General features: G+C 37.2%; 2 protein-coding genes and 1 long non-coding RNA gene across 4 annotated transcripts; 2 read left to right on the forward strand and 1 right to left on the reverse strand.

Moving 5' to 3' along the window:
• Nucleotides 1-20672: 20672 nt before the first annotated feature.
• Nucleotides 20673-21180, reverse strand: LOC127527063 (uncharacterized). Its single transcript, XR_007934431.1, has 2 exons — nt 20943-21180; nt 20673-20766 (listed from the first exon to the last, which is right to left on the reverse strand). It is a non-coding gene; the product is annotated as an uncharacterized LOC127527063 (long non-coding RNA).
• Nucleotides 21181-28941: 7761 nt separating this feature from the next.
• On the forward strand, nt 28942-71803 carry adpgk2 (ADP-dependent glucokinase 2). The gene is made up of 6 exons (XM_028796935.2): nt 28942-29252; nt 33349-33508; nt 58443-58633; nt 61277-61373; nt 62729-62865; nt 69778-71803. Exons 1-6 carry the CDS (start codon nt 29063-29065, stop codon nt 70446-70448), a joined length of 1446 nt encoding a protein of 481 aa, XP_028652768.1. The 5' UTR covers nt 28942-29062; the 3' UTR covers nt 70449-71803.
• An 18642-nt stretch (nt 71804-90445) lies between these two features.
• LOC114648115 (kinesin-like protein KIF3C) lies at nt 90446-243200 on the forward strand. Of its 2 annotated transcripts, none has more exons than XR_007934424.1 (8): nt 90446-92302; nt 170080-170181; nt 182369-182491; nt 200604-200722; nt 206454-206569; nt 225384-225492; nt 237145-237323; nt 238938-243200. XR_007934424.1 is itself a non-coding variant. In XM_051924579.1 (8 exons), exons 1-8 carry the CDS (start codon nt 90893-90895, stop codon nt 239044-239046), a joined length of 2268 nt encoding a protein of 755 aa, XP_051780539.1. In that variant the 5' UTR covers nt 90446-90892; the 3' UTR covers nt 239047-243200. The 2 variants fall into 2 exon arrangements, 1 of the variants encoding a protein (XP_051780539.1); XM_051924579.1 differs by having other exon boundaries at nt 206454-206573; nt 225387-225492.
• The last annotated feature ends 593 nt before the right edge of the window (nt 243201-243793 follow it).

Consider the following 243793-nt stretch of genomic DNA (forward strand, 5'->3'; position numbering starts at 1 on the left):
TTTTTACCTTTCCTGTGAAAGTAATGGGACACACTTTGTCTTCTGGGAAATTTAAAATTTTATATGCAAATCCATTTGTGATTATCTACTATGTTATAAGGAATGGATTGGTAGGTAGGTATTGACTAAGTAATTGCTACACTGGTTGGCATAATTAAGAGGTTATGGTAATACCTTTTTTTTATGCCTTGTGTCCCTTTTTACACTGTAAGGCACCACAATTAGGTGCTTTTTGAGTCCTTGGGTAATGTTTCTTCGTTTAAAATTTCATGTTGTAGGCATACAGCAGCTTTGCCAGGCTTTCAATGACCTCTCCAACTTTCCTGCGCCGTAAAGAGCCACCTGCATCTATTTATTATAACCACTGGCCCAGATAACCAATATAATTTAAAGGTTACTTTTTTTTAATGAGAAAGGTGCTATGTATTATCAAATGTCTTTCATGGGTATTCTGTGTTCTCAACACTAAAATTTTCTATCAATCGAGGAGCTTTGGCTAATATTGTTCCCCAGGTCAAAGGGGGTTTGGGAATATGGTTTTTTTTTTTTTTTTTTTGATTTATGCATTTCAGCATTGAGCATCATTTTCTATAATTTTTTTTTTTTTTTTTAGCATGTGTGTCATTGCATAATCTTCATCTGAGTAGTACCACAAGGTTGGTACGTGATTGTTTTAAATGTAAATAATGCCATAATTACGAGAATGTAGGGAACATATATAAACTTTTTAATGTTAATACAAGTTTGGAGAGTTGGCAGTAGTTTTAGTATATTAAGTCAGTTTCAACCTTGATGATAAAGCATATTCTGAAACTGTTGAGCACAATATTTATATGTGCAAATTCTTTGTATATATGTTTTACGGAGAAGCACCGATTTGTTCAATGTTTTTTCTTTGTCTTTGTCCAATCATGGTTGTATATTATGCATTTTATGACTGTTATTGTATTTTACTGTTTGCTTCCCACCTTTTTACAACCAATGAAAAGGCCCTTTTAGATACAATGGTTTTGCATTCTGTTTGGTGCAGTGGTATAGGCAGTGTTACTTGCTCAAATTCCCCACATTGCCTAAAAACTAAATAGGCCAAGTTTTAAAGAAAAGAAAAAAAAAAAAAAGAAAGAAATGGTGCTGAAAATTAATGTGAATTGAAGTAACTTTTTGATGTTGACCTAAAATAAATGTTTATAGGATTTCAGAATTAACTTTCTGGGTGTCTCAGGCTTTAATCACTAAAATGATTTCTTCCAATGTTTCAGAGTGTTGTGTGCCTATGGGTTTTTAAATACTAGTGTAATAAAGAACTAGGTGACTAATGCATGTAAAGAATGGTGGTCATTCTAGTTTCTTGGGTAGTTGTAATGGCTACAAACAGTGATGGGCAAAATGACTTGGTTGACTGCCCTATTTACGCTGTATTTCCACTGAAAAATAGATATTTTGATAGAGCATGATCAGAAATGATGCTGTTTTTTTGGGGTTTTTTTGTTAGATATGTCATATCCTTTTCATACAGTTTAATGTGTATAGTGAAGTTTTAAAGATATGCAAGATTATTCTGTGGAACGCAATGTTTTCCACAGAGATTGATATTTTATAGTATATCTGCTCAGTAGACAGACATTGTATGAAGAATAAGTAGGGAATAGACCTATTTCAGATGTGTATTTTGAATTATCTCTACACTGCCTGAATGAATCACCTGTAAACTTGCCTTTTTCTCCATTAAGCTAGTACAGCCTGTATTTTTGTTATGGTGTCTTCACTACCACTATTGGCTTATATAAGTTGTGGTTTAATAATTATTGTCAAATCAGCATATTTATTTTGGAGTAGACATTTTATAGATTTATATTATGTGCTTTCCTGACCACAATTCATTTTCGGAAATTAATTTCTAATTTGATAACACCACTATTTTTAAATATAAAGCCTGTTTCTGAAGTATGGTTTTGTTCCGTCGTCCTTTTTTGCTTGTTAACAACCACTTCCAATAAGCTTGAAAGATTCATACAACACTCTTGAGACCTGCAGTGGTGTGTAGTTTCAAGTGAACATTGGGTTCAAAAGAAATTACTCTGTGCCAAATCCTAAGGAAATGCCATTTTGTATGAAAAAAGTATTTAACATATTAAGTGTTTCTTGGTAAATTTATTTCTTTTGCTGTTCCTGTTCATTGCTTATTAGAGCATTCAATTGATATGAGGGGGGGAAAAAAGCTCCACACAAGTTGCATTTAAAAAAAAAAAAAAAAAAAATTGTGAAAAGAAACATACTCGATGTCGGGTAGCTCAGTTCCTATGATTAAGGATTACAGCTGAAGTGTAAAACTTTATGCATTCATGATTAGTTAACAAATGAGCCATCCCAATCAGCTAGACTCCAGATTATGGCATACAAGTCAATAAAACATACATTGTATTGTTATTGTTGGTGCCCAACAATGTCTTCTGGGATTTGGTTAAACAAATTTGAGAGAGCACAAGATTGATCCAGACTGAAGTGGATGGTTGGGGGTGACGGAATAATTTTTTAGCAAGTCCGTTCTAATGTCAATATTGCTTTATATGCCTACGCAGAGTTCTCTTAACTGTGGCATCGTGCAAATTATGGTCTTTATGCTTCGTAAAATGTTTTAGGTTATAGTAAAGAAAGACGATGCAAAAGTGAGCAAGGAAGGGCCTTACTGATAGTTACTATGTTTCTGGTATTTTTATAAAAAAAAAAAAAAAAAGTATATATGGCTTCACCAATCTGAAAGCTTTATTAGGACCACAAGGCATCCTTTTACTTGTGTGTAAATCATGCTTCCCTGTCCTCCCATTTTATTAGAGAATACATGTTTGAATGGTGTTTCTGCTTTGTTGTGGTTTATATCTTGTCATTGTCAAGTGTCTTCTCCTTTTACAGTGAACATCTGTGATGTCTAAACTGTTAAGTAGACTTGTTAATACCATATATACACTTTGAAAAAACAAGTGGTTTTATAAATAGTAGTAGTTTATATTATGCAGTGTATTATGGTAATTTCCTTCTCAATTTAGCCTGGAAGCTCAGTGTTAGACAAGAAATGTGCAGATATGAGAACAGACATGCTAATGTGCTTGTGGCTTTTAGCAATATAATAGATCTGAATTAAAGGGGGCTGCAATGTGACAATGGTTAGCATTCTGCATCATGCATCTGAATTCAGGTCCTCTGGTCATACAGTATTTTCATACTCCCAATCACAGTCTAAGTGTCCGTGATTGTGGTTTGTATTTCTGAACTGCACTGAGTCGTCCCCAGTTGATGACCGACTTGTACATCAGTGCAATAGTGTATGTTTGGAACCTCCTTTATCTAATACAGTGCTTCCCCAAGTCTGTCCTCGGGACCCACTGTAGCTGCAGGTTTTTGTTACAACCAGCCTCTGTTTTTAATTGGATTGCTGGGCTAATTAAGTGAACTGTTATTTCCCAAGTTTTGTGTTTTGAGAACAATATAGAAATGAGAACTATGAGAACTAAGTCTGTTTTTTTTTTTGTTTTTTTTTTTATATATATAAGTACCAAGCAATGTTATGGGGATACATTTTTTTTTCCCTTTTAAGATCCTAAGATTTGCATTGGGTGTGAAGAGGCTGGACAGGATTAGAAATGAGTACATTAGAGGGTCAAGTTGGATGGTTGGGAGACAAAGTCAGAGAGGCAAGATTACGATGGTTTGGACATGTGCAGACGACAGATGCTGAGTGTATTGGGAAAAGGATGTTAAAGAGAGAGCTGCCAGGTAAGAGGAAGGCTTAAGAGGTTTATGGATGTGGGGTGAGAGGACATGCAGTTGGTGGGTGTAACAGAACAAGATGCTGAGGACAGAAAGATATGGAGAAAGATGATTCGCTGTGGCAACCCCTAACAGGAGCATCCGGAAGAACAGAATTTTCATCTTGATTTTCATTCTACTTTTCCAGGTGTTCTAATTGTTTAATCCTTTAGCGTCAGACCCACTAATTAGTAAATAAAGTAGTTGCAGTCTTTGATTATTCAGTGTTTGCCAGGGTGTCTGTTCTGCTTGTTTTTAATTGTCAGTAAGATGCAACAAAGGAGGAAAACTGCAGAGAAAGGGCAACATATAATGAAATTAAGAAAAGATTTAAGTATTTAAATCTATAGCAAAAGCAGAAATACTTCTAAATGTCTTAAAAATGTAAAAATCATGCTGCTGTGCTTTTCTGAATGTTGAATAAAAGAGGAAAAAAAAACCCAGCTAATTAAATCAGATGTGTTTATCGGGTATTGTCACGGATTATGAAGCTGGTTGAACAAAAACCTGCAGCCACAGTGGGTCTCCAGGACCATGTTTGGGAAACCCCAATCTAATGCATAGTCACTGGGTTATGGCAGGACACCATTCAATTTAATTGTGATAGTTATCTGTAATATAGTTTTTAAAAATTTGTAGTAATGTATTCTAGCATTACTTTTAAATAGGTTTAGTTACAAATCCTGCACTACACTCACTGATTAATTTGGTCACTCATACATTCACATTGCAGGTATGGTTTGTTCAATACTTGTAGCCTCTTCCTCAACATTTAGAAGACAGTGTAATGTAGTGGTTAAGGCTTTGCTCTTCAAACGCAGGGTTTGCTGGTTCCAATCCTGCTACTGACGATGCGTAAATTCTTTCATCTGCCTATGATCCAACTGGAAAAACAAAGGAAGCAACCAGTTGCATCTCAAATGTTACAAGTCATCTTGGATAAGTGTTTAGCCAAATACATACATTTACATGTGTAATGTCCTGTCAAAATAAACTTGGATGACTGGCAAGGACCTTCCCCAAAGTAGATGTTGTAAACTCCTAAGAGCCAACTGCAGCATGTCCCCTCATGTGTCTCCTTTGCTCTTTTTGTCATTGGTGGGACAGGTACTGTTGAATTCTTGAATACTTTTTCAAGATTGTAATTTCCAGGCTGCAAATCAGTTACCATGGCAACAAATGCATCCTGTCAAATTTTTTCTGCATATTTTTTCCTTCCTTCCTTGGTCTACTCGAAAGCATTTTAAGATTGCAGTGAGGTGTAGGACTAGCAATGTTATATGGGTTGGAGACAGTGGCACTGACCAAAAAACAGGAGACAGAGCTAGAGCTTGCAGAGTTAAAGATGCTAAGATTTGCATTGGGTGTGATGAGGATGGGCAGGATTAGAAATGAGTACATTAGAGGGTCAGCTCAAGTTGGATGGTTGGGAGACAGAGAGGCGAGATTGTGTTGGTTTAGACAGGTGCAGAGGAGAGATGCTAAGGGATAGAGCTACCAGGAAAGAGGAAGGCCTAAGCAAAGGTTTATGGATGGGGTGAGAGAGGACATGCAGGGGATGGGTGTAACAGAACAAGATGCAAAGGCCAGAAAGATATGGAAGAAGATGATCCACTGTAGCAACCCCTAACGAGAGCAGCTGAAAGAAGTGAGGTGTAGGACTAGGAGAACAGAACTCAAAAACCACCATAGTTCCACGTTTCCTTTTGCAACCATTTAGATATCCTTTAATGCCCCTGCAATGTGTTCATGTAAAGAATGTTGCATGCCTATGAAAATTTTCAAATGTATTTTCAATACCGAACTGGATATCAATGTTCTGGACTCGCTTATTTCCTTTTATTGTTGCACAGGTCTGGTGCCCATTTCAGATTATTTGTTCATAGTAACTCCTAACAGGGTCACTTTAAGGTTACTAGCAAGCCAAAGATGCACATTTCTGGAATGTGTGGGAACTGGGCAAAATTTTTCAAATGGAGGCGAGTGTGCGAATTGGAGTGGTGCAGTGATGCGAATAACTCTAGTTCTGGAACACTTATTCTTGTAGATATACTGCATAATTAAATCCACCATGGTATATTATATACCGTAGTCTTGGGGAGTATTCAGACCCCTTTACTTTCTGCACATGTTTTGTGTTACAGATTTCATTTTAAATGCATACATTTGTGTCATCTATCTCAGTAACCCATAATTAAAATGTGCAACCATTTTTTCAGAACGGTTTGCAAATTTATTAAAAATCAAAAACAAATCTTTCATTTATAAAGGTTTTCAGACCCATTGCAGTGGCCCTCCAAATTGTGGTCAGCTGCATCCTGTTTGCTTTAATTATCCTTGATGTGTTGTGAACAAGATTGGGAGTTAATTTATGGAAAACTGAATTGATAGGACAAACCGTAGTTTAGAAAAGCACACACCTATGTATAGAAGGTCACATAATTCACATTTCATGTCGGGAGAAAACCCAATCTACGTTATCCAAGGAGCTCACTGAAGACCTTCACAATCAAATTGTGTGAGGCATTAATCAGAACAAGGGTTTAAAACCACTTCTAAAGCATTAATTGTTCCCAGGAGCACAGTTGCTGCAATAATTTTTGAAACAGAAGAAGTTTGGAACCAGTTAGTCTCTAAGAAGTAACCGAATAAAAAGAGCCTTGGTCATGAAGGTGACCAAGAACCCAATGGTCACTCTTAACAGAGGTTCAGGAGTCTTATGCTGATATGGAAGAACAATTCGGAAGGACAACCTTCTCGGCATCCGTCAGGTGTTTTTGGTAGTGTGGGTAGACAGAAGCCACTGTTGAATAATAGGCATAACAGTTTGACAGAATCAGTGAGCATGAGGTAAACGATTGGTCTGGTGAGAAAAAAATGTTAACTCTTTTGGCAGAATTCTAAGCCCTACTTAGGCCTAGTGAAGCATGGTGGCAGCAGCATCATGCTGTGGGGGTGCTTCTAAGTGTCATGCTTGGACAGTTAGACTGGTCAGAATTGAGAGAAGGATGAATACAGCAACATACAGAGAGATCCCAGAAGAAAACCTACTCCAGAATGAATGCAATCTTAGACTGCTGTGATGGTTCACCTTTCATCTTAACAGTGGGACAAAGCATACAGCCGATACAATGCTGGAGTGGCTTGGGGACAGTTCTCTGACTAAGTCCAGACTTAAACCCCATCAGACATATGGAAAGACTTGGCAGCTTACAGACGCTTCCCAGCCAATCTAATGGAGCTTGAGAGGATCTGCCAGGAAGAATGGGATAAAATGTCCAAATCCAGGTACGCAAAGCTTGTAGTGCCTTACCCAAGAAGACTCAAAGCTGTAAATGATGCTAAAGGGGTGTCTACAAAGTCCTGCATTATGGGTCTGAATACTTTGAATGTTTAATTTTTTAATAATTTTACAAACCTTTCTGAAAACACATTTTCACCTTGTCATTGTCTATTGTTATTTAGTGTAGATTGATGGGCAAAAATGGAACATTTATCAATTTTACTATTAAATCTACAACATAATAAAGTGCAGATAAATGAACAGGTCTGAATATGTTATGACTCTAACTTATACATATATAGTATTCAGTATAGCTAAAGAAAAAAAAATCCTTATTGATATTATATTACATTTTAGTAAAATTACTTTTGCAGTCAAATTTAGTATGTACTTTTCCCATAAGAAATAGCTTATATCAAATGACTATCTGTGATATATAAAGGAGGTGATCTATATTTAGCATTTATAAAACTGCAACAGAATTCACAAAGTTTCAATTTGCAGTGTGTAGTGATTGAGCATAGTGTGCTTCAGGTTTCATTTCCATTTGGGTCACTCTTGATCATCAAATTAAACATTGGCTCATTTCTTTCAGACAATGTATTTAACATGGGATTCTGTACACAGTGGAAAATAATGTGGTCGGGTTAATTTTTGAATTGGCCTCACTACTGAACCACGTTTAGCAATATAATATACAGGTGCTGGTCATAAAATTAGAATATCATGACAAAGTTGATTTATTTCAGTACAGTAATTCCATTCAAAAAGTGAAACTTGTATATTAGATTCATTCATTACACACAGACTGATGTATTTCAAATGTTTGTTTCTTTTAATTTTGATGATTATAACTGACAACTAATGAAAGTCCCAAATTCAGTATCTCAGAAAATTAGAATGTTGTGAAAAGGTTCAATATTGAAGACACCTGGTGCCACACTCTAATCAGATAATTAACTCAAAACACCTGCAAAAGCCTTTAAATGGTCTCTCAGTCTAGTTCTGTAGGCTACACAATCATGGGGAAGACTGCTGACTTGACAGTTGTCCAAAAGACGACCATTGACACCTTGCACAAGGAGGACAAGACACAAAAGGTCATTGCTAAAGAGGCTGGCTGTTCACAGAGCTTTGTGTCCAAGCACATTAATAGAGAGGCGAAGGGAAGGACAAGATGTGGTAGAAAAAAGTGTACAAGCAATAGGGATAACCGCACCCTGGAGAGGATTGTGAAACAAAACCCATTCAAAAATGTGGGGGAGATTCACAAAGAGTGGACTGCAGCTGGAGTCAGTGCTTCAAGAACCACCACGCACAGACGTATGCAAGACATGGGTATCAGCTGTCGCATTCCTTGTGTCAAGCCACTCTTGAACAAGAGACAGCGTCTCACCTTTGGACTGCTGCTGAGTGGTCCAAAGTTATGTTCTCTGATGAAAGTAAATTGTGCATTTCCTTTGGAAATTAAGGTCCCAGTGTCTGGAAGAAGAGAGGAGAGGCACAGAATCCACTTTGCATGAGGTCCAGTGTAAAGTTTCCACAGTCAGTGATGGTTTGGGGTGCCATGTCATCTGCTGGTGTTGGTCCATTGTGTTTTCTGAGGTCCAAGGTCAACACAGCAGTCTACCAGGTAGTTTTAGAGCACTTCATGCTTCCTGCTGCTGACTAACTTTATGGAGATGCAGATTTCATTTTCCAACAGGACCTGGCACCTGCACACAGTGCCAAAGCTACCAGTACCTGGTTTAAAGACCATGGTATCCCTGTTCTTGATTGGCCAGCAAACTCGCCTGACCGTAACCCCATAGAAAATCTATGGGGTATTGTGAAGAGGAAGATACAATACGCCAGACCCAACAATGCAGAAGAGCTGAAGGCCACTATCAGAGCAACATGGGCTCTCATAACACCTGAGCAGTGCCACAGACTGATCGACTCCGTGCCACGCCGCATTGCTGCAGTAATCCAGGCCAAAGGAGCCCCAACTAAATATTGAGTGTTGTACATGCTCATACTTTTCATGTTCATACTTTTCAGTTGGCAAACATTTCTAAAAATCCTTTTTTTTGCATTGGTCTTAATTGATATTCTAATTTTCCAAGATGCTGAATTTGGGACTTTCATTAGTTGTCAGTTATAATCATCAACATTAAAAGAAATAAACATTTGAAATACATCAGTCTGTGTGTAATGAATGAATCTAATATACAAGTTTCACTTTTTGAATGGAATTACTCAAATAAATCAACTTTGTCATGATATTCTAATTTTATGACCAGCACCTGTATGTTGGGGAAAAATGGAAACTGCAACATCAGGAAAATTGGTATCTGTGGTCTATCAGATTTGCAATCTATTATACTTATAGGTACAGTTTAATTGGCAAAATATTTGTAAAGAATCCCTGGTCAAGTCATTTCAAAAAGTATATATTTTGTTCATATGAGAAAGAAATCATTGAAAGAATACTCCACTACAAAAGTTACATTTTTATATGCTATTTTACCCATGTGGTTTGTAGAGTTGGTTCAGAAAAATTTTTAATGCTTCTATGAAGAACAGAGATAACAAACATTCTGATGCCATGGAGATCTATGGGGACTAATGGTGGACCGCAGCAAAAAATATATAACTTCTATAATATATATAATAATATATTTAACAAGTATCCCATGCAACTCATGTTGTATAATTCATGCATCAAGTCATCTAGGTGTATGTTTATAATGGGTTAAGTAACATAAATATCATTTTGGGTGAAGTATTCCTTTCTCTAAATTTTAATCTTAGGTTATTGAACACTGTTTTGTACTGACAAGTCTTTCCCTTTTGTAGAGACAAATCCAAGATGGTAACTGCATGAGGCTGTGATATTTTCTTTCGTGTAAAGTCATTTGTACTTTGTTTGGTTTTTAATCTTGTACAACTGGCTTCACTGCTTCTGATTATATCACATTTAAGTTCACTCACACGAGCTAGGCAACTTGAATTGTGAAATATTAAGGTGTTTTCTCCAGGATCTCAGAACGAATTCCAGATTGCTGTAGTGCAACGTTGCAGAATTAAAAACAACACTCAGTACCCCAGAATGAAAAAGTGAAAACAGGATTTTAATGTTAGAAATCACTGTGTTGGGTCGTAACTGACACTCAGATGTAACCTAGAACCTCCAGTAGTTCATAACCGAGATGGACCAACCACAATTTCTGAGTGTTATTCGGAGGGAATTTTATTTAAATCTTCTTGGATACCTACATAACTTACAAACCAGTATCAATGTTGTGAGGTCATTGTTAAATACTTAAAAAACAATCCAATAAAGCCATATATGTCCAGAGTTCTGAGTCTTCACTCCAGAGCCACAGCAAGTGAACTGCTCTATCTATAAATGTTGCTGCATCCCCAGTACTGCTCATTCCAGCAACAAAAACTAGGCAACGTCTACACTGCAGCATTTACTCCGTCCTCATACTTGTTCATTCACGTAATGGTCACTCAGGCAGAGCCCCCGAAAACCCATGTGCAGATAGGAGAAACATCCAGAAGGATAACCATCACTGGTGCATTCCACCCTTTATGACAGAGTTACCAGACAGAAGCCTCTCCTCAGTAAAAGACACATGGAGGCCTGCTTGGAGCTTGCAAAAAGGCACCTAAACGACATTCAGTCTGTGAGAAACAAGATTCTTTGGACTGAAGAAACCAAGATTAGCATCATGACTGGAGGAAACCAAGCACCGTTAATCACCTGTGCAATACTATTCCAGTGCTGGAGCATAATGGTGGCAGCATCAGGCTATCTGGTTGTTTTTCAGCAGCAGGTTTTGGGAGGCTAGAGAGTGTAGAAGAAAAACTGAATGAAGCAAAGTACAGAGATAGCCTTAATGAAAACCTGCTCCAGAGTGCTCTGGGTGTCACACTGGGTCAAAAGTTCACCTTCCAACAGGACAGTGACCCCAAACACAAAGCAAAGCCAACATAAGAGTGGCTTAGGGACAACTCTGTGACTGTCATTGAGTGGCGCAGCCAGATTCTGGAATTAACCCCAATTGAACATCTCTGGCGAGACCTGAACATCGCTATCCACCAATGGTCTCCATTCAACCTGAAGAGGCTCGAGAGAAAGCAGAGAAGAATGGCAGAAAATTCCCAAAATCAAGTGTGAGATGTTTGTTGTGTCGTAACCAAGAAGACTCCAGGCTGTAAACGCTGCCAAAGGGGCTTCAACCAAATTCTAAGTAAAGGGCCTGAATACTTGTGTCAATGTGATATTCGAGTTTTTATCTATAATAAATTTGAAAAAGTTTTATTTATAAATAATTGTCATTCTGGGGTGCTGAGTGCTACTTGATGTGAGAAAAAAGTTAATATAAATGATTTTAGCAAAACACTGCAATGTAGCATAATGTGAAGAAATGGAAAGGTCTGAATACATTCTGAATCCACTGTAAATGATAACATCATCTCTATATGTATAAAATCTGTCGGTCTGCCTGTCTGTATGTCTGTCCGCTTTCATGAGAGAACTTCTTAACAGATTTAGATCTGTTTTTTTTTTCTATAATTTGCTTGAACATCCATCCATCCATTTTCCAACCCGCTGAATCCGAACACAGGGTCACGGGGGTCTGCTGGAGCCAATCCCAGCCAACACAGGGCACAAGGCAGGAACCAATCCCGGGCAGGGTGCCAACCCACTGCAGGATTTGCTTGAACATTCTGGTTGATTTTGCAACACATCGCTCTAAGTATCATAGTTCGGTTGTGGCACAATTTATTTGTGCAAATCCGAGAAAGCAGCTGCGGGCCGAGGGAGAGGGGGGTGGGCGGAGCCATTCTCCCTGATGCGCCAACCTTCGTTTGAGTCGGTCTACCTCTTGCCATGTGTTGGAGTGTACCTTGCCTCCACTTAGCTAGCCATACCTGTGTGTTCAGCAGACATTATCATCTAGAGATTGTTAAAGAGTAACATTTGACATTTTTGAGAGAGAGATCACAGCTGCGTGTGTTTAGAGGGTACCTGCTCATTGGCAGAGATATCACGGCCACATGCTCTTCATGCGGGGGGCTTCGCTCTCCCATCAGAGCTGAACATGATCAGATACAGTGGCAACGTTTGATGTTGGAGCATACCTACCTACCGCATGGCCAAAGATACCTTGCCAACTTTTTACATTTTTGGCAAAGAGATCACAGCTACATTCTCGCACCTGATAACAAAACCAAAAATATTGTATATCAAGAGGCCCTCTGATATGAAAGCTATCAATATAAATTCTTCTAAATACAAATTGTTACTTTTTTTTTCATTGATTTGTAAAGTTTGTCCTGTTTCACTACTACGTGGGCAAAGCTGGGAAGACAGCTAGTCTTGGATAAAAACAACAATCCTACATATGCTACTAATGCAAAAAATAAAAGACACAATGGCTAGAGTACTCTGTCGTTCTCTAAAAGGATAACGCAATCACTCTCTTGTCGTGTCGAAAATCCACAAAACTACCTAACTTCACTACTGAATCTGACTTGCATCATCCATTACTAGTGGAAATCATAAATGGCAATAAAAATAAAAAAAGTAAGAATCTGCTTTAAGAAAAAAATCCAAAACAGTGGGATAGGTAATCATTGTATCAAAAACAAAAATAATGTCAGCAGGATTCCTGGAGGAAGAACAGTCTCAGACTACTTCAAAAACCTTGGAATCATATTATACCAACTAGTCATTTAGCCCGTTACAATAACGGGCGCTAGAACAGTAGTGCATAAACATTAGTAGGAACAGTCTATATTAAATGGCAAGGGACTTTGACCTCATTCTTTTTGTTGGTCGTATTTTTCTTTCTTTCAGCCTTTCTTTTGTTGATGTTTACTTGCTGAGCTGACTCTGTTCTTCGTGGGCTGCCGCCGTGTATTGTGTGTCTTTAATTTTCTGTGACAGTAATACTGTCTTGTACGGCTCTATTCAATAAGGGCGCGCACAAAAAGGCGAGCTTCAAAAGGGTGACCTCAATTGAGCACGGCGAATAAAGGCGTTCGTAGATAGTTTAGTTCAAATGGCTCTGGAATATGTGAAGAGCAACAAAGGTGCAGATCTTTATTTACGCGCGCCTTTACTCGCTGCGCCCAATTGAGGTTCGCCTTTTTGTGCGCGCCCTTATCTTTTACGTCCGCTGGCTTGTACGTCCTGTGAAGGATTGTAGGCTTTTTACTCCGGCCCTCACCCCCAGGCCGCCAGGAGGAGCTCTCCCAGCAGCGTGGACGTGCCCCGAGTTCCAGCAGGGCCTCATGGACTATGTAGTTTTTATACACAGCCCTGCTGGATACCTTGGGGGCCACCGGGAGTCGCTGTAAGGGGGCTCGTGGACTCTTATGTGCCCTATAACCCGGGAGTACGTCACGGTCACGTGACAGGAAGGAACGACGTGCTCCCGGGGTGAAGAAAAGGACTGTTTACCCTGACCCGGAAGGGAAAAGGAACTGTGCACTGATTGGACAGAAACACTTCCGGGTCAGGGGATATAAAAGGACGATGGGAAATCCCAGACGTTGAGCTGAACTGGGAGGTAGGGTGGCGAAGTGTCTGGGCGAGGAGGAAAGAGTTTTGTAGTATTGGTGATTTATTGTATATGAATAGTGTGGAGTGGAGGGTGCTTTGTGCACGTTATAACAAAATAAATAGTTATTGTGCTTTTACAACGTGTCTGGAGTGGTACCTGAGGGTTCAAGAGGTGGACAAAGGCCACAACTGCGACAGTCCGTAATATACCTTTAATTTTCTCTGACGGTAATACACGCGTGCGCGTCGGTAATATGCCTTTAATCTCCTCTGACAGTAATACTGGCTTGTATGTGGCTGTAATATGCGTCACTGTATTGTGTACCTTTAATTTCCTCTCGCAGTAATACTGGTTTGTATTTCCGTAAAACGCCTCTAACTTTCGCTGACAGTAATATCGCACATCGCATCGTGCCCCGCGCATGCGCACTTCATCAGAAGACACCCACACATGGACACCTGGACGCACACAGGGATTTTATATATATATAGATAGTACAATCTAAAATGGAAATCCAGTCCCTGCACTCTTTCTGGCAGGTGAACCATCTAATATGGAAAAGATGTGAAATCAACCTGCCAGAAAAAATGTAAATCTTTGAAGCTTCAATAAGATCCATACTCCTTTACGAATTTTAAACATGGGTGATGCAAAAAGATTTCAGTTTCGCTAAGATGGTGGAGTTTAACAGTTGATGTCAGAATGTTATTCTCCAAGTTTGTTACTTTAACAGAGTGTTGAACTTCAAGATAGGACATTGCCTTGATGTAGCTCATTGAATCTGAGAAGTGATTAAACAGAGAAAGACGTGCTGGACAAGGGCATACCATACAGAAAGGCAACAATGAGTTCACAAAGTATGTAATGGTGGCAGATCCTAGTAAGTGGTGGAGGGGCAGATAGGGAGGACAAATAAAAACATGGACAGATGTGGCAGACAAAAATATTACACTCCACAATCTTTGGCCTCCATTGCTGACAAAGGGACTGACTATTACTCACTGGAAACTGTGAAACTGGCAGTGATGAGTGCTGGTTTAAGGAAGGAAGGAAGGAAGGAATGTGGTACCCCATTTTCCTAAATAGACCATGTCAAACAGATGGAATAGAACATCCAACAGTCATCACATTTTCATAAAAGTTAGATCATTTGCATGTTTGTTGCAGATGTTGCAGAGCAAACTGGACGATATACCTCAATGTTTGGGACAAGTAAGTAACTGAAGGGACAAAAAATTATAAGCCTCTGATTCTGTTGTCTCCTATAGTGTTGGCCACTGTTTCAGTTTGTAATTTGTTAGAATAAGCAGGGAGTGAATCTTGGAATGCCATAAAAGATGTAGTGATCTTACTGACCTTGTATTTAAAAGAGAGAAAGGTGAAACTCTGCGAATATATAGATGACCATTTAAACTAGTAGGTTAACTTTTTCCTTTCTGAGGTAAGGCAACATGATTTTTGATGTTATAGCAGGTGGACTATACACAGAAGGTCAAAAATAAAGCATTATGTCTTGAGATGAACTCAAGTTATTTTAATTTTTAAAAATATTAAAGATCTGAAATGCTTCTAAAGTATCTAGACAAAGCTGTGCTGTTGATGATCATATTTATGGTGGCTGCCACAGAATTCAAACAGAATATACCATAAAGAAGCAGGATCATGTGTTTAGTTCTGGCTACACTATACTCATTTGTTGCAGCTCAGGTTTCTTTGGTACGCCACTTTCTATGTATACAATAACCATAGGACTGACATTCTATCTTACCTACTCATTTTTCAAGTGGGCACAACAGAGAACTTTGTTCTGCTTCTGCCAGCTAATTCAGTCCAAAATATGGGTGTCAGTAGTCAAAGCTGGGCTAGCTTTTTGATTCAAGCATGTTTTCCTTTCTTGCAATTTCATTTGCAAATCCTAATGTAACAAATTTTAATTATCTGTATTCTTCATAAAGAGTGGGTAATGAAGCCCTGCTGCTTTATTCAATAAAATGCCAGCTAACAGCAACAGACTGTCTACAGGAGGTGCTACAGTGCCATATTCAAAGTGCAGCCTGTGCCTCTTTCAATGTCAGTGGTCTTTTATAATGGGTATGCCATTCATACCTCCCCACTTACTATGTTGTCTTTTTAATCAGCTAGTTTTCCTCATTTAAAATTAGGGATTAATGGACACCAGTGCTATTTCCTGCAGTATCAGAAAAAAGCTTGACATAAGTCATTAGCCATTTTGTAGGTGGGAGACTGACCATGGCATCATCCCATAACAAGAAATTTGGAATAAGAATTGATCTGGCAAAATACCTTTGGATTGAGATAAAAAAAAGTCAGAGATCACAACCGAGCCATCCATCATCCAACCCGCTATATCCTAACTACAGGGTCACGGGGGTCCACTGGAGCCAATCCCAGCCAACACAGGGCGCAAGGCAGGAAACAAACCCCCCCCCCCCCCCCCCCCCCGGGAAGGGCGCCAGCCCACCACAGCAACTGAGCCAACAACAGGGTAAAACTGTGTTGACTTCACAAAGTACCCTGTGATTAAATCCTGTGAAGTGGCAAAGATAACATTTGTAGTTCACTTTACAAATAATAAATCAACCTTTAATATAGCACCATTCATAGTAGATACCTTGTAATATGTTTTATGTGAACCTAAGTTTACAATTTGTGAATGTGTGTGGATGTCTAAAGTTTCTTTTATCATTGTTTCAGATCCGCTTTATGGTCCTCTTATCAGCTACAGTGGCTACAGCCAGAGCTCTGTAGTAAGATACACAAACAAGAGAGATTAGTCTGCTCTTCAGCTAAATCACTCTGGTGCACCATCAATCTTTTGTTTTTTTTGGTAGATGCCCCATCTAAACCCATGGATTAGGTGTTGTCATACACATAAAAGATTCCTCTTGGAGGATTTAAAGCAGAAGATTTAAAACTAATTGTGCTGTTCAGACTCAGTTTAATGCCTTTGTGGAATCTACTCCATCCACAGTCACATTTGTGGAAGGTATTTTTTAAAAGAAAAAAATATATGTTTAATGAAAGCAATGAGTTAGATTCCATAATAACTCATTTATATGATGCCACTGGAGTAGAGGTTCTACTTATTGAGCTGAGGAGAAACTGACAAAAGTGGTTTGGGTATACAGCATGTAAGGCAGAGGATGACTTGGTGAAGTGGTGCACCAAGATGGAGGTGGAGGAGATGAGGGTCAGAGTGAAACTGAAGATGTAGTTGGAGGTGGTGTTAGATGATATGAAAAAATAGACCACAGAGAGGGGAGGAAAACTATGCTGGCCCATCTGTCTAAATACATCAAAAACAGAAATAATGAATGCGTAAATACAGAAAATCATCATTGAACTAAATATGGTGATAATGATGGTGCCACTTTACATTGTCTACATTTTTTTATTCTGTAATCACATGTGATTGATTACCATATACAGTATGTAAACACTATAATTTGTATTCATTTACATGTTTACAGATATTCCTTCTGATCTTTATCTTGCCCATAAGGATATTCTTTTAATTTCATGAAAAAAAAACCACTTTTCTAAGAACCCATGAACCTAGCGTTTATCAATGTCAACTTATTGAACTTATTCAAAGTAAATTTATTTTATGTAAAAATTTAATAATTCTTTTATTTATCTATTTTCTGCACCTTACTATTTCAATACACAGCCTCAGGAATGTGACTATTCAAGTGTTTCACAGGAAACAATTGCAGCTGGCATCAGGGATATGACAACTTTGTCTTTTTCCTCCATACTCAAGAAGTTACTGACCAGACTCTGCCCACCTGCAATTTCTTTAGTTTGTTCACCAGAGGGAAGTAACTCTACTCCAGTCTGAATCAGTCACTGCTGGCATCAGCCTTGCAAACTTCAACAACTCTTCTACAATTTACAGAATTTTTTGTAACTGGGACCACCAACTCTTTTAAATTTGTAACTGGGACCACCAACTCTTTTAAATTTTCTTTTTTTTTTGTCTTTGTTTCCAAAAGTCATGAGCTAGTGCCTATACAGGCAGTGTAAAAACAAGCCACTGGCACATGCATACACACATACCCAATCATCCAAACCAGACTGCTTTCAAGTCACAGATTATATGAGCATGCAAAGTACAAGGAGAAACTCCACAATATGTGTATTCTTGACCACATCAGTGACTAGGTCAGCATTTTAATATGGCTTCCTGGAGCTGTAAGCAGCACTAACCCATCCTGCACTCTTTTTTTTTTGGAGCACCTGTTTATTTTAACAGAATTAGGCATTTTGCTCAAATTAATTGGCAGTGGCACCACTTAGGTCATGTCTGATTCTTAAATATTACTACAAAATCCCTGTTAAATCTCTGTAAAAAAAAGAGGCTATAGTATATACCAGTAAAATCGGGAACAAGGCAGGACCCAGTCCCAAAGAGAACAGCAGTTTATCATGGGACACACATACATGACCAAACACAAGTACATTTCCATACTAATTACATAAACATACTTTATATAGGATGGTAGAGGGAACCAAAGTAGACTAAAAAGCTAAAGAGTACTAACTGCTTAAGAAAAAGTCTTGATATAAAGTACAAAACAAATTAACTGAGTAAGTCATGACTAAACCATATTTAAAAATGTGGCCTGTTTTTGTAGATTAAAACATATTTGATTGTGACTGTTATTTGCCAAGTCAAGATTTCATTTTACTTTGTGAAAATGATGCTAGTTAATGATAGGATTTACTTTATCACACCAGACCAGTTTGGTATCAACCCTATTTTTCAATGTCGAAGGAGACCAAAGTACTTACAGAAAATCTAGGAGAAAAAAAGAAAAATCTACAAACCCTACACAGATTGTAATTTGACTGGGGCATGAAACTATACCACTTAACCTCTCAGGCAGTATAGCCACCAAGTTTCCTAGTGTAATAGTTTTTAAAGGCAATAAGAAATTGTTTTGGAAGTAGGGGAAATGTTATTTTATTGCTGAAGTGAGCAAAAGGGCTAAATTAACTCACAGTATGAGATAGTACATACAAATATATTTTGTAAAACCTAAGGTACCTCTATGTTTTTTTTTTGTTTAGCCTTAAGAACTGGAAAGACTGCTAGAAGTTTTAAAACGTATTGTTGTTTACCATTCATCGATACAGATTAATCTGTATAAGGACTTTGAACAATACTCTTTCTATGAAAATGTGCTATGTAAATAAATGTTGTTCTTGTATATATTACTTGCCATTTGATATGTATATTTCTAAAATGGTAAAGTGATATGAGTATGTCTGTTGTGAATGGTGTTACATAAATTGTGACCAGTCCATAATGTCTATCTGTACGACATTGTTTATTATGGTGCCGGAGAAAGCTGATGTGTTGTATGTTATTTAGACATTTAAGTAAGAATTTCTGTGTATGTGACAATACTATTACTACCACCATTACTACAACTACTACTAGAATTTAATTGAACTGTACAGAGGCTGTGAGGCCTTGGGCTTCAAAGCTCATGGATGCAACTTGTCACCACTGACGTCATGCCAAATCAAGTGGTTTTAGTGTCATACCATCCTTACACAGTATTGTAGCATACAATGGCACAAAATAATGTTTCCCAGGACCACAGTGCAACATATACATAAACACAGGACAAGTAAAGAACAATACTATACTATAAACAGATAAATAAATAATAGGTAAATGAATATCTAGTAATAAACTGAAATAGATAGTAGATAGTAATAAAAACAGAATAATAACAATTAATAATAAAAACAACATTAGTAACAAATTCACTGCATATAAATAAATTACTAGGAGCAGGTCTGATGGGGGTGGCATACACAGTTCAGAGTCCTGTAGAAAGTCACTTTTCCAGACTTTGTATATACAAGTATTGTAAAAAAAAAAAAAAACAAATGCAAGACTTTACTACTAACCAGTTCTTGTAAGGTGCCTTGGATAAGGGTTCAATATGAGGAACATTCTGCAAATTAACCCATAACCATGTATGCTTCTCAATTTCTCTTCAAGCTCATTTGTACAATGTACTAGAAAACCAGCTTTCTGATTAGAACTGTCTTTTTTATATGGAAAATGTTTGTCTGATTATTTCAAAACTGATCATTTAATTGAGTCTGATTGTATTCTTATTTGTCAGTTTTAATTATAAGCACTCTGAGCATGGAAAATGTGTTAAATAAATGTAAATGTACTATCAATTATGGAGAATCCACTGCATCCACTAAACAGTGCCATCTCCAGACAGAAGAGCAGCTTCAGCGACAGACTGCTGTCAATGTCCTGCTCCACTGACAGACTGAGGAGATCGTTCCTCCCCAGGGCCGGATTTTCCTATAGGCTAACTAGGCTTCAGCCTAGGGCCTCAAGATGAAGAGGGGCCTACATTCAAATTGTTAGCAAAATTTTATTATCTCTCATGTAATTTACAAACTTAAAAATGGAAGGTGAAAGGGCCTCATAAGTGGAATAGCCTAGGGCCTCTTTTCATATAAATCCGGCCCTGTTCCTCCCCCAAACTATGCGACTCTTCAATTCCACCCGGGGGGGGTAAACGTTAACATCATACAAAGTTATTGTCTGTTTTTACCTGTATTATTATCAATCTTTAATTTAATATTTTTTTTTTTTGTATCAGTAAAGTATGTGAATTTCCCCTTGGGATTAATAAAGTATCTATCTATCTATTGTTGTTGGGCTAAACCTTGCATTTAATTGTCTTCCTACATATTTGTAACTCAGGGCTATTAAATGCCTGTCTCTAACTGCTGTTTATCTGCAGCGTGCATTTTAAAGTGGACAACCAGCAAAGATTTTCTTCCCTGCATAAGATTCACTATACTATGGTGCTTTTTGACATATTCTCAGCCAAATATTTATATCACAGCAGACAAATAAGAGACATTAAAAAACTATTGTAAGAATTGTATAAATGACTGAATCCACATTTTGGATAAGGAAAAATGTTTCTGCCAAGCATCCTTTCTTTTACTAACCTTTCAAGGTATACTACTCTTCCTGCTGCTTGCACTTTCAAAAACAGCTGATGTGGCTGAGTCTTCAGAAAGTAGAGTAGGAGAAAATCTAAACTGTAAAGGGGGATGATACACATTAGAAAATAAGAACTATAATACAAATGATTAAACAAAAACCTCTTTTAAGGGATATTTGTAAGCTACATAACAAAAATGATGTAACGTATAAATGGCAGCTTGGAGGAAAAAATATGAAATACATGTTTTGTACACACACATAAGTAACCCACCTGTACAGTTTATCGCTTCTGTACTGTAGGAAGGAACTACAGTATATTTTCACACAGAACGTACACCAGCCTCAAACTCAAGAATTATAGGGCAGGTAAGTGTTGCAATGAAACATTGACAAGGAGACGTCCAAATGCGTTATTTCATATAATATTAACAGCGATAACACCAGTAGATACTAGAAGATGCGCTTCTCTCGTTTAAGACAACAGCCCTGCGGCCCAACATATTTTGTTCTATTCTGAAGAGTAGACGTTTCCAGGCGAGCCAATTAGCTAAGCGCAGGGGAGATGTACAACTGCGCAAGCGCTATAGCCGGGTCTCTACCAAGGACGTAAGTGGACAAACAAAACTGGCTTTTGAGAGCGCACTGTAGTTTCGGATTTGGACACCGATATGGCGGTTGCAGTTGAAAAGATTGGCAGCTGTGCGATTTACACACAGACAAGAGACAGAGAGAGCATGGCAAATAATTAAGATGAAAAGCGATTTAGAGTAGGTAGCATATGTCCTATGTAACTTTTGTTATTGTGGTGTCTTCCCGTGGTTGTATTTGCGGGGGGGGGGGGGGGGTTTGGGAGGGGGATGGGTTAGGTTGGGGTAATGCGTGGGGGAAAACAACGAGAATACGCCTATGCACCAACCTGCAATAGGCAGTATGCCGGACTAGTGTTTGCAAGGCCTGTCCTCATTAAGAACATACTACAAGACCACATACGAAAAGCAACACTGTTCATTATATTAATAAATTGGAGTGCCAGTACCATGTGACATTTGTGAGCACGACCATAACGAGGGTGAGAAGGAATGATCAGAAAATTGAATGGGGAACTCTTCTGGAAGTGAAACAAAAGAATTGTGCCACAGCTGTGTTGTATTTCACTCATTTCTTGATAATAAGGTATATATCATTAAAATATTCATATGACTTTTTACCCATAGGTAGTTAGCTAAAAGATATTTTATAATCCAAAGTCAGATGAAATGTAAGATAATTACAAATTTCATTTGTAATTTTTTAATCATATTTAATGATATTGTACTGTATGTATTTAACTGCAATTCATGACAGAGATTGCTTATATTTGTAAAACCATTGATCAATATACAGGGATGTTAAAGGAAAAATCATAAATTTGCAAGTTGATTGAATTAATACGGGAAATTCTGCCATCAGTTAAGGAAGATTTATAGTCCCTGGCACTGAAAAATAGAAGATTGAAAGTGATGCCTCTAGGTTTAGTTCTGGTTTGGAAATGGCTTGATAGTATCTGTTTCACTCATCAGATATGCCTTGTTACAACCTGTAAGATATCCAGAACACTAAAATAATGCTTTGTTCTGATACAGAACTAGCAGACACAACAAAACATTCACATTTGCTGATAGGGAAATATCAATGTCAGATCATTATTTTAGCTCTTCCAGTAGCCGCTTGCTGTACAAATCCTGATGGCTACAATACAATAACAGACACGTGTAATATTCTGTAATATTATTAATTAGAGGAAAATATCTTAAAGGCATGAAAATGTGAATTTAATGATGAGAAGCTCTTGCTGGAAAGTAATGTAGTACTTATTACACCTAAAAAAGCATATTTAAAAAAAGAAGTTAATTTAGACTTTCAAATATTACAATTGATATTAAAGTCCAAATGCAGATGGAGTGCATGTTGAGATGTCTTAAATAAATAAATGAAGGGAATGGTCAGTCTTGTGTCAGGAAAATAACGAGATCTTCAAGGACCCTTGTTTAAACAAATCATCAGTACTGTATATGCAGTGCCTAGAAAAAATAGTTCACATTTTATTGTTATACAACATCAAATAGTAGTAGATTTACTTTAGCTTTTTTGACACTGAGCAATAGAATAAGACCCTTTTGTAAAACCAGATCCCTGCAAATTTATCTAATATTAATTACAACTATTAAACAGTAAAAATTGACAGCCTATGTATTTTACACTTTTATAGAATCGCCAATGCACCTAGCCTGCATGTCTTTGGACTGTGGGAGGAAACCGGAGCACCCGGAGGAAACCCACACAGACACGGGGAGAACATGCAAACTCTACGCAGGGAGGACCTGGGAAGCGAACCCAGGTCTCCTTACTGCGAGGCAGCAGTACCACCACTTTTAATATGACACACCCAAATCACCACTGGTGTAGCCAAGTGGTTTTAGAAGTCAAATTGTGAAATGGAGGTTGCTTCTTGGTAATTAAGGGGTTTCAACTGATTGTAGTATAAATGCACCTTATCTGAAAGGTCCAACTTGTGGTCAGTATCTTGGCCTAAACTACACAATGAAGACAAAAACAACCCTCCAGGCCACTCCTTGTAAAGGCGATTGAAAGCAGAAGTCAGTGGATGGATACAAAAAATATCTGAGTCACTGAATATCCCTTGGAGTCTGGTTAAATCAAACATTAAGAAATGGAAAGAGTATGGCACAGCTTTAGATCTGCCTAGAGCAGGCTATCCACAAAAACAGTTATCATGCAAAAAGAAAACTAGTGAAGGAGATTGCCAAGAGACTTAAGATAACTCTGACGAAGTTACAAACAACAGTGGTTACGATTGGATAGACTGTGCATACAACAACTGTTGCCTGGGTGCTTCACCAGTAACGGCTTTATAGGAGAGGGGCAAAGAGAAGGACACTTTTAAAAAATGTGCTTGACATCTTGATTAAAGTTTGCCAGAAAGCATATGGCAGACTCTGAAGTTATCTGGAAGAAGGTTTTATGGTCTGATGAGATTTAGTCTGGCCATAATTCAAGCATTGCACATTGTTAAAAACACACTCTTCCCACCATGAAGCATGGTGGTGGCAGACTGGAATGACTTAAACCTAACAGTGTTAATGTCCAGGAATGGCTTAGTGAGAGTTCAGATCTCAATCCAACTGAGAACATATGACAGGACTTGAAAAGGGCTGTTCACTCCGGATTCCCAAAGCAAACTAACAGAGATAAACCAGTTTCACAAAGAAGAATGGGGAAAAAATGTCAGTGCCCAGATGTAGAAATCAGATAGAGAGACATGTCCCCACAAACTCAAAGCTGGAGTGGCTGGTAAAAGTGCACCTACTAAATACTGACTTGAAGGGGGAGAATACTAAAGCAGTTACTTTATGTTTTATATTTGTAATTAATTTAAACTACAGAGATCTGTTTTCACGTTAGCATTAACGAGTCATTTTCTGTAGATCAGTGTTAAAAAAGCTAAATTAAATCTGTTGTGATTCAGTTTTGTATAACAATATAATGTGACAACTCCAAGTGGGGTAAATATTTTTTACAGGCACTCAAGTAATGTACACTGGGATATAATAAGAGCACTTCATATGTTTACGACTTACAACAAAATGAGAGAAAAAAGTAGTAATAACAAAGTGGCAAAAAACATTGAAATAAGAAAAATGCAATCTTTGCTATAATCATCTCTAGATGGGATGTTCAGCTGTAACAGGGCATAGAGTGGTTATTCATAGAGAGTAATCTTACCTCACATGCACATCTTTGGAATGTAAGAAAAAAAAAACACAGTGATGATGCAAACTATTATAAGAGTTTAAATCTAGGTCCCAGAATTTGTAAGGCAACAGCACTAACAAATACCCCAGCATCTATCCATTTTCAAACCAGCTTATCCTAAGCATCTGGAACCAGGAGTAATCCCTGGACAGGATGCCAATCCATTGCAGAGAGAACACAAGTCACACAACAATATACACTAGTGAGAATTTAGCAATGCCAATTCACCCAACCTGTCTGTCTTTGGACTTTGAAATGAAATCAGAGCACCTGGAGGGAACCCACATAGACACATGGAAAATATACAAACTCAATGCAGGGACAACTTGGGACATTAAACCTGGCTTCCTTGCTGCAAGGCAGCAGCACTATCACTGTGCCATCCCAATTTTCACCATATCTTAAAAATGAATTCTGTAGTAGACAAGTTCACAAATGCACAGGCAGACAACAAGAAGGTTAATGAAATATGCAAGATACTTAAAGTAAATTTTGAAGAGGATTTAGATACAGAAAGAATTAAAAATACAAATGCTGGTGTAATCTGTCTGCACTAACCTCAGTATTAAGGGAATTAGAACAAACTCAAACATTGCAATTGCAAGGTTAGTTTTGAAGGTGAATGTGCAGTCCTGTCAAAAATTATGCAGTATGGAATATAACCAGTTGTATTCTTAAATTATTAAGTACACTTGTCTATGACATTGTAATGACTGTATGATAACATTTGATTGCTAAAAAATCAATGAAGTCACATTTTTCTTTTATACATTGCAGTTGTCCTAAATGATCCTGTAGGTTACTGCCCTGCTACTGACACTCTCCTGCTCTTTCTCTGTTACAGATGTGTTTTATTTGCAGTTCACGGCCTAAAGTTCTTTGGGCTTTTGGTACATGCATCCTGAAAAGTTTATCTCAGTTTTACAGTCTTGGGAAACAGATGGAACATATGTAAAACGATAAAAAGTCAAGAAAAATCATTTTATTTTCACATGAACAATTTCTTTGCAGCATATGAGGACTATCCAACAGCTAGACTCTGCTCACAAGGAAAAGTGAGCTCAAATGAGCAGTGAATATCAAAGTGCAACTGATGTAATGTTAAAAATATTTTCATTGAAAGCAGTTTTTGTTATATTTGGTCCTTTTACACTTTCATACCATATAAAGAAAGTATTTCAGGCCTTTATTTTCCTTGTATAACTTTTATTAGTTGTATTTTCTACAACTGCTCTCAGTTAAGGCAGACTTTACTGTTAAACTGGCATATTGAATAATGTTAAATAATACCTCCATTATTGCTCAAACGAGTATGCAGAACTCATATGATGGTATTGTTGTTAACTTGAAAATAATGCAAATTCCTTTATTTTTGTGTTGTGCATCTCATAGGAATCATCCTTTAATGATAATTAAGAACATTAGAGAAGTGTTACTTAGAATAGGCCATTCAGTCAATGTAGCTCATCAATCTTTTTTCAACTTATTTTTGTGAAATATCATCAACCCAAGATCTGCAGGTCCTTAAAGCTTTACTAACAAGTACACTACTTGTTAACTTGTCTCGTGAATTTTTGGTTCTGCATGGGAAGAAGCATTTACATAATATTCACACAAAACCAGCCACCCCATGTTCCCAGTTCCTGAAGAACTCGCTTTAAAGTAATAAATTGTGTCTACTGTGTTAATTGCTTTCATAAGTGTAAACATATCATAACATTTTCCAATAAGCTTAATCAGGGTTATGGATGAGTTGGAGCCTATACCGGCAAAGCAAGAAACAGAACTCAACAGGGCACCACTACATCACAATGACCTATTCATACACACTCTGAAAAGACCAATTTGGAATTCCCAATCTGTCTGCCTTGAATGTCTTCATGTACATGTACAACCTACACTTGGACCATGACTGTGTATAGGAGGTATGTCGATGAGGTGGCAGTGCTACCTGGGATGCCATACCTGTCTTCTGTCATGTAATCTCTTAATGTTTTCAGTTAAAATGAAAATGTTATATTTTTATATGATATCCTAGGGCTGCCAATAATTATGGCACATATATATATGAAAAAGATCTGTTTTATGATAAGACTTTTTGTATCAATTATTTTACTTCAATTAAAGGGTAGTTTATTGCTAATAATATTTTGAATGAAAGATCAAGAGGATAAACAAGTAAAAACATTTTTTCACAGCCCATTTGCTTTTATTTACCAACAGTGCCAATATTATTGGAGGACACTGTGCTAAGGAAGAAAGCAATCTTGTGAACAGGAAGAAGATGGGCTGAATGTAGGAATGTGTTTTAGAATCACTCCTGCTGAGGCCCCTAATAAAATGTAAAAGAAATAATGTGACTAGAGCAACTTGGAGGTTTGGACTGAAATGTGGGTACATAAAAGATGACATTTAGGGAAGACTTGGGCATGCCGATCATTGAGCTGTTAAGAAAAGTCCTGAAAAATGAATTTAAATAAAAATAAAAAGGCTTTAAGCACTAATCATTGGATAGTTTTTGAGGAGTAAAGAGAAAAGCATGCCATGTTACAAAGGAAAACCAGTGAGGTAGATTGAACCAGTCCAATTCAGATTCCAGGTTCACAGAAATTGAGAAGTTAATAAAGCTGATGACTGAGAAGAGGAAGCAGCATGTGTGTATATCAGTATCTAGTGTGTGGGTTTATCTGGGTAAAAGCTTACAGCATTGAGTAATAGTTTTTTTAGAGATAAACAGACACTTGCATTTGTAGTGCCTCATACTTTCATACACCTCTAACTTAATGGTAGTGTATCAGCAATCAGGCTGCAAGGGTTCAGGTATCCAATGCTGGAAAAATGTTTACAAACAGTAACAAATATACAGATTTCTTTCAGTGAGGGCATTCATCTGGTCTAAATGAACAAAGTGGCAGTTCTTCATGTAGCTTATAGTGCAAAACCTTACCCAGTCATACTGAGTTATTACAGACATTCTGGCACAAACACTGCTAGCTCATAACTGTAGATCTGGCATCTCTGGTTCAAATCTTGTGTCTAGATATTAATCATGTAGAACAGGGATACTCAAACTCCAGTTCCGAAGCTCTGTATTGGCTGCAGGTTTTTTTCTTAACAATATTTTTAATTATATCTCATATATTTACTACTAAAGTAATATGTTTAGACTTAGTTTTAGTTGTTTGTTATAATTCAGAACCCTAATTGCCGATTTTAGTTTTAAACTTCCACATTAGTGTTTTAATTGTTGCCTATTTTCTCAACTAGGCATCAGTTAACAATAAGGTGCAAATTACAAAGGAACCACCAGCTGTCCATCTAACGTGCTTTGATTTAAACCTGTGTACATACATCATGAAGTATCTGTGTTAATACAAAGTTATGAAATTAATGAGAGAGAAGGGAAGAACCAGGAGATACAAATCTGTTCCCGACCACAAAACATGGATAATGTTCTCGAAAAATTAAAACTCCAAAATGTGATGAAGATTTGCACTGGAAGAATGAAAATAATAATAAGCTATACAAATAAATACCAAATTTCATTATCTGGTAGGCCTGGCTCTTAATTATGAAAAAGTATGGAATGAAAACCTGCACCAACTGCTGACCTACATTACCAGAGTTGAATAACCCAATGTAGAATTTGCATGTTCTCCCAATGTGCAGAATTTGCATGTTTTCCCAATGTCCATATGGCTTATTCTCCCACAACTCCAAGGACACGCAGGTTTGGTTAACTAGCAATTCCAAAGTGATCCGTATGTAGTTGTGTGCATGGAAGGACTCTGTGGTGGACTAGTGCCTTTTCCAGAGGTTCTTTCTGCCTTGCACCGGGATAGGATCCAGCTCTCTATAAGCCATCAATTCTTCGAATAAATGGGATTGAGAATGGTATATCCATTAACAAATAAATTGAATTTGGCTTGGAAACTCAGGTAACAGAGTCTCATAACAGCTTGCTTGCGATTGTTAATAGAGAAAAATCAAGAAAACATCTGCTTGATTTTATATGAAAACATAAATTGTATAAACTTATTTTAACATATTCACGTGAAATGAATTAAACGAATTAAACACATCATTTTTCAACCCGATCACACATTCCCGTATTGGTTATTTTTTGTTACTGAAAATGTGATTTTGTTTGCAAGAGAGAATTATTGGGTTCATAAAGCAGCATTTATGTCTCCCGTTAGTATAGGGTGGGGGGGGGGGGGGGCTGATCATATTCTGGCTTAAAGGGGCAGCGTACAAAACTCAACAGTGGCAAAACCAACTCCGATTTAAAAAAAAAGTTTAGTCAGAAGCTTTTACAAGTAGCAGGATTTTCAAAAATAATCTGGTCATGAAACCATGAAGTTAGTAAGTGTGGTTGCCGCGTGGCACCGTGTGGATTGCCTTCTGCCTGAAGTCTCTCCTACTTCCGCTTTGCTGTCCGTGACCTGCCCAGCTCCCTGTACTTTTAAGGCTGTCGCGGGTTGCTATCCTCAAAGCAGGCAGGCAGCAGAAGCAGACGTGGTTGCTCGGTATATCTGCGCACAGCTTATTGTGATAAGTTTTAAGTTCCTGCTCGTAATGGCGCCTGCTCTGCTAGCGGTGAGATACGGCACGCTTGTCTCGCTGGCCGTGGTTTTGCTGGCTTTGTGGTATAGGTCGCCAGTCGAAGACGTACTGGACGAGCGGCTCCATAAAGTGCTAACGTCTCTATTGAGAGCCGAGGGTAAAGTGGGCATCGATAACTTTGACAAACCCCGGGTGGCCATAGGTAAGCATTCTGTACACATCGATTTTGTTTACTTAAACAGGCATTATTGCAAGAAGGAAAAAAACACCGCGGCGCTTTCTTTCTTTGCAAGACAGATAAGTTGGCGTTTTGTATGGTTATTTTTGCTTGGGTGCTTGCAGCTTTGTGCCTCTGAAAATGTTGTCTTCATCTTAATTTCATTTTAATGACAAAAAATAGACTTTGAACTCCTTTATCTTGCACAACCTCCTGCATGGTAAGCATCGCGCGCAGTGCTGTGAATCTGTTCGGTTCAACTCCACCTTTTCACATGTACCGGTATATTTTTTTTCGGTCATTATAATTCCTATTGCGGCTGAATCAGCAAAAAGCAAGGAGGCAGATTGGTTCGTTCGACCTGTTTGCTCAGTTTGGTTAATGAAAAGCAATGCGATCTATCTCCTGTAATTCGTGTTGTAGTCTGCAGTGTTAATCACTATTTACTGTCCTTTTTAGAACGTAAGGCATGTATTTTGATATTTCACAAAATAAAATAAATTGAGAGATTCTGCTTTTTTCAACACATTTCTGTGGAATACTTTTGATTAATGATAATGCTTTAAATATGGAATTCAAATGTACCTTCTTTGCCTGGGTGGTTTGCCTCCTACAGTCTAAATACATGCCAGGCTATGAATATAGCTGGCAAATATACATTCAGCCACTAGGCATGTATGCTATGAGACAGAGGTGATTCTAGGGACTCGGGGCCCCACCAGGCAATAAAAAAAAAACTTGATTTGGTACTCCAACTTAAAGTTCCCCAAGTCCAGACATAGTAAAATTCAGTAATACAAGTACAACATGTAAATTCATACGATCCAAGAGTGAGAATTATAATAAACAAAAATTCTTTAATTTTGTAAACCCCCTTGTAATGTGTTAATGCTATGGTGTCGTTTTTTTTTTTTTTTTGGGAAGGGGGTAGGGCATTAGGATTCTGCAGATATATCATTGCAATGAGTACCTATGTAAACGAACGCCCTCAGGGGCCCAGGCAATTGCCTGCCTTGCCTATCCTGTCCTGTCACTATACCTCTGCCTCTCGACAAACTAATTATGTCCTATCTGTGGTAGTTTTTTGTTCACTATTGCCTTATACAGTGTAGTGGATCCATAAAATAGGTTGTTATGTATGGATGGCTGTTGTTTAAAATATAATATAAATGATGTGATTGTTTACCATCTTGGCCTTGATCCTTCACACTGAGCTAAAATACTTTTGTTTCTCTGTTAAGGATGGATGATTACTTAAAATTTTAAAAAGGGGATTTCCTCTTTAATATATGGCCGGAAGTAAGCAAGTGCTGAACCTGGAAAACCCTGAGTACTGTTATGTTTTGGTTGGGGGGGGGGGGGGGGGGGCATTGGAGGGAGAGAGAAAAGCACAGTGAGAGAAGGGCCACACTGGCAATGGGTAGTGACATTTTGCCTAGGTTTGCTTAGTACTTACTGTTTTATTTTTGTGATCGGGGTTAAGTGCTCGAATACATTACGGAGTATAATGCATGGTTCAATAGATTGTAAATTAGAAACTCTGCCATAACAAATAAAAATCTATTCATACACTGTTGATCATGATGAGGCATTGAACTGGGAAAGTGCAAGTAAATTTATAGTAATGCATCATATTACACTTGATGAAAAGGCTCATCAGCTGCTCTACTTCATCGGACGTCTGGTGTACAGAGAAGTCCATCTTCCCTGGCTGTATTATATCCCAGTGTGGCACCTGCTTGGCTTAAGACTATAAAGCACTGCAGTGGGTGGTATGGTTTGCACAGAATATTACTGGTACTCGGCGGCCTTCTGTTCAAGACATCCTGTATACAACACTCGCTGTTTAAGAAAGGCAAACAGTATTATTAAGGAACAATTTATTTCTTGTATAGCCCAAAATCACACAAGGAATACCTCAATGGGCTTTATTAAAGACCTCTCCCATCCTGCACAGTTGCTTTTCTCACTTCTTCCTTCTGGCAAACAATAGATCCAGAGATAGTTTCTGTTAACAGGTTGGTCATAAGGTTGCTAAACACTCAATCATTTTTATTTTGGTGTGTATTTGTTTGTCTTTTGTTGGTACTGTAGGAATTAGGAATTTCATTGTACTATGTACACAGGACAATAAACTTGACTTGGCTTGAATATAGTAGGTTGCACAGTGAGACAGTAGTTGGCACTTCTCCTTTATAGTTCCAGAGTTCTGGGTTCAGATCACAGACTAGGCAGACAAATGGAATTTTGATATTTTCTTCAGGTGCTAACCATTACCTCTTTCATCACAAATATGGTAAGTTGGTTTGATTAGAAATTCAAAGTGATCCCCCTGGGTGTGTCCGTGACTGTACAATATAATGTGATGGCACTAAGTCCAGGGCTGATGCTGCAAGGATTGGTGGCATCCTGCTGTAGTTAGAAATTGGATAAACTGGTTCAGCTAAAAAGGGGCTAAATTAATATAGACTTGATACAGTATGTGATCAAAAGTTTTTTGAGCCTGACCAGTTATAAGAAAGATGAGTAAAACCAAACCAGTTTTATGTTTTGACATAATCTCTGTGAGCACTAATGTATTTGTTATGCTGGTCACAAAGCTTTTTTATAAGGCTTGAATGATTTTTTTTTTTTTTTTTATGCTTGTGCATCCACTGTATTTGATTTGATATTTTATCACAGGTGTAATGTGTCCCAAAGTAATCCTTTCTGTATAGGGCAATTAGTTTGAATCTCCAGGTTTGCAGGGGAGCCTTTGAAGTCTGTGTAATGCGAGAGGGGATAATGTTAAAGCAGAATGAGGGAGAGACCCCGGCTTTCCATTTAAACAGTTTAACCAATATAGACTATGCACTGAGCATCGTAAAAATTAATTGTGCACATGATCTTCATGGCAGTGGCTTAGAACTTAAATTTCTTTTGGCGCTTAGTGCACCTTAGTGATGTATTCAAGTCTTATCCACATATATGAAGTCCAGTCCAAATCTTTAACTGGAGATTCTTCTTGGATTTTTCAGTGCAATAATGCATTATTTCAGGATTTAACATTCTGTACAGCCAATGACATACACATTGCTCTTGTTTAATTGTTTATGAAGAATAGATTAAACTAACTCATTACAAATCTGCATAGCATCTACTGCCTCACACAATGTCACTCTTTAGTTTTCCATTATGAGTCACTTCATGGTGGCAACATTTGCTTTTATTGTTGACTTTTGACACCTGGACAGATTTTTTAGTCGTCTTTGAGAGATGCCACAATGGAACTTTTGTAGCCCCTATCTTCATCAGCATATGAAGTGGATTGGTCCTGGTAGATGTTCTAACTAGGAAAGAATGAATCTTCAAAGACAATATTGTTTTCTAGAGTTACAAACTCAATGATGACATGATTCTCGATTTTTTATTTATTTATTTTTTTAAAAGTTCTTTAGAAAAGCCAAGTAAATTTTTTTTGAGTGTTGCTGAGTTAAAACAATGAATGTAGAAATATAAAAGTAAAATCTTGCAGAATAAGGAGAAGTGTTTTGTTAAAAGCAGATTCTTATATTTGTTTTGAGATTTTGGTTGGAGCAGACTTACTGCCACAGGAAGCCTTTACAACAGAGCTTGAGAATGACGGAATCATAGCTGGCCCACTTTTCTGCAACAGTTCGTTAAACTGTTGAATCAGTATTTCTGTAGTCAAGGAGGCAATTGGTGCAGTCTGCATGTATTTTGTTCAAACTGTGATTCTTGTGTTTTTAGGATATTTCAAGTCAAGGGAAATTTGTCATGTGTACTCAGTACTGTTTCTTTTACTTGTGTGGCAAGTCGATCAAAAATCATCTTGACTAAATATGGTTAAAGCTGGTTTCGGTTCTGCAATTTTTCGGTCTTTAACTACACTAAAAATGTCTTAGAATTGTCTGTTTATTTTGGCAAACTTCTGGTGGGGACCTAAAATTTTAAAAATGAAGCCAAGCTTTTTATAGACTTATTTAAGGAATAAATACATTTGCGCCATTAGTTATTTTTTTTTGTTGATTTATATGTTCAAACGTTTTTGTTTATTAAGCAATTCTTATGTATATTGTAGGTTTTGGAGGTTGTGTGGACATTGTTGTTGATTCCATCAAGCTGTTGAACAAGTTAGGCATTAGGCCCAGTCTCAGTCCCATTCATCATGACTACATTCAGACTGAGGAGCAGCTGTCTCAAAGCTTTTCCTACTTTTTTCCACCTGGGGCAGCCTCAGAGTAAGTGACCTTGAACAATATTTAAAGTATGAAACCATATATATGTAAATATTTTGAATTGAACTGCTTAAGAGTTATTGACCATATTTGCTCATTGCCTTTTATGCCTTTTTTGACACTATCAAAACTTTTCACACTTAAACAAAAGAGGTTTTAAATACTTTAAAATGATTCTATATCTTTTTTCAAGGATTTCTTTTTAATGTTTTACATGCTTTGGTATGATTTCTTTGGAGAGAAATATTTTTTTGCATTGGTGTTTGTACTGGTCAGATGTGTGCATTCAGGAGCAATAAAGGGATGTAAAACTGGCTAGGTATGTTTGTGTCTGACAAATATATATGGTTGCTGTCCGGTCCACATTATGCACAAGCTCTAAATATGATGTGTATGATGCAGGATGCCTCACTTAAGTCTGAAGAATGGTAACAACCTAATTTTACTTGGGCTGAAACTGAATGCTTTTAATATGCCACACTATAGGTTCATTTAACCACTTCATGAGATGTTTTATTCTTTCTCTTTTTCTAATTTAATTTTTTTATTGTATATTTCTTTATCAAAATATCCTTGGTTGCAAAATGTTGATGTTTAAAGTATGTCAATTTTAAATATTGTGTGGTGCTATGTTAAGATATTTTACTATCTAAAGTATTTATTTCAGTTTAATAAACTGCATGCAAAAAGTACTAGGCAAATGGTATTTCCCAGGTTTTAGTTTTATTGTTGAACAAATAAAAGCTCTCATTCAATCCATAGATTTATTTTATATTAAACCTGAATGTTTAACAAGACAATTGTGAGCTTTTGTCTTTCACGGGGAAAATGGGGAACTATCATTATGCAAAATTAGGCAACTATTAGTATGCAAAATTATTAGGAAATTCAATTGCAAATTTTTTTCAATTTTTCCACATTTACTTGCTTATTTTCAAGTTTATCTGTGTTATAAAAAAAAAACCAAAATAATATGTAACAATTGGGGCGGCACGGTGGCGCACTGGGTAGCGCTGCTGCCTCGCAGTTGGGAGACCTGGGGACCCGGGTTCGCTTCCCAGGTCCTCCCTGCGTGGAGTTTGCATGTTCTCCCCGTGTCTGCGTGGGTTTCCTCCGGGTGCTCCGGTTTCCTCCCACAGTCCAAAGACATGCGGGTTAGGTGGACTGGCGATATTAAATTGGCCCTAGTGTGTGCTTGGTGTGTGGGTGTGTTTGTGTGTGTCCTGCGGTGGGTTGGCACCCTGCCTGGGATTGGTTCCTGCCTTGTGCCCTGTGTTGGCTGGGATTGGCTCCAGCAGACCCCCGTGACCCTGTGTTCGGATTCAGCAGGTTGGAAAATGGATGGATGGATGTAACAATTGAAAAATATTTTTGGTCATTCAAAAATATTCAACAACTGTCTTTTCAAAAACAAACATAAGCTTGCCATCCATATCTGAAACGGCACCTACAGCCTCCAAGTGTTGTTCAAAGAGGTCTGTTGTCCTCCCTCACTGTAAATCTTGCGTTTGAGGAGGGCCCACAAGTTCTTAATAGGATTTAAGTCGGGTGAGAAAGGGAGCCATGTCATTATTTGGTTTTCTTTTAGACACATATGCTGGCTAGTGGGGCACTTGGGTGCATGCGAGGGAGCATTGTCCTTCATAAAGATCATGGCCTTTTTGAATGCTGCTGATTTCTTCCTGTACCCCTGCTTGAAAAAAGTATCTTCCAGAAACTGACGATAGGTTTTTCTGTGGAACATATCTAATTTTCTATTGTGGAAATCTGAGGTTTTATAGTGTTTTTATGAGTTTTTGACAACTTTTTCATTTGTCACTATGTGTGCTAGACAAGAGTTCATTAGAACAATACGTATTATAATTTATAATAACTAACATAACTGTAAATATTGACTAAAATGTAGTTAAAAGTGTATATAAAATGATGAACATTTAAGCAATACAGTAAATCATTAAATATACGTACATTGTACACTACAGTAGGCAGAGTTTCGTGTTACATTACCCAGATGATTTCTTACAAGGCCCATTATTGGCTGAAAGAGGAGACTCGACCAATCAGAGCGGGATTTTCATTCTCTTGGGCTGTGATTGGCTGCTGCTAATGTGGTGTAATCTCGCAAGAACAGCAAGCGTGAATCCCCGACACATCTCGGTTCTCTGCATATCGCGTACCTTGCTTGTGGTCCAGATGTTGTGAGCAAAATTTTTGTGAACTTTTCGTTTTGTTTTAAGCGCTACGATGGCTCCCAAGCGTCCTTCTATATCGCGGATTTGGGTCTGGAAAGTAACTTCCGTGATAGGCGGGGGATCACCTGTATTCATAATTAATTATTGCATTATTAAAGTAAGGTTCTTGAAAAATGATAACCTCATAATTTTATTCTCACTTAAATATTTCAGATTTTAAAAAAATAAATTCCGTTCTGCACTAGTTTAAGGAAAGAATAGTCTTCATTTGTTTCACTAACAACATTTTGGTATTCCTTATCAGAAGAAATGATGTGGGTATTATTTGAAGACAGCAACATGTTCTAGAAGACTTTTTCCAGCAAAGGAATACAGGACATTTTAAAAGAATACTTCACCCAAAAATTATGTATTTTTATATGTTACTTACTTGCCCTTGGATTTTTTTCGTGATGGCTGATAAAAAATGTTTAATATTTTTTCTCTCTCTATTCTGCATGAAAACATGTATGATATAATAGAAGCCAAAAGTGACCAATGTAGTAGAATACAACCGCAAAAGATGTGAAAAAGAAGAAAAAAAAAATCCTGTGTCACATAATTAACATGTCAGTATCCAGCTCAATACATGTAAAATACATGCTTGTTTGCTAAAATATTGTTAAGTATATGCTTAATTAATTATATTGGGCAACTGTATAGACGCGTCTCACGTAAGCGTTAGACTGAAGGATTGCTCGGGCTGTGAAAGTCGCAACAGCGTTAATGCCAAGCATTGCTCTGGAAACAATATAGGTGTGCCTTGCATAAGCAGACATGTTTTCTCCTAGCCTCATAATGGTATCTTATAAGAAACCTTTTTTTTCAGCAGTCCTGGTGTGTTACGCTCTTTACAGTGATACAAGCAGTGAACACAAAGTGTCTCTGTTTTCAGGCAGTGAAATCGAAAGTGATTCTGATGAATCCGAAAGTGACACTCGTGTCAATCGTGCATGTGCAGTGTGCTGTTCAAAAGCTAACTGGTCTTGAAAGAAAATCCGCAAGGAATCACGGTACTGATGTGCCAACTGTGATGTTAGATTGTGTATTTCACCATGCTTCAAGTTATACTACACAAACGATGCATTTTCACAGTATATATGGTATTAGCATTATTTTTATTAATAATAGTAATTTATTACTCATTATTATTTGTATTATTATACCTTATACACTTCTGACTTTGTGCTTTTAGTGTTTTGCACATTTTATAATATAAAGATGAGATTAAATAAATGTAATTTGTACATGTTGTTGTTGGTGTTTTTTTTTTTTTTTTTTTTTTTTATTTCTCTCCAAGAAAACAAATGTAACGCTATGGAGGCTACACACCTACCACTCTTTCCTCATTTGTTGGTGAAGTGTTCTCTCTTCAGTTCAAAATTTAATTTAGAGCTGATTTCAAAATCCGCCTTCTAAAATACAAAGTTTTGGGATCCTTTCACTTAACAAGGAAAAAGGATAAATAAGGAGGTTGGACCTTTTTATTAAATAATAGACTATAATTAGAGTATTATTTCCTATTGCTATACTTCTGTCTTCATGTAATTTAGATAAACACTCATCTTGGCTATGCAAAGTTTTCTTAGTGTTGTGTTGTTTTGTTTTTTTTTTTTTTTGATCTTCAAGCAAAGCATATTATTTACAAGAGACACAGAGTCAAATATTACACAAAATGTTGGGGTTTTTATTTTACATTTCCCAAATTGCTAAGTACCTCCTTAACCTCCCAGCATTTACAGGGATTATCATCAGTCTCTTCACACAGAAAAACAGAGAAGCATAACAGTTTGGTGCAAAACTTTAATCGTATTCACTTTCAAGAATGTACAACAAATCAGACAACTAGAAACTGGGCAAATGCTTTTCCACCACTCTGTTTTGCACAGCACTTTGTGTTGTGTTTTGTTTTTTTTTTTGTTTTTTTCCCTGAAAATGATCTGTATTTTTTTTGAGATTCAGCTGTTTTGAAACACAGAGTGGGACTGTTTTCAAACTAATTGTCTGTGTTCCTGCCTGGGAACCTTCCTTTTTATTTTTTTTTTTGAGACGGTAATTTAAGCATTTAGGGCACTTGTCAGTGTCATGGGTATGCGGCAACCACACATCTTTATCCTGAAACATTTGCAATACAACATGATTTCTTAAGACACATATGTATTTACTTGTACACAATAAATTTTTGCCTGAGTGAGGCATAGTGGCCTCCTTTATGCCAGACCTTGGTGTACTTCTGGTGCTGCTAGAAAACACTTGCAGGTCAGGTAGAAACCTCCTTAAAACAAGGAATTCTCCTCCTTGCAGAGCCCTCATTTGGTACTACAACTCCCATGGAGCCCTGCGGTGTTGGATCGGTACTAAAATTTTGATGGAATGATACTGGAGCAAATAACAGATTAACTCCCCATGACCCTACCCCCAAATTGGTTGCACACCCACTAGCCTCCCCAGTGCATCATACAAATTTACTACAAGCTATCAGTGCCATTTGAATTCTCCAGTGCTTTGAAATTTCCTGCTCCTTGCAGAGTCTGCAGCATGGCATAGGGTAGGAGGTGGGGAATGGTGGTTTTCCCACTGTGGAGCCTAAAGCAGATCAAAGGGGAGGAGGTGGTGTACAAACTTGTCTCAAACTGAGGGCTATGTTCAAACTATTGCAATTTAATTAAAAAAACAATTTTTAAACAGAAATGATCTCTATCCATAATGTAGTTTTCACATTGCTTTCAAAAGGATCCCTGTCCATACCAATATGCCTGAAAACACATATGACATAGACCTTTGCCTACATTGGGCATAGACATGAAGGAACTGTGTAGTGGAAAATTCTGAGCCTTGTGAAAATCATATTCTCATGTGCTTTATGCTCTGTCAAACTCTCGATGCATGCAAGGACCCTGATAGCGAGTTTACTGCATGGAAAAAGGATTAAATTCTTTAAGGAGCTGGAGCGAAATGTCGCATTGATATGCTGATTACAATAGATAGTAACAGTCTTCAGAACTGGCGGCAGACTTCTTGTCATTAAATAAAATACAGCAAATGTTAAAACAATTTTTTTTTCTAAGTGTTTAGCTCTATGTTCATACATGACAGGATTGATATGCTCCAATTGTTGTGGACTGCTTATCTTATACCAAGCAACATTTGTAAAACTAGCTCAGTAGGGAAACGTGCATAAAGAAAGTAGTGCATGGATGAGTCTGTCTGTACCTTTTACTTTACTATATCTTTGGAGACGGGATTTATTGTAAAACTGTAAAAAAAAAAAAAACTTAATTTATTTTGCCTTTTGTGCATGTAAACAACCTTTAAACTTTACAAAATGCAATTTAGATACAAACAAGTAAGCAGTATGAAGCACCATGGAAAGCAACTCTTCTGTGCCCGCTATGTTAGAAAATAGTTTTTCTTCTTTGTCAATTCAGTGCCACAGTCTCTTCATTTCACAAGCACATTTGTCAGTACCTCCTCTCTATTCCTTTCTTATACACGTCTTTGCAGTTCGTCTTCTCAGAGTGACTTTTTAATTGTTTGTGAGATGGGAGTTGAGGAGAACTTACTATATTTTCCTGCCACAGAAACAATAGGTCTTTGTGATGCGTCAATGCCACTGTTTCACATATTTCTACAAATAAAAAATATGCCTGCTGCTATTTATCATATCATATCGTGTAGTGACTCCTGATTTAACAAACACAGCTCTAGTGCTGCGAAAGAGTGGGGAGAGGGTTAGCCCCCTCTAAGGAGTCTATAGCGCACAGGAGAGCCAAAGAATGAAGAACAGAGCAGAGTATTTCAAAACTTGTGTTTACTTCTGGAACCGAAATGCTGGTACAATACTGTTTATATATATATATATAAAAAAAAAAATTTCAGTACCAGGTATACAACACAACCCTAGTGTGCCCATGGGAGATTCAACAGACATATGTTGCCATGTATCGTTGTATCCCCCTGGAAAGAGATTCATTAGTGATTGCAGCCTTTACTAAACCTATATATATCTCTGTATTTTATATATATAATATATAAAAAATCCTGGGAGAGAGAGACTAGGGAGACGAGACATGATCTTCACGGAAGACACTTAAAAGACCCACGAGACGAAAGAGATTGGCCACAGAGTGTCTTGTGGTGATCTTAAACATGAGACTTTGTTCCAAGAGATTGACCCAGGACCGTCTCACAGGGACGTAGAACATGAGATTCTTGCAAGACATGCCCTACTTACAACCAATATCAAATAAGACCACAGGCAGCAACACACTCGGTTGTGTTTTGGCTTTGAGCACACACAGATCCAGGGCTCTCAGCACATATAAAGCGTATAAGGAAAATACGTTATAGATAAAACGTCGATGACTGAGCAAAGAAGAACAGCGTGGAGTAAAGAGACTCAAAAGCGTTGGAGATAAAAAAAAAAATGCAATAAAAGAGAATAATTGAGGTGCAAATTCAGAAAATAAGGAAAGTAATAATCAGCCCGGAACAAGTGGAATTGGGGGGGGGGGGGGAGAGACACCTCCAATCGGGCTCAGAATTAAAAGACAAAACATAAAAGACAAAGTAGATCTTCATAAAGACGTTCAAAAACATTGGCACTATGCACATGCAGAGCAGGTTAGAGATTAAGAAAGCAGTGGAATTCGAAAGGCTAAAAAAAAAAATGTTGGCACGATAAAAATGTAGAAAAAGTTAAAGAATATGAAAGCAGGAAAATTTATAAAGTATCAAAAAAAAAAAGAAAGTAAAGATCACAGGAGCACAAACAAATGGAAATTATTACTCAAAAAAGGAAAATAATCACCACGGACCAGGTGTCATTGGGGGGGGAAAAAAAGCAGGATAAAGCGAGGTCAGAAATAAGACAGAGTAGAAATCAAAGTAAAACGTCATAAAGAGGTTAAAAAACAAGGGGGCCAAACACATGCAGAACAGGTTATAGATAATGAAAATGGTAGAATTCAAAAACGTAGGCAATGCACATGCAGAGCAAGATACAGAATATGAAAGCAGAAAAAAACAAAAGTGTCAAAACAAAGAAAGTAAACATTGCATTAGCACAAAGAAAGAAAGAAATTATTACTCTGAGAAATAACGAAAAGGCGAATATATGGACATAGGTGATATGTCAGAAGTATGTAAATATTGTAAGGCTTTGAAGTTTAAGTCAGAGAATTTCAAAAACAGGGTTTACCTCGCATGCATTTATTGGTTACTTTGCAAAAAAAATTATTAACTGCTGATGATGTAGATCGTTTTGTCTGTGCTGAAATTCCAAACAGAGAAACTTATCCTGAATTATAGTACATAGTCATTAAACACATGTCTCACGGACTTCATTTAAAAGATTCGGCATGTTGGCACTATAAAGATTCCAAATATTGTTTTTAAAGAAGTTCTGAAATAAAAGTGAAACTAATGAAATAGCAACAATTTAAAAAAAAATTCTTAAGTGTGTATCCGGAAAACCAAACATGTGGGTTGGCGAGCGAAGCCCCCTAGTGTGTGTGTGTATGTACATGTACAAAGTATACAGAAAGTATAGTAATCATGAAAAAATTCAAGCTCAATATTTTGATGCATCTTGACATGATAGACCTCCCAGAGTCCAAAAATAGTGTTTTTTTTTTTTTGTTTTGTTTTTTTTTGGAATTGTGTGTGTGTCTGTGTGTGTAAACATGATAACTCAAAAATGATAGATGGATGAAATTCGGCATGTGGTTGTAACACCAGAGTTGTAGATATGTATTTAACTTCTGGACCAAATCCATCACCTGGAAGTGGTACTTTATCTGAACACATACTCGATTTTTTTTTTTTTTTTTTTTTTTTTATTTAGATAGATAGATACTTTATTAATCCTAAGGGGAAATTCACATACTCTAGCAGCAGCATACTGATAAAGAAAATATTAAATTAAAGAGTGATAACAATGCAGGTATACAGACAGACAATAACTTTGAATAATGTTAACGTTTACCCCCCCGGGTGAACTGAATTGAAGAGTCGCATAGTGTGGGAGAGGAACAATCTCCTCAGTCTGTCAGTGGAGCAGGAAAGTGACAGCAGTCTTTCGCTGAAGCTGCTCCTCTGTCTGGAGATGATACTGTTTAATGGATGCAGTGGATTCTCCATGATTGACAGGAGCCTGCTCAGCGCCCGTCGCTCTGCCACAGATGTCAAATTGTCCGGCTCCGTGCCTACAATAGAGCCCGCCTTCCTCACCAGTTTGTCCAGGCGTGAGACGTCCCTCTTCTTTATGCTGCCTCCCCAGCATACCACTGTGTAGAAGAGGGCGCTTGCCACAACCGTCTGATAGAACATCTGCAGCATCTTATTGCAGATGTTGAAGGACGCCAGCCTTCTAAGGAAGTATAGTCGGCTCTGTCCTTTCTTATACAGAGCATCAATATTGGCAGTCCAGTTCAATTTATCATCCAGCTGCACTCCCAGGTATTTATAGGTCTGCACCCTCTGCACACAGTCACCTCTGATAATCACAGGGTCCATGAGGTGCCTGAGCCTCCTAAAATCCACCACCAGCTCTTTGGTTTTGCTGGTGTTCAGCTGTAGGTGGTTTGAGTCGCACCATTTAACAAAGTCCTTGATTAGGTTCCTATTCTCCTCCTCCTGCCTAAGGAGAGCACCACCTATTAATATCTTGTATTTTGCATTACATCATATTGCAGAAATTAAGTCTGAGTAAACCTTTACTTTTTCTTGCAGATGCAATCAAATTTAGTATATTGTACAAGTGAGCTGACTGAGAAGAGTATGCATTTTTTTTTTTTTTCTCAAGCAGATTTAATACAATTAGTAAAGATTTTGGATCCTTGACAAAGAAACTGTATCTTTAGCCCAATGATACTTATTATATTCCTTGCCTTATAATTCTCTTATCTGTGATTGTTGCTGAAGCCAAAGGCTTGAAAGCACAAAAGGCATTGGCGATAGTGAACATCTCTTTCTGAATGTGCATTCTGATATAAAAGAGCCACAATTTATTGTGTTTACATGTAGAGAGGCTTCTGGGCTACAAATTTAGTCAAGTACAACAACAATAATCATCATGTTTTTCCATTTTATCTATCTACAAGGAAAAAACATAAATAAGACTAAATGAAAACAAAAGAAATGAGAAATAAAATACAAGGAACAAACCAGTGTCCTGTATAACAAGGAAATATTAAACAATGAAATAAGTATACCCAATAAGACAAAACATGTACAAGTGTAAATAGAAAATTAAATAAAATACTACAGAGGTGTAAAAATAGTTATGTATGTGGTAAAATGTAAGGTAAAACTATCATAAACTCAAACTTTATGAGCAATCTTGCCAAGGCGCATATATATAATATAAAATAATATAGGTAAAAACCTATAAGGAGAAAATTTAAAACCGTGTGGAGGGATTAAAGCACTGGTTTAGAAAAAACAAACTGACTTAGTATTGTGTCTTTTAGAATCTGATAATGAAGAAGCCACTGGTGAATAAGATACTCTGAGGATTTATAGAGTCTTATTAGTTACTAAATAGGACTTCCAATGTATTTAGGGAAGATCCCCCTCTTCAGAGCCAATGGTTAAAATAATATGGCCAGTCTGAATCGAGACATTTGGACCATGGAGAATGGACAAATATTAGTTTCAAGAATTACTATCCATGTTATCTGTCTAAAACAGATTGAAATCTAAATAATCAATGTAGATATCTGAGTTAACTTTTGCAGTACACCATCTATTACAGTGGGTTTTGTAAAACGTGTAGGAATAAAATGCAATGATTTTTGTCATTCCAACAGATGTGCTAATGTTTGTGATGTCCCAGCTTTTACAAATCCAATACCAAATGCCATTATAACAGAGATGTATCAACTAGAGTGATACCAAGGCACACATCCACTTTTATTAAGGTGGATGAATAAAGAATAATGACTAATGCACATTGTGCTAGAGCTGGCATGTCTGTATGTGTATACAGTGCATCTGGAAAGTATTCGCAGCGCATCACTTTTTCCACATTTTGTTATGTTACAGCCTTATTCCAAAATGGATTAAATTCATTTTTTTCCTCAGAATTCTACACACAACACCCCATAATGACAACGTGAAAAAAGTTTACTTGAGATTTTTGCAAATTTATTAAAAATAAAAAAGTTGAGAAAGCACATGTACATAAGTATTCACAGCCTTTGCCATGAAGCTCAAAATTGAGCTCAGGTGCATCCTGTTTCCCCTGATCATCCTTGAGATGTTTCTGCAGCTTAATTGGAGTCCACCTGTGGTAAATTCAGTTAATTGGACACGATTTGGAAAGGCACACACCTGTCTATATAAGGTCCCACAGTTGACAGTTCATGTCAGAGCACAAACCTGAGACAGGATTGTCTCAAGGAACAAATCTGGGGAAGGTTACAGAAAAATTTCTGCTCCTTTGAAGGTCCCAATGAGCACAGTGGCCTCCATCATCCGTAAGTGGAAGAAGTTCGAAACCACCAGGACTGTTCCTAGAACTGGCCGGCCATCTAAACTGAGTGATCGGGGGAGAAGGGCCTTAGTCAGGGAGGTGACCAAGAACCCGATGGTCACTCTGTCAGAGCTCCAGAGGTCCTCTGTGGAGATAGGAGAACCTTCCAGAAGGACAACCATCTGCAGCAATCCACCAATCAGGTCTGTATGGTAGAGTGGCCAGACGGAAGCCACTCCTTAGTAAAAGGCACATGGCAGCCCGCCTGGAGTTTGCCAAAAGGCACCTGAAGGACTCTCGGACCATGAGAAACAAAATTCTCTGGTCTGATGAGATTCACACTCTTTGGTGTGAATGCCAGACGTCATGTTTGGAGGAAACCAGGCACCGCTCATCACCAGGCCAATACCATCCCTACAGTGAAGCATGGTGGTGGCAGCATCATGCGGTGGGGATGTTTTTCAGCGGCAGGGACTGGGAAACTAGTCAGGATAAAGGGAAAGATGACTGCAACAATGTACAGAGACATCCTGGATGAAAACCTGCTCCAGAGCGCTCTTGACCTCAGACTGGGGCGACGGTTCACCTTTCAGCAGTACAATGACCCTAAGCACACAGCCAAGGTATCAAAGGAGTGGCTTCAGGACAACTCTGTGAATGTCCTTGAGTGGCCCAGCCAGAGCTCAGACTTGAATCCGATTGAACATCTCTGGAGAGATCTTAAAATGGCTGTGCACCGACGCTTCCCATCCAACCTGATGGAGCTTGAGAGGTGCTGCAAAGAGGAATGGGCGAAACTGGCCAAGGATAGGTGTGCCAAGCTTGTGGCATCATATTCAAAAAGACTTGAGGCTGTAATTGCTGCCAAAGGTGCATCGACAAAGTATTGAGCAAAGGCTGTGAATACTTGTGATTTCTCAGTTTTTTTTATTTTTAATAAATTTGCAAAAACCTCAAACTTTTTTCACATTGTCATTATGGAATGTTGTGTGTAGAATTCTGAGGAAAAAAATGAATTTAATCCATTTTGGAATAAGGCTGTAACATAATAAAATGTGGAAAAAGTGATGTGCTGTGAATACTTTCCGGATGCACTGTATATGTTGTGTGTGTGTGTGTGTTTATGTATTTTATATATAATAAAAAATGTTTATATTGGGCCTGAGAAAGTTAACATGTAAATTTTTGCGATTAATGTGTCCTAGAGAAAAGATGTGAAGGTAAAAATTCTGTGGTGTGTTGTGTGTGGGTGTTTTTATTTATTTATTTATTTATTTTTTATATTTTTTTCTTCTTCCCCCGTCCCATTTCATGTTTCCATAAGAAGACTGAAGCAATGTCATATCATATAAAGTAATCCCTCACCTATCGCGGGGGTTACGTTCCAGAGCCCCCCACGATAGGTGAAAATCCGCGAAGTAGCGACCTATATTTATTTTATTATTTACTAGCAAAATACCCGCGCTTCGCAGCGGAGAAGTAGTGTGTTAAAGAGGTTATGAAAAAAAAAAAAGGAAACATTTTAAAAATAACGTAACATGATTGTCAATGTAATTGTGTTGTCATTGTTATGAGTGTTGCTGTCTTTTTTATATATATAATATACACACACAGACACACATAAACATATATATACATATACATATACATATATATATACATATCTACATATACACATCCACATAAACATATATATACATATACAAATTTACATATCTACATATATATAGACATACATATATACATACATACATTCACATATATATATATATATATATATATATATATATATACACTGTATATAAACATATGTACTTATTGGCTCCTGTATTTAGGATATAGCAGGTTGGATAATGGACGGATGGACATCTGTATGCATAGCCGTATTTGCCCGTTTTCGTTTTTTTTTCTTTGTTCAGTAATATTTCAGTAAACCCGGAGCTTGTCAGTTCAAATCCTGGTACTGACACCACTGTGTGACCCTGAGGAAGTCACTTCACCTGCCTGTGCTGCAAAAAACAAAAGTAATGTAACAAATTGTACCTCAGATGTTGTAAGTTGGTGGAATAAAGGCATAAGTAAAATAGATAAATATGTATTATACACATAGGAACTATTCATTTATTTTCAGTTAAGTCATCTGCAGCAAACTTTTATAAATGAGGGTTTCTGATTTTTAGATAGTGCAAACTGTTTGTTCTTCATTGACGTTTTCTCTTGGACAGCTTTTTTCATTTCTTTGAAAATGAAAGCAGCAGCTGCCAAAATATGTAGCTTTCTTATTAATTTTTCAACATTGTGTAAAATAGATGTATAAGGTAACATAAAAGGTTTAAATACTGGTTATCCTTTTACACTAAAATATTACTAAAGAGATACAAAAAAAGTAAAATGGATATGTTCTTTTTCTTTAAGGAGATTAAATATTACTGAAGAAAGAAAAAAAAAATTAAACAGCCAAATGGGGCTATGCATACAAACTTAAAAGGTTTAAATAAAACAGAAATATATATTTTATTTTTACTTGCTTAAGTTGTGGAGGGTGTATCCTGTAGCAAAGCCCTAACTTTTTTCGTGAAAGCCCGTTTCAGTCAATAAGTCTTAAAAAAACGTGTAAAGATATTGACAATAAGCTAAGTCATCTGCAGCAAAGTTTTATAAATGAGGGTTTCTCCTTTTTAGATAGTGCAAACTGTTTCTTCTTCATTGACGTTTTGTCTTGGAGAGCTTTTTTCATTTCATTGAAAATGAAAGCAGCAGCTGCCAAAATATGTAGCTTTCTTATTAATTTTTCAACATTGTGTAAAATAAATGTATAAAGTAACATAAAAGGTTTAAATACTGGTTATCCTTTTACACTAAAATATTACTAAAGAGGTACAAAAAAAGTAAAATGGATATGTTCTTTTTCTTTAAGGAGATTAAATATTACTGAAGAAAGAAAAAAAAAATTAAACAGCCAAATGGGGCTATGCATACGAACTTAAAAGGTTTAAATAAAACAGAAATATATATTTTATTTTTACTTGCTTAACTTGTGGAGGGTGTATCCTGTAGCAAAGCCCTAACTTTTTTCGTGAAAGCCCGTTTCAGTAAATAAGTGTTAAAAACAGGTGTAAAGATATTGACAATAAGCTACGCAAACCCAGGAAGACATGGAATCGTTTAAATCAAGTATCATTACATCTTCCTTTCTTAAAGAGAAGTAAGGCAGTACTTATAAGCTTACATATTTATATATAGACATACATATATATATATACATATATATCTGAAGCCGTGCAAGCACACTCTTGAGAATGCAACGTATAGTTGTACAGAAGAAAAGCAATCTTGCTTCAAATGAATGGCAACCTTTTGTAGGTCTATGAACTTAATTTAAACTTTAGGTTTACACGGTGCTTTCTTTCCGAAGTACCTGCCCTCATGAATATGTCTGTATGTGTCAGTCGGTCAAATCCACGCGCTTCGCACCGGCGAAGTACCGCTTTTAAATTTTTATTAAGAAGAAAATAAAATGTTTTTAAATTGAGGGAAAATATACTAATAACAGTTTGTTAAGGATCTGTTTTTTTGTGAAGCTGCCTTTACTCGAGTGATCACTTCAACCTGACTTGGTGGCCAAGTATAAGCGTTACCTCGTAGGTAACCACCCATACAATCAGATTGTGAATCAGACTACGAATGCCGTGAATGTAATTACACACTCACTGCACTTGCTTACGGTAATCGAACCTCGGATGTCAGCGCTAGAGGGGCTTAGCAGTGGTGAAGTATTGCTTTTAAATTTTAATTAAGAACAAAAGAAAACCTCAGAGCTTCGATTCCCGAAAGGGAGTGAAGTGAGTGTCCGATTACCTACCAGGTAACGCTTATGGTTGGACAGCAAGTGACGTAACATCAGCCACGGTGCCTTCAGTTGTGAGAAGCAGATCATAGAATGATTGAAAATAGTTTTGCATTTACCTTTTTAGTAAAAGGCGAGCTTTTAAGCCTGAGAAATCACCCCGTAAATGCACACGTTTAATTGCACGTGTTAATATGTATGCTTACACAGTATTAAAAGACACTCAAAAATTAACGTCATTTACCATCAGCCACGGTGCCTTCAGTTGTGAGAAGCAGATCATAGAATGATTGAAAATAGTTTTGCATTTACCTTTTTAGTAAAAGGCGAGCCTTTAAGCCTGAGAAATCACCCCGTAAATGCACACGTTTAATTGCACGTGTTAATATGTATGCTTACACAGTATTAAAAGACAGTCAAAAATTAACGTCATTTACCTTCGTTCCCGCGTTTGACTCGTGCTGTAAATCTCTTCCTTGTTTTTAGTTCACGTGATTACGTAGGAGGCGTGATGACGCGATACGTGACTCCGCCTCCTCCATTAGAGTATATGGACAAAAAATATGTTCCAGTTATGACCATTACGCGTAGAATTTCGAAATGAAACCTGCCTAACTTTTGTAAGTAAGCTGTAAGGAATGAGCCTGCCAAATTTCAGCCTTCCACCTACACGGGAAGTTCGAGAATTAGTGATGAGTCAGTCAGTCAGTGAGTCAGTGAGGGCTTTGCCTTTTATTAATATGTATACACTCTTATAAACCTTTCTCACTCTCTTGTTAACCTTTCCCACACTCTTATAAACACTTCCTATGCTCTTAAACACTTTCTACATTCTTAAACACCGCAGACCAACACTGCACACTGCACGCAGCGATTAGACGTCAATGTGTCTGCACTCGCTTTGTGAAGAGGGGCAGCTGAACTCACGCTGAGCAGAAATGGACTTTGTGCTGCTTCTGCCAAAATGCCTGCTTGTCGCTCTACGCGTTCGGAAGGAGGAGGAGTGTGTGTGTGGTTTTGTGAGGGCTGAACGCACGTTCACTCAAACCCCCCTCCCCGGAGGCGCAGTCCTGTTGCTGATGGGTCTGGAACATAACTTCCGCGATAGGCGGGCAATCACTTGTATTTAAAAACCCGCGAAGTCGTGAATCCGCGAAAAGTGAACCGCGAAGTAGCGAGGGATTACTGTAAGTGCTATATAAGTTATCCTTGAGTGGCACTAAAACCAAAATAAGTTGCGAGTACCTTTGTATTTAACTCACCAGTAAGGTTGGGCGGTATCCAAATTTTGATACCGTCAAACCTCCTCCCTATTTTACCTCGGTATATGGTATTACCGTGAATAATAAAAAAAATGTGACGTAAGGCTCAGACAGCGTCACCAAACTGTTGGCTTGTGCCTAAACCGTTCAGAAACTGAATATCAAACACTAATACTGAAACAATAACAAAATAACATGCAGAACAATAGTAACAACTTTTATTAGCAACAAATAGCAGTTTATAAAAAAGTGCAAATACAACAGTCAAACAGAATTAAATTAACATAAACATCCAGAACAGTTTTCGCACAGAGACACGCACACAAATCAATTAAACTAAATCACACCACCTGAACAACTTTTAATAACAAAGAAGAGCAGCTTATAAAAAAGTGCAAATAGACCCACAACAGTCAACCAGAGTTGAATTAACATAAACATCATCCATATTATAAAAAGTATTGCAAAGCAATAGTCCTAAACAAAAACTTCTTTCCAGTCTTCTTTCCAATATTGTTTTTAACGTAAACCAAATAAAAATACCTGAATCAATTAAATAAATAAAAATAAACACAGTGCAAATAGGAACGAATGGCAAGTGGCATCAATCTAGTCAAGATTTTTCGCTAGAAAAACCAGCATGTTTACGTGTCTGATCGCTTGGGCCTGCTCGAGGATGCGCTCCACCATTGCCAGTTTGGAGCCCCAGCGAGTTGCACAGTCCTGCCGACGGATGGATGGATGAATTAATGAATGAATGATGAATAAACGATTAGATGAATGAATAGGCCTAAATAAACAAATGAATGAATAAATAGGCATAAATAAACAAATGAATGAATAAATAGGCCTAAATAAATGAATGAATGCATAAATAAATAAGTCCATTAATGTATATTATTCCATTTGGTCAAATTTTCATGCACATTTATTTTAGGCTAAATAAGTCCCTTATGCGCATCAAGCCTGCACTTATTTGATAAAAAATACAGGAAAAAAATTACAATTTAAAAAATGGTTTTCTATTTTAATATAGCCTACTTTTCAATATAATTTATTTATGTGATGCAAAGCATAATATAATATAATATAATATATGCCCCTTTTTTATATTTGAGCCCCTGCCCCTGAGGAACTCTCTGCACGTTTTATGCTTACCGTTCTGAGACTATGTTTTGGGAGTCCCAAGTCCACTTGCTTCTTGTGGAGTTCATGCTTACGTTGCCAGCTGTGTGAAAAGGCCCCGACAATATTACGGCATAGTCCGAGGGCGCGCTCGGTTTTTTGCCTCTGGTCATGCAATCCATTTGTGACAGCCAAGTTTAGATTGTCACCAAAGCAGTATAGCCACGGCCAGTGCAGGGACCTGATTGCGGCATGAATGTTGGCAGCGTTGTCAGTGGTTATGGCTGAAAGTTTTTTCTCGTCAAGTTGCCATTCCTGAAGTGCAGCAGCAAGATTGTCCGCTGTATGACTCTCAGGAAAATACGTGGTTTGGAGGCATTTGGATTCAAGTTTCCAGTCAGGTGTAATAGTATGGACAGTCAGAGACATATATGGTGTCATGTTAACTGATGACCACATGTCAGTTGTTAAGGAATAACTGTCTGCCGCTGACAGCAGCACTTGAACATTGTCTCTAACTTTACTATATAAATGTGGGATGGCTGTTTGTGAGAAATATTTCCGTCCAGGCAGCTCGTACTGGGCATCTAGGACCTTTACCATGTCCGTAAAGGACTTTTTTTCCACTGTGTGGAAAGAGACCATTTCGTTCGCTAAGTATTTTGTCACTGCATCAGTACAGGTTTTCCAACGGACACTGTCCCTTTTGTACTTTGCTTTCCCGAAGGCCCCCATTATCGTCGGCTACGTACTGGCGGTGGACCTAGATGTTGTTGGTCCTGCATCGGGAGGCGTTGAAACTGTTGCACTGAGTGAACTCGGGTCCATCCTCGCAGCAGTGAGTGAATGGTGGTTTCGTATATGCAACCTTAGGTTCGAGGTATTTCCATCTCTTGCGGTCACCTTTTTGTTGCACAATTTGCAAATTGCCTCGTCCGTATTTACCGCCTCTCCCTTCTCGTTTGGTCGAAACCCGAAATACTGCCAAACTGCAGAATTTGTGTTCTTTTTTGAGACCAGGTCACTTGGTGCGCGACTCGCCATCTTTCCCCACCTCTCTCTTTCTTCTCCACGCTGTCACGTGATGACAACCACGCATACGCATTTTTAGGCATTAAATAAATTATATTTAATATTTAATCCTTGTCTCCCATATAAGTGCATTGTTTTTATGACGGTATAACGGTATTGAAACTGATACCGTTGCTATTTTTAGATCCCGCAGGATACCATATTACTGTATTACCGCCCAAGCCTACTCACCAGTCCACCAGGTAATGCACAGTGCTGATAGCCATAATATAATGGCAAAATTCTACGAAATGGAAGTGTAATGATTGTGCCTACTTCTTTATGCAAAGAATGCAACATAACCATCCAGGTAATGCATGGTGTCAGTTTTTAAGAGAGACAGCAGTTATGGAGATCTTTTCTTTTTAGAATGCCAGAAGTAATGGCAGAGCAGTATTTTCCAACCTTTTTTCTGTGGTGGCACACTTTTTGCAACTCAAAAAATCCCAAGGCACACCATGATTCTACCAACCAAAAAAGCACTAAATTTCTTAGACAGGCTAAGCTGTATGAAAGGGTGAAATGGGGGTTGGCAAAAAAAAAAAAAAACGCTCAGAGATTGCTGTTTGACCTGTGAAAGTTGTTAGCAAACATGCACCTAGACAGATGGACCCCTCACACACTTCCTAGCTGCTAAAGTGCTCTAAGTGCCATGTCTGCAAAACGGCAATCACAGAGCTGTTTTTATGTGGGCTTCTCTAGGAAGGCTCGTCCTCCTCGACAGGTCTTGACCATCTGAGGACTGGTTCAAAAGGCCCTTGATGTCACTTGTAATCCATGGCTTGTTGTTAGCATAGCAGCATACTGTTCTTACAGGAACTACAATGTCAGAAGTTGATGTAGTCAGTAGTGCAGTCAACAACCTCCTCAATGTTCTCAGTATATAATCCCCGCAGGATACAGTTAGGTCCATAAATATTTGGACAGAGACAACTTTTTTTCTAATTTTGGTTCTGTAAATTACCACAATGAATTTTAAATGAAACAACTCAGATGCATTTGAAGTGCAGACTTTCAGCTTTAATTCAGTGGGGTGAACAAAATGATTGCATAAAAATGTGAGGCAACTAAAGCATTTTTTTAAACACAATCCCTTCATTTCATGGGCTCAAAAGTAATTGGACAATTGACTCCAAGGATATTTCATGGGCAGGTGTGGGCAAGTCCGTCGTTATGTCATTATCAATTAAGCAGATAAAAGGCCTGGAGTTGATTTGAGGTGTGGTGCTTACATGTGGAAGATTTTGCTTTGAACAGACAACATGTGGTCAAAGGAGCTCTCCATGCAGGTGAAAGAAGCCATCCTTAAACTGCGAAAACAGAAAAAACCCATCCGAGAAATTGCTACAATATTACGAGTGGCAAAATCTACAGTTTGGTACATCCTAAGAAAGAAAGCAAACACTGGTGAACTCAGCAATGCAAAAAGACCTGGACGTCTACAGAAGACAACAGTGGTGGATGATCGCAGAATCATTTTCATGGTGAAGAGAAACCCCTTCACAACAGCCAACCAAGTGACCAACACTCTCCAGGGGGTAGGCGTATCGATGTCCAAGTCTACCATAAAGAGAAGAAAGTAAATACAGAGGGTGCACTGCAAGAAGCAAGCTACTCATAAGCCACAAGAATAGAAAGGCTAGACTGGACTTTGCTAAAGAACATCTAAAAAAGCCAGCACAGTTCTGGAAAAACATTCTTTGGACAGATGAAACCAAGATCAACCTCTACCAGAGTGATGGCAAGAAAAAAGTATGGAGAAGGCGTGGAATAGCTCATTATCCAAAGCATACCACATCATCTGTAAAACATGGTGGAGGCAGTGTGATGGCTTGGGCGTGCATGGCTGCCAGTGGCACTGGGACACTAGTGTTTATTGATGATGTGACACAGGACAGAAGCAGCTGAATGAATTCTGAGGTGTTCGGAGACCTACTGTCTGCTCAAATCCAGCTAAATATAGTCAAATTGATTTGGCGGCGTTTCATGATACAGATGGACAATGACCCAAAACATACAGCCAAAGCAACCCAGGAGTTTATTAAAGCAAAGAAGTGGAAAATTCTTGAAAGGCCAAGTCAGTCACCTGATCTTAACCCAATTGAGCATGCATTTCACTTCAAACAGCAACTGAAAGCCGCTGTAGTCAAGGCCTGGCAGATCATTAAAAAGGAGGAAACCCAGCATCTGGTGATGTCCATGAGTTCAAGACTTCAGGCTGTCATTGCCAGCAAAGGGTTTTCATCCAAGTATTAGAAATGAACATTTTATTTCCAGTTATTTAATTTGTCCAATTACTTTTGAGCCCCTGAAATGAAGGGATTGTGTTAAAAAAATGCTTTAGTTGCCTCACATTTTTTATCCAATCGCTTTGTTCACCCCACTGAATTAAATCTGAAAGTCTGCACTTCAACTGTATCTGAGTTGTTTCATTTAAAATTCATTGTGGTAATTTACAGAACCAAAATTAGAAAAAAAGTTGTCTCTGTCCAAATATTTATGGACCTAACTGTATGCCAGTCCGTAGTTCCAAAGCAGTCTCTCTGAGCCTGCTCTGCCTCAGGGGACCACTTCCTGAATGAGCGTGTGGTTGTAGGTAGCTTCCTCACTCTTGGTTTGTAGTGAGGCTTAAGCAGAACCAGGTTATGATCTGCTTTCCCAAGCGCAGGCAGCGGGGTGGCGCTGTATGTGTCTTTAACGTTTGCATACAGTAGGTCAATATAGAGTATAATTATCAAGTAATTGAAAGAATTTTAACACCATTTTTCCAATTAAATCAGTCTTTAGCAGTGCATTCAAAGTCGACAGTTATTTCGATTGTTTTTGTACTTTGACACGTTTGTGTCTCATATACTGTGGCAATTTGAGAATTAATACATTGGCCTCACTTTCTTATTGCCTTCTTTTCAACTTGCCTTTTAGGAAGGCATTCAAATTCAGGTTGTACTTGCACAAGTAATATTTTGTTAAAAGATCAGGTTTAAGATCATTGTTTAAGTTTAAACTATGCCATTAATATTTTTGTAATTCTTTTGTGTTGATTCTACATTCATTTTGTGATTTGTTGCCTAGCATGTGGAAGTCTGTGCAACCCTGCAAGGATTTGCCTCTCTAGACCATCAATGACCCATTGCCAAACTAGTCATGGTGGATGATTTTGCAGGCTGCATAACATTCACCATGGCGTCTAAGAATCATGCTGTCATCTGTGAATAGAGAATGTTGCACCAATGGTGTAGCTGCCAACTGCGGTATTCTCTGGCGAATGTCAATCAACCAGCGCGGTGATGGGTTGTGATGGCAAGTCCCAATAGAGGATGTTGGGTCTTCATGCCACCCTCATAGAGTCTGTTTCTGACAGTTTGGTCTGAAACATGCACAACAGTGGCCAGTTGCTGGTCATTTTGTAGGTCTCTGGCAGTGCTCCTGCTGATCCTCCTCACACAAAGGAGCAGATACCAGTCCTGTTGCAGGGTTGATGCACTACTATGGCCCTGTCCAGCTCACCTTGTGTAAAACAGCCCGTCTCCTTGTATCGCCTCCATGCTCTTGAAACTGTGCAGGAGGACAGCAAACTTTCATGTAACTGTGCATATGGATGTGCCATTCTGGAGGAGCTGGACTATGTGTGCAACCTGAATCGGTTGCAGGTACCACCTCATGCTACCAGTGGTAACAAGGACACTAGCAAAACACAAAACTAGAGAAGAATCGGTCAGGAAGGGATAAGGAGAGAACAATTGTCAGTGCCCAGTGCCTACCACCTGCAAAACCATTCCCTTTTTGGGGGTTGTCTTTCTGTTGCCTATCCAGTGCACCTGTTGATCCTTTCATTTGTACCAAAACAGGTGAAGGTGATTCACAATCACTTACACATCTTAACTGGGCAGATTGATATTCCTTAATTTTTAAGTGTAAAAAAAAAAAAAAAAAAAAATTTTTTTTTTTGCTCTGTGTGTGTGTGTTGTGGCTCCAGCTCCTCAAACACCCAACACAGAAACACATCAGGCATAACACAGGCTTTTTATTGTTTCGTGAGAAACTCTTCCTTAAGTGATTCCCACAATTCAGCCACAGTTACTAGCACAATAAACACACATGAGGCTCAAATCTGTTTCTGTCTCTCTCTGTCTCCAGTAAGCTTCATCCTTCTTCCAGACACTGACTTCTGGAGCAGTGGCAGCTGGCTGTTTTTATGTAATACCCAGGAATACTTCTGTTGTTTTGTAGGATTGATCCAGAAGCACTTCTGGGTAAGGTGGGAGCCTGATGAATTGGGGCTTTGCTGTCCCTGGCAGCACTCCCGGAACCCACCAGGGCTTAGCCACCACACTCCACAGACCTCATGTATAACACTGTGAGTAGAATTCAAATCTAAAGCATGGTGTACAGACAAAACTGGAAATGTGCGTATGCACAAAAAAGTCCAGATGCATAAAACTGTGCGTATGCCAAGTTCCACGCTCTTCCCCTTTATAAATTCCAATGAACATGAAATTTAACACAAGTGCCTATGGCCCCACCCACCCCCTGAATTTCACATATTTGAATATGGAAATCAGTATAAATAGCCCTCTTCCGTTCCGTGTTAAAAGACAATGGCAAAAACGCATGGAAAAAGAAGAATTTCAGCGAATGCAAAGTGGTAACAAGGAAAAACATACTATTTGTTGGTTTAAGTAATGGTATAAGCAACAAAAGGAAAGTGCTGGAGTAATACGGTGTGGCGGAGATGCTCAAAAGTTCAAGTTCAGAAAGTCGCACAGTGCCCGAAATAAAAAGAAGTGGTTAGATATCAAAGTTGACATGAAAAGGCAAATTGTAGCCCATTGTTTTGTTTTGTTCGGTTTCAGACAAAATTACAAAAGCGGACCTTCGTGCCGAGGATGCAAATCCACGCAGTGATAGTGCTGCTGTGCCCAGCACATCATAGGGCACTGGCTGTACACACACCTCTGCCCTGGAAACTATTGGGCGACCATGAGTCTGCATACTGAAGGATGCTGTTCTGGAGTCAAAAATTGCAGTAGTGGATGCTGTAAGAGATGTGGCCAATGAACTAAGGAATATAAGGGCTGTACTGTGTGATATTGACCACAAATTAAATGAACTGGTTAAAAAAATAAATGCTGCATCTGATTAACTGTTTTTACATTCTGCTAATTACATTCAAAATAAATGGTAACGCGGTCTGATTTGGCTGATCATTTGGTGTACCATTATATTGTTAAAAAATTGATTACAATCAAGTGCCTTAAATTTGTAAATGATATGCAATTCAATTCCGTGTATTTGATAAGGCCCGCGTATTGAAAAAAGAAGGGAAACGATACAAACCGCAGCAATGCTTTGATGCTGGGTGACTTTTTAATTTGCAAAACCGAGCAGAAAAGTGCCTACACATGGTGTGAGGCTGCTGTGAAAATGTGTGTGGTTTATGCCAAATTTAGTTTTTAAACATCTTGAAGTGAGAGTGGAAATGGGTGTACAGAACATTTTTGTGCATATGCACAGTTTATATGTAAGGCCCCAAGTCCCTGTGGGAATCTGGGGTACCATAACATCCCTGAAGGGCTGCCATCTAGTGATCCAGGAGAGATAGTGCCCTGACCATGCTTTCTCCTCGATCCTTCCATCACAAAGGTTTCCCAGCCATGTGTGTTTATAAATAAATAAATTACTGTGTGTGTGTGTATATATGTATATAATATATAAATTGACAACTGCAACTTCAAACTTCAGTGCATCTATAATCTAATAAAAGTAAGATTGCATTCTGGTGCTTGTTTGTATAAATAGAAAATAAAAGGCAAGGTAAAATCTAACTAGTGATATGGATGAACATATCTGACAGTAATCATAATCAAAGTGATGCTAGTTGCTTACCTCTGCAGAAAAGAGTGTCTTAAGTATCAAAAGTGACAAGATCACATCATAAAAGACAAAGTGCAATAAAAAAAATACTGTATGTGAACCAAATTGTCAAATTCACAAATGAAAAAGTGATGAGTACCGTAATAAGTTACCACTTACTATAGATGAGAAACTCTTCCAAATTAAGGACCAAAAATTGTGAAAAAGCAGAAGAGCAAGGGGATCCCAGTTTGGGCTATTTTTAAAAAACGGGACAATTCATTTAACTTGTTGAGGCAGGAGCAGTTGCATATGTGCAATTTGTAAATCCAAAATGCTTCATGACAGAGTAGTGAATAATTCAGACTGTCTTCTCTTGGACATGGAAGGAGTATTTTCAAAACCATGTACTTGAAATCAGGTAGCATGTCTTTATCAGTAAAATGTCTAGAGACCAAATATTTTGGATCTTGGAATGTGTATTAATATAGTTTCATATTTTGAAATACATAGATAAAGTTTGGGCATCTTCTTTCCAACATAAAAGAGCAAGAGCACAAATGTAAGTACATGACACCCCATGCATTATAACTGGATCTGTGCCATAAGGTAAAATTTAAGGGTTGGCAGCACTGTTGCCTTTAAATACAAAGCTGCAGCCACAAAAGTGTCCAGTTTTATATACAAAAATGGGTACGTTTTGGGATATATCACAAAGTGATTTGACCGGTATTAAACACCAAATAAAAAAAATTGCAGTTGAAAATAAAATAGGTTGCTGGCAGACTACTTTAGTGTTACTGTCTGGCTAATATCTAGGGATCAGATGGAAACAGAAAATAAATTGTTAAAAATCTATATGAAGTTTTATTGTTTTAGAAACTCTGGTAACAATAGAGCTAAAAAAGCAAGGATGGAAATATGTCAAACATTCGTTTAGCCAAAAGAAAATGCTGTTTCTCAATGCAGTGTGGTTACTATCTTTAACACAGGAAAACAGTCTTGTTTGTTATCCAAGATAAATTTTACTCTGCCTCTAATGTATTTAATTTTTTTTTATCATCATTTCTAGGAGGTATGTTGCCAACAACACATTATTTAATAAGCTTGTGGATGCCTCAAAAACACTACCTGGAAATCGATGGGCTCTAGGGGGAAATGCTGCCGTCATGGCCAAACGTCTTGCATTTGAAGGCTGTGACGTCCTTTTAGGAGGTCGGTTTAGTCAACAAATTACGGACATACTATCTGAACATGTATTGGGTTGGTATTTTTTTTTTTCTTTTTCTAAAATCCAAGTATTCTGGGTAAATGTACTTTTATCATTAATATTGTCCCCATTTTTCTACCATATGAGTTTTGTTTACATATGTACTGTATATGCATATGTTTTGCTAAATGTCTTTTTTTTTTTTTCTTCTTCTTCTTTTTGGAACATTTTTATTCATATTATGAGATTCTAGGTGATGAGATTTTGTTTGTAGTAGGATTTTTAAAATCTAGAGTTTAGCTATGTATCAGTAAATGTTACTTTCTCACATCTCTTGCACCCTTTTGGGATTGCATTTTCATTTTACGATTTTCATTTTAATTTTTGCAGAAAATACCTGCCAAAAATCCATATGCCAAGTTATTCAATTGTATGCGCACAATGTGTTAAACACATTTATTTTTTTTTCTGAGACATTAATTTTCCAGATATATTTAACAGAGTATTGCACAAAAAGGAAATTTAATTCAGACAGGATTTAGCTTTTGAACTGAACCAATCCAAGAAGGGGAGGGACAGATCTTCAGTTCAAAAACTCAGTTTTAAAAATGACTGCATCTGTTTTTGTTTTGGAAATTAAATCTTGTTTTTACTTTTGCTACTGCACCAACATTTTAATCCAGTTCTTGGTTCACAGCCATTGCTGTAGAGTCTGTACACAAAACCTTTGACTCCGACTCCATAATTTATGTCACCTTCGACTCTTCTGTTTGTAATTTATGCCAATATACAGTACCAATCAAAAGTTTGGGGTCACCTAGAAATTTTCATGTTTTTGATGGAAATTGATTCCTTTTTTACCAAGACAACATTAAATTGATTTAAAATTATGGCCAAGGCATTATTAGTGGGTATTAATGGCTATTACTGTTTAAATGTGTTATTCACATGTAACTGCAAATCCCTATTTTCAGAAGCAAATTCTTCAGTGTCCTAATGGTAAACTCCATTAGCTTATCCTTAATTAGTCATGTTTACATGCTAATTGGTTATTGGAGAAACATTTCTAAATGCATTAGCATCACTGAAACCTATTATTTCGTTCATTTGTGTTGCAGGGTACTGCCATTCTTACAGTTCAGTTCTGGGTTCATAATTGACCCAAATGAAATAGCTTCCTCAAACAAGTTGGTCTGTTTTTGCAGAGTGAAGGTTATTCCATGCGGCATATTGCCAAGAAACTGAAGATTTCATAAAAAGGTGTCTATTACTGTCCTGAGAGAAGAGGAGTGAACTGGATCTAACCAGGGTCGAAAAAGGAGAAGGCTGAGATTGATATTCTTATCCCTTTATGCAGCTGTCCGAGTGTGTAGTCTCAGAAACAAACACCTTACAGGTCCTCGGTTGTCTTATTCACTTAATACACAGCAAATGCCAGTGTCATCTGCAACACCAAAAAGATGACTCTGGGACAGTTTAAAACATTAAGTAACATTAAACAAAAGACAAAACTGACAAAATTTAAAGAGGTTATTTTTTTATCAAAGGCTAGAAGAAAACCGTTTTATTTTTAGTATTTAATATATAGTGTGTTAAATTCCAATTTCACATTTAACAATTTACATTTTTTCTGATTTGGGCACTAGTAACCCAGTAGTTACTTCTGACTCCATAGCCCTATTCACTGCAAAGGCATTTTTTGGTTTTAGACATGTATCACTGGGGTCGTGTGACTTACTCATGTTTTAGGACACAACAAAGGAGGAAGCTGAAAGTATAATTTTCTGTCTATTTTGGATTTAATTTGCTATAATTTTGTTCAAGATTTAGTCTGTTGTTTAAATGTTCCTCCAAGCAGTATCTCATGTTCGTAACTAATACAATACTTTTAACAGACTTTAGAGCAGGATAATGCATTGGTGTATTAGCATATTCTCTGATTCAAATATGTGATGAAATGGAAAACATATAGTGTATGAAAAACATAGTTTGGTTCAGTGTTTGCCAAAGTATTATTTTTTTTCACAAAATTAATCTTGAATCCCTTTTTCCCCCCAACATGCATTGCATTCAAAAGGAAAAGCCAACAGAGCAAAACAGAAAAAACAACAATTTTACAAGCAATTTTAAATAAGCTGAAAGCTGAATATATGCAAAAAAGATCATCCAAGAATTACTGTGTTAAATGTTTTGTTGTATTGCATCTTTTATTAATGGCCTCTGTTGTGGTTCAGTAGTGAAATTGTGACTAGGCAATTTAGAAAGGATATGAAAAGTTTATTAAGGGTTTTATTAATTTAATGTTATCATGCTGGTTTCCATGCCAGGAGATTTCACTGCTGCTTAAATTCCTTGTTCTCTGTGGTCCACTGTCTAGTTATCAATAACCAAGATGTGTTTTTCATGAATTTTTTTTTTCTCTCCAACTGCAGTCATGTCCTACATTCTTTTTTGTATGTAGCAGAATACAGACTCTGGTGTGTATTGTGAGTGCCTGTGAACTACATTCCATTAATCATGAATTTACAGTATGGGACTAAATGTGCAAATTAGAATTCGATTACAAACTATTTCATTTGTTAATACCATTATTGAGTCAACTGAATTCTATTAACATTTATAAATATAAAATTTATAAAATAATTTTAGTACAATACATTTTAAAATTACGTAATGATTGGGCCCTTCTTTTGCAGTGGCTGGCAAACCAGTGGATGATCCTGATATTCATTTAATAATGGAGTATCCTACTGGTGCTCAGTGGGGAGAATATATCTCACGAAGAGCAAACAGGTTTGCTATTTTAATTTTAAGCAAGGGAAAAGTGAAATTTCCTAATGTTTGTTTTTTTAAATTTCAGGTTGTGTTCACTTGTTCCTACAATATTCATTGTGTGGTTAAAAGGAAGTTGTGCCATGTGTTGTCTGTTTGACAAACTTTCCCCAACCCCCCAACACAATGCCGTACTTTGCAAGACAATTGATCTGTAGCTACAATGCGCAGAACTTTCACATGTTGGTATTGTAAGATCATAGCTAATCTGCTTTGGGCATCCATGACGTCATGACTGATTTAATACTCTGGCCTTCCAGCAAGCATGTGTGTTTTTTTAAATAAAAACCACTTGAAATAATTTCATTTGAGGGGTACGTTAGCTGACGATGATAATATTGCGAGTAGTGCCACTGGATATACAACACTGATCCTTATGCATTGGCAGCACAGCATGGCTAATTTACAGAAATTATTAGCCATGTACCACAGGTACAATCCAAAACAAGCCTTAAAGTAGCCCTCCCAGAGAAAGAAAACAATGTGACCCTGTGAAATAATTAATGGAACATTTATTATTTAGTTTTCTCCAGGATCTACAACTATACAGACCATATGAACTGTCAACCAAATGCAAATGACTGTTTTCATGATGCCTTTTACGTAACTTTGGTGTAACTTTGAACATAGGCATGACAATGTGAATTACTGATGATAAACCTTTCATTGACTATTACAGGGCAACATATAGTAAATTTTAATTTCTTCCACACCCAGACTCCCTGTGCTTCTGAATATATTAAAGTGAGACTAGCAGTGACATTATACAGTATGTTCCAGCCTCTGTCAACCCCTGGAGAAACACAGCTGCAACTAACATAGCAAGATTAATGATTTTGCACAACACGTTTGACCAGTCATGAGTGATTTTCATCTAAGTTTTTTTTTTTTTTTTTTTTTTTGCACAAAATTACTCTTATCACAAATGAAGGAGGTTGGGGGACGGATGACAAATAGCAGAAAGTAAGCTCTTGACAAATTAGGACATGTTTCAAAATCAAGAAGTACTCACTTTTGCATAACAATTACTGGAGTATTAAGATGCTGATTGAAGAGACTTAAAATATTGTATTTGGTCTCCTTCAAGTTAGGTGTGATATTGCTTTAAGCTTTGACCAGAATATAAAACAAAATATTGAGCATATGTTGAAATATCACCATTATTATTGCTCATGCAGCTCTTTTTACTTTCATTGTTGTTTTTATTTGGTATGCTTGATACATTTTTTGACTCCGGGTGGGGCACCAATCAAACACAGGACACATCCAAATTAAATATTTGCCTTTTCAAGTATTTCTTATTGTTCATTTTACAGGTATATTGTTCACAGTGATAAACACAACCCTTTACTAGATTCCATGGAGGACTTTGAGAGTCAGCTTCAGGATTTCAAACCAGATCTGTTAGTTGTTGGTGGTCTCCAAATGATGGATAACTTCCCATTTCAAGAAGGTGGGTAAATGGCTAGCATCACATGATACCAATGCTTAACATAAGACTACAAGCCTTGGAAATTGCAAATCAAAATAATTTTGAAGTAGGTTTAAATAAAGTACCAAGTAACTGTGTATTATGCATTGTTATACATTTACAATATATTTACTATGCCAGTTAACTGATTACTGTTTTTAAGCTTATTAAATACAAAAAAGTAAACCTTCATACATTTTTGTTTAGACTGATTTAATAATCCAAGCAAAAAGTTTGTTGAATTGGTATTTAAAGACCTAATTCAGCTTCAATTTATCCTTTAAATGTAAGCAACGTAGCATTTGAATAAACCAGTTCAAAGACTGAATGTAACATCTTCTGAAAATACAATGACGAACCACAGAATACATACTGTATTGTTATAAAATGGTTCATTTTGCTGAGAGGGAAGCTTGTATAATCTGACTTTTTTTGGTACAGTGTCATGATAGGAATATTTTTAGAAATAAAGTAATGCCTTATGTGGCATATTTTGAGTGTGTTCTAAAATTGGTTATCTACAGATTATTTTATTAGGTGGACATTTGTAACTTTTTTTTTTAATTATATATTCTAATGTGAAGAAGTACAATAATAATATATTTAAATGAGTAATTCTTAAATTATAATATTCAAAGTTCTGAAGCAAGAACAAAACCTATACCTATAATTTGTTGTGCAGTAATAGTGTGAGTATTTGCAATAACTGGGGGGAGGGGTGTGCAAATAATCATATTTTAACTTTTGGTTTTAAATGAAAACATTTTTCCAAAGTAAAAGTGATCGATCAGAAACAAAATCCACTAAATAAATACACACTGTATAACATGCATCTTGTACCAAATTAAATTGTATTTTTTTAAATCCAATGATCTATTTATTTGTTTCTCCTCCCTCACTCTGCAGTAAAATAAATTTGTACCAGAAGATAGACATTTTATTCCTCAAGGGTGAGGTCCTTTGTATGTTTTGAACTTGCTTGGTTTTTGTAACTAATGTATATCACATGGATTTTTATCATATTTAACTTTATTGCACATTGTTTTGCAATATACTTAATAACATAACCTGTAATATGCATATGCATGTTTTTTGCATGAATTGAAATTTAGTACTTTCTTATTGTCACAACCTGCATAATTGATTAATGATGCAGTGCTTATGCCTTATACAGTATGCTTGTATATACTTTTGTAAAAACATTCATACATTTTTGATCAACTGTATGATTTTGAAATTGAATACATCCAGCTGATTTATGACTGTATTGAGGAGCCGGGCAACATGAACTGCTGATGCAAATTTTGATTAGATTTCATAATTGATAGTTAATGCCCTTTGATCAGTTATTAATCTCCTTAGCCCTGGAAAAATTAACCAAAAGCGTTATTTTCAACAACAAAAATGTGTAACAAAAACATGTAAATATCAAAACGTTAACATAACCAAAGTAGGAAAGGTATGTCTATTATCCACTGCTGTACTGATGCAGATTTAGTATATGTGCTTTGTGTGATAAGTTTTGAAACATCACTAATGCACATAGGCACTGTTCAAGCAGATGTTGAAAGATTTATTTTTCTTTTGTAGTATTTTTTTTTTCTTTTGCTTGAGCATGACAGGGTTGTATTTGGATTTTATACTTTTAGAATTTATACTTTTAGAATTTATTTGGACTTAATACTGTAAGCAGGATCATTATATACACACACACACACACACACACACACACACACCCATGTCTGATTCAGACTTAACCATATTTACATAGAATTCCGAACTCAAGTCACACTCTGGGTTAACAGCAAGGAGGTTAAGTTTTGATCATTAAATTTTAATCCTCTATTTAATGTAACATTTAATATCTTTGTTGTTTAGCTTAGTTAAATTTGGAGTTTAGTGCTAATAGCTAGAAAGTTTTCAGGTCTTGTCTGTCCTTAGTAAAATGTTTTTTTTTTTCAGTTCAGATGGTTACAGTGCCTCTAAATGTAATTTGGTACCCTGCCTTAAGTTAATTGATTAGGTGCTAAATCCCTTTGACATTAAACATATCAACTGCTATCTTACATTGTCTTGTTCTGTCATTATACACACCTTCTGTGCAATTTCCTCTGACTGCTTATAATTACGCGTTTGTTTTTTTTTTTTTTGGTAGTGTTGGTAAGATGCTGAAATGTGAGCTCATAAGTGGCATGCTTGTTTTCTGTGTGATAATATATTGATTCTGTATCTCAGCACTATATTAGAGTTTACAGTGAACATTGTTACTCTTTCACCCAAAATATTCCCAGTCCAAGGTACATTTGCCACAGTTAATGTATGCTACATGTGTCCATTTGATCTGTCCACGTTATTGCACAAAATCAGAACAAACATTTTGTTTTCCACTCGTTTGTCATTTTAAGCTGTATGTGCAGAAAGGGATGCCACAATACCAAAATTTCAGGCTTTGATACTATACTAAATATTGAAATTTTTTACAATTTTTGATACCCAATATAGTATATAATGTAACTAGATAACTTTTAATAAATTGCAATATAACTGATTTTATAATAAAGTTTTAACCTGTAGAAAAAGAAAAACAACACTTTTACAGTTTTATACTTCTAAATTTTGGAAGCAGTAATAAGTAAGATACATCTTAAGAATCTTTGTATTGACTTGTGTGTCTGTCTTTCAATTATTTATCTAAAATGGCTGTTTTTACGCCTGTGCGGTAGCAAATCTTGCATACAGGCTTCCCATCAATTGGTGATGGGAAACCAAAGTACGCTGCTCAAAAAATTAATGGAACACTTAAATCACATATCTGATCTTGATGAACAAAATATTAAAGTGGAAAATCTTTAATGAGTAATGCTGTGTAAATTCATTGAGAACAAAATGATGTAACAAGTGTCAATGGAAAACAAAATTACCAACCCATTGTGGGCTGGATTCAACATAAGACTGAAAAGTCAAAAATTGAAATCACAGTCTAAACTTTTTTCATTTTCATCATGGCAAGTCATAATGTGACTCATGAGTGTGTATGGCCCCCAGGTGCCTGTATGCACTACCAACAACATCTGGGCATGCTCCTGATAAGACAATGGATGATGTCATGGGGGATCTCCACCCAGACCTGGATCAGGGCATCACTGAGCTCCTGGGCAGCCTCTGGTGCTGCTTGGTGGCATGGGATGCACTGATATATAATGCCCCGGAGGATTTCAGTTGAATTCAGTTCTGGGGAATGTGCGGGCTAGGCATCAATGCCTTTGTCATCCAGGAACTGCCTACACACTCGGGCAGTGTCCTGCACCAGGAGGAACCTAGGGCCCACTGCACTAGTGTAAGGTCTATGAATGGCTCTTGGGATTTCATCCTGGTACTTAACAGTAGTCAGGGTACCGTTGCCTAGTATGTAGAGGTCTGTGCGATCCTCCAAGTATATGCCTCCCAGACCATCACTGACCCATCACCAAAATGGTCATGGAGGATGGTTTTGCAGGATGCATGATGTTCATCATTGTGCCTTCAGACTCTTAGTTCTGTGACACATGCCCAGTGTGAACCTGTTCTAATTTGTAAAGAGAATGGGGCGCAAATGGTGGAGCTGCCGATTATGTTGTTCTCTGGTGAATGCCAATTGAGCTGCATAATGATGGGCTGTAAGGGCAGATCCTACTAGAGAGCATTGGGTCCTCATGCCACCCTTATGGAATTTGTTTCTGACAACTTTTTCAAAAATGTGCACATCATTAGCCAGATGGAGGTAATTTTGTAGGGCTCTGGCAGTGCTCCTCCTCGCACAAAGGAGCAGACACTGGTGTTGTTTCTGGGTTAATGCAATTCTACGGCCCAGTCCAGCTCTCCTTGTGTAAAGGCCCGTCTCATTGTATCTTCTCTATGCTCTTGAGACATAGCAAACCTTCTTGCAACAGCACATATGTATGTACCATGCTGGATGAGCTGGACTACATGTGCAACCTGACACTAGGAAAATGCAAAAGTAGAGAAGGATCAGTCAGGAAGGATAAGGAGAGAGCAATTGTCTGTGGCCAACACCTGCAAAACCATTACCTTTTTGGGGGTTTACTTGCTATTGCTTATCCAGTGCACCTGTACTCACTTTCATTTACACTAAACCAGGTGAAGCTGATTCACAATTGCTTATGCTTCCTAACTGGACAGATTGATATCACCGAAGCCTAATTGACTTAGTTCGACTGCAATTATCAAGTGTTCCCTTAATTTATTTTGAGCCATGTATTTCTAGATGCCATTCCGGCTGCCCTCTTTGTCAATTAAGTGTGCTAGTGAAGGCTCTGCTGTTGCTGAAGTTGCCATATTTTTTGAGTGGAATTGGGGCTGCAAATCTAGCTATGTGCATTGATGGACAACGAGGCTCAATTGTCAAAAGCCAGAATGAGCTAGAAGTGCATTCAGGATGTAGGCTGTAGGCTATAGAATCGATGCCATGAAAAATGAGTATTGAAGCACTTTTTAAGTGTTAAATAGCAAAGAGCGACTGGTATGATGAAGCTTCTTAGGGTATATACTGTATAGGATAGATAACATAATATGAAGTATACTTTTTATGCATACTTCATAAAGAAGGACGTCTATAATAAATCTAAAAGTAGTTGCTGTTATAATATAAAATCCTTTGAGCCCACTCTGTACACTGGCATTCTCTGGTTCCATTTGTAATAGCATTCTGTCTGTATAGCACAGAGATTTGAAAACTGAGTTTCACAACACACACTGAGTTTTACAGCAAGTGTATTTTAGGTACCCTTAGAATTTATTATTTATTTTGCCTTCAATGTCAAGGCCATAGCCATATAAGATCAAGACTGTACGTTAACTGCATGTTGGCTGAGGGAGCTACTGTAAATGAGCATTGCTGAAGCTAAAAAAAGCTCTATAAAATGTTAACTTTAAAGCCATTTAAAACAAAAAATAAAGTTAACAATATGCTATTGTATAAAAAACATTGGAATCCAGAAAGTTTACAAATGCATGATGAAAAAATGCAAGAAACTTTGTCTCATGTTTAACCTACCATTAGAGAAATTTGAAAGTCTCTAGTCACATGTGAATCACTAACTGTAGAAAATCTTCCATTTAAAATAAAAGTTAATGTAAACATGACCTTTTCTCTACTTGTAAAATATTGCTATGTGTGTAAATAAACACGGCTGTTATGTTATGCAAAAAATGTTCAGAAGGCCCTAGCCTAGTGTAATATGTATAATCGACTAATGCAGAGTTTTCGCACCTGTATAAGATTGGTATCTTCACATATAACACAAGCCAAAAAAACTCCTCTTTGCATCAGTTTATTTGTAACATTATTAATAATTATACTGGATTCATAAAAGCAGGGTGGTAGTCATTTTGATGGCTCAGAAAAGAGATGATAATGCAAGAAGGAAAGTGTTCCATTGAGATGCTGGCAGCTTGAGGAAAAAACAGGCAAATTTAAAAAAGACCACTCTTGGTAAAGAACATTTCTGGACTGTCCAATTGTACATTTGTAAATCATTTGGCATAGGAACAACTTGTGGCCATCTGAATTTTAAATAATAAAAAAAGCAAATATTGCTCTGTGATTGTTGTATACTAAAGGGCAAACAGCTACTGACAAAGTCTGCATTGTGGACTTCTCACACACAGTCTAAATTTCATTTACATTTTTTGAAATTGGAAGGGTAAACAAACTGCAGCAGTGAATGTTGCAGTGCCGTGACTCTGCAAACACCATATTCTGAAAGACTAAAGTGACAGTAATTTTTGAGACACTTGATTTCAAAATTATTTTTATTCTGGTTAGTTTAATGTTATGATGGATAGTTAATTGTAAGGGAATTTCTTTTAAAAATATGGTGGCTTCTGTATGTTTGCTACAACAGCAACAATTTATTTCTCATATAGCCGAAAATCACAAAAGGAGTGCCTCAATGGGCTTTTTAACAGGCCCGGTTTTTGACAGCCTCCAGCTTCGACTCCCTGAGGAGACAAGAAAAATCTCAAAAAAAAACCTTGTTGGGAAAGGAAATTCAAAGAGCGACCCTTTCCAGGTACCCTGGGCAATGCAATGGGTGTCAAAAAAGGGTAAATACAATATAATAGTACAAACTACAGTACTTTGTTCTTACCCAGTGCAGGCACAGAACACTGTGGCAGCTCTCAAGACAACAATAGATTATACTACTCACTAAATACAGAACTATCAAATATAAGGATACAGATTTGTTAAAATACATCAAAAACAAAATAGAAGCTAATTAACATAAATGAAAAATAATATCTATCCTCAGTTAATTGTAGAACCACTGCCAGATTATAGAAAAGGAGTTGGACCTGGAGACCTTGGCCAACTAGCTGCCTCCCCCCACTGGCCATTCTATAGCTGAGTCAGTCATGGGCCTGCCAGTGTGACGAAAGGACCCTTCCCCTTCTACCTGATTCCACTGCTCCTTTTTCCTGAGATGACATTCCTTATCCATGCTTAATTTAGCGTACACCAATGACACCCCCCCCCCCCCCCCCCCCCCACTTGCATGTCAAAAAATTAAAGGTTTGTTTATTGTAATTTAGCTTATCAATATTAACCTGCCAGCTCTGTCATTTTAACAAAAATATTTATCTGTATGTTTGCATAAATACATATATCTCAACTAATTAATTGATCATCTTGCTGCTTCAGATACAATAAAAATGTAATGCTATGTAAAATTAGCTTTTAGTCCTATCATGGGTTATTTATGTATTTTGCTAAATAGTGTTTTTTTTTTTTGTTTTTTTTTTTTTATATAGTTTTATGGGTTTTTTCTGGTTTTTTTTTTGTTTTGTTTTTTTTAAAGTATTGCAAATTTATTTGTTTATTTTTTTTAATTGTAGGTGTACGAGGCACTCGGCTCAAAAAGCTCAGTAACTTGCTACAGTCAGCTGAGAATTCAACTGGAGTTCACTTTGAGATGGCATCCTTTGTGGATGAAAGCTTAATGAATGAACTGCTGAGTCAAGTGATGCCTTATGCTGATTCCCTAGGTATGAATGAACAAGAACTGCCCAACTTGCTGAGTCTGCTAAAGGGCAAAAACATTACTGTACTCTCTGACCCAAACCCTCGTGTGGCCACTGTGCTTGATCAGATGAGGGAGCTCTATCGTCTTGTGAATTCTGAACGGAAGCTCCCAGGAAAAGGAAAGCCGCTTACTAGACTGCATGTTCACACTCTAGCCTTTCAAGCAATTATTGTTACTTTGGGATCATCTTGGAAGAACACCATGTCAGCCACAGCCAAAGCCTCTCTCACAGCTAATCGACATGTCTGTGGTTCACCTCATATCAACCCTACTAAGGCCAAGCTGATCATGGATGATTCATTCTCTATTAGCCGTCAGGAGGGCAGCCAGAGAATCTCCTTTCAGGAAACTAGGCCTGTTTCCTGCTGGGAAGAAGCAGACTATGAAATATGTGTTGCACCCGTGCTTGTATGTACGGATGTGTATCAGACTGCAGGTGGTGGAGACAATATATCAGCTGCTGGGTTAGTCCTCCAGATTTAATATAAGGTGATAATTTAGTCAATTAGTAAATTATTCAGTCAATGAAAGGAAACCCCTTTTATGTGAAGTTTTTTGAATCCTCTTTTATGACTTTTTGACATTTAATTTTTGAGATTTGTGCAATATTGAAGAATGATTGAGCCACCCACATGTCAATACACCAGCCAAGTACACTTCTAATTTTGGACTGTTTGTGAAATTTCTGTAAATACAAGCTCTTTGCAGGGCTAAAGCATGTCTGAAGGGTGCAGTTAGTTCTGAAATCAGTTAATTTTTGGAGATTTATTAATTTAATACATAACCACTTTTTCACTTTGAATTGCTGATTCAATTGTGTAGACCTCTATATGAAGAACCATGCTATGCAATAGGAAGTTTACCTACATTCCTTGTTGCCTGTTTGTTTGTTTGTTTGTTTTTTTTTTTTAATTCTCAACTAGAAAATGTGAAGAATAACTTGCTATAGCACACACTTACCTCAGTTCTTTTAAAAGTTACAACTTTTCACGTATATTTAAATAAATTATGTCTAATGCTAGTAATTTGCCCCAAGTATTTTCCCTGTACCATATTTTTTAATAAGAATGTCACTCATTTTCAGAATTAATAAATGGTCAAAGTGATGTGCATATTTATGTACTTTGCAGGTTACATTTACTTTTCTTTCTCTCTTACTTTCTTTAAACCAAAATATTTATCTTAAAGTTTGATATGTTTACAACAAATTATTGTGCAGCAAAATGGGATGGATGTTCTTTATTATGAATACTGTGAATCTAAATTTTACAAAGTCTTTGGTTTTAAGATAAAACTAATTGTGTACAACAGCAAGAATATCGAGGTGGAATAATGAGGGGCACAAATATGTGTCGTAGTAATGACACTGGTGAACACATTGTAAAATGCAAGCCCTTTCTCAAATTTTTTTTATATATACATTTGTTGCTATTTGGTACACTTTTTATTAATCCCCTGAGGGGAAATTGTCTTTTCACGTGACCCTTACAGGATATATTAAACCAAAAGAAAGTCACAAACTTGTACTAATACTTGATGGACACACCCTGGACTTGTGTGACCATGGCTGGGGTGTAATGGGTACAGAAGGTATGTGGTTTGATGCTTTATAATGAACTGCCATGAATAAAGAATACTTGTCAGATGGTAACAGAGGTTTTGGTTTAAATGCATAATTATCATAAAAAAAACATCACACAGTTGATCCACATCAGCTGTTAAAATAGGGTAATTTTTGTTTGTGCAGAGCTGCAAAATAGAATGTCATGAACATAAAAAAGAGTTATGTTTAGATTTTGTATTGTTTGGTTGATAATAAATATACAATTTTACCATTAGTCCTTTCTCATCTTGGGTATTGTGTATTCATCTCCAAAGTTGATTTAGTTTAGTTTTGCATAATATGGCTGTGTTGGCCTTGCATCAATAAGAATCGAGCAAATCTTTAACAAATTTGGTTAGATGCAATTAACAAAAAAGTACAAAAGAAAAGGAGTGAAGTTGTTTTTTTCTATTTCATTAATCGCTGCATTTGTCTTGCTCTAAAATTGTAGCATGTTTCTTTCATCTTTTTTTATACCTCTTGCATGTTGCTCATCTCTGTTGCATGAAGCTTATATGACTTGAGTATTCCTAATGGACATTTTTGTTATGACAATTTTTTGTGAAATACTGTTTTCCTTGGGACTTAGCATTTCTACCATTATTAGGAAACAGATGTCACAGGAGACTAAAGTTGTGCTGTCTTGATAGTGCATCTAGCTAGTTTAGCTGTATGACTTTATAGTTTGTTGCAGATTCTCCACAACCCTGTATGGGAAGAAATTGTGCAGGGTAATGAAAGATCCAGGATTGCTAAGACTTCTCATACTCCTGCTGTGCTTTTAATTGGGTCCTATATTTATAGTTTTTCTTTTTATCATTATTAAACTCTCAGACTAACTCCCCTCCTTTTTGTCATTTGTTTTTCTATTAGTATAAAAGACAAGGCAGTAAGTAATACCAGCTAAAAATCATTGAGATGGAAAGAGAACATTTAGGTGTAAAATAACATCTGTGACAGTTGTGGTGGAGTTGAATTTGTGTTATACCAGACATCAATTATACCAGTACCTCCAAACAAAATTTGGAACTGGGTGCATTTGGACCAGTTGAACTGGTATTTGCTCTTTTGCACATTTAATCATGTTATCAGTCTCTCTTGTTTTAAAATAACAGCTGTATAATAGCTGACAGGAACAAATTGATACATTATCGTTCAGTAGCCTTCAATATGTTTTTTTTTTGTGACAGACATATTCTACAAGCCATTTTAAAACAATAAGGGCTGTGAAACAATGTTTTATAGTGAAGATGGTCTTGTAGAATATAATTGACCACCATTGTTTTTCCATATGGTGCAATGACCTTGGTTGCCAAATCACCTGTTTTAAGTATGATTTCTCGCTTTGTGTGTTTTGTAATGGATTACATTCATGTATTCTCACTTTACAGTTTTTTTTCCTATTTTTTCCATCTTGCAAGCAATCAAAAGCATCACAGTTTACAGGAAGGTATAAAAACAAAAAAAATCAGTATTTTTTGTAGCTAAGCAGCCAATACCATAATGAAAAAACAAATAAAGAATAAGCGAGATTTCCACTATAAAGAGGTGATGGGGCTTTAGATCAAAATGTAAAACAAATTGCATATAAAAAGTGATTTGACAAAAAGAACCGGTAGAACATACAGAAGATTTATTAGTGCAGTTGATGCACAAAGCTAAATTGTACAATTCTGAAATTGATTCTCTGTCACAGAAGACCATTTAGCCATTTAATATATTTTTGCTCCAAATGATGACCAGAGCTTCCATAGGTTGTTTTCTTTTTTTTAATATTTAATGTCACTGAGTGTCTTTTTTCATACTAATACTCACACATTAGAGAATATGAGCACTCATTTGCAAAATAGAAAATTTAGGAAGCTGATGGTGTGCCACCTTGTACTTAAATTTTTAAAGTACCATATGCAATTCAGGATCAGTTTTACATAAAATTCTGCAATGTTTTTGACAAAATCTTGCATACAACCTTAGTTCAAAATCCACTGCCTGCACAGGCCATATTGTCACAGGGAGCTTTAACAACCATTACTATAGCCCTTTAAATCTGCACTGAGGGAATAGCATAAGGAAACCTTAACTATAATTCTGAGCCATTTATACTCTTCTGTATCTTCAGATGGCTTGTTATTATAAAGAACTTGGCTATGTTAGACTTGGATTAGACTATTAAAAATGTGTGGCTATTAAAGCACCTGGGGGGGTAAACTAAAGGCAGTAATTGCACTATAGTGCACTAACTATAGTTCGTGTGGTCACAAGACAGGGGTCATCTGCACACCTGTCATTAGGGGAAAAAAATCACTTGAAAGGAATGAGAATTACAGGAAAAAGACATATTTAATATAATAATACTGTTAATATTATTTGCAGTGAATTGACTTCCTGTCCTTAACTTTTTTCTGATTTGGGCTCCTTGCTGCCTTGGATTAGCTGTGGCTTCAAGCAATACTGAACTGGATAGACTGAATGATGTCATTCATTCATTACAAAAGAAGCCACTGCAATATTGGTATCACATGAAAAAGAGGTGTATTTACTATTATTTTTAACAAGCAGCATGATTGCAGTGAAAAACAAAATGAAGGCAAACAGTAGCAAAGTTGGTATATTTGGTACCAATGTATAATAAAAAGAAGCTGTTACCATAGCATACATGGGGGAAAATTAGGTTTACTTTATTTAAATTTTATCTATCTGGTACAAATTTCTGATGTGCCATACTGAGAGCAGGAAAAAAAAAAACCGAGCTACTAATAGTCTACTTCCAGGACCTGGAATGAGGGATATGTGTTATGTCAAGGCTTTAACACAAGAGGGTGCTCTGAAGCTTTACTACAGAAGGCCGCTTTAAAAAAGATTAACCTCTTTATGCTTGGACAGACATTCTATGCATCTTTGAATGTGTGTCTTAGGGATTAGTTGCTATACTGGCAATTTGCCATATAAACATATCGCATTAACACAGGTAAGTTTTAATTATATTCAGTAAATACTGTACAGCTGGCAAACAATAAATGATCTATATTTTCTTACTGGTTTTTCTTTATATAGGTTAAATAGTAGGTGTTGAATCAATGTAAAAGTGGGTGCAGAGCTTCCACAGTTCCAATCCTGAAGACTATACCTATATTGTCTTTGAGTAAAATGCACATTTGCTCTAAAGCATCTATTTCTGTTCCTTGTAGGTTATTTGTTAGTTCCTTAAGTAAAGGACATGCTTTTAGTAAAGATGATTATTTTCCGAAGTTTAGTAAACTGAGTACTAGAAATCAAACTTTGCAATGGAACTATACAATGAATGACATGTTAAAAGGTTTCATGATCGACCCTCATTAGAAAAGCAGATAAGAAGATGAGATGAGGCATCTTCACTCTGTAGAAACTGATTTTGTAAAGGGAAAATGTTCAAGATGGATTAAGGAAGCCTGATCAATATAGCACATGTAAAACCACTGCAAAACTGCTTATAAATATTCCCTTTTTAGGAGAACATCTGTTCAGGAGTTTTTTGGTTTTTTTTCTTCATGGGTTTCATAAGATTATTGTCATTCCAGGCATCTGCAAAGGAAACTCTTTGGTATACTAGGACTATTTTCTATGTTTAACTTCAAATTGTTACATTTGTCTTTGGGCGGACTACCTGTATATGCATTTGTCTTTAATCTTTGGAGCATTTCTTTTTATTTGTTTAGAAGTGCATATCATGTTTAAAGTTGAATTGAGCTTGAGTGATTTGTTATAACGTTGGCAGAGTTGGTATTTTAACGTGCTTTGATTCTAATGGCATCCCCAAGTCCATTCTCATAATTTGCAAACACAAACAAGACTATGTTTAACTATATGTTTAAAAAAATTAATTTAAAATAATTGTATAATGAAACTGCAGTGGGCTGGCACCCTGCCCAGGGTTTGTTTCCTGCCTTGCACCCTGTGTTGGCTGGGATTGGCTCCAGCAGACCCCCGTGACCCTTTAGTTCGGATATAGCGGGTTGGATAATGGATGGGTGGATGGATGTATAATGAAAATACAATTGCCAATGTAAGGGTATGACACCTATCTCTATCATGCAGTGTGGCTTTAAAAACAAGTCATTTATTACCCAAAAAAAGAAAATCCAAATAGCTACAGTAACATCCTGTTAAAAGTGAATGAATATAAAAGGATTCTTGCATATAATAAATAGATTAACTCTAGCTAGTATAAACAACTAACTAATTTTAGGGCTGTTCTGTGTGATTGGTTGATTTGAGGTATATCACATCAAAGAATTCTCCAACATATGTCTTGCCAAGGTGCATTTTATCCATAAAAAATAGAATTTTATCCTAATTTTTCTTGAGATCTAATTCTAAACCGACATATCACAGCTACTCTTCTAAGCTTCTTCAAAACTTATGTAATACCTTTTAAGTACAGTAATTACCAATCTATTACTTAAAAAATGATGCAATTAACAAAAATGTAATTACAGAAAATGGGCACCTGATGACTTAAACAGGAAACAAATGACACACGGAAAATCAATTAAATCAATAAAAAGAGTAAACACTATACCAATTATGCATTACTCTCTAATAGAAAACTGTTTGCTCTCTTCTTGATGATGTGGAACTCTTCTCCAAGACCATCAAATGTGCTCAGAAGTTCTGTTAAAATAGATTCATATCACAAAGATATGGGTGACTCGTATAAGAATAAGACTGAAGTTCATCCTCTTTTAATAATGTTTACTAATCATATTTCCACATCTGTTAAACAGATGCATAACAGAACTCTGCAGCATGGAAATTCAATTTCTGGGTTTATAAAGGCACATGCAATTTTACCAAATAAGATAGACTTAATGAAATAATTACATTGTCAACTGCAGTAGGTTTAAAGGATCATTTTTGTTGCATGTGCAAATTATAGTAAAATTCTTTCGCTGTATTATCAAACAATGTCCTACAATGCATGTGATAGCAAAAACCAAACCTAAGCAGGATGGCAATACATTACAGGGTACATCACTGTACAAGGTCATCTTTAGGATTTGGAAGAAATGGAAAAATATCTGAATAAAATCCACATGAATGCAGAGAGAGCTGGTATCTCAACACAGATGATAATTGGGCTGGGAACCAAACTTTCTTCTTGTGGCAACACTAACCTTGGTGTCTTTATACAATCTAGTTCTACTTTATGCCCACCAAAAAATGATCCTTTCCTGGTGTGGAAGGCACAGTAACACAAAGATCAACATTGCTGTATCATAGGTCCTGTGTTCTTGGTTAAGTTCCTTACTTGGCCACTGTCTGTGGGGAATTTGCACGTTCTCTTCGTGATTGTGTGGGTTTTCCTTCTCTGGCTCATAGACATGCAGGTTAGACTGACTGACCATTCCTAAAGTGGCACTATATGAATGTGTGTGTCTTCTGCAGTGAACTGATAGATTCTCATTAAAAACTTGTTTTGTGTGCTCTGGCCCCTACAACCTGTATTAGAACAAGTAGGGTGGATTGAAAAAAAATAAAACATTTTCAAATGTTTTTTGTTCTACATGATGGTTCTTTATTGCTTTATAGTTGGCTGGCTTGTTTCTGTCAGTATAAAAAAAGATATACTTATTGTTTTATATGTCTGGTAAAACCTCTGTGTCATAATGTACACTATAAGTGGTAATATATTAAAACTTTTTTGAATAGATATCTGCCAAAAAGAAACTTGTAGAAACTGAGAGGTATTTTTTTTTCTCTTCGACTTTGTGGAAAAACCTAGGTAAATAAATAAATGCAGAACAGTCAAGATGAGAAAGTATGTGGATTATAGTAATAAATCTGTTTTGGCTAATGAGTGGTATCCCATTTGGTGTGAGATTCTTACCTGGAGTGACTACACAAAAAAAAAAAAAAAAAAAAGTAAAATTAATATGATGGTAAAGACTTTCTTTTTCAGTTTCTGAATTGTTTCTAATATTAAGAAAATATGTTGTGTCATTGTTATTTCATCCATACTGTAAATCACTGGAGAATGGTTTAGAAATATTTACTAGGGAGATATGTAAATGATAAAAGCTATTGTTGCATGTGGAGCACTTTTTTACTTTTTTGCATTAAACTGATTATGTGAAAAATGATATGTCAGTATTTGACTTTACATGGCATGTTTGTCATGCTGAAAATTATATAACATACAAATGGAAAAGGACACTTCTGGACATTTTGTGGGGTTGTAGGCATATCCCAAGGAAAGAGAGAGATAGATGCACATTAGTAATTGGAGGTGGGAATACTGAGACCACTTTGCATCCCCATCAGAATTGTTTCATTTTAAAGTTTAAAAAAAAACTAAAAAACACCATTTTTCTTTCTCTTTTTGTTTTGGAAGGTAGCAAGATAGTAGGGGCTGTGCAACGTTAATATGAACAAGTGGTTTGCAGCAACGTTTTGCAATAACCATGCTTCTTTAGCTGCAAATAAATCGAGGGAGTATTAATTGGTTAATGTTTGCAAGATAGGCTGGTAAAATTTGGTTAGCAAGGAAAAGACTAGAGGAGAACAAGAGCTTCAAGAAACAGAGCTAGCTGAAGAAATATTTTAAGGAAGATTACTTATTTTAGCTGTATTTATTGAATTTTGTTTTTCCTCCTTTTTTATGCTTTACAATTTATTTGACTTTTTTATTATCTTTATACTTGGTCATCTTTTTTTATAGGGAAGAATTTGGGTGCAGGCATGCACATAGTTTGAGTGTGGTGGAGTGCATATGATTGCACATATTTCATGCAATAGTGACTTATTAGTATGTTCCCTAATTGCTGAATGTAGTGACAAAGTATGCCCAGGAGGAGCTAAATACATAGTGAGCAGATCATGGTACAATGCAGAACCCAAACTGTAGATGTGCATAGGGATGGGGAAGAGTAGGCGGTGTACCCGTTGAGGTGATGTTACCATGCTGTTGCTATCTGTGTCCAAGATTTTATGTACTGCTGACCTAAAGAGCGCCTTCCCCACACTTGTTAGATCATATTGTTGGTATTCATGATTTCTTAAGGTACTGGTCTGGCCTCAGGAAAGGCTTTAGGCCAACAAAATATTTTTTTGTTTTTAAAATTGTGGACAGCAAAATCCTGAACTACAAATGGACTATAGTTCCAATGGGCCCCCCAGTATTCTGCAGAGCATAGGACACAGCTGATGCTAGGGGTGTATGACCCTTCTCTTGAACTACAAGTGGGTCCACAGATTAAATGACTGAGCACCTTCTCACTCATACACAGCAGGACATGTCCACATGTTGCTGTCGTTGTCAGGCAAAATTCATGAACATCCTGACCATTAGGAAGTAGCATACAGTCTTACACTAGAAACACTGGGATCATGTTGATCCTTTAAGGAAGGCAGCTGAGACTCTTTGTGATAATGAACTTGAATGAGGGCAACTAAATAATCAAGAGTTCAGTAACACTACCAGTCTAGAACTCTTTCTAGTAGTGGTTATCCATATAAAAAACAAAAGTTGGAAGCCTATGACCTGAACTGTTTCCAGGGGCTCATCAGTAGTGATCTTATCAAGAGTTTTAAAGCTGCTTCACAATAGGACATACTTCAGTCTAAAATAAAGTGGATGAAAACTCAACTAGTTGAATAAACGGGCCAAAAGTATGAAATCGGTGCTTTAGTAAATGATCAGTGGGCAAGCTAACTCACCAGGAACATGACACTAGTTATTTAATGTTGGGAGTGTAACTGGTTCCTCTTTCTACCCTGAATATGATTTACTGACTTAAGTTACAAAGGAATTTTTGGAAAAGTGACTCTAGGAGACTACTTTCATGTGATCTGAAAGACAGTGGCCCAAAGAGCTTTTTATAAAGAATGTGGGAAGATTTTAAAGCAAAAAACAGAAACAACAAACAGGATTAAGAATTTAGAGCTAATTGTGACGTGAAAGCAGGTACCTTAAAGTATTACATACTCTACTTACATGAATTTGTTTTATGACGTTTATGTAAAACAAAATGGATTAATTGTACTGCTTTTGCTTGTAGACTTTTAAATCACAGGTGATACTCATTATAGTGAATTGTGGTATTTTTCCTGTCGCTAGTGTTTTTGTGTATTACTAGATGTAAAACTAATAAAGCCATCTTTTATTCTCCTTTTACTTAAACCATAACTGCAGTTTTTGTTAATATGAAAGAAGAATATGGGTTCACTTCTTTAAATTTAATTGTAACCTAGTCTAATGCAAATTTAGAACATGTGATTATCTTGAGTATGGAAATATAGAGCAGTATTTAGTGATGTGCTCCTTCCTTACAGTTTCAAGAGAGTGGTCATTTTCCTCAAATGTTCCAAAGATGTTCTTGTTCGGTTTATTTGGGATTATTGGTTTCTGTGGATTAGTGTGAATGAGTGTGAGAATAACCAACACCCTGCCCAGTGCACCGACATTATGTGCTATGTGTGTTAAGGATTGGCTCTGGATTGCCTGTTCCCTGAACTGGACAAAGAAGGCTATTAAAATGGATCAACTCACTGATTTCTGTCAAAATGAATGTTGATAACAACCAAGTATACAGTGCAGCCGGAAAGTATTCACAGCGCATCACTTTTTCCACATTTTGTTATGTTACAACCTTATTCCAAAATGGATTAAATTAATTTTTTTCCTCAGAATTCTGCACACAACACCCCATAATGACATGAAAAAAAGTTTGAGATTTTTGCAAATTTATTAAAAATAAAAAAACTGAGAAATCACATGTACATAAGTATTCACAGCCTTTGCTCAATACTTTGTCGATGCACCTTTGGCAGCAATTACAGCCTCAAGTCTTTTTGAATATGATGCCACAAGCTTGGCACACCTATCGTTGGCCAGTTTCACCCATTCCTCTTTGCAGCACCTCTCAAGCTCCATCAGGTTGGATGGGAAGCGTCGGTGCACAGCCATTTTAAGATCTCTTCAGAGATGTTCAATCAGATTCAAGTCTGGGCTCTGGCTGGGCCACTCAAGGACATTCACAGAGTTGTCCTGAAGCCACTCCTTTGATATCTTGGCTGTGTGCTTAGGGTCGGTGTCCTGCTGAAAGATGAACCGTCACCCCAGTCTGAGGTCAAGAGCGCTCTGGAGCAGGTTTTCATCCAGGATGTCTCTGTACATTGCTGCAGTCATCTTTCCCTTTATCCTGACTAGTCTCCCAGTTCCTGCTGCTGAAAAACATCCCCACAGCATGATGCTGCCACTACCAAGCTTCACTGTAGGGATGGTGCCAGGTTTTCCCCAAATGTGACGCCTGGCATTCACACCAAAGAGTTCAATCTTTGTCTCATCAGACCAGAGAATTTTGCTTCTCATGGTCTGAGAGTCCTTCAGGTGCCTTTTGGCAAACTCCAGGTGGGCTGCCATGTGCCTTTTACTAAGGAGTGGCTTCCGTCTGGCCACTCTACCATACAGGCCTGATTGGTGGATTGCTGCAGAGATGGTTGTCCTTCTGGAAGGTTCTCCTATCTCCACAGAGGACTTCTGGAGCTCTGACAGAGTGACCATCGGGTTCTTGGTCACCTCCCTGATTAAGGCCCTCCTCCCTCGATCGCTCAGTTTAGATGGCCGGCCAGCTCTAGGAAGAGTCCTGGTGGTTTCGAACTTCTTCCACTTACGGATGATGGAGGCCACTGTGCTCATTGGGACCTTCAAAGCAGCAGAAATTTTTCTGTAACCTTCCCCAGATTTGTGCCTCGAGACAATCCTGTCTCGGAGGTCTACAGACAATTCCTTTGACTTAATGCTTGGTTTGTGCTCTGACATGAACTGTCAACTGTGGGACCTTATATAGACAGGTGTGTGCCTTTCCAAATCATGTCCAATCAACTGAATTTACCACAGGTGGACTCCAATGAAGCTGCAGAAACATCTCAAGGATGATCAGGGGAAACAGGATGCACCTGAGCTGAATTTTGAGCTTCATGGCAAAGGCTGTGAATACTTATGTACATGTGCTTTCTCAATTTTTTTTATTTAATAAATTTGCAAAAACCACAAGTAAACTTTTTTCACATTGTCATTATGGGGTGTTGTGTGTAGAATTCTGAGGAAAAAAATGAATTAATCCATTTTGGAATAAGGCTGTAACATAACAAAATGTGGAAAAAGTGATGCGCTGTGAATACTTTCTGGATGCACTGTAAATTCCAACCTGTCACTGATAATTACAATCACATTAAATTACATTTCTTGTTTTATACATCACTCACAACTAAAACCTTTTTTCCTTTTTAAAGTTCTAAATAAGTCTCAGTTGACACAGCTCTGTAATCTACTGTAACACTGCAGCACAAATATTGCAAATTTATTATGTGCTTTGCAAGTCCCAAATATGTAAAATGTCTTTTATATGTAATTAAAATGCCATCAAAAATGGCATCACAATTGATGTTACAGCAGTTAATCATCCAAAACATTCAGCTACAATAATGAAAATATTTTTAAACTAAAGAATAAGAAGAAATGTAGTACAGTGGAACCTCGGGTCATGACCGTAATTCGTTCCAAAACTCTGGTCGCAACCCGATTTGGTCGTGACCTGAAGTAATTTTCCCCATAGGATTGTATGCAAATACAATTAATCCGTTCCAAACCGTTCAAACTGTATGTGAATATATTTTTTTTAAAGATTTTTAAGCACAAAAATAGTTAATTATACAATAGAATGCACAGCGTAATAGTAAACTAAATGTAAAAACATTGAATAACACTGAGAAAACCTTGAACAGAGAAAGGTAACATTGCAAGAATTCACACTTACGGACCACTCACTGTAAACACTTTTTTTAATGAGTTTTAAGCACAGGGAAAAAAATGAACATTTGAAAAATCCGTAATTTAATAAACAACCAAGAAAAGTAACATTGCAACAATTCACGCTACGAACTGAAAAATGAACATTTGAAAAATCCGTAATACAAAAACTAACCATAAACTAACCTTGCATGAGTCGAGTTCTGGCATGAAGGAAGTGAGGAGGAACTGGGTGGACAGGAGATTACAGTTTTGAGGTAAAGTCTGTGACGATGCGGGTTCACTGCATGCTCCCATCTCGCTTCCGGGAGCCCTTAAACCCGTCATCATCGGTAAAGTTACCGATGAGCACGACAGTGAGGCACTACAATGGAGCAAGGCGATGGTGCAAAGAGTGCCAAGTGCTTTTATTAAAATCAACAAAACAACAATCAAAAACAAAGTCCAAATTAAATAAAGTGCAGTGCTTTCAGAATCCTTCAATAAATAATCCCATAAAAACAGAAGTGAAGTGGAGGTTAAAATCCAATAGAAAAAAGTCTTCATTAAATACAACGAGGTTAAAGCAATGCTGGAACCAGTCTCTTTAAAAACAAGCCCGGTGCATTCTTTAACTGGTGACCCCCGCTGCCTTCTCGGCCTTGTGTGGCCAGCCGTCCTTTTTCTGGTCACTCCAGCTCCTTGATCGCTCAGCTGGAGTGACCGCTTCCTTCTGCCCCACCCCTGCTTGGGCTCACTGTCCAGCTGCCTACCTGCGAGCACTTGCTTGCTCGCTCACACCAGTTCTTTCTACACTGCTTCCTGCTTACTTCCTCACTCCACAACCTCCGTCTTTCTTTTCTTTTTCCTCCCTTTAGCCGCCTCGCGCTTCTATTTACTGTATGAAAAGGACGTGGCAGCTGTAGCACGACGATTATTTATTTAAAACTGGCCTCTTGACGTGAGCTGTGGACCCGCTATACCACAAAGTCCCTCTGCGCGATGCATGTCTGACCGAGAACAATGTACTGTACAGGGAGAGACTGAACACGTGCGTAAATCACCAGCGCGTACGAACCGGAAGGGAAACGAAATAGAGCACATGGAGTTCACAGCGAATGCACAGGGAGAGACTGAACATTTGCGGAAATCATCGGCGCATACGAACCGGAAGGGAAACTGGCTTGTTCGTCACACAAGTGTGTGGTCGTGAACAGATGCAAAAGTTTGGCGAACTTTTTGGTCGTAACCCGATTTGTACGTGGTCCGAGACGTTCATGAACTGAGGTTCCACTGTACTTTGTATTACAACCTCCGGAGTTTATATTTTAGTAACACTAAGAAATATTTTATGATTTTGAGTAAAGCTAAGAAAGATATTCTAGCTCCCAAGATGTCTGGAAGATGTTGGTACACAATAATTATTATCTACAAAACTAGAAAATGATTTGTAAGTCACTCTAAAGCAATTAATTAATCATTGATGAATTACATTTTTACACCACTTTTCTAGACAGTGGAGAACCACCTCAACCACCTCCAACATAGTGGTCACCACATGTTAGCTATTAGGTAGTGAAGGAGTTAGAGAGATAGTTAGCCAATTAGGAACAAGAGATGTTTAGAGCTCTAGAATGAGCAGGCTGTGGTGGGCAATTCAGCCAGGCCATTGTAAAACACTGTACTGTTTTTAAAAGATGCCTAGGTTTATTTTATGACTGCACAGAGTTAGAACCTGTAACTTCTTCTAAGGTTAAATACAAAGTGTGAACATGCTTAGGAATTGTTTATATCAAAGCAAGTCATGCTTAATTAAGGTTATTTTAAAAAATGCTGTATTGCCATGTGACAGTTTTTAGATTTTTGTATGCCTCTGAACTGTATCTGATATTTAAATTATATACAACATTGGGATTTTTGGATCTTGACAAATCTGACAAAGGCATTTCCACACTAGCATAAGCAGCTAAAAAAACACCACAGTCAGCAATCCAATTAAAGTTCTCTTTTGAATGTTTTGCACTCAGAAAGGTCTCTGTTTTATGCTGATTCAACTTTTGCCTTGAGATGAAGCAGCATGTTTGAAAGTGTATTGAAAGACCAAATTAAGTATTTTTTTATTCATTAAAATTATACTCGAAACATTAAGAAAAAGTTCTCAAAATCCTACTCAAAGCTTCATTTTTCCACACACACACACAGACTTTAAATAGCTCAAAAATTCAAAAATCCAACTGTAAAAAAAAAAATAACCTTAAGGAGTAATACTTTTTCCTATTTTTACTTTCTTGTATATGAAGTATAAGGAAAGTATTGGAATCCTCCAAAAAATCCATTTCGAGATTTTGATGAATCTCGATGTTTTAGACCTCCCTGAGTCCGCAAATACCATTTTAGGAATTATGTCTGTCTGCGTGCGTGTGTGTGTGTAAACACAATAACTTGCATATAAGTATTAGATACAAAACGTAGATTTCTATCAAAATTTGGGCTATTTCCGTTAACTGGAAGTGGTACTTTACCTTTTATTCATGCAGCTGCAGAGTCTGATTTATTCAACTTTACTTTTATAATAATGGTTCAATATATAATTAATTTAATTTGTTGTTGATGGTTCTTTACTGTACATAATATAAAAATATAATCATTGTCTTGTGGTTTACTCCTCAAATATCCATCTCCATATCTGAGTATACGAGAAATTCTAGGGGAGACCACGATTTGTTGCTGTGGGCCTAGAAGTTACATTTTAGAACACTGAAGTCTTTATAATAAGATGAAAAAACAATCGGTAATCCAAAATGACTCTGATAATGTTCATCTAAGTCTAGTTTCAGAATTGTATAGATTTTGTATATATATTCTCCATTTTCATCCTTCAGTCTATCAGAATAAAATAACAAGCTGTTTTGCCTTCAGTGCTCTCAAATTTTGGACCACTGCAACTCTTTATAGTATTCTTCTTTAATTGACTGCAAGTAGTACAAAACACTGAAATGTACTAGACATTATGGCTACATTGTTCACAAGGTATCTAGACTGTTCTACACGGTTTCCTGCATATACATTTCTGAAAATTTCCATCTCAATCAACCTGATAATGTACTAATTATAAACATAATCGTGCCATAGGTAAGTTCCAAATTTCCATCTATTCAATTTACTTCAACATAATCTTTCTACAGCGTCTAGCATTCTGACACTTGATTTTGAATCTGGCCCCTACTATTAGTTGCATCAGTCTCATTAATTTCTTAGCACTTTCAAACAAATCTGACATACGCTAATCCATTTTCTGATTCTTCTTCTTTGTCCAGAAAAGAGTCACAGAGAGTAAAGTGTAATATCAAACCTTTAAAAAATGCCAGCCTGACACAGGGCAATCACCATATTCTTTCTGTAATATTGATCTTCATTGTTACTAGATAGTTCCTACTACATGAACTAAACATTAATAGACCCAAAATTAAAAAGCATCAAAAAGTTGATTTATTATAAATAGTTTTCAAGTTATATATGTTCTTAACAACTTACTATTTAAATGCATCATCAATTTGTGACATATTCTTTACTTAATGCCTTCTACCCCATTATTCCATGTGGATTCACAAGAATGTATCAAGCATTATAATACAAATGGAAGACAGCATATTTTGTTATAATATAAAACACATTGTAAAGAATAATGTTGGATATAGAATGTACCATGTATACACTTTTGTTGAATAAAAGGGCTTTAATAATAAAAATGGTCAAATTCATCTGAGTATTAAATACATTCTAATGTATATTACAGTAAGATTACTGAAAAGTAGGAACATTTCAAAACTTCTCTCAGGTACTCTGGATAACTTTTAGGATTTTGAGTGTCATCCAGCTTACCCACATCTGTGCATGACTTACTGGAAAATCCCATTTTTTGATTCAATAGCTTATCGTCTCTTTCAAAATCTCTATATAGCTCTGCTCTTACTGTTACCTGGATAAATAATGTGGCTTCCTGATCTTCCTCCTGAGCCAAAACAAATTTGGGGGGGTTTGAAGTAAGGAAACAATTTTATAATGAATTTGGAACAAAGACAAAGCATAATTTTTGGCAGATCTGAATAATACCAGTGCAACTTTCAGGTGTATTGAGAAGCTAAGTATAGTGCTATGAAAAAGATTTTGCCCCTTCCTATTTTTGTCACAATGAATGGATGTAGATCTTTTGCCAATTATAATATTAGATAAAGGGAACCACAGTAAACACATAAGAGCATTTCTAAGTTTATACATACTATATTTAAAATAAAAAAGTTATCCAACATCTGTATTGCACAAGTGAAAAGGTAATTGCCTAATTAGTCATTCACTCGAGCAGCTGACCAAAGTTACTTGATAATTAGACTCCACTAACTGAACAGAACTGATTGCAGTCAGCCCTATTGAATCTAAACCTCACTACTGATTGACCTTTACCTCAGGAGTGAAGTATTCACCAAAAGGTCTCTAGAAGAACTCTGTCTTCATCAAAGGAAATTTCAGAAAAGTTCAGGAAAAAGATGCTGAAACTTGCCAATCAGCAGAGTGTTACAAAGCCACTTCTAAGGCTCTGTGACAGCACCACGCCACAGTAAAAGTCATTCCAAATGAAGAATATTTAGAACAGCTGTGAATTTTCCCCAGAAAGGCAAGCTCGCCAAAATCACTCCAAGGACACAGCAACAACTGATACAAGACATCACAGAGGATCTCAGATAAACATCCAAAGAACTACAGGACTCTCTAAGCCTCTGCTAAGGTCAGTGTTCAAGACTGCAAAATAAAAAAGAGACAGTAAAAATTGAATCCATGGTAGAGTAGCAAGGTGGAAGCCTGTTCTATCCAAGAGTTAAATGAGTACGTGTCTGACATTTTCAAAGACAGTTCTGGATGATGCCCATGACTTTAGGAATAAGATTTTATGGACAGACGAGTCAAAAGTATGATTCTTTGGATGATTCAGGTATATCTAGCATAACGTTAATACAGAGTTTCACAGCAACAACATCATAACTGTAATAAAAGATACAGGTGGTAGTGTTATGGTATGACTATGCTGTGCTGCCTCAAGACTTAGAAGACTTACCACTGTTCAAGGAACCATGAATTGTATAGTCATCTTTCAGTGACCTGAAACTGAGGTGTAATTGAGTTATGCAGCCGAACAAGGACCGAAAGCACAAAAGCGAGCGAGTCTACAACTGAATGACTCAGAAGAATCAAAATTAAAAGTTTTGAAGTGGCCTAGTCAAAGTCCTGAACTGACCATGATAGAGATGCTGTGGCAACACCTGAAACAAACAGTTTACACTTGCAAGCATACCTACAGTTCCATTGTGTCTGAATTAAATCAGTTCTACAAAGATGAGTGGACTAGAATTCTTCAAAAATGATGTGAAAGACTGATATGAAATTAGAGCAAGTGCAGAGCTATAGTTATTACTGCTAAAGGTGCTGAAACCGAGTACTGAAACTATGGGGGCTATTACTTTTTCACATGTGTGATAGGGGTTTTCAATAACTTTAATGCCTGAATAAATAAATTAATGATTTTAAAAGTGTATTGTGTGCTCACACGGGCTCCCTTTCTCTAATCTACTCTATATATTGTGACAAGCAATACTCTCCAGACATTATAAAGGTTTGTGGCAGCCACCCGTATATTATATCCTTTCTTCAAAAGTTTGAAAATAATTGAACAGTGATGTTCACAAGACTGAGTCCAAAACAGAACTGCCAGACTGGAGGTAAGATGGTGGTTTTAAAGGACTGGAGAGGAAGTGACATCATCCCAAGTGTCAGAACCGGAAGTGACATCATCCAATGCGCCGGAAGCAACACCATCCAAGGCGCCGGGACCTGGTGGGATTTCCTGGGAATGGTCTGCAAGGAACTGGGAAAGACAGTCAGCATATCCTGCCGCCCCCTGGTCTGATATGGTATTATCATTACTCCGGCCCTTTAGCTGTCTCCTATTTGCACGTGTGTGACAATATATTAAATCCTAAACCTAAAAGTGCAACGATTTTCTGCGACTTTTTTGTCACGCTTTAAATCGGGCTTATTTTAAAACCCACATGTATATGTTTAGTATAATTCTTTTCAGAATTTATCGAACTTTAATGTGATGTTGCTAGATTTTCAGATTCTTATTCTGTTTTTAAATGATAAACTAAGATATCAAGAAAGTTGTTTGTATTTAGGTGATTTAGTTAGTTGGAGGCCGAGTTACAATGACCCATTGAATACCACTTTAGTTTTCACATGATTTTTCCTGTTATTTAAAAAAATCATGTCATTTTTTTAAAAAAAAAATGTTTATCTTTAAGAATGTCAGTTAAAACGAATGGATCGTTTATTTAGTCTCTTATAAATACTCATTGAGCATAATGGACCTCAGTTTAACGGGAATACGCCAATTAGTAAGAGAGTAAATATTTTTTTCTCATTTCATGATTTTTACTCCGTTAAATAATAATACATTTTTCTTTTACATATTTATAGAATTTTGTGATTTTTGGCCGCAACTTTTTCTAATGGCCTGGGATCATTCATTGTGTTAAATATGCACAAACTGAGAATATTAGGATGGGGCAAATGCTGTATACTTACCATGTTTGCATCATTAGCAACAATACTGCAACCTGACCAAAGCCTCAAATTTAAATACTTTATTAAATAGTTACCTTGGTAGTCATAAAACAACCTGAATTTATACCTTACATATAAAAACTATATTTATACAGTAATGGATATATACTTCTAAAAGGAAAATTATAGGGTCAATTATTATTTCAAATGGTTCAGATTGGTTTTATTAGAAATGTGTAAATTGTATTGCTATAAATTAAGCATTAAAATATTACAGTACACACTTTTACATATGTAATCAAATCATTTTTATTTATTAATTTTCATAGTGTGCACTATCCAAAAGTGCTCAGTGATTTCACTATATTATGAAGAAAACGATGCAATAATATGGACATCTGTAGCATGGATATACTGTGTAGATACATAGAAATATACCATATAGTATTTAGATGATAGTAATAGAAAGGCATATTACTCGATCTTAGCGTCTCTATAATTGCTTACCTCATTATTATGGCACACCTTTAAATTTACAGTTGGAAAACAAAAAGTGGCAATTAAGCGCTCATAACGTCAGCAATGAAAACAAAATGAAGTAACAAAAAAACTAGATGCAATAGTTTAACTTAAAATCTGTTGATTGCAATTAACATTTTCTCAGACAACTCGAACTTTGTGTAATTTCTGAAAATGCATACAAATAAAATGATCCATCCGAGTTAAGTTTAGTAACAGACACCCGCCAGATTCTAAATTTGAGACTCCTAGACTAGGGTTAATACAGTGTGCCAAACAGACTAAACTGAATTCTACAATAAAGTACTACTGAGAAATGTACTAAAAAGGGCAGCATGTGTACATATCATCTAGAAGCGGTGCGTTGAGCTATCCAAGCCAGGTGGTTGTTGCTTATATATGACACCTTTACATACCTGTACAAATATTCTTTCCCCTTTTCTACATCCCCCCTGCTGTTCTGTCACTCTCAGTGGCTATTAAAACGCATGTATGCTTGGAACATACCTAAAAATAACGCAGAAAACAAAAATACATGCTTTTCTGCCTGTCAATCAGTCTTAAAAATATTTAAAGCCATTAACGCCATCATGCACAACATCTTAGAGCCTAAATACTCCTTTTCTCGGGTACAGAAAAGAGAGGTTTCAAGGCAATGTAGTTATTTATAGGAAGCAAGACAAACGTTTTTCAATATTCACTGCTATTCTCTCTATATTCTCACTTACGGCTTCAAGGTGCAATTATAAGAGATACTGTCTTACTACCCGTAACCGTCCACATCAATCCGCCGAACGCTTTGCTTGCAGTTCACAAGTAACGCGCTTTTTTTCCTTTGACCCAACCACCTGATTGCTCACTTTCGGCCAAACTACAAGTCCCAGAATCCAACGGGGCGTCTGCAGAGTCATTGGGTGGGTCTGAGATGAGGCAATGACTAGGTAGGCGGGGCAGACGCCCCTTGTCTGATTGTATTTTCATCCAGTAGCCGCTGTAGCAGAAACAGCAGTCCTAGCATCACTATGCTATGATAATAGCTGCTGTTTACGGGGGACACGCTAGTAGAGGCACGTCAGGAAAGCAAATCTAGGCGTTGTCATTACACCGGGAGTGCACCCCGTTTCGAAGAAGCATAACGGCATTCAGGCACATGCTTGATGTGACAGCAGGATCGTGCTTTTCACTGCAGTGCATTGTTCTTTCTTTACTACAGATAATGGTAAGGTGGTTGTTTCTTGCGTCGGCTTGAGCTGTTTTGGATGCTCAGTTGCCAGAGGAGTAAAGATGCTGAACGTGAGAATGTGCGCCGCACGCCTCAGCTTCGTGCGGCATCTGGCTTAATGGTCATTGTTATGTTTGCTCGATCTGATTGAAGAAGAGTAAGGTGTCGGGTTGTGTTAGCAGAAGCGGAGGCAGCCAGCGATGTCCAAAGGGAGGAACTGCGAGACTGTCAAAGTGGTGGTGAGATGCCGCCCCTTGAATTCGAAGGAGGAGGCAGTCGGTCACGAAAATATTATGACGATGGATGTTAAATTAGGGCAAGTGTCTGTCCGCAATCCGAAGTCTGCCCCCGGTGAGTTACTTAAAACATTTACCTTTGACGCCGTATACGACGCAAACTCCAAGCAGAGTGACCTGTACGATGAGACTGTCAGGCCTCTCATTGATTCGGTGCTTCAAGGCTTCAATGGGACCATATTTGCATATGGTCAAACTGGGACAGGCAAGACGTACACGATGCAAGGGGTTTGGATGGACCCTGAAAAGAGAGGTGTTATCCCTAATTCCTTTGAACACATATTCACCCATATATCAAGATCACAGAACCAGCAGTATCTGGTAAGAGCATCATATCTAGAAATTTATCAAGAAGAAATAAGAGATCTCCTATGCAAAGACCAGACCAAGAAATTGGAGCTCAAAGAAAATCCAGAATCTGGAGTTTACATCAAAGATTTATCATCCTTCGTGACAAAAAATGTAAAAGAGATTGAACATGTCATGAATGTGGGCAACCAAGCTAGGTCGATTGGGTTCACCAACATGAATGAGCACAGTTCAAGGTCTCATGCCATTTTTGTAATCACAGTGGAGTGCAGTGAGATGGGGATTGATGGAGAAAACCACATCAGAGTGGGCAAGCTAAACTTGGTGGACTTGGCTGGCAGTGAGAGGCAAAGTAAAACTGGCGTTCAGGGTGAACGTTTCAAGGAAGCTACTAAGATCAATCTTTCACTGTCTGCTTTGGGAAATGTTATATCTGCCCTGGTTGATGGCAAAAGCACTCACATACCTTACAGGGACTCAAAACTCACCAGGCTACTTCAGGATTCTCTTGGAGGCAATGCTAAGACCATAATGGTGGCCACTCTTGGTCCTTCTTCCTACAACTATGATGAGACACTGACAACCCTAAGATATGCCAACAGAGCCAAGAACATCAAAAATAAACCACGGGTAAATGAGGACCCCAAAGATGCCCTGCTGAGAGAGTTCCAGGAAGAGATTGCCAGGTTAAAAGCCCAACTAGAGAAACGGGGCATGCTGAGCAAAAAAAGGAGACGAAATAGCAGGAGAAATCGAAAAATTCTGGATGGTGAGGAAATCACTGATGGTGAGGGTGAAGAAGAGCGGGAGGATAACATGGAGAAGGATGTAGAAGAGTACTTGAAGGAACAGCAGCAGAAACTGGTACTGGAGAAAGCGGCTATCTTGGATGATCACAGCCTTGTGGCAGAAGAAAAGCAGAAACTCCTTGATGAGAAAGAGAAAATGATGGAGGATTTGAGAAGAGAACAGGAGGCGACAGAGGCACTAACTGCTAAATTTAAGGTAAAGTGAATACTGATCACAAAAAAAAAAAAACAAAGTTCAGGGCCCTCAAAGAAATCCATTTGTATGTAGCATGGGCTTTTTGTATAATGTAAGTTACAGTAAATACTGGAAAATAAAGTACAAGAAATAGACCAGGTGTATGGTGGAGGATGGGTGATGATGTCCAATAGCAAGCTTTCAGTGTTTACTTTGCAGTGTGTATTATACTAAGGCCCTTGAGATACTTGGCTTCAGTTAGACTAAGTTGTCTGCTGAAGGGGAAGCAAGATTTCCTTTAGTCTTTGTTCTTAATGTATTATAGTTACATTACTGGGCTCATGAATGCTTTGAACTGTGGAAAAAGGTGAATGAGTGCTGCTTCATGTGGCAATGGTGGTTTTAAGTGTAAACTTTATTATAGGCCTGCAAATTTTCTTTTTAAGTTATTCTTTTCTTTTTCATTTTAAATGTAATTAAATATGTGCAAACATAAATGGTATAAATGTATCTTTATTAAACTCCTATTATAAATTATAGAGCTGTATGGGTGTGGTGCCGGGTAAAAATCAGAGTCCTTGCTAATTAATTTTTCCAGGCTTACACCATTCACAATTGTTGGGCCTTCGGCACAATGCATCCAACAAGCCGACACAAAAGGATGTCTGTCAGTGTTACACACTATTAACCAATTGTATTCAAATTTATAATAAAAAGTCAGCTAATTCCTGTTATGTGTTTCAATGTGCTAAAAGCCATGACTGTCTTGCTAAAATCCTGGTTTTTGGAAACAGTTGCTGTATATCGATAAACATATATTGTGTGCACATATGCAGCATGCAAAATGTCTAATATATAAACATAAACAGTATAGACATCTACGAAGACAGCATACATTTTGTTAAGAAAAACATTAAATAAGGTGTGATAATCTACGGTGTGCAATAACAAGATACTCAGTTGCCTTAAATGTGCCTATTATTTGTCTATTCTTTCACCTGGTTAATATAAATGGATAACATTTGTTTTTCATTTTACTTTTAAATGTGGGGCAGCTCAGCATTTTAGAACATTAGATAAAACCATAAACCATAAAGGGTCTTTAATATATAAAACCCAAAATTAAAATAACTAGAGGTGGCAGTGGGATTTTTATATATTTGAATTTGCTAATGATACAAGATATTTTACTGATAAAACACAAATGATAGTCTTTACTGACTAAAGAAGAAGAAATTACCATTATCTGATGACTCTTCTTTTCTTGTTCTTTATATGCAGTATTTACATTGTACAGAGCTCACCTAACACGTACAGGTGTAATTTTTAAGGGATGTATCTGTTTTTTAGTTTAATGCATTTAAATGATAACATTCTCAAACCTGCTTAATCCAATTCAGTGTAGCGGGGATGGGTCTGGAGCTTATCCTGGCAGCACTCCGTGGTGGCTAGAAAAAAGCCCAGGACAAGGAGCTGGTCCATCACAAGGCCTAGTTTCATATACACCCACACTTACATATGGCCAATTTAAAATATCAAATTAACATGAAATACACTTGTTTGGGGATATAGGAGGAAAACTGGAAAATCTGGAGGAAAATCCACATAGAAATGTGTGGAGATGGACCAGCTCCACTTAGACAGCAACCAGGTGTGCAATTTGAGCCCAAGATAATCTATGAATGAGGCAGCAGTGGTATACACAGTGCCATCATGCCCCCATTTTAATAACTGTAAATGTTTTTAGCTTTTTTAAATAATAAAAAATATTAAGGCTGTGAAGGTTTTTTTATTTACGATTTAGTAAATTTAGAGTATTGTGGCAAATTGTGTTCTTCCATTACACACACATAATATTATAAAAAACAAAGAGGTGGCTTGAAATGGCCCTACAATACACCTTGCAAAAAACATGTCTTACTGAAAAGCACACGTTTAGGATTCACTAATTAGTTTAATGGTGTAAGATTTAGAATATTGGTGACACAGGAACAAAGTGGCTCTTTTATTATTGCATAAACAAAATGTTGAATACAATAATTATTACATGTTTACACTGTAAAATAATCTGATTGTCACTTCAAGCCTCTAATGCTATACAGTAATTAGGAAAGTAAATTGATAAACAGACTGTGTCCGTTTTCTGTTAATAAACCAAATATTAATTTATAATAACAATAAATACTTGTGGTTTGACTGCTTATTTGATAAATATTTTACCAGTTAAAAATAAAAAGATGCATTATATTCTGGGATCAATGGACTCGAGTGAAAAGAGGCCATTATACAAATTTCCAGAAAAATGAATAAGGAAGGTGTTTAGATATTTAGAATTCTGTTTTTGTTTCCACCACAATTAATCTCAATAAGTGACCATTGTTTGTACTTACTAGAAGGTTATTAAAAAATAATTTAAAGTTTGCATTCCAAGTGTGTATGTGGTATTCTATGCTGCATACAAAAGTCAGAGGGCAGATGACAAGGAGTGAGCAAGAAGAAGGTATTTACTGATATTCAGTAAGGTCTTATGAAACATCGGTTGCTCCTTCATCTACAGGTGAATTACAACAATTGAATTTACAAGTAGCTCTATATATAGTAGGGTAGAAAGTGAAAAGGATGACTTGAAAACACAACAGTGTAGATTACACTAATAATCAGTAAGGCAAAGACATTAGGTTTAACAATCTGACTGAACCTGCACTTTTTTGCTAGTATATAACCTTGTAACCTTGGTGTTTGATTGCTTTATTACTGGTTTCAGTTACAAGATGGTGGACACTTTGCATGCCTCCTGCTATTATAGAATTTCCCTAAGTGTTAAAACCTTTGTTCTGATTAAAAGCAATAGAGATGCTAACCCACAGTAAACACTGTGTCAGCAACTGAATAAATCGTACTAGTAAAGTCGTGATAAGCAAGAATGGATTAAAATACATAACTTCATTTTATCTCATATAATCATCTATATACTGAATGGTCATGAGTATTCCTTTGCCTTCCTGTACACTGTTTGAATGCGTGTATCAGGTCATGAGAAAAGATAGCCTGCACATATGAGACATGTAAGAAGAATGTTTGTATTTTATGCAGTGCTAACATTTCAATTACTGATCGTCACTTTTCAAAAGTAAGTTTAGCATTGTAGTAATTGTTGATGTGCATAATTAGTTTGTATTCTTGTAATGTACTTGACTTCAATCAGTGAGATTGTGCCCTTTCAGCAAAAAACAATACTGTACTAGATTCCTTTCCCAGATGAAACCAGAAATGCACACAACTGATATATTTTAAAGATACTCAATATATAGAAACTCTGCAAAAAGATACCAGAGGCCAGTAGCCTCCTGCCTATGAGCTTTCTAGTTCTGCCAAATTTTTGATGGTCAAAATGAAAATTTTACATACACTAAGACTACATTAGACCTTTTACTACATAATTAGGGTGGCACAGTGGCGCAGTGGTAGCACTGCTGCCTTGTAGTTAGGAGACCCGGATTCGCTTCCCGGGTCCTCCCTGTGTGGAGTTTGCATATTCTCCCCGTGTTTGCATGGGTTTCCTCTGGGTGCTCCGGTTTCCTCCCAAAGTCCAAAGACATGCAGGTTAGGTGCATTAGCGATCCTAAATTGTCCCTAGTGTGTGCTGTGTGTGTGTGTGTGTGTGTGCCCTGTGGTGGACTGGCGCCCAGCCCGGGGTTTGTTTCCTGCCTTGTACCCTGTGTTGGCTGGGATTGGCTTCAGCAGACCCCCGTGACCCTGTAGTTAGGATATAGCGGATTGGATAATGACTGACTGACTGACTATGTAATTAAGAAAGGTATTGTATTTTGAAACCCTTGCCATCTTTTTAAGTTACCCTGTATATGTGAGGATTTTCCTATTACTATATCCCAGCCTTTTGTTTTTTTGTGTCTTATTGTTTTTGTCATTATTTCATATTAATTCTTATAATATGTATTCTTCGTGTCGTAATTTGTATGTGATGAATTTAATTTTATGGTAATAGTTTATTTTCTGTATTGTTTAATTCTTCTGCTATGGCACTGAGTTCTTTTTGCTTTCTTTACATTGAAATTTAAATCAGCTTTCAAAATGAAGCATAGTTTTCTAATTTAACTGATGGAAAAATTCATTTTGTCATTTTTCTGAGATACATTTCCCCTTAACAGGTCATGGGAAAGTGGTACTTACTGTATCCTAACATTATCAGTAACAACACCTTATAGGATCCCACTCCTTTAGAGGATACAGTCCCTTGCAGACTTACAGTCACTCTTACTAGGCCACCTTAAAATTAAATTTTAGCCCTCCAAGTCTCCCTTTGACACGTAACATTAAACTACAGTGCAAGGAGAAGCAACACACAGAGATGGTAAGTGGTTCAAACTCTGCACAAGTAGTGAGACAGATGGGAATTGAACTGGTGCCCCAAGAGGAAGTTTTGTAAACCACTGTTCTACCTTGCCACCCACTGCAGGATGCAGTGACAATAAAAACAGATGTGTCTAAATTAGGCCTGCATTACTGTCACAGGATGCTCTGAGTATTTAAAAACAAGGAAATTCACTGCAAAAAGACAGGAAATCCAGCTGCTTCCAATTTGCCTTTTCTTTCTAAAACAAAACATAATTAATAAATATAACAAAATTAATTTACATAGAGAAAGCTAATTTGACCATCCTTAATAAGTACTCAAAATTTGTGTGTAATCAAATTTGTCTCCATTAAAACTGAGTATATTTTGCTGTTTATTTGGGCTTTCTGATTTAATTTGTCTCCCTAAATGCAGGCAATTAGTATGAATTGTGGAGCTCTCTTCCTCTTCTCTATCTGATTCATGTCCTCAAGAGTTGTGTGCTGGAGGGTATTGCAGGAATTACATATGTGGGAGGATTGATTGCTGTAGGCAGACAAAAGGGAGGCGGTACTGGTTTAAGCATGTGAGCAGAGATGTCCCTAGGGGTTTCTGGTGCCCAGGCCCAGTTTAAACATTGCTAGATCTGTTGCTGAGAGGGGATTATGATGCAGTTGTTACAGACATCTGAACCACTGTATTTCCAATTTAAATTTAAACTGTCTTGCAAAGCCACCCCGTCTGTCTGTAAAACAGCTAATAATGTCATAGCATGTTACCAAACCAAAAGGCAAGGATTGTTATTCACTTTACCTGGCAGTACATGTGAAAGAGAGCAAATGTATTTGTTTAAATATGGGTAGTACTGGATAACTCGGGCAGTAAAATATGTAAAGTTGTAAGTGTATCTGTTCACATTATATAACCAAAATCTACGAGAGCTCTGCTTACTGTAGCTCCACATAATGTTATACTTATGCAAGGGCTGACCAGCCTGTCTGTTTGTAATATGTTTCGAAACCTTAGTGGTTTAGATTAAAGAAATCAATAAAAATCATGCATAGGTAGATCCTTAAATAAAGCATCAGGCGTTGAATGGAAAAAAAGTCCATATGTGATGCCTGGCTCCTTTCAACCTTGTTCTACATAAACCATACAGTATTCAAAAAATGTTTGTCTTGCTTTAAACATGCTTTTTTCTATTGGCATCAATATTTTTCGATATCTAAACTACATATTAATTATAAATGAAAGCAACCAAAGAGAAACATTGAGTATTTTAAGGGGTTAAGCATATTATACTGAGGTTAAGTTAACCTCACACAAAACATAGAATATGGTTTAATAGTTTTTGTGAATGATATGCCACGTGATTTACTGGAATAGAGATTTAATTTCAAGCTAGAGATTGTATTCTATTTTTATTACAGCACACATCTTCGAGTAATTTATATGGGAATGCACAGTACATCCGTACATGACTTCTGGATTTATCAAGCCCCTCTGTCTCCCTCCAGCATGTATTTGTTTCAGGAGATATTTTGACAATGGTGGCTGCCCCGGTTTTGCTAATACATATGTATTTGACAGCACAGTCCCTGCATATAAATTCCTTCAGTGACAAATTCATTTGCATATTAAGTATCACCTGCTAACCAATTTTCAATGGAGCTGCTTGGATAGAAATATTCTAAAGCAACTTCTCTTCAGTTAACATTACTATTTTTGTACAGCTCTTTCTCTTTCCTTTCAACATACCATTATTTCTTAAAATCAAAGTGATATGAATCTGTGTAGCTCAGTTGAATGTTTTGTGCTAAAGCTCCATAATAAGAACAGTTTTAGAAATCAAGTTTGCCTTAGCTTATGAAAATATGTTTTCTTGGGTTATGTCAAAATCATTTAAATAAGCACTTTTTCAGACTAGCAAGAATACATTTTTAATTGAAAAAAAATGCTGTCAATTGGGACAATTTTAAAAATAATATGCAAGATTCCATCTATCCCTTTTTTAATTCTCTTGATATCAATAGATAGATAGATAGATAGATAGATAGATAGATAGATAGATAGATAGATAGATAGATAGATAGATAGATACTTTATTAATCCCAATGGGAAAATTCACAATAGACCATAATCACTACAAATATACAATTAGACACATGAATGGTTATCACAGGATAGGTGAACATGGGAGTCCTACAGGAAAGCTTGCTAAAATGCTGTGTAGCAGTCTGTTAGTACTGTAGAGTCAAGAAAAACGCCCAGAAGACAGTGGTATGGAGCTACGCTATATTGCCAATAGTACTGGGACACCCCTCCAAATCATTGAATTCAGGTGTTCCAATCACTTCCATGGCCACGGGTGTATAAACTCAAGCACCTAGGCATGCAGACTGTTTCTACAAACATTTGTGAAAGAATGGGTCGCTCTCATGAGTTCAGTGAATTCAAGCATGGTACCGTGATAGGATGCCACCTGTGCAATAAGTCCATTCGTGAAATTTTGTCACTACTAAATACTCCACGGTCAGCTGTTAGTGGTATTATAACAAAGTGGAAGCAATTAGGAACAACAGCAATTCAGCCATGAAGTGGTAGGCCATGTAAAATCACAGAGCGGGGACAACGCATGCTGAGGCGCACAGTGTGCTGAAGTTGCCAACTTTCTGCAGAGTCAATAGCTACAGACCTCCAAAAATTCAAGAACAGTGTGTAGAGAGCTTTGTGGAATGGGTTTCCATGGCTGAGCAGCTGCATCCAAGCCTTACATCACCAAGTGCAATGTAAAGCGTTGGATGCAGTGTTGTAAAGCACACAGCCACTGGACTCTAGAGCAGTGGAGACGTGTCCTCTGGAGTGACAAATCACACTTCTCTGTCTGGCAATTCGATGGACAAGTCTGGGTTTGGTGGTTGTCAGGAGAATGATACCTGCCTGACTGTATTGTGCTAAGTGTAAAGTTTGGTGAAGATGGGATTATGGTGTAGGGTTTTTCTTCAGGGGCTGGGCTTGGCTCCTTAGTTCCAGTGAAAGGATCTCTTAATGCTTCAGCATACCAAGCCATTTGGGACAATTTCATGCTCCCAGCTTTGTGGAACAGTTTGGGGATGGCCCATTCCTGTTCCAATATGACTGCACACCAACCAGTGCACAAAGCAAGGTCTATAAAGAAATGGATGAGCGAGTTTGGTGTGGAGAAACTTGACTGGCCTACACAGAGCCCTGACCTCAACCCGATAAAACACCTTTGGTGATGAATTGGAGTGGAGACGGCAAGCCAGGCCTTCTCGTCCAACATTGGTGCCTGACCTCACAAATGCTGTCCTGGAAGAATGGTCAAAAATTCCCATAAACACACTCCTAAACCTTGTGGTAAGCCTTCCCAGAAGAGTTGAAGCTGTTTTAGCTGCAAAGGGTGGGCCGACTCCATATTAAAGCCTATGTATTAAGAATTGGATGTCATTATATTTCATGTGTGTGTAAAGGCAGGCTTCCCGATACTTTGGCAATATAATGTATATGTACCAACCTTTAACCTACTGTAGTTTATTAAGAGTGACAGAATTACAGTAATACAGAATAAATGAGTTAAACATCCTGAATTTATAGAACTGCATATATTATGCAACTTCTTCCATATGCTAATCCATTTTTCCCTCCATTGTCTAATCTTCATGACCTGCTGAGAGTCTTTAGTGGGAGAATGGTTGCAAATCTACATTTCATGGAACACACATTAAAAGCAAACGATTCTGAGAAAAGAAGGATGCTTAATTTGGGTTTGGATATATATGTTTACTTACGGTATACAGTAATTCTGAGAACACTTGCCTAACAAGTTGACAAAATTCAACGCAGTCAAGTTAATGAAGATGTAAGTCAGCGTGCATCTGGAAAAAGAAAAAAACATTCTGGCTACCTAGCCTAATCCAGTCTTCTTTAATATATTTTTTCAGTATGGAATAATTTTTATGTGAGGTATTTTCTGTGAAAAAGGAAATTAAAATTATTAAATGAAAAGTGTATTTGCAAAAATGCTGCAATAATTTAAAATATAATGACAGAACACCATTTGCAATTTCATTTTAAAAGTCTACATGCAAAAATGCTGCAAAATTTAAAAAGTAAAATAAAATAACAGCATTTGCAATTTCATTTTCTGCCTAAATAGCAGTGAAGCTGCAAAAATGAAAAGTAAAACGCAAATAAGCCCTGGTGCCACCTGCTGCTCACTGAATTTTTATTTCCACTTTGAATTTTCATTTTCCACTGTGTTTTCATTTTCAAGTTCTGAACATGCAAATAGCGCAGGTCAATAGGCAGGGCTTTGCACCTCAATTTCCCACAATTTTTTGTCCTTCTTAGCTGTGGCCACTATCATCGATAGAATACTTCTCACTTCAACTGTGTTTAATTCACGTGATTTTGATCTTTTCACCTCTGTACTGCAAGCTTCACAGCGAAACTGTCTCACAAAATCCAAAGAAAAGTGGAAAATAGCCAAATACATCAAAATCAAGAAAGCAATCGCTTCATCAAAGGAGGATCAATGTTCTGGAATGGCCCAGTCAGAGCCCAGACCTTACTCCAGTTGAAAATCTGTAAGGTGACCTAAAGAGACCTTTGCACAGGAGAAGGAATTTGACAGATCTGGAAAAGGTTTGCAAGGAGGAGTGGGCAAAAACTGCAAAGTCCTGATGTGCCAAACTGATAGACTCTTTTCCAAAAGACTGAGTGCTCTAATAAATTTAGAGGGCTCTTCAACTAAGTATTATGTTAGGGGGTGTGCACACTAATGTAACCAGGTGTTTGTATGGTTTTTCTTTTCCTTTTTCACTAAACAGTTACTGATTTGTTTTCACCTTCTTTGTATAGATTGCAATTTTGCAATAAAGGTGGAATACATTATGACAGGATTTCTCTTGGTTTCATTTTTTTTTTATCACACAAAATCTTCCATTTTGGCAGGGTTGTGTAGACTTTTTATATCCCTTGTTTACATTTGCCACACAAAATTGTGTTCTAAAGTTAAGCATTTTCTATAAATGTAAAGAAAAGTCAAGCAAAATGACACCTTTTATTGGCTAACTAAAAAGATTACAATATGCAAGCTTTCGAAGCAACTCAGGCCCCTTCTTCAGGCAAGATGTAATCGCAAGATGCAGATCTATATTTGACAACAATCTTGGCTTGGAAAATCAATGTTTTTAAGCTTTTCCTTCGTGCCCCATGGCCTCCATTGTAAAGCGTTAGTGCAGACAAGGTTTTTTTTTTTTTTTTTTTTTTTTTACAAATGTATGGAAAATGCTTAACTTTAGAACACAATTTTATGTGGAAAATGCACATATGCCATGTTTGTGAAGAAAAAACTTTGACTTGAAAAATACCAAAATTAACCTTTAATGTACAGTATGCTGTATATATAATCTGCTTTTCTTGGTTAACAAAATAATTTTTTCAAACATTGTGTCTTCAGCAAGTACAACTATCATTTCTTCCATCTTTGTATAATTTTTTTTGTGTTTTAAGATAGTTATCAGTCATTTTCTTTGAATGTATTACTTAGTAGGATAGCACAGTGGTTTTGGGCAGCACTGCTACCTCAGAGCTCCAGAAGACTGAGTTTAAATCTCATATTACTTTATATCTATGTTCTGTTTACACATCTGCATTTCTCTAGGTGTTCTGTTTTACTCACACTGTCCTATGATAAACATAGTGGGTTCCTCAATATTTCTTAAACTGAGCCAGTATGCATGAGTGTGTATAAGTGCTTGAATGTAACAGACCAGAATCCCATCCTGGGTTGTTCCCTGCTTTGGCCTTGATGCCACAGGGATAGATCCCTGACCCCTGGGAGTCTGAATTAGAACATCTTGCTTTACAATAAATAGATGAATAAATGGCTAATGTTTTATATAAAATTTTCTTTTACATGTTTCCCTGTAGCGCAGCAGAGTGGCACAGTGGTTAGAATTATTGATGTCCAGCTGTAATAGATTGGGTTAAATCCAGGCCCAGTCTCTGTTCATGTGCTGCTTTATGTTTATGAGATTTCTTCTCCACACGTTTCCTGTTTCTCCTACATCCATAAAATATACCAATAAAGCCGATGTCACATTACACAACTTCTAGTCAGGGGGTATGTTAGACTTGCCGACCACATTTGCTAGTCGTCCCCAGACAATGTCAGTTTAAACAACTGAAAATCTCAAGGTATTTCTAATTTACTGACTGAGTGCTGACCTTCCAGAACAAACTTGCTCTCTCCTTTTTATGACAGCAAATAATATGCTGCCTGATGGAGCCAACATTGTATGAAGGGGATACAGTTTGATTTTTTGGATCAAGTCCAATGGCCCCAGAACTTTAAGGAGGCATTCCTCAACTATGAACTCAAGAGCCTTCTTTGACAGGCATTTTATCCAATATCAGTGTAGCACAGTAGATTTTATTTGGCTTTTACTTATTTTTACTTTACTTTCTTCCTTTGATCCTTTTTCCCTAGTGTGTTTGTGTGTAATAAAATTATTACTTTTACCTGTAATTTGTTTTTTAGTGTTTTTTAGTGCATTAGTTCTATGTTATGGTGCTGCTTATCACACAATGTAAATCTATTCATGTGTATATTATTCCCTGTAGAAAGATTTTGGACACTTGCTGAGATTTATAAGTATAATGCAGTAATAAAAATACAGAACTGTCTTGCCTGCTTCCAAAGGAAGCATATATTTTTTGCATTAAGCAGAGTGATTGTTTGAAGTGAGTATTTGTATGATTTAAACCTATAGATATCTTGGTGTTCAAGGGATGTCTTTTCCAGCAGCATTGGGTGCAATGTAGGAGCTAGCTGTGGACAAGGTACCAGTACATCATAGGCCACAAATCCATGATCTTTAAATAATTAAAAAATGTAAATTTGTTATGTTAATTTGTACTTGTGTTATGTAGTTTTCCACTTTTAACACAATCCTTTACCACTGTGATATTGATTTTTACTCTTAAAAATAACATAGACATCCACTTTTATGTTCAAAAAATATTTGTAAATATATATTCTATATGTTTTAATTTTTACGGTTCACCATGTTTCATGATTGATGCTGAATGATCTTCTGTGACTTTGACAAATCTAACGTGCTTTCATAGCACTAAAAATATTATGTTAATTGAATCTGACAACGGAAGACTCAAAGACCTGTAAAGTATTTATCCTTTTTGCAGAAATTTCCAGAGGGCCTATGTGAAGTAAAAAACCTTCCAGACTGTTGCTTGAATCTTTCTGAACAGTGTTGGTTTTGAAAACAAACTCGAAAATAAATGATATACTATGTAAAGTATCATTATAACATAAATTATTAGTATTGTACTGTGTGACTGACTGCAATGTGACTGCCAACTGATATGTGGCAGTTAAATGTGATGAATGCAGTAAACCAAACCCAGTATTCAAACTACCGTATAGGAAAATATTATTTTATCATAATACGGTTACAGGTTATGTAATGCATTTTCTGTAGCCACTTTTGACCAAGTCATTCTCACAATGGATGGAGCCTATCATAGCAGTATTGGGTACAAGGTGTAAACCAATCCTTGATCAGGCACTAGTCCATGGGGAATGCTGAGCCTCTTAAAAAGGTTTTACGTTTAAAACTTGGAAACAGTACTTGCTCATCATTCTTCAGAGTTGTATTAGTAATAATGACTGTTTGTAATAGTTTTTGTAGTGAACCTTATGATTTTGTTTCATTTGGATTTTTTCTGCTAAATAAGGATAATTTTGACATGAAGTTGAACACTCAGTGCCATAAATTAACCATATACTTATTGCTACACTATATTAAATTACTTTTTTCTTTCATACTGAATTTACTGTAAAATTTGATTGAGATCAGTGAGAGGCAAGAACAAAATAAGATGAAGTCAACAAACCAATTGAAAATCAATTAAGCTTTTAACTTTGGTGTGAACCAAGAGAATGCCTCAGGCTCAAAATTCCATGTAAATATGGTTAAGCCCGAATCCGAAGCAGTGTTTCTTTAGAATGATTAGCTATTTACTGTGTTAAGCCTGAATAAATCTTGGAACAGTATTCTGCTGTCATCTAGTGGATGAAATAACATCATGCTGCAAGAATCATGAATATTTTCAAGCGATCTGACACTTCATCGTAACGCCATGGTAACTCATCAATATTTATGAGTGGGGCAGAGCCTTCAATCAAAAACACAATGGCAAATGAAAAGCCATAAAGCCAGCTTCAGAACAAACTGAAACTGAACCATTGCTCAAATTGAGTGATAGTGATGATGAAGTGAATTGGTCAGCAGATGTTGACACTGTGAAACTGACACCTGTTCGGTAAAATCCAACCAGCCAAGTTTCAATGATATTCTGTTTGCTGCTGCCTTTATACTACTGCTGACAATCCTGCATCTTCATGTTCCACATTTACTGGTAACCCTGGTCTAAAGATGTCTGTTGATCATGATTATATGCTCTTTTTACAATTTGCCGATGATAGTCTGGTGAAGAAAAAAGATGTTGAAATGAACTTGTATGCTGAACAGTGTTGGAAAAGTCACAGTAAACCATTTAATTGTCACAGTCACTGGCAGCCTGTTCTGTAGGCAACATGTGGGTGTTTTTCAAGTCTTCTGAAACTGCAGGGCATAGTGGGTAAACAAGTCCACAGATGGTACTAATCAATAAACTAGTTGTTGCAAACACCCATTTTCGAGAAAAGTTATGAGTGGTTGTCATTTTTCACTCATTATGAAATAACCTGCATTTCAGTAGTAATGATGACATTAACCTGGCACCAAAACTGTACAAACTGAGAGATGTGGATCATCAAAAATATACAGAAAGTGAATATTCCCAATCATGACATTAGTATTAGCGAAAGTCTCATTGGTTTACAAGGGAAAGCTGTCATGGATGCAGTAAATCACATCCAAACAGGCACAATTTGGTAATAAGTAGGAGTACATTTGGAACTTGATTCTGTACACTGGTAGAAGGACCAATTGGGATGACAAGTATAGTCAATATGACATTGCTACATCATCTATACTGTCACTGATGAACTGTTTGTTAGACAAGTTTACTATATAGTGATGGAAAGTTTCTATACCTCATCTTAACTGCTTGAGATTTACATTAAAGGAAAATTGATGTATATGGCACTGTATGACCAAACCGCTGTGACATTCCTGGTGACTCCAGTCACATAAATGGGTCAAGCTGCAGTGTGAAGTAGCTGTGCGACAAAAAGGCAAAATATTTGCAGTCAAAAGCAAGGACAAGAAAGATGTCTGTCTTCAAAGGACAATCAGTGTTCATGTTGGGGTAATGTAAAAGTTACTATGCCTTGCGCTGTGGCAGGCTACAATAAAACAATGAACATAACGCTAAGAAAGTTAAAAGAATAGTGTTGATTGAAAAACTAAACAAAGGCTTACTACACTAAAGCCGAGCAACATAATAACAATAACAGCAGTGGTGTTTTTTGGCATGAAAACTCTGGTGGGGCCAGTCAAACCTGAATGAGATGCTAGCAGAAGAGATGGAATCTTCCTTAAGAATAAGATATGAACAAGCTTTTAAACAGCAGCACCTATGAGACCTACATATTTGTTTAGATATATTAGCCTGGATAGGTGACTGTTGACAAGCAGTGTTGTGGTGAGTGGAGTAAGGTGGAACCATTGGCCTAAATGTGTAGGAAGAGGACATGACAGAGAAAAGATCTTTGGAGGAGGATGGGAGTGTCATGAAGCGGAGTTATGGTCATAGCAAAAAAGGGCATAAGGCCTCCTAAAGGCTCCACAAGACAGGCAAGGTATTCTGTGCCTGCCTAGAATAGGCCTTAATCCAAACAGCTTAAAACCCAACTTTACTGGTGTGCTTCTACCTACACAGGCTAAAAGGAGTTTGAATTTCTAAAATACTTTAAATGTCCCAAAATCTGAAGTGCGCCTCAAGGGAAAGGAAAAGCCATAAGAACCATTTGGCTTGAGAAACATTCCTCCAGATAATCTTTATAAAATACAATATTTATTAAAAAATAAAAATATAACAAAAAGTTTAAAGGGAACAAAAATGAGAAGCCTAAAAGACAATCCCAAGTGAACATGTCAGACACAGATCAAATCTAGCAAAGCAAATGAAACGATGACTTGACAAAATTTCAATGCACCACTCTGTTTTTCTCTGTCTTAAATAGCTAGAATGGGAATCTCAGGAGTGGTGTTGTCAGGGTGGCCCTGCCTCATCAATAAGGGACATGAGAGAATATTGCACAACACATAGAAATAACAATATTTACAAAATAAATAAAATGTAATCAAAGAACAACATATTTTTCCATAAAAGAAAACAAAAAATGTAAATAATGAAATATGGAAAATTAATAAATAATCGTTATTCCTAAAGCAAAATTCAAATGCCAACAAAGGTTCAAAATAAAAAGTCTCAAGTGAGAAAAAGCAAAAGTAAAATACTAAAATAAAATAAATACTGCAAGAATGATCAATGATGAATGTCTGCATCATCTAACAACTCTAATCTAAAATGAAGTCCTGTCCCTGTGACACATAACACAACTGAGCGTAAGAAACTGGGGAAGTACATAAAAACACAAAATCAAACAGGTCAAAGGCAATGGATCAGTGGAATATGGAAAAAGTAAAGAAAAATGTAAATGGGGCACTGCTGAATTTGTTGCCCTGGAGAGTATTCTTGAAAGTGGTAGAAGTCTCTTGCTTTCAGTTATTTACAATAAATTGGGCTGGGTATTGACCAACATATGGTGGATTTAAAGCATCCAGCAACAAAGCTGAAATAAAACTACCATTTGTGCACCTTATATTTTCACTTTTGTTAAATCCAGGAAGTCATGTTGAAAATGCCAGAGTGTTTTTGAGATGTAGGTTAAGCCAAGGATTTGGCTGGATGTTCTGCTTTAGTTCATGTCAGATTAATACAGGAGAACTTTTGTTCATGATATGGGAGTGGTTGAATGTTGGTAATATGACTGTTTACTTTGTATATACTTTGGCAGAAGCACATTATATTTAATGGGATACTTACACTTATTGATTATGCACAGCAGGGGTCATGCAAAGAAAATGATTGCATACAGCATTCAACAAAACATAGGATACGGGTATGAATTCATCTTTCAGACATTACTGCAGAGTCTCCATTTGGAATCAATGTCAGAATAAAGCATTTGGAGAAAAAGCTCTAATAAAATTACTGGGTTTTGCCTGAAAAACTCTGGGGTTCATAGTTAAGAATAGTAATTATTATCAGGTATGGCCCTTCGTATTAACAGCAGACTTGGAAGTCTGTATTGTTGACACCTTTATCATCTTCATCTTAGAGCAGAAACTGACATTCATCAAAGCAGATCATTTTATCAAATTGTAATCATCCTGTTTCAATGGTCATCCTCATCCTCCAGTTCTTAGTTGATAAGGGTGGTGTATGAGTAAGTAGGTTCTGCAGTGGACTGGTGTTCCAATGATGGCTGTTTCTCACCATTTGCCTGCTTCAGCTAGGATGGGCTTCACAACCTAGTGCTTCTGAATTTGAAATGATTAAGTGGAAGACATTATATTTCATATTTAAATTTAGAATAAATTTAACCAGAATTGTCTGAGTATATTTATATAATGGGTTATGGTAAGAAAGCAAATATTTATGTGTTTTTAAATTTTGAACCTTATGTCATCGCTGGCTAAAATGTCCCAATCCTTCATCTACACTACCCCTCTGGTATTGGTTTATCTGCTGTCAAGAGACACAATTTGTTATTTTTGGATGATTAGATTAGATTCCATAATTGGGACAACTCACACATTGTTAAACTGGATGGTTATTGAATAATTGAATCCATGGACCATGCAAAGCATCTGCATTGTATGGTGAGGGGTGTTGGTGATTGAGGTTCACATTCATCGCTGCAGATCTCCATATTATATCAGGAGGCAGCACTAGTGGCAGTATTTGATAATTTATAAAGGTGATTCAAAGTTGATTCTTTCAACATTGATTTAAAATTGTTACAAATCGCAATGCTGTATTGGCATCAAAGCCTAAAATTATAAGTTCCTTATACTAAAATGGACTTGAATAAACGTCTACCATCAAGAAACAGTTAAACTTGCCAACACCATCCTTTTTGGAAAATGTAAGGTTTTGCGATTTTGCTTTGATAAAACATATAGCGTCATCAGTTAATTTTTAGAGTTATTGAAACATTTATACAGTGCAATTAAATTCCTGTTTGCGTATTTGGCCATCATGGACCTGGTCACCAATATCTTTGTCCGGCAGCACAAATCTCATTCCTTTAGTTATTTTTACATACTGTCTTATAAAATTGATTCAAATCTTTGTTTTGTATGCAATGTTATAAGTACAAAACTCCCTAAAAAATATATACAGGGTGAGCCAAAAAGAAGTACCACATTTCAAACATTCTACAGAAACGCTACAAGATAAAATAAAAGGGTGTACAAAATAGATTTTTTTCACTGTGTTTTAAAACTGACGTCTTTAAGGTGGTGGCCATCATTAGCGATACGCTCTTCGAGATGATTTCTGAACACTTGCATAACTCATTTGGCCATTTCAAGGGGAATAGTGGCAATTTTGTGACGAATAGCATCCTTGAGGGCTTCAAGGTTTTGAGGTCGGTGTATGTATACCTTAGACTTGAGATAGCTTCCACAAGAAGAAATTGCATGTAGTGAGATCAGGTGAATGTGAAGGCCACCCAATATCGTTGTGCAGGGAGATCAGCTTCCTCGGAAACATCTCCTGAAAAACTTGCATGGATCTCTGTGCCATATGAGCTGTTGCTCCATCCTGTTGAAACCAGGCATCCACCACATCCATTTCTTCCAGTTAGAGCTTCAAAAAGTTCTCTAGCATTTCAATGTAACGTTCTGAAGTGGCTGTGATCGTTGCTCCTCCCTCTTCAAAAAAATAAGGGCCTACAATGCCGAGTTATGCAACGGCGCACCAAACTGTAACATGTTCACTGTGCAGGGGCCTCTGATGAAGTTCACGAGGGTTGGTTTCAGCCCAATAGTGAAAGTTCTGATTATTTACGCAACCATTCAAATGGAAATGTGCCTCATCACTGCACATGATGATGGCATCTCGATGAACGGTTTGCAGAATGTTCTCACACAATTCTCTACAGCTCTCCCAGGCTCTCTCAGTGAGTTCCTGCACTACCATCATTTTATATGGATGGAAATTAAGGTCATCATGCAAAATCATCCTCAAAGACATGTTCAAAATGCCTAAGACAGAAGCATGTTTGCGCACTGAACATCTAGGAGACTACAAAATTGATGCCCTTACAGCTTGGATGTTTTTAGGCATTCGTACAGTCCAAGGACGGCGTGGAGATTTTCTGTTGTACCCGTCTGTCTAAATTTAGCACCCACTGAAGAATTGTTTTCCAATTTGGGACGTCACCATTTGGAAGAATGCTGAAGTGTGTTTGGAAGGCGTGTTGCATAGTGATGATGGATTTGTTGTTTTTGAAGAACGCTTCAACAGCGAAAGCACGGTGCACACCAGACCAAGGCATGTTGCCATCTGAAAACTATAAGGTATCGCCTATCAAAGGACCCCCACCCCAACCCACTCGGCTGCCTCTACCTCACGCAATGACCTTGACAAATGTGGTATTTAATTTTAGCTCACTCTGTATATAACCAAAAAAATTACTAAAAAGGGTGCTTTGGAGTTGTAAATGTTTTTCTGGTGTTGAAAGAAAGAATCATTGCTCTTTAAGAGATTCAACAACACTGTACACCCCTTTAGGCCCCAAATGTTTATCATGGTCTAAATGAATATAAACAGACAAAAACTGTCCTTTGAAATCAACGCAAGGCTAAACACATCCCACAATGATACATAATGATGTACTCTTACATAAAAGTTGTAATTGTCCTTTTCTCTTCACTCTGTACACCTCAGACTGTAAGTATAACACCAGGTCATATCACTTGCAGAAATTCTCAGATGATTCTGCACATATGGGGTGTATTGATAAAGGGGATGAGACAGAGTATAGGAGTCACATGGAAAAGTTTGTTTTTTAATACAAAGAGGATTGTCTGCATCTTAACATCAGCAAAACCAAGGAACTACTTATGGATGTTTTCCATATCAAACAGTCTCTATGTCCAGTCACTATTCAGGGAGTGGATTTAGAGGTGGTCCACTCCTACAAGTACTTCGGGGTCCACATTAATGTCAGGTTGGCCTGGTCTCAAAACACAGAGGAACTGTATAAGACAGGGTAGAGCAGAATCTTTTTCAATTGGAGACTGCATTTCTTTAATGTAGGAAGTGACCTCCTCCACATCTTCTACAACTCTGTGATAGCCAGTGTGATTTTCTATGCTGTGGTGTGCTGCGCAGGTAATATCACTTCAAGAGAGGTCCGCTGAATCAATAGACTAATTAAAAGCACAGGCTTAGTTATAGGATGCACTGTGGATCCCCTGGAGGCAGTAGCAAAGGAGAGAATTAAACAAAACTGAGTGCAGTTAAGAACAATGATGCACATCCTCTTTCTGACACACTAACACTAACTGTCATGTCCACCATATGTTGCTCAATACCCAGCCCAATTTATTGTATATAACTGAAAGTGAGAGACTTCTGTCACTTTCTGACACACTAGCACTTTCAGCCAACATATTGTACAGCAGAAGTGTGTCAAGAAACACTATTGTGGCTCCTTTATACCAACAGCAATACACCTGCTTAGTGACAGCCATTGTGACAGCCAGTCAGAACTTTTCCTTTGAATTTTTCTTACTTTATAGTAATTCCAGGCTATGTGTGTATTTATCTATGTATTTGTTTGATTCTGTGAAAAGCCAAATTTTTCCTGGGGACAAATAAAGATCTATCTATCTATCTATCTATCTATCTATCTATCTATCTATCTATCTATCTATCTATCTATCTATCTATCTATCTATCTATCTATCTATCTATCTATCTATCTATCTATCTATCTATCTATCTATCTATCTATCTATCTATCTATCTAATCCAGTGAGAAAGTAATTTTTTATCCAAATTAGTTGAGAGGAAAACACTTTACCAGTGGTCTTAGATGAGATCTTGGTTTGTCAAATACAAAACTTTAGGTGCGCTTATAATGGTGACTTCCCATCAGCCCAGTGCTCTCATGCTTCTTGATGGGAATTGTAGTCTCCATGTCATTGCTGCATTTTGGGTTGCCTTGTCCATAACAACCCCTCTCCATGATATGCTATATAGCCTGTACTTTAAGTTGGACCAGCTGCAATGTACATGCAAAATTTTCTGAAAATCAGTTCAGCCATCTTTTAATGATTGGCTTATAAACAAACAGAGAAACAAACAGAATACGATTTTATTTAAATAAATACATCACTTGAATAAACATTATATAAATGTTTTAACACTCTGTTTTATGTATATAAACATTTTAGCATAAATGATTTATTAAGTATTCACATGAAGCAAAACATTTTGAACAATGTTTGATTCTTAAATACCGTTAAATGTTTCACATTAATTAAACCGGTAGTGGGGGTAGGGGTATCCTGTGATGCTTATTTAGGAAATATTTTTCTTTTGCTCATCGAACGTCACTGAAACTCAGACCAGAATTGTGAATCCCAGATATTAACTTTGGCAAATTATGGTGAAGGGGTTTTCTGCAGCAGAGCTAATGTTATTGTTAAAAAACCTATCAGTAGCAACAGTATTTGCAGGTGTCAGTAAAATAAATTGGTTCTTTTTATCCTTTGGTTTATTTGTTTTTTCTTCTCTGAATTATTTTTGCATATACAGTATGTGTTTAATTTTCTTGCTGTATTCTAGGTTAGGTTATGCCACTATGTGTTTTGCAAACAATTTCATTAGGAATCAGTGTTTTTAAAAGCCTGACTTTGAGGAGGCTACATTATACCTAACAATTAAAAATGTACTCTTTAACTCATGTATCACTATAACTGTTCCTAGTAGAGTGTGTCTAGGTACGTGCTGGAACAGTATTATCACATTCCATTCAAACTCAGTGGTAGTTTTTATAATCTATTTTCAATCTTAATCTCACTCTACTAGTGCCCTGTTGATGCATGGAAGCAGCATTTGTGTTTGTCGGCTAGACTGTCACATTCTTTCTGTCATTGTCCCATGAGACCCTTGACTGTGTGCACATGGGTGTGGTTAAACAAGCAGAGAAGAAGTCAGTGTTTGAATAGCTATTGTAGTCTCAACCAGATTTCAGAATGCCATTTTAAGGGCAAACATTATCATTTTATTATTTCTGTTAGTTGCTTTTCAAAATCTTTGACTAATGTCCACTACATTCATGCAACTACAAGGAAAATATGTACTATATTTATAAACCTGTGTCTTTATTTAATAACCTCATATTGATATTTTTTGTCTTTCTGTGTGGATAAAAATGGTGTCTTGCTTCATAATAATAATACATAATTAACCGTGATAGTAATGCTTTCAATGTGTATTTGCCTTGAAAAATGAGTCAGGGCCTTTCAGTCCTTCCGAAAGTATTCAGACAATTTATAGGCCTTTCATTTCTGCTGGAATACAAAGAATACTAATACATTTTGTTTTATCTTTAATTGCAAACTCACATTTTGAAGAACAAAATGTTTAAAGACAAAATGCCTTATCTGACACCAGAAAGCTTAAACAAAGTTAAAAGCATTCATGGCGTGCTGAAAGAAACATGACATGTAAAATATTTTAAAATCAGTCATTTACACATCAGCTTAAATAGTAGTTATGTGTACCACAATCAGTTCTGTTTGATTAGTTCCAAATAATTTTATTCTTATAAAACAGTTTAATTTATAAGCACGCTTAAAGGTCCTATACTCTATTAAAATATCATTGTAATTTTCACTCATAAGGGCGAGTGAGCAGCACACTGCACAGAGCTCAGATCACCATATGCTCAGCGACATATACACATGAACCCAATGCAGTACAGAAAAAGAAATACAAGGTACAGTTAATGTTCTAAGGCCAGCCACCAACATTCCATGCTGAGGCTGCCAGCCATCATCACATGCTGTACCTGTTACATGTAACAACTGTAGGAGTTGTGGTGCCGGGACGTTTGGTCATTCACATGTGCTCACAACAACATGCATTGTCTAATGAGGCTGACAGAAAGCTGTGCTAAGTGCATCAGCAAAGCAAACATAAAAAATCCACTTTGAACAATGACCCAACATCAGATACTGCCAGCCACTCAGTAAATAGCTAAATAAAACACTAACAGAATGAAAGTGTGCTGTCTTCTGACTTAAAATATAAGAATTAAGAAGATTAAAAAAAGATTAAAAGCCTGTTTAGTAGAATGCTGTGTCTGATAGTATAAAGAAAAAGGCCTTAAATCTAAAGCCAAATAATTTGTAGCATTCCCTGCAGATATTTGAATATTTTATCTCTATATATACCAGTATATAAAATCCAACTTCTGTCTGTCTGTCTGTCCACTTTTCACAGGAGAACTACTGTACTTAATGGTGTGGGGAACAGCCCGGACACAGACAGGCAGACATCATTTTGTCACCCAACACACAATCACTATTTACAGAAGTGCCACACAACCCACAGACTTCCCCAAAGTCCAGGCCAAACCACGATGCCTCACACTTCAGGCCACCTCCTGTCTCTCCTTCCAAGACCTCATCCTCTTCTACCCGACTCCAGCCTCGAATGAAGGGAGGCGGCCCCTTTTATTCATACCCGGATGTGCTCCAGGTGTGCACCAGCAATCTTCCACCCGACACTCCCCAGTGTGGCGGAAGTGCCGGCTGTCTCCCCAGATGCACTCCGGGTGTTCCCTCTTTTCTTCCAATGACCACGGGCCCCTACAGGGTTGGGCTTCCAAGCCCTGTACCCGTGGCCCCCAACACAACCAGGGCGGATGCCCCCTCGCGGTCTGGAGGAGGAATGAACCCTCCTCCTGTCTTCCTGGGTGTCCTGGCCGGGCATGAGCCCCGTCCGGGTGTCACAACAGATTTAGATTGGGTTTTTTCTATAGTTTGCTTGAACATTTTGGTTGATTTTGCGACTTCTCTCATCATGCTAAGTACCATAGTTCGCTTGCAGGAGCAATTTATTCGTGCTAATCCGAGTCAGAGGCTGTGGGCCGAGGGGAGGGGGAAGTGTGACGCCAGGAGTGGGCAGCTGGGTGGTGCCCTCCTTCCTCATGCTCCAGCCTCCGTTCCAGTCAGTCTGCCTCTCGTGACATGTTGGAGCGTACCTTGCCTCTGCTTAGCTAGTGATACCTGTTTGTTTATTGATTTTTAAAGTTTGTCCTGTTCCACTACTATGCGGGCGGAGACGCGGGGGACAGCTAGCACTGTATGAGATTAGTTAAAATGAGTTTAAAAAGTTTAAAATGAATGGTAAATATAAAGTCTATACTTCTTGAGAAGATTCAGAACATTCAAACGTAAATCTGATAAAAAGTCTAACAATGGATACTTTTATTTATTCTTTATGAGCAACTAATTTAGGTGAGCCTTTCTTAAAGCCTTTTGGAAGCAGATCTAGATGACAAGTGGCATGCTTAATTTTTGAAATTAATAATTTTTTTTGCTGTGCTGTTAATTAATGTATTATAGTAGTAAGTGCAAGGGATGAGACACAGTAGTCTAGAAAGTGACTACTGGGTCTACAATTTTATAATATCTAGATTATTGCTAAAGAAATGAGTGAAGTCATATCTGTTCATTTTTGGTGTACTGAGTGGAAGTTTTCTTCTTTGGAATGTTAATTTACATGTGGGTACAAGGTAATAAGGTATGTCCTATTAAATATATCATGTATTTTCTATAATGGCGTAGCAGAGGTGATAATTATGCTTGGAGAAGCTGTAGATTTGCCAGATACTGCTTCTAAACCAGCTCTGCTTTCTACTTTTCTAAGGACACTAATGTTTTGAATCAACAGAGGGATAATTATATTTCAAATTATAGTGCCCAGGCGTCTATGTTTTACTGACAGCTTGTATACAAGAAATATTGTTATGTTTTTGTCATTATATTAAATCTTATTACAGAATGTGTATTGTCTGAACTCACAGTTGAGCAATGGGTAGATTGTACTGATGTTGATGAAATAACTGTACTTTTCACCAAAGAATGGAAGTAATTATTTTTTACCACCATGAATATTAGCAATTGGACTACACAAAGCAAAATTATACTTATAGAATTTAGAAATGTCATCCTCAATTTAGGTCACCAGTTTGGTAGCTAGTGAAGCCTAATGCACAAAGGGCTGCCATTGTTACTTTCAGCAATGGCATTTTTTTGTACTTTTGGAATCAATTAATGTACTCAAAAACAAGCAGACAACATAGGAAGCTTTGTATTCCTCAATGAACTAATGAGACACTGTGGTGGTAATGAAATTAGGCACTGAAGAAAACACTGGACACTTATATGATGAAATCTGATTTTATTAAGCTCAGGATATTGGGGCACCTAAACAAATTCCAGCCTACACATGTGCAGGATACTCTTAATAAAATCACTATTTCAAATAAGTTTATTTAGATTTGCCTATAATTTAAAATAGTTTATTTGGGTTGAGTGGAGGTGGAGCAGTTTGTAGTGCTGGCTCTTCAAAGATTCAGCATGCTTGGTTTGAATCCAGTCCAGTTATTTATTGTGAGTAGCTTGTATGTTTTACCTATGTGAGTGTGCATTTCTCTTTGGGTGCTGCAATGTTTCTTCCACATCTCCAAAGACATTCTGGTTAGGTTAGTTGGTCTGGTTATAGTGTGTGTGTGTAAGTCTACACTGCAGTGAACACTTGCTTTTCTGAATTTCATCCTATGCTTCACATATAGGCTCCAGCACTTCATGATCCTGAACTGGATTAAATGGATTTTAGAATATTATGTTCTGTTCTGTTCTGTTCTGTCATGTTATGTTATGTTATTTGAGCCAGGTGAGTCTTGTGGGCATGAAATATTTGATTTAAAGATATGTGCAATACTTTGATGATATAACAAATACAAAACAGAAAAATTTATATTTGTATTGATGTTCATTCCAAATCATCTTATTTTCTCTGTTCTGTTGTTGTTTTGATTGGAAACATTGTGGCACAGTGGTTAGAGATGCAGCTTGGCAGATCCAGCATCATGGATTCTGATTTGCACACCTAGTCCTTGTCTGAAGGAATTTTGCACTTTCTCCCCATGCATGAGTTTTTGTCCAGTTATTCTGTTATTCTTTCCACATCCCCTATATGTGTCTTAAGTCAATAGACAGTTCCATGATAGCCCAGTGATGAATTGGCACTTAAGGGTTAGTTCCTGTCTTGCTCCCAGCTTGGTGCAAAATAGATTTTGAATGTCAGAAAATGTTATGTGTGAATAGTTGTTGATGATTTATGTAAAACTATGTTTAAACTTAATCTCACGCTAAAATGCCTCAAAGACTGAAATTATTAAAATATGAATTGAATCATTTAGTACTAAAGTGAAATTATGGTACTTCTCAATTTTATCTTAACATATGTATTTTATAAGAAAGGGACCTAACCTTAAGTTTTTATTTTATTATATATATGCCTTTTTTGATAGATATAAACACCTAATACATTGAAATTGCTTCTTGTGTTGTCACTGGTATCATTTAAAAAGGCCGAAACCTTCAGTTTAAATTCCTATCATCTACTTCTATGACCAAGTTTACAGTTATCACTGACAGTCACCTTTGTACTTCTCTTCTTGTATTAAAAATATTTTTCCCATGTGTGAAACATTTCTAGAGTTTGTTATGATTACATCTTACTACTATTGTTATTTACCTAGATTTCAATATCTATAAACAGCTATATTTAAATTACCTGACTTTTAAGGATAGACTAACTCCTATAAAACTGAGAGGATTTAGTACTAGCATCTACTCAGTAAGACGACCACAAAGCCCCTGTCTCTGTCTCTTCCTGTCATTTCATAGTTCTCTCTAAGATCCTGTATTTGCTCCATCTCAGCTTGCGTAACACTGACTGATATAGTGTTTTAAAGGTAATTTAAACACCTATACAGTAGTTTTTTATTGCTGTCTACCTGCTTGAATTTAGAAATTTTTGTGGAGAGTGTATCTTTGAATGTGATTCTGAAACAGCTTTCTCTGTTTTAGGGTTGTGAGAATCTACAATCTATTGTAATATTATGAGTTGTGTGACAAGAACCAATCTCAAATGAGACACCAGTCTATCACAGGGTACACTCATGCACATAGTCACTTTCACTAGTACTACACACACTGAGAAAAATTATTAGGGGAACACTTTAATACTGTGCTGGGCCTCCTTTTGCTGTCAACACAACCTTAGTTATTTGTGGTATGGATTTTGCAAGATGTTGGAAGCAGTCCTATTAGATTCTGGTCCATATTCAAATGATTGCATCACACAGTTTCTGCAGATTTGTCAGCTACACATTTGTGCTGCAAATCTCCCATTCTACCACATCCCAAAGGTTTGTTTGGATTCAGATTTGGATTCACACTGAAGAACAATGAACTCATTCTCATGATCATGAAACTAGTTTGAGTTGACTTGCTTTGTGACATTATCTTGCTAGATGTATCCATTAGACGATGTGGCCATGAAGGGATGCACACAGTCAGCAAAAATAATCCAATAGGCTGTAGCATTCAAGCAATGATTGATTGGTGTTAATGGGCCCAAAGTGTGCCAAGAAAGCATTCCCCACACCATTTGCTCACCACTAACAGTCTGGATTTTTTTTTGTAATCAATTTTTATTGACGTGAAACAAATAGTAAAGTCACAAAAATATTTTCATATAACAGCTTGGATTGTTGACACAAGGCAATTTGGATGCTGTTGGCATCAAATTCTGAACCTTCACTCAGTTGGTGCCTCAGCAAAAAGTGGGATTTGTCAGACCAGAATACGTTTTTCCAGTCTTCAGCTGTCCAGTTTTGCTGAGCCTCTCTGCTCACTGCAGCCTGAGCTTTCTGTTCTTGGCTGAAAGGAGTGGAACCTGGCATAGTCTTCTGATCTTGTAGCCCATCTGTCTCAGATTTTAAAGAGTTGTGTATTCTGAGAAGCCTTTGGGCTCATCTCAGTTGTAGAGAGTGGTTATCTGAATTACCATACCTGGAACCAGTCTGGCAATTCTACTCCAACCTTTCTCATCAACAAAGTGTTTCTGTCTGCAGGACTGCTATTCACTGGATGTTTCACACCATTCTGAGTAAACTCTAGAGATGGTTATGTGTGAGAATCCCAGGAAATGAGCAGTTACAGAAATACTCAAAAGCCGCCTGTCTGAAAGAAAACAATCATGTCATGGTTGAAATCACTGAGATCACTTTTTCTCCATTCTGGCATTTGAGGTGATCATAAACGGAAGCTACTGACCTGTAGCTGCATGATTTTATGCATTGTGTTGCTGCCACATGATTGGATGATTAGATAATTGCATGGATAAGCAGGTGTACAGGTGCTCCTAATAATTTTCTCTCTGAGTCTACCGAGTCTAGGTCATATTTATTATATCCAGTATGACCTTTTGACTTCTTCTTTTCATAGTGGAGCATAATAACAGTTTGTTCTAATGTATGTTTTGTTCAGAAACAGATCTAACATTAAATCTTGCCACTGCTTAACTTTAATTTCTCTCCACAAATGGAAAATTGTCCCTTAGCTTGAAACCGCTACAGTGCCTACACCATTCAAAGCAGGATTTGTAAGATTACATTTTTTAAAGCATCAACAGTCAAGTGTTTATTTGCTTTACCATCTAGCATTCTAGTTCAAAAGTTTTTCACTTCTTTGTGTAATAAATCCGACTTGTGAAAGGGTAACTGAGCAACAGTTGGAACCAAAACAATTACCCAAATCTCAGTCACATCATCACCACTTGCCGCATTACTGGTTATCAGATATAGTACTATTTAGATTTACAAAAAGGCTGGGTCACCCAAAAAATGTCTCTGCCTAAGCTCTGTTTTCAAGTCTGTTGGGTGCATTGTTTCATTCTTTTTATCATAAGCTTAAGTCTTTGTTAAAGTGAAATGAGCTTACAAAAACATACAGTACATTATGATAAAGTAATATATTTTTATGGTTTAAGACTCTTCCTCTGTAGCAATTGTATTACACTGAAGCACTCACTGGGGAGCTATCCTTGGTGCTGAGTTTAGCAATTTCAGTTCTCCTGATGCTCCTTGTGCTTGTCTTGGTGAGGGACGAGGCGGCAACATACAGTAATATACAGTAGTTGCTTCCCGTCTGGACCACTACTATCCCTAGCAGCAATATCCAAATATTTGTAAGGGATATACCCAGCCACTCTCAAACCATTTGGGAAGCACCCTAGATAATAATCTTAATTTGAATATAAAGCAACTAACTCTTATTTCTCTTTTGTAAACTCAGACTATTTAAAGTAGACAAAGGATGTTGTCCTTTTATCTGAGTCTGTCATAGGTTTTTTTTATTATGGCTGACATACAGTAGATGATTTGGGGAGTGTGTGTCAGAAGGTAATGTTAGAACTTCAGTAAATAAGGGAGGATAATTGCTTTAAAGACCCACACAATCTGCTCAAGAAACTCCTGTCTTACCAGTACCATGTATCTTTTTATTAAGGAATTTCAGAGCTATTAAAAATGTACAGAAGTGTAGAGTCTGTCTTATGTATCATGTAACCATTTTAGATAAAATGTAATATCAAACTGTTCCTTGTAGTTAACAGGTAATCCGTATTTCAAATAATGTTAATGTTTTAGAATTCCTGTGTAAGTTTTAACCTGTCTTGTCACTATTTTTTGGTTTATTCCATTTCTATCTGTTATTGGATACAACTGAGAAGTTAAATTTCATGTTTTCTTGTGTAAACATAACTAAACAGAAATCAGTGAATCCTGTGCCCACTAGCCTTATTTACAATAAAAACTGTTGACAGTCCCAGAGCCACTCTTCTTGAAACCAAAACAAATCTTTGAATATGTACTGTATATTGCAGATTATGTATATGTAGTAAGTACTTTCTGATTAACACGTTCATTACATATGTTTAAAATGTCCACCATTTCCTTCTAGTCACTGTTAAGAGCAGCAGGCAATTGAAACAGTTTCCATTTTCTCTTCCTGAATAGCCATGTTGTTTAAGATTTACATTGTGGGTGTATTTTTCACATTTACAGCTAACACCATTTATATATGTGCATACTGCTATGATCACAGACAGATTACTCACTTTGAGCTATATCTCGAAGGATTACTCAAAATATATTCCATAAATTAATTCTTCTATAAAACAAATTAATTTTATTAGATTTAAATTATTTTTTATTAATGTACATCTTTTTGAAGCAACTTATATAATAATAATAATAATAATAAGTTACATTTATTGAGCGTCCTTCACAAACCCAAGGTCGCTTTACATACAGAGTAAAAAAAAAAAAAAATTACACAGATGTCAAAGGTTTGTAGAAGAGGAAAGTTTTTAGTTGAGATTTAAAAGTGCAGAAACAGGAGCAATCTTGGAGAGACTGAGGAAGAGAGTCCCAGAGTTTAGGTTTAGGTTTCTTTATTTAGTCATGTTTACACAAAAAACCGTGAAATTTTTCATGAAAACATGAGTTGAGGTGCTATAGCACTGAAGGACCTGCCTACCAAGGTGGAGAGTCTGGTGCGTGGGACAGTAAGGAGATTACTGCTCGAGGACCTGAGAGAGCAACAAGGAGTGTAAGGAGCTAGTAGCTGAGTGAGGTAGAGGGAGGCAAGGTGATGTAGGGCTTTGAAGGTGAGAAGCAGAATCTTGAATGTAATCCTTGATGGAACCGGTAACCAGTGAAGCTAGAAGAGAACAGGGGAGATGTGAGCAAAACGCTTTGTGTGGGTGAGGACTCTAGCTGCAGAGTTACAAATATACTGTAGCTTTTGTATAGATTTTGCAGGGAGGCCAATGAAGAGGGAATTACAGTAATCAATACGAGACATTATGAAACAATGAACCAGAGTTTGAGCATCAGACAAGGATAGAAATGGACGGAGGAGGGCAATGTTACGGAGATAGTAGAATGAATTTTTGGAAAGAGACCTAATATGTAACTCAAAGTTAAGTAATGAATCAAACAAAACACCATGATTTCTGACAACAAGAGCAGGTTTGACAAGTGTACCACCAACAGAAATAGAGAAATTGAATGCCTTAGAAAGTTGGGATTTTTGACCTACCAGTAACACTTGAGAAAGTTATTTTCCATCCATAGCTTAAGATCAGTGATGCATTCCATGAGTGTGCTGGGAGGTGAATCTGTAGGTGAGTCTGTACTAAGATATAACTGTATATCGTCAGCATAACAGTGGAAGTTAAGGCCATGTCTGCGAATAATCTGACCAAAAGGGAGGATATAAAGTAGAAAAATTAATGGCCCAAGGACTAAACCCTGAGGGACACCATGCGACACAGGTGAGGTGGAGGATTTATATCGGCCGAGTGTGACAAACTGTTGCCTATTAGAAAATATGATGTTAGCCATTGAAGGGCTAAGCCAGAGATCCCTACAGGAGAGAGACGTGACAGGAGGATTTCATGGTTAACAGTGTCAAATGCTGCACTTAAGTCAAGAAGGAGGAGAATATTAAAGGAACCGCAATCTGCAGACCGGAGAAGATCATTGACTACACGGAGAAGAGCTGTCTCAGTGCTGTGCTATGTACGAAAGCCAGACTGAAAAGGCTCATAGAGTGTATTATCTAGAAGAAAAGCATGGAGTTGTGTAGCAACCACGCGTTCCATCACCTTAGCCAAAAAAGGGAGATTAGAGATAGGCCTGTAACTGGAGAGAAAGGAAGGATCCAGGTCAGGATTTTTAAGGATTGGGGTATCTGCAGCAGTTTTGAGGGCAGTAGGGACAGAACCTGAAATGAAACATGCATTTACAATGAGGCTACAGGCTTACTAATTATGGATGAGCATGTCTTAAGCAGAGAAGTGGGGATAGGATCAAGCAGACAGGAGGAGGCATTAGACGTTTTAATAAGTTCAGAGATGGCAAGAGAGTCAACAGGCGAGAAACAAGCGAGTCTTGATGATGGAGATGGCAGATCAGAATGACTGAGTGACTGTGGTGTGGAGGGGAAACTGTGATAGATTTGATCAATTTTGGTATTAAAGAAATGTAAGAAAGCCTGACACTGTTCAGCTGTATTGGGACATGCTAGAGGAAGGGGTTGGAGGAGTTTATTAACAGTTCTAAAAAGAGTTCTAGGCCTAGTCATAGCACCATTTATGACAGAAGAATAATAGTTGGAGCGAGCAGTGTTAAGGGCATCCCTATATTGTGCTCAGTGTATAGCTGTGAATGAACTATGGGTCCAGTTTTCTTATAAAGCCGTTCAAGACACCAGCTAGTGGCTTTCATAGCTCTGAGCTCATCGGTGTACCAGGGACAACATGCCTAGTCCTTAAGGGAGCAAAGTTATCTAACAGTTGGGAAACACAGTTGTTATAAAGGAAAACTATGTTTTCAGGAGAGGGAAGACTTTGCAATTCAGAAACAGACGAAGACAGAAGGGAAGCAGCAAACAAATCAGAATTAACAGACCTAATATTGCGATAGGAGACAGACTTTTTCTTGACAGATGTAGTGGTAATAATGCTAAAGTTACATTCAATAATCTTATGATCAGAAATACCAGAGAGTGAACCTGAGACAGAGACATTATTCAAGCCATTTGAACAAAGCAAGTCAAGAATATGACCCCGAGTATGAGTGGGTATATCCACATGCCGTGTCAAGTCAAAACAATCCAAAGTTGAGATAAATTCAGCTGTAAGAGAGCAGTTGATATCAACATGAATTTTAAAATCACCAAGTAAAATTGCAGCAGGGCAAAGAGATGAGATTACAGTGAGAAGTTCATTAAATTCAGACAGAAAGTTCACCACAGATTTGGGAGGGCGATAAACTAACAACAGCAGCACAGGAGGGGAGGAAACCATTTTAACAGCAATATATAACAGCAATATGATTATACATTATATGTTTACATACATCTATATTTTTATAATTCACACAAGCATTTGTAAAGAGTTTTGTGAACATATCCAGATCTTTTGTCTTTGTTTAGAACAGGCTGCTTGTAAATGAAAAAGTCCTGTTTTATTGTATTTTGTGTCTAAATATAAGACTTCTTTTAAAAACTCAGGATGACAAACAAAATAATATACTACATGGTCAGAATTTTTTTTCTTTTTATTTCTAATGAAATATCACTTGGTCATTGACCACAAGTGGGCAATTCAGTTAAATAATACACATGATTTCTAAATATTAATTTTACTATATATATTTATTCTTTTTTCACAGAGCATGCCATCTCAGGATCCTTTGTCTCAGACAAAGCTGACTTTGTTCACTCTCACCCCTGTAGCCTAAAATAATGCATTTTCTCATGTTAACGTAGCTAATTAATGTTGCACTAATGAGTCTGTTTACAGTTTTGAAGCTGCAGTGGCAGACAGTGCCAAGTGCCAGAGCTCTTGTATGACCTGCTTGTTTCTCTTTGTGACAATCAAAGAAGACATTCAAGCAACAGTAATTTACATTTTGTTTTAGTTATTTGTTGTATGTTATAAGGAGTAAGTTTAGAGTTAAATAAATTTACAGAAAGTAAGCCTCTTTATTTTTATGAAGCTATTTAAATGAATGGTATTACATACAGTATATTATTTGCTTTAATATGACTCTTTTGAGTGTCTATCTCTCCCTGTATAGAACCAATTGTGTAAACCTTTTTCTACATATGCCCTGTACTGTAGTTTCAAGTTTTCCCGTCTGCTTAAACAATGAATGAATGATCACTGATGTATGATAAACATGTGTGAGCTTTAGAAATACATCCACTTTTTGCCAAAGAAGTCGCACATTAAAAGCAATTATCATCTACTAGATGCCCCTGGACTGTTTCCTATTTCTGTAGGAAGTTTACATCTGGTAAATTGTTTTGAAAAAAAAAAATCCTCCAGAAATGAACCCTCTAATGAACCATAAAGGGAATTAAAGGAAGAGAATTTGTTACTTAAAATTCATTTGTCACCTCTGCTGCCTTCTAATTCCGGCTCCATGTTTCTGTCGGTTGATAATGACTTTTAAATGAGATACATAGATAATTTGTAAGTTCCAGCTATTTTCTAAAGTTGGCATTTTTGACTGAGCTTTTTGTAGTCAGGTTCAGCCATCTGTTTCTTCTTTGCTCAAACTTCTGATTTCTTGCCACTTCGCAGTACTCAGTCATTTAACGTGTATAATACAAAATATCATTTAACACAAAAAGTGAAGTTCGCAGGCATAAAGCAGTGCTCAGTGAAAGCAACATTTTTATACATAGGCATTTTGTATCCTGGTTTAATAGCAGCCATAAAACAAATGTAGTCACATTGTGTGCAGAGGGCATATAAAAGTTGTCATGTACAATATTTACTGAAAAAATATTCAGCCTAAATAGGATTCCTAATATGTGTGATGATTCAAAATCTTTTCTGTTGTTATTCTTGTATTTGCAAAGACTATAGCATTGTGAAGGACCATTCCTACTCATAATACAGAATTTTACATTTTATTGCATGAATTCACTTACGTTTTTCTTCTTATTTGCCTGGACAAGAGGTACATCAAGGCAGAATAAATCACAAAGAACTCCTCATTTTCAGGTCTATTTTTGGCTGTCCTGGGCAATATCTGTAAGGATATGCATTCTTATAAATTAAGCACCTAAAGTATTTTTGGATTCATTTGACAGGAATGAAACTATAAAATAATATAAGATCATTTTGATAAAAATATCAATTTCATTATTCTTAGGCAGTGACTTCTTATACCCCATTTGACACTTCCATCCATCCATTTTCCAACCCGCCAAATCCAAACACAGGGTCACGGGGTTCTGCTGGAGCCAATCCCAGCCAACACAGGGCACAAGGCAGGAACCAATCCCAGGCAGGGTGCCAACCCACTGCAGGACACACACAAACACACCCAGCACACACTAGGGCCAATTTAGAATCACCAATCCACCTAACCTGCATGTCTTTGGACTGTGGGAGGAAACCGGAGCCCCCAGAGGAAACCCACGCAAACAACATGCAAACTCCATGCAGGGAGGACCCGGGAAACAAACCTGGGTCTCCTAACTACGAGGCAGCAGTGCTACCACTGCGCCACTGTGCCGCCGTAATTATAAAAAATATCTAGAAATGTGGAGAACTTGCAAGTAACAGTAGAAACGGCATCTGGGCTAAGGATTTAAACCCAGTTTTCTGAAGCTATTAGGCAGCAGTGCCAACCACCAATTTACTTTGCTGCCCAAAATTAATATTTTAAATCAATGTATTTCAAATTATCTTTCATAGTGTTGGCTTCGTTTGATGTATAAGGGTCACTGTGATGAGGTTGACCTCCAGCAGTGCAAAATCAAACAATGCATTACAATAAAATCATCAGAACATTGTCAACGACAGTGAGGCAGAATAGTGATTTTCACCAATACAGGATGACATCTTCCTAAAGAGATCCTTTATAATGTGACATACTGAGAAAGTTTAATTAATAGATCAACTTTTATTTTATGTAGCACTATTCGCAAGCCATTTTACAGACCAAGTAAGTTAATATTATCAAACAAAGAAACTTGGGACAGCATTAAATAAGCAGTAGTTCATGAGTTATCAGCATACTGTAGATGGAAATTGTAAAGGACATGATATCAAGAATACAGAAAAGACTAAGCTATTTGGGAAGCACAGCAGCACAATAAATAGTGTTGCAAATATCTACTGTATGTGCATATAGCATGAACATTAGCTTATTAAGAATGGCTCTTACAGTGGACTGTAATTACTTACTTTTAAAAATAATGAAAAGTCTAAGCATAATACAGATTCAGCGACTTTTGGTCTAGCTTGTCATTCTTCAAAAGTTTAACCATCGACTGACCCTTGCATACTTCAGTTTAACATATTCTAATCTCTGCTTCCAAGAAAAAAAAGTCAGTTATTATTTTTTTTTAAATGATAGCTGTAGTCACTCAGCAGTGGTTTTAAAAAAGTTTATTTTATTATAGCAGATGTGCAGTCAGAGAGCAATCAAGCAGGACAGTTCTGCTTGGATGTTCAAACTAGACAAAGGAATTCCTAAACCTATAAATGCATAGATAAGAAATATGTACATCGCAATAGTCAAGGAGAAGTTAATCACATTATATAGCATAGAAAGTTACTGGTTATTACAGAATGTTAAGGAAAAGAAGGTTTAACCTGTACCACCTGTCAGGAGAAGCTGACAAGAAACCTTTATCGTACAGAAAGTAATATGAAGATACACATACAGCAGCATCCATAATGTTTGGGTCAAAGATACATTATTCCTTGTTTTATTCCTGTGCTCCACAGTTTAAAATTATAAATCTCACAATTCAGATGTGAAAGTGCACATTGCAAACTTTAATATAAGGGTATTTGCATAGATTTAGGTCACACCAAGGAGAAATTAACAACACTTTTTATAATGGTGCCTCCATTTCAGGGCACCATTATGTTTGGGACGGTTAACATCATAGCTGTGGAGCAGTGGGATTAAACAAGGAAAAATGTGTCGTTGTCCCAAATATTATGGAGGGAGTTATATATAGAAAAATAGATAAATGAAATATATATATTTGTGGGGGATGCCCTGACCATGGAAGGACTAGGGGAGAGAGTATTTTCAAAACTGTTTCTCCACCAGTCCAACATGGAAGCTCAACCCTGCTGGGGACTGTGACCACCGCCAGGGGGCCCTTGGACGCTTGCAGGGCACTATTTGGCAGCAGTTCTGCCACACCTGGAAGTGCTGCCAGAAAAAGATTGTTGGGCACCTGGACTCCTTCTGGGTGCCCTATAAAAGGGAGCCAGTTACCACCACTTTGCGTCAGGAGTGGGCAGGAGGAAGAGTATAGGAACCTCATCAAGGACTTTGTTAAGTGGTGCGACTCAAACCACCTACACTTGAACACCAGCAAAACCAAGGAGCTGGTGGTGGATTTTAGGAGGCCTAGACCCCTCCTGGACCCAGTGATCATCAGAGGTGACTGTGTGCAGAGGGTACAGACCTATAAATACCTGGGAGTGCAGCTGGATGATAAATTGGACTGGACTGCCAATACTGATGCTCTGTGCAAGAGAAGACAGAGCCGGCTATACTTCCTTAGAAGAATGGCTTCCTTCAACATCTGCAATAAGATGCTGCAGATGTTCTATCAGACGGTTGTGGCGAGTGCCCTCTTCTACGCAGTGGTGTGCTGGGGAGGCAGCATTAAGAAGAAGGACGCCTCACGCCTGGACAAATTGGTGAGGAAATCAGGCTCTATTGTAGGCATGGAGCTGGACAGTTTGACATCCGTGGCAGAGCAACGGGCGCTGAAAAGGCTCTTGTCAATAATGGAGAATCCAATGCATCCACTAAACAGTGTCATCTCCAGACAGAAGAGCAGCTTCAGCAACAGACTGCTGTCACTGTCCTGCTCCACTGACAGACTGAGGAGATCGGTCCTCCCCCAAACTATACGACTCTTCAATTCCACCCAGGGGGGTAAACGTTAACATTATTCAAAGTTATTGTCTGTTATACCTGCATTTTTATTACTCTTTAATTTAATATTGTTTTTGTATCAGTATGCTGCTGCTAGAGTATGTGAATTTCCCCTTGGGATTAATAAAGTATCTATCTATCTATCTATCTATCTATCTATCTATCTATCTATCTATCTATCTATCTATCTATCTATCTATCTATCTATCTGTCTGTCTGTCTGTCTGTCTGTCTGTCTGTCTGTCTGTCTGTCTGTCTGTCTGTCTGTCTGTCTGTCTATCACTCAATGGCCAATATCGGGTGGAGGAAGGACAAAGCCTGTGTGGAGGACTGGCTGAGAGAAGGGACTGTGTTGGTGCTTTGTGTACTGTCTTTTGCTGTGGGAAGCAGAGAAAAGTGCTCTCCGACTGTAAATAAAACCATGTGTTGTGTGCTAAAACTGTGTCCTGCCTGTCTGTGTTGGGGTTATGGTGGATGTACGCACCTGGGCATCACAATTGGCATCCCAGATGGGATTCCTGGCCGTCCTGGAGACCCTTAAATAATTATTGTGGCCCAACCCGACATAGCAGTGCAAGGCACGCAGCATAGCGGGAGTCGCCCACACACACCAACGGCAGCACAGCATTTGTGAAGAGGTCGCAAAGCCCCTGAAAGCACTGTTCCCACCTGATGGGGAAGAAAAAGGCCAGGTACAGACAGGCTCAACCGCCCACCGCCACAAGTAACATCCAGATCGGCGTGCTGGAAGAAAAGGCCTGAATCAGGAGGAAGTGGATGAAGCTCATGAAGGAGGAGTGGAGGCGGAAGGACTGGCTAGAGAGAGAAGGGACTGTGTTGTGCTCTATGTACTGTTCCGTGGGGAGCAGACAAAAGTGCTCCCTAACTATAAACAAACAGATGTGATGTGTGGCAATTAGTGTTCTACCAGTCTGTGTCGGGGCGGTTGTACGTGCTCGTGGGCATCTCAATATATATATATATACATATATATATATGGTTGAAATAGTTTACTGTCAAATAATGCAAAGAGTATGTGACACGTGTTTCGCCCTAATTCTGGGCTCATCAGGCGTACACACTCACTGCACCCCCTCTCGGGGGTCGAACCTCGGACGTCAGCGCTAGAGGCGAAGCCTCTAACATTGCACCATGGGATTGGCTCCAGCAGACCTCCGTGACCCTCTAGTTAGGATATATCGGGTTGGATAATGGATGGATGGATAATTTATCTGATATGCACCATTGTAAAATTAAACAAAGGTTTTCAGGCCCTTGTCTGATGAATATGTGATGTAAGAGCCAATTTCTTTCAGAGTTTTCTGATATTTTTGGAGGCTAGGAGGCTATATAATAAATGAAAAGCATTTTTAAAAATGATCATAATTGCAGATATAACAGTAATGAAAAACATTGTCTTAACATAAGTATAAGTGAGACACTTTATGAAAATGATTTCCTATTGTGATGACAATGGCTAGCAGAGTAATACTATACCATGCCAGTAGAAAATAAAGGAATTTCAGCAGTGTTTGAGAAGGCAGTTGGAACACTGCCAGTCTAACTATACTTAATAGATTTACTTGGAAACCCCACTCCTACATGTAACTGAATAGTAAGTGAAAAATACAAATCATGAGTGTGAAGTGCATAAGAGTGCTAGAGGTTGGGGGAAGGGCCTTTTTATTTCCAGGGAGAGAGAGGAAGAGAAAGATAGAGAATGGAGTCCATGCTGGTAGTGGCAGAATAGAGCTGCAAGGGCACTGTCAGCTGAGCAGTATGTCATTGTTCATGTAGTGGGCTTTCCAAAAGCTAGTTTTAAGGAAGCACCAAAATAACATCAAGTATTGTGGTAGAAAGCCAAGACATCACCTGGAATGGGGCAACCAAGAGCTCTTGGAAGGAATTGCAGGGGTTCTGCTGCCCTTGTCCAAGGGTAGGCAATCCAGGAGCGGTACTGAGTGCCTATCCTTTTCATTGAAAATTGATAAGAGAGATGAAGAGACAGCTGGGCTGCCATGGGGCACTTCAGGACGCCATATGCCTGACCCTTGAAACAGCTCAACTGCTGCTTCTCCCTGCCAAAGTCATAGTGAGCCTAGAGCCAGGAGGACAAGCCAAAATTATGCAAACAGAGAAAGGTGAGAGGAAGAGCTTTCCATTGTTATATTAGTAGGATGGACATGGCAAGAATCAGTGCAAGGCATTTTCAGTGGCCCAGCAATATTTCATTTTGACAGTGCTTATTTGATACTTTTTCTACCCTCCTTTGTTTGACTCTCTTTTTGGGATTGCTAAACAAACCCACTATTTTTTGCTCTTTTTTTTTTCATCAGTTGATACTCGTTATTACAATGTTCTTAAATTCATTACAACAGGCACATCTTTCTTTAACAGAATAACCACTGCTGCAGAGTTTTTAATGTATCTATTTGTTTGAAAAGGACAGATAGATAGATAGATAGATAGATAGATAGATAGATAGATAGATAGATAGATAGATAGATAGATAGATAGATAGATAGATAGATAGATAGATAGATAGATAGATAGATAGATAGATAGATAGATAGATACTTTATTAATCCCAATGGGAAATTCACGTGTTTACACTTGTTATATTAACGTCCTTCCAAAACTATACTTCCTGAATGATTTTATTGTCTGTCCTCTACTGGTAACTGGCACAAAGATGGGGATATACCCTGGACGGATCGCCTTTCCATTGAAGGGCATATTTGTGTACACACTGTATATTATAAAATGACTTTGAGTCTTTGAGGCTGCAGATTTTGCTTTTCTCTCCACTGGAGCTTTTTTTTCCACTCCTACCCATCTGCCCTTATCACTGGACTCATCTTAAGGGACTTGCATTATGATATTGTATATAAGGATGCTACCCCTATACTAATTACATAATTAATCTTGTAAAGCACTTTGAGCTACATTCTTTGCTTGAAAATGTGCTGTATAAATAAATATTGTTGTTCACTTAACAGCTTTAAAGCAGGGGTTGCACTGTGGCAAAGCAGTTAGTGCTGCTGCCTCATGTATCCAGATATTTGGTTTTGAATCCCTGGCAGAGCACTATTTATACAGCCTGTGCACATTCTTTGTATGTCAGTGTGCTTTTTTATCGGAGTACAGTACTCTGGTCTTCCTGACACATGTCAAAGATGTGTGTGTTTTGTTAATTGGTGATTTTAAGTTGGCCTTCTTATTGTTTGCTTCTAGGGTTGTGTTTTGACTTACAACCAATTCTGCCAAGACATGCTGTGCCCCCACTACCCTGAATTGTACTAAGCATGTTTGAGAATATGCTATGTGGGTATGGTGGGTTGTGCTGCTGCCTCGTAAATCCAATGTCTTTGGTTTAAATTGCATGCCTATTTGCAGTCCTTATGGAATTCGCATGCCCTCCATGTACCTGTGTGTTTTTTTTCTCCAGTTACTCCACATTCCTATAAATATGCAGGTTAGGTAAATCAGCAATTACAAAATTGTCCCATGTGTGGGGACGTGCTTATGCATGAGTGGTCCCAAGGATAGATTGCCTTCCTGTCCGGGATCGACTCCTGTGGTGCCCCAAGTTTTAATAGCATAGGCTTCGGCTACCCTCAACCAAGAATTGGATTGAACAGGTTTGAGATATGAAGTAATGTTATTTTATGTAGCATAAAGGCAGCATGAGGAAGTCACAGTTTAGCCAAAGACATCTCGTTATTTACTTGTACCAAGGGCCAATCTTTTAGATCAATATTTTCTGTTCTGAAGAATTAATTAATTTGGGGTGAAATTAAAAACTAACGTTATGCTGAATTTAGGATTATTCTGAGAAAGCTTTGGTAATCAAGAATCCTCCCCAGAGAGTACTGTAATTATTTTTTTTCTGACGAATTTAGACATTAAAAGCTGACACAAGGAGCAGGCAAAACTCACCAGATATGTGGTGTACTGTGGCTGGAAGAGGGCTCTCATTTTTTGGTAACAGGTCAAGATTTAGCTAACGTGTCACTTCTTTGCTTTTTGCCCTTCTATCTGTGCAATGATTAATTATACATGATACATTTATTTTTTCTTGTTTTTCAAACATATATTTTTACTGAATTCTTAAATTGATTGACAAAGATTATTTTTTTTGTTAGTTTTCACTGGTCAACAAGATTTTCCTAAATTGTTAGTAGCGTTCATTTGTTTTCAGATATCTCAAAAGGTAAGAATTTATGATCTGCTGACACAGAATGAATCTTGCAGAGAAAAAGTTAATTCATTATAAATATTTATTGTATTTTAAAAAGCCATTACACATCCCAAATAGTCACCAGATGCCCAGGGAAAGCCAAATTAAAAGAGGTTTATTAAGATTTAATTTATGATAAAGGACTTGTTGGCCATGAAATTTTAGTAAAGAGTAAAGCTTTCCAGGAGCAGGGATGCCCACCCTGATCTATTCGTACATCATTTGTTCTTGGTATATTGACAGGGATCAGGAGCAAATCTAATCTGCAATATAGGACTACACATACATTCAGGCATATCTAGATGAAGTACACAAATTGTGAACTGAAAGCTTGAAAACCTAAAAAATAACATATTAATTCACTTTGTCGATAGGAAGCACAATTCATATTGATTGTACTCAGAAAATAGGCTTCACTCCAGGTTTCATCCATTTATTCATCCATTGATTACCAAAGCCATCCTGTTTAGTGATCCAAGCCCATTGCAAGAACCAATTTAAACCTTTTTGTGAAAAATATATAATTTGTAAGTATCATACTGTGTATCCAATATTTTAGATAAGGTTACATTTCATTAGATTCATATACAGTGATACCTTGAGTTTTTTGAGATACGAGCCGTCACTAGGTCGATTTTTTGTCTTGAGTTATGAGCCAAAATTCGAAATACGAGCCATCAAAGAGCTTGTGCCCGCACATTCCGAGGAACTGACGACAGAGGAGTTGATGGAACTACATACGCAGCAACATACGGAGGTTCTGCAGGACATCGGTATCGCGGAGGAGTTTATCTCTTAAAGTGAGATAAAGGAAGTGTTTGCAATGTGGGAAAAAGTTTCGAACTTTAAAGAAAAGAAACACCCTGAAAAAATTACAACTGATCATACAGCGCCGCTATTTAATGTCACTTGCCTAACGCCTGACTTTACTGAAAAGAAACTGAACGTGCAGCCGCGCTATTTAATGACACTTGCCAAACACCTGACTTTATTGAAAAGAAACTGAACGTGCAGCCGCGCTATTTAAAGACACTTGCCTAACACCTGACTTTATTGAAATGAAATTGAACGTGCAGCCGCGCTATTTAATGACACTTGCCTAACACCTGACTTTATTGAAAAGAAACTGAACTTGCAGCGCCGCTATTTAATGACACTTGCCAAACACCTGACTTTATTGAAAAGAAACTGAACGTGCAGCCACGCTATTTAAAGACACTTGCCTAACACCTGACTTTATTGAAATGAAATTGAACGTGCAGCCGCGCTATTTAATGACACTTGCCTAACACCTGACTTTATTGAAAAGAAACTGAACTTGCAGCGCCGCTATTTAATGACACTTGCCTAACGCCTGACTTTACTGAAATGAAACTGAACTTGCAGCGCCGCTATGTAATGTCACTTGCCCAACGCCAGATTTTACTGAAATTAAACTGAACGTGCAGCCGTCCTATTTAATGACACTTGTCTAACTCATTTCAGAAACATTCTAAAGGGGAGGACTAAACAAAGCTCCTTGGACAGATTTCTATTAAAAAGCCATGCGAATGAAAGCGTGGCAAAAAAGAAAAAAACTAGTGAAAAGAAAATTAAGTTAAGCAAAAGTGAAGTGAAAAAAAAAAAACATTACAATACGCTAATCGGCTTTGCCAACGTCTGTTTATTTCTTTAGATTCTCTTTTATGTATTAGGTTTTATTTTGTTTGTATACAATATTTGTTCATTATAAATACATTTTTCTTATGTTGAAAACATTTAACAAAAAATTGGGGTGGTTTTTTGGGGGCTTGCACGAATTAATCTCTTTTCAATTAATCTCAAATTTTGACTTAAGAGCTCAGTCACGGAACAAATTAAACTTGTATCTCAAGGTATCACTGTAGTTTCCTTAATTAACATATTTTTGGCTTGCAGAATGAAAGTAAAAATGCAAAATTTTCCTAGTGTAGTGTTTGCATGCATGTTCATTCAGTTTTCTTGGCCTTCCTCTTGGTATTCTAGTTTTGTTTCACAGTCCAAAGACATGTTTGCAGGTTAATTAGTGCCTATAAATTGCTCCAGGGTGGCTACATTCCTATGTGTGTGTGCTCCTTTTTTGCCTTGTGTCTTCTTTGGGTAATTGTTTGATTTCCTTAATACTTTAAGGATAAGGTGGTTCAGAAAGCAGATGTGCAGTTTGCTGTTTTTGTAAAACATGTAATGAGACACACCCCAAAGCAGAAACTTGAATGTTATTTATGACTATAAAGTGTAGTTCCTACTTGGTGAAAGAAAGACGCTTGGTTGTTTTGATTACCTTTGTTTGTTTTACACATCAATAATGGGGGGGGGGGGGGGGGGGGGTATGGGGCGGCATGCATGTGTACAGCATATTTCTCATTATGATGATAAAGATCATTCCTTTTTCTGGAATCCTATTACAAAAGCATGAGCTCATGCACAATCCCCAGGCTCTCCAGTGACTAGACCAATTACTGGACATTGCATTCCCATTCATGTTGGCACAGAATTGCAGACACTGGCCTTTTATTTTTTCTTTGCTACTTATTTGTGTTAGAATTACTGCTTCCAGCTATATTCTTTTGCAAATTTTTTTTCTTTTCTTTGACACATCATAGACGTGTACAGCTCATTTCTTCATTATGAATGATACATGTGGCTTAACGACCACACTGGCTGCGTATTTTCTCTTTGCTTGGCACCTAATTAAAAACCTTGCAGAATAATTTTGTTGTAAACATTTACAAATGGCTTTAATAGTCCATCCATCCATCCATTATCCAACCCGCTGAATCCGAACACAGGGTCACGGGGGTCTGCTGGAGCCAATCCCAGCCAACACAGGGCACAAGGCAGGAACCAATCCTGGGCAGGGTGCCAACCCACCGCAGGACACACACAAACACACCCACATACCAAGCACACACTAGGGCCAATTTAGAATCGCCAATCCACCTAACCAGCATGTCTTTGGACTGTGGGAGGAAACCAGAGCACCCGGAGGAAACCCACGCAGACACGGGGAGAACATGCAAACTCCACGCAGGGAGGACCCGGGAAGCGAACCCAGGTCCCCAGGTCTCCCAACTGCGAGGCAGCAGCGCTACCCACTGCGCCACCGTGCCGCCCGCTTTAATAGTCCCACTTTTATTAACAAAAGTTAAATTTTTATTAGTTTTGCTATCCAAGTTGATGTTTTTCTTTAGCATTTTACAAAGGGATGGATTTTCATTTGTTTAAATCTTTCTTGTTTCTTTTTTTTGTTTTTAACAAGATACAGATTTCTTCTGCAGGGACAGGAGCACATAACAAGTCATTCTAATTTGTAGCAAATTCTATAATATCACAGTCTCTGTTTCTGTCTTCTTGAATCTGCAGCTCTTCTAGAAGTGTTCTTGCGGAATGAAAGTTGCCTTGTTTTATCTACCAGCTACAGTCAGGAAATAGAATACTGCAGGGTGCGTGAAAATTAATGTCTGCTGTACGGCACACATACACACATCCCCTTCTTGGTCTCATGACGCCATTTTAAAATAATCGGTTAACTTAATCTGTATGTGTATGGAATGTCAAAAGGCCCAATCTTGCAATTTAGATTCAATAATATACTGGTACCATGCCTTTCAATTGCAAGCCAGCCTGGAAAAATATTTAAATAAAAAAAATGTTTTTTTTAATGAATGCAAAGAGAAGCTTAGAAACCTTAAAAACAGAAATAACCTTCATGCGCTTTTTGTGCCATACCAACGGGATATTATGTCTGTTTCAAATGAAATGGCTTATCTTCACACAGCTTAAAAATAGTTTTCACCTCTTTTTTTCACCCATTTTTCAAAGGATATTTTCTGGCCTTGGGAAACTTTCTCTTGTCTCTTGTACTAGAAAAAGATATAATTACACTCGAATGCAAATACAATAGGCCCAAATGAAGCAGATGGGTGAAGCTCAGACTTTGTAAGTCCATACATTTTTTATTTATCACTTGAATCTCTACACAAGACCATAATTGAGGAACATTAAATATCATTGTTAGCTGAAAATCATGCCCACGCCAACTTTTGCCTTGTCAATATCTCTAGGAGATTGTTACCCCTTAATGTATGAAATACATTCAAGTATCATTGACATCTTGTCTTGGTGGTTTCTGAATAGTATTTAATTCTTGATTTCCTGTAATACTTGTTAAAGGGTTGGTGTTTACTGTGTACTTACAGTCCAAGTCATTAGACTTACAATAAGTATAGTGGTAACTTGTATCAAATATAGAGCAGCCTGCCAAGCTTTTAGCCATGTTTAGTTAATATTTGACTGATAAAAAGCTGAGAAATTAAATGGCACTAACTATGTATACTTGTGCAAACTGCAAACTATAGTGAATATTTATTTACTAACTAAATATACTTGGAAATTACACAACTTATTTATTATTTTACTGTTTCAACTCTCAACACACAGAAAGTTTCTGTATTACACACAGATACACTGAAAGAAACAAGGCAATGCAAAAAGTTTTTTAGTGAAAGTGAATAGGAAATGGAAACATGAAATCTTATTTTGAAATTGCATCTTAAAGTGTATGCTTCAATATACAATGTCACAACTAGTGGTTAAGCATACTTACACTGATGTTTTTGATATAATCTCCATCTTACACTGCATGCAGCTGATGAATCCCTGATAGCCTGAATTTTTCCTCTTGCTCTTTCATGCATTCTTTATAGTGCCCAAATACTCAGTGCTGTGATTATTGACCTGGAATGTTTTTAGTTGTATGGAGCATCCAAGAAACAGATATCTGTGATGATTCTCTTGTGTTAGTTTTACACATAGAATGAAATTTCATGCTAACTTAAGAGTGAAACTACACATGCTCCTCAATCTAGTCTTCCACATAAGTCTTAATTGGATATTACAGTAATGGGAAACACTTTCATTCTGTGAGACACATGTTTAAACAGAGAGGCAACCCTTTTGTCTAAGATCAGTTACCGTGATTCGGTCTTTTCTCAACGGTCTTTTTTTGCAGATTTTATTTTTTATTTTAAGGAAACCTTCTCAGGAGATTTGTTGCAGTGATTTTTCCCAAAACAGTTCACCCCATTACAAATGTTTTTGCTTTCAACAATTGAGTTGTTTATATTATACAGGACAATAAAGCAACTAATTTAAACTATATTGCTGCTGCTTTGATAAGTACCCAACCCATATCCAAGAAAGACTATAATGAGCACTTTGCCATGTCTGATGCAGCTAACAGCCAGCAACTCCTCTTCAGTATTCACAGCATAATATTTCAGCTAGGCTGATAGCAATTACTGTTAGGTCAATCTTTTGCTTGCATCTTCCCTATGTTACAACTGACAATCAAAGAAATATTCTGAGTATATGCTGACATATTTCTGGATGAGAACCCAAACTCCCTTACCAGAAAAAGGTTTCACATTACTCCATTTTATTGTGGCTGTATAGTACCGTCAATGACACTTTTACGAATTGTTGCCATTGTTGGAAAATAAATTTACACAAGCTTACTAAGTAAAGAGTAAAGATGTTTGAAACTGTGCTTGTTTGTTAATTGTTAATTGGGTTCCTAGAATCGAACAATATTAAATACTTAATGCTGTGTACATCACATGTTGATTCCTTTATAGAACCTATCACTATTAGAAACATTAACCTCAGTAAAGTATGGCCTTGATCCAATTATATTTCTAGCTCCTATTAGGTTAGTGGTGTCTTGTGCCTGATACTGTATTGGATTAAGTGATTTTAGACATTTGTGAATTGTTGGTTGGATGGATGGATATTATTAGGTTCATTTTTGTCTTGTAGATTTTAGTTATGCATTTAATTAATTCATTGGTTTCAATGTTTATGGGAAACATCAAGAAGTTCCTGGTCTTTTGCGATTCCCAATTGACATTGTTTATATATAGGTGTGTGAGTGCTGGGATGTGCAATGGATTGGTACCCTGTCCAAGTCTGTTTCCTGCCTTGAGCCAGGTTGCTATTGTGTTCTCTGTAAATGGGTTACTGAAAGTTACGTTATTTACAAGGGAAGTTCAGAAAGTTTCCGCAATTTTTTAAACTCTATTTATTAAGAATTTCAAAAATAATTTACATCACTTTTCTACATAGTCACCTTCCTTTGCGATGCAATCTTCCCAGCGTTGTACCAACATTTTAATGCCATCAGCAAAAAATTCTTCTCTTTTCATAAATCAGTTCCAGGGTTCTTTCTTCATTCCTCATGGTCGTGGCTGTAGCTGTACGTCCAGAGCAGTCTGCATCCATCACACTAGTACGGCCATTTTCGAACATTTCAATCCACTCATAGAATACTCTACGAGGACTTTATCCCCATACTGAGCACACATGTGGAGATGAATTTGTGCTCCCGGCACACCTTCTGCCTACAAAAACCATATGACAGAGCACTGTTCCTTTTTGGTGCAGTTTATAAGTTTTGCATCCATCTTCACCACAGGGTGACAACGCTTATGCTAAACTGCAAGGGCAGCCGGCTTGCCAGACAGAAGTAGTCACGTGACACTCTCAGACACGACCAATTACTCCAGCTCCCGCCTTCACTGTTTCCAATGAAAATATAAAAGTACAGAAACTTTTTGAATGTCACTCATAATTTTATTTATGAATCATTTAATATTTGTAACCAACATCCATTACCCTACTCTGAATTGAGCAGGATAGAAAATGAAAAAAATTAAAAAATGAAATTTCATTATTTGTAATACCTTATTCTGTAAGTACCAATCTCTTATATAAAATAATATATTTCTCTTCTGGTTCGTCCTGCTTCCACTTCAAAACCGGTCCCGCCCACATGCAGCCAACATGGCATTTCTCGATTCCTATTCGTCCTCTTCCATGTCAAGCACTATACTGACCTGCTGAGTGTAATACATCCAACAAGTACTCGAGGTGCTGCCACAACGGTAAAGTAGCTTTACCACCTTTGCGGGAGCCACCAGTATCTTTACAACAGCTTCTTACACAGCAAACATCAGAAGCTAAAAATTATCGTGAACACATTCGAGAATACAACTCTTCTCTAGCGTTTGCTTCCATGGCTGCACAGATAACTCAACCTTCTGGCCCCGGACCATACTGTTTTAAAATACACGGGCAAATTTATCACCAAATCTCTCCACTATACGCTAACACTTCTCCCTCTCCAGGATATGGACAGTTGTATGTTTTTGACACAGCGCAAGCTACTGAAGTATGCTTACAAAATAAAGCAAACTCTGCATGCAGCGAAAATGTACTTCTCCAGCTAGATTCCATGCTCAGAACCATCAACCCCTTCACTAAATCATACAAACACATGCATGAAATCTCTCAGACCAATCCAACAAAATCTGTACGTATGGTTTTCAAGGAAAACCCTAGGCAGGATTTACGACGATACAATGCCCCGACATGTCACACCGATGTTGCAGCGATTTTCATCGGAGAAGATGGCAAAACGCCTGCCGAAAGGGACATTTTCATCTATCCCATAGGCAACTCCTGTAAACACATTTCCATGCTCAATATGAATTGCGATCCTATGGTTTACTCACTTTTATTCCCTTACAGAGACATTGGCTGGCACAAAGATTTACAAATTGTTCCTGATAAAAGAACCGGCAAGCAAATAAGGCTTACTCAATGGCAATTTTACGCATACAGATTAGCAATGAGGAATACATTTAGTATTTTGCACTCCAGCGGCAAACTATTCCAACAGTACATCGTAGATGCGTATGTTAAAACAGAGGGTGCACGTCTCAACTATCTCAGATTACATCAACAAGATCTGCGCGTGGAACTATCAGACGCACTGCAAGCAAACGCTGAAAATAACAACGTACGTGTAGGCAAAATGATCATATTACCATCCACATTTCCAGGAAGTCCAAGATACATGCAACAAAACTATCAGGATGTCATGGCCATAGTACGTAAATTCGGAAAGCCTGATTTATTTATCACTTTCACATGTAATCCTGCTTGGCCGGAAATTCTACATGCACACTGCGTCTTTCAAGAAGTATTTATTTCTTCTTGATTTCTGAATTCCTTTCTCACCGTTTTCTGTTCCTATTCTTACACTGCCGTATGCTATGGCGGGCGTTGGCTAATATTATATTAATGCGTAAACTGTTCACGCTAATCAGTGTTTTCAATATGCCATCTGCCTTGGCTTCAGAATTTCAAAAATGTTTTGGTCATGTTTTGGGTTATTTTCTTCAAAACAAGAAATGCAGTATATATCTTGTAGTTGGCACATAACTTACTGTAATATGACACAATGCTATTTCATGCGTTACTAAATTACATTAAACATACACTTTTAACACTACCTGACAATTGAGATAAGAGATTTATCACTCTGAACACAAGATTATTTTTGCAAATGCACAGCACTTAGAAGTGCATCATTTTCTAGGACAGTTGAACAGCTTTTCAGTACCTTTGGTTCTAACATTTCACATCCTTTTGTATGCCTACAAAAAAGGTTTCATTGTAAGGAAGTACAGCATACACAGCTTCTTTCGTCTCATTGTCACTGCACAATTCAAAGGATACACAGTAAACTTGATGTGACAGGAGGCTGTATTGTGAATGGTTTAAGATTTACAGCTGAGGGCTGTATTGCGATGGACCTTATCAGACAGCAGCACACTACGTCAAGTGTCTTTTTGGATAATGAGAATTAATCTGTACAGTTTCTCCTCAACTATGAATGTAATTACATCCTGCTCATCTTTGACGTTTGTGGTAGAAGGATTAATTATACCAACCTTAATACTGGTCAGAGATACAGTATCTGAATGAAACATAGATAATCTCAAACCTGCTTAACATAGTTTAGGGTCATTAGTACCAGAGTTTACACCCAACATCATCAGATCCACGTTAGAAACCTGATATGGATGAGAAACCAATCCACTTCAAAACCACCTCTCACACACAATCATAGAAAGAAACACTAGTGCCAATTTAGAATTTCCAGTTAACCTAACGTACTCATCTTTCAGAGGAAAAACCTACACAGACACAGAGAGAATGTGCAAAGTGGATTCAAACCTGAGACAGTAGAGCTAACCAACATTTAAACAGACAGACATAATTGCTACAGTGTACAGGTTCTGCGGCATGGTGGCACAGTGGTAGCGCTGCTGCCTCACAGTAAGGAGATCTGGGTTTGCTTCCCGGGTCCTCCCTGCGTGGAGTTTGCATGTTCTCCCCGTGTCTGTGTGGGTTTCCTCTGGGTGCTCCGGTTTCTTCCCACAGTCCAAAGACATGCAGGTTAGGTGCATTGGCATTGGCAATTCTAAATTGTCCCTAGTGTGTGCTTGGTGTATGTGTCCTGCGGTGGGCTGGCGCCCTGCCCGGGACTTGTTCCATGTAGCGGGTTAGAGAATGACTGACTGACTATGTAGACAAACACAGGGCTCAAACACTTCTGCATGTTTAGCCCCTGAAATATATAGCTTGACTCTCGGATATGGTGGAAGCAAAGTTCATTAGAGGGCACTGTGTTGATGTGATTTCAGGATATTATAGGGCAGACCACAGAAGTAACTCTCACAAGTAGTCACAAAAATCAACAGAAACTTAGAAGGAAAGTCTGGTATTCTGAGAGACGGAAGTAGACAGGAGTTAACTGAGTTTCAGTGTTGCTTAGTGCAGTCAGTTATTCAACTCACCTCACTACACTGGATAAGAACTGACTAACTCTGGGTCTAGGTCCAGGGAGGCAACAGGGATTTTGTTTCTGCTTTTATATTTGTACATGTATTCCTCCTGCCTTCTCCATGATGTATAAAGACATTAACTTTGAATATTTGTTTCTTTTTATAATATACATAAAGAATATGAGCTCATGGTAGCAGTGGAAGTATAGTACTTAGTACTGCTTGGTCAGTGATCAGGGGGCCTGGGCTCAGTTTTCAGTTCTGTTGATGTCTGTGTGGAACTTGCATGTTCTTCTGATATCCACCTACATTTTATTCAGCTACTCCAATTTCTTTCCACATTCCAACGGCATGCATATTAGATGTATTAACCACTATAAAGCAGCCTAGGGTTAGTGAGTGTGTGCATTAGTATTTCCTGCAGTGAACATGCATCCCGTCCAGAACTGCTTTCTTACTGGCTTCCAGTACTACTAGGCTTCAGCTTCAAACAACCATATAATACAAAAAGCATATTCAAAACATATAATGAAAAAGGTTAATGGAAGGTGCCGTACTAGCTCACCTTATTCTGTGATGACTGTTAAACACAGTTTGGAGGGTGGTTAAGAGCAAACATTTTTAAGATTGCCAATCACATGGCAGAGCCTGGCACTGGTAAAGGTGAACTTTGTGAATATCTGTGAGCCGTGAATAGATTTCCCATTAATCTTTTCAAGATAATTTCTGTCTTCAGGCAAGTCATCTTTCCATAAAATGATTTTCAGTTACTTCATTGCCCAGAATGAAACTGATAAGAATCTGAAATTAACTGTCTGATTGCAGATGACTACTTTGAATAAACACTTTTTCTAAAATAGAGTAAGACACAGAATAAAAATAGCTTGATGCTTTATGCAGTGTTTTTTCTTTATTTTTTTTCAAGTCTCCATGAAAGTGAGTTGCAGTTTTATTTGTGTTGTAGAAAATATGCATTGTTTTCCCAATATGGAAAAAGACAGGTCAAAATCTTAAGTAAGTGGACCAGGATATAAAAATAAATCAAAATATCAAAAAAATGCCTAAGCTCAAAACATAAACCAAAGCTGAAACTTGATAAACATGTTGAAGTCCTAGCTCAATAAAAGACCTTTACAATATTTAACACACAAATGGTTGTTAGTTGAATCCAGAAACTGGGACAGTACTGATATCATGCCACGTTCTTATATAGGAAATCATCCATAATGTCACACTGGATGATTTCTGGTCAAATGGTAGCAACAAACCAAAAACAACCATAAACAATATGACCGTGACTGTGACCGTATATAACATATATGACAGCATAAAAAATGTTAGCCTAAAAAAATATCAATGGTCAAAATGAATACATAAACGGAAAGTTAGTGTAAAATTAAATTCTATGCATACCAAAACTTTAAATTCATGACAGATGTACAACATATCTTGTTATTGTGATTGTAACAAATTTGGAGAACAAGAGTTGTGTTAGCTTTTCCCTTTCAAGTGAAATTTGTTTGAATAAAGCATAGGTATATCTTCAGCTCTTGATCTTCTTGGTGATCTGAAAGCCGTACTTCTCTTGGTTGCAGATGATGTTGTTCTCTTGGCCTCACTTGGCTGTAATCTTTGGTGAACACTACATTGGTTTACAGCAGACTTTTCATGAAGTAGGGATGAAAATCACAATCGCTAAATTTGAAGTCATTGTTATACAGTATCTTGTAAAATAATGATTTGGTCTCTGCAGGTTAGGAGGCATTAAGAACCCAACTGTTTTATTCTTGTGTGACTGAACAAGGTACAGTATTGAGAGAATAACAAACAGTTATTAGTTAGATGAGTACAGATTCCTTAGTACTGCAGACATTGCACAGGAGAATAGTGGTGAAGCGAGAGCTGTACTTTTATTCTCAACTATGGTCAGAAGTCGTTAAAGGTATGAAAATGTGTTTTTTATAAGTACAGTGGCAAGGATCATAGTACATGATAAAGTGAAGAATTTACTAATCTAGAGGGGTCCTAGAGTTAGTAATGAGTTAGTGGTTTGGGCACCTAGAAAACATACAGTCTGAATGGCTCACATGGAAGGTTTACTAGATGTGGTGCACTGGAAGTGAGACCAGGATTCACTACAGAGATAATAACAATATACATTTTATAGATGTAAAAAGACTATTCAGTCCATTGTGCGTGTTTGATTAGCTGGTAGCTAAGTTATTCCAATATTGCATGTAAACATTTTCTTAGAAACTATTGGGGAATCTGTTTCAAATATGCAAAATAATAATTTGATCTGGATTTCCACAACTGTTTGTATTAAGAAGTGTTTTGTGATTTGTATCTGGAATGCACTTCCGCTTAATTTCCACTGGTATCCTCAACTTTTGGTTCAATCTGTTAACTGAATCAATTCTGGTAGAGCAGGTTAATCAATGTTTATAATCTTAGATGGCCATGAACAGAGTGAGGAGTAATCGGGAGGAGGTGGAAACTGCTGCTGAGATAGAGAAATCTTGTCTGCCCTCTTCAGCCACTTACTGCCTTAGCCTTCACAAGGCAAGTGGTTGCATTAAATAAATTACTTAATTGTTACTTTTATCTGAGTCTATTCAGTATCTGAGAATTGCTAAGAAATTGAAGTGCTTTATTAAGAACAATAATTAATTGAAATTTCAATCTTAATAAATATTAATTTAAATTCCTTTTACTTTTTAATTTGGTTCACTTCTGTGAGGCACTTTAAAATGTGCTTCATTAAATTAAGCACCATCTATTTATTTCTTGAGGCTGCTTCCTTTCATTTAGGGTTGTGGGAAACTAGACCTATACTGGCAACAGAGTCAATTGCAGGGTACACTCACACGCACACATATACCTACAACTACAAACAATGAGGGCTATTTAGTCAATTATTACTGTAAAACATGTGTCTTTGGGATGTGGGAGGAAAACCAAGGTTACACAAGGCAAACCCCAATAGACAGTAGTATAAGCTCCATGCAGACAGTCACCTAGACAGGAGCTGTGAGGCAGTTACATTACCACTCTGTCATTATAATGCCTGAATCAAGTCAATATTGATTGCAAATATGACATACACTGACAAGGGAGCTGGAATTTGAATTAAATCTTATGGTGATAATGTTGCAATTGAAAACTCTACAATTCACTTTTAATAAACAGAAGCGATGAGCTTCTAAATCACTTAACCTGCAAAACCTTTGTTTAAGGCATTTCTGCAGATTAAGTGGATTGTGAGATACAGTGTTGTTTATTGTGAAATAAAATAAAGATTTATTAATTCATCAAAATAAACGCTGACTGACATGAGGCCATGCTTTTTACTATTTTCTGAAACTTTTAAATGCTGTGCACTAGCAGTGGTGAATTTAAACTGTTCCTTATGACACTTTTTGTTCACTTAGCATGATTACTTAAAGGTTTACACCTTTCCCACAATGCCAGAACTGATGTAAGCTTAGCCCCAGGGGCATCCCAGTACTTTCAGATTACAGGTACTGTATACTCCATTCACAGGAGACAAGCAGAGGCATAGAAGATGTTATTTTAGGTCAAGTAACAGTTTTTACACAACAGAAGAGTTAATGATAAGCCTGTTTTTTAAAGGCTTTATAAAATAGTGTACAGTAAGCATTAGTTTTAAATGAGCTCCCATAAGTCATGTCTAAGTGTGCTGTATTTAAAAACCAACAGGAGGGCCAATATAACAAGGATCACTGGTCACTTTTAAGTTTTTACACAACAGAAGAGTAAATGATAAGCCTGTTTTTAAAGGCTTTATAAAATAGTGTACAGTAAGCATTAGTTTTAAATGAGCTCCCATAAGTCATGTCTAAGTGTGCTGTATTTAAAAACCAACAGGAGGGCCAATATAACAAGGATCACTGGTCACTTTTAAAGAAATGATCTTCTTCCATCTATGTATTTTCAGCACCTTATTATTACAAATAAGAGTTACATGAAACTGAAGCCATTTCTGCAGCATCATGTACTGTATAAGGCAGAAACCAAACCTACAGGGACACTAGTCTCAGGGACATTAGTCTGCTGCAGCATAAACTTACGTACAAAGCCACAACCACTCACATCAAGCCTGTTTAGAGAAGCCAATTAACCTAACCTGCATGACATGGTAGGTATTACAGGAAACCAGCATACCTACAGAAAGCCCATGTGAATATGTCAAGAAGGTGTACAGAAACAGTATCTAAGATGGGATTTGGAGTCTGTTCCCTGCAGCTGTGAGGGAGCAATATTATCCATTAACTTGAATAAATATATTATTCAGTTATTTTTATTAATTGATGGTTGCCAGTACCTAGAATAGTATTAATATGGTACAGGACATGGAAAAAGCAGGAAAATAGACAGGGAACTTGGCTGGCGGTCAGAATAAGTCCATGTACTGTATATGAGTGAGGGTAAAGTACAACTGCCATGGATCAGTGAAACAGTAGTTGTTATGGATGGTCTAGAAGATAGCCTACTTCACGCAAATGTAGCAAAATGAGAGAGGGGGGACAAGCAGGAGGTCAGCACAACTCCTCCAGGCTGCACTCAATCCAAGACTGAGTCAGATGAGATTTTGTTGCCCTTTTCACGAAGCAGATAGCCTGGTGTCTATCTCAGAGCAAAGCTGAGTCGTGCATGGGTGTCATTATCAAGAAACTGCATTTTCTGTGTACTCACAACAATAATTACACAACTTGAGCTGACCTCTTAATTAAAGAACCATGACCAGACAAACCCTGTACACATTCATCATTAAGAATAAATAACAGTTAGGTATCTCTCTGCATCAACCTCTATGTAAAAAGATGAGTGTTACAAAAATGCAGCATTCTTTTGCATTAGTTCATATATATATATATAATTTACCCTGTTAAATGGTAGAAGCATAACATATACAGAATGATTTGTCTAGTGCATGTTGACCAGGTATGTCCAGAGAAGGAGGAGCAAGCACAAGGAATACTCCCTTAGTGCCATACTTATTGCAGGAAAAGCCAAATTGGCTGAACTGCAGCAAGGTGTGCCGCTCTGTAAAGTCTGACTAGCAAATTACACCTTGGCTACTGTTAACAAACAGTGGTCTAAGAGTTTTCAAATATAGACAGGTAGATGAGGTTACTCAAAAGAATTAGAGTGGGAATAAGTGAAATTACAAAAAAATGTGAGGCAAATGCAAAATCCAAAAACTAGGGAAAACGAAAGGCAAAATCTGAAAAGAAAACAAAAATATACAAATGACTAGAAAACTCAACAAATACCTTTCACAACAGCAAAAGCTCAATGCTTTAGGAAGCATCCACAATCAGGCTCCTTCTTTTACGTCCCTTTTTTATTTTTTGCTCCTCTCATCATTCAGCTGTCACCTGATTAATGTTACTTTGCAACAGACATTGCTGAGACAGGCTAAAGTTAAATTTTAGTGCAAAGGAGTAGCTAGGGACCAGACACACACAGCGCAAGAAGGCAAAATCCTAAAACGAGCACTAGGACATGAAACCCTAAATACTAAAACTTGATTAAAGGCTTCAACAAAGGCAAAAATACACAATGCTAGAGCAAAACACTCTGGTTAGGCTCTCTCATTTATTTACCTTGCCTCTTTTAACGCAGTGTGTTAAAGCACCAATGCAGGATGAAGCTTGTCTGGATTTAGTATTTTTTAATAATTAAGATAGAAATGAGGGTGTAGAGGTGATTGAACCACTAGGGTCAAGTGACAGTAATATAATTCAGTTCTCAGTGTTTTGTAAGAGTGCAGATACAAAGACTAAAATGTTAAGTTTAACTTTGGTAGGGCAAATTTTGAGCAGATGCGGCAAAGTCTAAGGAGGACAGATTGGATAAGCTTTTAAGTGTGGAGACAGGTTCAAAAAAGTTTTACAGGTAATGAAGGAGAGGTACAGTACATACCTACATTTGGAATTAATTGGAAATTAAATAATGACTCAGGCGCTGCAGAGAGTGGCAGCCTTTTCAGCAGCTCCATGTACGACTTTATTTTTCTACTTTTATTTTTGTACTTTTATTTTTCTCTTTTTTATTGATCACTCCTATCACTTTATTTTATGTGGATTCATTCCTTGGACACACTTACTTTTACAACGTAGGCATGGATTTTTAAACACCGAGACTCGTCTATTCAAGTACTCAACTTCGAGCGCTGAGAACAAATGCCAGTGCCGGTGTTGTTTCCTATTTACCCGACAAGGTAAGAAGGTGGTATCATGACAGCAGAGCCGGCACTAAGCTAAAAATGAAGCGGCTTGCAAGAAAGTGGCGTTTTAAGCCTTCGGTGCCTTCTGTGATCATGGGAAAAATGTGAATTTCCCCTTGGGATTAATAAAGCATCTATCTATCTATCTATCTATCTATCTATCTATCTATCTATCTATCTATCTATCTATCTATCTATCTATCTATCTATCTATTGTGAGACTTGCCCGGACACCACCAGTCGAAGACCACATCTTTATAAAAGACACGTTTATTTTTCCGTTCTTTTCCAACAAACAACTCAGTCCCGCACAACACACTGTGCTCCTCGCCCAAATCAACTCTATCTATCTATCTATCTATCTATCTATCTATCTATCTATCTATCTATCTATCTATCTATCTATCTATCTATCTGTCTGTCTGTCTGTCTGTCTGTCTGTCTGTCTATCTATCTATCTATCTATCTATCTATCTAAAGAGTTAAAAAAAGCTGCAAAGGAAAGAACAGCTTTATAAGGCACATAAGACTAATAACTAATAATAAGTGAATATATGAGAACATGAAGGAAACCATTAAGAAGGATGTTAGGGAAGCTAAAAGACAGTTGGAGAGGAATATAGCAGATAAGGTGAAAGACAACCCTAAGAGATTCTTTTAGTATTTTAGTAGTAAAAGAACAGTCAAGGAGGAGGTGAAGTGCATCAGAAATAGTAAAGAGAAAATTAAAAGATACAGACAGTGAAAAAGCAGACACTCTAAACTTCCATTTTTCTGAGCTCTTCACAAATGAGAAAGTGGATAACCTCCCAACGGTAAACAGGACTTCTAAGGATGTATTGAAGGATTTGGAAATTGCAGAGGGAGAAGTACTGCTTAGATTAAATAAGCTGAAATCAAACAATTCACCAGGACCAGGTATTATTTACCCTTGAGTTCTTAAGGAGGCTAGCGAGTACATATATAAACCCATCCATCCATTTTCCAACCCGCTGAATCCGAACACAGGGTCACGGGGGTCTGCTGGAGCCAATCCCAGCCAACACAGAGCACAAGGCAGGAACCAATCCCGGGCAGGGTGCCAACCCACCGCAGGACATATATAAACCCTTGACACATATTTTTACAAAGTTACTATGCACTGGGGTGATTCCAAAGGACTGGAAAATAGCAAATATTATCCCATTATATAAAAAGGGTGACGGGGCAGATCCAAGCAACTATAGGCCAATAAGCTTAACATGCATCACAGGAAAATTAATGAAAGGAATTGTTAAGGATAAGATTGAGTGGCACATGGCAAGGACAGGAGTTTTTCTGAACAGTCAGCATGGGTTCAGAAGAGGGAGGTCGTGTTTTACTGACATGCTGGAATTCTATCAGGAAGCAACAAGGATATGATCAAAGTGGAGCATATTATATTATTTATCTTGACTTTCAGAGAGCATTTGATAAGGTGCCACATGAGCGGTTTGGCATCAAACTAAAAGAAGTGGGAGTTCAGGATGATGTTTTTAGATGGGTGCAGAATTGGCTCAGACACAGGAAGCAAAGGGTTGTGGTGCAAGGAACCTTATAAGAATTGGCTGATGTTAAGAGTGGTGTTCCACAGGGGTCAGTGCTAGGGCCGCTGCTATTTTTAATATATATAAATGATTTAGATAGGAATATAAGTAACAAGCTGGTTAAGTTTGCAGATGATACCAAGATAGGTGGATTGGCAGATAATTTGGAATCCATTAAATCATTACAGAAGGACTTGGACAGCATACATGCTTGGGCAGATTTATGGCAGATGAAATTTAATATCAGTAAATGTAAAGTATTACACATAGGAAGTAAACATGTTAGATTTGAATACACAGTGGGAGGTCTGAAAATCAAGAGTACTCCTTATGAGAAGGATTTAGGAGTCATAGTGGACTCTTAAGCTATCGACTTCTTGGCAGTGTTCAGAAGCCATTAAGAAGGCTAACAGAATATTAGGTTATATAGCACGATGTGTGGACTACAAGTCCAAGGAGGTTATGCTTAAGCTTTATAACACACTGGTGAGGCCTCACCTTGAGTACTGTGTGCAGTTTTGGTCTCCAGGCTACAAAAAGGACATAGCAGCGCTAGAAAAGGTCCAGAGAAGAGCAACTAGGCTGATTCCAGGGCTACAGGGGATGAATTATGAAGAAAGATTAAAAGAGTTGAGCATTTTCAGTTTAAGCAAAAAAAGTTTAAGAGGTGACATGATTAAAGTGTTTAAAACTATGAAGGGAATTAGTACAATGGATTGAGATAGTTATTTTAAAATAAGTTTATCAAGAACACAGGGACACAGTTGGAAACTTGTTAAGGGTAAATTTCGCACAGACATTAGGAAGTTTTTCTTTACACAGACAACAACAGACATTTGGAATAAGCTACCAAGTAGTATGGTAGACAGTAAAACTTTAAGGATTTTTCAAAACTACACTTGATTTTTTTTAGAAGAATTAAGTGGATACGACTGGTGAGCTTTGTTGGGCTGAACGGCCTATTCTCATCTTGATTGTTTTAATGTTCTAATGTTCTCCTCTCATATGACATGCTGCAGGACAATTCACACTGCTACACATCAGATAGGTAAAAGGAGCGGCTTGGTTAGAACATCAGCCAAATCCTAAGACATATTCCCTTGTATGAACTATTAAGAAAATGCATATTAAACAACATAAAGATTCTTTTTATACATAGAGTCAATTCTAGTTCTTAAATATATGACCCTTTACTGCGGTGGGCTGGCGCCCTGCCCAGGGTTTGTTTCCTGCCTTGCGCCCTGTGTTGGCTGGGATTGGCTCCAACAGACCCCCATGACCCTGTAGTTAGGATATAGCGGGTTGGATGGATGGATGACCCTTTATGTTATTTAAACTTTTAACAGTTACTTAATGAAACTTATTACAAACTGGAGTTATTGCTCAGGTGTTAAGAGAAAATAATGGCTTACTGTAAATATCGCTTATTGTTAAAAGTTTGGCTTCACATTATCAGCCTTTTTGTTTATACCAAAATGCTTTTACTGCCCAGCATTCTTACTTGTGACTCTGCGATCAGAGAAAAGAGAGGAAAGCAATGCATTTATATATTTGCCCTGACTTGACTTGTAGTTTTACATTTTTGGACTTTACTTGAACCACAAAACACGATAAGTCCTGAAATTCACTTTTTTACCACATTTTGTGCTCATACGCAATACAGGACTCTACTTCAGGGTTTCATTGGCATCAACAGCCTCCAGAGGGGACTTTGACTTGACAGATCTGTGGCAAAACCTGAAATACTTTAATTTTACATTAGGGGTTAAAGTCCCCCCTTTCAGGTGGACTATTGTGTTTAAAGGTGTGTTAAGGCAAAGACTTATAATAGAAGAAAACTGAAGGGCAGTGAGGTAAATGCTTTGGTATGATGCTGACAGATCAGAGAGTAGGGGAGCCACTTGACTGCACAATTAGGGGACCGTACTGTAGAGGCAGGCCAAGAGGGTTTTGTTTTCTTTCCTTTCTGTTTTCTCCTTGTTATTTTTTCATAATTATAGTCTCTCTCCTTCCAAATGGACAAATACATAGCTGCTGCTGCTGTCCTGTCACAGTGTACATGAGTGCCATTATAGTCTCATTCATCTATTTATGAATATTTTCTGGACAGAAAAACTGCATTTTAATTTTTTGTTGTGTAGCATGAATTACACTCATTGCATTTATTGATGCATTTGTTCTGTCAATTAAATTCTGTTTTATTCTTTTGTGTTGTGATTCATTTATTTTTGTCTGCTTAAAATACTTTGGGATATTTCAAATTATGAAAAGACACTATAAAGTTAAACCTTCAGTTATAGAAAGTTTTTGGTAACTAATAGTGTCTTGTTTTTGATGTGACTGGATCTTAGTATTAAAAATAATCAACAGAAGTGGTTTTAAGATTATTTTAGAGCATCACACTAGGTAGTACACAATTTACCTAATATTGTCTTGTATACTAACATTTAGAATTTTGTAATGCAAGTCCATTCCAGCCAATATGTTTTGCACCACGTATGTTCATTGTGTTACTCCTGTAGTTTTCTGTAATTTATTTTTTGGCATGAAAATAGAATGTTTTTTTTTATGATTATTAGAGCATTGAGTTAAATTCACCTCATTATTTCAAAAATCTTATCCTTGTATCCATACCACTGTACTGAAGGCCATCCACTGGGATTGGCAAACATACAAGGGACATGTTTCCGCAATTTTTTTAACTCTATTTATTATGTATTTCAAAAACAAATTGCATCACTTTTCTACATAGTCACCTTCATTTTCAAAGCAATTTCCCCACCATCATACCAACTTTTTAATGCCTAATTACTACTCCTCCCACCTTCATTGTTTCCAACGAAAATATAAAAGTATGGAAACTTTTTGAACGTCCCTCATACAAAGTCCAACCTCGGAAACCTTGTAACCCCTGATTAATTACACTTGATATGATAATTAAAGATTTATAAACACAAAATTAGATTTGAATAATAAAAATACTAAGAATAATAGACAAAGAATTTATGATAACATTGTTAGCTGTTGGAAAAATGCAGTAGTATCTATCTATCTATCTATCTATCTATCTATCTATCTATCTATCTATCTATCTATCTATCTATCTAAAGATCATAAATTATAATTAACTAAACACAGTGGAAGGAAGGGAAGAACATCAAAGTTTCATGAAATAACCCAAAGCTAACAACCCAAGAAAACAGGAAAAACTAGAACAGTAAATCATAATCAGAAGACAGAACAATTCAGAATGAGCTTGACACTTTAAAAGGAGCACAAGGCAATGCCTCAGCAGCGAGTTGGGGCTGGAGTTCTTTCTTTTGTTTTTGTCTTGTAATGACTGCATTAACAACTAGCAGGTGGAATTGGGAGGCCTCATCATTCAATTTCCAGTTCAATTTCCATTGACATATCTTGACTACAGTGCGCTGTACACATTTTTTAAATTTCAAAATCTCTTTTTTAAAACAGAGAGATATTCTGTGTGACATCTACAGTATTACAAATTAGTTTACAGTTTTAATTTTATCATTAGATAAGTGACTTCATATTGTGTATTTTTAATATTTAACTAAAATCCTTTTAGTTGTTTGACAGCCACTTCTGACAGCTACACTGTGAATTACTTGCAGTCATACACTGACGAATGTATACCTCACTGCAGGACACAGGATAGGACACAGGGTCAGATTATAGGTGGTGTTGGATCACAGAGCATTACCATATAAGAAAGATATGACATTAGATTTGTATTTATGCATTCAATTAGGTAATAATGATAATCTATCTTTATTCAATATAATAGTAAAGAAATTATTTATTTACTCATCACCATACAAGGTAAGTACTGTCCCTTAACTTATAAATGCAGGGGGAGGTCTAATTATATGCTAACAAATTGCCTTCACCCCATCCTGTGTTTGTCTTTGTGGCTGCACAGGTCTTACTCAAACCTCAGTCACAGCAGCTCAATTCTTCTGCTCCTTAACATCAAAGAGGGTAAGTGACATAATGTTCATGTCCATAACAGTAAACAATAAAAGTAACTTAACTTAAATAGAAACATATAAATGATGGTTCAGTGACTATTTATGCTACAGTGACTACAACTATACTCTAAAACTGCCCTTTTCGTTACATTGAAATCAACCTCAAGACTGCATTATCTAATGATTATAATGTTTCACTATTATTTCTTTCATTGTAATTTATCGACAAAGCAGCATAATTATCTGCCATCTTTCTTGACTGAGTGTTGACAACAATATTAGCTTGACACTTTAGCACAGATTTGAAATCTTCATTGGGCACTTTGAAAAATATTGTGTTTAAGAAATTTGAATTATGATTTGCCACAGACCCTTCACATCCAACAACAACTAACAATAGCACATGAATCACTTGAGTTGGAATATTTATCTATAAAAGCAATTTCAGCCACGTGATGTTGTAAAAGAATATTAAAAACATGTTTTATGTACACTTTTAGTACATTTTATTATCACTATTATTTTTGAATAGGACTCACTGTAACAAAAATTTGTAATAAGCCAAATTGTAAAAACAAACTCTTGGATGAAATGATTAGAACATTTTAAAATGCTCCAACTGTCAAACCAGCTAACCAAGCCTCTGAATACACCTGAATATTACATCATACAAACATTTTTTACTTGTTATTTTTGATAAAGAAATATGAAGGAAAAAAATCCAATTTCTTCCATAATGAGGTTCATGAGTCAGAGAATTATGCAGTTTGCTTATGGCCTGACAAAGGCTATTATGCACAATCATTAGTTGTTAATAACCTTTCCTTGTGTATTAAATTGGTTGAATCCTGGAGGGCATTTTTAGAAAGATTGATGGGCTCATTCGTAAGGTTTGCACATTGTTTAATTGGAATAACTAAAAGAATTATGGGCTGAATCAAACTTTCCCATATCGACCTGCATTACACTACTACTGACTCTAAATTTTTGTAATGATGTTTAGGTACAGTATTACCAATGTCTTGCCTTTTTTTCTTTCTAGATTAGTCAAAAATCCAATTTAAACAAAAATGCATGCCTACTTGGTAACCCGACGTCTTTTTCAATTTAGCAAGGTACAGTAGCTAATAGCTTCATAGAGAAGATTCTAATGATGATTTAGGCTTTAAAGACATTTTGAAGTTTTATGACTCCTTTAATGGGTGGGCTAGTAAGGCAAGTGCCTAATCAGGATCACTATACAAATGTATCCAGTTGTCCTGTTGATCTAGGTTTCCAGTTTCCACACAATAACACTGTGGCAAATGTTATTTCCCCAGAGTAACAGAGTCATGGGTTTTATTCACAGCCTGAGGTTGAGAAGCTGGCCACTAGGGCTTTTAAATGAAAGAAATTATAAATCTAGAAATGAGGGGCTTTCTTAGCCTCAAGAACAAAATAAAGTTGTAATCCTAATGTAAAGATTCTTTTCCCGTCTCATTATCAACTTCCAAATGCTGTTTATTTTTAATCCAAAGATTTGTTTCATATTAACATGCCACCATGTTTTATAATGGTGGCACCATGACATCACACTGCAACATATGATGATTATTTGACTGGCAACAAGCATTGTTTTCGATAAAATTTGGTAATGCATACAGTAAATAATAAAATGTTAATAATAACAGTATCACAAAAATACACATTAGCCATAATTTCATAGCACAGACAATAAAATTTAAGTTTGTGCATGTGCTCCTGATAGCCACTTTCCTTTTGTAAGGTGTGATTTCAGACAGTGTCTGTACTGGTTTTCTTCAGGGATTCAGGGGTGTATTGGCTGCCCTTTCAAGTTTGAGTACTATCTTGCATTGAAAAATATTGGTATATACAAGGGGGTCATCAAAAAGTTTCAGGCCTAAACTATTAAGATAAAGAATATTAAAACCAAACTGCCATTGGTGTCTAACCTGTCCACCTTGACCCTGGACTGCTTTAAGTGGGTTTAAGAATATTATATTTTATTTTTCAACATAAACATCTTGAACACTAATGTACTTGTTAATGTTCAATAACTTTTATGTATGACTAAAAAAGTTTTCTCTTGCTTGGTCAAACACCTTACTGAATCTGACTTGATATCTTCATCACTTGTGTAAAGCAGAATGGTGAAGAGATGGTTGTTACACAGGCCAGGTCTGGAGAATAGGAATGGTTGTCACATTTATTCCATTCCACAGTTTTGCATAGCAGGCTCTGCAGTCCATGTAGTGTGGCATACTGTAAAGTAGAAGAAGGATAGCTAACAGGTATAAGTGACAGTGCCAACCCACATCTTGGGGTTGAATTATAATTATTGCAGAAGCCCTGAAGATACTCCCTAGTCACGCATATCTGACACCATGTACAAAATAAGAATTATAGAATGCCATTTTTAGATTTAAGCTCAAACCTGTTTGATCAGTAATTATGTATATTGTGATATGGACACTGTATAGTGCCCAACCCAACACAGACTCACACTGAGGCATGTGTAAAACACCAAGAACTTTTATTTTTCTTCACCTGTGGGCGCACGTCTTCCCCGTGACCCACAGGCAATACACAGTCCCAAGCACACAAGTAACACAAAAGCACTATCCTCTTTCTTCTACCACCACTCCTCCACAAGCGTAGTCCTCCTCCTCCCAACTCTGGCTACTGAGTGGTGGTGGCTGGCCCCTTTTATAGCCCACCTGGAAGTGTTCCAGGTGCTTGTCCACCTGGTCCCAATTGCACTTCTGGGTGGGGCTGAAGATTTGTCCAGCCGGGCTGTGGAATCCAGGCAGCTCCCCCTAGTGGCCACCCCAGCTCCCAACCAGGCTGTGGAGGACTCCATCTCCCATGGAGCCCTGCGTGAGGTTGGGGAATCACCGTCGGCCAGGGAGGCTGCCACCAAGCGTCCTGGGGGAGGTATTGAGCTGTCCATGGTTGCTCCCCTGGAACATATGCAGCATGGGACCTGGCCGCCCATCACAATATAGATAGATAGATAGATAGATAGATAGATAGATAGATAGATAGATAGATAGATAGATAGATACTTTATTAATCCCAAGGGGAAATATATATATATATCTATATATATATAGATATATATTTTATATATATATATATATATATATATATATATATATATATATATATATATATAGGGGCGGCACGGTGGCGCTGCTGCCTCGCAGTTAGGAGACCCGGGTTCGCTCCCTGGGTCCTCCCTCTGTGGAGTTTGCATGTTCTCCCCGTGTCTGCGTGGGTTTCCTCCGGGCGCTCCGGTTTCCTCCCACTGTCCAAAGACATGCAGGTTAGGTGGATTGGCAATCCTAAATTGGCCCTAGTGTGTGCTTGGTGTGTGAGTGTGTGTCCTGCGGTGGGTTGGCGCCCTGCCCGGGATTGGTTCCTACCTTGTGCCCTGTGTTGGCTGGGATTGGCTCCAGCAGACCCCCGTGACCCTTTGTTCGGATTCAGCGGGTTGGAAAATGGATGGATGGATATATATATATATCTATATCTATATCTAGCTATCTATATATATATATATATATATACCCTGATTATGCAACCAAAAAAGTTTCATAATATAGATGGGTGAATTTTCAGCTAATTGGTTGCATGAGTAGTTAAAAAATATTTATTCTTTGAGTGTGCCCTATGATGGTCAGCAGCTGTCCAGGGTTAATTCTTGTATTTTGCTGAGTGCTGGCATAGGTTATAGCCTCATGGAACTATGAACTGGATTAAATAATTTTGAGGAGATTGAAAATGGATGAATTACATATTATTTCAGATCATGAAGATCTAGCAGCATAAAATATCAACCATGCAAAGAATTCAGTATTGAAGTATAATGCACATGTTGTATAGAAATTGATATGTAATTTCTAATTTTTTGAAAGGTGGTTTTGTGCTTGAAATTGACACTCAACTCAGGTTTTACTGATATTTTCATTAGTTGCTTCTACCTGGTTGAAAAAACAGAAGTGGGAGATAGCATGAACCTTTATGTTAATTAATCTGTCGTACTATATACTGTATGCTGCCCCTATTGCCAGTTTTTAGTGTTTCAGAACATCTTGTGAATTTGGCTGGAGCACGTATTTGCTAAATTCAGTTTATACTGCAACTGGGAAATGTACTTCATAATACAGTTGTACATAAAGAGGAAACTGTATTGAGTTCAGGAATTAGAAAACAACTCACTTAACTTTGTCGTCACATATTTCTAGGCCACTATAAAGTCAGAGACCAGACAGTATTAGGGTGTTAGGGCGTCAAGGAAGCAGCCAAATCTAATTTGCAAGGAATAAATAAAAAAAATGTAACAAAAAAAAACAAATGCAGGGATCATTAGCCCTTAACATTAGGTGTGTTGTCCTTTAACAAAAGAGGTCTGTTGTTTTCAGGATCGGGGTCCAAAATGTATGCTGACTTTTGGTAGTACATTGGTTTTTATAGGGACTAGGACAGAGCTGTTGGAGCTTCAAGCTGTGGGGAGGAAGTTACATCAGGATGTACCCGTAAAGTTTTTTTTCCAGTCTAGGGGGAAACAGAACAGGATCTGTGAAAGACTGTGTTTCATTGCTGTCCTTCTCTGTCTTGCCTACCTAATGCCACTAAGCTATTACCTCAGCTTGCTTGCTCGCCTGACCCCACACAAAATGCACTTAGAGTGAAAAATGCAAAATCTGACTACTGCACTTAAGTTTGAGAAAGAGAGCTTTACAAATGTAAATATATAAATAATAAGTGATAACCCTCTAGTTGTTATTGTAGCTAAGTAAGTTTTTATGACATTTTATTCTGTTTAGACATCACTTCTTTGTACAGATGTGAGTGGATCTGCATGGTTTAATGACAATGATTGCAGGTAGCAAGAAGATTAATAGCTCTGTCAGTTTTTTTTGCACGGTTTTGGCAGGTTCCTGGTCTTTATGATTGCATGTTTTCTTGAAATGTACTGTACTATCTAACCACGGAGTCTTAGAAATAATCTGCAATGTAAATGAACTGCTGCTGTTATTTCTCATAGAATGTTCATTATACTATAAATATAAAAATACATACATATATATATATATATACTGCCACTGCAGCCCTCTCTAGGAAAAGTGGTCTGAGATCATGAGATGGACTGATAAGAGAGACAGATAGAATACACCAAATACAACAAAAACGTCATTAATTATGAAGTGAACTGGAATGAGGATTAACAGTTTACAAAGAGGTATCAGTTAAGAAGAGGATTGGTGTCTTAACTATACAGTACTGTATACTCATATTTGACCTAAAATTAAACTGTCTCTGTAAGACAGTATTGCCCTCATAGTGTCAAAATACAAGTGTTTCATCAGATTACTTAGAATTACTTAAATATACCCTCTCTATCTAATGCTGCTTTGAGCTTTGGGAATTTCTCATATTACTAAGTCACTCAGTGTGTATTTTCATAGAGAGCACATTAGCCAATAATGATATAAAGCAATTTTATATATCGAATTGTACTGAATAATTAATATATTAGAATGTCTTAATTAACTACATTAGACATTCATTGAATTTAACAATTCAAAAGACAACATAAATATGTGAGAAAAAATGTTCTGTGCTTTAAACAGTATTATATACATACAATTTGTAAATAAAGCATTAAAAAATAACTTTAGAATAACAAAGGTTATTATGTCTAATGCTGTGGGATAGTGTTGAATGATTGCCTCATTCTATAACCCCTGGGATTTGGTTCGATTTATGGCTTAGTCTCTGTCCATGTGAAGTTTGTATGTGTTTTTTCCAGGTAATCCTGTTTTTCTTCCACTTCCCAAAGACATAATTGCTAGGTTAATTGGTGACTTAAAATTGGCACAGTATGGGTTGGTATATTTGCTGTGTGCAGAGCTGTGTCCTGCGATGGGCAGTTCCAGACCTGTTATCTGGAAAGGCTGAAACTCATGATGACTCTTTAATCAGGAAATTAAGGGATAAATGGATTGTCACATTATATACAGTATGATTATTATAAAAGAAACAGAAAATACAATTATTAAATGTTTAATATCTTCTGTTTATTTTAAACCAATAAGTTGTTTGCATAGTTAAACAGCTCTTAACGTGTCTGATGGTGTTTTGCAGTTTCTTGTGGGTCTTGTCCTTTGATTCTTGATTTTGCGTTTGTTGTTTTTTGTTTCCTTAATTTTCTTTAAACTGTCCATGTTTAAATTAATTTCAATTGTTTTAAATTATTATGTATCTTCTTTTAGTTAATTTACAGGTATACCTTACTAATTATGTTCTAATGTTTTATATTTGGGTAAAGGGCGAGACCACTAATTAGTTTACAAGCCTCAGTTGCTGTGGTTGACCTGTGTAGAAGTATTTCAGCACTACTTAAATCCCTCCATGTTATGTTTTTCTGCATCCCTTTTGCTCTCGTCTTTGGTATTTTAACATTTTGTCAAGTTTCTTAAAATTAATTATTTCTGTTTTTTTTATTATTGTAGACAATTTGGAAACCTGCCTTGATTTTTAAAAATTGTTTTGGACTCCATATAATTTTTGGTTTATAAGGTTTTCCTATTTTGAATATTTCATTTTAAAATTTTAATTTTATGTATTAGTTTACATTTTATTTGTTTGAAAAAACATGTTAAAAGCTCCTTCAGTCAGGCAATGAGCTGCTATGGAACTTTGTGTGGTTGCTAGAGGCTGCCCTCGTTCCCAATGATAAAAGTTAAAAATTGTAATGCAGCAGCATGAGCAGCTTTGTCCAAGATACAAATTCAAGAGTGAATACTATGGATGTTGTTAGTATTCGATATTCTACTTTTGAATCTTGCTCCTTTGTCCGGAGTTTCATAGTGAATGACTTTTCTAGCTTCATTCTGACTATGATCACAGTTACTGTAAGCCCATCAGTTAGAAAAACTAGTTTCTGTACTTTGAAAAAGTGTATCTTTTCTATTTGAGTTTAGTAAAGCATGTATCTTATGGTCAGCATCATAAAACATTATGCCAGTGGGAAACTTGGAGCGATTGATTTGCAAAAGAACACAAGCAGCTGGCATTCACATTAAAGATTTCTGGATTGTTCCATTGTTTTGTTGGTGTAACAATTATATTTTGAATTCTTGCGGTGTTTGTATTTAGAGTTTCAAATTTAGTTTTTTGTGGTTTGTTTTTTCAATTATAAAGTTTGTATTTAGTATTTTTGCATTTTGGGACATTTTGATTTCTTTCTAAAATTGCTATCAAAATCAGTGATTTTTCTAATGATTTCCCTTTTCACAATTTACAACAGGTGCTATAATGTATAGTATGGTTCAGACTTCAACCAGAAGTTGTAGAATTAATGTGGACCCTATGAAAATCTCAATTTACCCATATGTTCATTCTAAAATTAACAATTTAGGATTGGCTGTCACATTAAATTCATTACTGTCTGTGCTCATGAAAACTCTAGAGTCACTGTACATTGTTACTTGTACGTTATAATAACAGATATGTTTACTAGGGCATGTACTAGGGCAAATCGCTGACTTATTTCTGTGTATCAGGCAAAGCCAAATCTAGACTTCATATCTTGTTTTCCATACCTTCTTCATTGAGCCAGAATTGATGCTCAGAGCATATATCTTTTGAATAAAACCTCTCATCTCCTATTTCAGAATATTTAAGTTTCATACACTCAGCTGTATGTAGTACAAACTCTGTCTGGAATAATAATGGCGATTTCAAAGTTACCTAACAGGATAATTTATCATGCTTTAACCATCTGTAAAGCAATTTATATGTTCTCTAGTGGTAATATTGCACTGAACAAATGGTCCCTCAGACATGAAGAAATATAACAAGCCATTCTCTGCACATAGCTTCAATCTAATTCCCTAGCTGTATGTGTGATTAAGTGTCATCTATGATTTTTTTTTCTATAGATTCCTCTTTTGAACTTCTAAATAAGCAGGTCTTAGCACTTTACATTTGGGCATTGTGGACAAAATATAGTACACATAACTAATGAATTATTATATTAGTTCATTCAATATTACATTCGAAGACTTTTAGATTACACCAATCAATTTGTTAGAGGAATTTACAAGGTTGGGAGCATGCACTGAATTTACAAGGTTCACAAGGTTCAGATCCAAAATAAATCAGACTGAAGCAATAATTTATGTCCATAAACACTGCAGTGCAATCAGGAAATATTGTTAATCTCTTTTTATCTTTTTCAAACGTTTGTAATTTGTTTTGGGATTTCTTGGTCACTCTGGAATGTCTGTTTAGATAATCAGATTAACAGATGTGGGTTACTTGCCCCAAATGTTGTCTTACACCTTTGTCAGCACAGAGGTCAATACCTTAATGTTCCTTTAAAGTTGTGTACTACCTTTTTCACAGCTTTAATTTGTTTTCGAAATGCCCGTTGTTAAAGATCTCCTAGTGAGCATAAATGTGTTAAGGTGGTTTGTGTTTTTGTCACTATATACTGTATATGTTCTTATCACATAATATCTTAAGTATAGTAAAAGTACTCACCTTTTTCTAGGGTTTAATTCCTTGATTTGTGCAAGCATGTCCATTTCAAAAATGAAGTGTAGTTTGGCAGACTGTTAGGGGTTAGGAAGGTTATTTTTATTAAATAACAAAATATACAAGGGTTGGGTAAAGGTAAGAAGTACACACAGTGTAAGATGACAAATGATGGAGTCTGATAGGTGCAAGGTCTCATAAACATGGTTGTTTATTAATGGAGATTTTTTTGTTTTCTAATTTCTTTATTTCTGAAATAAAATATTTGTGTTATTATGCTTAAAATATATCTTGGCTTCTTTTCTAAATTGTGGGCAAATCTCTATGTTTGTTTTCTCTGTTCTCCTGTTCACTGCTAAGTTTTTGTGGGGTTTTTGCACACGCTGACAGTACCATACTAGCACTACTAGAAGCAGCAGTTCAGTATCATGTAAGTTCTTTAAGTGGTCATAAACATGCCATTATGTTTTCTTATTGAAGTAGTGTAATACACAAAAAATGTGCTGTTTTTGTGAGTTGAAGAAGCAGATTGAGTTTATATATTTATTTATTTTAACATTTTTTTAATTTTATTAAAATCAAATAACATTCCATACAAGCAAGTTAAGTTTAACAAAACTAGGTTCAAACTAAATCGACCCCCACCCATGAGAAAGAGAGCGAGGTCAGCAGAGTAAAACTTTTATTTTATACAGAAGTCAAAACATGAACACATATGAAGGTAAAGGATATCTCTGTAGACAAACTTTCTTTTTAAAGTAATGTATATGTTTTGTGTGAATTCAATGTAACATTTTGCCTATATTTTCTTAAACTTTCACCTGCCGTGCGTTTTCAATATACATGCAGCTTCCCTCTTCTTATCCTGTAATTTCTATTTCAGCTGCATTACCCTCTGACAGAAGCCATCTCTGCTTCCAACTGTTTCTGCTCAAAGCTGCTCATGTGTGTACTTTGCATGGGTGTACACGTGCCATGAAATAGAGTATAGCCTTTTTCTCTCACAGCTTTTATTAATAGCCTGATCCTACAATTTACAAACAACTCCAAATAGGCAACAGAAAAATCAAAAATATAAAGCTAAATCAATATGTAAGTATAGCATAAATAGTTCATATACCGTATGTCTGTAAAACCATTAAATAAAATGACAGTGATATACTGATCATCGTGCTGCATTACAATGTCTGATTTCTTGAGCTCTATGCATTTCTTTATTGACTTGTCCTTTTGAAAAAATGTTAGCTCCCCACCATTAAAGTAAAAGTGAAATCCTCGATTTCAAGATGCCAATGAAGGTCATTTTAGTTTCAGTCCTTTTTCTCCACCACTACGCACAAGTTGGTGTGCGACAACACTGACAGTCAAGTTTCCTTTTTTTTTGGCTCTGGTACGGAAGAAAGAATAACCATCCACTAAACATTTGAATTTTTTTGGTGCCTAGTTACAAAACGAAGTCATCATGGACAGTGCTTTCATTTAATATTTTTTCTCTTATACTGTATATGTTACTCAGTGATTTTAATATACTGATATAGATAGATCCTAACCTGCATGAACCAACCTTTGGAAAGGATTTAGGAGTTTATGTTGACAAAACATTCTCATAATCTATGCAATTTGGAGAAGCAATTAAAATGGCAAATAAAATAATGCACTAGTAAGACCACATCTTCAGTATTACGTGCAGTTCTGGGCACCATGCTGTACTGAGGAGAAATAATCAAGTGTAAGGACATGTCCTACTAATAGACTAAAGGAATTAAACCTGTTTAGCCTTGAGTAGAGAAGGATCTTTGGGAACTTAATTATAATGTACATAGCTATAAATGGCACTTATGCAGTTGATCCTGCAGTTTTCTTTCAATTAATAACATACTTAAACAATTTAAATGGAAGTGCGTTAAAGGGCTCGTTTATACTTCACACTCAGAACACGTACGCACACGCATCATGCCTGCCACGTGTTCCCAGCGTTCATTTGACGCATCCTCTGAGCAGGTCCTCAGAAATTAACGTGACGTGTGCGTGAGTTGCAGTTGCATTTACAGTTATCCCGCCTTCAGATCCACCCATAATGTCTCCGGTCTACAGCAATACCCTTCTTAAAAGTTGGGGGGCGCAGTGTGATAAAGTTGGAACGTGACGTCAGAGTCTCTGTTTACTATCTACATGTGACAGAAAGCCTCTATGCGGATCCTAGTAGGTTTGATGTGCGCGCTTCGATGTTTGATGAATGGTTCGATGTGAACATACAGATGCATTCGTGGTGCTTTTATATTTAAGCGTCGCATATTCCTGATCGTAATGACACAAAACATTTTAAAAGTCTCACATACCATCTTTTGTGCCATCTTTTTTTCTGGGGCTTCCTCCTCACCTGACAGCAGCGGCAAACAGAAATAGATCGCCACACTGAACACATTAAATGTATGATATTCCAACTCTGCACATTTAGAATCCTTAGATTTATACTTGATATCACTTTCATGATGAAATGCATTAAAGTATGTATGTTACATTTTACAGATAAATCATTCTTCTTCTTCATCTTTTGGCTGCTCCCATTAGGGGTCGCCACAGCAGATCATCTTCTTCCATAATTTTACAGATAAATTGTTAATTTCTTTTAAATAATGAATACTGTTAATAATTACACACATGGTGGTGACACGGTGGCGGAGTGTTAGTGATGCTGTCTTGCAGGGAGGCACGTCGCTGATATTCTGTACATGTTTTATTGCTGGGTTTCCACAGTGTGCTCCGGTTTCCTTCCAAAGATTTGCAGATTTGGTGACACTAAAATGACGCCAGTGTATGTGAGTGCTTGTATTCTCCTTGCGATGAGCTGATGCCCCGTCCCGGGATTGTTTCTGCCTCGTGCCCAACGCTAGCTGGAATGGACACATCCCTGGATTGATGGATTTAATCATTAAACATCCTTTTCAGAGATATTGCGGTAAGGTGTCTTTGGAATTTAATGGGTGTTCCAGAGAAAAGCCAAGCAAAATGACCCCTTTTATTGGCTAACTAAAAAGATTACAATATGCAAGCTTTCGAGGCAACTCAGGCCCCTTCTTCCAGGCAATTCACAACACAGCGAAGCCAAACCTGTTCTCACCGTGATAATATCTCGCACTGCCACCTAGTGGATTCCTCCAGATTTATGTAAAGTATGCTCGCAAGTATCTCTTATATATATTTCTCTTCTGGTTCATCCTGCTTCCACTTCAAAACCGGTCCCGCCCACATGCAGCCGACATGGCATTTCTTGATTCCTATTTGTCCTCTTCCATGTCATGCACTATACTGGCCTGCTGAGCGTAATACTGTACATCCAACAAGTACTCGAGGTGCTGCCACAACGTTAAAGTAGCTTTACCACATTTGCGGGAGCCACCAGTGTCTTTACAACAGCTTCTTACACAGCAAACATCAGAAGCTAAAAATTATCATGAACACATTCGAGAATACAACTCTTCTCTAGCGTTTGCTTCCATGCGTGCACAGATAACTCAACCTCCTGGCCACGGACTATACTATTTTAAAATATACGGACAAATTTATCACCAAATCTCTACACTATACGCTAACACTTCTACCTCTCCAGGATATGGACAGTTGTATGTTTTTGACACAGCGCAAGCTACTGAAGTACGCTTACAAAATAAAGTAAACTCTGCATACAGTGAAAATGTACTTCTCCAGCTAGATTCCATGCTCAGAACCATCAACTGCTTTGTTAAATCATACAAACACATGCATGAAATCGCTCAGTCCAATCCAACAGCATCTATACGAATGGTTTTCAAGGAAAACCCTAGGCAGGATTTATGACGATACAATGCCCCGACATGTCACACCGATGTTGCAGCGATTTTCGTCGGAGAAGATGGTGAAACGCCTGCTAAAAGGGACATTTGCATCTATCCCATAGGCAACTCCTGTAAACAGATTTCCACGCTCAATATGAATTGCGATCCTATGGTTTACCCACTTTTATTTCCATCCGGAGACATTGGCTGGCACAAAGATTTACAACATTTTCCCGATACAAGAACAGCCAATTGAGTAAAGCTTACTCAATGCCAATTTTATGCATACAGATTATCAATGAGGTATACATTTAGTATTTTGCACTCCAGCGGCAAACTATTGCAACAGTACGTCGTAGATGTGTATGTTAAAACAGAGGGCGAGCGTCTCAACTATCTCAGATTACATCAACAAGATCTGCGCATGGAACTGTTAGACGCATTGCAAGCAAACGCTGAAAATAACAACATACGTGTAGGCAAAATGATTATATTACCGTCCACATTTCCAGGAAGTCCAAGATACATTCAACAAAACTATCCGGATGCCATGGCCATAGTACGTAAATTCGGAAAGCCGGATTTATTTATCACTTTCACATGTAATCCTGCTTGGCCGGAAATTCTACATACACACTGGGTCTTTCAAGAAGTATTTATTTGTTCTTGATTTCTGAATTCCTTTCTCACTGTTTTCAGTTCCCATTCTTACACCGCCATATGGCTACGCGGGTGTTGGCTACTAAACAGTACAACGCTTGCGTAGCAGGAGTGTCTGCTGCAGCATGTGTCGTGTCGCGTGAAGTATAAACCTGGTTTAAGACAAACTGTTTTTTCACAGGGCTTTATGGAACTGTGGAGTTAGGTAGTTATAATGAAAACCTTCACAAATTTGCCTATTGGCAAACCAGAGTGCTTCACCAAGTTCAGCGTTTCCCTCCATTTTGATTTATTTCCTTAACTTTCTGTATCCCTATATTAAAGTATTAACACATGAATTAAAAGATTGATGTACTTCCATTGTGTGCATAGTTGTGCTTGTGCCAATAATTTAACAATAATATTATTATGCTATATTTTAGACCTGAGTTGCACTTAGCACAGGGCTTAGTGTTCTGTCAGATACTATTCTAAAAGACGTTAAGAGCTGCACCCATTGTTGAATTTTGACATCAAAATGCAGATGGATAGAAATGAATGTACAACAACTGCTGAGCACTGCAATCCACATCCTTATTTTCAGCAAGGCTTCAGTATGTCTACTAGGACTAGGTGTTTTAATCCCTTTGTAATCAGGACAGCATTGATTTCTTAGGTAGGACTGGAGATGTCCTCATGGATTTTCATCTGGCATTGTTACTGCCTCCAGTACAACACATCATCAGTTGTATACCCAGGGGTCATTGGGTGTTTCGGCCTTTATCACACTACACCCTCACCCGAGGACGGCCCACCACAGGCTGATCAGGCCTGGGTGTGTGTCGTGCTGGAGGCTCCATGAGCAGCCCGTACAGTCTCATTCCGTTTCAGCCACAACCAATGGCTGCTTCTTATGGCGGTATCTGCCAGTTCCTTTATGATCTTCTGCTGAGCCTGCCCACTGATTCCATCCTCCTTCAGTAGCCATGTGGTGGAACTAGCTACGAAACCCCTGCAGCCCACCTCCACTGGATGCACAGACACTTTCCAGCCCCGGTCCTCCGCTTCATCTGCCAAGTTTGTATATCGCACCTTTTTCCTTTCGAATGCCTCATCGATGGCTTCCTCCCATGGGACTGTCAGCTCCACAATGAAAACACGTCGACAGGATTTAGACCAAAGGACCAGGTCTAGCTGCAGGTTTGTTATTGCGATTTCAGGTGGGAATGTGAGTCTTTGATTTAGATCCACTTGCATTTCCCAGTCCCGGGCTGCATTCAGTGGACATTAGACTAGAGACGCTCCTTTGGCTGGCTGCTTCTCCCCCTCACGGACAAAAGATATTTGTTGCCGAGATGCAGTGTCAGCCTCCAAGGGTATGGCGTTGGTGGTTACCCTCTTAATCTCCAGTGCAGCTGCCAAGCTCCTCAACACTTGGTTGTGGCGCCAGGTGTATCTGCCTTGGGTAAGGCTCGTCTTGCAACCCACCAAGATGTGTTTAAGAGTTGCTGGGGCAGCACACTGGAGACAGGCCGGATCCTCTCCAAACCAATGGCAGTAGGACAAACTGTGTAAACTCATTGTGTTCATGCAGCTGTAATAATAAGGTCAGTCTGCTGTCCTAAAAAAAAAGTATAAAAGAAGACATTTGCTGAATTATAAATAAAATAGTCACTCCCTGAGGAGATTCCGAATGGTTATTGAGTACAGTATATCTTATGTTTCAGCTGCTCAGTAATAACAAACAGGAGATATACTTATTAAAGGCAGGAAATGTATTTACCAATTATTATTTGTCAGGTCACCTTTTCAGTATTGCAAATGAAACACACCAAGTTTGTTGCTTTTTGAAATACATTATAAATATGTGTAATTAATTATTAAATGACTATTGATAAAAATCAACTAAGTACTTTTTGTACATGATATATGGCCCAGAAGCAGCTGTCGGAATTATGTTGCAATGAAGAGGTAAATCTAGGTTGTAGATCTGAGGTGTAGTTTATTTTCTGCTATCTAGATATTTTGTTTCCGCATTGCTTTAGAGTCTGTTTGACAATAAGGTGCTGGTAGGTGGCTAATATAAAAAAAATAATTTTTATGGCTTAGACTGTTTCCTAAAATAAGGAGGCAGCAACTGACCATGGAACACAGACATATTGTACTGTATGCCTACAAAATCCATACCCCAAATCATTGTTCAATAACAGTGAAAGTCAAGTCGTATACTGTATCTCACACCATGATCTGTTTAATTGTTACCAATACTTTTAGTGCTATTTTCAGGAATGTTATTTGAGACAACTGTACATAAAATGGGTGGTAGTTATGACACAAGAACTGCATTTTGTAAAGCTGCCCAAATTCAGTCTTGAATGCTGTCAAATTAACAGACATATTTAAAAAATATTGTAAAACAAAATATTCTCATGGGTAATATGGTGATGCAGTGGTTAGCACTGCTGCCTCACAGAACTATGGCTCTCAATTTTAATCCCATGCTTAGCCATTGTTTTTTTGAAGTTGCACTCTCAATATAGGTTTTCCACGAGGTTCTCTGCTTTTCTCTCATGTCCCCAGAAATGTATGTTTTAGGGGAGTAAGTGATTTTGAAAACAGCTTTTGTGTGAAATGGGCTGGTTTCTTGTTCCAGGGCTATTTTCTGTCTTCTACACAGTTCGACGTAGATAGGCCCCAACCCCGCTATGACCTTAAATTTGATTAAACAGAATTGATGAGATTATATTATGTTTTATGTTGAAATATATCCACTCTGAGAACTCTGTACATAGTACATGTGACTTAGCAATTTCATGGTTCCAGTCAAATTTGCCTTCAAATACTCATTTATTATAAGCCATTATTTGTAGAAGTGTCTCTTAAATGAGACAAACTAAAATATCTGAATTCCCTATAGTAAGAATTTATGTGTCTAAGCTGTTTTTTTTCTCCTTTTTATGTAGGCTATGGAAAGTAAGCTGCTTGTTGGAGGGAAAAACATCATCGATCATACAAATGAACAGCAGAAGATGCTGGAGCTGAAGAGGCATGAAATAGCAGAGCAGGTCAGTCATTTCTGATTTGAGGCCCTAGACTTCTCTACTTAAACAATATATTTTCTGTCTAATATACATGTCTGTGCTGCTTCTTATTCACATCTCATTACGGTATAGGATAAAAGAAAAAGTCTCAAGAGTCCCTTTAATGAAAGGATTTTTTAAATGTATAATGATTTTTAGAAGCACAAAATTTACTGTTATTGTTTTCACTGAATTAAATGAACCAGCTTTGTTCTGTGGGTTTTATTGCTCACAAACAGCTGCAGAAGCTTAAAAGCGGAGATGTGGACTGTTCAGTATATTTAATAAATATGTTTGCTGGGATTTTATAATTGGTCCCTTTCAGTTCAAATCCTGTTTGTTGAGGCCTCCCAGGTTCTGTATGTTGCTTTCATAGAATCAAAACAATTTAATATATCATGCTCGTTAAGTTCTGGAAGATATGCATACTCTCTGTCAAAGGCCTCAGACCAGATTTAAGCTCAGGACTATAGTACCTGCTCTGCTGTACCATCTATTTGATAAAGGGGCATATACGCTAGATTCCATTATAAGCTGTTTCACACAAGCTGCAAGGGTACAATAAAAGAATATTAAAATGCACATTTTTTGAATATTATGACTTTCTAAAGGTTCATCCACCTCTAATTTAGATAATAATTCTTTGGTTGTCCTTGCTGACTGTTTGCCTTCTGTAGGAGAGCCACTTCTCACTGATACCTGGGCAGGCGGTTTACACTTGCATTGTTCTTTCTTGCTCCTGATTTACTTCTGTTGTCTCATATGCTCCTTTAAGTCAAATTAAACTTGATAGAAAACTGCCCTATTTCCAGCAGCAGTGTAGTATTACAGCATTAACAGTAATAATAATAATAATAATACATTTTATTTATATAGTACCTTTCCCATGCTCAAGGCACTTAAAAAAAATAAAATAAAATAAAGACGTAGTTGGGCCAGATGCGGGTTCGAGTAGTTTATTAACTACAGAGAACAGAACCCTTGGGTTATCGTGGCCACTTTCTATTATTCTGCCGTAATGGGTGTTCTTGGCAGAAGTTAGTGCTTCTCTGTAAGCTCTTTGGTTGTTAGAGAAAGCCTGGATGTGCACGGTGAGACCAGTCTTACATGACATTCTCTCAAGGTGTCGGCCAGCTGCTTTCATAGATCGCAATTCTGAGTTATACCAAGGAGCTGAACGTTTAAAGGAAACCTCCTTATGTTTTAAAGGAGCTGTTTTATCTAATGCTGAATGAAGGGCTGAGTTATAGTGGTCAACAAGACTATCTAGTGTTGGTGGAATAGGTGAAGACAGTAAAAGATCAGAAATGGATCCCTTTCTTACATAGATCCTCTGTGTTACAAGACCAGACCAACCTGTTATTGATGTGGACCCTAAGTACTTGTCGGAGTGCAGCACTACTGTATCCACTCCCTGAATAGTGACTGAACATAGAGACTTAATAATAATTTTATTGCTTTTGCTCATGTTAAGTAGCAAACAATTCCTTCTGCACCAAAGTTCTCTGCAAGACTCCTATGCTTTATCACATCTCCTTTATCAGTACACTCCATAAGAGCAGAATTAAATATTAATTTCTGCAGGTCACATACTCTGGTGTTATGTTTATAGTCTAAGGTGTACAGATGAAGAGTAAAGGAGGCAAGATTGATCCTTGTGGTACTCCAGTGTTTTTTTACACCCATAACATAAACACAGTGTTTCAGTCTTCCAAACTGTGGTATGTCTGAAAAATAGTCCATTATCCAGGACACCATTGGCTCGTCCACCTGATATGTAAGTTTACCCCTTAACAGGGATGGCTCTGTGGCACTGAAGGCACAGGAGGAATCAAAAAACATAATCCTCGCAGTGCGGCCAGCTTTGTCCAGGTGAAAATAGTCCTTGTGGTGCTGATGATCCTCTACTCCAATTTTTTGTCCGATAGGCAAACTGTAGTAGGCCCAGGTGGTCTACCACAAGAAGGCTTGTGTAGTCCAGGATTAGCCTGTCTAAGGTCTTCATGATGTGAGGTGTGAGTGTCACTTGTCCATAGTCATTAGGTGAAGAAGCACCTACCTTCTTTGGAACTGGAACAATGCAGGGTGTTTTTTCACAACAGCAGAAACTGAACAGGTCACAGAGGATACCACAAAGTTGGTCAGCACAGACCTTAAGAATTCGTGAACTGACTCCATCTGGTTGCTCAGCTTTTCCTGTGTGTTGTTCCTGAGTTGTTTCATTACTTGGTTTTCAGTTATAGGCAGCCCATATTGATGGTCAGAGGTGGACTCATCACTGACCAGTCTACTTGACGTGGTAGGAGTTGTTGATGTTATAGAGATGGTGTGGAGGGACTGGTCATTGGAAGATGATGGCAGTGGTTGTCCTAATTGGCATGAAAAGTATGTCATTTTGACTGTGAACACAAGTGCTAGTCAACATATTTTTCCTTTGTCTAAACTCCATTACTTTTCCTTTTTCTCAAATCCAATACTTACAGTGGGGGAAATAAATATTGAATACGTCAATACGTCAGTAAATACATTTTCAATGAGGCTATTCAAATGATATTCTTAGCAGGCATTGGTATTAACTCAAGAAATCTATCAATATAAAGAATTCACAACATTAAACACCATATATAAAGGTATGTGTAATAAAGTGGAATGACACATGGAAAAAGTATTGAACACACTAAGAAAAATCATTACTCCAAGGCAAAGAAAGGCAAGGAGCCATCTGAAATCCGTAAGTAGCTGGAAAATAATACTACCTCCTATCTGTGCAAATTGATATCAGCTGGCTTAGTACATTTTGATGGGCTATAAAAAGGTGTTTTGCCAATAAGGTGTCACAAAAGAAACCTCTCACGACTGGGTAAAAGCAAAGAGCTTCCAAAACCTTCGCAACCTGATTGTTGCAAGCCATATCAATGGAGCTATTTATAGACATATTTCAACAATTCTCAATTTTCTAGCAAGCACCACTGGGGCCATTATCCGCACGTGGCGGGTGGAGCATTACTCCACCATAACCAGCCATGCAAAGCAGCTCCTCACAAGATTTCTGACCAGGGAGTCAGAAGGATAGTCAAAAGAATAGCACAAGAGCCAAGGACCACTCAGAAAGAGCCCCAGAAAGACATGGAGAAAGCAGGTACTATTATTACAGAGAAAACAATAGGCAATGTACTCCACCGGCTTGGCCTCTATGGGCACTCACCCTGCAAGACTCCATTACTGAAAAAAAGGCATTTTGAAGCTTGTTTAAAGTTTGCTACACAACATTGGACAAGACTATGATATACAGGAACAATGTAGTCTGGTCAGACAAGACCAAAGTTGAACTTTTTGGCTGTCATACTACACACCATGTTTGGAGGAGGAATGGCACTGCATATTACCCGAAAAACACTATACCAGTAGTGCAGTTTTGAGGTGGAAGCATCATGGTATGGGGCTGTTTCTTATTTTGTGGATTGACAGACTCTGTGTAATTGAAGGAACGATGAATGGGGCCATACACCAAAAAATTCTTGAAATGAATCTGCTGCCATTCTTTTTTTTCATAAATTAGTTTGCTTTGTGTATACATTCTTGAAACATTCTGTTCATCGGTTCACATTTTTTTTACACTTAGCTTACATCTCTCTCCACATGTTCTTTGCCATTTTACACCCCCAAAACATGCTCACTGCATTCTCTTCTTCTCTGCCTTTGGACATTTCCTGTCTTAGTTTCCTTATAAAGCAGGCCAGTGTTGTAGGCAGTGCTTCTATCTCTGCCTTCCATGCAGGGCCGGATTAAGAGCTTTGGGGGCCTGTAGCACATTTCAAATTTGGGGGCCCTTTTGGTCTGCATCATCTGAAGTTTAGATTCTGAACAGTTCAAACCGGACTAAATAATTATTTTACTCTCGATTATAAAAAGAATCTTATAATATATATGTGAATTTTATGTGTTGGGCCCCTAAAGTTTTGTTGTGTAAGAAATTTACAGTTTAAAAACGTAAAGATAATATTTTTAAAGACCAGTTTTTCAATGCTACACTTTTTCATTAAATATTGGGTCCACCATTTGGGGGCCCCCGAAATTGCGGGGCCCGTAGCATATGCTACATGTGCCTATTGGTTAATCCGGCACTGCTTCCATGCAATATTCTTTTGCTTCTTTATGTGTGGCTTACTTCAAATTCCTCATACAGACCACTTCAAATTCCTCAAATAAAAAGAATTGTGCTCTTATAACTGACATTTCTTTGTCTGTAAATGTTACTAGCTATTTCCATTGCTTCCAAATTTCTCAATTTTTTCCATCCCACTCACACATCTTTATATATTTACATTGTTTTGGTAATGTTGTGGTTTCTTTAAAGTGATTGGTTTATTTATCCCCAGTCTGTATAATTTGAATTCTCTCAGTACTATACCAAAGAAATAACTAACTATATCCCCTTTTTTCCATTTATCGCTGAATTCACTGTCACAGAATTACATTTCAATATTACCATTTTATAAATGTTAGGAAAATTTTTCCCCCTTTTGTTTTTCCTCTCTTTTCTCTCTTTTCTTACAATTCTATTTATACATCTCCTCAGGGGTAATAACAAGGCCACTAAGTACAGTATCATGAGTAACAGCACTGCTCCGATCAAAAGTACATTTGTTCCAATGTTAGTTTTCTAAGCTGCCACAGTCCTGTCTTTTTTCTTATTTTCCCCGCCATTTTTTCCAATTCTACTTTTCTACCCGTTTAATCCCATATTGAATGTCTAGTACCTTTATGGATCCTGTTAACTTTATGTTACAGTTTGTTTTTTCTATTATCCAATAAGGCACATTCACACTTTTTTACATTTTGATTTGATCCTGATGCCTCACAAAAATATGCCAATCCACATCCACAAAAAGTTTGAATTGGTCCTAATTCATTTCATGGCCAATTGAGCCTACCTTGGCAGGATCTGGAGCAAGACAGGTACCAGAACTAGATCAGCTGCCATGTTGTATAATATACGCTTGAAGAAAATACACCTTTATTAACTCCATCTATCTATTTTCATTACACTTTTACTTTTGAGATTTGTGGAATATCTTTCTTAAATTTTATTAAAATTGAGTTTGACTGCAATGAAAGGAGAATTTTTGTATTTCAATAATAATTTCAATTAAAGATATGAATTGATTTCTGATAAACAAACTACTTGGAACAAAATCGCTGAGATACCTCCGTTGGGCAGATGACTGCTTTCTGTATCTTATACAAGCCCAAGAACCCATGGTCCAAGACATTTCTTAGAGTTCTGTGGACAGCATTACATCTCAGGCGGCACGGTGGCGCAGTGGGTCGCGCTGCTGCCTCGCAGTTGGGAGACCTGGGGACCTGGGTTTCCTTCCCGGGTCCTCCCTGCGTGGAGTTTGCATGTTCTCCCCGTGTCTGCGTGGGTTTCCTCCGGGCGCTCCGGTTTCCTCCCACAGTCCAAAGACATGCTGGTTAGGTGGATTGGCGATTCTAAATTGGCCCTAGTGTGTGCTTGGTGTGTTTGTATGTGTCCTGCGGTGGGTTGGCGCCCTGCCCGAGATTGGTTCCTGCCTTGTGCCCTGTGTTGGCTGGGATTGGCTCCAGCAGACTCCCGTGACCCTGTGTTCGGATTCAGCGGGTTGGAAAATGGATGGATGGATGGCATTACATCTCTATAGAGGCCCTATGACACCTTGTCATTTTATCTGCAAGTTATCATATGGTGCTTTTCTCCAGCATATCTCAGATGTTTCCTGATTATCATGATCTTATTGTCACAAGCATAGCAAGATCAACCAAATACTGCTGTGTTACCTCAGACTGACCACTCATCCTCACAAACACCAAACATTTGGTTCCTGTTACACCCAGTCAATTTTTTAATTAATCGTAAATGCATCATTGAAGCAGTTCAGACATCCGAATGTTCCCCTATATATAGCTCTTTAGTTGATCTGCCAAGCTACTTTTTATTTTTGCCAATAAAATGTACAGTAAAGGTCACACATTCTATTAGATTTTCTGTGCTGTCAGATTAGATGTTGTTTGCTTACATCATTCCTGGTGGCACCAATCCTTAAAAGCAATATCATAAGGTTAAATATGTAGTATACATTTAAAGAATATAACTGTCCTACATAAATCAAGCAAGCAAATATCTGCTGCCAACTTGAACCAATAAAACATAAAAGGTCAGAGCATAAGAGCTGTGCGCCTAATGTGTAACATGGCCCAGAAAAAACTATTAATCAAGTTTACTTTTATTACATAGACACTGAAAGTAAATTGCCTTTCAAAGCAAAAGTAGGATCATTAAGATGACTAATACTCTTCAACTTTTTTCTTACGTAATCTGACCAATCAAGTATAGAAGATTTATTAGATTTTTAAGAGGCAGTCCCATTGCTTACAACAGATAGAGGTTAGGCTATGCTGTGGTATGGTATGTAAACAATATGGTGTCACAGAAAAACCTCATCTTATGCAAGGGATATATTTTAAAGCATTTTCTATAGTGCAAATGTCCTAGATAACTCCTTAAATTGCCCCAATAATAACAGCAAACATGGTTTAATCTATACCCATTAACATGTATGGTAAGTATATACTGTACAAATGTTTTGTGTGTCAATAGCTTTAAATGTAAAATACACCTATGCAGCAAAGTTATTTTGTACGTACCTCCGGTTTCTTGCTTTGCTACAACATGCACATCACCTTGTTTCAGTTCAATATAGCAAGAGTTAGAACACAGCAAAGCACTTAAATGACAGCAATTTGACACCAACCATTTAGAATATATACTCAATAAGTATAAGAGAGAAACTCTAAGTGCTGCATGGTGTGAGATTGGTACAAACACCTCGCTCTTCCTTCCACCACCTTACACAGTGGTGTGAAAAAGAGGGAGAGTATAGAAGGTCCATAAATCACTTATGCACCACCACATGCCAGAGTGATTGTATATGTAGATAAGGGCGTTGTTACAATTTCAAACATTTTTCAAACATTTTTCCTCATACCTACATAAATATGTTTTCTTCTTTTATGTTTTTTTTAATATATAGAGTCCATTTCTATGATTAGTTTTGCAATTTGAAGTATTTCCACATACCTAAAAATATTTTTAATCTTATGGATACAATCATTTACGGCAGTATTGTGTATGGTTTTTGTTCCTGCTGCTACCACATAACAATTGAAAGTTGTGATGCATGACATCACTATAGTAATGATATAAATATCAGCGTCAAGTACTTTCTGGTTGTCCGAATTCTGGACGCATCATTAAAAAACTTCTCTGGTGGAAGTATGTAAAATGATCAAAGACTGAACAATTCTTGAGTGTCTCCCCATTTTTTTTTATTTTTGTTTTGTGTTTTGCCATTTATATTAATGACCATGACTTTGTTTTTCTCCTGGTCCTGCTTATTCTATTTTCTCTATCGATTTTCAGGCAGAACAGGTGCCTTGCTTCTTCAAATATTGCTGTTCATGAAATCGAATGAGAATTAAGCAAGCATATCTCTCATTCTTTCAACTGTGTGTGCAGTGATTGGTGAGAGACAGAGAGGTCTTTGGGGCATGTCTAGTCGTTCTCACACCACATACCAATATGAGCGAAACCTAGCAAGAGTACATTGGATTCTTCTGACACTGGTGGGGGTGAGTGGAAGTGAGAGCACCCTGAAAGTGGAAATATTCATGCGGTAGTGACTGAGACAGACCAACAATACTATAGATCTTTCTTGCACAATAAGCAAGCACATCACCCTATTATCTCATTACCCGATTTAAATGTCGCACTCTATTCAAACTTTTATCTTCTATTATATGGCACCAGTACAGGCAAGTTGAATTCACGTTTATAACTCAATTTAAATATGCATAAGTTGAATTCTCGTAAGTTGAAATTCCACTGTATATTCAAATATACAGTCGCTAGCCCGATACCCCATTCTTACCAAAAGAACTTTTCTCTTTATCTTCTAGTCTTTTTGCTACAGTACTTTTCCTTCAACACAAACTGTCATTTTCACATTTTTAGATTTTTCATTATATGGCCCCTTGTTTTCTGTTAGTCAAGCTCTTGCCTGTATTCTTTTTTAATGCAAGCCACAGTAATTTGGCTTAACTCATGTAACTGGTGACTGAAGAACAAGGAAAGGATGCTAAGGATTTACATTGATGTCATGATTTTCTTCTTGAAGGGTACCCAGATATCATTATGTCTAAAGGGTTAGTAACACAATATTTTTGGAAACATAAAGTAAATAAAGTTGTAACAGATTTATGTTAAGGCTTGAAAAAATATTTACTTTTATAAATGTTTTCTACAGTATGTGTGTTTCTATTGTTGTTATTTGTTTTTTAGGTGTTGCCTATTTTGACAGCAAAGACACTTGTTACTTAGCGCCACAAAGCCAGACTTATAATACAGTAGCTCTGTAAGCCCGTGCTGTAAAAAGCCCGGGGTGCTAGAAACTATTAAAATCGTCAGAAAAAAACTGAAATGTAGAGATTTCAGGTAATTGAAAGGAACTACTCTGGGCATCTCTCTCCTAGGAGGATTCGTTATGTCGACGTGCTCGCCTCGCTTGTGTATTAGCGGCGGGAGGTAAAGTAAAAGAGATACCGTTTTGCCGATGTTAGCGGCTAAGTGACTTTATCTTTCTTTGGAGGTTTCGTTTTGCAGACATGCTCGCCTCGCTTGTGTATTAGTGGCGGGAGGAAAAGTAAAAGGGATACCATTTTGTCAATGTTAGCATCTAAGCAACTTTGTCTTTCTTCTGAGGTTTCGTTTTGCTGACGTGCTGGCCTCGCTTGTGTTATTAGCGGCTAAACAAGTTTTCTGTTTCCTCTGAGGCGGATCCCTTATCCCGACTCCACCTCTCACTTTCCAGCCGGACAGACACACACACTTCCACGTGTAGATGTTTATATATAAGTCTGGACACACACATAAGTGAATTTTGCTTAAAAGTGTGTGGGAACAATAAGACGGCTCACTTAGTGTCATATTTCTAAACCAATGCAATGCCTCCTGAAGGCTGCGCAAAATGTTGGGGCAGTAATTTTGAACTGCAACAAGCAATGGTGGCAGAGTTGGATCTTAAATTCAAAAACTCAGTCCCATGTGAATCCTTTTTATGATGTGCTTATATTTTTCTGAAGGTATCTATTTCACAGTATTTTAGAGCAAATATGCTGGTGTTTTAGGAGGAAACAACAAAGAATTATGTTATAGTGGTAGAAAATGTCAGGTGCTGAGGCCCTACAACCATCTTAAAGTTTGCATTTAATTAAAGGCACACCTAATAGCAAGTATCATAGAAACGTTTCAATGAACCCAATTACCATGACCCTAATTGTGAGCCATTCCAGAAACCTTAAAAGTTAACCAAATTTAATTTATTACTAACAAAAAGGGAGAATCCTCTTTAATAAAATCCCTGTGTGCGTTCAGGTGTCCGTGTGTGTGTGTCTTCTGGTGAAGTGCGCATGCGCGGGGCACAGTGCGATGCGCGATATTACTGCCAAAGAAAGTTACAGGCGTGTTACGGAAATACAAACCAGTATTACTGCGAGAGGAAATTAAAGGTACACAATACAGTGACTCATATTACAGCCACATACAAGCCAGTATTACTGTCAAATTAAAGGCATATTACCGACATGCATGCCTGTATTACCGCCAGAGAAAAGTAAAGGTATATTATGGACGTACAAGCCAGCGGACGTACAAGACAGTACGTCACAGAAAATTAAAGACACACAATACACGGCGGCAGCCCACGAAGAACGGTTAGCTCAGCAAATAAACATAAACAAAAGAAAGTCTTAAAGAAAGAAAAATACGACCAACAAAAAGAATGAGGTCAAAGTCCCTTGCCATTTAATATAGACTGTTCCTACTAATGTTTATGCACTACTGTTCTAGCACCCGTTATTGTAACGGGCTAAATGACTAGTAATTTATAAAAAGCCTAGAAAACAGTGAATACATTGCAAAAGGAACCAGCTGAATAAAGTACATTTCCAAGGGGAATTTTTAAAACTAATTTCACAAATAAAAATTAAACAAAGGAAAATCTTAAAGGTATAATTCACAATAAAATCAATAGGCAGATATCATTTCAAAATAAGGAGCAATTATCAAAATAATCCTAAAAAGTAAACAGTAATCCGTTGCAAAAAAGAAGCTCAGAGCATATATAAACCAATAAGACATTAGAAATCTTGCTGAATTCATGCCTTTTCTTGTATTTCCCAGCTTTGTTTTTTGGTGGTAACATGCTGTTCTTTACAGCATGGTCCAAGTGAGACATCTGTAAACTTGGAGAATTTTTGATTATTCTGATCCTTGCAAATTTCCATCATTAAGGTCTTTCTACAATATTCCTTCTTCTTTATTCTTTTGTTGTACTCTAGCTTAGTTTAATTCTTAAAGCCTGTAAAATCACTTAACCCTTCTTAGTTCCCCTCATCCTTTAGTCAAATTGTATACCTCACAACCTCAGTCTGCGAGGCCAGTGTAAGTTCTGTATGCATTCTTGTGTGATGTCTTACATAAGACTGAGGTCCCTACCAATCTATTTGGCAATGTGATCTGTCTAGGACCCCTCCTCTCTAGTGCCCTGTTATTGTTAAAATGATTATCACCTCTGCTTGGACCCCTCATCTCCAGAATAATCAGTTAAAGCTTGATTTGTGTACAAGTTGTACTTTACTTATTGTAAACAATATGTTAAGGGCTTAGAACTGGACTGTTTCTGCCATATCTGTTAGTCTAGGAGCATTAGGCAATCTTCTTTACATGTTTTGAGAATGCCCTAGTATTGTGACTTTTTCATCCAAATTTCCCTCTTTTCTGTCTTTCATTCTTACTATCAATATTCCTTTCCTATGTCAACTTTTTCTTCTTCTTGACCAGTCTTGCCTCTCTCTTAACCTTCAACAGTAGAAGGTATAGACTGCAATACCCTATATTGCACTGCTTGCACAAAGACTTATTTTTCTTAGCTGGAAAAATTCTAGTCTGCTTTCTATAATTCAGTGGAAAAGAGATGTTCTATACCATCTTGAATTAGAAAAAAAAATTCTCTTTTTATAAAGATCAGTTCAGAATTTTTACAGGATTTGATAAGAATTTTAAATATGAAGTTGAAGAAAGCAATCTGGACCTGTCCCTGTGCTAAACCTATACTGCAGCTTTTTATTTTATTTGCTGTCTTCTCTATTTGAAGAACCTTTAAAGATGGGTCTCTCTTTTTGTAGCTCTCCTAGTTGGGGTGGTTTGATTGCTAAATTTCATAGATTGTCTTTGAGACAGCCTGTCTAATTTTCAACATTTTTATTTTTTTGGTTGGGGTGTGTTTTTTTTTTTTTTTTAGTTTTTTTCTTAAATAAAAAAATATAAAAATATTTAGATAACATTTAAACAAATACTGCAGAGTCAGAAAATCCCTTGATTTATTTGAGAATTTGCCAATAAGCAGCAAATAAAGTTTAATTTATAATATGTTTTAGAGGTAGAAAGTAAAAACTTGCTTGATACAAATGCAATGTATTATTCCAAGGAAAGTTTTGCTATCCATCCATTTTCCAACCCGCTGAATCTGAACACAGGGTCACGGGTGTCTGCTGGAGCCAATCCCAGCCAACACAGGGCACAAGGCAGGAACCAATCCCGGGCAGGGTGCCAACCCACTGCAAAAGTTTTGCTACGTACTGTTAAATAATTAACCCTGAGATGGGTCCTAACACCAAAATCTGATATAAAATTTTAATTGAGTTACTATAATGTTAATAAAAAGATATGATGTGGGTTTTCTTCAATAATTCAGATGCATTATTATATATAAACTCTTTATCTGTGCCTGGTAATAAAGTGACATTTCAGTCTGGTCTGGTTTCCTCCTAGCACCTTCAGTTATATTTTTCAAAAACAGAAAGGGATATTCTAAATTTCAAACACTTTCATACCTTTAAACACTTGTAATGTTCAGTTTACTTTTGACACCTACCTTGTGTGATCTTTTAGATGTGGGAAAGAAATAAAAGTGCCTAAAGAAAAAAACACACAGGCATATGGAAAATGTGCTTTAGTTGTCACAAAATATTTGTTAAAATATTTTCTTTTTTCTGACCATATTCATTTTCCCAACAGAAACGCCGTGAGCGAGAGATTCAGCAGCAGATGTTGGTGCGAGATGAGGAGACAGTGGAGTTGAGAGAGACATTTTCTTCCCTACAGCAGGAAGTTGAAATTAAAACGAAGAAACTGAAGAAGGTACTTTTGCTTAAATGAGCTAAATGAGTTCTGCTAGAGCGAGATATAGTCATGGGGATTTTCCTGTATAGTTTGATTCTTAACATGTTATTAAATGTTTCATAAACATTTATTTCACTTGTTGTCAATGCTAAATGTATATATATATATATATATATATATATATATATATATATATATATATATATATATATATATATATATAGTGTATATATATATATATATATATATATATATATATATATATATATATATATATATAATAACATTTAACATTTATTTTTAATAATGTTTTAAATCAAAAAACACCTCTGAAACTTTTTACTTGAACATAATTAAATAAATATAATTGGATAAAGCATTAAACATTAACACAAATCAGTGTACAGGATGAATCCTTTGTAAGTCATTTTATTAAGCTGTTGTTCAGACTGACTTTGAAATTAAAGAGTCTACATGTTTGTAAATGCTTTAAATACAGCATGTACTGTGTTGGTAAATAAGATATGTTACAAATAATTTGAAAAATATTTTAGGTACCATTTCAGCAAATGTCATTCTTGTGAAATTAATAGATAAAAGAATCTTTCTGGAAATGTTATCTTGTTGACATTTTAAACTTTTTAACAAATTACTTGTTAAATTTGTTGTTAAATTTGACATGCATGCAAAACCAATTGCTTTTTAGAGTTCCCACCTTTCCAACACAGTAAAAATGATCAAGTTTTAATTTAAATTGTTACAATCTTCTTTGCGCCTAGGATGTGTGGTGGGATTTTTTAGGGAAACTCCATTCTCAAATATATCTGAGGATTTTAGTCTATTGGTGATGAAGAACATAAAACATATTTGTCAACACTGTTTACTATATTTGGTTACTATATTTTATCCGTGCAGCAAGTACACAAATAACAGGTGTATTATAAAGCTGAAAACCACAAGGTGAGAAATTGACTCTCAAATGCTGAAATCCAAAATTACTCTGAGTGGAAGAATTTCATTGCTTATATTTTCTTCTGCTTTACTCTATTAAGTTTAAATATTGTGCTATAACAGGATATTAATCAAAGGATTCTCAAAGTAACCAATGCCAATTGCAAAGGGAAACTGTATGAACTAGTGGCTTCTATACATAAATATTTATTCATTTGTTTGTCATGGGGGCTGGAGCCTATAAGCACAAATCACAAATCAACCCTATAGTGACACCAGTCCATAACAGTGCACACTCTCACATGCCTGTTTACGATGCCAGTTAAGATAGCATTCACATTTCTGGGATGTGGGATGACCCTAATGTGTACAAAAGGAAAACCCATGTGGACACTCCATATTCAAACTCAGTTTTCTGGAGGTGTGAGGAAGCATTGGTGATGTTAATGATAGTCCTAATTGACTCATTCAGTTTAAGAGAATATTAAAATATTTCAGGTTCAAATAAAAGAAACATTTATCAAACAACAACATATAAATTAATGTTACATTAAATATGTACAGCCTTTTGCATGATTTTAATCTTTAGTAGAAAGCAAATCAGATCCAGTGTTCCATATTATGAACTTTTCAGGTGTTTTGAACAAAAGGAATTATTAATTATTATTTTTGACAGGTTAATCAATAAAATAAATATTCAAACTCATTAGTGTCAGTGACCCCTAGTAAAAAGTTAAAGCCACACAAAACGAAAGCTACTACTGCAAGCTTGTTGACAAAGGTTTATTCTTGGATCAGTTGTTTTTAGGGCTTTGGAGCACACACATTGAATGAATCAATTTCAATTTATTCAAAGGTTTAGACTCTTATTTATTTGTAATGTGCAAAGCTTGTGCTGCCTGGTTACTGGTCTCTGACACTTTTTTCTCTGTTGTTATCATCCGTTGTGCTAAACACAATGAAATATTGGTTTGGTGAACCTTTTAGTACTCGAACACTGCTGTTATTGTCATGAAGTCTCCGATTTAAAGCTTACTGCTCTGCCTTAGGGCTGGTCCGTAAGTCTAGCAGGACCAATGCTTTGAGCTTTGTGCTGGAAAGATGGTTGATTAGGTAAGATAACACTTGAAAGACTTAAATATATGAAAAACCCTCCATTTTCTCCATTCCACTCCAGTATTAAAGATACTGGCTTCTGACTGCTGCTGGTCAATTTGGATTCTGTGACCTATTGGCTAGAAAGCTAACTGGAAACCTGATAAAGTTAAAGTGTGAGAAAGTGGCATTGTTGTGCCATTGTTATCTCTTCAGGTAGTGAGAGTTTACATGAAAATCATCTTGACTACATGCATGAAGGATACTGGAGGTAATATTGTACCAGAAAATGGTTGTAAGTTTAATCTTTTTGTTTCCCATGACTTGAACAGAAACTCTGAACATGTGGACTGAAATCTACACATTGCAACTTCCAACGAATGATGATCCTGCCTGTGCTCAGTTTTATTTAAAACAACATATGTTAAAGTGGTTTAAACACTCTTTGATCATGACAGATGTTGATAAAATAAAGATATGTATAGTGGTGAAGATTACTTCATTGATTGATTACTGCTGCTCTGCCATATGAAAGACTGTAAACAGTCGATACATGATATAACAGGTTGCCTACAGATACAGGAGTATGAATCTGATATCATCAGGTTTCTGCAAAATCATTCATGTTCAACTAATCAGCTTTAAACTGAATTTATGACAGCATACACCAGAGAGTACATGAAAAAGAATACATTTGTTTATAGACAAAATGGCCCTTATTTTCTCCTTTTCAAAAATTTGTCTGAGCTTGGAAGAAAAAAATCTCTCATTATTTAAATTATTACAGAAACCATTTTTAACCCTTTATTACAAAAAGGTGAATTATTGTGCCTTCATGCATTACGTTTTTTATCATGATGTGAGAGGCTAATATTAAAGCTAATTGACTGAAGGTTTAATGACAGTCCTGGAAGAAAAACTTTGATGTTGTTCCAAAAAACACAGAATTCCAAGAATATCAGATTGACCTATGAGCATACTTAGCTGCTATCAAGAAGTACCACAATTTAAGTCATCATGGCTACAATCAAACTGATTACAGAATAAATACAGAACCATTTAGGTTACACAGTGCCTTGCACTCAAACTGCCTTGGGACAGGATGACTACAGTATTTAATTCGGTAGAACCAATTGCATCTCATTCTAATCAGGACTGTAAGTATTGTAATTGTAACATGTCTGCTATGTTCCCAATATAACACTCAGACATTTTAAATCTGAGCCCTGGAAATTACTAAATCCTTCCTAATAATTATTAACATCCAGTTAATGTATTGTCTGGAAATTACTAAATCCTTACTAATAATTATTAACATCTAGTTCAAGTATTGTCAAGGCCATCAGTGTTTTCTGTAACTCCATATGTTTTTATAAAGGAGAAAAAAAAAATCTGTACTTGTACAACTGCAACTCAGAAAAATTTGAAACGTTGTAGAAAATGCAAGTAAAAACAAAAGGCAGTGATTAGTATATGATAGTAAATGATCTTTGACTTAAAACATTGAACAACCCATTAATTAAGTAATGAATTGTACTGTATTTTTTTTAGAAAAACACTTATTTTGGTTTTGTTACTTGCAACATGTTCCAAAAAAAGTTTGGACAGTGCTGAATTTACCACTTTGTTGCTTTTTATACTGGTAACACTTAATAAATGCTGAGGTACTGAAGACACTAATTTGTTGAGTGTCTCAAGTTTAATTCTGTACTATTAATTCTTGCAAACAAGCCTTAAGGTTTGCAACAGTAAGGAGTTGTTGTTGTCATATTTTGCATTTCAAAATGTGCCTCATGTTTTCAACTGGGGACAGGTCAGGACTGCAGGTAGGCCATTCGAGCATCCACACTCTATTCCTGTGCGCCATTCCTTTGTCATGCACCCAAAATGTGGTTTTGCATTGTCTTTTTGAAATGTGCATGGGCAACCATGGAAAAGATGTCTTCTTGAAGGTAGTATATGTTGGTCCAAATTCTGTATGTGCTTTTTGGCATTAATGGTGCCTTCACAGAATGGCATCAGAGCACTGGTACAACCCCATTTCCTCAGAGATGCTGGCCTCTGGAAACAGTCTGGATAGTTCTAATCTTCTTTGGTCTTGAGGACACAACATGTATTTCTTCGAGAAAAGACGTGAAATATTGATTCATCCAATCACAATACATGTTTCCACTTGGTTATCCCAGATGCTTCCAAGCCCGAACAAGTTGACTGCGCTTCTGGATGCATACAGCTTACTTTTTACAGTACAGTGTAGTGCACAGCTATAACCAGCATTTGTGGATATAACTATGTATTGCGTTACTTAATAAAGGTTTGCCAAAGTACTCCTGAGCCCATATGGTTATATCACTCTTTGATGAAAGATTGTTCTTGGTGAAGTGCTGTCTGAGGTATGAGACATCACAGGCTTTCAGCTTAGGCTTGCGCCCTTGCCCTTTATGCACCGTAATTTCTCCAAATTGAATCTTTTAATTATATTTTGTACTATTGAAAGTGAAATACCCAAATCCCTTACGATGTGTCTTTGAGAAGCATTGTTTTTTAACTTTTGAATTATTTTCTAATGCATTTGTGGGAAAATTAGTGATCCTCTGGCCATCTTTGCTCCTAAAGAACTAGGCCATTCCTGGATGCATCTTTTATATCAAAGCATAATTACAATCACCTGTTGAACATTTTTTGTTTCTAGTCATATCATAATTTTCTTTTCTTAACTCATTAGTGATCCTAAATTTCCCTTTCAAAACTTTTTTAGGAATGTGTTGCATGCCCTCAATGGCAAGAATGCATGTATATTTATGAAAAAAGGAAGCTGACAAGGCTAAACATTAGATATCTTTTTTTATACTGTTGGTGATGGATTGCAAGTCAAAGCAAATTTTGAAAATCACTGTTTTCTGTTTTAATTAGCATTTTCCATAGCATCCCAACTGTTTTCCAAGTTGGAGCTGTAAACTCAAGACTTGTCAGACTGGAGGTCTTAAACCATACTTAGTTTCTAGAAGTAATGTGTTATTTAAATCTAAAATAGAAAACTGCCCTCATATCACATGTTTACATTTTGAAGACCTAGTGTAGTGTAAAAATTAGTTATTTTCCTTAATAAATGGCACTGTTCAAAGAAGCTGATTCACATACTAAACAAAGTGGGTAAATAAAAATTAGCTTTCTCTTGAGAAACCGTTACTGTCACCAACTGAATTTTACATAATGTGCACCAATTTGAGCACAAGTGATTACCAAATTATTACAGAGTAGCTTGAAGAGCTCAGCTTGATGTAAAGAAGAGAAGTCTAGCTTGGTCTAACCCAAAAAAGTGAGTGGTAGAACCACAATAAAGATTCCAGAGGTCCCCAAAAGAGAGATTGTTGACAATCATTTGTCTTACAGGAGTTTAAAAGCAATTTCAATTGAATATAAAAACAATAATTATGCAGAAGTACAGATTATGTTTGAATGGAAAATAAATGGAAAATTAACCATCATTGGTAAATTACCAAAAACAAATTGTTACTTCATATTGAGCCTACACACTGAGTGAAAGATATACAAAGAAATCTCTCTTGTTATGTAGATTAAATTTATTGACCCACGCACATTGACATTGATTATGGAAGGAGCTACCTTTAAACTCTTTGATATTATCCTGGGGCTCTTGGTGACCTCTTTAAGATCTCTTTATCTTTTACCCATGGCATGAGCTGAATTTGGTGAGATGGACTGATAAAGGTAGATTGTCAGTGATCTTGAATTTATATAATCACACCTGCTTGACACAAGGACATGAATGGGTTAAGTTAGGTAATTTTTATCTTTTACATGCATGAGTTCTTGTTAATCATATTTGCTATAGGACTTGTCAGTATAAATGCTGTCTTTTAGAATAGCAAGAAGTAGCTTTAAATAAACAACAGCTAATTTCAAGAACTGCCCTGCAGTGGGCTGGCACCCTGCCTTGCGCCCTGTGCTGGCTGGGATTGGCTCCAGCAGACCCCCGTGACCCTGTGTTAGGATATAGCGGGTTGGACGATGACTGACTGACTGACTAATTTTAAGAACTACAATAGGACTTTATAAACATAGAGACAGAGCTATACAGTCTTGATGGCAATAACAAATATCAGGACTAGAAAAGGATGTATTCCTTCCACGATAAAGATAAAATCTGAAGTGGGTCAAACTGAAAACAGCTGCAGCATCAATTATATAGCTATAAAAAAGTACTGACTGGGGAAGTGAAATCCCAGTGGTTAAAAGCAAGAGCACCAATTGTGATTTGTAGCACTGCGTCAGATTTTGCTTGAGATGTGATGCTAAGCACATTGATAGTGACGAGTGGATCTTTATTCAAAGATCAATTTTGTGTTTGTATGTTGGTCAGCAGGCCACACCACAAAGAAGCAGTCATGTTGATTTTTGCACATAAAAAGTATATGCCTACTACATGTCTGCATTTCAGGTCATATTTTTCAGTCTATTATCAGGTTATATTGTTTGTCCAACAGGAAGGCACAATGGTAGTTAATAGTGAGAGATGAACGTAAAGTCGTCATTTTTTTTCTCTATTTACTAAATGTATTAAAATGTTTAACTGAGGAGCTGCTTAGCCATATTATTTCAATGTGAACTCTAATCAGTGTGTACCTTTTTCCTTTTTTTCTTGATTATGTTGACCATGTTCTCTGGACTATGGCTGCCTTCCTGGCTGTCTTACTGGATCACACCACTCTCTGTTACAGTATAGAAAGGTTTGTCTTGCGCTTTACAAAATCTTCATTGTCGATACATGTACCAGCCTGCACTGGCTCAGCCTCTGCTTACACTATTTATTACCAAACTAATCTGCATCAGTTGATCCAATTGGATCCAGAACAAGGATAATGCAGCTGTGCATGACAGGGGCTGAAGTCAGAAGGTTACCCTTTAACTAACGCTCCCCCTAAAACTAACTTTGAATGTAGAATATTATCATTTAGTCTTCCCTTACACCCGGAATGCGCCGCCCTTTCATTATTTATATGGGAAATATAAGGTATATTGTCCAGAGACTCTACTGTATACTTCTGCCAGTTTGTAAAATTTGTAGTATTATAACACATGGTGAAGTATGAATTCCCTCAAGATGACTACAAGTTGACATCCAATGTAAATTGAAAGTGTGACAACCGTTGTTAAACCATTGTCTAAGATGTTTTTAAAATATCAACTGAAACCTTTCTTAATAATTAAGTCTCACTATTTCCATCTTGTCTTTTTTTTTGCTGTTTTATTTCACCATGTATTATAAAATGATAATGCAACCCCAACATGTTATTTGCAAAGCTGTAATCAGGTGTGTGGTGTCACTCAAGTTTTCATATTGTACTCATCCATTCACAAATATGTGTCTGTCTCTCCAAAATCATGGCATCTGTTAAGTTGTAACTTCTACAAAATTTTGAGTGTGAGTGTCAGGGTGTGAATGGGATCCATACACTCAGTACTGCTGGGGGAGAATTAAGTAGGTTTTAGAATGTTATGTTTTGTTATTAACATTTTTAAAATGCAACATGTTCTTTATATCAGTTATCTACTTAATCCAAATCAAGGCAGCTATGGAGGCACACTATTAGGAGTTTAAATATTATACAGTAAATGTAAAGGGATGCCATAGAGACACATCAGCCAGTGCCTTCTTTATAAGATACTGTATGCACTTGTGTTTTATTTTTATTGTGGTTATATTATACTTGTTTTTGAACATGTACATCTAAATTGCATCTACCTCTTCTAAGAAGTCTAAGTCTGTGTGATACTTTCTTCAGAAAGTTCTAAAGAAATATCACCCTTGTTGCTTATATTTGTGCTATGAAGCAGAGAAGTCAGCATCTCTAACAGGATTCCGGACCTTTTTGGCCCATTAACTACACACACTGTCAGTCTTACCTTCTTACTGAGCTGAATTTGTGGTGCTATGATCATCTTTCTGATACGGCCTTTGGCTTTTTCAGTGCGTATTTACTTCAAAGCAATAATGTATTCTGCTGCTAACATCACATTGTTAGTTCATTTCAACTTCTTTTAGCACATTTTTCTTTTCTGATGCCACAGTATTAGCTGCTTGGCTGGATCAGATGCCTTTCTGTTTTTGTGTTTGGGTAGTAGTAGAGTTGCTGGCCTAAAGTACAGGCCAGCCCACCTTTCACCCATGTATGTGACTTACAGTATATAGGAGAAAATGTTGTGAAAATTGGGGCCAGTGAGAAACAGTCCAGGTATATCTGTAAATAAGGTAGAATGACAAAGAGAGTTGTTTCTACATCTTATGGGCATGCACACTATGTTAATCTGTAACTGGCTTTGGAATGCTTTAGTGTGGAACCCACCTTTCCATACAAACCTGGTCCTGGACAAACCTCTAACTTTATTACCAACATTCTCAGAAATTTTTAATCTACTTCGTTCCTTCTCTTTGTGTGGAACTAATACTGACTGAAACACCTTCAAGAATGCCATTATGACTTTATGGTCAGTGACTAATTTTAGCACATTCTTGCGATAAGAAAACTATAGTCATAGCTTTGTTGCTGCAGGCCCACTTTTTAAACACATACTTTAGCTTTGCTTTTGTAGTGCTCACTAATTTTTGGCAAAATGGTGTATGAGGTGCAGCAAAAAATTACTAGCGCTTATTCAATTAAAGTGGATGAAACAGTATAATAGGATTTTGAAAGTATGAGTTGTGACACAAAAGTGTATATCAAAGAAGTAGTAAAAAAATGTATGCAGAAAAAATGTTAAAAGTAAAAAAAAAGATCAGCTTAAAAATATCCTTCAGAGTAATTTCCACTTTCTAATTCATGTGTATATGTACGCAAATATCCTTCTCTTACCTTTGATGTATTCATTGTACAAATAATGCCTTTTTTAGAGTTTTTGTTTGTAATGGGAAAATACCTGGAACCAGGCCCTTTATTTTTGCTATGGGACTCTGGCTGGTGTGTCTCTGATGCATCCTATTCCTTTCACAGTATAACATTTCAATTCCTAATACAGGCCTTTTATTTTGGTTATACAGTATGCCTTATTCTGCTTTGTTATGTTAGTAGGAAAGCAGCATGTGTATTTTCAGTGAAGGATTGCTTTCACGTCCAAGGTTGGATTCTGTTATAAACCCAATGGTCCAGCCCTGCATTGCCCTGTAATAAAATAAGTGGGCTTGGAATATGAATAGGATGAATTTCAAACCAAGGTCCTAGAAAGTACAGGAGTTATCATATGCATTGCAAAATTATCATAATTTTTCTCAGAATCAACCAAAAATCTGGTACTGATGATCATCGCAGGTCAGAGCAGAAATTCCCATTTTTCTCAGCAAAACTTTGAAGAATAAATCCTAGAAGACTAATGCCAATCAACTAATGCCTCTCATCATCCTCATCCTCATCCTCCTCTTTAAAAAGAACAAAGTGATGGAAATCTGAACTCCAGAGTTAGCATACACTCCATATTGTACCACTATGTGGGGCTCGGGAGCACAGACCCAATGGAGTCATACTTTATATCACCCTTTTAGGTTGCTTGCTATCTTTAAAAAGGCTGCTTTGAATCCGTGTGTGACTTTAGCACACTTGTTGTTTTTATAGGCTCCCCTACAACTGGCTCTGAAGCTGCTTGTGTGAATGATGGAATGGCAGCTTACACTGTGGGTGACTCATTATTAATGATATAATATATATACCCACGTTTCCACAGTGTATAAACTGGAGTATAAAAACAAGACTGCCTCATTTAGAATAGAAATGGCTAGGCTACAGGGTTGTTTCAAGTTCTTCCAGATTGTGGGTGGAAAAGACAGTTAGGAGACTGTGTAAACCACCAAGATTACTATCATCAACAAAAACTATAACTAAATCAACTAAAATACCATTTTGTTAAATGAAATGGAAACAAAACAACAAAAAACAGTAAAAAAGTAAAACTATACTGAAATTAAAATGACATACTGAAAAACTGACTGACAAAGTAAAAATGGAAGAGAAGTTTGTTGATTTTTAAAAATAATCCAGAGGCTGCCATCCAATATTACCAATATTTGTGAGTATGTGTTTGTGTCAGAGTACAGAGAAAAGCCAAGCCAAATGACACCTTTTATTGGCTAACTATAAAGATTACAATATGCAAGCTTTCGAGGCATCTCAGGCCCCTTCTTCAGGCAAGATGTAATGTACACAAATTGAAGTTTCAACACACATTTGCCACAAAGAAGCAACTCAGGAAGGTTCTTGCTGAACGTTTACAAAATAGGGATGGCACAACACCATTTTTCACAGTAATCAAAAATTATACCTGGTCTGGAAGGTCCATAGGTGTATCTTTTAAAAATTGTCATTAAAGTGGCCCAATTAGTTTGTCCTATGCCCATTCATTACAGACGTTACTGACTTTGAGGTAATTTTGCAGTGAGACTAAGCTTAATGACCAAAAATTTTAATAAATAACCTAGATTTAAAGAAAGCATTCATATCTGATAGGAGTTAAACAGCACCAGAGATGACAGTTTTGGAATTAGGTCCACCACCTAAAATATAAAATATAAATATTTTTGTATTCAAAATAATATACAAACTGCAAGTGGTTTGAAGAACAGAAAATCCGCTTTCTATAAATTTGCAAACACAAGTACCTGTACGGGCGGCACGGTGGCGCAGTGGGTGGCGCTGCTGCCTCGCAGTTGAGAGACCTGGGGACCCGGGTTCACTTCCCAGGTCCTCCCTGCGTGGAGTTTGCATGTTCTCCCCGTGTCTGCGTGGGTTTCCTCCGGGCGCTCCGGTTTCCTCCCACAGTCCAAAGACATGCAGGTTAGGTGGATTGGCGATTCTAAATTGGCCCTAGTGTGTGCTTGGTGTGTGGGTGTGTTTGTGTGTGTCCTGCGGTGGGTTGGCACCCTGCCCAGGATTGGTTCCCTGCCTTGTGCCCTGTGTTGGCTGGGATTGGCTCCAGCAGACCCCCGTGACCCTGTGTTCGGATTCAGCGGGTTGGAAAATGGATGGATGGATGGATGGAAGTACCTGTACACACTGTTAAATAACATGAACTGTGGAGCTTGCTGGATTATGATATTGAGGTCAATGCAGTCGCCAGGCTCCTGTTCACATTAAGCCTAAACATTTTCTTGTCTTTTCTCTCTGTAATTAGCTTTTTTGAAGGTGGCTAAATGGTGATGGCGCAGTGTTGTTTTCATCCTGTAATTTCACTTTTTTGAAAGCTAACTTTTTGTTTCTGGTTTTGATTTTTGCTTTTCACTTGATGCTGTTGCGTTTGGCTCTAGTTTATCAGATGGATTCAATCATGAATCAATGGATGGTTGGAAAAAAATTATTTTTTATAAAATTGAAATACATTTCTGGCCAGTAGTCACATTTACAAGTCCAAACACAGCTGCACTTCCACAATTGGAGCAAATTTAAATCAGGCATGAATGATTTTAAGTAGTCCAGTTTTGTAATATAATAATTAAATAGGTATATGGTTATGTTGCCTGTGCAGTTTTTTTTAACTTCAGGTTATGATTCATGTTCAGCATATCTGTTCAGCTTGCTGAATGAATGAATTAAATAAATAGTACCTGAGTAGCTTAAATAAACATGCCACTTTTCAGCATGCACTTGGAAAGGTACTTAATAATATATAACATTTTAGATTATTACATATGAACAGATAATTATATTGCATATTAGTAAATAGTACTCACAGGACAAAATACCTACATTTTTCTCACACTAACCTGGTCCTTAGTGGGAATATTGCTTTTGACTGTCTCTCCTTTTATCACTACATGTCTATGCTCTATATGACTATGTAGTCTCATAATAATGATGGTTGTCAACTGCCTAGACAGAATATGTTGTTTTACATTTGCACACACAAATAACTGGCCATAAATGGGAAGGTCCTGTCTGGGAGTACAGTAATAAAAGAATTTGCATAATACACAATGTGTTGTTTGGGTATGTGGAAAACTAATACAAGAAAAGTACCCAATGCACTTAAACTGTTCTTATGAAAAAGTCTTTAAAGAGGCTGACAACAGTGACATCCTGAAAAACTACAAACCTACCAAAAGAACAACAGGCTATGTTAGCCAACGAACTTTAACTTTGTCTTTGTAGAAACCTGCTGTCACCTCGGTCAATCAAACACAAAACAAATGAAGGTGCGTGGGCAGAGCTATTTTTTGAATGGTTAGGAGGTGGTGTGAAGTACCTGCCTTCTTAAGGTACTATACAGTGCTTAATTCAAAGTTTAAAAATGCCAAATTAATCAGCCTGCTCCATGAACAGATCGACATCACTACAACAATGTGGGAACACCTCTCAGTGTAAATAGCTGGAGGAAAATGAGGCTAACCGTGTGTTTTGGTTGTACATGCATCTTTATACATTTGCTTTGCTATGTATGTACAGCATTCATTCCTTCATCGATCAGCCATTTTTTATGATAAAACATAAATTAAACTGAAGTTATTCTCTCTAAATAAAAACTAATTAAGTCACCAAAAATGACAAACTAAAATATACAGTACATTGTCAAATGTTCATAAAACTAAACTGAAACTGAACTGATAATTAAATAATAGGTGGTAATATTATAAAAGTGAAAAATAATTTTAAAAAATAGCTAAAATAATTATGGTCACCAGAAAATCCTTTCCTGGTGTAAATAAGCCATATATTACTTACCTTTTTGTCATTTTTTTTAAATTAAAGAGCAAATTTATGATTAAGATCATATTTAAAAGAGAGAGACAGTGTGAGACATGGTGCCATCAGGAACTGTTCCTGTCATATCAAATTGGTGTTGTATCCATTCCTTGATCGTTGCTTGGTGTATTCTTTTGTCTTCATAGTGCAGGTTAAGCTGTAATACTGACTCACCATAAGTTGAGCCTTCCAGATACAGTCAGGTGCAACTGAAACTTCTTGACTACAGTCAGGTGACGTCTATTGAACAAATTATGGAACATTAAACCTATTGGCTGCTCCAGTAATAATCTAAGTGTGTCGCATTAATAGTAATGTAATCAGCTATTTTGTGTTTTATATTTGTAATTCATTTTCACCATTTTGCAGAGATCTGTTTTCACTTTGTTGTTCTGTTGATCAGTGCCTATAAAACCTAAAATAATTCCACTGTCATTCAATTCTATATAAAGATAAAATGTGAAAACTTCCAAGGTGGTGAATACTTTTCATTGGCTCTGTAACTTATTCATAGTTATTAAGGAGCTATTATATTATTGTTACTTTAACCAGCGTTTTGTTACATTATAAAAAGAGATACATTTAGTATTTGTATTCATAAGTGAAGTGAATCCTCATTTGAACATACAGTAATGTAATGTAATACTAAACACAAATTACTAGATGATAACCTTGCATTCTGCTTTCTTTCATTGCATCTTAGAGTTCCATTGTTGTGATAGTCATAACTACTTAGTATTATAGTTATTTCCCAAACAAGAAGGACAAAGCCAATGATAAACTCTCCCAAAACAGAAAACTTATTTAAATGTTTATTGATTAAATCAAATTAAAAATCCAGATTAAAAAATAATAAAAAAATAAGTGAATTAACTGTGATTCAAATTTATATAACAATAAAACATGATAACTTCCAAAGGGGTGAATACTTTATGGGCACTGTAAATAAAACACAGTGGTTTATGAATTTATCAAAAATTTTCATAACATAACATGACATTGTCAGACCAACACAGTTAGGTCCTGGTGACAGAGAGATGTAGCCTGTTCCAACAGCATCAGAAAAAAGCAGAAGCCAGCCTTGAATGGGGTCCCAGTCCATCATAGTGGTCTTCCACATACTCACATGCACATTCACAGAGCTAATTCACAGTCACCATGTAACCTAACCCACATGTCTTTGGTGTTTTGGAAAGTAACACGGAGAACCTAATTGAAAACCAATGGCAATTCCAAACAGACAATGACAGAGTGTGGGATTCAGAACAAGGATGCAGGACCTGTGAGACAACAATGCTAAACACAGCACCACCATGCCACTCTAGAGATATTTATTCAATTATGTAATTCAATCTCTAAGCACAATTACAAGTAACAACAAATATAATAAAGCAATGTTTAACAACATCAAAGCGTGCAGAGTACACTGTGTCACATATTTTATTAGGAGCAATTACTTTAGGAGTAGATAGAAATCTCAGAAAGATTTACACTGAACATTGTGAACATTTTAATTGTATAACAAATGTTTGTGATGGTAGGAGGACTGAAAATCTTGTATATCAGAAGTATGAATGAGATGGAACAGCATAGAAGAGGATTTTGAGTTGTAAAAGTACACTACTATGTAAATGAATATCAGAATCTAGTTATCAATTTGCTTCTTAAAATTAACGTTGCTCAGCTACAAATTGTAACATAGCCTGTGCCACAGCCATACAGTACCCCCCTGAATATTTGAATAAGACAATGCCCCCCAAGACAGAAATTAAATAATTGTTTTTTTTTCCTTACTTTAATTGTGAAAGGCATATATCTGCTGTGTCTGCGTGGGTTTCCTCCGGGCGCTCCGGTTTCCTCCCACAGTCCAAAGACATGCAGGTTGGGTAGATTGGCGATTCTAAATTGGCCCTAGTGTGTGCTTGGTGTGTGGGTGTGTTTGTGTGTGTCCTGCGGTGGGTTGGCACCCTGCCCGGGATTGGTTCCTGCCTTGTGCCCTGTGTTGGCTGGGATTGGCTCCAGCAGAACCCCGTGACCCTGTGTTCGGATTCAGCGGGTTGGAAAATGGATGGATGGATGGATATATCTGCTGGAGAGAGTAATTAACAAATATAATTTTGTTTTGTTTTTATATGAACATATACTTAACCTGTGTCAGTTCACAGCTTTGTTCCCTGTCCTTCATCATAACGTGTTGAAGCTGCTTGTGTCAAAGTCTCCATCAAAACTTGATTACAGTTAAAGCTTTATGAACACTTGGGTGTGCATTATTCTTTTTTGATATTTTTAACCTTATATCCGTTATTGACCTTACTGTGTAACTAACAAATGCAAGTAGCTGTCCTCTTGTATTTTCTTTATTATTTGGAATGTTTATCATTTTGGAAGGAAAGCTGACAGCAGGTGCATTCATTTGGTTTACACTAATAAGGATGAATGATATGTTGACATGAGGGCCCTGTCACTGTGTAGAGTCTGCATGTTCTTCCTATGTCAGTGGAGATTTTATGTGGGCACTCCAGTTTCCTTCCCGGGGCTAACTGGCAAATCCAGACTGATCAAACAAGAGTGTGTCCTGTGATGGACCAGTGTTTCTTCTGTTCTTTCTCCCCATGCAACAGATGCTTTGAATAAAATGCTACTTATTTGATTTGTTTAATCTACAACAAAATATTCTTGTTTGTATGAGTGGGAGGAGCACTGGAAGCCCAAACTGTTCATTGAAATGAGGTAATTGTAGGCCTGAAACAGATGGATGCTTGGAAAAATCTGTCATCCATCTTTCATCCACACATCCATTTTTAAAACAAGCTCAATTCCAACTGAGTTCGTAGGTGGGTCAGTTTACAGTAGTATGGTTTATACTGTAAAGCTGATTGCATTTAGAAATATGGATGATTTATAGATTTCAATTCATGAATGTATTCTTTTGTTTATATTTCATTATTATTGTATACATTAAACCTTGGTCTGATTTTTCAACCATTCACTGCCTGTGTGCATTTACCTTGTACTGCACATACCTTGTTCTGGGAGTATTTTGCTTTCCTTCCAAATCTTAAGGATGCGTTTGTCTGATTAACTCATAACTCTACATTAGCCTGAGTGAGTGTGGGTGTGATCAGAATTTAAAGATTTTTATTCTTGAGATTAACGTAAACTAGTTAGATGCAGTAAAGGATTAATAAGTAATTTCTTCACTTGTTTCCATAATGGCTCTGTCATTTGGGTTGTACTGTTAGGAACAGGAATAGAGGATATGACTTCATCATTAAAAGCATTTCAGAAGAAACAAGCAATATGTAAGGACCTTCAGCAATATAAGCAAGCAAGCAGTGAAATAAACAGAGTGTCTGATGTGTATAAATAATTAAAAGAGAATATGGAGCATTATAATAGCTACAACATACTGTTTTGTACATACACTATATTGTGTGTTTGAACATGTTAAAGAAGATATTCAGTTATATGTTTTAGTTGCTGGCCTGTCTACAACTATGAAAAAAGGAGACTTAAGTCTGCAGGAACTGTCTTTGAGGACAGATGCAATGCAACAAAGTCCTAACCTACGGAGAAAAGGGAAATAATAAAAATCTACAAGTCTTTAATAGTACTCATATTGTAACATGTACAGAATCTATTACTTGTATGTCAGACCAACATGTAACACATGCCCACTTCAGATGCCATGAGAACAAAGAATGAATGTAAATATACATCTTCATTTTAAATAATAGAAAGCACAGATGTTAGGGTGGTTCTTTTTATTCCTTTTCTTCTTGTTCTTTTAAAATAATAAAAAAATGGCCATGCTAGTCTCTCGTGCAAAGATTGATAGGAACTGGAGATCCTCCAGGCTACCAGAGTTTCTTTGCCACTGGTGTATCCTCTTTCCAGATATGACACCAGAGGGCCTCATGAAATGGGCATGCATGCAGCAGGTACTGTGAGTAATGCTGTGAGACTGATAGGGACACTGGTTTGATTGGCCACTGAAACTCCGTTTATAGATGGTGGCTGAGGCATTTATGTCCAGTCTGAACCCTGAAGATACCCACCTGCTCAGATATTGTCAGCTTGAGGTATGAATACTAAATGTTAATTTTTAAACAACTGGATGTGAAGACTATATTGCTATAAATATGTACTCTCCAATTTAATTGCTGTATAAGGTTATATCTGTTATTTTGTTTTATTAAAGTGTTTACCTCTCAGAAAGAGGAGCTGGACACGGTGTGTATTAACTAAGAGGTACTTAGCAATAGTGAGTTCCAAGCAAGTGAGTTATAACCCAATGTCTGCTCACTTCCTAACTTACAGATGTCTTCCGACTATAAACCTGATTCAGATGTCAGACTTCAATGGGTCAGATCACTACCTCTGTTCTCTCTCTCTCTCTCTCTCTGTCCGTCTCACTCTCTCTATCCATCTTGGTATGTGAAATACCTGATAGGAATGCCAGAGGTCGACGTTTTCAGTTTACTGACTTTCTAGACAGAGTTCATAACAAAGTAACTCCTTAGTAATATGTTAAATATAGCTAATAATGACACTTTTCTTCTGGTGTTAAAAACTCTGCTACCAGTTATCTTTATGAGGTGTGGTAAAGATAAATGGTATTCTAGTGAGAACTGCCTACAACTTGACATCCATTTAAACATCATGTGTAAAATGGCAGCACTGAAATCAGCATTTAGAAAGATGCTACCCCTCATCAAGAAACATAACTGTATGTAAATCTCTTATATGGCTGCTAATCATTCAAGTGGCCTGGTAAATCTTTGGCAAGAGCATTAACATACAAAAATATTGTGTACAGTGTTACATTTTAACATGTATTACTAATATTTATGTCATATATTTTATATTCTATATATATGTATTATTAATTTTTATACTAACTTATTGCTTTTCATCTTTGTTTCCTTTATGTTTATAGTGGCTTGTTTGTTTTGTGTAGATTACTAAATTGTTTCACTGTAACATGAAGAAGTAGAAACCATAGACGATTTACTTTCCATTGAAGCCTTGCATCACACTGTATGTATAAGTTACTGTGCTGTGCTTTACAGTCTTGAATATTTGTTTAGCACCATGAAGAGGTCAATAGAGCAGATAACACCTTCAGCATTTAGAGTGACAAACATGAATACATAAGTAACAAATTGTAAAATAATTATAAATAAAATGCTAAAAAAGAGCAACACCACAGGCCGTACATCTTTATCTGTGACTAAAGAGGCACAGATTTTTGTCTCTGGTTATGTTCCAACAGCTTAACCTGGAGAAGGATGTGGTGTGACAAAAGTTAACACTTTTCTGTGTTCTTCCTTGAACAGCTTTACTCCAAGCTTCAGTCTGTGAAGGCAGAAATACAGGATCTTCAAGATGAGCATGTGAGAGCCAGACAGGATCTAGAACAAATCCAAAATGAGCTGACTAGAGACCTCAAGTTCAAGTGAGTTGTCCTGACACATATGTTGAACTGTTTATGCTGGCTTAACGTGATCTTTGCTGTTAGTTTCTGGGCAAATGTAAAGTGTAAACTTATGGTGCTCTGAAAAAGTAAGAACATACTGTATACAGTATGTTCTGCAACCTACTTGCATGTAAGAATATTTATATAGACAGTCATTTTTCAATAATACTTATAGACTGAAGTGATTCTAGTTAACAAATTGCAATGAAACATTATTCTTTGCAATCATTTATTCAAACAAAAAAGTCAGAAATGCAATTATATTTTCTATAAAAAACAAATGCTCTCCTAGCATCAGTAACTTCTTGTGGGTGTTTTTGTAATAGTCGGTCAGTCTCCCACATTGACTTAGGGAAAGTTTTGCTCACAAAAGTGTGGGATGCATTTTTTGGGAAATTTTTTGTGGATTTATTTCAGTGTTTTGGGTCATTCTTATGTTGCAAGGAGCACTTTTCAGTTTTATATTTTTGAAAGATATCCTCACATTCTTCCCAATGACTTTTATTACAATGCAGAATTCTGGCAAAAAAAAGTTACTCCAAACCATAAGACTTTCACCCCTATGCTTCTTTTGGTCAAAATCAGCTTTTGGTTTTACCAAACATGACATCTAACAGTGAGGCCAAATAGCTCTACTTTTGTCTCATCTGTCCAGAGCACATTGTTCCAGGAGTCATGTTCTTCAGCTAGGTATTATCTGGCCAACACCAAGTATGCATCTTTATTCTTTTTGAGAGCAGCAGCTTCTTGCTTCCTGACCTTCTATATAGGACAAAGTTGAGCCGTCTCTTTTTCTGATGGTTGAACCATGCACTTAGACATTTACCTGAAGAAAGTCTTGCTTGTAAATCACTTTATGTTATTCTGAGGTTCTTGGAGACTTTCCATAGCATCATGGACAGAATACTAGTGGTCCTATTTTTTTTCCATTTCTAGTTGACCTTTTGAACAGTGGAGTGATACTGCAAATTGGACATATCTTAAAAAAACACTTCTACAACAACAACAACATTTATGTATATAGCACATTTTCATACAAAAAGTAGCTCAAAGTGCTTTACATAATGGAGAAAAGAAAAATAAAAGACAAAATAAGAAATTAAAATAAGGCAACATTAGTTAACATAGAAAAGGAGTAAGGTCCGATGGCCAGGGTGGACAGAAAAAACAAAAAAAAACTCCAGAAAGCTGGAGAAAAAAATAAAATCTGTAGGGGTTCCAGGCCATGAGACCGCCCAGTCCCCTTTGGGCATTCTACCTAACATAAATGAAATAGTCCTCTTTGTAGTTAGGGTTCTCACGGAGTCACTTGATGCTGATGGTCATACAGACTTCTGGCTTTTAATCCATCCATCATTTTTGGAACATCATGGTACTTAGAGTAGATGGTGGTGGCGCAAGCCACCACCAAAAGGACACCGGAAAAGGAAACAGAAGAGAGAGTAGGAGTTAGTACAGATTTTAGAGCCACCATGAATGGTTATTATAATGAATTGGATATACAAAGTATCAGGATTAAATTACAGTGAAGTTATGAGAAGGCCATGTTAAAGTAATGTGTTGTCAGCAGTTTTTTAAAGTGCTTCACTGTATTAGCCTGGCGAATTCCTACTGGCAGGCTATTCCAGATTTTAGGTGCATAACAGCAGAAGGCCGCCTCACCACTTCTTTTATGTTTTGCTCTTGGAATTCTAAGGAATTCTAATTCTAGCCTAATGTGCATCAACATTCTGCTTTCTGAGGGATTTGACGAGCTCTTTTGATTTTGGCATAATGCAGCCACACACCTCAATTGCTAACACCAAGCTACACCACATGTTTGTGATGTTTATGTAAGGAAGGGCCTCAAAAATACTTGCTTTAAAAATACCTAATTATTTTTTGCACCTTGTGCTTCTAATTTTAGACATTTGATACAATGATAAATGTAGTAGTGTACTAAATTATCAATTTCAACAATTTCAGTTCTACAAATGAGTGCAAAATATATTTGTCAATGTTATTTTTTAAAATAGTCATCTTTATCAGCATTGCTGAAGTGACCATCAAATTTCTATTTGTCCAAAAATGAAAAAAGACATTTTAATGGGGTGTATTTGCTTTTTCTTACCACTTTAAATATAACCCTTAAATATATTTTACTCACCTTGTTACACTAACAGATGCAGCCATAATAATATTTGGTTAAAAAAATGTATATACATTTTAAATCTGTCAGATTAGTCCATCCAGTCATTTGTTTTCATTACCTGCTTTTTTGAGTACAAGATTGCAGAGAGCCATAGCCTATCCTCTAACTGGGAAGACAGTCCATCACAGGGCACACACGGCTACACACTCACAAATATACCACTTTTGAGTCACCAGTTATCTTTAGACTGCAGTCTTAATCACTGTGAACACTTGCTGGAGTTTAATTAAAAAGTCTTTCCTTCATATGCAGTTTATCCCACATAATATAACTTTGAAAGCCAGTGTCTGTTTAGTTTGCAACAGATGCAATGCAAGATCTCTCTGGAAAGGATCTCGGTCCTCCAGATGCTGTGCAAATATTTTAACACTTGGAAAACTGGAGTCAGCAGTCAACCAGGTAAGATTTTTGTGAGCAAAGGTGATAAAATGGCAGCCTGTGAGAAGAAAGAGAAAACACTCTCTATCCCCAGAGAACTAATACCAGTCAAGCCCCCGGCTCTGTATGACAGTTGCAGTAACTTCCAATTCATGTTATTTTTAGTTTGTACAGTATTAGGAAGTCCAGGTTTTTTAATCTTAATGGGAATCGCCAGTGTTAGAAGTCCATTTTATTCAGAATTGCATTTTGATATCTTCATTCTGCTTAAGCAATATATACAGTGCATCCGGAAAGTATTCACAGCGCATCACTTTTTCCACATTTTGTTATGTTACAGCCTTATTCCAAAATGGATTAAATTCATTTTTTTCCTCAGAATTCTATACACAACACCCCATAATGACAACGTGAAAAGGGTTTACTTGAGGTTTTTGCAAATTTATTAAAAATAAAAAAACTGAGAAATCACATGTATATAAGTATTCACAGCCTTTGCTCAATACTTTGTCGATGCACCTTTGGCAGCAATTACAGCCTCAAGTCTTTTCGAATATGATGCCACAAGCTTGGCACACCTATCCTTGGCCAGTTTCACCCATTCCTCTTTGCTGCACCTCTCAAGCTCCATCAGGTTGGATGGGAAGCGTCAGTGCACAGCCATTTTAAGATCTCTGCAGAGATGTTCAATCGATTCAAGTCTGGGCTCTGGCTGGGCCACTCAAGGACATTCACAGAGTTGTCCTGAAGCCACTCCTTTGATATCTTGACTGTGTGCTTAGGATTGTTGTCCTGCTGAAAGATGAACCGTCGCCCCAGTCTGAGGTCAAGAGCGCTCTAGAGCAGGTTTTCATCCAGGATGTCTCTGTACATTGCTGCAGTCATCTTTCCCTTTATCCTGACTAGTGTCCCAGTCCCTGCCGCTGAAAAACATCCCCACAGTATGATGCTGCCACCACCATACTTCACTGTAGGGATGGTGCCAGGTTTCCTCCAAACGTGACGTCTGGCATTCACACCAAAGAGTTCAATCATTGTCTCATCAGACCAGAGAATTTTCTTTCTCATGGTCTGAGAGTCCTTCAGGTGCCTTTTGGCAAACTCCAGGCAGGCTGCCGTGTGCCTTTTACTAAGGAGTGGCTTCCGTCTGGCCACTCTACCATACAGGCCTGATTGGTGGATTGCTGCAGAGATGGTTGTCCTTCTGGAAGGTTCTCCTCTCTCCACAGAGGACCTCTGGAGCTCTGACAGAGTGACCATCGGGTTCTTGGTCACCTCCCTGACTAAGGCCCTTCTCCCCCGATCGCTCAGTTTAGATGGCTGGCCAGCTCTAGGAAGAGTCCTGGTGGTTTTGAACTTCTTCCACGTACGGATGATGGAGGCCACTGTGCTCACTGGGACCTTCAAAGCAGAAGAAATTTTTCTGTAACCTTCCTCAGATTTGTGCCTCGAGACAATCCTGTCTCAGAGGTCTACAGACAATTCCTTTGACTTCATGCTTGGTTTGTGCTCTGACATGAACTGTCAACTGTGGGACCTTATATGGGCAGGTGTGTGCCTTTCCAAATCATGTCCAATCAACTGAATTTACCACAGGTGGACTCCAATTAAGCTGCAGAAACATCTCAAGGATGATCAGGGGAAACAGGATGCACCTGAGCTCAATTTTGAGCTTCATGGCAAAAGCTGTGAATACTTATGTACATGGGCTTTCTCAATTATTTTATTTTTAATAAATTTGCAAAATCTCAAGTAAACTTTTTTCACGTTGTCATTATGGGGTGTTGTGTGTAGAATTCTGAGGAAAAAAATGAATTTAATCTATTTTGGAATAAGGTTGTAACATAAATTGTGGAAAAAGTGATGCGCTGTGAATACTTTCTGGATGCACTGTAGTACTCCATATTACACCATGACACAAAAAGCAGAATGCTGGCAGGGATCTGCAATTAGACATAATTGCCTCTGCTTGTTCTTAAACGATGCTTATTCATAACTTCTTAAGCAGCACCTTTTACACATAATGAGGCTTTTGTGCTTAATGTAGCAGAACATACTACGAAGAAATAGTCCTTAAAACCTCCTGTCATACATTTTAAAGATATTGTCAAAAAGTACTGTAGTCATTTTATGTATAGTTTGGAAAGAAAGGTAAAGTGATTAATTAGATTAGAAAGCACAGCAGCATGATTTTTGCATTTATAAGACATTTAGAAATATTTCTGCTTTTGCTATAGATTTAAATGCTTAACTCTCTTTTGTTGATTTCATTATATTTTGCCCTTTCTCTGTGCAGTTTTCCCTTTTCGTTGTATCTTACTAATGACAATTAAAAACAAGCATAGTAGACACCCAGGCAAACAACACTGAATCATGAAAGTCTGCAACTACTTTAGTGTCAGACCCACTAATTAGTAAATAATGGATTAATTAAACAATTAGAACACCTGGAAAAGTAGAATGAAAATCAAGATGAAAATATTGCTAAAAAGAAAAAAAATACACTATTCCCATATAACTGCTTGGTACATTTTAATATATTTTTTTTTACCAAACCTAGTTTTCTAATTTCTATATTGTTCCCAAAACAAAGAAGTTGGGAAATAACAGTTCACTTAATTAGCCCAGGAGTCCAATTAAAAACAGAAGCTGGTTGGAACAAAAACCTGCAGCCACAGTGGGTCCTCAGGACAGAGTTTGGGAAGCACTGGCCTAATATATAGCCTTGTCAAATACTAATTACAAAATAATAGTCCTAAATAAGGATTTAAGTGATGTTTAAGGTAAACTGTTTACCCTTAAAGAAAATAATTAAATGTTTAATAGACTTGCGTAAATTCTAATCAGCCTCAACAACCACAGCAATCATAAAAATCTGCTTGCACTCTCTAAATTTCCTTTCAACCTTCATGCTATTCTTGATCTTTGGCCACAAAAGACAAAATGGAAGAAAAGTTTGTAATTAATCTTGATGAAAATACATTTCTGCTAGCCTTGAATTCATAAAAAAAAATCAGTCTTTTGCAAAACAACTATTATTACCTTTTTTTTAAGAATATAAAACAGTTTTTATTCTCTTATTTTTTTGGTAAACTTTATTCATTGCTACATTTGCACATGTGTTTCTCTGGTCTCTTTAAGGTATTTGATTATTGAAAACTTCATTCCTCCTGAGGAGAAGAACAAAATTATGAATAGAATTATTTTTGACAGTGAGGAGGACCAATGGAAATTTCAGCCCTGGTTCCAAGTGGAAAGTAAGTATAGCTGTAGGTTAAGATTTTTACGTTGATGTATTTATTGAAGGTTAGCTTGTAACTGGTTATTTTAAATTTTTGTTAATTTTTATATTTGTAATTACATAATATATCATTTTCATGAATTTATTAGCTTGGATGTCTGCTACTATTTATTTTCAGGTATGCTTCAATGAAAATTTAAAGTTGCTTTTCAATTTGGTATCCTAATCAAAGCATTTTTCAAGTATAAGCCGCAGTGTTTTTGTATGGGTTTAGATACAGTCACTAGTGATTAGCACACTCTGCTAAATTCAGTTTGCCTTGAGTTTAGCAAAAATGTAGAAATGTTTAGGAATTTTGATGAATGTTGTGAAATGTATTGAAGTCAATGTGGAAGGTAAAACTGAACTAGTTTTGAGTGGATTATAATGTTGCAATGGTCTTTTAGATGTCCCTGGGGGTTAGGAAGTTTTCTGCTGACTATGTTGGACCAATTATTGTGGTCAAAAATGTGAACCAAGAGCCTGTGATGCAAGAAATTAGTGTTATATACTCTAAGTGCTGTCCCTGTTTCTACCTGATGTTGAGGAGTATAATATGCTTAATCCAGAAGTGAAGACACAACATGCAATGGATCTAAGCACCACAACAACATTTTTTCATAATATTCTCATTATGGTCAGCTAATTTACCCTCTTGAATGATTTTTTTTTAACGCATGCAGGGTGCAAATCCAGTTTGAGTACCGATTGGGTAGTGACATCACTATATCCCGGAAATTATTCATGCATGTGTGAAACTGATTAGGAAGCATGTGTTCTGGAGCATGCTTACAGTATGCATGTGTGAATGTTCTGCACAACGCAAATCTGGCAGGTAGAGCAGACCGAGTAGTGACATTGGCTGCTACAGCTCTGTGATGTCACACAGGCCTCACAAGGCATCATGGGGCTCTGGGAAAAAAAAGTCTGGCCTAAACCAGACACACAGTGATTTTTTAAGGAAAAAATCGACAAACAAGGGCCACTTTTAAACCCAGCAATTTTGTGTGAAAAAATGCTTTGGCAAATTTCTCCAAACAACACTTTTTATTATAGAAAAAATATGTGAATTAACAACAAAATTCCAATTTTAAATGCTGCACAAACAATGTAATAAACTAAAATAAAATCAAAACTAGTACTTAAAAAATAGGTGTAAAACGCATTAACAGAATTTGGCTATTTGAATACCATATATAAATTAATACAGCCTGTAACCAACATGAATTCAGTATTTGATCTTTTATGAATGATTAACAAATATTGAAATGTATTCCAGTTTTTTCTTAAATGATTCTTTTAATTGTGTCTAAACACTCTTCAGAGAATATTCACCTTTCTTCACAAGAATCTGAACAGTCATGTGTTACATGTAGCTATAACTCTTTCTGTAGTGTCCGTATGAACATTTTTATCTGTGTTGCTTATGGTTTTGTTACCTGTCAGCTTCCCTCCTAACACCATATAACAACTTGCAAATTGCAAATGTGTCTTTTCTGTTTCTGTCCTTCAGAAAAGTAACTCCTGGGGATGCATTTTACATAGCTTCAAACACAAATTTGTACGTTCTTAACCGTTACTTGAAATTGCGCTAATGCTGAGTTGGATTAAATGGGTCTCAGTATGCTTTGCTATAGTACAGGTGCAGATCGTTCAGTTTCATTAGCAGTCTCTATTAGCCTAGAAGAATCTCCAGCCCTTGATAGAATACCAAGCTTCCTCACAATACACATGCATGTACAATTTGAACAATTTAGAGCCATTAGTCACCCTAAATGAAAGTAAGCTTATGTTAAAACAGAATCAACAATTGTGTTTACACTCTCTTTGTTTTTTCTGACTCAGTAGCAAAATATGTTTTTCAGGTAATACTTGACAGGGATTGTGAATGCTTTAATTGTATCAGTTGTGAATTTTATTACTTTTTTGGACACTGTTGTTACTGCCAGGAGTCCCACATTAAAAGTCCTTATGGGCCGAATTAAATGTTAAGGTGGTAGAGATTTAAGTGACGTTATAGAAGTGGGATCTGGTGCAACATAAGTCAGAAATGTTATGTATTAATTTGCGTTTGTTTCCATTATGTTTGTAATTATGTACTGTATCTTTAAGTGTGCCTGAGTTCCATGTCCTTTGTGCGTGGTTTCCTCAAGAGGCAGGGCCACCCTTACGAGGAAAGGAGCTCAGGCAGTGTTTTCATTAAAGTTGTTAAGGAGTTTGTAAATATTCTTGTTGGATTTTCTGGTTTTACTGTCTACTTGGGATTATAATTTGAGACTTGTTCATTTTGGATTGCCTTTTAGGCAACTACTTCTTACTCTTTTGAGCACCTTTTGTAACTCTTTACTTTTTATGTAAATATTGTCATTTATAAAGGATGTCGTCTGCTTTTTCGTCACAAGTCACATTTTTTTACAGTTTCCCTCCTGTGAGGCATTTTGGAAATGCTTAGGTACATTTTGAACTTCACAAACCAGTTCTCACACTTTTAGGCCTAGCCAGGCTGAATCCTAGTGGTAGCAGTTGGGAGTAGTTGGACATTATCTGAACTAGGTTTGTCTCATTGGCCTTCTCTGTCTTTATGGGTCTTTTAGGAGACTTCACACCATTTTAACCATGTTCAAGTCTCCTGCACACAACAAGAAACACTGAAAGTCAAAAGATTGTTAATGAAAATTCAAGACTCTTTCCCAAATTAAACGTTGTAAACAAAGCCAGAAGTTCTTTACAGAAAAATGCTGAAAAATAGTCATTTCTTTTTTTCTTTATGCTTCAACAAAGTTAAAAAATTTAAAGTTAAAAAAAGTCTCACGGCAAATCTTTTGTAATATGACTGCTATAACATCACACTGTCATGTTTCAGCCAGGGTGTCTTGCCTAGCTAATGTTTATTTTCCTTGCAGTTATTTTTGGTACAGCTTCTGTTTGTCAGGGTCCTTTGAGGATAATGGACTATTGGGGTGTTTTTTGATCGGCAAAGTGGTAGTATATCTGTTAATTGGATCTGATTTAAAACAGGCATAGGCCGGGTGAACCATTGCATCTTTTAAAGTCAAAACATTAAAAGAGAGTTATAGTCGGGCAGTCATTTCCAAACTAAACGTTTCTGTACTTTGTTTATTTTCCCTACTGTTTTGTTCCTTATCTCACAACCAAAATGTTGTTCTTCACCCAAAGTGTTCCTATCTAAGTCATTACTAAGCTAGTGCTTTTGCATTTTTTGTGTTATTTTAGCTCTACACTTTTGTGGTTGCTATTGCAGACATCTCTGATAGTGGAAGTGCAGTAATATCACAGCATATGTTGTGTTTCTGTCTACTCATTTAACAAACAAAAAAACAACAACATAGCAGCATCCATGAAAACTATGTGTGAAAAAGCAGCGCCACACAAATAAACACTGAAAAAAATTACATCACAATACAGTCATGAAAATAATGATACAATTGTATAACTACTGAATAATAAGTAGTGTGAAAATAATCAATAATAAAAATGTTCCAAAATGTAATTTTTAATATAAAAATGACAAATACTGTAGAAATAATTCACAAAACACAAATCAGGAGATGTACCAATGGGATTCTACACTCTAAAAACAAATGTTTCAAGTAAAAAAAAAAAAAAATATGAATGCAAGTTTGCAGCAAGATTTTTGGGTTTTGTCAACTTTTGCTCAGATTAAATAGAAATGCAATGAGTAAGGTGCCTTAGCTTTTCCTTTACTTTTTAAGGGATTTTAATTACTGTGAACTTAGTAAGGAGGCAGAACCTCTGTGTTTTTTCCAGTTGATTCTGGGGTGCATCAGGGGTGTTTTCTGCTCCAACTCTGTTCAATGCTTGCATGGACTGCATGTTGGGCAAGGTTATGGGGTCCAGCGGCTATGGGGCATCTGTTGGCGAAGAAAGTTTCACTGATCTTGACTTTGCTGACGATGCTGTGATCTTTTTGGTGAGTCAATGGAGGCTCTGATCGGGGCTTTCAAGAGACTGAGCACAGCCATCAGCAGCGTGTCTGTCTGTGGAGAGAGTGTCAACCTTGTCAAGAGGTTTACTTACTTCGGGAGTGACATTCATGTCTCTGGTGAATCTTCCTATGAAGTCAGTAGATTGGGACTGGGAGATCATGGAGGTCATGAGGTCGCTGGAAAGGTGTGTGTGGCCCTCCCAATACCTATACAAAAGAACAAAGGTCCAAGTCTTTGGAGTCCTGGTGCTTCCCGTCTTGCTATATAGTTGAGAGACATGGACGCTGTCCCGTGAACTGAGACAAAGACTGGACTTCTTTGGTACTGTTTCTCTTCAGAGAATCTTTGGGTACAGCTGGCTTGTCTTTGTGTCAAATGAACGGTTGCTCATGGAGTCCTGAATGAAGCCCGTTACCTGCATTGTGAGGGAGCGTCAGTTACGGCACTACGACCATGATCCGGCTTGCAGGATCCTCATTGTTGATGTCCCGAGTGGTTGGACCAGGCCAAGGGGACCCCCATGTAACACCTGGCTGCGACAGATAGAGGGTTGTTTCTGTAGGGTGGGACTGGACTGCGTGTCTGCCTGGTGGATGGCCAACCAGGATCCCAAGCTGTTTTGTTCTGTGGTGGGTGTGGCAACTCACTGTATAAGTACATGTTCCCCAACCTGACCTGACCTGTACTTAGTAATTAGTAGTATTGGTCCAACTTTTTAAAAATTGGCTACAAAAGAATATTATTTTGTTCAAAAATGCTTATTTTTCAATATGTATGTATTTTGATCATCATCTGTTCCTTCCTGGACCCAAACCCTGGTCTCTTCATTGTGAGGCAACAGTGCTGCTCTGCCAAGTACTTAGTGAATATAAGCCGGAATATACATTTTCAAGTTCACAACATATCACATATTTATGTTGTTGTTCTCATTATTTGTTAGCTTTATCAAGTTAAATTGTGACATCAGCCATTATCTATTATATCACAAACCAAAGCCTGTTTACAGACTGCACTTTGATCATAGCAATTTGTAGCAATAAAGTAATACTCACTTAAAGTATGTGTTTCTGCCCTGGAAGATAACAAGCCATGAACTTGTTCGAATTACATACTGACGTACAATAGTAAGTTGAAGTAATTACTACTATTATTGTATCAGTACAATGTATCAAATAACATTTGCAATTCAGAAAATTTATCAAAATCATTAAATTTGAATTAGCCAGTGCTTTAAGTCTTGCCCACTCTAGTTTAGTTGTCTGCTTCTCTATAATTTGCATGTCTACAATCCCTGTCAAACCAAGTCATAATTAGTTATGCTGAGATAAGAAAGGACATCTATGCACCTGCGTTACACTCAACTAATGGTGAAGCATGCAGTGTAAGTTACGATGATGTACTGCATATCTAGTGATGTGCAATGTTTAATTCAAGTATAGCATTGCAGACTAAAGTGTTTGGTTCACCAGGATAAGTTCCACACAACTGATGGAGAAAAACACAACCAAAAAACATAACATAATACATTATGCATTTCTCAGTACGATATGTCATTTTAATCTGCTACTGAATCCAGATCTGTTAGAGAAGAAACCAATGTTTTATCAGAGATTGACTTGTGTTTTTCAATTAATCTCTAAAAACATTCAATAACATTCATTTTTATATTTCAGTACTTTATTGTAAGTGTTTCTGTTGATTAATTCACTCAGGATAATGCCCCCTTTCAGCTGCTTGTAGTCATTGAGAGGCTCAAACTCAGGGCCTTTGGATTATAGAATGGTCCTTTAACTCATTAGTGTTAAAGCAAAACTTCTTCAGCACCAAAAGCCTATTTGGCTTTGAACTATGAGTGTATTGTCTCTTATTCGGTAGCAGGCTCTCTCTCTTTCTCTCTCAGTCATGCTACACTCTCCCCTTCTGTTATTGGCAGCAGGTTAAAAAGATGGAAAACTTCTTTAGTACTTACTATATGCTTGATTTTGTGACCCAAGGGCTTCTTTTTTCCTAATGATACATTATTAAATTAATTTGTAACGTTTATACCTTCTACATCAATATTCTTAGTTTATATAACTAAAAACGCTGTTGCTTCCTTCAACTAACTTGAGGAGCTATTTCACAATCTGATAAAACAAAAGTCTTTCCACAAATTCTACTTAGTCTCATCCTAATGTTCCATTATACTGGGGAACAAGAGCAGCCCACAGGGCCATCACCATCTGCAACAGCCAGTTAAAAAAAAATCTAGACGGTAGAGTTCCAGCCAAACACACTTTTCTTCAGACTAATTCTATACATAGTAGACTTCATCTACAGAAACAAAAACAATATATTTGAGAAAATATTTTGCTGTTTTACTTATGATTCAACCAAGTTAACACCTGCTGTCATTATTTTTCACAAATAAGTATAGAGGTTGAAGGGTTAGGAAGCACATTCCTCATAGTAGTAACTGCATGTCTCTTTGTCAAACCTTGAATCTAAATTTTAATTAGCTTGGTCCAACTCAGGCTAATGCAGGGCCAAATAGTCACCAAATCAGGATTTGGGACTCTTTTAGTCTCATTTATAAATCTTTGCATGGATTCAACTGTGAAAATATGTGTACACTAAAAAAAAACAGGAAAATGGATACACCAAAAATATGATTTATAAAACATGAAGTATACACATTTGTATGCAATTTAACCTTTATAAATCACAATTATCTTGTAAATGTATGTACATGAGCGCATCTCAAACTCCATCCAGGTTATCATTCTAAAGCAACCATATATGGACCATGCTAATCAACTTTATACATATATGTAACAGATTTAGCTATAAGTTGAGACAATGGTGACAAGGTAAAAAGCAAAATCTTTGAAGTAGAGGCACACAAAGAACATTTATTTGGCAGTTATTTGAGCAAAAGTGTCACCAACAAGTGCAAATATTTTGAATGGCAGCTGGTTATCGCTAGAGTGAATGCAGTGTGCTCTACAATGCCTGAAATAAAAAAAAAATATTGTCCTACCTCAAGGTAGAGGCGAAACTGATCCCACATCACTAGCAGAGTGTGTGTGCAATGGGAGGGAGATAAAGCACATCTATGCTCTCTGATTTCAATCTGTAAATGGCATCTGTAGTCAGAGATGCCTTATTATGTGGCATTATGCCAGAGTAGTCCGCAGATACAAAGGAGGCAACTACAGAGAAATCAGGTAATGATGGGGACACCAGGAGAGACATGACTGAGAGAAACTGCCTCCCTGATCTAAACTCAAGCGGTGTTTTATTATTTGACTTTTTGTGCTAGGCATGGTTTGTCCATAACAAACACCATGTTCGAAAATAAGGTTGCTCAGAAATACTTAAATGAACATACAGTAAGTGGCACCCTAGGCCAAAGATCTACGATCAATTTTATATTTGTATGTTCTGGACATTCGGGTAAAGAGAGGGGCAGAGCTGGACAGACCTGGAAAGCCCAAGTGAGTAGTGAGAGTGGACTGGGAACGTCTGGGGAGGTGCTTGCCCAGAACACTTTCAACTCCAACCTCTGAAAGAGCTTTTCCCGCATCCCAGTGAAGTCTGGGGACATACAGTCCGAATGGGCCTTGTTCAAAGCTTCCATTGTGGAAGTGGCTATAGCCTCAAGGTCATAGGTGCTTCTCAAGGTGGCAACCCAAAGATCCAATGGTGGACACCAGAAGTGAGGATAAAGGAGGCCTTCTGTGTATGGTTAACATGGAAGACTCGTGAAGCAGCAGAGAGGTACTGACTGGCCAAAAGGGTGGCGACCTTGGTGGTCAGGAAAGCAAAAACTCTGGTGTGGGAAGAGTTCTAAGAGATCATGGAAAGCAACTATCAATCGGGCTTAAAGAGGTTCTGGCACACCATCAGGTGACTCAGAAAGGGAAAGCAAGGGTTCACCTAGGCTGTTCTCAACAAGGGTGGAGAAGTGCAGACCCGGACCAAGGATGTTGTCTAGCAGTGGAAGAACGCTTTGAGAAGCTCCTGAACCCGATGGACATGCCCTCTGTGGAGGAGGTAGGGCCAGAAGCTGATGGGGGATCAATGCCTATTTCCCTGAGGGATGTCACTGAGGTAGTTAAACAACTGAGCAGTGGCAAGGCCCAGAGTATGGATGAGATCCACCCAAAAAGGCTGAAGGCTCTGGACATTGTTGGGCAGTCATGGCTAATATGACTGTTCAATGTTGAGTGGTCATCGGGAGCTGTGTCAGACTGATTTGGTGATCCCGATTTTAAAAAGCTGGGACAGGAAGGTGTGCTCCAACTTTTGGAGGATTACACTCCTTAGCCTCCCTGGAAAACCTTAGGCTAGGGTACTAGAAAGGAGACTCTACCCAGTCGTGGAACCTCAGATCCAGGAGGAGCATTGTGGGTTCTATCCAGGCCATGGAACAGTGGACCAGCTCTTTATCCTCATGAGGATTCTGGAAGGGGCATGGGAGTACTCCCATTGAGTTTACAAGTGTTTTGTGGACTTAGAGAATACATATGTCCATGTGCCTTAAAGGATTCTGTGGTGGTTTGCCTGGAGAGTATGGGGTTCTGAGGCCCCAAATGAGGTCTATTCAGTCCCTGTATAATCTCAGTGAGAGCTATGTCTGCATACTTAGTTGAACATCAGCATCGTTTCCAGTGGGTGTGGGACTCTGCCAGGGCTATGCTTTGTCTCCTGTCCTGTTTGTGATTTTCACAGAATACAGCACAAGGTGCAGCCGGGGAGGGGAAAGGGTCCAGTTTGTTGGCCTTAGTTTTTGCAGATGACATGGTCCTGTTGGCTTCATTGGGGGTGAACTTCAGCAGCCATTGGAATGGCAGAGTATGCAGCACAGGAATGAGGATCAGCACCTCTAAATCTGGATAAAGGTGTTCTATCCTGGGAGGTGAGTTACCTGCCTTACAGTCTTGTTCACAAGTGAGGGGAAGAGAGATGGTGAGATCAACAGATGGATTGGGGTAGCAAGCCGCAGTTATGCAGTCACTGTACTGATACTGTAGTGGTGAAGAAAGAGCTGAGTCTGAAGAAAAAGCTCTTAATTTACAGTCAGTCTACATCTCTACCCTAACCTATGGTAATGACCTAAAGAATGAGGATTTTGGGTGCAAGCAGCCAAAATAAGCTTTCTCTGCAGAGTGACTGGGCTCTCCCTTTAGAGATAGGGTGAAAAGCATAGGCATCTATTAGAAGCTCGGAGTATAGCCGCAGACCCTTTGCATCAAGGGGAGCCAATTGAGATGGTTTTGGCATCTAATATGAATGCCTCCTGGATGCCTTCCTGTAGAGGTTTTACAGGCATGACCAACTGGAAGGTGACCTTGGGGAAGACCTGGGGATCGCTGGGAGAATTATATCTCCCAGATGGCCTGGGAACACCTTGAGATTCCACAGTATGAGTTGGCAAGTGTGGCTTGGGAAAAGGACATATAGGCCTCACTGCTAAGGACTATTGTCAGTGGAAAATTTATGAATGAATAAAAGTTACAATGAATAGTATAGGCCATATCAAATGTTGAGGATTCAGCCAGCTACCTTACATAAGTCAGCTGCCAAAGGTACATTGCCTCAAAATAAATTAATCATGGGTTAGAACCTTGCCACTAAGCCATGACATTTGTCAGTCTCTCTTGGCATCGCAGATGACTTGTAGTTAATAGAATGGCACTACTAATAGTTAACAAAAGCAGCTTTATTCTACTAGGTGCCCTTATTGCAATATGAGTGCAATCAATTGCCCCCGGTTATGTTAGGAAATCTGAGCACTGCTGCAAATGCATTTTTGTAAAGGCCTATTACAATTTCCATTTGGAAACTGAATGCAGCTCTTCATCAGTCAGTTAATGGCTTCCAGTACAGAGGGCATGATGGAGCTGGAAAGTTAGCTAAGATAGATCCAGAATGTCTACCAGTTCTCCTCTTTTAGGTGCCTATTGCCAGAAAGCCAATTATTTTTTAAAACTTGGATATGAACAGGTATGGTAGTATATTTTCATGCCAAAAACACCACTGGTCTTAATGAAAGCTAAGTTGTTTTATGTGGATTACCTTTTTATTATCTCCAAAATTGTAAAAATATTAACCAAGGTCATGAGAAAAAACAAAGCAATAATTTAAAACCAGAAAGTGTTCCATAATAAGTTTTAAATTTACTTGAATGCTAATCTTATGCAGGTCTTTATGATAACTGGTCCTACTGCAAATGACCCTCTCTCTCTATAAAAAATCAAGAAAATATTCAGCATCGTGTCTGGGCTGAATATCATCCAGCATCCACATGAGAGCTGCAATGTCCAAAGAACAAAGGCAACATGAAAAGCAAAGGAAAAGTGATGCAAGGGCTAGGATGTCCAACAACAAAGGCAACATACACACCAAGAAAGAGTAATGTAAGGGATAGAATATCCATTGAACAGAGTTTCCTATATGTATGGTGTAATTGAAATAGATGGACTTACCACTGTAGCCTTGTCCCTGTTTTACTAAACAGGCATTTCACTGTGCTGGTCTGTTTTTTTAGGTCACATGGAACATGTATCATATCCATAGAAATCATATAGGCACAAGTGGTGAAACCCATGAAATCTAGAAATAAAAAATGGCAAAAAATCCACAAAATTACAATTCAGTGAAATGATGAAAATAGTAATAAAAATATAAACAAAAATAAATAAAAATGAATAACACATGGAAACAAAAGAAAGTGTAATAACATAGAAAAATGATTGGACATGTAAATAATTTGCATATTGTAATTTAAAATAAACTTGATTAATTGAAATCAGGGTCGAAGCCACAGCCTGTCCCAGCAGCATCGACTGTAAGGCAGGTGTCAAACCTGCTTACATTTTTAGGGTTCTCTTTATAAGCCAGAGTTTCCTGGGCTCTAATAATATCTAAATGGCACTAGATATGAAAGGTATTCACTGGACAAAAAATATTGTTTTTTAAATATGGTTCCTCTTTAGTACCTGTCAGTATACTTCTGCCTTTGCCCAACAAAAGATACTTCTAGCATCTGTAGTAGCAATAAATGTAAATGCACATGTAACAGAAGGCAGGTGATGAAGTTGAAGGACAACATCTCTAAGACCTTCACACTTAGTGTTGTTTCCTCATAGAGAAGCACCTTATCACCACTCAGTTATGCTTTTATATGGGGATTCTCTGGTAATGAAGCCATTCTTATGTATCTCAAATTACAAGTCTCCATACAGAATAAGGTAAAACACAGCTAGTCAAATAGTGTACCCAAATAATCTGGAATATAATGTCAACAAATAAAAGAATTTGTGTTTTACATTAAGAGAGGAAAGGAAAACGCTCTGCACTATTCATCAGTGATTTGGATGTTTAGCTAATGGAGAAGCTCCAGGGCACAACCATTTCCATCACCTGTAACATGGGAGGTCAGTACATTTAATATGACAAAGGAAATTCACCACAGGTTGTTTTTCCTGAGACAGTTAAAGATATTTAGAGTGCCACTGGACACATTTGTTATTTTCTGCAGGTCCATTATTGAAAGTGTTTTGAGCTTCCTATTGGTGTTGGGGATAGGAAACAGCTAAAATAATAGTGTACACTGCAGGGCAGCACATCCCTATGGTGGATTCACTTTACATCTCCAATGGGCAGTTCACACTCCGTTTACCTTCTGTTTACTCTCCTTTGTCTGATAAATGATTTGGTTCAGACAGGACCAGGCCTATAAGATTTCAGAATAGGAATAAACCCTCATGTTGGTAAATGCATGACTATAACATCTTGAATGTGTGAGTCTTCTGTACTAATTGGATGAATACAGCAAAGTGTGTTTTTTGTCAAACAGGTTATTTAGAGATGTGAAGTTTTATTTGTATGAGCACCACCAAATCAAATTCCACACAACTAACATTGTTAAGTTAATAAAGCTGAACCACATTAAAGCTTGTTCTTCATAAAATGCAATTTGTAAAAGCTATTAAGCATATTTTTAGCTGAAAAAATGCAGCTGTAGCATTTCGAAAAATCATTGAAATCACTAAAGCCTCATTGAAGGTAATTGAATAGCACATTAATGCCTGGGCTTTATTCATAATATTCACTTGCTAATCATTTACAGATGTGACACGTTTGTTTCCATATTGGGCCAACCTCCAGAGCACATTTCAAGCCAGGCTCTTGGTAACTATTAAATTCAAGTCTAAGAGTTCTCTTGTGCTCCATTTATAAAATGATCTTGGCAACCTAACCAACAATTGCAGCCACCTGGTTAAATTCATATTCAAAGTCCTATCTGAGAGGCAGATGTTCTAGGTGCTATAATCATGGCTTTAGAACTCTCTTTCTTTGTTTTTGTATTTTGTATATGTGGTTACTTCTATTTTTGTATTACTTATACTATTTTATCATTGGGTTGGTGGCAGTATTGGCACTCAAGTCACCGTTAAAAAAAAAAAAAAAAAAAAATCACACAGCTGTGAGGTAACAAAAAGGACTGCAGACCCAAGTGACTGGACCAGGTCAAAAGGGATGCCCACGTAAACACCTGGCTGCGGCAGATAGAGGGTAATTTCCGGAGGGTGGGACTGGACCGCATATCTGCCCTGGGAAGTTGCCAACCAGGATCCTGAGCAGGAACGTGCAGTTAGAGGAGCCAGGTGAGGCAGAAAAGTGAAAAAACTAAAAATGATATCATAAAATAAATTTGTCCACTGGTCTGTGCTATAAATTTGTTTTCTGTATGATTCTAATGATGTTGATCATTTTTATAGTCAAAAATCGCCGAATTTGCCCATTTTCTGTTCAAATACAGGGGAGAAATGCGAGGTGCGGCAGTGACGAGCTGAGCCTCACCCCCGACTGCGCTATCCCTCATACACTGGGTTGATGCATGCAATTGGCATGTGCCTGTTGCTGTCTCTCTGTAAGTCGCCAACATGATGTTTGCAGACATGTTTAATTATACACCCTGACTTTCCACAGTCTGGCTAATATCTTTAATGAATGTGTTTGACATATTTAGTCTTGCTGATCAGACATAAAACCTCAGTGAAAAGGCACAAGGTGAGGCAGACAGTACCGTGTACCGTGAACCCAACAGGTGCTTCTTACTGCTCTTCTTCTTGGCGATAATCTCCATTGAGGCGGAGAGACTTTTAAAACTGAAGGAAAATGAGGAGGACTTTTACAAGAAGTGACAGAGATTTTCGTGGAGAAAGATAGGTGCATGAACTTCATTTTCAAATAAAGGTAAAACCATAAACAGTTTTCAAATTTATAAAAAATGGGATCAGACTAAAAAAAAACAATCCAGTATTTAAAAACTTAATTTTTGACCTTAAGTAAAATATTCTTTTGTTTTTCTTGTTATCCTTTTTTTAAAAAGTCTGTATTAAAATTGATTAAAGCATCAGAATTAAAAGCTTTTAAAAACAACTAAATATTTCAATTAAGGTCAAAATTGAAATCCGATTTTTTTTTGTATACCACTCTGTACTTTTATTTGCATTGTATGAGTATGAATTGTGGAATTGCAAAAGAAAATTTAGAATGCATGGAGGGTGAGGAGCAAATGCACTCTCTTAAGTTCTCTCTCGCCGCTATAAATGTAACGTTCTTTCTTAGCCAAATATGTACCTTACCTATGTGTGTGTGTGTGTAAAGAATGCTGATGAGATATGAAACATAACCAGCAGTCAATGTGCATGCTGCCAGTTGAATAGTGAATAAGCTACTCTTTTGGTTCATATATTTGCAAATCTGACTCTGAAGGAGTCAGTGCCTCACCAGCCATGAACCTCATCGCACGTCACTGATCCTGAGCTGTTTTGTGGTGTGTGCGGTAACACACTGTACCAGTGCATGCTCCCCGACCTGACCTGATTGTATCCTTATTCTGATGAAGACAGTTTGAATGCTCTATACATGTGCAAAATGACAATTTACCCGGCTAGTGTAGGCAAATATCAACGTATTTTACTTTTGTAAATAACGTGAAAATTCAAGTGTGGTTGGAGATCATATTAATTTAAAAACATTGTTTTTAATTGAAATTGTAGTAGTGTGGGCACGAATTGTAATCACTGACCAGATTTCAGATTTAGAGGATTAATGGAGTGTAAAGCAAATTACGATCTCCATATGGAATGCAGAGTACGTTTCTGCCTTCATTTACACTGCCATATACAGAACAACATTGATTGATTCAATAAAAATGTGGATGAGGTAATTCTGGTAAAGACATTCGCTTGTAATCAGCACACAATTATTGAATGCTAATAAGAGAAGCAAACATTTATTAACCTAATCAATCCATTGCATGCTGTGATGCATCCACCAGCTCTGTTTTAGTGCTCCTTTGCTTCATCTCACTGCATACGTCATGACAGTTGATAACATCAAAAGCTGGTTTTGTGCCATGGACAGCATAATTACAGAAAGCGCTGGTTCCAAGAACACAATGCAATTTTTTAAAAACCTTCCTGTTTTTAAGGTTTCTCTGTCTTGCATTTCCACACATGCTATACTGTAAAAAGTATGTAAACATAGTATTGAGTCCCAAATTCAATCAGCATTACTGGGTACAAAAGAAGAGGCCAAGCCTGGATGAGTACATTTCAAGGCTCAGCTTTATGCTCTGATAAAACAAAATAAAGAGATCAGAAAAAATGCAGTGTTTTGTTACTAGAGTGCATTTGTAGCAGTAGCACACCTCTTTCCCAATTCCAAAGCAACAGTATAAAGCCTGAAATCTTCTCCCTAATCATGTTCATCTGGGAATCATTTGCCAATAATATATTTGTTAGGAATATTTGTATAAGCTTGTAACATACCATTGCCTGTCAGCTTAAAGGCATTTAGGATTCACAATATACTGAAGTACACATGATAATAAATATTTACTGTATATCAACATGGAATTGCATCTTTTCTGTTCTGATGTTGCACACTAAAAGACATCATGATCATGGGACAGTGGTACAAGATGACCAAAAAGACAGGCTGGAATGACAATGATGTTTATTTGATAGGGAGTATAAGGCAAGTTTCAATGTGGAAACTGCAACTGGAAAAGGCTGCTTACTGTGCTTCAATTTTCTATTTTTCATTAATTAAGTAATTAATTGCTTAATACAAAGTAAAGTCATTATAATGAAGTCATTACCCAAATGAAGCTATTGGGTAAGCTGATTTGTGCTTTCTATTAATTACGAATTACATTGTTATTTCTCATGATGCAGAGAGTGGCAACACATTGCATTTTGGTTTGAACATACGATTAAGATTTTCACTGTTTTCTGTACACATGACGGTACTACTACTAGTATTACTACTATTAATCAGTAAGTTACAGTTCCAAAAAGGACAATATCCAAGCTTGTGCTTTGTTAGGTGGTACCCAAACTGGGCCCAGTATAAGCAATGATGGACTGAATTAAGTATTTGAAAATGTTGTTGTATTAAAAAAGAAGCTTATACATGTAGGGGAAATTCATGTAGCAGTAGAAAAATCATTAAGTCTTTTTGTTTTTAACTTAGTCTATTATTCATATTAGACAAATAAAAAAATAGGCTTTGATATATTCCTTTTCTTTAACATTTGGTGTTATATTTATTAGATCAGTTTTCAGTAAGGCTAGAGGAGTTCTACATAATAACATAAAAGAAGCATGAGTGAAGCAGACTGTGTAATTCCATACACATCTGTTACATCTGTTACTGTCATTTTTAATCATGCCTGCTGTTTTTGCTGAAAAAAATGAAGCGGAACTGTGGCTTTATAGGTTGTGCTGCTGCCCTCAGATGTCCTTATACCTGGTTTTAAAACTTCATTCTGATGGCTGGCTGTGTCCAGTTTTTGTATGTTCTCTCTGTGTACATGTAGGTTATTCTACCCAGGTGTTCTATTTCTCCCATTTCCCAAAGAGAGGAGAGGTAGTTGGACTGAGAACTCTTAATTATTACAGCAAGAGTGATTATGGGTATTTGTGTGTGTATGCTATTCTACAGATTAGTGGTGACAACCCCCCCCCCATGCATGCTGCCACCTGCTGATATTATATACTAAAAAATAAATGTGCTCCCATCTCCAAGGGGGACCGTTACACTAAAATTTATAATGCATCATGATGGGTTAACAAGATATCGACAACAGAGTACTTCCTTTATGGTTTCACTTAAACCACTAACCACTTCGTTAAACCACTAGCTTCTAAAGCAGCTCAGTTCACTTGTCTCTTAAAACCAAAAGGGAGAGGGGTGGACAGGAGAACATTTACATAGATATAAAGTCACATTACATGAGTAACATTTACTGGTGTTTTTTCTTAAAACTATGCACTGTTTTGCTATGTAGTCAGTAGTGATGTAACTGTTCCTTTGGACCTTAGTACTCATGCACATCCTGGTAGTAACATCACTTCAGTGACAGTGGACAGTTTTAGAGCTGCAAGTATATATCTGCTCTGGATCTATTTAGGTGTTCCTGATAAGTCTATTAGTAAATGTATACAGAAAAAAATATTTTGTTTTACTTGTTAACTGCTTACCTCTTGATAATATTTTCTGACCCTTACCATTTAGTTTTACTCTATTGATTATGCAAAATTTTTATCTACCTATCCATTTTTCAGTACAGTTAAGCATTCAGGATTGGCAACTGGAGCCTATCCTGGCAACATCAAGGACAAGTAGAAGCAAAACATGCATGGATTGCCAGTCCACTGTAGGGCATATTCACACACTTACCACAGATTTACCACTAATTTAATGTGATGCTGGCATATTAGGGATGTGGGAAGAAAAAGGGATCACCTGGAAAAGAACAACACAGACATGGAGAAACTGCAAGCTCCACATAACCAGGGACTGAATTTAGGATTGAAGCCAATGGAGCTGTCAAGCAGCAGCACTAATCTCAATGCCATCATGCTACCGAGAATATTATTTTGCTTTTCAAAAATTGCAAAGACATTAACAGCGTGACAGAATAATTTACTTTGGAGGGCATTTTCAGCTTTCTGTGGAAAATGTCAGAAAGACATCTATCATTTCCATCTTTTGCCCAATAAAGAATCCTTGGCAATACTTTAGTATACGTACTGCAAAAATACATCTGTTACTCATGTACCCGTTATATAACAAGAATTTAACAAAGGCTTCTTTTGGTGTTAAAAGGGCTTGCTAAGCATCAGTAAAGTTGTTAATACATCTGTGCAGTGTGCCCTACTAAATAATGTCACTTTGGAATTGTCAGAAGTGGTTAAAGTGAGAAATATTTCTGTTGATCATAGATAGATAAATAGACAGATAGGCAGAATGTTATTTGTCCTCAGGGGCAAATTTGGGTTAATACAGAAGCACTTGAAATAAATACATATACAAATAGATAAATAAATATACAGTATATTATACAGTATTGTCTCAACACACACTACAATGACTAAAAAAACACACTTCAGGCTTGACAGTCTCAGTCAGACAGGCATTATGCAGACGTATTGCTGTTGGTATAAAGGAGCCCCAGTAACGTATCTTCATCGTTAGCATGTCAAAGAGAAGATGTGCAGCACTGTTCATAACTGCACTCAGTTTTGTTTTAATTCTCTCCTTTACTACTACCTCCGGGGGTCCAGAGTGCGTCCCATATTACTTACTTCAGTATTATATTTATACATTTCTCATATTTATAAGCAACTTTACCAGAATGTAAAAGGTTCTTAATATGCCATGTTGCACATAGATGAATTACTACTTTACTGATGCTTTATAAGTGCAATTAAAACCAAAAGAAGCCTTTTGTAAGGACTTGTTGTATAAGAGTGAATGAGTAATAAACACATTCTTGCAGTACCTAAACCTTAATATTAAATCTTTGATTTTCCCTTCACATTACATTGGAAATGTAATGTATAACTGTGTGGAAACTGTATAAATAAGTGAGTGTGTCCAGCAGTCAACATGCATCCCATTAGTTTTGGTTAGGTTAGGTAGACTTTATTATCCCTGAGAAAGACTTGTTTGCAGCAGGAAAGTACAAAACATACGGCATTGTTAACATAGCTACAAGAAAATGAGACAAAATACCACAACTCAAAACTAGTGTTATCATACTTATGCACACCCAAGACTAGTAAAAAGAATAATAATAACCTTTAAAATTACAAAAGTAAAAATTCAGAATTCAGCAACATCTCTACAAGTAATAGAATTCAAAAAGCTTATAGTTTTAGGAATAAAAGAGTTTTGTTGCTGTTTACCCTCTGGAGACTAAATCTGAAGCCTGATGGCCCCAGCTGAAATGCAGAGAAAGTGGATGGCTACTGTCTTGTAAAACTGAGTTGGCCTTCTTTCTATGCCATCTGTAATACACCTCAGTGACAGAGACCTGATGCAAAGCAATTATTCTATTGGTAATTTTTACAATGTTATTAAGAAGTTTATTTCCTTCTTTGTTGTAAATGCTGCTGAGACCAACTATTGGCTTTACAACAATATACTGAAGAAGGAAGTGTAGTAAATTAAGTGAATATTTGACTTCTTTTTAAATATTTGTTTCTTGGTAAGATTATTTAGTAATTTTCATTGTTGTTTTGATGCTTTTATTTACATGTAATAATGCCAGGTCTCTGTTAATTTCTCTCTTAATACAAAAATTTGAACAATACTGTTAGAAATCCTATAGCATTATGTGCTGTTTTATGACATGTTTGTGAATCTATCATTCTCTATACAGTATAGAATGTTGCTAGTGAATGCTTATTACACCATATTAGCAAGTGTTAATTCTGAGCAAAGGCATTGTTTTTTTTTTCTTTTTTTTATCAGCAGGAACAGCCAAATGAAGAGGAGGCCTTCCTCTGCAGTGGGCTACAAGAGGCCAATCAGTCAGTATGCACGGGTTGCCATAGCAATGGGAGCTCATCCTCGATACAGGGTAAGTGAATGGGGAATAAGAGCAATGTTAAGAGAAATAAAAAACGTGGAACAAAAATGCAGGTCAGACATGCTGAAGATGTTAAAGAAAAGAAAAACATTCAATTAAATAGTAACTAACACAAATCTAATTTTAAAATCAAAACAATGTATGTGTTTATGTTAAAAATATCCCTGTTAAAATAAACGTCTGTAATATCAGCACTTGTTTTATTCAAAGTTAGCCTGCAGCAATGTTGTTGGCTCCTGATTCATCTGTTTGCATATTTTCAGACTCACAGTTCAAGTGTATGGCATTGTGGGAAATAAAAACCTATACTGGCAGCAACACTTCCAACTCAGGAAACCATGATAGGTGTGTTACGAATTGAAGTCAGACACCTAGTGAAAAGTCAGCCACCAGAACAGTCCTGGATTTCTACTAGCCTGTTCAAAATAACCTCACCCAAACCTAGCCAGACCCCACACTACTACTTGAGGCTGTGGCCTGGAGAAACTACCATTTAAAGTTCAAAATCCCTTCAGCTTATAAAATATCTTGGATGTCCCTCAAGGGAAAGAGAACCATAAAACCTGTGACTCTTAAGAGACTGTTCACAAAGTAGTCTTTATAAATGGGGATATTTTTCACAAAACTAGAAAAATATAACAAAAGGCTCAGATAGGAGATGCCCAATTGATTCAAGTAAACCTGAAAAGCCAGAGAAAAGTGTCAGGAATGGTGACAACTGCGTGGTCCAGTATCTTGGGGTATCACCTACACAGCACAAAAAATACACTTACAGTTAATGACACAGTACACAATTAATGAAACATAGGCAAAATCAATAGAAATAACCACAAAGCATCATTAACAATGATTTTAAGTTAAGTAAAATAGTAATACAGAAAATAAATTCAAGCCAGAAAATATACCATGGCTCAACTATAACAAGATTGGACACAGATGCATCAGATGGCACACTTAAAGTACACCACACTTCCCTCACATGAGGTCATTTTGAGTTGTGTTGGAGAGTGGGAAACAACCTGTTGGAAAATACATTGAAGAAGTATGAACCAAGGGAAGTGAAAATGCTACACAAAGGAAAGTAGACAAGAGTTATGTATAAAATACCAAAAAATCAGTTTGGCTGAACATAGAATGATTCATTACTTTTTCTGATCAGTGAAGGGAGAAGTAAGATTTGATGATCAATCTGCATGTAACAATGATATGTCTATTGTAAAGCCCTGGAATGGCTTTCAGTGTCAGGGGCTGCATGCTTTTGTCTATTAGGACACTAAGACTAAACTCACTCTAAGACACCCCAGTCTCTGCACCCATAGTGTATGGAGAGTATGGCAGTGAGTGAGGTGAGGTGAAAGCTTCTGATTTACCAATCAGTTTGTATTCTGATCCACGCCTGTTGTCATAAGCTTTGTGTAGGAATCAAAACAATGATATCACAAGTGCAAACAGTTGAATTAGGTTTCTGTACAATATTGCTGGGTTCATTCACTATGATAATATGAGGAGCTCATCAATATGAGAAGATTTTGAAGTAGAGTTGTTCATTCTACCTAACAAGAGGAGGCAGCTGAGGTTGTTTGAGTATGTAGTTAGAATATCTACACGTGCCTCCATAGAAGATGTACCAGGCAAGATCAACTGGGAGAAAACTCTTTAGTTAGTCTCTCTCTCAGCTGGCCTGACAGCATCTGGGAATTCTTCAGATAATGCTGGAAGAGGTTATTGAGAATATTGTGGCCTAGTTATGTATAGTATAAGTGGAGTGAAAATGATGATGATGAATAGAATCCATGGTGTTCATTGTTATATAAGTAATATAAATGGGTTTTAAATGCCCCAAGTTTTCAAAATCCACTCTGTAAGAATAAACATTAATACTGTAGATGTCTAAATTTGTTCTCCACTTTTTGCAGCTTATTGAATCTAAAATTAAAAGAATGAGTCTGCTTCATCTTGCAGCCTTCCATACATTTACTTCACATAGACCCCATTCATACTCAGATTTCAAATTAGTAGTCCAATACAGTTGCCAGTGTCCAAAAAAGTTGATAATTATGACCAGGGATCCTCAACACTTTATCTGCATAAATATTTCTGCTACAGCTTATAATGAAATGATAGCAGAATTCAGACAACATAGCTTGAACCCGTTGCTTTGGATAATCACTACCCTGTTGCACGCTGTTGTCCATGATGCAAGTAAATGAGGGATCTGCCTTTCGGTTAAAATGAATGAAGTCTCTGTTGTTTTAAAATAAGCACTGCACAAAGCAGAGCAGTAGTTTCAGAGTAAAGAAATTAAAGAAGAAAAAAGGATGCATTTGAGTTGCCATCTGTAAACTGATTTTCCAAAAGTGACTATTTTCATGTAAATTTGTGCCCCACCCCCATTTTAGTTAATCACATTAGAATGTACAATTTTCTAATGTGCATAAACATTTAATAAAGATATTTGGCTCATAAAGAAGCAGAACAAGGTCTGAAAGCATTTTGACAGTAAAACCAAGTAATCATTCATTAATTTCATCTAAGCATCTTTTTCACTGAGCAGTTCATTATCTCATTATAGAATTAAATTATGACTTTAAATGCATAGAAAGATTTACACTTCAATACAGTACAGTACAAGGAGATGTATAATTGATGTGACTTCAGAAAAGAATGAATTGATGCACATTGGAATTAACCAGTCTACTAAAGCTGCATGTATCCTTGACATTAATTCTAGAAATTTTTGCATATTTTTAGTGTTTATTTTCCAATCCTTCAATTTTTAGTAAGGGTCAATGGGACTGGCGCCTATTCTACTAGCACTGAGTGCAAGGAAGGATCTAATTCCAGATGAGATGGCAATCCTTCGCTAGGCACACTCATGCGCTTTAGTGTTTCCAGACAAACCTTGAGATGCAGAGGAAATCCAGACTACCTGGAGAATATACATGAACACTGGGAAAATGAACAACCATGGTGCAATACTCTTCCCAACCAACCATCTATAGACAGTGCCATTTTTATCTTTGATGAGTCAGACTAATTTTTTTTTTAAATTTTTATTAATGACTTAAATATATTTTTGATACAGCAGAAATAATATAGAAAGAGTAAGGGAACAAAGAGAAACAGGCATGAAACATGAGATATTCTGACCAGTCCGAGATGAAAAATGATAATAAAATGTAACTTAGCATATAAGATTTCTGCCTGCATTTACATTAGAGAGAGGGGCTTCAGCAGATTGACTCATTCCCACTCAATTTTCTTTACATGCACTTCAAGTAAAGTGTGAAGGTACGGCATGTCTATGTGACCTTGCTTGTGCACAAGGTTACATACTAGAAACTCATGAATCAGGGTGCGTAGTCATTTTCCTGGTAGCTGTGTATTTATATGTACTTTCCTTTCAATATAATTGATTTTTCAAAATATTGAACAACTCCTACTATGATGAGAGGGTGAATACCAGAGTTACTCCACTCCCAGAAAACGGAACTATTGAACCATTTAAAATAAATAAGTGGCTTCATTGACTAAACTGATACATTCTATGCTTCATAGAAGGACATCCTGCAGTGTTTACCTTCAGAGTTTTGAGTTCAGTCACGCAATATACCATGCACTTACAGTAATTTGTCCATCCATTTCTTGAACGCATTTTTTCTGTTTATGGGTAGCCAGAGCAGCTATGGTTCAAAACAAAAATGTTTTAAATGTTTAAAACGTTTTCACTATTTTAGTAGGAAATAAGTTGAGGTTACCATCCCGGACACACTATATATTTCTCTTTGATTTAAAATGTTGCATTCCTTTTATTGTTTGCAAATAATATTACCTGTTATTTTTTGGTGAGTCATAATATGAGAAATAGGACCAAACCATAAAATGGAAAGTGAAGATAGACAAAACCCCACATAACCTGATTGTAAAGGCTCCTTGTTCATTTTTCTTAGTGTCCTTGTATACTCAAATGTCATCTCTGCAGTGCTGACATCCATTATTGATTTATTGAATATTGTTCCATCCCTAGAGGTATTCTGACTTCATCCGCCACAGGGCCAAGGTTTTTAATGAGATGTCATATCGCGGCTACTCTGCATGCCTGACTGCCTAAATTCAAGTGGTCATGTTGATGTGGATGTATGTGGGCTTCCTGCAGTGACACACTACATGCCTGCTGTTCTGAGAAGATTGCCCAGCACTTCCTAAGTTCATGACATGGCTGTTTTAAGTGTTTTTTAGCTTCCAACTGCTTGTTCCTCCTAACTGAAAAGGCCGGGTCACTAATCTATAGCCAGGATCCGCTGAACATCTGATAGAGTATTATTGGCTGAGTCCTGACAGTTCAAGTGTGGACTGTTTGTGACTAGTCTTCTGGTGCTTAGAGTAACGTAATATACTAAAACCTACTTAATCCAATTCAGGAGTAGGTGCCCATCCCAGCAGTACTGGGCACAAGGTGCAAATTCATCATACAATACAATACAATTTATTTTTGTATAGCTCAAAATCACACAAGAAGTGCTGCAATGGGCTTTAACAGGCCCTGCCTTTTGACAGCCCCCCAGCCTTGACTCTCTAAGAAGACAAGGAAAAACTCCCAAAAAAATGGAAGAAACCTTGGGAAAGGCGGTTCAAAGAGAGACCCCTTTCCAGGTAGGTTGGGTGTGCAGTGGGTGTCAAAAAAAGGGGGTCAATACAATACAATACACAGAACACAAGTAATCCTCAATATGATATAATAGTGCAATATAAATATCATCATAGAGCTCAGCCACCCACATGAGCCAGTTTGAAATCACCGGTTAAGCCAACGTGTACAGATTTGGCATGATGGAGGGAAACCTGAGTATCAAGGGGGGAAACAAATCCAGACCCAGGAAGAAATCCTCACAGATTCCACACCTGACACAGAATTTAGAAGACTGAAGCCATGAGACAGCAACACTAACCACCTGAACCGCCTTGCCACCAATACTTAAAGTAAATCCTTTCAGTTCTGTTTATGGTATTAATGAATTATTTTAAATTCATACATCTATGTTCTATCACCATTTAATCCAAGTTCAGGTTCACAGTGTCATCAAAGCCTATGCTATTGGCACAAGGTGTAAGACAAGGACCAGCCCTTGAGTGTCCAGTCACCCTAACCAGCACAGTTTGGAATGCAATAGAAAAGCTGAAATCCTGAGAGGAAAACCCACAAAGATATGGGGAGAACAACTTAGACTCTGCCTTCAGGAACTTATATGCATCAGCAGAAACAACTTACACCACTTATTTGTAAATTTAAACTCTATTTTGTTTTGGTTTATTTAATATGTGATACACATACAGTAGTCACCTTGCCATGTCACAATTAAATTTTTACTTGCTTTTATTGTTGCTTAAAAATGTGGCTTCCATTAAAAATGCAGATTATGAAGGATAATATTATATTCAGCATAAAGATTGTATTAAGTAATAAGAAAACTGACAGTATTCCCTCAGTATGTCTGGGTGTTGTGAGTGCAGTTTTCTGGACATCAGTAATTAAAGGAACGTGAAGTAACCAGCTGCTTCCATCTGTGTTAATCCAGGAGAGACTCTTGGGAATCTGAAGGAGCCAGTTGTTTCTAGTAAAGGTGTGAGGAATTTGAGCATTACAGAGGGCTTGTCTGATGCTGCATTCATGTGATATGGGAAAATATGGGAAATACAAGTTTCCCACTGGGAAATTTCATGTTGTAACTCCCAATGGGACAATTCTGATATTGTGGAGATTTGTGACGAAACCCTGATCTCTCATCTCATTTTGTTATATAAAATGAAAAAAAAAAAAAGTAGCTCAGGCAGAAATGTGATTTTTTTTGTTTGTGTTGTTTGAAACAGTATAATAACTCCTTAAAGTGTTTCCTCTGATTTTTATTTTCATTAAACAGTTAGAGCTTATACTTTATATGTGAATTAACAGTCCAACCATAAATTAACTTCAAGACAATGGAGTGCAAAGGTGTGACGTCACAAGCAGTAACTCTGAAAATTCCCATTGCCAACAAACAGCCTAATCCAATGTATTTCTTTATTTCAATTATCTGTATCCTGTACCCCATACTGTTCTGTCTTTTGGTGGTGAAATGCCCTCCCTTCTTCTCAGCTGTGCCTCCAGAAGTGCAGTTAACATTTTTTCTCTTCACGCTTGTCAGTCAGTTTATTTGCAGATTGGCTTCATTTTGAATACTGCAGTTAGGTGGTCTAATATGCACTTTAATGCTTTTAATTAACACTTCTGCCGGTCAATACATAGATTGAATGCCTGTCAAAATTTAAATTCCTACATTCCTAAGGAAACTATTAATTATCATGTGACATCACTTTATCTAAAACTGTGCTCCATTATGGTAAAAACTTTAAATCAGGCACACCATTAATTTTTTTTTTTACTCTGGAGGCTCTCCCTCTCCCTCTCGTTGTTAGTGTCATTAAGTAAACCACTAGACAACATTTTCTGAATGTTGTCTTTCCATTACAGGGTAATGGGATGCTGAAGTTTATCCCAGTAGCATTGGGTGCAAATCTAGGAACCAACTTTGAGGACACTAAGTCATCATAAAGCATAGAACGCACACACCTATGCTCACTCCAACCCCAACCTAAGAAGGAATTGGACTCTTAAACTACAACATTGCTGGTTCAGTTCCTGCCATCTGACCCACTGTGCAGACATGAGCAAATCACTTCATCTGCCTGTAAAAATCTGTGTGAACTCTTTAACTATTTATCTGTAGATTTAGCAGAATTGGAAGGGGTTTAATAAAGAAAGGTACTCTAAAAAAATCAATGTTGCTTGTTTGGCGTTAGGTTGCAGACGAGAAATGGGGTACTTGGAGAAAAACTCGTACAGATTCAGGAAGTAAAAACAGAGAGTGACCAGTTGAGGAATCAGCTGCACTAACCACTGTGCCATCAAGCTACCCTTTCACTAAACTGTCAGCGCCAATGCTATACAGGTTTCACTTGCATGTTGCAGTGGCACTTCGGAATGATTAATGATCCAATATACCCAGGAAGTACATACCTGTGCAGCAGAACATTAGGACAAGACAATGATTTATGAGCCTTTTTTTTGACTGGTATTTCTATGTGAAATCACAGTAGTTCTGGGGAAACAAAAACATCCAGCAGAAAAACGAGTCTCTCTCAATGTTTGTTTTTAGTTTAAATTCCCAAGCCTGTTGTAATTTTAATGTAGTGCAGACCTATTTTTAGACAGATTTGTTGTTTTATTTATTAGCGCACAGTAGGAGTTCAGCCCTCATGTGTCTTTCCAGGTTAGCATGATCAGCTAAAGCGGGACCCAACTGTGAGAAACATTGTAATGAATTTGAATATTATTGTAATATAAAATAAGTCCTTGTCCTGGGTATGACGTAAAACTGCATCCAGCCCTGCCAGCGGTCCTACAACTTGCAGGGAAATCTTGGGAGTTGGTGGCAGGATTGGCAGTCCATCCACTGTAAAACCTTCACGCAGGTCCGAAATGGCAGTCAGGACTCCTGTCCACTCTCTGTGGGAGTAGCCCTGCTGCCTCACATTATGAAGGGGATGGGGGAAAGCCCTTAGGAGCCTCAACCCTTAGAAGAGTCAAAGCCATCTGATTCTTCAATTAGCTGTGAACCACCCAGTCTCACTGAGATTGCAAAGGTGGTGAACCAGCTGAAGGTAGGGAAGGGTGCAGGGATCTGTGGCGTCTGGGGTGAGCTTCTCCAGGCTAGAGGTAAGGCTGTCCTCTTTGCACTGAAAGCAATCTTTGCTTCCATTTGGGAGACGGGCGTCATCCCAACTGACTGGAAAACAGGACTTGTCCTCTCTGTCTGGAAAGGAAAGGGTGATCACCTGGATTGCGGGAACTACAGGGGAATAACACTGCTCTTGGTGCAGGGTAAGGTCCTTGCTAGGGTCATCCTCAATAGGATTCTTGATCATTTGCTCAACTACCAGTGACCAGAGCAGTCTGGTTTTATATATAAGTAGTCTACCATCGACTGCATCCTGGCACTGAGGGTTCTCATGGAGTGCAAACACGAATATTGGCAGAGTTTCTTTGCAGCCTTTGTCGATTTTCGTAAAGTGATCAGCTCAGTTGATGGAGCTGCCCTGTGGGACATCCTGAGTCTTTACAGGATCCCTCTGAAGTTGCTGGATATCATGGCCTGCCTTTACATTGGTACTGTCAAGGGTGTGTTCTTACCTCTACCCTGTGCAGTGCTTGCAGGGCAAGTGTTGGTCAGTGTTTTGAGGTCAAGCAGTTGTGGGACATCTGTTAGTGAAGAAAGATTCACTGATCTCGACTTCACAGATGATGCAATAATCTTCATGGAATCAATGGAGGCTCTGATCAGGGCTCTCAATAGACTGAGTGAGGAGTCTGAGTGTCTGGGCTTGCAGGTTTCCTGGATTAAAAGCAAGATCCATGCCTGTCTGCAGGTCTGTCTGCGGATAAAATGTCAACCTTGTCGAGTGGTTTACTTACCTCAGCAACAACATTCATGTCTCTGGTGACTCTTCCTATGAAGTCAGTAGACGGATTGCGAGAGAATGGGGGGAGTCATGAGGTCGCTGGAAAGGGGTGTGTGTTGCTCCCGATATCTCTGCAAAAGTTCAAATGTCCAAGTCTTTAGCTTCCTGGTGCTTCCTGTTTTGCTGTATGGCTGCGAGACATGGGTGCTATCTAGTGACTTAAGATGAAGACTGGACTCATTTGGTACTGTGTCTCTTCGGAGAATCCTTGGGTACCACTGATTTGACTTTGTGTCAAATGAGCGGTTGCTCAGGGAGTCCCATATGAATCACATTTACCTGCATTGTGAGGGAGCGTCAGTAGTGGCACTATGGCCATGTGGCATGATTCCCCGAGGGTGATCCAGCTTTCAGGATCCTCATTGTTGAGGACCCGAATAGCTGGACCAGGCCAAGGGGATGCCCAAGTAACACCAGATTGCGGCAGATAGAGGGTGGGACTGGACCATGTGTCTACCCTTTGCCAACCAGGATCACGAACTGCTTTGTCGAGTGGTGGGTGCGGCAACACGCGTTACCAGTGCATGCACCCCAACCTGACCTGACCTGACCTGACCTGTACAATATGTGCTACAAAGTGCAAATATAGAAATGTGTAAACTATGAAAATAAAAATTCATACTGTATGCCTAGCATACTCCTAAAAGCCTATGATCACAATGACATACTGATGACTGAATATGTTTGCTATGCAATATAATAATCTCTGCCAGTTTAACAGCCAATTTTTGGGTTCTCCCAGGTTGGCCAGTGGTCCGCTCAAAGAGGGTAATGTAGCATATATTTTTACAGCTCGATGCCTTTCCTGACATCAGCCTATTTTAGTTGTCTTTTACAATACACAAGAGTAACAGTGACCTTATTCTATATAATATAATGCTAGCCTTTATTTTTTCTACATTTATTTAACAACAGTATTATGAAGAACTGAATATGTTGTCTGTGAGCTACAACACTAACCTATATTTTTTCCCTTTACCTATGGAAAAAGAATTTGGAAAGATAAAAATACACATCTTTGTTGTGAGCTTGAGATTTCTCACTTATGTTTTATAAATTCTGCTCAGGGTCTCTGTCTGCAATGGTTTACTTTGAATGTAGGTCATTGTTTTGACAAGAATAGCTTTTTATTGACTCTTGGAAAATGGTGCAGTTTGCAATATTTATATAATATAAAAGCCATGCATTTTGTGGCATCATATAAATTTGCTAGTACAATTTAGTCAGTGCGGTATCTCTTTGCAGCTTACCACATTGCACATTTAGATGGGGCTGCCAGAGGATTGCATGCTGATAGAGTGCAACACGGCAGATTTCGGAGAAGACACTGAACCATATTAGTAGTCTCCATGCCCAGCATGTTAGGGGTCGGTACACTCTTTCAAAATGATAGATAGATAGATAGTTCTGTTGAACTAGTACTGATGCACAGTGAAGTCAGTCGACACTGGCTGCATCACTTCCTGCTCGGTTCAGAATTGCAAAGCACAACATAGGGTGTTTATGGCAGCATAGACCATTATGAGCACTCTTTGTTCAGGACATTTGCAACATTCTCTCCCTTAGAAAGGCAAACAGTATAATTAAAGACCTCCGCCGTACTGCACAGGTGCTTTTCTCACTTCTCTCTTCTAGCAGACAGTATAGAGCCTTTTGCATTTGCACTAGTACATTCAGTTTCTACCCACCAGTTGCAATACTGCTGACCAGTCAATCATAAGAATTCAAATATTATAACAAAAGAAAGAACATGTATAAATATATATTAGTTAAAAATACATGTTGTGTATATTGCATATACAGTATTTTGCATGTTAGTATGTTTATTATGAGATGTGCAAGTGCAGATTTCCTTTTACTGGGTACACATGACAATAATCTTGTCTTGACTATGGACCCTTTTTAGCCACCTTATGTGTGACTATTGACTTGTTATGGCAATCAACGCATTTAGTTGGGCACTTGGGCTATTAGCTTTCCATGGCAGAACTATGACAGAACTCTTACAAATCAATGTTGTCAGCAAAATAAAAGTGTCCCTGTGCTCACATTAAATTCTTTCTGTCATTCATCACATTTGTCTTTAAGTTTATTGCAAGCTATTTCTTCTCCAACTAACTTGTGGATGTTTTTGTCCTTTGCTCCTACTATAGAAATGTACCCAAAAAAATTGTACAAGTCCTTGTCATTGCCCATGTCTCTGTATATTACTGACAAGGGTGTAGCATTAGTTCTGTCTGTTAAGGTCATTTTCTTAATTGTGTGATTATCTACATGTGTCTCTAGACAGTGTTATTTTTATTTAAATATGCTAACAATTGAATATGCCCTTTTATCTTCTAAACGCAGCAGTGATACTGTTCAATCAGAACAGCAGTAAAAATATATTAAGAAAATGTAATAGGGCAATTTCTGTGTGGCATTTGCATCATATCCCTGTATCCCTGTGTCTCTGTGGGTTTTCCTCCAGGTATTGTAGATCAGCCTTACACGATTTTTTCATGCCGTTTGACCTGTGCTATTAGGATAGGCTGTGCCCACCTCAGCGCTTTGCTGGATGAAGCAGTTTGACAAGGGATGGATACATGGACTTTCATATACTGTAGCTGTGTAAAGAACATGTGTGATAATTTCTATAAGTAAATGTTTTTTAAGAGGTTCTGCCTACAGCCTTTTGACCAAACACTATATTTTTATTTTTATGCATGCACCATTAAATGAGATTCCTCTAAAGGGGCTTAAAAGAACACATTTTTTCTTTTCTTATTGTCCATGTTTCAGTTTCTTGCATTATGTGAACTCCAAAGCTCAAATATGTCACAAGGCATATAGATAGATAGATAGATAGATAGATAGATAGATAGATAGATAGATAGATAGATAGATAGATAGATAGATAGATAGATAGATAGATAGATAGATAGATAGATAGATAGATAGATAGATAGATAGATAGATAGATAGATAGATAGATAGATAGATACTTTATTAATCCCAAGGGAAAATTCACATACACCAGCAGCAGTTTAGTTTAGTGTTTGTATAGTGTGCTGTTCTTCAAAGCTTCTTCTCTCTCTCTTCTAATAGGCAGAAAACATCATGTTTCTAGAGCTGGACATGTCTCCACCTACTGTATTTGAGCTGGACTTCTCCAGGGCCCAGTCTGACCATGACTTGGCTCTTCGCCTTGAACGTGATCTATTCCTTGAAAATTCTGCATATAGGGAAAGAGCAGCTGCCACTCGGGTCAAGAAATCCAGGTCTTGGTGAGTTATGAGGTTGTACCACAAATACAGCAGCCTGGTTATCAACCCCTTCTGTTTATAGTAAATGTTAAGCAGGATATTAGGTTAGGTTAAAATAGAGAGTTGAGCATTCAATCTTGAAAGGAATACACCACCCAATATATTTTAAATTTTTAACACCCCATGTACTTCGTAGTGATAGCCAAGAAAAAATGTTCAGAGAAAAATTCACATGAAGTTGTGCTTTTCAACTGAAGGCCCACCTCTCCCACTGTTACACTAATGAAGAGTCTTGTCTTCATTTGGAAAGAATGACCCGTGTTTAAGGGTGGGCTACTTTCATTTCAAGGGGGGAATCAATTTAACAGAGTTTGTTTTGGCAAAAAATGCATATGTTTTGAACATTTTGAACATCTGACTAAATGACTTTATGTGGATTATGTAACACGCATAAGGTCAGATTTCTTTTCATGGATGTTTTGATATTGTTTGCTATTTCCATTGTTGGCCACCATCCACTTTAAGATTTGAAAAATATATTTCTGTGTGATGAATTCCTTTAAATCAGTGTCTTAGACAAAAGAGGAGCAAATGAAAACATAAATTAATATTTTTACTAATTGTCATTTTTTGTGAAATGTATTATTTGTGATTATTTCTCTCTGCGTCTAACACACAATAAGTTGATATGAGATGACATTCCTGCTTTTCCAAAATGACTCTTGTGTACAATTTGTAGGACCTCCTGGTCATCTTTTTAATTAACTAAGCAATGCTTCTCTATAATCAGATTTCTGATAATTTGGATGAATACCTTATTTTAATCTTTTACTTTTAGTTTTGTTATTTTTGTAAACTGTTGAATTTTTGGGGATCTTTCCGCTAGTTTGACATAATGCGCAACATTTTCCAAATCACTGAAAAAATCTTTTTCTTGATGTTATATGCTATCTAAAATTCTCACTTAGAGGATCTGTGCAAAACATTTTGAAAACCCGGCAGGATCTGATCAATAACATTTTGGAATAAGCATTTAAATTGAGGAAGCAGATTCTCTCCATTCTTTTTTTTAATTCTATTTTATTCATTTATTTATCTACATATTTTTACTATTATTAAAGTTTTACTGTGCTGACCTAGCTCTCTTTCTCCTGGGTGGGGGTTCTTTTGTTTCAAACCTAGTTTTTTAAAACTTGATTTGCTTGTATGGAATTTTATTTGATTTTAATATAATTAGTAAAATGTTAAAATAAATAAATAAATAAACTCAATCTGCTTCTTCAACTCGCAAAAACAGCATATTTTTAGTGTATTACACTACTTCAATAAGAAAACATAATGGCATGTTTATGACCACTTAAAGAACTTATATGATACTGAACTGCTGCTGCTGGGAGTGCTAGTATGGTACTATTAGCAGTGAACAGTAGAACAGAGAAAACAAACAAAATGTAAAAAAAAAAATTTAAATAATCTGATTCAAAATATGAAACAACAAAATGTGTTTATTTCTCACTAGTTTCTCTCAATTCACTTTCATGTGTTCTCATTTGTCTTAAATTCTCACATGCCGGCTTTAATGTTTTACTTGCAGTCACTGGTTTAATTTTTATTTCCTTCTTTTAAACTCCACAGGTGTCGACCTCCAAGGTTAATATCTTCCTCATCGTCAAGCTTCACTCTGGCCTCTGGATCCCAGTACTTCCCCCAGCCACAAGGGGTAGCAACATCATCCCATCCTTGAAGATCCCCTTTTATACCTCTGAAGGGAAAGTCCAGGGCATGAAGCCTGCTTTCAGCACAAATTGTGTCAGCTTCCAGCAAAATTAGCATTAATTATCTTTGTTTTCTATGTGGAAAAGCTAATGCTGCAGAACAAAAGGAAAACTAATTGCACTGGACTGGAGGACTATAACTGGCAGCAAGAACAAAATGGGGGTTTGTTATATCGTTGTGGTGTAAAATAGCTACGTATAAGGCCTTTGCTTTGCTCAGTTACAGAAACACAGTGCTCCTTTAGGGTCACAGGTTAATGTGCCATTGCTGCCATGTCTCACAGATGGCCACCTTTCACAAGTAGAAAGCAATGTGGGTGCTTTCCTATAGTACAAGCAAAACAACTCCTGCAAAAGTTCAGATTCAGTACTGCTCAGTATATTTCAGAAGCTTCGGATGTTGAACCAACATGAAAGGATTAATAAGGGGAAAGGTTGCTGAGTATATGGAACCTCTGGTTGGTTACCAATTTTATTAATATTTTAAGTTGCTATACTGAGATGCATTATTATTTCAAATACAACAAAGCTAGCCTTTAATATTACATTCAAAAATATCCTAGGAAGAAAATTATTAATCACAGTTTTACCCCTTTCTCCTATTATGTTTTTAAAACATGCATTTATGCTTCCCATAAATATAATAGATAGGTTTGTTCTTTCATTTGCTAACTGCTATCATACAAGTAATGTCAGAATAATGGCGTAACTGAAAAGTATATTATGATGAAGGGAGTTTTGATCAAAACAAAGGGGTTCCAGTTTCTGTATCTTTATTGTGATTATGTTTTATTGTCATCTTTTGGGCATTTCATATTGGAGTCAAGACTGTCAGCCATTGTGTCGTTCATGCAGGATCTTTCAGGGTAAACAGCTCCCGAAAACATTGTTACTGTGCCATGCAACACATTTGTTTTTACCAGAATATACAGTCTCTTAAGTGACACGTCGACACATTGAACAGGAAGTGGGAGTTGGACTTGCAACCTTTTGACTTTATATCAGGCTTCTTAGCCACTAGGGATGGATTTAACTTATTGATTAATGCTGACCACATCAGAGTCTAAGTCCAAAATTGAAAAACTGCCTAGACATAATGTGTTTTGTAATTTATGTCTTTGCAGTGGCCACCAAGCAGTCTGAGACTTTGGGATAGCACTTGCTGTGCACTTGCCATCTGCCATAGCTGTTCTTACAGCGAAATGAATATATTCCTAATCAAACACTGCCCACTATCTTTCGTTGGATTGTTGTTCAGCAACCGTTACTATTGTATCTTTTAAGGCACTCGCAATAACCAATTATAAATTTTACAGTGAGAACTGAAGATAGAACTGATGTTTGACTAATTACTGTGGACACCAAAAATGAAATGATTTTTTAAAAACTCTCATTAAATTCTTCTCAGCTAGTCACCAGAACATACTGGTTTCACAAATAACACACCTCTGCACAGGTAACGTATGTTGATCAGAAAATTACATTTGTTCTTAGGTATATACAGTATACTAAATAAATATTTGTACAAGTTGAAATTATGTAGGTATCAATGCAGGAAACATAAATAGTTGACTATTTTTGATCATTTAATGGTTAAATGAAAATATTTTTAAAAAATATATGCATTCTTCAATCATTTTAAGGAAAAATTATAATTCTATCTAACCACTGACTTTCATTCAGGTTTATCTCTTAATTAAAAACATATAATTCATTTCCAGCCTGTTCTTGTGATGGCTGGAGCCATCCCTTTCTGATATACAGTCCCGGTCCCCATGAAGGCATTCATGCATATCCAGCTCTGCTAATTAAAAAAATAGCAAAAATAATGAGTGTCAGTAGTTTGGGTAGTCAAACAGACGTATGGTCTACAGCTAAAGTAGTCGAGACGACATCACACAAGTGACTTAAACTGTAGCAATAAGTAGGTTGTGTTACACAGTTAATCTAAAGTGATTTGGCGTGGTGTCAATATGAAAGGCACTATAGAAATAAAATATTGCCAGACTTTAATTGACTGTCAGGCTTAAAACTCTTGGAAAGACCTAGAAAAACCAAAGTCTTCGCAAATGAGTCTCACTGATACCCACACATGCACTCGGCAGGAGTAAATGAAAAATGGGGGGCATGAAGCAGAGGAATAGCGACCACCAGAAACAAGGGGTAATGCTGGAAGTTTATTTAAAAGTGATTATAGCTTATTTTACGTCAAGTAAAGAGTTCTCCCTCTCTTCAAATGTTCTAAAAAAACTATCTTATATAATTATTTTCAACACATGAGTGCGTGTAGTCTAAAATGGATGCCCTCCAGTCCAGGGCTGATTTCTTCCCTTGCGCCAGTGCTGCTCAAAACGCCATAAAGACCTGTAATTGAATTAGTGAATGAATAATTACGGTTCGATGATATTCTTGTTGAATATTTTTTATGTAAACAAAGCGTATACATCTATACATGCATGTGAGCATAAAAAATATAGACATGTATACCTACTGTAACCACCAGTGTAGGTGCAGCAGTGCCCCATACCCCCAGACACAACTATACACCACAGTACTGGGTCCATATTCAAGGTGTTTATTCCCCACAATATTTCCACAAGGTTCCAATTCCCTCATTTTCAGGCTGCACAACAAAGTCATAAGTTTTACTTGTCCTTCCACACTTCATCCGCCTCCTCACAATTCTGCCTACTCATGCAGGTGCTGGACCTGGGGGTACTTTCTGTGCCACAGCACTGCACATCGGAAGCAGGTCAGGTGGAAACTCCTCAAAGAAAGTACAACGCTCTCCTGAATGCTCCCCCTTGTGACACCCAGAAAAAACGACAGGGCTTTCCCATGGGACTGCAATTCCCAGCCTGCCCTGCAGGTAATATGTATGGGAGTTCCACCAGTGGGATGTTGCCACCATCATGTTCTAGAAACACATAATCCAGACACCTTCTATTCTTCCGAACAGACCTCCCTTCTGGGAAATGTACTAGCCTACAAACTGAATGGGACACCAATCCGTCTCTGTCCTTCCCTTACACCCTGGCATCCTGGCAGGGAACCATCCTCCATCCAGGTCCATCTCATATGGCACTCTCACTACATAATTAGTCTCTCGCTGACTGATACAGCTACGCTGTTTCTAAAACTAGGCAGGACATATTGACTAGCCAGTTTGTTTTTAGCACTCATGTAAAAATCTGCTCCTGTCTTCATTGCCTCCTCCATTGCCACATACATTTATTTCACTGTCTACCTGGAAATTACCTTTAGTCAATTTGTAAGCCCAATGTTTATTTATTACCATTTTGAATTTGCTGTTTTTACACAAGACCACAGGGTTTCATTAACATCATACTTTGCGCACACATTGCTTTCACATTTATTTCTGTACAGAAAAAACTGAAATCTTACATTTTGTCATGAACAATGTACAAAGAGGATCCTTTGTCATGAAAAATGTAATGGTTTTATTTAGATTGTTATATTAATAAATATGGATATTGTAGAAGCAGGCAGACATGGGCACCCCTAGCCCCAATGAAGGCACTTGGATTCTCAGAACAGGCAGCAGAATTAAGATTTATTTTATGGCACACATACAGGCTCACTGCAGATGCAATGAGAGAGCAGCCACAGGCAGCTCTTACATTTATTACAGTTCTTACCACACAAGTCATTTTTCATCCTCATCTGACTCCTAACACTATACTGCTCTAGTTCTGCCCCTAATTAATTCCACTATTATTTCTCAGCTGAGGGGGTGTTAAACCCCTCTCTGTCCATCATATCTGTCTGACAAGGCCTACCTGTACTCCCTGCTAGCTCGGCGCTTGCTACCATTACTTACAGCCAAAGAGTTCACATTCCCTCTCTAAGCGAGGGGACCCATCCTTTCCAGCTGTCTTGCACATCTGACCTTTGGCTTATGGTTTGTAGCTCATACAGAATAATAAAAAATATGTAGATATAGGTCTTTTTAATCCTAACTCTTATATCTTAGTGTTTAGTGAAATATAGTATTTACTTTTCTCATGTGCTTATGAATACTTTTCTAAAACGTAGAGATTACCAATTTTAAAAATAGATTTTTCTATAATATAAACCCGAAAAATTATAAAATTAATCTAAAGAGTGGTGAAACATAATTGTTTTGTTCATGATGTACACATTGAAAAAGGGTTTCCATATTCATAACAGTTATTAGTGCAATGTAGAGATTGATGAATAGATAATATAGTTGTGTGGTTGCAGTGCTTTTAATAAGCAAAAAAGATTAATCTTTCAGGATATCTTTAAAAAAAGCAGTTGCCCGTGTGCTATATATATATATATATATATATATATACATCGGACTTCCAACACAACTCGGAGTCCTGCCATGTGCAAAAGTTCGCTGATGACACTGCTATCGTGGGCTGTATCAGGAATGGGCTGGAGGAGGAGTATAGGGACCTAATCAATGACTTTGTTAAATGGTCCGACTCAAACCACCTACGAATGTGAATTTCCCATTGGGATTAATAAAGTATCTATCTATCTATCTATCTATCTATCTATCTATCTATCTATCTATCTATCTATCTATCTATCTATCTATCTATCTATCTATCTATCTATAGCATTGGGGCATACAAAATCTTTTTGACAAGTGGATCATCAAGTTGATTCTTGACCAAAGCAACAACAATAATAATAAATGAAGATGTGGATGAGCTAAACAGA

The sequence above is a fragment of the Erpetoichthys calabaricus genome, chromosome 3 (assembly GCF_900747795.2).
Source record: "Erpetoichthys calabaricus chromosome 3, fErpCal1.3, whole genome shotgun sequence".
NCBI classification, from domain to species: domain Eukaryota; kingdom Metazoa; phylum Chordata; class Cladistia; order Polypteriformes; family Polypteridae; genus Erpetoichthys; species Erpetoichthys calabaricus.

Excerpts from the sequence above, each read along its gene's own strand:
- LOC114648115 (XM_051924579.1), top strand. The coding sequence starts at position 90,893 with ATGTCCAAAGGGAGGAACTGCGAGACTGTCAAAGTGGTGGTGAGATGC. Across the intron at positions 200,723-206,453 it reads ACTAGAGACCTCAAGTTCAA|GTATTTGATTATTGAAAACT; the intron begins GTGAGTTGTCCT and ends GGTCTCTTTAAG. Across the intron at positions 206,574-225,386 it reads TGGTTCCAAGTGGAAAGTAA|GAACAGCCAAATGAAGAGGA; the intron begins GTATAGCTGTAG and ends TTTTATCAGCAG.
- adpgk2 (XM_028796935.2), top strand. The coding sequence starts at position 29,063 with ATGGCGCCTGCTCTGCTAGCGGTGAGATACGGCACGCTTGTCTCGCTG. Across the intron at positions 58,634-61,276 it reads ACTATCTGAACATGTATTGG|TGGCTGGCAAACCAGTGGAT; the intron begins GTTGGTATTTTT and ends CTTCTTTTGCAG. Across the intron at positions 62,866-69,777 it reads TAACTTCCCATTTCAAGAAG|GTGTACGAGGCACTCGGCTC; the intron begins GTGGGTAAATGG and ends TTTTAATTGTAG.